The sequence below is a fragment of the Labeo rohita genome, chromosome 10, assembly GCF_022985175.1.
Source record: "Labeo rohita strain BAU-BD-2019 chromosome 10, IGBB_LRoh.1.0, whole genome shotgun sequence".
NCBI lineage: Eukaryota > Metazoa > Chordata > Actinopteri > Cypriniformes > Cyprinidae > Labeo > Labeo rohita.
Genome location: NC_066878.1, coordinates 25,991,302 through 26,279,659, shown reverse-complemented (window position 1 = coordinate 26,279,659; position 288,358 = coordinate 25,991,302). Strand labels below are relative to the sequence as shown.

Sequence of the window (288,358 nt, the reverse complement as noted above, 5' to 3'; positions counted from 1 at the left end):
TGTTTCAGTTTTGTGCAATATAATTTTTAATGGGTTTAGATTTTGAATTTGCGCTTATTATTTTTTTGATCCGTGACCACGTTGTTTGATTTTCTAAATAAATTTGCATCTGTTTTTCATTTTTGTGCGTTATAATTTTACATGTCTTTTTAATTTTTTTATGTACGCTTATTACTTTTCGTTCTGTTACTGCAATACATTTGACGGAAATTTGATCCCATAAATGAGGGCATAAATACGTTAACAACATCTCCAGAACTGCTCTGAGAGTTACTGCATGAGCATTTCACTGTTTCATTTGAGTAAAACAAGTGTCAAATATATACACATAAATTTAACGGTATTCATGGCAACCTGTCAAAATAAAACTTCGGTTTAACTTTATTAATCATTCAGTATAATGTACGTGCCTACTACTACTACTACTACTACTACTATTAATTAATAAAAATGTTTACATTTTTTTTTCACACAATATTTCTTCCATGTTTTTACATTTTATTAGTAATTTGCCAAAAATAAAATATAATTTTCATTAAAAGATCAATAAAATCAATATTTTATACCTTCATCTGATAACCAGAAAAATGCACAACACAGAATTCCATAAGGCTATTGTAAAAATAAATAAAATTTGTTTTTACGCATTCAAATAAACAGACATGCTAAAACATATTTGGTAACAATAAAACGTAAAGTGAGAAAAAAAAAATTAAACATTTCATAGGGTCCTAAACATGTAATTTTTCTTAACTTTTGATAAATTGACAGTAAATTGTATAAGATTCATGGTTTTAATTAATTACACATGATTAAATACATTTTGATTAATAAAATTTAATTTAACCATTAAAAAGAAGACCAGAAAAATGAAAACAGATTTTGAAAAAAATAAATTAATAAATAAATAAAATAAAATAAAATAAAACTTATTATTTTACTTATTATTATTTTATTATTTTATTTGTCCAACATATTTTTGTAATGTTATAATTTTGTTATAATACTTTGATATGCTTGCTATTTGCAGTGATTACTATTTACTATTGTTAATAGTGTGACATGGTCTTTAACACCCAGTTTAATGCCCCCGGACCCCCCTAGAAGGATCCAGGTTCAACCACCTGTGTCTAACAAAATCTTATGTGAGCATGATGTGAGCTCCCACCCACGACCAATAGCCCCTGATGTTTTGGCACCAGCCCCGGATGTTTTAAAATCATAGAAACGCCTCTGCTTTGGGACACAGCTCAGGACTCGGAGCGCAGATCATTCAGTTCGCGAAATGATTCGAAGTCCCGAACTAAATCAAACGATTCTCGATACGCCATCCGATTGGAATGCTTCGAAACAGTGAATCATTTTGTGAAGCAACGGTTTAACTGGTTCATTTCACACATCACTGCGTGCTTTTATAAAATCATCACACATTTTGAACGGGGTTTTGCTTGTAAATCGCTTGAAATGAATGATCGAAGTCACGAGTTTGAGTTTGAATCAATCGGAGCCGTTCCAGCACAAATGACTCGTTCAATTGAATCGGTTGGTCTGTTCCTCCGCTTTTCGCAGTTATACACGACACTGTCAGTACTATCTGTATATTCATCTATTTTCGTCTCTGTGTGTTTTGTAGTGACAGGTTTCCGCCGTTTGCTGCAGTTGCTCGTTTCAGTCTGAAGGGGGCGGAAGTTTGTGTCACTTCCTGATCCGGGGAGGGGAAGCGCGTGCGCTTGTTTATCCTTGGTTTTTATTACGAGCTGCAAATTACAGAGGTAAACCAAACCATTCGTTTCAGATTTTAGTTCTGTTTCATCTATAACCACATTCGTGCATAGGAAAAAAAGCCTGACCTCGTTATTTGCAGCTACTTGTCATTTTGCTATGAGCATTTGTCTCAACAAAGAAGCTAACAGCTAGTATGCTAATCTGGTTGTGTTGTAGTGTTATCAAACAGAAATTTCACACTTTTAGCCTTGTTTAGGTGACTACGAAATATATGATTGGAAATTAACGGCTTTGGGGTAATATTATGAATTAAATAGTGAATTAAATGCGTTAACACGAGATGAGGGGTATTAGCATCGTTAGCAGCTGTCATGGCTGTCCTCTGATTTGCATTTGACTTCTTTTATTCAATTTATCACAGCCTGCAGTAAAAGGAAATTAAATATGAACGGATTTTTTTTATTAAATATTAAAACTGACATATTTGTGGAGTGATTCTCTTTGCAAGGCTCATATCAGATGTTGATTTAGCAGTTAATTCTTATGTCCTGATTATTAAAATGTGTGTTGCATGCCATTTAACATATTAAAAGTCATTTTTCTAGGCTTTAGCAAGACGTATGGTCACTTAACATATTTCCTATACTATCAGCCAAAAGTTTTTAAACAGTAAGATTTTTAATGTTTTTTAAATAAGCCTCTTTTGCTCACCAAGCCTGCATTTATTTGATGTAATGTACAGCAATAACAGTAAAATTGTGAAATATTTTTACTATTTAAAATAACTGCCTTCTATTTGAATATATTTTAAAATGTAATTTATTTTTGTGATCAAATCTGAATTTTCAGCATCATTACTCCAGTCTTCATGGTCGTTCATGAGTCATTCTAATATGCTGATTTGCTGTTCAAGAAACATTTATTATTATCATTATTATTTTAAAAATATATTGTAAGTTCAGTACATTTTCCCCCAGGTTTCTATGATAAATTGAAAGATCCAAAGATCAGCATTTATCTGAAATAAAACCCTTTTGTAACATCATACACTATACCATTCAAAAGCTTGGAGTCGGTATAATTTTTATTTTATTTTATCTAATTTTAATTTAATTATTTATTTATTTATTTTTTGGTGGAAAGAAATTATAGAAATTAATACATGTATTTAGCAAGGATGCTTTAAATTGAACAAAATTGATGATGAAGACATTTATAATGTTACAAAAGATTTCTATTTCAGATAAATGCTGTTCTTCTAAACTTTCTATTTATCAAAGAAACTTCTAAAAATCTACTCGGCTGTTTTCAACCATGTTTTTGAGCAGCAAATCAGAATATTAGAATGATTTCTGAAGGATCTTGTGACTGGAGTAATGGTGCTAAAAATTCAGCTTTGAAATCACAAAAATAAATTACATTTTAAAATATATTCAAATGGAAAACAGTTATTTTACATAGTAAAAATATTTCAAAATTGTACTTTGGATCAAATAAATGCAGGTTTGGTGAGCAGAAGAGACTTCTTTAAAAACTCTTACTGTTCAAAAACTTTTGAGAGGTAGTGTATGTCAAAATGAGATGATAATTGTTCTACAGAACAAGGTTAATTCTGATGTAAATGTGGTTTGCAGACGTTATTCAAATGTTTTATGGTGGATTGGCAGCGTCAGGCCCTTGTTCCTCGTCTGACCGTCGTGTATGTTCATTCTGATTGATTGTCCTTGTTTCTAAGTTTTCAGACTGTGGTCCTGGAGGATCCTGTGCTGGGTTTCTTGAACTCGACATGTACTGCCCCCACCAGAGTTTAGACTTGTAAATAGAGGCTTTTATTCGGACGGACTAGAGTTTGGATGTTCTGAACGCCCTGACGCAGGGAAACGCTCTATTTCCTCGAAGGCTGCAGGTCGAGCGGGGTTCAAGCCATGTCGGACGGACGGATCTACGTGGGAAACCTTCCCATGGACGTTCAGGAGAGGGACATTGAGGATCTCTTCTACAAATACGGAAAAATCCGGGATATTGAGCTGAAGAACAACAGAAGCACCATCCCGTTTGCCTTTGTGCGATTTGAGGATCCACGGTGAGTCGCGTGGCCTCCGAGAACACACGGACGAGGCTTTTTCAAGTGTAGAACGCAAATTAGGAGCACTTTCCTCTCTTCCTCTAGGGATGCGGAGGATGCCGTCTTTGGAAGGAATGGATATGGATTTGGAGACTGTAAGCTGCGTGTGGAATACCCTCGATCTTCTGGATCCAAATTTAGTGGACCTGCAGGAGGAGGAGGAGGAGGAGGGGGAGGACCGCGGGGACGCTTCGGGCCCCCGACGCGCAGATCTGAGTTTCGCGTTATTGTGACGGGTGAGTTAACCGGTTTGAGGCTACGGCAGCTTCACGCAAGAATAATATGACTTAAAATAATCGTTAACTAAAACAAAATCAGAAATTCATTTCTTGAAAATAAATTAAATGTTACTTGAAAAAATTATAACATTTATTCCATCTTACTAAGGCTAATTTTGTACATTTTATTTATCTTGATGTACTACCATAACTAAAACTGACATAAAAGTAATAAAAACTATATAGACATATTTAAAAAGGCAAAAACACAAAAAAGTACTAAAATGTTCACTAAAAATCTAATTCAAAATGTTAACAAAAGTTAAACATTTGTGACCCTGGAGCACAAAACCAGTCTTAAGTCGCTGGGTTATATTTGTATCAGTAGCCAAAAATACATTGTATGGGTCACAATTATTGATTTTTCTTTTATTACAAAAATCATTAGGATATTAAGTAAAGTTCATGTACCATGAAGATGTTTTGTGAAATTCCTACTGTAAATGTATCCAAGCGTAATTTTTGATTAGTAATGTGCATTATTAAGAACTTCATTTGGACAACTTTAAAAGTGATTTTCTCAATATTTTAATTTTTTTGCACCCTCAGATTCCATATATTCAAATAGTTGTATCTCGGTCAAATATTGTCCTATCGTAACAAACCATACATCAACTGAAGGCTTATTTATTCATGTTTCAGATGAAAAATGGACTCTTATGACTGGTTTTGTGGTTCAGGATCACATATAGTAATTTAACAATATTATTTTGCAAACAAACAATAAATAAGTGACTTAAAATAGCAATTATATACAAGCCTTTTGATTGATATTTGATTAAATAATTCTCCCAGGAGACTTAAAAAAAAAAAAAGAAGTCCATGTACTTTCTGAATATTTAAAGGGATAGTTCACCCAAAAAATCATTTACTCACAAACTTAAAAAAGCAAGCCGATAGAGTTTTTAGAAAGCACCTGGACATCCCACACCACCACCTTAGTTTTTTGCATGGTCATGAGGTTTCTATAAGGGCATGCGAGGTCTGAGGTAAAAACATAAATATAAAAAATAATGTATTATTTTTCCAACGTTTAATTTTAGCTTATTTAAAATGTTTTAAATGTAACATTAAAATTATGGGAATTACAATGATAAAATCATGTTTTTTTCTGTCCTGTAGTCGACTATTGTTTTCAGCTGTACCGTGTATATATATATATATATATATATATATATATATATATATATATATGTGTGTATATATATATATATATATATATATATAATTTAATAAATATCCATGAAAATATCCATAGAAGCTGGAATGGCTTTAAACACCAACAAACTATATATATGTATATATATATATATATATATATAAAGATATTTTTTGTTTGTAAAAAAATACTATTACATTATTATAAACGATTAATTGAAGATTTATTTATTAAGACATCATTTTAAATCTTGTTATTCTTGCGTTTGCCATGCATATAGCCTTTGATGCTGATACGTTGTAAAATGGTAAATAAATAACCCTTCAGTAACCCTTCATAAATAATCCTTCAAATGCACATGAAATCACAACTGTGATGCACTTTTAACTTTTTTAGTAATAGATTGTGAAAGCTTGATTTAAATAGTGCATGCATATACGTTTTACACAGGTGTTTACAGCACTTTCTTATGCGATTCTCAAGGCTGTAGCATCATAAACACATTTTGCACATGTGCCGTGTCTCTTTCTGCAGGTCTTCCTCCCACCGGCAGCTGGCAGGATCTGAAAGACCACATGCGGGAGGCTGGAGACGTGTGTTTCGCTGATGTGCAGCGTGACGGCGAGGGTGTGGTGGAGTTCCTCAGACGTGAGGATATGGAGTACGCGCTAAGACGCCTGGACGGCACAGAGTTCAGGTCCCACCAGGTCAGAGTCCTACTACTATTTATTTATATTTAATGCAACAACAGATCTTGCATGTTTTAAAAACTAATATGAAATGTTCTTGTCCGGCATGTCACAAATCAGTGGTTTGTTGCTGTCTGTATTTCTGAATAATATGTTTGTGGCACAGGGAGAAACGTCCTACATCAGAGTGATGGAGGAGCGAGGTACAAGCTGGGGTCGTTCCCGCTCCCGCTCCAGGTCTCGTGGACGCTACACACCCCCGTACCAGAGCAGAGGCTCACCGCCGCCCCGCTACCGATCGCCGCCGCGTCACATGACCCGCCATAGCCCGCCCTCCCGACGAGCCCCACTCCAGCATCACAGCCCGCCGCCGCGCCACTATCGATGAGCGACCGCTTCTCCACTGCCACGCCCCCTTTTCTTTCTCAATTTTTGTAATTTACATTCCATTGTAGGAACCCGAATGGCCTTATTCACCGTTCAGTTCACGGAGAGCTTGCGAATATGTTAGTGATCACGTGGATGATGCTGCATACCTTTACACATGTGGTTATGATTGTGAAAGATCTGAAGATGAATAACCCGTTTTGTCCTTTGTGATTATTGACATGAGGCAGCAGACTAAAGATGTGTTGTTTGTGATTTAATCTGGTCCATTTCATAGACATTGACTGTTTTATTATTTTTATTTTTTATTATTTGAATAAAAGGCTGCAATTTTAAAATGTTTCTTTCTGGAATCTCCCCATGTGATGACTTTTTTTTTTTTTTTTTTTTTTTTTTTTGGGCTTCCTTTTTTCTCATTTTGTATTGTGATGATTGTATGCATAATTTTTTTTTCAATTAAAGCATTAAATCAAAGTTGCTCTATGTTGAGTCGTTTTTACAAACTAGTGTTTTGCAGGAATAATAGAAACAATAAAAGAAAACTGAAAATTTACCGAGGTTACCGAATAAGTAATCAAATTGTAATAAAATTATGCCTGTTAATTTACTGTGCATTAAATTAATTTATTACAATAATTGATTTACTGTGCATTTAAAAATGCATTATTAAATATTAATTTAAAAATGCATTATAAAATGTTAATCTTAAAACGCATTATTAACTGTTAATTTAAGAACATTAAATGTTGGTTCATGATGCATTAACTGATGTTCAGTTAACAAATGTTGAAATTAACATTAAGATTATTAAATACTAAATATTGCTCATTGTTAGGTCATGCTAATATAGATAAATGTAGCATTATTGTAATATGTTAATGATTTTTCTAAAGCAATTTTGAAAAATATATATGCTGGGCTCTGTGAGATTTTTGAGCAGTTGCATATTTAATTCATAAGATATTTTTGTTTTATCTGAGTCATTTGTCCACGTAAAGTATAATTATTTAAGTCTTTTAATTTTCAGGTTTGGTAACAAATGTAAAACATAATCACAACTGAATAAAAGCATGAAAATGCATTTGTCTAAATGTGTGAAAAGCCCATTACAGGATAATTAGCACAATCAGACTTCTAATTAGTCCATTAGTTTAATTGTTCCATTAGTGTATTGCACAGATATATTCTGATTTGACGTCCTATGTAATTAGTAATGTTATTTGTTAAGCCAATCAGCCTTCGCCAATGTCTGACATGGCCAATCAAATCAAAGAAGGCGGGGCTTTATTGCTCACGGGAGTCGAACTTGAATTTCAGCGCGACAGTTCAGTTGTAACGGTCGAAGAAAGTGAGGTAAGATTTGATAAATGTTTTATGATATAAATGTGAGGTAAATGCAAAATACTTGTTTTCTTTCTGTCAAATTTCGGCGTTTTAGGTGTAAAACACATCGGTTACGCGATTCATACATTTGGCCGTTTTGCGTTTTCGACATATTGATATACGAGTGAATGTGAAAATGTGCACATTTAAAAAAAAAATAATAGTTCTTGAAGTTTTACTGTTCCTTCCTTTCATTTATTTCCTTAGATTAATGCTTTGGAAACGTAAAGCTTCGAAACTTTTTCCGAATCATTTGTTTCGAATCAGTGATTCGGAGCGCGTATTAAACTCCCTGGTGATTTCAGTAAACTATCGTTCGTTTAGGTACTTTTACAGTACTTTCACACTGGTTTACTAGTAAAAAAAAAGTAAAGTATGCGTTGTATTTAGAAGTTTCTGATTGACTTGATTAACCCGCTCCAAAAAACAAGCAAAAAAATAAATAAAATAACACGTGTTATACAGAGACCTCGCTTGTAATAGTATTAGATGATTTGTTAATTTCATTTAATAGATTACAAAATCAAAAACATACTTGCAAATAGTTTGAAAAAGGTGTTTTATTGAGTTGTTGTCGTCGTTGCAGTTGCACTGTTCTCACCAGCGTGCGGCGATTCGAAACAGTGAATTATTTTGCAAATGGTTCAGTTGATTCAAAGATTCGAAAAGCTTCGGTAAGGCCTTTAGGCCCATTGTACACTTGGTGGAAGAAGCAAAATAACTGTTCTTACTGTTGGCTTGCAATGAAAAATAAAATAATAAAAGTAAAAATAAATCACCTACTACATATTCAACTACAAACATATTCTGAAGCACACTGAAAACTATGGAAGCTTGCTTCCACCACAGAATTAAAATAAAAAAGTAATTGTGACCTTTTCTCGCTATATATATATATATATATATATATATATATATATATATATATATATATATATATATATATATATATATATATATATATATATATATATATATATATATATAATTTTTTTTTTTTTTAACAATTCTGAGAAAAGAGTCATAATTGTGAGAAGTAAACTTGCAAGATGCAAGAAGTTTAATAGTCAATATTCTGTGGGGGAAAAAAACACTAAAAAGCAAAATATAAACTCAGAATTCAGAAAAAAAATATATCAGAATTGTAAGATACATAGTTGCAATTACTTTTTTTTTGTGGTCGTTGAATAAAAAAATAAATCTAAAATGTAAACTAACTAGTTTGTAATTTGCAATTCTGATGAGTTATAACTATTATATACATAACTCTGAGCAATTGTGAGATATAGCTTGCTATTTTGAAAAAATAAAGTCTAAATTGTGAGATTTAAAAAAAAAAAGTATTTGCAATTTATTAGATGGAAAAAAAAAACTGTGAAATGTAAACTCTGAGGAGAAAAAAAAACTTGCAACTGTGATTAAAAAGCCTTCTTTTTTTTCTGTGAAATAAACAAAAAAAGAGAATTGCCGGATGTAAACTCTGAATTGAAAGGGAAAAAGTCTGGAAAAAAATCTGAATTGTGAGAGAAAGTTGCAAATAACTTTTTTTTTTAATTATTTATTTATTATTTCATGGTAGAAACAAGCTTCCATAGAAACCAGTTTCATTTTAATGCACACATGCACAATGCATTTCCCTGCATATTTGTTTCGCTGACAGCTCAAACATGCCAAACAACCCTCTCGAATAATAATTAACTAACAGGCAAAGCACTGAATGTACAGTTTTAGTCTCAACAGTGAGTGTCCATCGGCGGGTCAGTGATGCAGTCTGTGTGTCACGGCGTCCTGATGGCAACACATCTGTTCTAGTCCATACAAAACAAAACCAGGCCATCAGCTGTCCGGTTTCTCTCTGTTTGGGCCCATGAATTCCACACCTTCTATAGGGATGTCCTTCTCCTTGATGGCTTTCTGTAAACAAACAGGAGAGCATCAGTTATTGACTGTCTACAGACTCAGAACTGCTGCTGCCTAGACTAGGTTTGGAGAGGCAAAACCTCGCACCTCCGAGGGCTGATTTACATAGGTATAATGTTCATATGCATGCATATAGATGTGTGCAGTGCGGTACCTGAACACACGTGTGGTATTTGTGGAATAACTCGCTGCACGGATCGGCGCTCCGGTCTCCCTTAAGGAATTTCTCGGCGAACCAGCGGTTAAAACACTGATCATACTCGCGCTTGAGCTCCGTGCAGCCCTCGCCGACGCTGTTCATCTTCACACCCGCCCCAGACAACACGGGTTAGCGGTTTAATGTTGTAATCTGTCAGACGAGAGCTCGCTGTTTATTCCGTGATCTCGCTTGACTTTGCGGATACCACGTGGTCTCCGGTGTCGCATGATGATTACATCAGCAAAGTGCGGTTAAAAGTCTGAAGGACAAACTCAGTTTCGAAATTCGAACTAAATTATTAAGATAATTAAAAATGTTGGTAATAAGATGTGTAAAAAAAAAAAAAAACAATATTTCAGTTTTAGACTGTTCTGTGTAAAATGAATGAATGAATGAATAATGAATGAATAAATAGGAGAGGCTAAATGTCAATATTTCCTGAAGACCCAGAACCATTTCCATCATCATCATCATCATAAATAGTAAACCAACAATAATAAACAGCTAAAAATATTTACTGAAGTAGAACCATTTCATTTTCAAAAAAAAAAAAAAATTTTTTTGTTCTAGACTTTTCTGTGTTAAGTAAATAAATAATAAAAATAGTGCTTAAAGTCAACATTTACTGAAGAAACATTTACTGAATAAATAATAAAAATAGAAAAGTGCTGAAGGTCAATATTTACTCAGAACAGTCTCCTTCTTAAGAGTAATGATAATTTTAATAATAATAATAAATAAAAATAATTACTCAAATTATTAGTCAATATTTACTGAAGTTAAACCATTTAATTCTTCACAAAATAATAAATAAAATAGAAAAAGGTTAATAAAAAAGTGCTAATGAAGGTCAGTATTTACTAAAGAATAATAAAGTTTTTAAAATGAATAAATAAATAGGAGAGATTAATTGTCAATTTTTCCTGAAGAACCAGAACAATTTCCTTCATAATAATAACAATAATAATAATAACAACAACAACAACAACAACAACAATAATAATAATAATAATAATAACAACAAATAGTTAATAAAAATAAAAAAGTGCGGAAAATAGTTTTTGAAATATTGCTGTTTAAAAAAATGAGGACAAGTGTTTTTTTTGTTTTTGTTTTTTGTTTTGTTTTTCAGGCTGTGCTGTGTTAAGTACGTAAATAATAAAAATAGGAAAGTGCTTAAAGTCAACATTTACTGAAGAAAAATGTACTTCACTAAATACACAAATAAATAAATAAATAGTTAATAAAAATAAAAAGTGCTGAAGGTCAGTCTTTACTTATACACATTTTACTTACTTAAAAAATACTCCTTTAGAGTAATAATAATTATTTTTAATTTTAATAATAATAATGAAATAATAAATAATGAATCAAATTATTCATCAATATTTACTGAAGTTAAATAAATAAATAAATAAAACTAAAACTAAATAAATAAAATAGAAAAAGGTTAATAAATCTGGGAAAGTGCTAATAAAGGGCAAATAATTACTGAAAATGTACTGTTTTAATTTCATTTTTTAAATAAATAATTAGGAGGGACTAAATGTCAATAAATGTCCTGAAGAACCAGAACCATTTCCTTCATCATCATGATCATCATCATAATAATAATAATAGTATTCATCAATATTTACTGAAGTTAAACCATTTCATTCTTTACATCATCATAATAAATAAAAAACAATAAAAAGTAGAAAGGTTAATGAAGTTGGGAAAGTGTTAATGAAGGTCAATATTTACTGAAAAACAATGTCATTTTTAAAATAAATAGTAAAAATAAATAATAAAATAAATATTTCCTTCTTCACAAAAAATAGTATGATAATTATTGTTTAAAAAAAAACAGAGGACAAAAAAAGTGTTGTTTTTTGTTTTTTTTATTCTAGACTGTTCTGTGTTAAGTAAATAAATTATATAAAATATGAAAGTGCTTAAAGTCAACATTTACTAAATAACTTCACTAAATAAGTAAATGAATTAATAGTTAATAGTAAAAATAAAAATAGAAAATATTGCTAAAGGTCAATATTTACTTAAGTCTCCTTCTTTAGAGTACTACTACTAATAATAATAAATAATTTGTTTTTTAGTCAATGATTACTGAAGTTAAACCTTTTAAGTCTCCACAAAATAATAATAAGTAATAAATAAATAAATAAATAAAATAGAAAAAGGTTAATAATGAAGGTCAATATTTACTGAAGAAGAGTAATTTAATTTTTTTTTCTTAAATTAATGAAATGGAGAGATGAAGTATTTATTAAAGAAGTACTTTTTTTTTTTTTTTTCTTATCAGTTTTATCTTATCATGCTATGTTAAGCATTAGAATATATTTTGTATCTTGCTCAGCATTTCATTACAGGTTGATTATAATTGTATTTTTGATGACATGTTTGTAATATTATCTGTACAAAGGCACTTATATAATGCACATAATGTAAACATCAAATATATAATTTCCCAGCAGTTAAGTAAAGCACGATTCACCAGCAAAACAGTCAACACATACATTTATTAAATATTATAATACAGATTATATCATATGCAGCACGCAGTTCTGACAATATACTATGTAGTTTCACAGAGTACAATAAAAATATATAGGTTTCCAATACAGTTTCAACAAATCTTTTGTGTCTTGTCGTTGTCTGTAGTTCGTGTCACTGAGGCTGTGAGCCCAATACATCGATCAGAAGAAGTTTTTACAATTCACACGTCCAACATTTGTAGATATTGTTATATTGTGAGCTACATACAGCGCCATTCAGTGTAAGCTAATGTTACAGGGTGTAAAACAGCAATACGTACAGACGGATGATATGGCAAATATGACACAGGGTTTAGTGTCGATAACACTGGCACTTCAACCGATCGCTCTCAATCACAGCAGGTTACTACAATCACATCAGATCCAACAAGTGCTAAAAGTTTGGGACACTTTACAAAAGTTTGGCTGCTGGTAGAAGAGCACGTCTGTACACACACACACACGCACCCACACACGTGTCTATATGGCAGATATCAGATATACGTGAACATCAAGCGTCCAGCACACACGTCCCTGAACAGAGAAACTTAAGGCAAAAAGATCAATACAGATGAAACTCTCTCTGGTGATCGATTGTTCTTACAGTAAAGTAGCTTCACTGAGTGAGGTACGTCATTGTGTAGCAGCTCAACACATTATATGAGTGATGAAAACATGACAGTAATGAGTCAATGCGGCGAGAACACGTCCGGCTCACATTTCACCCCAAAATCAAAAGAAATAAAACTACTTTTTAAATTTTTTTTGCATAAAGGAAATTTAACCTATTGTTAAGACCATTTTATGACAATTAAACATATTTTACTGCCAAATAAAAAAACAAAAATTCAAAAATAAAAACAAAATTAAACCAAAAATGTACTACAATAATGATTTACTATATTTTTGCAACAATGCAAAAATTTTAATGGTCCTAAAAATAGAAAGCAAATATGAGTCATTTTAAGGCCATTTCATGACAACTAAGCACATTTTACTACCAAATAAATAAATGAATACAATTTTTCATTCAATTTAATGTGAAAAAAAAAACCCCAGGATTAAACAAAAAATGTAATATGATAATGATTTACTATATATTAATGGTCCTAAAAAAAGAATGCAAATATAATTTAAATTTTTTTTCCTTTGTATTTCGAGGTGAGATATGAGGAAAAAGAGAATTCAGCCTATTTTTAAGACCATTTCTCGACAATTAAGTACAATTTACTGTCAAATAAATAAACACACACAAATTTTATTCAGTTTAATGTGACAGATGAAACAAAAATGTATTACAATAATGATTTACTATATTTTTGCAACAATGCAAAAAATTTTAGTGGTCCTAAAAACAGAATGCAAATATTATTTATATATATTTTTTACTTGGTATTTAGAGGTGAAATATGTGGAAAAAGAGAATTCAGCCTATTTTTAAGACCGTTTCTTGACCATTAAGCACATTTTACTACCAAATAAATAAATAAATACAAATTTTCATTCAATTTAAGGTGAAAAAAAAAACCTAAATTAAACAAAAATGTTTTAAATAATGATTTACTATATTTTTGCAACAATGCAAAAATATTAATGGTCCTAAAAGTAGAATGCAAATATTATTTAGAGGTGAAATAGATTTCAATCTATTTTTAAGACCATTTCTTGACAGTTAAGCACAATTTACTTTCAAATAAATAAAAAAAATCTAATTTTCATTACTGTAATGCGACAAAAAACATATATTATATATATACCTATACATCATGTGTATATATACACATCATGATAGTATTTATTCTATGTCCTTTAATTTATTTTAATTAAAAAAATGTATTACAATAATGATTTACTACATTTTCGCAAGCATGCAAAAATATTAATGGTCTTAAATGGAACACAAATATTTTTCTTTATTTCTTCCTTTGTATTTAGAGGTGAAACATTAGGGGGGAAAATCTTCCTACTTTTAAGACCTTTTCTTGACAGGTAAGCACCGTTTACTGCCAAGTAAATAAATAAATGCATAAAATTTTCATTACTATAATGTGACAAAAAATATAAATATTATACAGGTACAGGTATTATTCTAAATCCTTTAATTTCTGTAAAAAAAATAAATTAAAAATGTATTGCAATAATGATTTACTATATTTTTGCAAACATGCAAAAATATTAATGGTCCTAGAAATAGAATGCAAATATGTATTTTTAATTTTTTCCTTCGTATTTAGAGGTGAAATATGAGGGGAAAAAGACAATTCAGCCTATTTTTAAGACCATTTCTTGACAATTAAGCACAGTTTACTCCCAAATAAATAACATCTCAACAAATAATAAATAACATCTCATTTTCAGTATTGTAATGCAACAAAAATACTTATATACTATATATACATATACGTTGTGTGTGTGTGTATGTATATAAAATACATGCACATCATGGTAGTATTTATTCTACATTTTTTAATTTATCTAAATAATAAAAAAAAATGATTGTAATAATGATTTACTATATTTTCACAAATCTTAATGGTCCTAAAAATAGAATGCCAGTATAATTTCTTATTTTTTCCTTTGTATTTAGAGGTGAAATATGAGACAAGATTCAACCAACCGGCTGAAAATGACAATAATTCACTTCCCCAATGTGAACAGATGCTGTCTATTTTTCCGTGCAAACGTCATGAAGTGATGTGTGAAGTACGATAAACATCTGCAGTAATGATTATGTCTAATTTTCACACATTTAAAAAATAAATAAATATACAGCATTATTTTTCATACTTTGTGCTTTTAGAAAATCTGTCTTAGAAAGGGTACATGCCATTACTGCCATTCATAAATCATCTTTATATATTTCATAGCCATTTGTTTACATCCACAACCTCGTATAAAACTACTCTCAGAGTATCCTACATTTTTTTTTTTTTTTTCTATAATATCTCTTCATCTCTTATATATTCTCAGTCATATTTACTCTTACAGACCCCATGAAATCAAAATCAGTTTAGCTTTGAGTCCATAACTAAATAAATGTTATGTATAGGCATTTAAAATGTATTTCAATGTGCATTCTCTATAAATTAATCTTACATATAATTAGGGCAGATGAAAACAACACTGGTTTGGCATTTACTTGAGCTCTGAGGAGTTGTTTAATGGCCAAAAACAGAGAGCGAGCGTCTTCAATGGATGTCGTTTCACTTGTTCTCAATCAGGATCTGGACCTTGTGCACCAGCTCTCGGGCCATGACCAGCAGCTTCGGGACATCGTGACGTTCAGCCATTTCTAGATGACGAATCAAAGGACAACATGCATCACATCACGGCGGCTCTGATTGTACATGGCTGCTCAATGATTGGTCTGTCAGCTCACCGTTGAAGAACTTGATGATGTCGGTGAAGTCCATGTTGTTCTCCAGGATGATGTCGCGGTACAGCTCCACCAGCGCCAGCGCGATAAACAACACAAAGTGCTCCGAGGAGGCGTAACGCGCGGCCCAGATGGTCTCCCACACGGAGAACACGTCATCGTACACCATCTCTGACATCAGGTTAGTTTGTGTGCAAACAAGTGAAAACAATAACATCGTATTAAAAAATGAGGAAAAACTGAATTTGTGTTGACAAATAATATGCTGTAAAAACAAATATCACATTGGGCATAATGTATACAATTTAAATCTGCGAGTTGTTGACTGGAGATTCGCTCTGACTGGATCATTTGAATCAGTGAGTTGTTAACAAAATCTCACTCTGATTAGATTCATTTGAATCGGTGAGTTGTGTACTGGAGACTCATTCTGACCGGTTCATTTGAATCAGTGAATTTTTGACTGGAGACTTGGTCTGACCGGATCATCTGAATCAGTGAGTTGTTAACAGAAACTAGCTCCCAAAAAGAAACTAGTTTCCCAAAAGCATCGTTACCTAACTATGTTCGTTAGTTCCATTGAACTCTATTGGTAATGATGAAACTTGCAACCATGGTTGCTTTTGGGAAACGCACCCCAGATTCATTTGAATTGGTGAATTGTTAACTGGAGACTCGCTCTGACCAGATCATTTGAATCAGTGAGTTGTTGACAGAGACGCACTCTGACTGAATCATTTGAATCAGTGAGTTGTTAACAGAGACTCACTCTAACTGAAATATTTGAATCGGTGAGTTGTTAACTGGAGACTCGCTCTAACCGGTTCATTTCAATCAGTGAGTTGTTAACTGGAGACACACTCTGACTGATTCATTTGAATCGGTGAGCTGTTAACTGGAGACACACTCTGACTGGTTCATTTGAATCTGTGAGTTGTTAACTGGAGACTCGCTCTGACCGGTTAATTTGAATCAGTGAGTTGTTGACAGAGACGCACTCTGACTGAATCATTTGAATCAGTGAGTTTTTAACAGAGACTCACTTTAACCGGTTCATTTGAATCAGTGAGTTGTTAACTGGAGACTCGCTCTAACCAGTTCATTTGAATCAGTGAGTTGTTAACTGGAGACACACTGGGTGCTTCTCATTTCTTATTTGTGCATCCTCGTTTCCTTTCCTCGCTTCCTTTCCTCGTGTCTTAGCTCCACCTCTTCAGGATGCGAGGGAAGGACACAGGGAAAAGACGCGAGGACGGAGGAATGGAAGCAAGTGAAATGATATATCCTCGCTCCCTTTAGCGTCACTTCAAAGCGTCGTCAAGTAATGATGACTCTACACCGCTGGATTTAGCTTGCATATGGGGATTCTTGAACATTAGAGATAATTATTATTTATATTGTAACCGTTTCAACCTCCACAAAAGACCACATTTGTTCTTATTTTTTTATATTACCAGTTATTATTAACAATGAATTATTCACAGTTATTAAATGTTTTTTATTTGTAGTAGGCTATAGTATGACAGTATGTTTAATTTTGGTGCTTTGATATAATTCTGCAACTGTACTAGAGTTGTGATTTTACATACATTTGTGTCTTGTACATGTAAACAATAATGACAATTATAATAAACATAATTAAAACTGTGTTGAAAAGTACACATTATACATCGAAATTAAAAGCACTGTCAAAAAATCACCCACAGTCATGCTTAATACTCACATTTATGTGTGTTAGAATTTTCTGCCATGGTTAGCACTTGGAGCAGATGTGAAGGGGGAGGAGAATTTATATGTGCGTCACGTTAAGTCGATAAAAGACTTCCGCATAGGATACACCTGTGTATCCTCGCTGATCGCTCCTCATGAAGCCTCCTCCCTCCTCGATCCTCGCCTCCTCACGGTGCAATTAGAGAATTGAGATGTCCTTCAAGATGGCTGAGCTCGATCGGTTTCCGGGTCATAGGATGGAGGACAGAGGACCGAGGAGACGAGGAGGGATATTGAGAAGCACCCACTCTGACTGGATCATTTGAATGAGTAAGTTGTTAACAGAGACTCGTTCTGACCGGTTAATTTGAATCAGTGAGTTGTTGACACAGACTCACTCTGACTGAATCAGTGAGTTGTTGACAGAGACGCACTCTGACTGAATCATTTGAATCAGTGAGTTGTTAACAGAGACTCACTCTAACCGGTTCATTTGAATCAGTGAGTTGTTAACAGAAACTCCTTCTGACCAGATTCGTTTGAATCGGTGAGTTGTAGACTGGAGACTCGCTTTGACTGGATCATTCAACTCCGTGAGTTGTTCACTGAAGACTCGCTCTGACCGGGTTCATTTGAATCAATGAGTTGTTAACAGAGACTTGCTCTGAACAGAGCATTTAAATGGGTGAGTTGTTAACAGTGACTCGCTCTGACTGCTTCATTTAAATTAGTGAGTTGTTAACAGAGACTCACTCTGACTGAATTATTTGAATCGGTGAGTTGTTAACTGGAGACTCGCTCTGACCAGATCATTTGAATCAGTGAGTTGTTGACAGAGATGCACTCTGACTGAATCATTTGAATCAGTGAGTTGTTAACAGAGACTCACTCTAACTGAAATATTTGAATCAGTGAGTTATTAACTGGAGACTCGCTCTAACCGGTTCATTTCAATCAGTGAGTTGTTAACTGGAGACTCGCTCTGACTGGATCATTTGAATGAGTGAGTTGTTAACAGAGACTCGCTCTGACCGGTTCATTTCAATCAGTGAGTTGTTAACTGGAGACACACTCTGACTGATTCATTTGAATCAGTGAGTTGTTAACAGAGACTCACTCTAACTGAAATATTTGAATCAGTGAGTTATTAACTGGAGACTCGCTCTAACCGGTTCATTTCAATCAGTGAGTTGTTAACTGGAGACTCGCTCTGACTGGATCATTTGAATGAGTGAGTTATTAACTGGAGACTCGCTCTAACCGGTTCATTTCAATCAGTGAGTTGTTAACTGGAGACACACTCTGACTGATTCATTTGAATCGGTGAGCTGTTAACTGGAGACACACTCTGACTGGTTCATTTGAATCGGTGAGTTGTTAACTGGAGACTCGCTCTGACTGGATCATTTGAATGAGTGAGTTGTTAACAGAGACTCGCTCTGACCAGTTAATTTGAATTAGTGAGTTGTTGACACAGACTCACTCTGACTGTATCAGTGAGTTGTTGACAGAGACGCACTCTGACTGAATCATTTGAATCAGTGAGTTGTTAACAGAGACTCACTCTAACCGGTTCATTTGAATCCGTGAGTTGTTAACTGGAGACTAGCTCTAACCGGTTCATTTGAATCAGTGAGTTGTTAACTGGAGACTCGCTCTGACTGGATCATTTGAATCCGTGAGTTGTTAACAAAATCTCACTCTGATTAGATTCATTTAAATCGGTGAGTTGTGTACTGGAGACTCATTTGAATCAGTGAATTTTTGACTGGAGACTTGGTCTGACCGGATCATCTGAATCAGTGAGTTGTTAACAGAAACTAGCTCCCAAAAAGAAACTAGTTTCCCAAAAGCATCGTTACCTAACTATGTTCGTTAGTTCCATTGAACTCTATTGGTAATGATGAAACTTGCAACCATGGTTGCTTTTGGGAAACGCACCCCAGATTCATTTGAATTGGTGAATTGTTAACTGGAGACTCGTGTTGACCGGATAATTTGAATCAGTGAGTTGTTAACAGAAACTCCTTCTGACCAGATTCATTTGAATCGGTGAGCTGTTAACTGGAGACACACTCTGACTGGTTCATTTGAATCGGTGAGTTGTTGACACAGACTCACTCTGACTGAATCAGTGAGTTGTTGACAGAGACGCACTCTGACTGAATCATTTGAATCAGTGAGTTGTTAACAGAGACTCACTCTAACTGGTTCATTTGAATCAGTGAGTTGTTAACTGGAGACTCGCTCTAACCGGTTCATTTGAATCAGTGAGTTGTTAACTGGAGACTCGCTCTAACCGGTTCATTTGAATCAGTGAGTTGTTAACTGGAGACTCGCTCTGACTGGATCATTTGAATCAGTGAGTTGTTGACAGAGACTCACTCTAACTGAAATATTTGAATCAGTGAGTTGTTAACTGGAGACTCGCTCTGACTGGATCATTTGAATCAGTGAGTTGTTGACAGAGACTCACTCTAACTGAAATATTTGAATCAGTGAGTTGTTAACAGAGATTTGCTCTGACCGCTTCATTTGAATCAGTGACTTGTTGACAGAGACTCACTCTGACTGGATCATTTGAATCAGTGAGTTGTTGACAGAGACTCACTCTAACTGAAATATTTGAATCAGTGAGTTGTTAACAGAGATTTGCTCTGACCGCTTCATTTGAATCAGTGACTTGTTGACAGAGACTCACTCTGACTTGTTCATTTGAATCGGTGAGTTGTTAACTGGAGACTCACTCTAACCGGTTCATTTGATTCAGTGAGTTGTTAACTGGAGACACACTCTGACTGGTTCATTTGAATCAGTGAGTTGTTAACAGAGATTTGCTCTGACCGCTTCATTTGAATCAGTGACTTGTTGACAGAGACTCACTCTGACTGGTTCATTTGAATCAGTGAGTTGTTAACAGAGATTTGCTCTGACCGCTTCATTTGAATCAGTGACTTGTTGACAGAGACTCACTCTGACTGGTTCATTTGAATCGGTGAGTTGTTAACAGCAACTCCCTTTGACCAGATCACTCGACTCGGTGAGTTGTTCGCTGGAGACTATCTCTGACCGGTTAATTTGAGATTCACACTCACCGGATCATTTGAATAAATGTTTACTTAATTAACATGTAATGTTAATTAGCATTTTTGATTTGTTTTGCAGTATAAACAAGATGCAAAATACGCTCACCTCTCTTGAAGTCCAGGAGGAACCAGCGGTAGCAGAAGTAGAAGTGTGTGTAATCGCCGTTCTGCTGCATCAGCTCAAACAGCTCTGAGTCCAGAATCTAAAGAGGTGTGACAAAATCATCACAGGAGACACACACACACATAAAACATCAGCGGAATGTGTGGTTAATAATGTGTTTAATTAGTGCATGTGATTGTGGGTAAACCTGGATAAGGGAGCGCATGTTGGCAAAGTGTGTGTCCATGGCTCCTCCGTGAGGGAAGTTCTGATTCATGCGTTTCATGAGCTCAGTGAAGCAGCTGAAGGCCATGGCCTCTGATTTACAGTCAAACATCATTCAGAAACAAATAATTTTTGAGTGTTTCTACCACAGTCAAAGGGTATTTTTAGGTGCCTAAAACACCTAGCTTTTATTTAATACTCAGAGGTAACGTACCATCATCCAGGACGACCAGCAGGGGCGCTAACAAGTCACACATTCCCTGGACGTATCCAATGTCAAGATGCTGCCAAACGTAACTTTAAACACACATAAAAAAACACTGTCAGATAAAAATGATACATTTTTATTCAGTGAACATGCATTAAATTTATCAAAAGTGTCAGAAAAGATTTCATGAAAAATAAAATAAATATCACAGTTTCCATAAAAATTTTGGGCAGCACAACTGTTTTCAACATTGCTAATAGAGATGTTTCTTGAGCAGCAAATCAGCCTATTAGAATGATTTCTGAACGATCATGTGACGTTAAAGACTGGAATAGTGATGTTGAAAATTCAGCTTTGATCACAGAAATAAATTACATTTTAACAGATATTCACATGCAGAACAGCTGTTTAAATTGTAATAATATTTCACAGTTTTTACTACATTTTTGAACAAATAAATGCAGCCTTGGTGAGCAGAAAAGACTTTTAAGGGACCAGAATCTAAACTAAAATATAAGATAAGCTTTATTTCACCTGCACATGATGTTGCGCAGTTTCTCCAGGTTTGCCGGGGTGAAATACCAGTAGTTCCTGTCACACCGCTGGACGTCTTTGTCAATGCGGTGCAGATTGAGTGTGTACAGGTCCACCAGCTCCTGCTGTAAAAAAAAAAAAAAAAAAAAAAAAACGAGAAGACAAAATTAATCTATGAAGGTCACACACATTTATAGGAATAGTTCAACCAAAAATGAACCAAAACCTGATTTGAATTTCTGATGCTTAGATGTTTAATATTTAACAAATTATAATTAACAAATAAATTATAACAAAAAAATAACAATTTTTACAAACTCATAAATGAAACTAAAAATATTATTTTTTTAATTTAATATTAATTTTATTTTACGGTCCCATTAACCTTGACAATGGAAGTCATAAACTAAACTAAAATAATAATATTTCATTAATTAATTAAACAAAAAATAGAACCAAAATTAACTAAATACAAAAAGAAAAAAGTAAACAAAAAAAACAATGTCAAAATCATAAATGAAACAAAAATAGTATTTATTGAATAAATATTTATTTTAAGGTCTTGTTAATCTTGACAATGGAAGTCATGAACTAAACTAAAATAATAATATTTCTTTAATTAATTAAACCAAAAATAGAACCAAATTTCATAAAAGAAATACAAAAAAAAGGTAAACAAACACAATGGAAGTTATAAACTAAACTAAAATAAATATATTTCTTTAATTAATTAAACCAAAAATAGAACCAAAATTAACAAAATACAAAAAGAAAAAAGTAAACAAACAAACAAAAAAAAACAATGTCAAAATCATAAATGAAACAAAAATAGTATTTATTGAATAAATAAATATTTATTTTATTTTAAGGTCTTGTTAATCTTGACAATGGAAGTCATGAGGTAAATTAAAATATTTTTTTCTTTAATTACCAAACCAAAAATAGAACCAAATTTCTCACAAGAAATACAAAAAGAAAAAAAAAACATTAAACAAACATAAATACCAATATCAAAGTCATAAACGAAAATAAAATAACATTTATTAAATAAATATTTAAGGTCTTATTAACCTTGACAATGGAAGTCATAAACTAAACTAAAATAATATTTCTTTACTTAATTAAATATTTATTTATTTAATATATTTATTTATTTATTTATTTATTTATTTATTTATTTATTTATTTATTTCATTTTAAGGTCCCACTGACCTTGATAATGAAAGTCATTAAACTAAACAAAAATGTAATTAATTAAATATTTCATTTTATTTTGTTATTTTATTTTATTTCATTTAAGGTCCCACTGACCCTAACAATGAAAGTCATACAACTAACAAACTAAAACTAAACGAAAATGTGTATTCAATTACGTAAATATTTTTTATCTTATTTTATTTTATTTACAGTTTGCTAAAAAATAAAATAAAATAAAATATAAAAAAATATTATAGAAGTATTTGTTTATCCACCCTTTATTTAACCAGGAAGGGTGCAATGACCTTTACAAGTCCTAAACTAAAATAAATTGTATTTTTAGTGAACAGTCCCTTCAAATTATTCTGTTATGTTTTTGGTAACTTACTGAGTAGGTGGTCCCGATAGACGACACTGGGGACGCAATGTCGTTCTTGTCTCCTGTGACTGCTAGAGAGTCTGGTTTGGGGAATAAGTTATCCATCTCCGGTTCCTCCTCAGAGAGCGCAGAGTCTGTTCCCTCCGGACTCGTGTTGACGCCCGGCTCCATGCAGAGCTCCAGAGCCGGCATTCCCATGACCGTCTTCTCCGGCGCCACGGGACGAGCCAAAGTCAGAGGTGTCCTGGACACGGTGCTCTCCGAGGACATATAAACCACAGACGAAGCGATCTCCTCCATTTCCAAAGCTGACGGCGAGTCGTCAGACATGTCTGGAGATTGTTTTGATAGGGAGGTGATGGGACCGCAACTCTCCGATTCAGATTCGGTGATTTGTTTGATTATCGATCGGGTCCTGTTGTGATCGGCTTCCCAGCTGATGGTTTGCGGCGCGCTGATGGTTTCGGCTTCGTTCGGGGTTCGAATCACATTCTGAGGTTCAGATGAACATTCAGATGTCTGTTTTTCCAAACCTTCAGGTTTGTTTTCATCCGTTTGAGAGATTATCGATGGTTGTGGATTGGATTTGGAGTCTTGGTCTTCGTCTACTTTTAAATTTGATTCTGTGTCAGTCTTCGAGTGTGTGTTTTCTTCTCCAGACGGTGAAGACACACGTCCTGGATCTTCAATCTCAACCTCTTTTGATTCTGAGGATTTGGTTGTTTCTTCAACAGGATCCTGTTTGGATTCATTTATGTCATTTTCTTCACATTTTATGCCAGTAGTTTGCATTTTACCTTCTTTTTCAGACAAATCAACTGCGTTTTGTGAGTTTGCATCTTCTGTCTGATGTGTTTCTGTCTTAGATGCTTCTTCTGCATTCAAAGTTTGGATTTTCTCACTTTCTAGAGGTTTAATGTCTGCTTCTGAAGCAGCACTTTGTGTTTGTGAATCGGCAGGATCTTCTTTGACCGTATCCTGAGTAGTCAAGTTGTCTTCTGGTCGCTCCTCTTTGGTCTTTTCATCCGTCTGGTCTCCAGACGCTGGCTCTCGGGCTGCGGTTTTGGGTCCCGACTCTTGCGTGGACGTCTCTTCTGTGCTCGGAGAGCAGTCTGAGAGAGCCGAGGTCACTGAGAAGTTACGGGACGACGGGTGTCCAGAGTCTGGAGAGCTAGTGCAGTTGGGCAGAGTGCCATTTGGGATTTTGGGCTGCGGCTTCTCGTCTTTTGGTTTGGGCTCAGATTCGATTGGGTCCACCTCATCGACAGAGCCGAACACCTGCGGATGGAGAAATAGATAGGAGGAGGAAAATGAGAGAACCTAAAACTAGCACAGACATGTACGACTTGATTTTATACAGTTGTGAATTATGAATTTCATAAATATCAGGTTATGATATTATGCTGAGCAACGATTAATCACATCCAAAATAAAAGTTTTTGTTTATATAATGTATGTGATGTATGTGTGTGTATTTATTATGTATTGATGACGCATACACATACAGTAAAAAAAAAAAAATATATATATATATATATATACGCGTGCACACACACACATTACATTTTTCTTAAATATATACATTCATGTGTGTGTATTTATATGTACATAATAAATATACACAGTACGCACGCACACATTATGTACACAAACTATTATTTTGGATGCAATTAATTGCAATTACACTACCAGCACTAGATATTATTGACTGAGAGTATTTAGTCCCCATCCACATATAACTACAACTTAATGTACATTCATGTATAAATTAATGTAACTAAACCGGTTATGTGAGCAGAAAATGTCAGAAATAAAATGTCATGTTTGATTAAAATTATAAATGACATTCATTGAAATATTTTAAATATATATATTTTTAAATAAATTATTATAATTATATTATAATGTTATAATTTAAATATAAATTATAATTATTTAACTTTATATTTAAAAATTACACTTGTTTAGAATATCGTTAGTGTCACGAATCTGGTCTGTGTCCCGCTGTCCACCAACCACCAGATGTCACTCTCGCATCACTTACGCACTCTGACTGTCACTATACATCTCGGACTGCATCTCCCATCCTCCACCGCTCTTATTGCGTCAGTCCCCTTGACCAATCAGGCGCCCTATAAAAACCCCGCTCCTTTTCAGTGCACTTCACGGTTGGTTGAATTATCCTGTTGTTGTTATCGTTAGCGTTTCCTAGTTTCCTCGTTCCTGGTTCCTGGTTTCTCGTTTGGACTGTCTAGCCGCCTGCCTTTTGGACTATTGCTCACGTTTATTGGATTACTCTCTCCCACTGCCTTTGATATTCCTGTCTGCTCCCGTCTCGACCCAGCCTGTACGACCATGTCTTTGTCTCGCGATTCAAATAAAAGCTTGCATATGGATCCGCTCGCCTCTCGTCTCGTTCACCCCGTTACAGAACCAACCGTCACAAAAGGATCCAGCAGCTTTTCACCCGGACATTCTGCAGATATGGACACCAACAGGACTTTATTTCGGATCAAACAGAGATCACACACACTCGAGCAGTACACCCGTGAGTTTATTTCCATTTCGAATTATTCCACCCTCCCGGACTGTACAATTATTGAAATTTTCTGTGATGGCGTAAATCAGCCTTTAAGGGCGAGGCTGAGACGCGAGGGTCCGCGTTCGTCTCTCGCGGAATTTATGAACTTTGCCTTATTGTGTGTGGGCTCGCCGTGTACTGTGGGCGTCGCGAAGGGGGAACGCGACAACGCGGACGCGGCAGCTCCGCACCCCGCTCGCAGATTGGTGGTTACGCCGGATCACGACGCCAAAACCAAGTTTTCCGCCTGGATCGCTCGCGAGATGGCGGCCGTGTCAGAGCGCGCCCAAGCTACGATGGCGTCAGCTGAGCCCGTGCACAAAATGGCGGCTGCGCCGGTGTGCGCAGGCAAGAGGGCGGCGACAGTGGAGCCCGTTCACAAAATGACGGCGATTGCGGTGCCCGATCACAAGATGGCGGCAGGCAAGAGGGCGGCGACAGTGGAGCCCGTTCACAAGATGGCGGCGACGGCGGAGCCCGTTCACAAGATGGCGGTGAAAACAGAGCTTCGTCACGTCACAGCTGCCATATCAGAGCCATATAAAGTTGCAGCTGTCCTTCCTGAGTCAAGTCAAGTTTCTGGGTCAAGTCAAGTTGCAGCTGTATTTCCTGAGTCAAGTCAAGTTTCCAAGTTAAGTCAAGCTGCAGCTGTTTCCCCTGAGTCAAGTCAAGTTGTCAAGTCAAGACAAGCTACAGCTGTTGTTCCTATGTCAAATCAAGCTGGAGCTGTGTTTCCTGCGTCAAGTCAAGTCAGAGCCATTGCCCCTGTCGCAAGTCAAATTACAGCCATCTTTCCAGAGCCACTGCACAAGATGGCTGCCGTCTCCAAGCCATTCCACAATGTGGACGCCATTCCAGAACCTGTGGTCAACACCCGGACGCCACCTGTGGTCATGATGGCCCACGTGCTGGATACACCCCTAATGACAGTTTGGGCAGCTAGAGTGGCGCTCCATGTCGCGGCGGCTACCCCTGGCTCAAGTCAAGACACAGCTGCCGTTCTCCACGAGTCGAGCCAAGTCACAGTTGTTCCCCACGAGTTAAGTCACGCTACAGCTGTTGTTCCTGAGTCAAGCCATGTTGTTCCTGAGTCAAGTCACGCTACATCTGTTGTTCCTGAATCAAGCCAGGTTACAGCAGATCCTCATGAGCCAAGTCAAGCTGCTGCTGTTGCTCCAGAGTCAAGTCAGGCTACAGCTCAAGCTTCCAAGTCCAGTCCAGCTTCCAAGTCCAGTCAAGCTTCCAAGTCCAGTCAAGCTTCCGCCATCATTCCTGAGTCCGAGTCTGCACTGCTCAAGAGGGCCGCCACGCCAGAGCCTGTCGCAAAGATGGCTGCCACGCCAAAGCTTGACGCTAAGATAACCACTAACGCCACGTCAGCTCAGCCAGCGCCTGCTAACGCCACGTCAGCCCAGCCAGCGCCTGCTAACGCCACGTCAGCCCAGCCAGCGCCTGCTAACGCCACGCCAACCCAGCCAGCGCCTGTTAACGCCACGCCAGCCCAGCCAGCGCCTGCTAACGCCACGTCAGCCCAGCCAGCGCCTGCTAACGCCACGTCAGCCAGGCCACAACCGGTCAGGGTCGTGTCTGCCTCTTCTGAATCTGTACCAGCTGCTGTTTCTACTAAGTCAAGTCAAGTCACAGCCAAGTCAAGTCATGTTCCAGTTGTTCCTACCAAGTCAAGTCTCGTCTCGTCTGACCGCCCAGAGCCAAGTTGTGTCTCGTCTGACCTTCCAGAGCCCAGTCACGTCTCGTCTATTTGTCCAAAGCCTCACCATGTCTCGCCTAACGGCCCAGAGTCGAGTCACGTCCCGCCTGACGGCCCAGAGTCGAGTCACGTCCCGCCTGACGGCCCAGAGTCGAGTCACGTCCCGCCTGACGGCCCAGAGTCGAGTCACGTCCCGCCTGACGGCCCAGAGTCGAGTCATGTCCCGCCTGACGGCCCAGAGTCGAGTCACGTCCCGCCTGACGGCCCAGAGTCGAGTCACGTCCCGCCTGACGACCCAGAGTCGAGTCACGTCCCGCCTGACGGCCCAGAGTCGAGTCACGTCCCGTCTGACCACCCAGAGTCAAGTCACGTCTCGTCTGACAGCCCCGAGCCTCGTCACATCATGTCTGCCAGTGTGATGGCAATTACCATTTTCAGTATGTGGGCCGCACACTACACTCCAGAGGCCACGTCAGCTCACAAGCCTGTTCCAGAGCTCCCGTCTGGTCTCGAGTCTGCTCCAGAGGTCACGCCTGCTCACAAGTCAGCTCCAGAGGCCACGTCAGCTCACAAGCCTGTTCCAGAGCTCCCGTCTGGTCTCAAGTCTGCTCCAGAGGTCACGTCTGCTCACAGGCCAGCTCCAGAGGCCACGTCTGGTCACAAGCCTGGGCTGCTGCGCCTCCTGTTCCGCCCCGGAGGGCTGCGGCACCTGCTTCGCCTCCTGTTCCGCCCAGGAGGGCTGCTGCACCTTCTCCCCCTATTCTGTCTGCCTCCACTGTCCCTGCTTTCCCCAGGTCCCAGACCGTGACCCAGATTCCTGTTTCACCCGAGAGGGCTGCTCCGCCTCCTGCTCCACCTCCTGTTCCGCCCCGGAGGGCCGCCCCGCCTCCTGTTCCGCCCCGGAGGGCTGCGGCACCTCCTGCTCCGCCTCCTGTTTCGCCCTGGAGGGCTCCTGCGCCTCCTGCTCCACCCTGGAGGGCGCCCGCGCCTCACGCTCTGCCTCCGGCTCCGCCCTGGAGGGCTCTTGTGTCGCTTGTCCCGCCTCCGGCTCCACCCTGGAGGGCTCCTGCGCCTCCTGATCCGCCTCCGGCTCCGTCCTGGAGGACTCCGGCGCCTCCTGCTCCGCCCTGGAGGGCCCTGGCGTCTCCGGCTCTGCCCTGGAGGGCTCCTGCTCCGCCTCCGGCTCCGCCCTGGAGGGTACCTGCTCTGTCGGCCCTGCCTCAATCACTCGGCCCTCCACATGGACCTGGCCCTCCAACCCTCGCCCTGTCTCGCTCCCACCCCACGGCACCCCTGGACTGTTGTTCCCTTAGAGCGTCTGGAAGCCGCTCCTTGGGGGGGGGCTATGTCACGAATCTGGTCTGTGTCCCGCTGTCCACCAACCACCAGATGTCACTCTCGCATCACTTACGCACTCTGACTGTCACTATACATCTCGGACTGCATCTCCCATCCTCCACCGCTCTTATTGCGTCACTCCCCGTGACCAATCAGGCGCCCTATAAAAACCCCGCTCCTTTTCAGTGCACTTCACGGTTGGTTGAATTATCCTGTTGTTGTTATCGTTAGCGTTTCCTAGTTTCCTCGTTCCTGGTTCCTGGTTTCTCGTTTGGACTGTCTAGCCGCCTGCCTTTTGGACTATTGCTCACGTTTATTGGATTACTCTCTCCCACTGCCTTTGATATTCCTGTCTGCTCCCGTCTCGACCCAGCCTGTACGACCATGTCTTTGTCTCGCGATTCAAATAAAAGCTTGCATATGGATCCGCTCACCTCTCGTCTCGTTCACCCCGTTACAGTTAGATGGTTACAGATATCACTGAGATACTATTATAATTTGTATTAATAATTTAAATGTTTTAATGGTTACATAATATCACTGAGATTCTATTATAGTTTTTATTAATACCTAGAATATGTTTTTATGGTAATATTTATAACTGAGAGTATAACTGAGATACTATTATAGTTATTCAGTTTTATTTTTAACTTACGGTAATATTATTTTATAATTTAAATATAAACTGATTATTTAAATACTTCAATGAAACTTTCATAATTATGACTTAGTTTCTCAATATAATGAAATGCTTTCTCGTAATAATGAGTTAAAGTAATAAGATTCTGAAAAAATAAATTCGTAATAATGAGAAACTTTCTCATAATAATGGCTTAACATCTCATAATAATGAGAAATTTTCTCATAATTATGACTTAGTATCTCGTAGTAATGAGAAACTTTTCTATAATAAAACCATGGTTAATCTTCATAAGGGGTGACGGCTTAACGAAATGAAAGGACAACTGTAACGTCATCATTAAATGCACTGGTTGGGACATTCTAAAAAAGCTTATCGTTAAGCCCAGTGGTGTAATGCAGGGTATACGACGTATACCCACTTCTTTATCAGTCGGCTTTGCGTACCCTCTTCTAAATTCACTGTGATGTGTCTTGCATAAATCAATCAAAGCCAAAATCACGACAGTCCATCACATTAATAGCTAATCCAATCGCACGGGAATAAATGCAAATATTCCCTAAAAACACCTGTAAAGACACAGAAGCGGTCAGGACCGTAGCGTCGGCTTCCTTTGAAATATGATTGCGCCCGCGCCCGCTTCGTCCCGCAGCCCAGTCAGAGAGGATGCCGACAGTGACAGAAATGTGCGAGAACACGCCAGGGGATGCGCGCAAAATGGTAAAATAACTTATAATTATTGATTACTAATTTGAATCAGTACATTATAACAAAAACAATACCTTTAATAAATGACACTAATAAATTACAAATTAATAAAGTACACTGGAGGACCAAATTTAATACACACCTTATTAATGAAGCATAGGCCTATTATTTACAGACAAACAAAATAGCTCAGAATATGAATTAAGATAGGCTTATATGTTAGGCGTTTCCTCTCCCATTATAAGAAAATGCTTATGAGATGTTAAGTCATTATTATGAGAAAGTTTCTCGTTATTACGAATTTATTTTTTCAGAATCTCATTAGTTTTTAACTCATTATTACGAGAAATTTTCTCAATATAATGTGATACTAAGTCATAATTATGAGAAAGTTTCTCATAATTATGATTTACCGTTTTTTTCTCAACAGTGGCGGGAACGGGCTTCCATAGTTATAAAAATATAATTTTAAATAAATGTATTAATCAAGTAAATATCCATAGCACTTTATCAGATTTAATTATTTTATTAAATTAAAATTATTATTATTATATATTTTTTAATTAATTAATTTAATTACTTTGAATTAAATTACATTTGTGAAATATCAGGTTATAATATTATTGGTTAATATTATTTTGTTTTATGCTCACATAGAACATAATATAACTATACTGGGTCAAGTTAGCAGAAAAATATATATATATTATGAAGTTTTTATTAAATAAAAATTATGTTTTTCCTTAATTTGAATTAAATTAGATTTGTAAAGTAAGAAATATCAGGTTATATTATTGTTTAACATTATATTTATTAAGAAAGTAAATACCCATAACATTTGATTAAATTACATTTCTTTATTAAATTATTTATTATCAAATTATTTTAAAAATGATTAATTTCTACACATTATTTTTATTTATTTATTTATTTTTTTTACTTAAAATTAAATAAAATTAATTTTTAAAAGTCAGATAAACATTAATATAGTCAAAGATCACATGATCTGAACTGCACCAAAATCATTTTATAGCTCAATATTCATACTGCATGACTCCTGTGCCTTATTTTAGTAGAAACATCTGAGATTGAAGCATAAATAACGTAGGTTGTGTTTAACGTGCCGCGTCTGACCTGAGTGCTGCTGTTGGAGTCGCTGTGTGATCCGGCGTGACCCTGTTTATCGGAGCTGCTGCTCTGAGACGACTGGAGAGAGAAACGCAACACCATTTAATAAACCTGCATGTAAAACCTCACCGCACATTCACATGCGACTCGAGCGTCAGCATTTACGTCCGTGCTGATGGTGGAGTCCTGGCGCGAGCCGTGGTCCACGCTGGCGCCGGACGCGCATTTGGCCAGAGCGGCGGCGTGCTGCTCCTTCTCCCGCTGACGCACGATGGCTTCGCATCCCAGCCACTCGCTCATGGTCTGCTCGTAACACGCTCGAATCTGCTCGTCCACCTGCGGAGAACGGCAGGGTTACGCTCCTCCTGTTTCCGTCTGGATTTACGGATCAAACGGTGACGTGGGCTCACCTCTTTGCGTTCTGTGAGGCTCATGGTGAAGTGGTAGTGACCCAACAGGAAGGGCCAGACCTCCTTACGCAGAGACGGCTCCACGCCGCCGTAATACACCAGACGAAGGAGCTCCTCTTCCTCATACGCCTGCATAACAGTCTTATATTAAACTCAATGACACAGAATAATATTATAGTTTTTATTAATATTTTCAATGTTATTTTTTAACAGTACCATTGAGATGCTATTATAGTTTTTATTAATATTTAGTATAAGTTTTACAGTAACAGTATCATTGAGAAACTATTAATTAAAAATAAAAAATTAAATACTATTTTTTTTTGTTAATAACATTTTATAACAGTATCATTTAGATAGTATTTTAGTTTTTCAAATGTTTTTATGGTAACATGTAGTTTCATTGAGTTACTGTTATCATTTTTATTAATATTTTAAACGTTTTGAAGGTAATATAGTTTAATTGTGATGCTATTATAGTTCTTATTAATATTTAGAATATGCTTTTATGATAACAGTATCATTGAGATACTTAAATACTGTTAGATTTTTAATTAAGTTCTTATTATTTTAATTTATTAATATTTTAGTTAATTTGTTTTTATTAATATTTTTAATGTTTTTCTTTAGTAACAGTATCACTGACATACTGTTATAGTTTTTATTAATATATTGAATGGTAACAGTATCGTGAAATGCTATTAAATTTTAAGAAAAATTAAATACTATTAGATTTTTTTTTTTTTTTTTTTTTTTTTTAAGTTTTAAAACAGTATTATTGAAATACTGTTTTATTTATTTATTTATTTATTAACATATAGTGTCAGTGAGTTACTATTATCATTTTATTAATATTTTAAATATGTTTTACGGTCACTGAGATGCTATTATAGATTTTATTATTATTTAGAATGTTTTTTTTTATGGCAACATTGTTGAGATACTATAAAATGTGTAAAAAAAGTAAACACTTAGATAAAAAAATGTTTTTATTACAGTATCATTGAGTTACTATTGTCATTTTTATTATTATTTTAATGTTTTTATGGTAACAGTATAATTAAAATACTGTTATAGTTTTTATTCATTTATTAATTACATTGAATAGGTTTTTATGGTAACATAGTGTCATTAAGATTAATATTTAATAGATTAATTTTTTAAGTGTGTTTTTACAGTAACAGTCTCTTTGAAATAATATTAATTTTTATTAATATTTTCAATGTTTTTACAATAACAGTAACATTGAGATACTATTAAATAAAAAATTAAATACTATTATTTTTTTATTGTAATTATGTTTTTATAATATCATTCAGATTATAGTTTTTTTTTTAAGGTTTTGAATGTTTTTACGGTAACATATCACTGACTTACTGTTATAATTTTTATTAATATTTTAAATGGTTTTAAGGTAACAGTATTATTGAGATACTGTTAAATAAAAATATATGATTTTTTTTTCAATTACATTTTTATTATGATATTATTGAAATACTATTTTAGTTTTTATGAATATTTTAAATATGTTTTTACAGTAACACAGTGTCACTGAGATACTGTTATTTTATATATATATATATATATATATGTAATATATATATATATATATATTAAGTAGATTTTTAAGGTAACATATAGTATCATTGAAATACTATTATGATTTATTAATATTTTGAATAGGTTTTTAAGGTACCATAGTATCATTGAGATACTATTATAGTTATTATTAATATTTAGAACATGTTTTTTATGGTAATATCTAGTACCACTGAGATAAATTTAATTTTAGTACATCAATAAAAAAATTATAAATGTTTTCTTATCTACTTGAAATAATTGTTTTAATATTTTACATTTCATTTAACTTTTATTATTTTAAGTACTTGTTTTTCGTGGTTTTGGTTAACTATAATGACTCTGCTGTACAGAACATTTCAACTGATCCCTTAAGAAACATAAAGAGGTTGTAAATCAAGTGCACTAGATAGTGGTGGTCACATACAGTGCTGTCCTGTAGAAACGTCTTCCACACTTCTGCAGACAGACCGCCTTTGGCATCATAGGGGATGTCGGGCTCAACGATAGTGGGGTTTACCAGAGCGGACAGGTGCGTGCGAACGGTGGACAGGTGACGGCAGTACGCCAGCCCTTAAAACACACATCACATCATGAGAAAGAGCACGTGTGCGTCACAAAACCATAAGCCTGATATGATACATACAGCCGTAGAAAGCGCGGGAAATGATCTGGTGCTTCATGGTCTCGCAGAGCAGCTTCAGCGGCGCCCTGTTTCACACACAGACATCTGCAGTCACGCTAAAACCACACGCTATGCTAATTCACAACACAGTCTCAGATGAGCAACAGACTAGCCTGTCATGGTTGCATCCGTTGGGAAGGCCGCCGTCCGACGAGCCATTCTGCGAACAGGAAGAACAAGACGACTTCCTAGGTGTGGGCTGCCACATGTTCACTGTCTGATCCATCAGCTCCGGTGCCACTTTAACATGGACAAAAAACAACTAGCATCATATTTATGACCAGTGCGATCATCCTGCTTCAGACATCAGTCAGATGGAAACACGTACAGAAAATAAAATGTATACACCGCCGGTCAAAAGTTTGGGATCAGTAAGATTTTTAAAGTTTTTTTTAATGTCTTTTCTGCTCATCAAGGCTGCATTTATTTAAATAAAAACACAGAAAAAACTAATATTGTGAAATATTATGGCAATTTAAAATGTGGTTTTCTATTTTAATATATTTTAAAACAGAATTTATTTCTGTGAGGCAAAGCTGAATTTTCTGTATCATTACTTCAGTCTTCGGTCACAATGAATAAATAAAAAAAAAAATAAAAAACTAAATTACTAAAAATGTAAATAAATTTAAATATAAATAGAAAATATAAGACTAAAAAGTGAAAATATTAATAAAATCCATAATTGTCTCTCAATAATACTAATATAGGATGTTCCACCCTGCACAAAAAAAAGAAAAATGTATTTTATGACCATTTTTATTTCATTGTAGTTAGTTTTGAAGCAGTTCAGGACAGTGTTATTTCTTTCTTTGTTTGTTTATTTATTTATTTATTTATTTATCTATCATTTCTATGTTTTGAATTATTTTATTTTTTTAATTTATGAAGACATTTTTTTTAAAAAAATCAGTTTGTTTCTTGCCCTCATTGCATTATAACATCCCAATTATACAAAAATGTACAATTAAAATATGTGTATAGCTATATTTACAGTAACATTTACTGTATTCTGCTTTATTAACTATAAAAACATGTATTTGGCCAGTAGATGGCGCTGTAGACAGGGTTATTATAGTTAACTGTTTTCTTTACATTTTTATTGCAATAAATGTTAAAATAAAAAAATAAAATAAACAAAATATACAATTTTTTTTTTCAATTTCAACTGAAATAAAAGTAATAAAAACATTTAATTAAAAATGTATAAAAAAAAACTAAATTTTGGCCAGTAGATGGTGCTGTAGACAGGGTTATTAAAGTTAACCTTTTTTTTTTTTTTTTTTTTTTTTTTTTTTACATTTTTGTTATTTCAATAAATGTTAAAATAAAAAAATAAAATAAACATGAAATAAAATACAACAAAATATTTTTCCATTTCAGCTATTTGCAAAAGCAGCATTTCTCATTTTAATTTAGTTTAACAATATACTAAAAGAAATAAAACTGAAATAAAATTAATAAAAAACATTTAATTAAAAATGAATAAAGACGTTTAAAAAACAAAAATATCTAAATAATAAAACAACAAAATTAAAATAAAAAATATGTATGTAAAAAAAAATATTTTTCTTATTCTTGCATTTTGAATTCAAATGTTTATTTTTATTTATGAGGTCATTTTTTAAAATTCTTTATTGCGTCATAACATCCTACTTATACAAAAATGTATAATTAAAAATATATATTTAAAAAAAAATTAACAACTCAACTAAAACAAATAAATAATTATTTCTATATATATAGCTATATAATTATAGAAATATGAATAAATACTTAAATATTTACTACAAAAATTATATATCTATATCTATATATATCTATATATATATATATATATATTACATTTTGAATGTAAATTTTTAGTTCCATTCATGAGGTCTTTTTTTGTTTTTTTGTTTTTTAATCCGTTTTAGTTTCAGTTTATCTACAATAATCTTGCTTGTGAACATCTAAATACAAACATCACATTAACATACCAAACTCCTGACTGCCCGGATATATGATCCGAAACACATAATCAGTGGCCTCGTCTTCATCCTTGTCCGAGAATGACTCGCAGGATCCATGCGGACTCCTTTTACGCAGTTTTGGAAACACTTTACCCTGAGGAAGAACACACAATGATCTCCAAAACATTTTTTTTTATTCAGACTACTAAAGAATGACTTTAAGAATGCAGCGTTTTGGCAAACCTTTCCTCTTTGGGACCAGAGAGGCGGATCTAACTGTCCGTGAGGAAGGAGGCCCGTTTCCAGACACGTGAGGAACTGCAGCAGGTGACCGCCTTTAGGAAAGCGAAACGGAGGCCTTTGGATCCCGTCCTGACTCACCAAAACCACAGTACCACCACTGTCCACTGCACAAGGACACAAACAGACAAACCTTCAGACATCAAGAACATTTCCTGAGTCTCAGATGTGATCTTCAGGATCTTTTGAGGAGCGTTTGTGTCTAGAAGCTTTACTTTCACTGTTCCTCAGTGGAGGAATGATCTTCACAGGCTTCCAAAACATCTCACATCTTTTGAGGAATGTTTATTTGTTCATCTCTCAATCAGCAGTGGATTGCATTGCATTATATGTTTGGATAATTTCAATCTCTTCTTACTAAGACATTATTGGAGATATAGAGCGACCACTGATATATATATATATATATATATATATATATATATATTTTTTTTTTTTTTTTTTTTTTTTTTTTTTTTAATTATTAAGTTGGCTTGAGATTGCTACATATCTGCTATATAAGCTTCTTCTTCTGAGCCAAAATTTAAACACTTTCTCCTCCTAGAGCTTTAAAGCGACAACCACCAAACTTGGGTCAGATTCAAATTGTGAAACTGGTGTATTAAATAAATTTAATGCACACAGACTGAAGTAGTTTTAGTAGTTTAACAAAAACCCACCAATTCACTATCTCAACAAATAGGAATATGGTGACATGCCAATCAGCTAATCAACTCAAAACACCTGCAAAGGTTTTCTGAGCCTTCAAAATGGTCTCTCAGTTTGGTTCACTAGGCTACACAATCATGGGGAAGACTGCTGACCTGACAGTTGTCCAGAAGACAATCATTGGCACCCTTCACAAGGAGTGTAAGACACAAACATTCATTGCCAAAGAATCTGGCTGTTCACAGAGTGCTGTATCCAAGCATGTTAACAGAAAGTTGAGTGGAAGGAAAAAGTGCGGAAGAAAAAGATGCACAGCCAACCGAGAGAACCGCAGCCTTGAGAGGCTTGTCAAGCAAAATCCATTCAAGAATTTGAGTGAACTTCACAAGGAATGGACTGAGGCTGGGGTCAAGGCATCAAGAGCCACCACACACAGATGTGTCAAGGAATTCGGCTACACTCCTGAACTCCTGAACCACAGACAAGAGGCGTCTTACCTGGGCTGAAGAGAAGAAGAAAAGGGCTGAGGAGAAGAAGAAATGGACTGTTGCCCAGTGGTCCAAAATCCTCTTTTCAGATGAAAGCAAGTTTTCCACTGTGTTTTTTGAAAACCAAAGTCACAGAGAAAGTTTAGAGCACTTCATGCTTCCTTCTACTGACCGGCTTTTTAAAGATGCTGATTTCATTTTCCAGCAGGATTTGGCACCTGCCCACACTACCAAAAGCACCAAAAGTTGGTTAAATGACCATGGTGTTGGTGTGCTTGACTGACCAGCAAACTCACCAGACCTGAACCCCATAGAGAATCTATGGGGTATTGACAAGAGGAAAATGAGAAACAAGAGACCAAAAAATGCAGATGAGCTGAAGGCCACTGTCAAAGAAGCCTGGGCTTCTATACCACCTCAGCAGTGCCACAGACTGATCACCTCCATGCCACGCCGAATTGAGGCAATAATTAAAGCAAAAGGAGCCCCTACCAAGTATTGAGTACATATACAGTAAATGAACATACTTTCCAGAAGGCCAACAATTCACTAAAAATGTTTTTTTTTTTTTTTTATTGGTCTTATGAAGTATTCTAATTTATTGAGATTGAATTGAATTGGATTGAATTGGTGGGTTTTTGTTAAATGTGAGCCAAAATCATCACAATTAAATGAACCAAAGACTTAAACTACTTCAGTCTGTGTGCATTGAATTTATTACACGAGTTTCGCACTTTGAGTTGTATTACTAAAATAAATGAACTTTTCCACGACATTCTAATTTATTGAGATGCACCGGTGTATATATATATATATATATATATATATATATATATAAATTATGCTAGTAAAATGCTAATCATGTTAACAACATGGTAATGAAATGCGAATCATGTTACAATCATGGTAACAACATGCTACTAACTTGCTAATCATGCTAGAAACAGGTTAGCAACATGGTAATCATGTTAAAGTCATGAGATAAAGTCAGAGATAAACATTTGAGATAAAGTCATAACTTGATAATGATGCTAGAAACACGTTGGTAACATGCTAATCATGCTAGAATCATGCCAACAACATGATAGTAACATTTTAATCATGCTAGCAACATGCTAGTAACTTGCAAATAATGCTAGAATAGCAACATGTTCGTAACATGGTAATCATGTTAAAGTCATGGTAACAACATGTTAGTAACTTGATTAATGTTAGAAACATGCTAATCATGTTCCCAGCATCCTGCTAGCATGATCAACATATTACTAGCAACATGACTAGCATGTTGCTAGTAACATGCTAATCATGCTAGTAACGTTAATCATATTGCTAACAACATACCAGTAACATTCTAATCATGCTAGAAACAGGATAGCAACATATTAACGTGATAATCATACTAAAGTCATGCTAGCAACATGCTAGTAAGTTGATGATGCTAGCAACATGCTAATCATGTTAAAAACATGTTAGTAACATGCAAATCATTCTAGCAACATGCTAGTAATGTGCAAATCATGCTAGAAACAGGATAGCAATATACTAACATGATAATCATGCTAAAGTCATGCTAGCAGCATGTTAGTAACTTGATAATGATGCTAGTAACATGCTAATCATGTCACTAGCAACACGGCAGTAACTTTCTAATCATGTTAGCAACACTAGTAACACGATAATCATGTTAAAGTCATGTTAACAACATGTTAGTAACATGCTAATCATGCTAGAATCATGCCAACAACATGATAGTAACATGTTAATCATGCTAGCAACATGCTAGTAACTTGCAAATAATGATAGAATAGCAACATGTTCGTAACATGGTAATCATGTTAAAGTCATGGTAATAACATGTAACTTGATTAATGTTAGAAACATGCTAATCATGTTCCCAGCATCCTGCTAGCATAATCAACATATTACTAGCAACATGACTAGCATGTTGCTAGTAACATGCTAATCATGCTAACAACATGCTAATTATGTTAAAAACATGTTAGTAACATGCAAATCATGCTAGCAACATGCTAGTAACGTGCAAATCATGCTAGAAACAGGATAGCAACATACTAACATGATAATCATGCTAAAGTCATGCTAGCAGCATGTTAGTAACTTGATAATGATGCTAGTAACATGCTAATCATGTCGCTAGCAACATGGCAGTAACTTTCTAATCATGTTAGCAACACTAGTAACATGATAATCATGTTAAAGTCATGTTAACAACATGTTAGTAACTTGATGATGCTAGAAACATGTTAATTATATTAAAACATGTTAGTAACTTGCTAATCATGCTAGAAACAGGCTAGCAACATGTTAGTAACTTGATAATGATGTAAGAATCACGCTAGCAACATCCTAATCATGTTAAAAACGTTAATAACACACTAATCATGCTAGAAACATGCTAATTATGGTAAAAACGCGCTAGCAATATATAATCATGATAGAATTATGCTAGCAACATGTTAGTAACTTGTTAATCATGTTAGAAGCATGTTAACAACTTGCTTATCATGGCAGGAACATGTTAAATCATGCTAACGACATGTTAAATCATGTTAGTGACATGTTAATTCACATTAAATCATGCAAACAACATGCCGATTCATGCTAGAAACATGCGTGTGTTCCCTCTGTCCCAAACTTCAATTTCAACAAGTAAATTCAAACTTTAAGCTTTTCAAAGTCATTTCAAACTTTCAGACGAGGCTTTTTCAAGCCAACTTCAAAGTTTGTCTATGAACTTTACTAGTTTAGTTCTGACTATTATTTCACATGTCAGGCTTCATAGGGTTAAAAATGCTCAGTGTTGATATATTCACCTTGCTGATGGCAGTGCAAATAGACGATTTCCTCCAGACGAATGGTCATGGCATAATCCCAATATACACTGCGGAGACATGAAAGTTGATTGAAAATCATTCCCACGAATCTGACGTCACAATCATAACGCAGGTCACCTTTTCTCATAATCGAGCTCCCCCATGTTTCCGTTCATCAGCTGGTTCGGTGTCCATTTCAGCGTCATGAGATCGGCCGTCTGGTGAAGAGAGAGGTATCCTGGGATTGCTTCCATGTCATCTGTCTGAAAGACCAGAGGAGATTTATTGCCACGCTTTAATTAAAGCACCATATCGCTATCGTGTCGTCACGCACGTATCGTTTCCCAGCTGACGTACCGGCTGCACCAGAACGTTGTTCTTCCCAAAAAGCAGCGTGGCTCTAGAGTTTTGATGAAGGGATTCGACGTAATCCCGCGCCCACAGTGAAGGCCGGTCGTCCATGCTGCCGCTCGACTGCCTCTTCTGAATCTACAAAACAAAATCTACTCTTATCTGCATCATTTTAGACAAATGAGAGAAATGAACAGCGCATGATCACGTGGGCCGCATCCAAAGCATTAAATGCAGGACGTCTTACGAGAGCCGGGCGTTTAGTGGGGGAATCTTGGCGGCAGTGGCCGCTGTGAATGCGGTGTCTCTGCACTAATTCATCAGCCGACGGGTCCGTCCAGAAATGATTGGCCGTCTTTGCTTTTGTGTACTCTAAAGCACAGGGACCGACTGAAAGAAACACAGCGTACGGAAAAACATTAAAATTAATCTTGTCCACATTGTATCATGCTATCTAAATTATACAAAAATATACAATTAAAATTATCATTTTTAGATATAGATACACTAGATACACTACCAGTCAAAAGTTTTTGAACAGTAAGATTTCTGATCTTCAAGCCTGCATTTATTTGATCCAAAGTACATGAAAAAACTGAAATATTTTTACTATTTAAAATAACTGTTTTCTATTTGAATATATTTTAAAATGTAATTTATTCCTGTGATTTCAAAGCTGAATTTTTAGCATCATTACTCCAGTCACATGATCTTTCAGAAATCATTATTTTGCTGCTCAAAACAACATTTTTTAAAATTATTATTATGTTGAAAACAGTTGAGTAGATTTTTAAAGTTTAGAAGAACAGCATTTATCTGAAATAGAAATAATAAATAAATTATACTGATTCCAGGCTTTTTAATGGTATAGTTTATGTTACAAAAGCTTTTTATTTCAGATAAATGCTCATCTTTGTATCTTGATGAAAATAACAATAATAAACATGTTTCTTGAGCAGGAAATCAGCATATTAGAATGATTTCTGATGATCATGTGTCACTTAAGACTGGAGTAATGATGCTGAAAATTTAGCTTTGAAATCACAGAAATAAATTACATTTTAAAATATATTCAAATAGAAAGCAGTTATTTTAAATAGTGAAAATATTTCACAATTTTACTGCTTTTGCTGTATTTTGGATCAAATAAATGCAGGCTTGGTGAGCAGAAGAGATTCCTTTAAAAACATTAAATTGTACTGTTCAAAAATTTTGACTGGTAGTGTATTATAATAATTTATATATATGGCAATATACATTTTATACAGTATTATATTTGCAACAATATAAACTACTGTTCAACAGTTTGGGGTCAGTAAGTGTTTTTTTTTTTTGGTTTTTTTTTTTTGGTTTGGTCCTCACACTACACATAGTGTGACCCATTAAATATAACTATACTAAATATAAAAATGTAATTAATAATAGTGATAATAATATCATTATTTATTTAGTTTTTAGTTGTTTTTTTTTTTAATAAAATAATAAAGTGTGGTAATAAAAAGTAATAAATAAAAAAATAAAAAGTGAGCATTAAATAAAAATACAATTATTTTATAGTAAGCTTCAAAAATAAAATGATAATATTTACTTTTTTAATGTGAATTTTTATCATTTTCAAACTTAAATTAGCAAGCTTATATTTTGGCAGGCTGCCAGCAAGCAAGTATACGCGCTCCCGCCGGTTTAGCGCTTCCGATTAAAGAGCATTAGTGAATGATATGTCACAATTTTGCAACCATGTTGCTACGCAAATGCGCACTCCGAACTTATTTACGCAGTGCATTTCTTATTTTGGTCACGCATGCAGCCTTGCGGACCACTTATGTGCAATCCCTGTTTATAATGTTACAAAAGATTTCTATTTGAAACAAATGCTGTTCTTTTGAACTTTCTATTCATCTCTGAATCATGAAAAATAAAATCTATCAGTTTCCACTAAAATATTGTGCACTACAACTGCTTTCAGCATTGATAATAATCAGAAATGTTTCTTGAGCAGGAAATCAGCATATTAGAATGATTTATGAAGGATCATGTGACACTCAAGACTGGAGTAATGATGCTGAAAATTCAGCTTTGATCACAGGAATAAATTACATTTGAACAGATATTCACATAGAAAACAGTTATTTTAAATTAAAATAATATTTCACAATTTCTAATGTATTTTTGATTAAATAAATGTAGCAGAAGATTTATAAAATTAAATATCTTAGTGATCCCAAACTGTTGAATGCTAGGGTGTATATATTATTCACATTTTTTTTTTTTTTTTTTTTTTAAATGACAAGATACAAATGCTTGAAAACTGATACCAAGCAAAGATGCGAGGATTGGGCCATCAACTGGATCTCTCAGAAGACCTTCCCTTTCATAAAACTTGCTGAAATGAATAAAAACACCTTAATATAATTGAATTCATTTTATGTTGACAGTAACATAGTACTGCCTAATGTGCATGTTTTCCATTTCCAGTCTAACAAACTAACTGTAAGTGTAACTAGAAGCCGGATTTCAAACACCTCCTTTATGTCTCATCATATGTGTGTGCAAAACTACATTAAGTATTCAAAATAACCTTATGTATTTGTGAAGCGAATGCCGCTCGCTGAATTTAACATGCAACATGAGCACAGTGTGCTAGTACTCCATTCCAGACCACCGTCTGTATCCTGTCAGAAACTCTATCTGTCATGAATTCCTCACCTGCTGTTCTCCACCAAGTACAGGACAATTTTGTCCAGCAGCTTCTCAGTGAGCGCCGTGCGGATCCACAGGTGTTTGATCGCCAGGGGCGACAGGTTGGGCGGCCTGGGCTGTTTTCGGACGCTCTCTTGACTCATCTGGCCCTGGTTTTGTCTTGCGTTGTGAAAATTGAAATCATACTGAGTGACAATCAAAATAGTTGACACTAATACTCAAATACTAGGATTTATCAGTGCACAATCATCAGTCAGTTCAAACCAGCAGATTACTAATTTGCTAATTTTTTATTATTATTATTCACAATTGTAACATGTAACAATAATTAAAGATAAATATAATTAATTAAAAATTAATAGAATAACGTCAGTGCCGATAGCCTTGTGGGCAGCACGCCGACATACGTTCTGATCTGTCCTATCACAATAAAGGCAAAAAATGCCAAAAATAGATCTTTAAAAAAATAATAATAATAAAATAATAGAATAACAAAATTAATTCTAAATATAATATATAATTGCAATTAATAATATAACTACAATATTATTATTTTTCATTTATAGAGCATGTTTCTAAGGAGAAGGAACATACAAAGAAAACAAGATAATGCCAGAAATGTGAGAATTTTACCAAAAAAAAAAATATTTATCATATATATTATTATTATTATTACTACTACTAGTAGTAATATTAATAATAGTAGTAATAATAATAATAATAAAATATAAGTAAAAAATAAATTAAATTATCCTTATAATAACCATAATAATAATGATGATGATAATAAATAATTAGAAATGTAATTGATTACAATTAATCAAATAACTACAATATTACTATGATTATATATGCAGTGTATATATATACACACACACTTTTTTTTTCATTTATATAGCATGTTTCTAAGGAAAAGGAACATACAAAGAAAACAGGATAATGCCAGAAATGTAAAAATTTCATCAAAACACAATAATATTAATCACATCTATTATTGTTTTTGTTGTTGTTACTATTATTAATAGTAGAATTAATTATAGTACTAGTAGTAATAATAATAACAATAAATAGAAAATATACATAAATAGAAAATATAAGTAATTGATTAAAATGCATATAATATCTATATAATAATAATAATGATAATAAATTAATAGAAGTTTAATTGATTACAGTTAATCAAATAAATACAATAATTACAATTATTATCATTATTATTAATAATAATATTAATGGTTTGTTTCATGTACATAGCACCTTTCTAAAGAAAAGGAACAAAGAAAGCAAGATAAAGGCAAAAATGTGAGAATTTGATCAAAACATAATAATAATAGTAATAATAATAACAATTGATTAAAATGATTACAATTAATTTATTAATACCCTTATAATAATAATTTTATTTTTCATTTATATAGCACATTTTTAAGAAAAAGGAACATACAAAGAAAACAAGATAATGGCAGAAATGTGAGAATTTCACCAAAACATAAAAATGAAAACAAAATGATCATACCTATTGTTATTATTATTATTATTATTACTAATAGTAGTAGTAGTAGTAGTAGTAATAATAATAATAAATATAAAATATAAGTAAATAATTTATTCAAAAAATGAATATAATATCCTTATTATTGTTATTGTTATTATAATTAATAATAATAATAATATTTAAATATAAATTTAATTGATTGCAGTTAATCAAATAAACACATTAATATTAACTGTTATAATTATTAATATTAATATAATCTGTTTCATTTATATAGCACCTTTCTAAAGAAAAGGAACAAAGAAAACGAAATGTCAAATGTGGAATTTGACAAAAAAAAGATAATAATAATAACATATAAATAAGTAATTGATTAAAATAATTATAATTAATTTAATAATATCCTTAAGATGCACTATGTACTGTCCAAACATCAACTAAAAACAGCACAGACCAAGAGATCGATTGTCATTTAAGAATTGATATTGGCTCATTAAAATGAGAATTAATTAAATTTGAGAAATCAGTTTATTTATTTATTTATTTATTTATTTATTTTACCCAGCCCTAGCATATTTAGCTGTTTTTAAACACTGCGCTGTCGTCCTGTAGCTTCATGATTAAAATGAAAACGTGAACAAAAATAAAAGCAATTAAATGTGTTATTCTAATTAAAATATGAAAATTAAAATGATGGGTAATAACAGATTATGACACTTTTTATGACCGTATATATATATATATATATATAAATTTTATAGCACAAGGAAAAGGAACATACAAAACAAGATAATCCCAGACATGTGAGAATTCAGCCAAAACATTGAACATGAGCACTTGTGTTGTTTCTCACTTGTTTTCGATGATTTGCTCCAGTTCCTGAACCTTTCTGCAGAGTTCCTCAGCTGGTGGAAACATCTTCCCCACTTTCATGAAAAGAGCCGCCAGCTTGTTGCTGCGCAGGAAACCAGCAGCCCGTCGCTTCAGCCCGTGAAGAACACACGCTTCCACCACACCTGCACAAACACAAAACTACCCATCTGAACACACATCATCATTGAGTCTGTTGAGCTCCGCCGCAATCTGCTGGAATACAGAAGGAGCTGAATAATCACACACACACACACACACACACACGTGCTGCTGCGCCGTCATCAACAGACTGTTAGGTGGAGGTGGTTTGACAAACGGATATGATGTGTGTGTGCCATCAGTCAGACGAGTGAACCCGAGTCATTAGGTGTCCTTTCAGCAGCCCACTCAACATACTGACACACACACTCAACACTCAACACTCAAACTACTGATGAAAACCACTCAAATCTGCTTTACAACAGCGTATCATCTTTTTTTGTATGCTTAAATGCTTTAAAAAATTTGTAATTAGTAATAATAAAAAAAGTTCTGTAACTTCATGTACTAAAGTAACAACTAAAATTGAAACACATAAAAAATACATATATATACTAAAAATGACAAAAACAAGAAAATGAATAAAACTTTCAACTAAAACTAAAAAAACATATATATAAAACAAAAAAACATATATATATATATATATATATATAATTTTTATTTTTTTTTTTTTAATACTAATAAAAACTATAATACTATATCAATGACACTAAAATAACAATGGTTACCTGAAATAAACTAACATTAAAAAATAATATTTTTGGCTGGTTATAAAATAACTAAAGTAATAATAATACATCTAAATAAAATAATGAATAATTGAATAATTGTAACATAAATATTGTCATATTGATTGACAATCTAATTAATTGACCCTGATATGCACATTCATTATTCATATCAAACCAGCAAAAATATTTAATTACTAATTTACTAACAACAACAATTAAACATAAGTATAATTAACAATTCATAGAATAATAATATTAATTAATTCTAAATGTAATTGATTATAATTAATAAAATAACTACAATAATATCATTATTATGTTTTTCATTTATGTAACATGTTTTCAAGGAAAAGGAACATAAGATAATGCCAGAAATGTGAGAATTTCACCAAAACATAATAATAATCATAACTATTATTACTGGTAGTAGTATTAATAATAATAGTAATCTTAATAAATATAAAATATAAGTAAATAATTTCTTAAAATGAATATAATGTCATTATAATAATAATAATTAAATATAAATATAATTGATTACAATTAATCAAATAAGTACAATTAATAATTACTTGTTTTAGATTATATAGCACATTTTTAAAGAAAAGGAACAAATAAAACAAAGCCAGAAATATGAGAATTTGACCAAAACATAATAAAAATAATACATATAAAATATAAGTATTAAAATGAATATAACATCCTTATAATAATAATAATTATTATTATAAATGCAATGTTTAGTACATAATACAATTACTAAAACTTCAAAATTAAAATGAAAACATAAAAAAAATTTAAAATATTAATAAAAACTATAATAGTATATCAGTGACACTAAAATAACACTGGTTACCTGAAATAAAATGGCATTTAAAAATTATTATTTTGGCTAGTTACCAACACAAAATTTCTCATTTTCATTTAGTTTAACTCGATGTTTTAAAAGAACTAAAAAATAAATAAAATAATAAATAATAAACAAAACAATAATCAACATATTTAAGAATAATAAAAATGATAAAAACAACAAAATTGCTAAAACTAACTAAAATTGAAATTGGAAAATATTAAAAATAAAAACTGCACAGCTACTCTTAAAAAAAAACTTTTCAGACACAATCCACACGTTGACATGATTGATATTGTTTCATATTATTACCAACAACAGTAATAATTGTAATTAAATAAAATAATTATAATTAAATACAGTAATTAATTACAATTAATTATATTATGCATTAATTATATTAAATAATATAATTAATTACTTTTCATTGATTACAACTAATAAAATGAACATAATAATTCGACATTTTTACTGTTTTTTTCCAGGGTTTTTTAAGGGGAATCAACTTACCGCAGAAAGAGAATATGTGACTGCTGTCTTCATGCACAAACTTGCGCGTCACGGCCTCCTCCATGATCTGCTTCACCTGAAAGTCCAGCAAACCAACATCTGAGAATCTCAACATCCTCATTGTAAAGTTCAACCGCTGAGAATCATGGGTACCGGGTGAGTAGACCTGAGCGTGTCCTGTGGTTGACAGTGAGTCATGACGGACGGTGAATTAAACACGCTCTCTTACTCACAGCTTGTTTTCTCTGAGCCTCTGACTTACACTCACGATGAGTGGAGAGCGTGTGCGGATGGACATATGTGCGCCCATCACAGCAGTTTCACCCTCTGACGCCTCGCGATTCGGATCTTGAAATTATTTTCATAAAGCACACATTAAATGGCATAAACGAAGCCTTCATAAAGAGGTCATCGGATGCTAAGTTCACTTTTTCATGTAGTTTGAACATTAATGTGTGTTGTCAGTGTATGTACAAATCTATCTATAATGATAAAAATCCATGCAGTGGTTTTTAATTAATCTGTAAAAATAATATCCCCTTTTTCAAATCGAGCCGTTCTCAGATGCCTGTTGTTGTGGTGTCACACACACAGAGGCCACTCCCACCATAGTTGATTGACATGAGCGTTTTACCTCAGATCAGCTGTAACAGTCCGACCTCTTTGTTTGGATGCTGGAGCAGGGATGTAAGTTAGACAAAAATATCTCTGATTGAGTGATTGAGGTGTTGTGTTGCTGGATGTAATAATGAACATAGTGGTCGTCATTTACTCCTGACATCTGAGCTGCTGAAGATGCAGTAGATTACGTTTGTTTGTGAATGGAATGCACCTTTCGATCTATATGTATCTGTCTATGTTCATGCGAATCATTCGTGATCCAGCTTCACTTACAGCAGAAGTGAGTATAAACGTTTTTTTATGAATCTTTGTGATCGCCTTTCCTTAGGTTTAGTGGCTAAATGCAGCTAATGTAAACAATATCGTCTTTCCACAGAGAGAAGAGAGGGGCGGGGTGAGCAGAGCTCATTTGCATTTAAAGGAACAACCCCTCAGAATGAGATGATTTTTGCAGAGCTGATTTTGACAAGGTAAAAAGGGTGTTGTTTTACAAAACCATTGAGAATTTTTAATCAAAGTATATTAGAGACTTTTCATTAAGACCCTAAAGAATCATATCAACTTGTGGAAAATGGGCATCTCATGACCCTTTTAAGGCATTCTGAAGAATGAGATTATGACAGTCATGTTGTAGTAGTTCCAGTCTGAAGCTCAAAAAAGTGTTTTTATTTTAATTTTATTTAGTTTTAATAATTTTGTTGTTTTTTTTTTTAATTTATGTATATATATATATATATATATATATATATAAAAAAAAAAAATTTCTAGTTTTAAATTTTTTTTTTTTTTTTTTTTTTTTAGTACATTAAGTACACTAAATGAAAATGAGAAGTGTTGCTTTGGCATTTTTATTTAGTTTATTTATTTATATTTTATTTTATTTTATTTTTTTCTTAATATTTATTTTTATTTCAAGTAATGTTTTATTTATCTATTCATATTTTATTTTAGTTAAGTTTATTTTATTTTATTTTTATTTTATGGTTTTAGTTTTCCTATAATAATCCTCATGTGTTCCAGACATAGGGATCATCATTTCTGAATTAAATGCAAATTAAATGCAATTAAACCAAAAATCGCATTTGCGTTCATGCATTGCGACTTAAATTGTATTCAAGGTATACATTTGATCAGTTCATGTGTTCCCTGGGAATCAACGCATGGCGCTGCAATGACAATTCTTTACAATTCTTTGTTTGAACTACATGAATGCTCCCATTTGTAACTGCAAAAACATTGCTCTTTTTCATTTTAAGTAATGATTAGTAGATTGATTTCCCCAGAAAGTGTTTGATTTTTCCATTAGGTGGCGCTGGTGCTGCAAAAACGACACACTTGCATTTTACCAGGCTGTTGGGAGCAAAAAATGCAATTATTGTGTTTTTGAACATGTACCATGGTGTACACATATCAAAGTTTCACAGTTTTACCATCTGAAACCCTCATCATACCATGGTAATATCACTATATTTCTTGTTTCTGATAAGCTCTGTGGGATGGCACAGAATCAATTAAAATGACACATTTTAAAATGAACATTTAGAAATCTTAAAGCTGATTAATTATCATTCATTTTAATAAAAAACTGAAATTTGTTTAGATGGTCTTTGTATCAAACAGTGAGTTATGCACTTAAAAATGACTGTAGATATGAATATATTGACAATTTTTTTTATTTCCAGTTTTATTTAAATTTACATTTAATATCTAATTGATTACTTTCTATTAAAATTATTTATTTAGTATCATGTACTAAAATAACTAAAACTAAAATTTAAATAAAAATGTATAAAAACTATATGGACACATATATATATATATACAGATAACGGCTAAAAATACAAAAACACAATAACTAAAGCTTAAATTTAAAATGAAAACAAAATATGAAAATAAAAATTATAGTATATCAGTGATACTAAAATAACACTGTTCACCTAAAATAAAATAAACACAATACAAAATTTCTCATTTTCATTTAGTTTAACTTGATACATATATATATATATATATATATATAACTACAAAAACTTACAAAAGCACACAAGAAAATGACACAAACTTTAAATACAATTAACATGAAAACAAAAAAATCTCAAAATATAAAACTGTTTTAAAATATTAATAAAAAAAAATTATAATAATATGAAATAAAATAACATAAAATAAAACTTATTTTAGCTAGTTACTACCACAAAATTTCTATGTAGACACATATATAAAAATAATACAAAATCACACAAGAAAAGGACAAAAACTTTAATTAAAATTAAAATAAAAAACAGAAACTATCAAAATATAAAACTGGTTTAAAATATTAATAAAACCTGTAATAGTATATCAATGATTTTAGCTAGTTACCAACATAAAATTTGTTGTAAAATAATAAAAAAAAAACCTATATCGACATATTTTAAAAATAATAATAAAAATGATAAAAACACACACAAAAAAAACTTGAAATTAGAAAATATAAAAAATACTTTCAAATACTAATAAAATCTATTATGTATTAATTATTGAATACTTTATTTTCTTTATTTATATTGTTTGTTATAATATATTAATATGCATGTTATTATATTAGATTATATTATAATATATTTACTAAGTGCTAAATTATTATTTATATTGTTATATTATAATTATTTATTTTAATTTATATACCGATACTTATAAAATTATATTGTGTATACAATTACCAGGGTATTATCACGTGTGTCATGGTACTACTACAGTGTTTTACTGTAAAGAATAATAAGTTTACATTAAGCCCTGCACTGATTTTTAGACTGTTCTTAATAAGCAATGCAAATGTGATGTAATTTGATTGTGACAGAGATGTTGCTCAGATACCTGCTATTTGTTTTTTACTATTACCACACCATTATCAGAGTACCATGGTACAAACACAGTAGAAGAAAGACAATATGACACATTTTCATCACACTGTGCTCCTTAGGAAAGCAAATGGCTGATGATGACACTGAGAGGACAAACCAGAACGACCTTGTTTAGATGCTGTTAGCTATAAAAACACAGTACACGACAGTCTAATGAGCAGATGTGTGCTGTGACATTATCATAATCACACCAGTGTGTGTGTGCGTGTGTGTGTGTGTGTGTGTGTGTGTGTTACAGAACATTTAGCACCTGCAACCCGAGTCATTACGATCAGATGTAGTGATCGACAGCCTCTATCGATCACATCTAATCGATACGTGATAAACAATGAGACACAGGCAGAAAATCTCCCACCTCCTTCTTGACGTTGCGCAGCAGCCTCTGACGCGTCTCCGATTCTGTAAACAAACACACAGATTGTCATCGAAAGCTCGTCCTGACGGACTCTACGCGCTGTTTTTGCACAGATCAAGCTGAAAGTCTCACCTGCCATGGCTGATGTCCGCTGCGATGCCGTGCTGTTCGTGTGCGGGATGAATGTGCGCAGGATGACAACGCGTCCTCGTGAGTCAGAGCTGGGTGTGGCGACGAGCATCAGCGCGCCGCATTAATGAGCGATGCCGCGCCGATCATCCGAACGATCGCCCGTGCCGATCCGATCCGATCTCCGTCGGGATGCTGAGGTTTAGGAGCGGTTCTGATCTCTAGTACATTAAGGATGATGTTTATGAGGGGTGTCGGTGCGGACTGCTGCGATTGGTCAGGCGAGCGCCAATCATCGAGCGGAGGGATGCGGGGCCACGCCCACTCTACCGGATCGGACTGTGCACGGTAATCACACATGTGTGAGAACATACGACACACACGAGCGTGCAGCAGCTTGAGTGTGTAAACAGGTGCTTGTAAACATAATTTACCTGCATGTTCTCTGTGGACTCAATTCTGCACCTCATTTCTAGGAGAACTGCGACAGGTGTTTAGGCTAGTATAAGTACACATTTAAAGGTTTCATTTACATTAGCATTTTATATGCTATATATTATTATTTATATTAATGTATTATTATAATTATACTCTTATAATATTATTATATTATGGTAATAGTCATATTTTAGTAATTTATTAATTAAAATGTTTATTTTCTATTAATATTACAATTATATAGTAATTAAAGCTTTATTTATATAGTGGTAGTATAGTGTATTACTATTTATATTGCTGCAATTTTTACATTCTATTATAATTGGTTCAGGTCATACTTAGAAGGGAGAGGTTATTATGTGAGTATAGGAGAGCATAAGTCTAAGTGGACGTCCATGACATGCGGAGTCCCTCAAGGCTCAATTCTAGCGCCGCTCTTGTTTAGCCTGTATATGCTCCCACTAAGTCAAATAATGAGAAAGAACCAAATTGCCTATCACAGCTATGCTGATGATACCCAGATTTACCTAGCCTTATCGCCAAATGACTACAGCCCCATTGATTCCCTCTGCAAATGCATTGATGAAATTAACAGTTGGATGTGCCAGAACTTCCTTCAGTTAAACAAGGAGAAAACTGAAGTCATTGCATTCGGAAGCAAAGAGGAAGTTCTTAAGGTGAATGCATACCTTGATGCTAGGGGTCAAACAACTAAAAACCAAGTCAGGAATCTTGGCGTGATTCTGGAGTCAGACCTTAGTTTCAGTAGTCATGTCAAAGCAGTAACTAAACCAGCATACTATCATCTCAAAAACATTGCAAGAATTAGATGTTTTGTTTCCAGTCAAGACTTGGAGAAACTTGTTCATGCCTTTATCACCAGCAGGGTGGATTATTGTAATGGTCTCCTCACTGGCCTTCCCAAGAAAACCATCAGAAAGCTGCAGCTCGTCCAGAACGCTGCTGCCAGGATTCTGACTAGAACCAGAAAATCTGAGCATATCACACCAGTCCTCAGGTCCCTACACTGGCTTCCAGTTATTTTTAGAATTGATTTTAAAGTACTTTTACTCATTTATAAGTCACTCAGTGGCCTAGGACCTAAATACATTGCAGATATGCTCACTGAATATAAACCTATCAGCTTCCAGAAGAGATCAAATGTGCTAAAACATTAGCTACATTTAAATCTAGACTCAAAACTCATCTGTTTAGCTGTGCATTTACTGAATGAGCACTGTGCTACGTCCAAACTGATTGCACTATGTATAATCATTCTCTGTTTTTAACTGTCTTGAATTTATTTTAAATCATTTTTAAATCATTATATTAATCAGTTTTTTACATTTTACATTTTTTGTTTTATTGTTGTGATCATTGTTTTTATGATTATTCTACTTCCTTTTATGTAAAGCACTTTGAATTACCTCTGTGTATGAAATGTGCTATATAAATAAACTTGCCTTGCCTTGCCTTGCCTATAAAGTTATGATATATTTTAATTATAATGAGGTATTGATTTTATTTATATACTATTTCTGTTTTATAGTTAATGGTATATTATTATTATATATTATTATTATTATTATAGTAATAGTCATATTACACTGACCAAAATTATAAATGCAACACTTTTGTTTTTGCCCCCATTTTTCATGAGCTGAACTCAAAGATCTAAGACTTTTTCTATGTACACAAAAGGCCTATGTCTCTCAAATATTGTTCACAAATCTGTCTAAATCTGTGTTAGTGAGCACTTCTCCTTTGCCGAGATAATCCATCCACCTCACAGGTGTGGCATATCAAGATGCTGATTAGACAGCATGATTATTGCACAGGTGTGCACAATGAAAGGCCACTCTAAAATGTGCAGTTTTATCACACAGCACAATGTCACAGATGTCACAAGTTTCTGTAGGAATGTCCAGCAGAGCTGATACCTGTGAATTGAATGTTCATTTCTCTACCATAAGCCGTCTCCAAAGGCGTTTCAGAGAATTTGGCAGTACATCCAACCGGCCTCACAACCGCAGACCATGCGTAACCACTACAGCCCAGGACCTCCACATCCAGCATCTTCACCTCCAAGATCATCTGAGACCAGCCACCCGGACAGCTGCTGCAACAATCGGTTTGCATAACCAAAGAATTTCTGCACAAACTGTCAGAAACCATCTCAGGGAAGCTCATCTGCATGCTCGTCATCCTCATCGGGGTCTCGACCTGACTACAGTTCGCCGTCGTAACCAATATGAGTGGGCAAATGCTCACATTCGATGGCGTCTGGCACTTTGGAGAGGTGAAGAGAGATCTCTTCACGGATGAATCCTGGTTTTCACTGTACAGGGCAGATGGCAGACAGTGTGTATGGTGTCGTGTGGGTGAGCGGTTTGCTGATGTCAACATTGTGGATCGAGTGGCCCATGGTGGCAGTGGGGTTATGGTATGGGCAGGCGTATGTTATGGACAATGAACACAGGTGCATTTTATTGATGGCATTTTGAATGCACACAGATACCGTGACGAGATCCTGAGGCCCATTGTTGTGCCATTCATCCACGACCATCACCTCATATTGCAGCATGATAATGCACGGCCCCATGTTGTAAGGATCTGAACACAATTCCTGGAAGCTAAAAACATCCCAGTTCTTGCATGGCCAGCATACTCACCGGACATGTCACTCACTGAGCATGTTTGGGATGCTCTGGATCGACGTATATGACAGTGTGTTCCAGTTCCTGTCAATATCCAGCAACTTCACACAACCATTGAAGAGGAGTGGACCAACATTCCACAGGCCACAATCAACAACCTGATCAACTCTATGTGAAGGAGATGTGTTGCACTGCGTGAGGCAAATGGTGGTCACACCAGATACTGACTAGTTTCCAGACCACCCCAATACAGTAAAACTGCACATTTTAGAGTGGCCTTTTATTGTGGCCATCCTAAGGCACACCTGTGCAATAACCAAGCTGTCTAATCAGCATCCTGATATGCCACACCTGTCAGGTGAATGGATGATCTCGGCAAAGGAGAAGTGATCACTAAAACAGATTTAGACAGATTTGTGAACAATATTTGAGAGAAATAGGCCTTTTGTGTACATAGAAAAAGTCTTAGATCTTTGAGTTCAGCTCATGAAAAATGGGGGCAAAAACGTAAGTGTTGTGCTCATAATTTTGGTCAGTGTATATTCTAGTGATTTATTAATTAATATGTTTTAAATAATATGCCAGTTTTATTTTATATGCTATATTGTCATTTATCTTTCTATTAATATTATGTATTTTTTTTTTTTTATTTATATAGTACTAGTATAGAGTACTTTTTGTATATTACTATTTATATTGCTATAATTATGTTACATTCTATTATAAAGTTATGATATATTTTAATTATAATTATGTATTATGATTTTATTTATATACTAACTCTGTTTTATAGTTAATTCTATATTATTATTTATAGTTATATTATTATTATCATCATAGTAATAGTCATATTATATTATACTTATTTATTAATTTGTTTTAGTTATATCGTTTTGCTTGCTATGCTATATTATTATTTATATTATTATATTAATATTATGTTACAATTCAATATTAATTATAGCTTTATTTATATAGTGACTTAACTATAACATACTATAAAAGGTTTTATTTTTATATATTACTATATATATTCCTATAATTATATTACATTATATTATAGCTATTTATTATTTAAATTTAAGTATATTATATTATGTTATATTATATTATAAATTAATATTTTATTGTTAATTTTATATTAGTATTTATACAGTTATATGTTATTATTATTATAGTAATAGTAATATTATAGTTAGTCATTAATTTGTTTTAGTTGTATAGTTTTATTTTGTATGCTTTTTTATTATATTAACATTATAGTATAATTTATATTAATTAGCTTTATTTATATAGTGACTCAACTATAACATACTAAAATATTAAAATAAAAAGGTTTTATTTTTATATATTACTATATATTTATGTAATTATATTACATTCTATTCCTTTTTTGTATTTAATTTTTGTATGATATATTATAATATTATAATTATAAATTAATTAATTATGATTTTATTAATATACTAACTCTGTTTTATTGTTAATGCTATATTATTATTTATACAGTTTTATTATTGTTATTATTATACTATATTAAATTGTTATATTATATTACAGTGATTTTATATCAGTTATTCATTCATTAATTTGATTTAATTATACAGTTTTATTTTATATTATTATTTATATTATAATTGTATGAAGTTATTTAATATTGTATTATAATTATTTATTACTAGTTATGGTTGTATTTATATAATAACTAAAGGTTTTATTTTTACATACTATATTATTTATAGAATTATATTATAATATAATTATTTCTTAATTATGGTTTTGTTTATATGATAACTATAGGTTTGATTTTAGGTTCTGTATTATTATTTATATTGTTATTTACATAACAGTATTTATTAATTATAGTTAAGGTTTTATTTATATAGTGACTGGAGGTCAGAAATTCTCAGAAACTAAAAAAAAGAAATGAAAAATATATAAAAAATAAATACATAAACCGAGAGAGAACAAAAACAATACAATGCACTATATATATCAACAAAAGGAATAGCAGAAAACGGTGGAAGATGAGTACATGTAATGATTGTAAGATGTGTAAGAGACATTAGAAGAGTTTAGACAAAAACAAGTCAGAGATCAATGATGCCAGTATAACAAGAGATTAATTTTCAATTATTATTTAAAAATTAAAGAAAGCAACCCACAGCAGACAGTCTGAATGTAGGATTAGACAACAGACTAGTTGAATTTATAATTAATTTTTATAGTGTAAAACTCTCTTTTTTTTTTAAGTCAGGCTCTTCAACAGCGACAGGAGAATCTGGGGACTTTTATTTTGAATTGCGTCACTGTTGTGCGCGAGTTTCTAGCGCGCTTCACGCTCACCGCTGCAGTCAGTCACACGCGCTTGGCGGGAGCCGCTAAAGTTCACAAGCTCACGTTCTTCTTTCACTTTCAGCTTTTTATGAACATAGTTTTCAATCAGAGGTGAGTTTATTTTAATCAGCGTTTAATCAGAGCTCAAATAAAGCTCCTTAGATAATATCCTCTGTCTTTCGAGTGCATTTTTCTCTGTGTTTTGAATTAGCTGTGCGGCTAAAGCTAACTTACTCAACATGTCTGTTTCATTTCAATTTCGTTTGACACTAAAACATGTTTATATTCAAATCAGGGAAATAAAAGCACATTGTCTGTACATTATGTTTGGATATGGTTGTTAAAGTTGCAGGTGAGTTATCGGGATGTTTGAGGAAATGTAATGTTTCATGGTGCTGTTGAAGACGTGACTCATTGGTTATTATTTAATCTTAACTTGTAGCTTAATTTTTTCAAATGTGTATTAGCATATATTTGTATGCATTTATTGTTTTATGTGTTTAATGTGGATCTTATATTAGTATATTAATATTATGTTATAATTCAATATTAATTATAGCTTTATTTATATAGTGACTTAACTATAACATACTATAAAAGGTTTTATTTTTATATATTACTATATATATTTACATATAATTATATTACATTCTATTATAGCTACTTATTATTTAAATTTAAGTATATTATGTTATATTATAAATTAATATTTTATTATTATAGTAATATTATAGTTAGTAATTTATTTTATATGCTTTTTTATTATATTAACATTATAGTATAATTTATATTAATTAAAGCTTTATTTATATAGTGACTCAACTATAACATACTAAAATATTAAAATGTTATATAAAATATTTTTATATATTACAATATATATTTCTATAATTATATTACATTTTACTATACATTTTTATTTCATATTTGTATGATATAATATTATAATTATAAATTAATTAATTATGATTTTATTCATATACTAACTCAATGTTTTATTGTTAATGCTATATTATTATTTATACAGTTTTATCATTGTTATTATTATGCTATATTATATTGTCATATTATATTACAGTGATTTTATATCAGTTATTCATTTATTAATTTGATTTAATTATATAGTTTTATATTATTATTTATATTATAATTTTATACAGTTATTTAATTAGACGTGACTCATTGGTTATTATTTAATCTTAACTTGTAGCTTAATTTTTTCAAATGTGTATTAGCATATATTTTTATGCATTTATTGTTTTAAGTGTTTAATGTGGTCGATTTTTATCTTAAAAGGCCTGAAAGCACACTATATGCATGCATTTATATATCTATGAAGTGTTATTTAACATTAAATCTATATAAAATGTTTAAATATCAAATTAATTATAGTATTTTATAATATGTTGCACTAGTTATTATATTCTAAATATATTATTACATGTTTTAAAACAATATGTAATAGTAATATTCATGTTTTTCTCTCTCCAGGTGGTTTTGTGTCGTCTCCAGTGATCATGCCGTCCAGTCTGGGCTCCAGCAGTCCAGCTGCAGTTCTTCAGGAGGCTTTGGAAAACTCCAGCCGCTTGATTGACAGGCATCTGCAGGAGGATCGCTGTTTTCCAGACCTGTCAGAGCTCCTCAATGTCCCGTCACACAGTAAGAGATGCTCTCTGTCCTGTTACTCTTCTTAACACGTACTTACTGAGCATAAAAACGTAAAATATTGGCTATGTTTGGTAGATATGCCTTCGTTCTCGGGCATGTCGGACATGGATTACCCTCTGCAGGGACCGGGGCTGATCAGCGTGCCGAGTCTGCCTGAGCTCAGCGCCATCCGCAGGGTTCCTCTGCCTCCGGAGCTCGTGGAGCAGTTTGGTCGTATCCTGCCACACAGATGCTTATTTTATACAATGAAACCTTAAAATGAAAGTGTTTTGTAGTTGTTTGCAATGCCTTAATTGCCACTTTTATCAGATATGCAGTGCAATTGCATGATGGGAGTTTTCCCTGAAATCTCCAGAGCGTGGCTTACCATCGATAATGACATTTTTATGTGGAATTATGAGGATGGGTGAGTATCGACTCATTAGGACACTTATTATGCTTTTTTATTTTATATTTCCTTTAATGTGTAATATTGCTGTTTGTGCAGGAAAATGATATTATGAAGTGAGAAAAATGTGTTTTTTGAACATCAAATGATTTAAATGTGTTCTAGAAGATGTGAGTGTGCATAATGTTGGCACTTTAAGTATACCTGAGATACAGGATGTTCACTGATGTGTGTTTGTCTTTTTGGTTTCTTCAGGAGTGATGTGGCGTATTTTGATGGGCTCAGTGAAACTATTCTGTCAGTTGGACTTGTCAAACCTAAGCCAGGTTAGTTGGTTTTTCTGTTGTGCACTATGTAGTGTTCAGCCTCAGAAGATGTTGAGAATGTTATGGATTGATTGTTGTCACGCTTGATCAGTCATTACTTAAAGACATGCTTGTAATGCATCACAAGATTTGGATATATTCATACATCAACCATCAAATTAATTTATATGTATTATGTATTATATTAAATTTATATATTTTCTTATGTTTACTTTCTATTTATATATAATTAAATTGTTATATTTGCTATGTATCATTATATTATAATCTGTATTTGCTATTATGTAATTTTTTTAATAATATATTATTTACTCTTATTTAAAAGAAAAAAGGGTTACCCATCTCAATAAAATATTTGCAATGTAAAAACATGATTGTGGTAAAATATAAAATTATAATTTGTTTATTAATTAAAGTTTAGAATTACTTTTTTTTTTCTTCTTTTTTTACTGTTTTTAATTCAATTTGTGTAATTTATAGTTTTAAAACAATTAATGTAATATTAAATGCAATATTGTAATATTATATAAAAAGATGATTGTTGAAACATCAAATTATGATAATATATTTGTTTATTAATGTTTTATATATTATATTTATGTATTACATTAAATTAATATATTTCTTTGCATTTTTACTTATACTTACTCTATTTATATATATTATATTTGCTATGTATTATTATATAGCTTATATTATATTTGCTATTATATATGTATAGATTTTTTTTATATATATATTATATTATTTACTCTTATGTAAAACAAAAAAGATTACCCATCTCAATAATTTTTCCAGTGTAAAAACATGGTTGTGGTAAAACACAAAATTTGTTTAATATAAATATTGTACATTTAATTTTTATACATTAAATTATGTATTATATTCAATTTATATATGTTTTACAATTTTGCTTATGTTTACTTTATTTATATATAATTACTTTACATTACATTTATGTATTATATAATTTATATTATAATATTTAAAACAAAAAAGGTTTCCCATCTCAATAAAATATTTGCAGTGTGAAATCATGATTTTCGTAAACCATCAAATTTATTAATAGAAATATTGTACATTTTATTATGTTTTATTTTTATTTTATGTATTAGTAAATTGTCTTATATTTGCTGTTATATATTTGTAATGTTTTTATATATTATATTAAATTATATTATATTATTTACTCTTATTTATAAAACATGATTGTGGTACCATCACATTATGATTTGCTTAGAATTATTTTTTTTTAAATAAATTTATGTAATTTATAGTTTTTAAACAATTAATATTAAAATTACACACACACACACACACTGGTTATAACTATCATTAAAAAAAGATTAATATGTAGACAAAGATTAATGAGCAGAGGAAAGCTTCTAATTCTACCAGAAAATCTCAAATTGTTTTAAGAATCATTCATGTTTGTTTATTGCTAGAAAAAAAAAATTGAGAAGTGAGTCTACCTACACCCAAAAACATTTGTTTGTTACAGGTATTTTTCAGCCTCACATCCACTACCTGTTAGTGTTGGCCACACCGGTGGATGTTGTGATCCTGGGCTTGAGCTTCCCCAAAGCTCACACAGGTGAGTGTCATGTTTAGATGTAATTTAAACAACATTTGCATGCGTGGGATTCATTCTCCATCTGCCTTCATGCCCTGCAGGTCTGAATGACAGCATGTCAGGAGCCATGCAGCTGTTGCCAGATCCTCTCTACTCAATCCCCACGGATAACACCTACCTGCTGGCCATCACCTCCACGGACGTGGGCCGCATCTTCCTGGCGGGCAAAGACGGCTGCCTGTACGAGATCGCCTATCAGGCCGAAGCGGGCTGGTTCAGTCAGCGCTGCAGGAAGATCAACCACTCCAAGAGCAGCCTGTCCTTCCTCATCCCTTCACTGCTGCAGTTCTCCTTCTCTGAGGACGGTAGGAGCCTCATTCAGCACACACAATCAGCCGAATGTTTGCTTCCTATTAAAACGTGTTGTTTGTTTCAGATCCCGTTGTTCAAATTGCTATCGATAATTCAAGGAACATTTTATACACGCGTTCAGAGAAGGGTGTCCTGCAGGTGGGTGTCTTCATGTAATCAAGCAGGGATTGTGGTGTTTGTGATTTTGAGTGATGTTTTAATGTGATTTCGTGTCTGTCAGGTGTATGACCTCGGCGCTGATGGGCAGGGAATGAGTCGAGTCGCCGCCATGTCTCAAAACTCCATCGTCTCGGCGGCTGGAAACATCGCCAGGTAGAGTTTACATGCATTTTTTTGCAAAGATGCACTTACAGAAAAATTGACTTATAAATAGATCGCCAATAACCAATCTTCCAATTTGAACGATTTTACATCAAAATACGGTTAATATATTACCTTTGATTAAAATATTGTAAATATAAATGATCAGAAATAAGTTGATTTTATTTGGCATTTAAAAAAAGATTAATTTATTAATATTAATAATAATAGTATTATTGTTTTATTGTATAAATTGATTATTATTTTTAATAAGCATAAAATTAATAAAAACATAATTATTAATAATAATTACATTATATTTATTATTGTTATTAATAATAATAATAATTATTACTTTTTGTACAATTAATTGTGATTAATAATAAAATATTTATCTTAAATTTAAAATAAATTAAATGCTAATATTGATCAGTGCAGATATGGTCAACAATATATTGTTTTTCTTAATTAGTAATAAAGAATATAACATTTGAATTAATAATTCATATTAAGAACATATTATAAAAATGTTATTACTTTAAGAACACATTACTATAAAATAAATATTTAATTAGTTTATAACAATTACATTAACAATAAATGTGACCTTTAAAAAATATGAAATTAATTTTAAAAATTCTAATATTGGTCAGTAATGATATGATCACCAATATATTGTGCACTCCTAATTTTTATTAATAATATTTTGATTGATATTAATAATTAGTAATAATTCATATTATTAATAACAATTTATTATAAAAATATATTATTAATAAGTGTATTCTCCTTAATAAATCTAATTAATTCTTAAAAAAAAAACCCATAATATTGTACAATTCTGACATGGTCACCAATATATTGTGTGCTCTTAACAAAAATTACATTAATTATTAATAATATTCAATTACCAAATAATAATACTAATAATAAAAATAATCTATTTGTTATCTAATATATTGAAAATTAATTTTAAAAAAATACTAATGCTTGTCAGTACCAATATGGTCACCAATAAGTTACAAAGTCATATTTTTGCACTCTAGTTATTATTAGTAATCATTTATTATTATTAATTGTTAATAATAATTCATACTACTAATAACATGCTTTTATTAGAAAAATATTTTATTAATAATAATTGTATTCTCTTTAATAAATCTAAAATTAATTCTAAAATAAAATGGTCAGCAATATAGTGTGCGCTCTTAGTTTTTCTTAATAAAAATTATATTAATTATTATTATTAATAATATTTAATTAACAAAAAAATCAAAATTATGTTATTATTTTTATTATTATTATTATTATTATTATTATTATTAATAATAATAATAATAATAATCCATCTGCCATCTTTAATCAATTTAAAATTAATAAAAAAAAAATACTAATGCTTGTCAATACCAATATGGTCACCAAAAAGTTGCATGCACTCCTATTTTTCTTAATTACTGATAGTAATAATTAGATTAATTAATGTAACTATTGTATTAGAAAAATAAATATTTTATTATTAATAAAAACATCATTTTTAGTAAATTTTAAAATGTTTTAAAACGGTCACCAATATATTGTGCACTCCTGTTTTTTATGTTAAATCAACATTTTTCTTGTAAAATGCATTTTTCTCCTCAAGTGCATATGTCTTTGCCTATTTTTCAGGACGATCGACCGCTCGGTGTTCAAACCCATTGTTCAGATCGCTGTAATTGATCGCTCAGAGTCGTCAGACTGTCAGCTGTTGGCCGTCACTCATGCTGGTATGATTTATAAATGGAGACTCTAAGTAATCCTGGCTCTGTAAATTCTCTGAATTGTGTTTATGTGTTGTGCAGGTGTGCGTCTGTATTTCAGCACCATCCCTTTCGCTCCTCCAAACGCCAAACGCATCTCAGGCCGGCCCAACATCTTGTCTCTGGTGCATGTGCGTCTGCCGCCCGGATTCTCTGCGTCCTCCACCCTCCAGAAACCGGCCAAAGTACACAAGGCTCTGTACAGTAAAGGAGTTCTGCTGATGGCCGCGTCTGAGACAGAAGACAGCGACGTTCTGTGGTGTATCAACCACGACTCGTTTCCCTTTAAAAAGCCCCTCATGGAAGCTCAGGTCAGAGACGTTATTTCCTCTTCCTGCCCATCTAGTTATTTCTTCATTTGTTTTTGTTTCCACCATGGAATAAAAAAAAATTACAAAGAGTTTCCTTATCTCTTATATATTTGTGCCCACAATCTCTAAATTTCCCGCCATTTTCTTGCAATTCTGAGACGAAAAATATAAAGTTTATGAAAATGTATAATGTGGCATGTTGTGGAATTTGTCAAATTTTGGATGAACATATCAAGAGTATTTTCAATTTCATTTGAGAAAAACATCATGGCACAAACACAGATACTTAAGTCTTCACGGCAGCCCGTCAAAATAAAAGTTTGGTGTAACTTGAAATTGTGACAATGTATTTCTATTGTACAGTAGAATGTACGTCTCAATTAAATAATAATAATAATAATAAATAAATAAAAACATATTTTTAAGGAATAATTACATTTTTCATGTTTTAATTTTAACAGTAAATCTCTTTGCAGCATTGTTTGTAAAAAGTGAAAGGGTTGGTTTAATTGATAGTTTAATTAAAAAATGTAATTAATATTTTATGCCTTCATTTGATTACCAGAAAAAATCGAATCCAGAAAAATTTAAGCAGAGAAAACAGAATTTTAAATAAATAAACAGTTAATATTTCTTGTATTTAATAATGATACTTTTTGATTGCTAAAATTTATTTGAACCATTAAAACAGAATTTAGAAAAATTTTAATGGAAAAAATTGAATCCGGAAAAATTTAAACAGAGAAAACAGAATTTGGTATCTACAAATAAATAAAAATTTAATATATTTAATAATGATACGTTGTGATTTCTAAAATGTATTTTAACCATTAAAACAGAATTCAGAAAATAAATGGAAAAACTGGAATGAATAAAAATTAAATGGGAAACACAGAAAATGGTAAAAATAAAACATATTTCACAGAGCCCTATTAATGTAGTTTTTGTTAAACTTTTAATAAATTAATTAATCATGAAATTGTTTTAGTTTCATGTTTTTACTTAATTAGACATACTTTTTGATTTGCTAAAATGTAATCATTGGGGAGAAACAAATAAAAATAAAAAATCATATGGCCCTATTATTGTAAAAATGTGGAATTTCCAGAAACAACTGATAAATAACAATGAAAAATTCAAACTAATATAAAATAATAATAATAAAAAGTTTTTATAATTTCAGTTGATTACACATGCTTTTTGATTATTCAATTTTAATTTAAAATATTTTTTTTAATTTAACCATTAAAACAGAATATAAAAATTGAAATGGAAAACACAGAATTTTGGGAAAAAAAACTTGTTTCATTTGGCCCTAATAATGTAGTTTTTGTTAAACTTTTAATAAATAATAGTTAAATAGTTTTAGCTTCATGATTTTTAATTAATTGGATGTACTTTTCGATAACTAAAATTTAAAAAAAAAATGGAATTTGGAAAAAAAAATGAACCCGATAACATTTTTCATTCTGTGGTGAAATCGAAAAAACATAATTGCGAGATATGAACTCAAAATTCTGAGAAAGTTATAATTCTCAGTTTATATCTCATCATTTTTACTTTTTTCTTCCTGAGAATTCAGAGTTCATATATTGAAGATAAAGTCAGTTTCCTTTTTTTTTTTTTCTTATTCTGTGGCAAAACAGCACTGATATCTGTGTTTTTTGTCTTGTTCTCCAGATGACAGTGAATGTAGACGGTCACTCGTGGGCTCTGTGTTCAATCGAGGAAACCAAATCTCCCAGAATCCTCACTCCTCTTAATAAAGACCTCATTCCAGTCACTGATTCTCCTCTAGTCGTTCAGCAGCACAGCGTCCCGCCGCAGAAGTTCGTTCTCCTGTCCGCTCAGGTATGATCGATCTTCCCGTTGTGATCTGTTCTTCATGTTGTTCTTCTCTCACGCTTTGTTTTTTCCGTCTTTAGGGGAGTCACATCTTTCACAAGCTGCGTCCGGTGGATCAGCTGCGTCATCTGCTGGTGAGCAGCGCTGGAGGAGAAAGCGAGGAGATCGAGAGGTTCTTCAAGCTGCACGGGGTGAGTGAGCGCACATTTAACCTTTGAATACAGACACTTTCATGTGTGTTTGTCCATAAATGTGTTTGTTTTTCCTGCACAGGAAGGGCAGGCGTGTGCCACGGCTCTCATCTTGGCCTGTTCCTCAGCAGCATGCGATCGGGAGGTGTCTGTGTGGGCCACACGAGCCTTCTTCAGGTCAGATATGATCGATACGATGTCATATAATTGTTCTTTTCCCAGGCTTTTGGAAATATTTGTCATCTGCATGTGCTTTGAAACCGTTTGAATTGTCTAAGTTAGAGGAAATGCTGTTGAGGCCAAATAGATTTAAAATGTCAAAAAATAAAATATAATAAACTTTAAATTTAAATTATAATCAGTGTTTTTCAAGTCAACACAAGGAATATCTATTTACAGTTTATTTCCATATTATTTGCACCAAAATAACAATAAACAGCAACGTGATTAACTTATAGCATGCATATATTTTTAATATAAGATTTAGTATATGAAAAATGCTATGTGGAAAGCCAAAGGCTGCTGAGAATATTTTTTCTGAGTGATTTTGTGAAGTTATTTTCTTGAATCAATTAAATTAAATGGACAATTTGAATTGAACTTGAAACTTTAATGAAATCTTTAGGAAATTCAGATTTATATTACATTTTATTCATTTAGCAGCTGCTTTTTTCCACAGCAACTTACAACACATTTATGTTGTGACTTAATGCAATTAATATCAAGCGTGCAAAGACATTTGGATTTGTGTTCATTTGTACAGCACATTTCACCCACACCAGTAATTTCTGCTTCACTTTAAGTTTAGAATAAATGTTGTTTTATTAATTTAGTCATTTTCCGATATGTAGTTATTTAGTAATGTTTTAATGTTTCATTTTAAATACAGCTTAAATTAATATTTTGTAATTATAAATATTCCTTTTTTTTTTTACTTTATTTATTTGTCTTTAATTTTTCAATTGTTTAAATACAATTTTCATAAGATACTTTAAGATTATTATTTTGTAAAAATATATTCATTTTTACTATGTATACATTTATTAAGTATTTAATTTGTTTTATTTGCTTATTTTCACTTATGTAGTTATTAACTTTTGTTTTATTTATTTTAGTCAAATGTAGAATGTCATTTAATTTATTCGTTTTTTTCTGAAGAACATAAAATAGGATTTGTTGTGGAGTGAGTCCAACAAAAATACATGTTTAAAATATTTATTTATCTTTCTTGTTAGTAAAGATATTTCATAGCATTTTTACAATAATGCTTTATTCACTTATTTTGTTTCATTTATGTAGTAATGCTTTATTTTTTTACATGATTTTTATTAATTTAGTATTTTTTGATTTTATTAATTTACTCATTTTCACATATGTAGTTATTTAATGTTTTAAGTTGTTTAATTTTTTAAATTTTTTAGTTTTAAAGTAATTAATCAATTTATATTCTGTAAATATACATTCCTTTTTTACTTTATTAATTCATGTATTTTTTACTTGTATTTAATAATTTTCAGTCATGTAGTTTTTATTAACGTTTTATTTATTCTATTTAAAAAAATATAAGGTACTTAATTATTTTCAGTAATTATATATTCATTTTTACTATGTTTACATTTATTCAGTGTTTAATGTATTTATTTTCAGTTATGTAGCCATTAACTTTTTTTTTAATTTTATTTATTTTAGTAAAATTGACAAAATTATAGCTTTTTACATTTGTTTCATTTTTATTCATGTTTGTTCTGAATAACATTACATTTATAGGATTTGTTGTGGAGTGAGTCGAACTAAAATACATGTTTATAGTATTTCTTTCCTTCTTTCTTCCTTTCTTGTGATTAATGATATTTCGTAGCATTTTTACAATATTGCTTTATTCACTTATTTGGTTTCATTTATTTTAGTTTTTGTTTTGTTTATTTTTTAATGACAGATTTTAAAATCTATTCACAGAAAAAAATATCTTATTTTGTTGTTAGTAATGACAGATTTGGAACATTTTTACAGTAATGCTTTAATGCTTGTTTTTTATTTTGGTTTTATTTATTTTCTTTCTGTTTTTAATAATGATTTTCTTAAAGCATTTTTACAATATTTTTGATTTTTTTGTTTTATGTTTCTTTTTAAATTTGCAATTTTACAATATTTTTATCAGTTTAATGAATGGCTAAATAAATTTTGCAATGCTTTCTTTTTTAATTATTTTATCTGAGTATCTGATATGTTGCACAGCCTTATATCTGCAGATTTGACAGGATGTATTAATAGAGGTGATGTTTTACAGGTATGGTGGAGAGGCTCAGATGCGTTTCCCATCTGCCATTTCTGCCCCCAGTAACGTCGGGCCGCTCTTCAGCTCCCCCGTACCAGGTGACAAACATCTCAGCCCGCCACACGGAGCTTGTTGTAACCATTAACCGTGTCCAGTCACGTGCTAGTAGCTGTTTGTTCGTGTGTTAGTGTGGACTAATGTGTAATCTGTAGTCTGCTGTGATTGTAGGATCCCCAATGCCTGTCGGCAGCCCCATACCAAACCCCAGTTTTCTTGCCACACCTGCCCCAGGTATAAAACCAACCCTCAGACCAGCAAACGCTTCACTAATCTGTGTCTACTAGTACAGTTGAACAGTTTGCCCATTTTCTATTCTTTGCCATCTTTCTAAACAAGTAAATGAATGCCTGTCTGTATTTCTGGCCCATGATGCATGTTTCTGTTGTCTTTTTGTGTTATTTTGCATGTTATTCTTAATATAGAGCATGTTTTTAATGATAATAACCTGGTGGATATTGCAAGTGAATGTTGCACAAGTGTCATTTTATGAATGTGTGAATATGTGGTTGACTCATCTCTACTCATCAGGCATGTTTCCACCGACCGTTTCGACGCCGTACGTCCCCGCTACACCCATGAGTCCGAGCGGCGCGGCCGTCACTGCTGTATCCTCCGGACCGGAGGTCATCTTCTCTGGAAAACACAACGGCATCAGTATTTACTTCACTCGCATACTGGGGTCAGTTATGGTCAAATACAGACGTTATGAACACTCGTAACAGTTGGATGGCTTATTTTGACAGATTTTTTTTTTTTTTGCACTGATTTGTTAATGTTGTTGATTTGGAAAAGGAACATCTGGGATGGGACTCTTTCGATGGAGACCACCATAACCAAAGGGAGCCAGACGGTGACTATTGTGAGTAATGACCGATTTTGGAGCTTCTTATTGTTGTCTTTTATTTTGTTTATTGTAATTACTGATGTTGGAGCATTTTTACAATAATGCTTGTTTAATTTAGTTTTTATTTTGTTTATTGTTAGTAATCATAGATTTTCGAGCATTTTTACAATGATGCCTTATTTGACTATTTATTTGTTTATTTTTAATAATGTCAGATTTATTTGTTTCCAAAGCTATATATTTGTTTGTTTTTATTTATTGTGAGTAATGACAGATTTTTGAAGCAATTTTACATTTTTGCTCTGCTTGTGTTCCAAGGTTTTTGTAAAAAATAAATGTACAAAATATGTAACTTTTTAGCCAATAATAAAAGCTTTTATTTCATTTTTCTTTTTCTTTTATTTTTTTTTTTTAATTTATGTATTTTTTTTTTTATCCGATTTTGAATCTGAGGATGTCTTTTTCTTTTTTCGTTTTTTTTTTTTTAATACTTTACAGCCATTTTAAAAAAAAATGTTTCTTTTTTTTAGTTGTCTTTATTTTCCTTTTCTTTTTTTCGTGTTTCGTTTTTAGTAATTACTAATTTTGAATCATTTTTACAAAACCTTTTTTTTTTGTTTTGTTTTGTTTTGTTTTTATAGCATTTTTACAAAAGTGAGTTTGTTTTTATTATATATATTATAATTGTTTGTTTGCTTTTATTTTAGTTATTGTGAGTAATGACAGATTTTTGCTCTGCCTGTTCAAAGTTTTTTTCATTTTTTTGATTAAGTTTTTTTTACTTCATGTATTTTTTTTTTAAATCTATAGTTGCCTTTTCTTGCCAATCAGAAAACATTTGTTTTATCTTTGGGTGTGGTTGAAGTTACAAAATACCTGAAATCACTTCCAGCAGCATTTTGTGTATTTGTGTATTAATGATGTTCTTTGGTTTTAGTTGGAGAGCACAGCCAGTTCTTCTGATCTGGAGGTCGTCCTGATGGAGCTTCAGGGTTTGAAAGAATTCCTGGACAAAAACTCCCAGTTCAGTCCAACCTCTCTGGGTGTGGCCAGGTAGGTCATCTTATGATAATACATGTTGCCCTTTTCACTTCCACCTCACCAGCCAACCTATTATTTATTTAAAAAAAATCAATCTTGGTTACTCATTTAGTTTGTATTTGTTTATTTTTTCTTATTTAGCTTATTTCATTATTAATGTTTTACTTTATTTTTTAAATTAGTTTTAGTATTTAATCTGTTTTCTTCATTTACTAATTTTCATATGTAATTATTAATTTTTTGAGTTTTATTTTAAAACATTTTTAAAAATGTTAAATCGTTTTTTATAATATAATTAATAAAAAATATAATTATTCTATAAATGTAAATATATATTCTTTTTACTTTAGTTTAGTATTTAATTCTTGTTTTATTTACTCATTTCCAGCCATAGTTCGTTAACTTTTAGCTTATGAATACATTTTTAAACATTTCATATACATATATATTATTTATATATTTTATAAGATATTTGATAAGATTTTATTTTTATTAATTTTTTTGTAAGATAAAATTTTTAATATATATATGTATGTGTGTGTGTGTGTGTGTGTGTGTGTGTATATATATATATATATATATTTAACTATTTTTAAATTTAGTATTTCATTTGTTACATATACAAATTTTTAGTTTAGTTTTGTTTTTGCTTTATTTATTTACTATATTTTTATTATTTATATATTTTTTAGTTTTATAGTGATTTTTCAAACTTAATAATTTAAAAAAGTAAAAAATATATATATTTTTATATTCCATAAAATGTATGGCTGTCAAATCAATTAATTTTATTTGCATCCAAAATAAATGTTTGTGTTTGTGTTTATGTAATATGTGTGTGTGCTGTGTATATTTAAGAAGTTATTGTGTCTGTGTGTGCGTGTATGTATATATTTCACGTATGTTTCTTAAATATGTACATGTATGTGTATTTGACAGCCTTAATAAAATTATATCTTTTAAAATTTTTCATTTACATATTTAGATATATATTTTTTTTTTACATTTAATTTTATTTATTATTTATTTAAAAACTAAAAATATTTGACTGCTTTATTACTGATCTTCATTCCATTTTTTCTTAAATTTTATGGATAATTCTTTTATAACTCACCTGACCAGTTTCAGCTCGCCAGCAAACCTGCAGCAAAGACTTCTGGGCTTCATGCGGCCCGATGGTTCGAGCAATCAGCAAATGCAGCAGGAGCTCCAGAGGAAGTACCACAGTGAGTTTCAGCATGTCTGTGTATGTCTGTGTGTCTGTGAGCATTCAGGTGATCATCATCTTCTCCTGTTTGTTCCTCAGCGGAGGCTCAAGCGTATGAGAAAGCGTCTCTTCAGGCCATGCAGCAGTTGATCCATCGCTCCTATCAGACGCTGGCGCTCTGGAAACTTCTGTGTGACCATCAGTTCAGCCTCATCATCTCTGAGATGCCCAAAGTACGACCCGTCGCTCTGTTACTAGTTGTGCTTTCTCGAATATGAACAGCCTGTTCATTTTTTGATGCACAAACGTTCATGCCATTGTCCTCACTGGTTTCAGGAGTTTCAGGACCAAATTAAGGCGGTGAGTTTTAAGGATGTGGTTGTTTCTGGACGGGAGCTGAGTGGCGCCCTCATCACCGCCCTCATTAACGTGTACATCAAAGACAGCGCGTCTGTAGACACCGTCAGCGGACACCTGAGAGACATCTGCCCCCTGCTGTACAGCAGCGACGACAGCATCTGCTCCAAGGTACCTGTGATTCTCAATGAGACTTCATTCAATCAAAACAGTGTAGACTGGAGATACGAAACAAGATGAAATAACAACTTTAATCAGCTGTGGAAAAGGAAACACACACAGTTTTATTTACTTAAGTTATTTTTGTTGTTGTTTTTAGTTTTTGTATGTATTTTATTTAGTTTATTTCATTATTTCGTTTTTTTGTTTCTAATTTAGTTTTTGAATTAGTTTGATTTACTCATTTCACTTAGTTTTTTTTTTTTAATTAAGTTTTTGTTTAATTTATTTAATGTAGCTATTTTTTGTTGTCGTAGTTTTTATTTGGCATATTTTAGTTTTCATTATTTTATGTAGTTTTACTTTTTTTTGTTACTTTTTTGTTACATTTTTAGTTTGTATTTTTATCTACCTTAGTTTATTTTTGGTTTATTTTATTTATTTATTTTTTTCATTGTATGTAGCTCTTTTATGTATTATATTTATTTGTATATTTTAGTTCTAATTTACATTTATTTAGTAACTCTTACTTTTATTTACACACACACACAATTTTATTTATTTATTTTTTATTTTCTTTTTTTTCCCCATTAATTTGTTTGGCTTTTAATTTAGTTGTTTTAGTTTTATTTACTTAAGTTTTTTTAGTTTATTTAGGTTTTTAGTTGTTTAGTTTACAGAGTTTATATATAGAGAAAGAGAAGCTATTTATTATTTACTGTTTTTATATAGTTTTTGTATTTATTTAGTGTAGCTATTTTATTTTTTTTTTTGTTTGTTTGTTTTTAATACTTAGATTTTGTATTTATTTAGTGTAGCTATTGTTTGTTTTTATTTTGTTTTTTAGTACTTAGTTTTTTTATTTATTTAGTGTAGCTATTTGTTGTTTTTTTTTTGTTTTTTTTTTTTAGTACTTAGTTTTTGTATTTATTTATTTATTTATTTAGTGTAGCTATTTTAGTATTTAGCTATTATTTTAGTACAGCTATTATTTGTTTTTGGTTTTTTGCATTTAGTGTATTTTTTATTTATTGTTTTTGCTTGGCTTATTTAACTTTATTTAAATTTGTATTTATTCATTAAATTAGTTCTTAATTTTACTATTCCATGACCATAAATGTGCTTTTTGTAACTTGTTTTAATATTTCTTTATTTAATGACCCATTTAGAACTATACAAGTTGTGTATGTTTATGAGCAAACAGTCAGTATGGAGATTGTTTTTGTGTTTTATGAACCAGAGCTTTGAGAATAAGGATGTTATCTTATCTCTTTCCCTCCTGACAGGCCAATGAGCTGCTGCAGAGCTCCAGACAGATTCAGAACAAGTTCGAGAAGGAGCGAACGCTAAAAGATTCCCTGCGTCTCTATCAGCAGATCAGCCACCACACGGACCTGCCGCTCGTCTGCTCACAGTACCGGCAAGGTGAGTGCAAACCGTGCCTAAAATGCAGAAGAACTGAACCCTTCACCTGCTTTCATTGTTATATAGCAAACTAATCACATTCTGTCCACATCCAGTGCGTTTCTATGAGGGTGTGGTGGAGCTTTGTCTCACGGCCGCTGATAAAAAAGACCCTCAGAAACTGGGACTGCACTTCTACAGGAACGGAGAGCCGGAGGAGGACGCCAGCGGCCAGCAGGCCTTCCAGGAGCGGTCGGTACACACTTACATTCGTTCTATACGATCCTGAGGTGCTCTTGTGGGAGTCACAGGCTCTAATCGGGCTGTAAACATGGCTTTTGTGCAGGCTCTCCTGTTATAAATGCATCTCAGACACCATGCAGGAGCTGGTGAATCAGAGTAAAGCGGCACCTCAGTCCCCCAGCGTCCCTAAACAACCCGGACCACCCGTCATGACCTCTGACCCCAACATGCTGAGCAATGAGGACGCTGCCGCCCATGTGAGTCGCACGCAACCTGCTACAGCTTCATATACTTCGGTTTGATTGTTTTATAAATGCGTGTGTGAATTAGCTTTTAATTTGTTTTCATTTTAGTTTTATTAAAGTGCTTTTCTCATTTTTATTGTTTATTCCTAATTAGCCTTAATTTTTTTTTTTTTCACAGTTTATTATTACATTTTTCCTCCCTATATATATATATATATATATATGTGTGTGTGTGTGTGTGTGTGTGTGTGTGTGTGTGTGTGTGTGTAAAAAATAGACATGGAATAAATATTATAATATATAAGATTATAAATGGGAACAATTTATATATATATATATATATATATATATATATATATATATATATATATATATATATATATATATATAATACTTTCTTTTTTTATATTATCTTTAATATTCATATTTTATAGGTTTTTATATTAATTTTAATATTTTTAACTTGACTTGCATTTTTATTTATTTATGTTTCTGTTTAGGATTGATTTCATTTAGGTTTAGTCATTTTAATACTTTAATTTAGTTATTTTTAATAATTAAATTTTTATTGTTAATTTTAGTAAACGTTTCGAATTTTTCGTCTAATTTATATTTCCGTTGTTGTTGTTTTTTGTAATTATCTCTTATTTTAATTTTAATTTTAAAAAATAATTTTATTTATTTTATTTTTAGTCATTGCTTCAAATCCAATTAAATTTCAGTTTCATTTCTAATGTTTAAGTTTACATTTGTCCTCTATTTATATTTTTAGTGTCACTTAAGAACAGTAACAACATTAATTTTTGATGATCCTAAAGTTTTTCTCTAATATTTATATTCTCATTGTTTATATATTTTATGTTGTTTCTTTTATATATAGTTGTTTTTCTTTATTTTGTACTTCAAATTTAATTTACTTTCAATTAGTTGCCAAGACAGCATTTTTAAGGGTTTTTTTTATCTTTTATTTATTTATATATAGAGAGCAAAGCAAAGAGATCATCTGATGCACATATTTTTAATGTCAGAAGTTATATATATATATATTTTTTTATTATATTTCTATTACATTAAAAATTAAGCTTTTTTCAGTTTGTCATTTTAATATTTGAATTTTTCTATTTGTTCTATCTATTGTTCCTTTAATATTTATGTTTTTATATGTAGTATTACTTTTTTCAGTTTTAATAATTTTAATACTTTAATTTGCATCCATTTAATTTACGTTTTTCTGCTTTATTCATTTATTTTCCATTTAGGATTTAATTTATTTAGGTTTCATCATTTTAATACTTCACCTTAGTTATTGTTGTTTTTTCAATTAATTTTTATTTTTAATTTCAATTAACATTTCTAAATTGAGGGTTTTCCGTTGGTGGTGGTGGTGTTTCTTTTTTTTTTTTTTTTTTTATGATCTTTATTTATTTATTTATTTTTGAATCATTGCTTCAAATCAAATTTAATTTTGGGTAGTTGACAAGATTTAATGTTTGTTTACATTTTTCCTCTATTTATATTTTTAATGTCAAAAGTTCTGGTATAAAGTTAACAGTAACAGCATTGGTTAATTAACGTGATCTGGTTCTTCCCTCAGTTTGAGCAGATGCTGGGTCTCGCTCAGAGATCTCAAGACGAGCTCTTCCACATCGCTCTCTATAACTGGCTCATTCAGGCCGATCTCACCGACAAACTCCTGGAGGTACGAATGATCGCAGAGTTACTCAACGTCGCCTAAAGTCTCTCTGCTCTGAGGTTTAAAGCCGTTTTCTCCTCTGCTCCAGGTGAACTCGCCGTACCTCGAGGATCATCTGATGCACATGATCAAACAGGACCAGAGTAAAGTGCGTAACATGGACCTTCTGTGGCGATACTACGAGAAGAACAGGAGCTTTGGCAAAGCGGCACACGTTCTGGCGCGGCTCGCAGACATGCACAGGTATCGTGCTGGATAGCCACGCCCACTGAAATCTGATTGGTTTAAAATCTCTCTCCTCATAACTGTTAATTTAGATATTTAAATTCATGTTCCTGTACATTTATTTGAAGACTCATAAGTTTGTTTTGCCTCAGTCTGGTGGTGTGAAATGAAAATGAATGGTTTTGTTGGTGTTTGTGTGTGTGTGTGTAGCACAGAGATCTCTCTGAAGCAGCGTTTGGAGTACATCTCCAGAGCCATCCTTTCTGCCAAGAGTTCGTCCTGCGTGTCTTCACTGGGAGCTGATGGAGAGTTTCTGCATGAACTGGAGGAAAAGATGGAGGTACTGAGACAAAAACAGCTGCTGGCAACAATCTACACTATCAGTCAAAAGTTTTTGCACAGGAAGATTTTTAATTTTTTTTAAAGACGTCTCTTCTGTTCACCAAACTTGCATTTATTTGATCTAAAGTACAGCAAAAGCAGTAGAATTCAGAAATATTTTTACTATTTAAAATGTCTATTTTCTATTTGAATATATTTGAAAATGAAAATGAAATGAAAATTTATTCCTGTGATCAAAGCTGAATTTGACGTTTAAAAAAATGAAAAATCTTACTGTGCAAAAACTTTTGACTGGTAGTGTAATTGTGATTATTAATGATAAAAAAGTATAATTGTTATTCATAGTACGTTTTTTTTTTTTTTCTTTTAAAGCTCCAAGGTGTTTGTAAAGCTGCACGATTTGACAAATGTTAAAATTTCTATCAGTATGATAAATGAGTAATTGTGTTAATTTGCATAATATATTTATTATAATTGTAATTTTTATTATTATTATTATAAAAATATAAAATAAGAAAAATTATTGTAACTACTGTAATATTTAACTTTAAAGTAAAACAATGAGTATTTAAGTAAAAAATAATATTGTACAATTAATTTATTAATATTGCAATATCCTATGTTGTCAACAGCTTACTTATCTTTAAAAAAAATAAAAAAGTTTTTTTTGAAATAAGGATAAATATTTGATGAGTCCTAAAATTTAAAAGCTTAAATATAAATAAGAAGTTTTATCATGGCAACTAATTTAATTTAATTTCAGTTAAAGTAGTAAAATTACTAAAACTAAAGCTAAAATAAAGATTAAAGACTAACTAAAAAAAACTATTAAAAATGCCAAGCATTTTTTTGTGTGTAAATTAATTTTTAGTTTGTTCATTAACAATCATTTTTATCACATTTAAAGAAACTTAGCCATAACCATAAAAATTGCTGACTTAGTTGCAAATAGTTGGTTCATTCACCAAATTTATTATTACATTTGAAGAAACTTAACCAGAACTTTTTTTGTAACATATTTTAATGGTTTTTTTTATTATTATTATTATTTATTTTTTTAATTACATATTCAGAACCACATTTTATGCCAACTAACAAAAAAACAAGTTTCAGTTAAAGTATTAATCAAGCTAAAACTACTGAAAATAAGTTTCAGTTGAAGTTGTAAAATTACTAAAACTAAAATAAAAAATAAAAGCTAAATCGGAAAAAATAAATGAACAAGGATAAATATTTGACAACCTAAAATTTAAAAACTTAAAAATAAATTAGAAATGTTGTCATGGCAACTAATTTTAAATCATTTCAGTTGTAGTAAAATTACTAAAACTGGAATAAAAATAAAGCTAAATAAAAAAATTTAAAATTTATTTAAAAAAAAAAAAAAAAAGTTTTTTTTTGTGTGAGATATTTATTTATTTATTTTATTTATTTTTTTATTTTTTTTATTATCATTAAAAAATATATGTAAATATAAATATGACAAGCACATTTTGTGAAATTGTAATTTTTTTTATACTTCAGTGATGCAATTAAAAGAAATCAAGATCAGTAAAAATTATTTTATTACTTTTGAGAAAGACTAACCGTAGCTGTTTTTTTTGTAACTTAATTTATGCCGTTTTTCCACTTTAATTACTAAGCTTTGTTACTGCAACTTACCATACATTTCAGTTAAAGTATTAATTACTAAAACTGAAATAAAAAATAAAGAATAAAATAAATAAAAATAAAGCTAAAAAGACATGGAGCTAAAAACAGAGGCAAACTAAACTAAACTAAACTTTGTCTAAGTATAAGAATAGCGCTTGGCTCTGAGCTGTTGAAAACATGTACATGTATTTATTTAATAAAATTGCAGCCTTTGCGATCTGTAAACTGCACTAAGCCATATCACAGTTTCGGTTTGGTTTTGCTAACTCGCGTAGCCCTACGTTAGTTTGTGGTGTAACGCTGCTGTGTTCCTCCAGGTGGTGCGGATTCAGGTGCAGATCCAGGATACCCTCCGCAGACAGTATTCCCAGCATCCCTCAGTGCAGGGAGCCATTACACAACTGGACTCCGAGCTCATGGACATCACCAAGGTAAATGAAGTGACGTTTCAGCTGCATGCTGTAAATGCACTGCCAGAGCTGCTGTGTTTCATAAACGTGTCGTGTTTGTCTCTCTGTAGCTGTACGGTGAGTTCGCGGATCATTTCCGGCTGTCGGAGTGTAAGCTGGCCATCATTCACTGCGCGGGACATTCGGACCCCATCCTGGTGCACTCGCTGTGGCAGGAGATCATCGACAAGGGTAAAGCCTCTCGCTGACGTCTTCCTCTTTTTACTGTGTATCGGTGTGTCTGATATCTGCTGTCGTGTTTCAGAGCTGAGTGACAGTGTGACCATGAGCCCGCCGGACCGCATGAGAGCTCTGAGCCTCAAGCTCGTGTCTCTGGGAAAGTTATACGCGGGAACGCCACGATACTTTCCGTTAGGTACTGGTTTTACTCTCTTAACTGTGTGATTGTTTTCATGTGGCTCATCATGTGAATTCTCTCTTGGTTTGGTCATCATCTAATTGTGTTTGTTCCTACCTTTGCAAAAAGTGTGATCTCATGCCGTTTTGTGTGATCTTCAGATTTCCTGGTGAAGTTTCTAGAGCAGGAAGTGTGCCGGTTGAACTGGGACGTGGGTTTTGTCACGTTCACCATGCAGGAGATTGGAGTTCAGCTTCCAAGACTGCTGGAGGTTTATGACCAACTCTTCAAGACACGGGTACGAGAAAGAAGTGTAAAACTACTGGAATAATCAGATTAGGAGCTTTTATTTTATACTAAAAATATAATATTTTCACTTTCTGCATCCCATAATCCTTTTAAAGATTAAGGTAACTGTATGTTTGTTTACTTATTTTTTAAATATGACAAATTTAATATTTTATTTATTAAACCACAATCCTCTTCAGGGTTGCTTAATCATGGTAGTTATACATTTATTTACTAATACTAATTTATTTACTTATTTATTTTTAAAAATTGTATTTTTATTTTTATATATATTTCTTATTTCTTATTTATTCAAATATTTTTTTTTTTTTTTTTTTTTTTTTTTTTTAGAAATCCATAATTCTCGTAAGGATTGCTAAGCATTAGTTTACATTTTAGTAATTTATTGTTGTATTTTTAGTTTAGTTTATTAATTTATTGTTGTTTTTATTAATGATATCTGTGTGTGTGTTTCTTATTTTCTTAATTTATTAATAAATTAATATTTATTAATTTAATTTATTACATTTCTTATTTACTTCTTTTGTTGTTGTTTTTTAATCAATCTATAGTTCTGTTAGGGATTGCTTCATGGGAGTTATGTTTATTTACTAATATTTATTCTTTTTTATTTAAATCAATAAATATTTATGTTTATAAATATTTATTTGTTTATTAAATTTTATAATAATTTATTACTTTTTATTTGTTGTTTTTTTTATTAAGCCATTACTCTTGCTTAATATTAATAATTTATATTATTGCCTAATAATTGCTACATATTTATACTTACGTATTTCTTATTAATATATTTCAGTGTTTATTTACTTATTTATTAATCCATAACCATCTTAAGGATTGACAAGCGTTAGTATTGCTAAATGGTAGTTTTTATATATTAATTTTAATATATTTATTTCATTGTCAACTTATTAACTATTTATTATTATCATTTATTTATTTATTTTTTACTCTGTGTGTATATATTTTTATTTATTTATTAATAAATAAATAAATATTATTTATTAATTGCATTTAATAATTTAATAATTACTTATTTATTTACTTATTTTGTTTGTCTTTTCCTTAATCAGTTCATAACCTGTTAGAGATTGCTTCATGGCAGTTATGTTTATTTACTGATATTTATCAATTTATTTTTTTGTTTCAGAATCAATTTATTACTTTTTAGTTTTTATCATTAATCCATTATTCTTGTAAAGATTCTTTAATAGTAGTTACATATTTATTTACTTATATATTTCTTATTTATGCATATATTTATGTGTATGTATTTATATATATATCTGCATTTATTTATTTATTATAACCACCTTAAGGTTTGCTAAATGAAAGTTATGTATTTATTTTAATATATTTTATATATTATTTCATTGGTAATTTATTTATTATGTGCGTGTGGTATTTTTATTGTTTTCATTTCTTATTTATTGCCTAATGGTAGTTATACATTTACTTTTTTTTTTTTTTTTTACTAAATATTTAGTAGTTTATTTTTTGTTATTATTACTGCTGTACCTAAAAGTTAAACAAGTGTTTGCAGTCTAACTTGACATGGCATCCTAAAAAACTTCCACTCCAATGAAGTGTAAACAAGATCAGGGCTGTGTGTTCTTGATCATTTTCTTAGACCCATTTTAAAAATATTTATATATTTATTTGTGCATGCTACAGTATGTAATTTCTGTGTTCCTCTTTCAGGACCCGTGTTGGCAGCGTCTGAAGAAACCGCTTCATCTGGTGGAGTGCATCCATGTGCTCCTGTCAGGATATGTGAACGATCCCAGCCGTGTGCCCACCTATGACAGGTAAACGTCATGTCCACCAGGAATTTTACACATTTTATACATTTCACATTTTTTTCTGTCACTCACTCTGCCGTTGATTACAGACGGAGGTTTACTAACGCTTGTCTGGATAATATCTGCGGATATCTGGTGGAGCTGCAGTCCTTGAGTCCAAACGCAGCCCTGCAGGACATTATACGCAACTTTAAATGCCTTCAGGCCAAACTGGAGAAGCTCCATTGATGACAATGAAGGACTTGCCAGTGTTCGTCTGTTCCTGATGTGAGTTTGATGGACGCCCTGATACTACAACAGCCTGACGCCAGAAGTTCAGTCTTTGTTTACTGAAAATGAATAATGTTCACTCATCCAACCAATGGAAATGCCAACAGACGGCCAAAATAAACACTTCAGATGTGTATTTCTTTGGTTTGCAGAAGTTTTTGTGGTCATCAGCAGATATGAAGGTGTGGAATACAGGATTTTAATTTCTTATTCAGTTATAATTAATGATTGGTGTCTGTATGCGTTCAGAAACTGTCTGAGGAGGCACTTATTCTGGATATTTTCTACTGCTGAAACACTATCTATGGTGTTAATTTTACGTTTCTTGATTGAGATGTGGTTGTGGATGAACGGGATGAAAGGAAACATCTTGCTCTCGTGCATTTTGTACTAGTCGTCAGAATCAGCAAGGGACTCTTTTATGAAAACAACACATTTTTATGAAAGTCTGACTTTTCTTGACCACCCTCTAGTTTTGTGTAATATGTATTGCAAATGATTTGAAAATAATAAAAACAAAAGGTTTTGTTTTAAATTACAATTGTGTTAAATGTGTAATTTTCAGACTAATTATTTTCCCATTTCTTTAATGAAATCACTATATTGTTTATAATTTAAATTCTATATTAATTCTATATTTATACAATATCAATTATAATTTTGTGTATAAAAGTGACACAAATCGCGCATATCCGCCATTTTTGTAGTTTAACACGTTGTTTGTAGTTCTGAACCGAATCCTTTGCCAAAGTGATTTAAAATAATTTCAGTTGTAGTAAAATTACTAGAACAGGAATAAAAATAAAGCTAAATAGAAAAGAAATATTTTTAAAAAAGTTTTTTTTTGTGTGTGTTATTTATTTATTTTTTTCATTTTATTTTTTATTTTATGACATTTGAAGAAACTTAACCATAACTTCTTTTTTTTTCACACTAGTTTTAATGTTTCTTTTTTATTATTATTTATATATATATATATATATATATATATGTGTGTGTGTGTGTGTGTGTGTGTGTGTGTGTGTGTCTGGAGCGGGAAATAGTAATTTAATTTTACCTCAGAGCTGACGTCCGTTAGTTTCTCCATGTTCGCGGCGGGAAAAGACAAGTCCACTTAAAAGACGAGCAAGGTGAGGTCCTACCATTATCCAGGGACTGCTAAACAATATCAAACTATCAAACAAATATGGGTATACGTAACCACTGTTTTAATTTAGGCCGCATCTGCAATACAACTGATGTTACCTGAGAAGCAGATAAGCTGGAGAACTGCGCTTTCAAGTATGAACATATAAAGGTTCAGAAGTCTTTAAAACATATGTGCATGCAGTTGAATGATAACTCTAACCATTGTTAAACAATGTACAATGCAAGCTGAAACTCGTGACTTCGGTCATTCATTTCAAACGATTCACTGGGAAAATAACAGTTCAAAAGAGCCGCTCGAATTTCGACATCATTCGTAATTATGATTTATGTCTACTGTATTGTCTGTGTTATTGGACCATGTGTGTCCTTAAAGTAAAAGTTTTGATAAAAAGCACGTAGTGAGCTTTTCGAAACTCCGAACCCATTGCGTCGCAAGATGATTCACTGTTTCGAAGCGCTCCAATCGGATCGCGGATCGCGAATCATTTTATTTAGATCAAGATTTCAAAGCACGTATCGCGGAGCAGGTTCGCGAATCAGTATTCAGATCAGGACTGGGCAGCAGGTTCGCGAATCGTTTGATTCAGGTCGGAGCCTCAGATTGCGGATCGCGAATCATTTAATTCAGATCGGAACTTCGGGGACGGATCACGAATCATTTGATTTAGATCGGGACCTGGGAGCCGTTTTGCTAATCATTTAATTCAGATAGGAGATTCGCAACGCGAATTCAGATCGGGATTCGCAGCGGGTTCGCGAATCATTTGATTTCGATCTGAGATTTGGATCGCGGATCGCGAATCATTTGATTTAGATCGGAGATTTGGATCGTGGATCGCGAATCATTTGATTTACATCAGGACTTCAAATAACTTTTTTGGCACTTCAAAGCACGTATCGCAAATCAGTTTAATTAGATCGCTACTTCGGAATCATTATTCAGATCATTACTTGGCAGCGGGTTCGCGAATCATTTGATTCAGATCGGAACTTCTGGTGCGGATCGCGAATCATTTGATTCAGGTCGGAACTTCTGGTGCGGATCGCAAATCATTTGATTCAGATCGGAACCTCGGATTGCGGATCACGAATCATTTAATTCAGATCAGAACTTGGGAGCCGTTTTGCTGATCATTTACATCAAATAGGAGATTCGCAACGCGAATTCAGATCGGGATTCGCAGCGGGTTCGCGAATCATTTGATTTCGATCTGAGATTTGGATCGCGAATCATTTGATTTAGATCTGAACTTTGGGTGCGGATTGCGAATCATTTGATTTAGATCGGAGATTTAGATCGTAAATCGCGAATCATTTGATTTACATCGGGACTTCAAAGAACTTTTTTGGCATTTCAAAGCAGGTATGGCGAATCAGTTTAATTAGATCGCTACTTCGGAGCGGCTTCGTGAATCATTTTTCAGATCATTACCTCGCAGCGGGTTCGCGAATCATTTGATTCAGATCGGAACCTCGGATTGCGGATCGCGAATCATTTAACTCAGGTCGGAACTTCTGGTGCGGATCGCAAATCATTTGATTTTGATCGGGACTTGGGAGCCGTTTTGCTAATCATTTAATTCAGATAGGAGATTCGCATCGCAAATTCAGATCGGGATTCGCAGCAGGTGTGCGAATCATTTGATTTTGATTCGAGATTTGGTTCGTGGATCGCTTCGGGGCGTGGATCACGAATCATTTGATTTAGATCAGGTGTGCGTCCCAATGTGCTTACTATACATCCTAAATTCTATGTGATAGTGGTAATTTTCAATACTATTTAGGGCAGATAGAGTGGATAGTATGCACATTGGGACGCAAGGCGGGACTTCGGAGCGGTTTTGCGAATCATTTGATTCAGATTGGAGATTCGGATCGCAAATCAGTTGATTCAGATCGGGATTCGCAGCGGGCTCGCGAATCATTTAATTTAGATAGGAGATTCGGATCGCAAATCAGTTGATTCAGATCGGGATTCGCAGCGGGCTCGCGAATCATTTAATTTAGATCGGAGATTCGGATCGTGGATTGCGAATCATTTGATTTAGGTCTGAACTTCAGGTGCGGATTGCGAATCATTTGATTTAGATCGGGACTTGGGAGCCGTTTTGCTAATCATTTAATTCAGATAGGAGATTCGCATCGCAAATTCAGATCGGGATTCGCAGTGGGTGTGCGAATCATTTGATTTAGATTGGAGATTTGGATCGCGAATCATTTCAGTTAGATTGGGACTTCAGGGCGGTTCACAAATCATTTTATTCAGATAGGAACTTCGGGGCGTGGATCGCGAATCATTTGATTTAGATCAGGTGTGCGTCCCAATGTGCATACTATTCATCCTAAATTCTGTGTGATAGTGGTAATTTTCAATACTATTTAGGGCAGATAGGGTGGATAGTATGCACATTGGGACGCAAGGTGGGACTTCGGCGCGGTTTCGCGAATCATTTGATTCAGATGAGCAATATTAGCCATTAGAGTGTGCACGGATCCACACTTCAAAAATCGACCTGAAATAGTAGACCATCTGGGGACTATTGGCATACTTTTTTTCAGCATACTATGCTTTGGGACACATTTATTGTAATCTCACATACTATTTAGGATGGACAGTGTGAACATTGGGACGCAGTGGCTTTGCAAATCATTTTATTCAGATAGGAGATTCGGATCGCGAATTGGTTGATTCAGATTGGGATTCGCAGCAGGTTCGCGAATCATTTGATTCTGATCGGAACTTCAAAGCGCGTATCACACATCCGAATTATTTTTTCTTTGTTTGTTTGTTTCTTTCTTTCTCTTTTATTCTCTTTTATTAATCAGTACAATACATCAAACCAGGCAGTACAGTTATATAAAAAAAGAGAGAAAAGAAAGAAAGTATACACAGATACAAATACCTTAAGAAAAGTAACCATGGTTTTATGAAGGTTAGTGTAGTAAAACCATTGTTAATTTGTGGTCACCATGGTTTTACTATAGTAACCATGGTGGGTTTTGTTTTTTTTTTTGTGTTAATTTGCACCTTAAAGATGGCACAAAGAATGAACAGAGATGCAGTTTTGACTGCTCTAGGATTAATAGAGCTTTTAATAGTTTAGAAGTAAATTTTTGTTTATATATGTGAAATTTAGCTAGCAGGAAACACAAATTAAGTTATATTTCCTCTATTCTCGTTTGAGTACTAGTCAAACAATCCAAAGAAAAAATCTTTACAACAGAAAGAAAAGTTAGACATAATCAGTATAATTATATTTATATAATCAGTATAATTTATATTAACAAATTATATTTGCAAAACTATTATAAATTATAAATATGTTTTAAATATATTGATTATAATGTACTGTCCTCTTTTGTTTTTGTTAAACAACACGAGGAGAACTGCATTCATGTGCAGATTTATAATGTGTTAAGTGGCATAACGAACATAATTACAGTGATCTGTGGCAGCAATTTCCAAAGCACTGGAGGGACAATCACTGCTGTTTTTGCTTTGGAGGTGGAAAAAAACATACACAGGTTATGTATTCCTTTACTACAATTCACACATTTCATACTAAAAATAAGAGGTATTTATAAACATGTTGGTTCACTCAGTTCACTCAAGCTTTGTTTACATGTTTTGCCATTATGCTTCTTTCCTCAGATGGTTTTTCCACTCCAGTTCTTACCGCCAAGAGCAGTTGAGTTTCCTCACACCGTGCAAGTAGACATACGGGACGAAACAGGTGTAAGAAGCTCCTATAAAATTGGTCAGTTTCACAGCCAGGATGGAGTTTCCGAAGCTGCTGTAGATGCGGAGCACGAGGTGAGTGAACCAGCAGAGGATGAAGATGGTTGCGACCGCAACCACGCTTTTAGCTGCCCGAACCTGGCTGTTAGAGGACGGATTGGGTCTGACCTGCATCTTCTGTTGTGTTGTATTTTCTTCTGCAGGTGCTGGATTTCTTCCTTTGGAGTGATCCGTGATTCGTTTTTGACTCTTAAGCAGCGTCAAGACGATCTGCACACTTGCATAAGTGATCCCCACAAGTGGAACGACGTTCGCCAGGATCAGGTACAACCCATCGAACGCCTTTTTCTCCGCAGGTGTTGGGAAACTTTCCTCACAAACTTCTAAAGTCTCGTTCCCGTCGTGTTCTGCAATAAAAAAGTGGGGAATGCTGAACATCAGCGCCACGATCCAGCTCCCAGCGAGCAATATGAAGACCAACCTCAAATTATCCATCTGCACCGGAGCTCCACCGCGTCTGACTGAACCCACAAGCTTCTGATGCCAATACATGCTAATGAACATGGTGGAGAAGATGCTGCTGGTTTCCGAGAGATCAGATGAAAACTGAAGCACGCCGCAGTAGCTTTTACCTATGAACCAGCTGTTCACAAACTGCGCCAGCGTGTCTGGAAGATCCACCAAGCAGTTTGTGATTAGGTTGGATACGGCCAGGTTAATGAAGAGGATGTCACCGGGTCGCAGTTGAGATCTGGATTTGGGAAGAGAGCGCAAACCCAGCCAGAAGTTGCCCGTAATGCCAGTCAAGCAGAAAAACGCTCGTATTGAAGATTCAATCCAGTCTTGAACCTCCATCTCAAAGACTCTTGGTTTGCACGTACAGATCCAGAGGTTGGCGGTCAGCTTTATAAGGTATGAACTTATGATATCACAGTCACATGTCAGTAAAATCTCCTCCTGCTATGCTGAGAATGAACCTATATTGGGTGCATTTTCATGTACACAATGCAAATATTAGTTAAACACATGGTTAATGTTTGATGTAGTCTCAAACTGAGCAAAAATATGTAATTTGGTGCAAATGCTGATATTTACACTACCAAGATTTTTAATGTTTTTTAAAGAAGTCTCTCCTGCTCGCCTGCATTTATTAAATCCAAAATACAGCAAAAGCAGTAATTTTGTGAAATATTTTTACTTTTTAAAATAACTGCTTTCTATTTGAATATATTGTAAAATATAATTTATTTCTGTGATCAAAGTAGGTATAAGGGAACAATACGCAACGTTTGGGGAATAAGGGGGTAATAATCTGCAAAATTCTAAAGTATTTATACTGTAAGTATTTTATAACTAAAGGGCACCTATTCTGAAATTACGTGGTATGTATGACACACACACCACAATTTTCTGCATAATCATAACTTACAGCTGAACGTACATGTAGGTAAACGGAAACAATGTGCAACGTTTGGAAAATTAGAAGTATTTATACTTTTAGTATTTCATAAGTAAGGTGTAACTATTTTAAGATTACGTGGTATGCATGACCTACTGTAGTATGATTTACAACAAGTTGCCTTATTGTAATAACACAAAATATATGATGCAGTATATTTTTACACTATGCACTGGGTACTTATTGTATTACTACAACATAGTAAACTGTAGTATACTATAGTTTCATTTAGTAATTATAGTAAAGTTAAAAACTTTACCCCAGTTTACTCAATATATGCTACTAGTGTTTCTTTTTGTGGGATCATGGGGATTACTGAACAATGCGGCTGAAAGTATGGGGAAATTATGTAATGAGTGTCTGATATGATTTGGTTTAGAAATTTCCATATGAAAATTTAACTGATGAAAGAGTATTAAATATGGTCATCTCAGCAGCGAGTCACGTCAGCAGCATTGTAACAAGGTGCAATACAGTGAAAAACTACAGACTACCTGTTTACAGCTGCTCCCAGCATATGACATATAAATATAACATCATAATACACAACTACTGTGCAAACATACACTCTTGTTATATGTAGTTATTGTGTAAGTGTAACATCCGTGGGCTGTAATTTACAGTGATGCCTTGTTGCCCTTTTGTTACCTGTAGTTACAAGTGTAACATTAAACTATTTTAGTTATGCTAGTTATGTTTCAAAGTTATTAACAGTGAACTGTTTAACATAGTTAAATGCAAGGTACAAAGACCTTAAGTTAACAAAGAAATATTTTTTTTATTATACAAAAATTTAACAGAACTTCTTCAAGAAGAAGAATGCAGAAAAACAAATTTACAACCACTTATGCAAAGTACAAAGAACAGTAAAAACAAACAAAAACAAATCATGTTCTGAATTTATTTTTAATAGGCATGCTGTTAATCTTTTCTTTCAGCTGTGGGCAGGAGTCAACGAATTTCTGGAGATCTTTTGCGTATGCTTGCGAAGTTAGTGTCTCTCGTTAATAGTGTGTTAATAGTGGAGCAGAAAAGTCCTCCCTCTCTGATGCAATTTTCACCTGTGATCACAATTAGAGAAAAAGACATTGCACAAAAACTGTTAATACATGTCAAGTTTGCATAATATAAAGAAGTGTTGTAGAAGTGTGTATTTAAGCAAATATATATATATATATAAAAAAAGGACCTCTGCGAGGTCCTCACAGAAGTATATTATAAAGCAATGAATAATAAAATAACAATAGACTACAAAACTTACACAGGTAAGTGAAAAATAACACAAAAGAACTTAATAGTAAAACTAAATAGAGAACATGCACTCCACTCTGATGGGATCCAACTCACCTTAAAACCCTGGGTATATCCTGTACCTTATGAAAATTAAACATATTTATACCATTACAAAAAACATTGTTCCTATAGTTGAACCATGGGTACCACAAAACAGCCATGGTTGTGCTACAAAAATTGTGGTTAAAACCACTTCAGCCCTGTTGCATATTTGCATTTTTTACAGAATTGAGTGCCCTACCCACAAACATTAGAGTAAATTGATAAAACAATAGTCTCTATGTACAGAAAACCCTGTAACTTAAATTTTAGCACATGTTGTTGTTTTATTGTATTTGTTCAGAATTTTACGACAAACATAAATTAAAAAATCCTGATAAGTTATTCACCCCTATGTCATCCAATATGTTCATGTCTTTCTTTCTCCAGTCGCAAAGACATTAAGTTATTTGAGGAAAACATTCCAGGATTTTTCTTCATACAGTGGACTTTTATAATGGCCAGCGGATTTTAAAACGCAGTTTTAGCGAAGATTCAAAGGGCTCTACACGAACCCTGCTGAGGAATAAAGATCTTATCTAGCAAAACGATCGGTCATTGTCTTAAAAAAATAAATAAATGATACACTTTTTAACCACAAATGCTGGGCAAGCGATCTTTCATCCCTTTTTTTCTTTTTAATTGTAGAAAAGAGGAACATTCAAAACAATAACAAGAAGAACATTCAAATAATAACAGTACAAATTGTAAAAAACAACAACAACAACAACAAAAAAAAAGCACAACACATTCAATTTTAACTGAAGATTGTATCATAGTATTTTTAATTTTTAACAGTCTTATTGAAGAATTATAAAAGTTGAAATCAGAACAAAACAAATTTAACATAGGAGATTAATTAAAATATTTTTATGTATGTGAAATTTTGCTAATAAAATAAAAAGCTTAACAAAAAATTCTAGATCTTTATTGCTTTTGTTTTCATAGTACAAGATAACGTCCTTTAAAGTGAAGCAATAATTAATATTCATTAAGTGCATCTTCATTCCGTGATGTTGGAAAGGTCAACACTGAGCTTTGTAAACGAGACTCAGTGTTTACAAAGCCAGCATCCAAAGTGACTCAAATTCCCTTTACCAAGAAAGGTAAAACAACAGTGTTGGACGATTGTAAAGTTAGAGGAGAAAATGAGATGGGGTTTTTAACCGAACTACAAAGACAAAAAACTAATCCAACAGGATCACATACTGTGTGGTGAAGCACATGTGCATCGCAGAGCTAGAGCAAACTCAGCATTTGTGGTTAAAAAGTGTATAAATATTATTTTTTTTTAAAAAATGACAGATCGTTTTGCTAGAAAAGACCCTTCTTCCTCAGCTGGGATTGTGTAGAGGCCTTTGAAGCTTCAGTGAAATTGTGTTTTTAACCTTCAATCTGCTGACCACCATAAAAGTCCACTGTATGAAGAAAAATCCTGGAATGTTTTCCTCAAAAAACGTAATCTCTATGTGACTGAAGAAAGAAAGACATGAGATGACATGGGAAAAGACATCTTGGATGACATGGGGGGGGTTGAGTAAATTATCAGGACATTTCTTATTTGTGTTATGAGCAAATACAATAAAATCACACCATGTGTTAAAATTTAGAGGGGTTTCTGTACATAGAAACTATTTTTTTTTTTATCAATTTACTCCAATGTTTGTGGGTAGGGCATTCTTTTAAGTTCTGTTATGCCTAATTCTATAAAAACGCAAAATATGCAACAGGGCTGAAGAGGTTTTAACCACAATTTTTGTAGCACAACCATGGCTGTTTTGTGGTACCCATGGTTTAACTGTAGGAACATTGTTTGTTTTTTTTTGTTTTTAACTATGGTATAAACATGTTTAATTTTCATAAGGTGTAGGGTTTAATGTGATCGGAGTGGAGTGCATGTTCTCTATTTAGTTTTACTATTAAGTTCTTTTGTGTTATTTTTCACTTACCTGTGTAGGTTTTGTAGTCTATTGTTATTTTATAATTTATTGCTTTATAATATACTTATGTGAAGACCTCACAGAGGTCCTTATTTTTTTTTATATTTGCTTAAATCTTATATTTGTGCAACACTTCTTTACATTATGCAAACTTGACATGTGTTAACAGTTTTTGTGCAATGTCTTTTTCTCTAATTGTGATCACAGGTGAAAATTGCATCAGAGAGGGAGGACTTTTCTGCTCCCTCATATAGTACAGGGACACTATTAACGAGAGACACTAACTTTGCAAGCATGTGCAAAAGATCTCCAGAAATTCGTTGACTCCTGCCCACAGATGAAAGGAAAAATGAACAGCATGCCCTTAAAAATAAATTCAGAACATGATTTGTTTTTGTTTGTTTTTACTGTTCTTTGAACTTTGTATAAGTGGTTGTAAATTTGTTTTTCTGCATTCTAGTTGTTCTTGGAAAAGTTCTGTTAATTTTCTTAAATAATACAAATGTTTCTTTGTTAACTTAAGGTCTTTAGACCTTGCATTTAACTATGTTAAACAGTTCACTGTTAATTAACAGTAAATAGTTTAATGTTACACTTACACAGTAACTACAGGTAACAAGAGGGTAACAAGGCATCACTGTAAATTACAGCCCGCGGATGTTACACTTACACAATAACCACATATAACAAGTTTGCCTTGTAGTTGTGTATTATGATGTTATATTTATATGTCATATGCTGGGAGCAGCTGTAAACAGGTAGTCTGTAGTTTTTCACTGTATTGCACCTCGACGTTACAATGCTGCTGACGTGACTCGCTGCTGAGATGACCATATTTAATACTCTTTCATCAGTTAAATTTTCATATGGAAATTTCTAAACCAAATCATATCAGACACTCATTACATAATTTCCCCATACTTTCAGCCGCATTGTTCAGTAATCCCCATGATCCCACAAAAAGAAACACTAGTAGCATATATAAAGTAAACTGGGGTAAAGTTTTATAAAAACTATGGTGGTTTTTAACTTTACTATAATTACTGAATGAAACTAGTAGTATACTACAGTTTACTATTTGTATGAATGTCATGTAAGACATATGTTGTAGTAATACAGTAAGTACCCAGTGCATAGTGTAAAAATATACTGCATCAAATATTTTGTGTTATTACAATAAGGCAACTTGTTGTAAATCAGTTACAGTTGGTCATGCATACCACGTAATCTTAAAATAGTTACACCTTGCTTATGAAATACTAACAGTATAAATACTTCTAAATTGTAATAATATTTCACCATTTTTAATGTATTTATTGTATTTTTTATCAAATACACTACCAGTCAAACGTCTAAAAAAGTCTCTTCTGCTCACTAAGCCTGCATTTATTTGATCCAAAGTACAGCAAAAAAATTGTGAAATATTTTTACTATTTAAAATAACTGTTTTCTATTTGAGTATTTTTTTTAAATGTAATTTATTCCTGTGATTTCAAAGCTGAATTTTTAGCATCATTACTCCAGTCACATGATCCTTCAGAAATCATTCTAATATGCTGATTTGCTGCTCGAAAAACAATTTTTATTATTATTAGGTAGAAAGCAACGTAGAATTTTTTTTTCAGGTTTCTCTGATGAATAGAAAGTTTAGAAGAACAGCATTTATTTGAAATACAAATCTGTTGTAACATTATAAACATCTTTAGCATCACTTTGGATCAATTTAAAGCATCCTTGCTAAATAAAAGTATTAAATAAATTATACTGATTCCAAGCTTTTGAATGGTATAGTGTATAATGTTACAAAAGCTTTTTATTTCAGATAAATGTTGATCTTTGTATTTTTCTTTTTCAAAGAAACCTGAAAAAGATGCTACTAAGCTGTTTTCAACATAATAATAATAAATGTTTTTTGAGCAGCAAATCAGAATATAAGAGCAATTTCTGAAGGATCATGTGACTGGAGTAATGATGCTAAAATTCAGCTTTGAAATCACAGGAATAAATTACATTTTTAAATATATTCAAATAGTAAGCAGTTATTTTACATAGTAAAAATATTTCAACATTTTACTGTTTTTGCTGTGCTTCGAATCAAATAAATGCAGGCTTGGTGAGCAAAAGAGACTTTAAAAACATTAAAAATCTTACTTAGTTCAAAAACTTTTGACTGGTAGTGTATATAGACAAAAATAATGTCAACCAATGAGATCTTTAAAACAGTACAGCAGATACTTACATAAAATGATCTAAATATCAGCTGTCGTTCTATATCTCCAATAATATGTCTTAGTACGACAAAATTGAAATGATCCAAACATATAATGCAATGCAATCCAATGCTGATTGAGAAATGAACAAATAAACATTCCTCAAAAGATGTGAGATGTTTTGGAGGCTTGTGAAGATCATTCCTCCACTGAGGAACAGTGAAAGTAAAGCTTCTAGAAACAAACGCTCCTCAAAAGATCACATTTGAGACTAAAAAATGATTCTCAAGTAAAGCCAAGCTGCTTCAGTAAGTGTTCATCTGGAAATATGACTCAAAGTCAAGATCGTGAAGCACAAGTAGGCTGTATAGGGGTAATTCTGGTTGGTTTTAAGGTCCAGTGCTCTTCACCATCTTGGCTGACGCAAGGTTTTTCATGCTTATTTGACAGAAAAAATAACATGAGAATAATTGCGCTCATAAGCATGTTTTTAATTCGTCAAGTGGAATCACAAACATAATTGCACTGACGTCTGGTCGTAATTATATCAAAGCACAGGAGAACAATCATTTTCAATTCCTTTCCTACACCCAAGATATTATATATTTCATATCTAAACATTTAAAGCATTTGTACAAATGCTAACCACTCAATCTTTTTATTTTTAAAGCTATATGTGCGTTTGATGCAGTCAACTGCGGACACTAATGGTTTCCCAGGATGCATCATGCTTACCGACACGAGCAGCTGAGTTTCTTCACACCGTGCAAGTAGACATACGGGACGAAACAGACGTAAGATGCTCCGATAAAATTGGTCAGTTTCACAGCCAGGACGGAGACTCTGAAGCTGCTGTAGATGCGGAGCACGAGGTGAGTGAACCAGCAGAAGATGAAGATGGTTGCGACCGCAACCACGCTTTTAGCCGCCCGAATCTGGTTGTTGGAGGACGGATTGGATCTGACCTGCATCCTCTGTTGTTGAGTAGCGGCTCTAGGAGCATCTGTGGAGATCGGAGATCTTTCCGAAGAGGCTTCGGTGCTGCGTTCTGCTGTTCCTTCGAGATTCTGGCCTGCGGATGAAGGTGGAGGGTTTGTTGCATTTCTGGAGTGATCCTTGATTCGGTTTTGACTCCGGAGCAGAGTTAAGACAATCTGAACGGTTGCATAAGTTATCCCGATCATTGGAACGACGTTGGCCAGTGTAAGGTACATGCCATCAAACGTCTGCTTGGCTGCGGGAGATGCGAAACGCTCTTCGCAAACTTCCGAACTCTCGTTCGCATTGTGTTCTGCGATAAAGATGTGCGGAAGACTGAACGCGGTCGATACGATCCAGCTCCCGCCGAGCAATGCCACGACTAACCTCAAGTTGTCCATCTGCACCGGAGCTCCACCACGTCTGATGGAACCCACCAGCTTCTGGTGCCAGTACATGCTGATGAACATGGTGGTGAAGATGCTGCTGGTCTCAGAGATTTCGTGAGAAAACTGAGTCACGCCGCAGTACTCTTTACTCGTGAGCCAGGATTTGGCAAAGTGAGCCATGGTTTCCGGCAGGTCCACCAGGCAGTTTGTGATCAGGTTGGACACGGCCAGGTTGACGAAGAGGACGTCGCCGGTCCGCAGCTGAGATCTGGATTTGGGCACAGAGCGCAAACCCAGCAAACCGTTCCCGATGATACCGGTGAAGCAGAAGAAAGCTCTCATAAATAATTCGATCCAGTCTTGAGGCTGCATCTTCTTGAGACTCTCTCGATTTGCCTGTACGGAGGTCGGTAGGTCATTTAGTTGGTTTGTGGCTAAATTTATAAGATGTGACTGGCTGACATCATCCAGAACCTGATGACGTCATCAAGAACATATTATCGGTGTTGCCCTGGTTGCCTAATTACATGTGTAATTAACATAACTATAATTATAAGTAATTAAAAACATTACTCCAGTCTTCAGTTTCACATGATCCTTCAGAAATCATTTTAATATGCTGAAGAAATTATAGAAATTAATTCTTTTATTTAGCATGGATGTTTCAAATGATCAGAAGTGATGATAAAGACATTTATAATGTTACAAAAGATTTATATTTCAGATAAATGCTGTTCTTCTGAACTTTCTATTTATCAAAGAAACATGAAAAAATTCTACTTGGCTGTTTTCAACATAATAATAATAATAATAATAAATGTTTTTTGAGTAGTAAATCAGTTTATTAGAATTATTTCTGAAGGATCAAGTGACTGGAGTAATGATTGTGAAAATTCGAAAATTCGAAATCACAGGAATAAATTACATTTTAAAATATATTCAAATAGAAAACAGTTATTTTAAACACTAAAAATATTTAAACATTTCAAAGAAGTTTTTGCTGTACTTTGGATCAATTAAATGCAGGCTTGGTGAACAGAAGAGGCTTATTTAAATATTTAAATATATATATACTACAAAGTATTTTGGTCGTATAAAGGTATTTAGGCTAATTCAGTGAAATTAAATCAGATTTTTGGCTTGAATAAAACTTATATAATTGTGTAAATTTATATAATTCTGTAAAGCCTGAATGTTTTGATTTTGTTCTTTTGTATATACTTTCTAATTAATATTTGTTTACATTTTATATAGAATTGCAAATACGTTTCAAGTGTATGTGTTTTCTTGTTTTTCTTTTTTTTTTTTTATATTAATATCAACATCTTCTGCTTCCAATGAATATTTGCATTTTTTGCATTAACAGATGCTTTTATCCAAAGCAATTTACAAAAGAAGAGCAATTAGTCTCAGAGCCAATACTGAACAAAGACATTATGTGTTTTATATAGTTTAAATAATGCAAACATACAAATATCATGAATGGAATAATACCAGTAACGGAGGGGTGAAATATAAAATACAAAAACATAAAAGGAAGACTAAGTCTCTTATTTTTACATTATAAAACACAAAATAAAATAATGGAAAGCTGAAGAAGCAAAACGTCTCCAGTAACATTAATTATTATGATTATTTGAATATTTGGCTTTTTCTGAGTGTGTCTATGGATGCTTCACTTAGTTAAAATATTACAACTGATTTATGTAATACAATAAATGAAACAAATATTTTTAATTACTGTATTAAGATTTTACTTTGTTAAACATTTGTATAAACAGAACGAGCAAACTGACATACAGATATTTTTTCCTTTTTTCATTTGCAATAATAACAAACAAAGATTACAGTACGTACAAAACATACAAAAATCCTTTCAATAATAAACAAGTTATGCTTTAATAGTTAACAGAAAAAATAATATAAAAATTCCTAAGAAAGAGATGGAAAGGAGTAAAAAAAAAAAAAAAAAAAAAAAAAAAAAAAAAAGATGGCACCAGAATAAAGATAGTATATTAAAATGTACATGTATATTAAGGAAGAATATTAAACAGTTCTTGTTTAAAGATGTTAACGGCCATAAAACTTTCTAATAAATAAAAGGAGGTTTATACAAAAACATGCATTAAATAAATTGCTATCATTAGCATAAACCCGGAAAAGAATGTGTCTATAATATAAAGAGAAATTACAAAAAAAAAAAAAAAAAAAAAAAAAAAATCAATTAAACACACTGACATACAGATTGCGCGTGCTCGAGGGGTCCTCCTACACCCTCTGAACGCGCATGCGCGCTAGATGCGCTCAGACGCGTCTGCTTCTATAGCAACGCAGCGGGAATCATGGGAATTGCGTTCACAGTTTGGAAAACCGGAAGTGGAGGGAGATTCGAAAAACAGCGGAATAAACAGACGCGGAATGTGTTTATCAAAGTCATGGCATGATGGTAGAGTATAAAGACGCTACTAATATTATTTTCTGACACTGCGGAGGTTCAGTTCGCGTGTGTGTATCGGTTGTGATGTTGTGTTGACATGCTGGAGCTAACGGGATCACTGCGCACGCTATTGACAATTCAGCTGATTTGTTTATTCCTTGAATATTAATAGAGTTAGTGATGTGAGTTACTTGTCATGTTAGCGTTTACTAATGTTTCTTTCATCCGTTTCAAACGGAACAAAGGATGTTTGTGTTTATACTCGTCATTTAGCTGCTCTAAAACCTTATTTTGGCTGCAGATTTGGTTTGTTTTGATTCATCTGACTACAGCTGCGGTTCAGTGTTGTAAAAAATAAGTAACAATGATAACGGAGTAAATTAAAGTTTATTTAGAGTAAACGCGATCATTTTTCATTATAAGCATTTACTTAAATGTCTTGTTTTATCTGCTGATTTGATTTGTATGACTGCTGCGGGTGATTTTTTTTTTATTTTAATTTATGTTCTTTAGAGTAAATATTATTTCTTAAATTGTAAGCATTTACATAAATCTCTTATTTTGGCTGTTGATTTGGTTTATTTGACTGTCTGCTATGGATGATTTTTTTTTTAAAATTATAATAATAATACAATTAATTTTAGGTTATTTAGAGTAAATATTATTTCTTAAATTGTAAGCATTTACATAAATCTCTTATTTTGGCTGTTGATTTGGTTTGTTTGACTGTCTTCTATGGGTGATTTTTTTTTTTTTTTAATTACAATAATAATACAATTAATTTTAGGTTATTTAGAGTAAATATTATTTCTTAAATTGTAAGCATTTACTAGAATATCTTATTTTGGCTGCTGATTTGATTTATCTCAGTGGCTGCTGCGGATGAATTAAAATAAAATATGACAATAATACAGTTAATGATCATTTTTAATTATAAGCATGAACATGAATCTCTTTTCTTTTAAGCTGATGATTTGATTTACCTGACTAATGTTTTAAAATTATAATAAAATTGCATTTAATTTTAGGTTATTTAGAGTAAATATGATTTTTTTTTTTTTTTTTAATGGCAGGCAGATACCTTAATATCTTATTTTGGCTGTTGATTTGATTTATCTGACTGACTGCTGTGAATTAATTTTTAAAAAATATTATAATAATGCAGCATGTACTTACATATCTTTTTAGCTGATGATTTGATTTATCTGACAAATTTTCTTTAATATAATTCATTTAAATTTAGATTAAATATCACAGATTGAGTCACTATGATCATTTTTAGTTATATGCATTTAATTTAATACCTTATTTTGGCTTCCTGATTTGATTTATCTGTCTGTATGCTCTGGATGATTTTTTTTTAATTATAATAATAATGCAATTCATTTTAGTTTATTTAGAGTAAATATATATATATGTTTTTTTTTACTCATTTCTTATTTTGGCTGCTGATTTGATTTATCTGACTGAATTGTTTAAATTATAAAAATAATGTGTTTCATTTCAGTTATATGCATTTAATTCAATGCCTTATTTTGGCTCCTGATTTTATTTATCTGACTGCCTGCTTAATTAAAAAATAATAATGCGATTAATTGTAGGTTATTCGGAGTAAATATGATTACTTTTAATTATAGGCAAGAACTTAAATATCTGTCTTTAGCTAAAGATTTGATTTATCTAAATAAATATCTACATTTTTTAAATGTTAACAATAATGCATTTAATTTTAGTTATATGCATTTCATTTAATACCTTATTTTGGCTGCTGATTTTATTTATCTTTTATTTATATTATTATATAATAATGCAGTTAATTTTAGGTTGTTTAGAGTAAAGCATTTACTTATGTATATCTTTCTTTTTTAGCTACTGATTTGATTTATCTGACTGAATTGTTTAACATATAATAATAATAATGCAATTAATTTTAAATTGAATATCACAGAGTCAATGTGATAATTTTAATTTATATGCATTTAATTTAATACCTTATTCTGGCTTATTTGATGTATATGGCTGCACTGGTTGAATGGAAAAAATATTTATTTTTATTATAATGCAGTTAATTTCAGTCTCAATTTCAAAGTCAATATGTCATATTCAATAAGCATTTACTCTCACTTATATAAAAATAAAAATTAAATATGTTTATTTGTGATTGCACTGATCATTTAGCTGTAAACTAGGTAAAAACAAACATCTGCATATGATTCAAAGGCTGTATTACACTGCTAATAAAGTTGCTTCAGTCTTTTACATGTTATGTGGGCTGAACATGCGAGTCAGTTTCACTGATTGTTTCCCTATCCTTGTTTTATTTTCATGAACCATATGAAGCTGAATGCTGTAGGATACAGGCCGTCTGGACGTCCTCTGAAACTCACCATCAGTGCCAAGAATGGAAGTGAAGTTGGAGGTTTTGTTGTCGTCCAGCATCAAGCGCAGGAAGCCATGGCCCAGATTCTGCTGGCTGGGCAGGGTGAGATCAAACGCTAAGAAATGATCGGCTGTTGTTTCATACAAACACTGATACATGTTACATGTAAGCTGTATTTGCTTTCAGGAGAAGGAGGGCGTTTTTCTGTTAGATGACAATCGGATCAGCGAAATACATTTGGTTTCGGGACGGACCAAAAAAAAGATCCCAAAACTTCAGCCGCTGCTGCAGAGAGTGCTGACCATGTCAGCGTCTCAGAATGGTAAATGATTTGTGATCTGTGTTGTGATGGATCTTCAGCGCTGCACGTCACAGGTGTGTTTAATATTACTGTTTGCAGGCATGTGGCTGGTGGGTCTTCTAGTCTCTGGAGAACTATTCCTGTGGAATAAAGACAAGGATTTGTTAAAAACAGTCTCTGCCGTTCCTGCGGTTCATCAGCTGGTTTCTTCCATCAAAGGTCTGAATTTTTTTTAATTGTTCATTGATAAAAATATCACAAATAATCCAGAAGTAATTCACACCACTCCAGTCCATCGGTTAACATCTGGAGAAGACAAAAGCTGCATGTTTGTAAAAAAAACAAATCCAGCATTAAGATGTTTTTAACCCAAATACGAGTCCATAATCAGGGTTCCCGCGGGTCCTTAAAAAGTCTTAAAATGTCTTAAATTAAAATCCGGGAAATTAAGGTCTTAAATTGTCTTAAATTTACCGTAAAGTTGCTGTAGGTATTAAATTTTCAGCCGGTGTGCTTAATGACGATAGGGAAGCACAGTGGTCCACCGTAAAACATCTAATAGTTGATCAATTTAGTATGTGTGAAACAGGAGTGAAATGACAGTCTCCGTGATTTATTAGCTTATTACGGTAGGTCGGCTACAGACGCTGACGTCGGTCTGCACCTGCGTGCTGCCATTACGCGGTTGTCGAGGTGAGGTTCAAAATGCAAAGATGGGAAAGTGTAAATTTAACGACAAGTGGATGGAAGAGGATGCATTTAGGAGGTGGTTGGCGCCGGCTGAAAATAACAATGAGGCAATGTGTAAATTCTGCAAAAAGACCTTTTCGTTAGGGACCATGGGGCTCAAAGCCGTCGAGTCGCACATGAAAGGAGGAAAGCACCAGCGGTACGTTGCAGCAGCTAGTCATAGCGGGTCCAGGTTAATCCCTGCATTGTTTGCAGCTCGACCTAACGATGTTACTAGTTCAGACGCCACCTCACAGTCGGCTATAACAAGTTTCATTTCACCGCCAGACACCCAAAAGGCAGAGGTACTGTGGGTTCTCCATACTGTGACGAGGCACAATTCATTTAAATCTAACGAGGACATACGTGACATCTTTGCTGCCATGTTCCCTGATTTGCAGCTTGCAAAGTCATTCACCTGTGGTGAAAATAAAACTGAGGACTTTCATTATTGAGCTTATTTTCAGTATTCTATTCTATATGGTTCCTTCATACAAGGCATTGTGTTGTTTAGTGTAATCCAACTTATCTATGTTACGCTGGCTCTGTTCTACATCACAAAGGAACAAAAAAAAAAAGAAAAGAAAAAGGTCTCAAAGAAAAGTATTTTTACTTTTTTTTTTACTTACCGAGTTTACACATTGCACATAATTGATACCAAATGGAAAACTTTCAAGTTTTGATTTCCATTGTAGGAGGCAATAAATTGAGTAGCCTATCCCAAAAAAATTATGACATTTTTGGGTCTTAAATTATATTTGTTGAGGTCTTAAAAAGGTCTTAAAAAGCATGAAATTTTATTTTTAAAATGGTGCAAGAACCCTGATAATCCATAATAACACTGGTAAAGTGGTCTGGTCTGAATCAGGAGAGAAATCTGCACAGATCATGCACCGTTTACAAGCCAAAACAGCTCTAAACAAATATGTGGCTGGATTTTGATGTGAGAGACAACAGGAGATGAGCTTTTTCACTGAAGGAAGTGTTATTATGGACTTGTATTTTAGCTGGAAGTGACGGTTTGACATTAAGAACGTCTTAATGATGGATTTGTTTCTTAGAAATATGCACTTTTGTCTTCTCAGTATGTTAACTGATGGACTGGAGTGGTGTGGATTATTTGTGGATTATTGTGATGTTTTTCTCAGCTGTTTGGACTCTCATTCTGACGGCACCCATTCACATCCATTGGTGAGCAAGTGATGGAATGACACATTTCTCCAAGTCTGATGAAGAAACAAACTCATCTACATTTTGTGTCCAGCCAGTTTAGATTTTTGCGTTAACAAACTAACACATTCTTGTCTTCCAAAGGTTCATCGACTACAATTCGTCTTTCTCTGCTGGTTTCGGAGAATGCACAGAGAGTGTTCCTGGCCGCTCTCACAGGACAGGTGTTCCTCTGGGAATGTACTTCACCTCAGGATCTGAGCGGGCCACGGGACGCCACCATATCAGGACGCTGGAGTCAGATATCACGCCAAGAAAACATCCAGCTGCCCTCCACGAAAGACAAAGAGGCTTCCATCCATAGTTTGTTTGTAAAGAACCAGGTAAAAACAACAAAAGCACTCATCCAGGGCTCGAAATTGTGACTGTTTTGGTCGCATATGCTCCCGAAAATTAATCTGCGCGACCTCAAAATATATTTGGGAGCATTAGTGCGAGCAATTGTTGTGGTGCAACTTGTTTTCATTTTCTTTACAAAACTTTCGCTAAGTACTGCACAGTATATGACTGCTGTGAGCTGATACATCTATCCAACATTAGCTTACATAACCAGTTAAACTTCATCTTTACATTTTTAGCTTTAATGCAGATTTTAGATATTATCCGTCAATCACTCACATTGCTCGGAACCAGCCGGTTTTTGCTCCAAACGTTTTCTTTCAACCAATCTCTGTTCTGGATTTGCACTGCATTGCAATTAGAGATATGTGATATGAATATTTTTGATTGTTGACAATTAAAATATCCCTACGATCTGCTATTACTGAAGAAATAAAGTAGGCCTATCGTGCTACAGCGCACATTCTATCAGTTGCAGTTCTGGCGCCTCCGTCTCACGCGACCAAGTGTTTACTCAGCAGCAGAATTCCACTCACTAAACACTGCACTTATTTGCAATCACACAAGTACATTATTTGCATGTGCTTTAAACCTTGCCGCTTAACCATTTCATTTGCGTGCTGGTCTGAAATGCGCATACATTTGAAGCATGCACACTCAAAAAAGTGGTTTTATGTAGCATAATTTCACAAAGCTAAAGTCCGTCTGACCATTCTGTTTTTGCTTCAGATACTGAAATTATAATCTAATTTAAATCAGAAACGGCTCATGCATGCAGCATCTCTGTGTGGATTAAGTTAAAAATGCAGTGGTTGCCTCTAATTTAAATGGCTACAGAGAGTTTGATCTGTAACAGAGGAAATAAACATCTTGTTCATGTACTCATATTGTCATTCTTTCTTGTGCCTTTCTTAAGGCAATAAATAATTATTTCAAAATCAGCCCATTTGCAATTAAGATCAGTGCATTACTAAAAAGAAGTGTGTGGTAAAGAATTCAGGATCATGTGGTGAAGCTATTAATCATCAGGATGTTGCTGGCCGTTCCTCTCAATTGGCAGTTGTGGTGCTCCTTAATATTCACTGGGTGCTCCTAAATTTTATTTGGTGCTCTTAACTTTTTGAATTTGGGAGCACCAGTGCTACCAAGTAAAAAAAAGTTCATTTCAAACCCTGTGATCTGATGCAGATGTTGTTGTTTGGGTTTCTTGCATGTGTGTTATATTGGACTGTGGTGTTTTAGGCAGTCGGTGACGTGTGTCTGAGCACATTTGTCTTCACTGCTGAAGCGCAGCTCATCGTCACCTTACTGAAGATCCAGTGGGACTCGACGTGGGACAACAAACTCAGGTCAGAGGATGTTAGATGTGCTGTTACTTATTATAATTTCCAGCAGTTGGGTTAATTTAAAAGCACAGTTTGTAAAATTGTTTTATGGTGGCTCTTATTACTAATAAATATTTACTAATTAATTTTTTGTTGAACATAGGTCTCTTTTATTGTATGCTTCCGGCACAATTTTGTAAAAATAAAAATATTGTTTTTGCACAATATGAATTATAAGTAAAATAAAATGTAGTTTAATTAAATAAATACAGTTGATGGAAATTAAATTTTTTTTTCATAACTGTTATATATTATATTTATGCATTTTAGGATATATGTATGCATATATATGAAGAGTTTGGTTCCAAAATGCATTCATTCATTCCTTTTATTTATAAAGCACTTTACAGCTGCACCTGCAGACCAAAGTGCTGTACAATCAACAAAACATCCACATACAAAACATAAAATCACAAAAATCCAAATAAAACACAGATACTAGCCCAGCTCTTCAAAAGCTAATGACAAGAAATATTTTTTTACCCCAGATTTGAAGGCATTTATGGAAGTAGTCTCTCTAATCTCAGATGGAAGGCTATTCCAAAGCCTTGGACCTGCAACAACAAAGGCCTGATCTCCTTTTAGCTTTAAATGAGTTCGTGGGACAGTGAGAAACAATTTATTTGATGATCTTAAAGACCTCTGATTGACGGAAAGTAATAAGCTCAGACACATAAGCAGGGGCCAATCCATGTACTGCTTTGAACACATACAACAGAACCTTGTATTTTATCCTGAAGCCAACTGGTAGCCATCTGAGAGAAGCCAAAATAGGAGAGATATGTTGACTTTTCTTAGCACTCACAAGCAGTCTAGCAGCTGCATTCTACATACAACTTATTACAATAGTCCAGACGGGACAATATAAAAGCATTAATAACTTTTTCTAAATCTTTCATCAACAAAATAGGTTTTAATCGAGCAAGAGACCTAATTTGGAAAAAGCAACTCTTAACCACAGCATTAACCTGCTTATCGAATTTCAAGTCTGGATCAAACACAACTCCCAAATTCCTTATTTGGTCATGACAGTAGGCTGACCAAGGACCTAAATAAGTGGCAATGTTGGAGCATCTTCTGGAGGAACCAAAAATCATAATATCTGTTTTACTTTGGTTTAACTGAACCAAATTATGAGCCATCCAGCTCTTTACCTCTTCCAAACATGCCAAGAGTAACTTTCAGACACAGTTCTCTTCAGATTTCAAAGGGAGATAAATTTGGTGTCATCGGCATACGAATGATAAGCCATGCCATATTTCCTAAAAATCGAGTCCAAAGGCAGCATGTTCAAGGAGAACAATACAGGGCCAATAACAGAGCCCTGAGGAACCTCAGAGGTAATAGAAGCTGTAGATGAAACAAAATCACCATACTTCACTGAAAATACTCTATTCGTAAGATAAGACTCGAACCACTTAAAAACCGTGCCACGAATTCCAACTAATTGAGACAGACGATTTAAGAGAATCCCATGATCTATTGTGTCAAAGGCAAAGGCATTCTAGTTTTCAATGTTGAGTAATGTATCACAGACATATCTGACGAATTCTTTCATAAACAAAGTGTAGAGAGAGTGTAAATAAGAGATTGATTGTGCAGTGTAGAGAGCTTTGTTGATTATAATGGAACTTGTGAGATCGTGATGAGTGACAGCTTTTAATTATTTTAAAGGGAGTTTGAAAATGAGATACTGATTTATCATTTTAACTCAAATGAATCAAAATGCATTTATAGGGTTTTGGAACCAAACTCACTCTCTCTCTCTCTCTCTCTCTATATATATATATATATAAATAAATATATAAATAAATAAATACATTTATTTATTTATATATTTATATATATATATATATATATATATATATATGTGTGTAAAATAAAATATAAGAAATACAAATCTTAAGAAATATAAAAATAATCATTATACACCATTCAAAATCTTAGAGTCAGTTTTATTTTTGGGGGGAAAATTATACTTTTATTTAGTATGAATGCTTTAAGTTGATCAAAAATGATGATAAAGACATTTACAATATCACAAAGATTTCTATTTCAGATAAATGCTGTTCTTCTGAACTTCCTATTAATCAAAAAACCTGAAAAAAATTCTACTCCGTTGTTTTCAGCGTAGTAATAATAATAAATGTTTTTTTGAGCAGCAAATCAGCATATTAGAATGATTTCTGAAGGATCATGTGACTGGAGTAACGATGCTAAAAATTCAGCTTTGAAATCACAGAAATAAATTACATTTTAAAACACATTCAGATAGAAAACGGTTATTTTAATTAGTAAAAAATATTTCACAATTTTACTGTTTTTGCTGTACTTTGGATCAAATAAATGCAGGCTTGGTGACTTTTTTTGTTTTTTTTTTTGTTAAAACTGGTAGTGTACAGTGCAGGAAGAGGAGGAAAACCCATAAGGACTTATTTATTAAATTTAATATTTAAGCATTTAATTATAATTAATTGAAATTACATTGCTTTTTTTTTCAAGCTGTATATGTATGTTCATGCATTTCCTGGAGCCGTTTTCTGCATTTTGTTTCACAGTTCAGTGGGTTTCAGTGTTCGCTGGATCTCTAAGTCTTACCCGCTCAACCAGCTCTTGCCTCCATGTAAACCGGTGAAGTCCAGAGGCGCTCTAGTCCCTGCCTTCTCCCCAGACGGTCGACTACTCGCCATCGTCCTTAACCAGAAAGACCCGCAGGTAAACTAACCACTGCATTCATTAGCAGTAAATCATCAGTAAATACTTGTGCAGTGATTCAAAGCCTATGTATGTTTTTATCAGGCGACGCAGGTGTTGTTCATCAGCACTCAGAACTTTGTGACCGTGTCCAGCCGGTTAGGAGGATGTGGCATTAAAACACTTAATATACCAGCAAAATATGTCAGGTAAGTGATTGAAAAAAGTCTTTGACGTCTGATTGGCTGGCTGCATGCACTTACTAGGGAGCAGTAAGTTGAAAAGCGTTGTTTTTCTGCAGGTCGTACTGGGCCGGTTCTGTGAGCTGGACTCCAGAAGGTCTTTATTTGGCCTGTGTGCTGAAGAGAGGCTCTCTGCTCATGCTGGCGCGTCTGGGTGGACTCGTCTCTCTGTCCACAACAGGATGCAACATTGAGTTTGGTGCCGCCCACTTCCTGCCTCTTCACCCGCTGGTCACCTACAGGTGATTTGATTGCTTCCTCTCATTGATGTTATTTACTGACACTTCCAGTGTCACTGAGTGAGCTATCAAACAGGTTTGTTTTTCTCATGTGAGTTTAGAAACATTAATGGAGAAGATTCAGTCAAAAACCATTTTTTATTTTTCGGCTTTTACACTCTTTAAATAGCGTTGTTGTTTCTTTCAGTTAACATTTTTACATCTGTATTCATTGTTTTCCTCCTCAAACACATTTTTCAGATTTTACGTCTTTTTAACTATTTATATATAACAATTAAATGTTTTTTATTAATTTAATGTTTTAAATTAAAATAAGTGCTATCAAACGATTCATTGCAATTAATCACATCCAAAATAAAAATTTATGTTTACATAATATATGTGTGTGTGTACTGTGTATATTTATTCAGTTTATATAAATACACACATGCATGTCTATATTTAAGAAAAATGTGTTGTGTTTGAGTTTATATTAAAATATTTTTATTTAATATCAGTTATATTAATTATTATTTTTAATTATTTGTAAAATATATACTGTATGTGTGTGTATTTATATATACATAATAAATATACACAGTACACACACATTATGCAAACAGAAACTCTTATTTTTGGGCACGGTTAATCGCAATTAATCATTCGATAGCACTAATAATAAAAAAAAAAGTGTTAATTATATAAAATGTATAAAAAGATTTAATTTTACATTTTATTGTACAAATATTTGCACATTTAGTAAGGTTATTAACAATATTTTTCAACATATCTTTCAGGATTTTTTTCAGGATCTTTTTAACTGTTTATAAATAAAAAATATGATTTTATAAATTAACATTTTTATTTATGTTTTTATTTCATGTAAAAGATTTCATTTTACTATTTAAAAAATATTTACAAATTTAATAAGTTTTAAAAATAATATTATACAATAATTATAAAATATTATAAAAATATTTATACAAAATGTATAAAAAGAGTTCATTTTACGTTTTATTATACAAATATGTACAAATTTAATAAGGTTATTAAAATATTTTCCAACATCTTTCAGGATTTTTTTTTTTATCATTTTAACTCTTTATAAATAATAAAATATTTGTATTTATTAATTAGCAATTATTAATAATTATTTTTTTAATGAAAATGTTTTTATTTTATGTTTAGAATTGCATTATACAAAACGTATAAAAAGAGTTCATTTTACTTTTTTATTATACAAATATTTACACATTTGATAAGGTTTGTCTTTCAGGATTTTACATATTTTTAACTGTTTTTTGTTAATTTGCATTTTTAATTAAAATGTTTTTATTTCATGTTTAAAATTAATAAATTATACAAATGTATAGATTAAATTTTACTGTTATACAAATATTGACAAATTTAATAAGACTATTAAAATATTTTTCAACATCTTTCAGGATTTTACATCTTTTTAACTGTTTCTAAATACAATGTAATATTTAATTGTTTTAATTGAAATGTATGTATTTTTATTAAGTTTATTAATTTTATAAAATGCATAAAATATTTTATTAAATATTTAATTCATATTATACAAATATTTACACATTTAATAAGGTTATTACAAATATTTTTTCAACATTTAGGATTTGAAATATTTTTAACTGTTTATAAATACAAATTTGTAATAATTAGAACTTTTTAATTTAAATGTTTAACATTTTTGTAGTACGTTTATTAATTTTATAAAATGCATAAAGTATTTTATTTAATACTGAATTAATTTTACAAATTTAAAAAAGTTATTAAAATTTTTTTTTCAAAAAATCTTTCAGGATTTGACATCTTTTTAACTTTCTGAATTAAAAGTTTTGTTTTTGTTAATTATAATTAATTATTTTTATTTTTTTTATTTAATTGTTATTTATAAAATTTAATAAAAACATTTAGTTGCAAGGTTAATATCACGGGCATGCTGTCATGCATGAGTAGATTTTGGACATCAAGTTTTCTGACTGTATTCATTGGTTTTATCCATAGACCTCCAGTGCCTTTGCCGACTCAAGACGGCAGCGTCTCCAGCTCCAGCGTGTCGCTCCGTGATCCCATGAGGCAGCGCTACTCGGTCACATGGCATCCTCGCCAGCCCTTCCTCATCGTGTCTGACGGCTACATGGTGACTGTGCTCAGGATGAGCGAACGGCCGTCCGCTGCCGCCATCATGAGCGCCGCCCTGCTGGACGCTGCTCAGGGACTGGAGGACGTACGGAAGGCCCTGGGCTCATCTCAGGTCAGGAGGGGATGGTATTTATTGTTGTGTTTTATTGCTGTTAAGATGGTTGACTAGTGTTTTCTGGGTGTTTCAGCCTCAGTTCAGGTCCAGGCTGGAGTCCATGTCCACGCTGATGTTCACAGGAAGTCTACTGGCTCTTAAAGAGAAAGAAACACCGCTGTCTGCTCTACCTCTGTACCTGCAGGATACAGGAGACCTCACACAATATACTGAGAGAACTCAGGTGAGCCAATGTCAAACACCTTTCTGCATATAAAGGTCATTAAAGAAAATTTATTAACAAGCTGATGGCAATATGATATGAAGTTAAAACAATATTAAAAAAAAAAAACCTCCCTACAAACCCAAAACCAAACAACAAATGAACAAAAAAGAAAAAAAAGGTCTGTTTTGTGGCAGATAAAATGACTGTCATATTTTTAACCTTTTTTAAAATAATGATTCAGAATTTTGTTTATATATACACACTATTTTTGACAACTCAATAACATAAAATATTTTTTAATTCAAATCTTTTATTTATATAATTGTATTAGTTATACAAAGTGTATAATTTTAATTTTAATTAATATGTTTTAAGTTTATAATAAAAATGTACAATAAAAGTACATTCAGTAAAGACATTATTAAAATAAACATTACTTTTTACAGTTTTTATTATAATGTGATCAAATATGGATTGTAAATATGTATTTTTTTTTTTTTACAAATACACTCAATAACAGTTTCAAAATATTTTTTTATAAAAATTTTATTATTTTTACTTTATTTATTTTTTTTTTACTTAATTGTATATTAAGACAACATTTTAAAGGAACTATTATATATATATATATATATATATATATATATATATATGTGTGTGTGTGTGTGTGTGTATGTATGTATGTATGTATGTATGTATATGTAAGTGTGTGTGTGTGTGTATGTATTTTTATTTATTTATTTTTTACAAATCCACTCAATAACAATTTCCTAATTTTTTTTCTTTTATCAAAATGTAATTATTTTTATTATATAAATGTTTTTTGTGGAGCTATTATATAATTATTTGTACACATTTAATACAATTATTTAAAAATAACTTTTACAAATAATTACATCCATTAAATGCCTTATTAAAATAAAATGACTTTTTATCATTTTAGTTATAATGTTGTGATTAAATGTGTAAAAAATTTTTTTTTTTCCACAAATACACTCAATAACATTTCATTAATTTTTTAAAATTAAAAATTTAATTTTTATTTTATCATTGTATTAATGTAAATATGCACACATAAAAAATGTGTCACGTATAATAAAATAATTTCAAAATAGCTATTGCAAATAATTACAACCATTAAATGCGTTATTAAAATAAAATAATGTTTTACAATTTTTGTTATAAAGCTGTAGTGATTAAATATATGTATATATATATATATATATATGTGTGTGTGTGTGTGTGTGTGTGTATGTACACTTAATTGTATAAGAGCTTTTTTTAAAGAAACTATTAACTTTTACAAATAATTTAATTAAAATAAAAATGTATTGATTACATTTATATATTTATATTTATTTACTCTCTCTCTCTCTCTCTCTCTCTCTGTTTTTTTTTCTTTTGCTTTCTGTAGGATGAGGAAGACCACGATTCTGACGAAGCTCCGTACACCTGCTCACGCATGGAAGACGGAGGCAAGCTGGAGTTTGCGTCTATGTTTGATACTCTTCACGCTCAGACACAAACGCGTCCAGAGCCGTCGTCCTCGGGTGTGCAGGAGGATCTGAGCAGGGTTCACAGGAACCTCACGAGAGCCTGGGCTCTGGGCGTTTCTCTGGGCGGCTCCATGGAGCAGAGAGAGCGTCTCCTCAAATACACCGTCCTCTGCGTCGCTCGCCTCATAAACCTTCTCCGGGTCAGAGACTCAGCCGGCAGAAAGAGCAGAGGCACGTGGGTCACTCATGCCCTTCACACCCTCAGGACGCTGCTGTCCTTCTTGCCGTGGGACGCCACACGCACCGCAGGTCGCGGCTGTCTGGGTATCGCCGTAGAGCTCGCCAGATGTTTTGTGGACATCTTCCTCCCACTTTCGTCAGCAGATGTAGCACTTTCCTCCCAGAACTTCAATGCAGCACTCGTCGTCCTTCAGCAAGCGTCTCGCAGTGTGGATCGCACCTACAGCCTCCCGCCTAGAGCATTGCATCATGGGGAGGATAGCCAGCTAATATATTCCTCTGACATGTTTTCTGTCCCACTGTTACAAGAAGATGCTGATGCTGAGACAGGAGCACAATCAGCACCTTCTAATAGGTACTTGTGACTTTTTGGTCTACTTGAGTAATATGTTTTTCCTAACTAGGGTTTTTAGTGGTTGGTGATGTGATCAAAACCCTGGCATTAAGTGTTGACCTGCAGCATGAATGCTTACTCAAATGTCATACAATACTTAGCAACATCCCAGCATACTAAAACTACTCAGGATAGTTTTGGCAACACCCTAGCGACCAACCACATCACACTAACATCATGGCAAGCACTCCTCACAAAATTATTACAATATTTTTTGTTTTGAAAACAATTTTTATTAACATTTTTATCATTGTATGTATTTACATATTTGTTTTATTATAATGAATATTAATTGATTAATTTAAATGTATTTATTTTAATTTATTAATGTATTTCATTTAAATTATTTAATTTATTTTATGTACTTAAAGTTCATTTTAAATTCATTTATTTTTATATATTTTTTCTATTAATTAATTAAATTTTAAACATTTATTTTAATTTATTGTTTTTATTTATTCCTATTTTTCAATTAATTACATTAACTTTTAATTAAATAAATGTTTTATTTATTTAAATAATTCATTTAAATGTATGTATTTTTTTTATTGTAATTAGTATATTTACAAATTAAAATAACACATTAATTTTTTTAACATATTTCCAATATTTATTTTAGTTTATTACATTTATTTATTTTTATTTATTCTATAATAATAATAATAATTAGTATTAAATACTTTTATTTATTTATTTAAATTAATTAAAGTGAATTTATTTTTATTTCCATTTATTATGTTCATTACTGCATTTATTAATTAAAATAACAAATAATTATTTATATATTGACAGTGTTAAATAAATAATAATGATTTATATCTTTTTTTTTATTGTGTTTACTTATTTTAATTAATGTAAATATATTTTTATTTTATTTATTTATTTACTTATTTTAATTGATTTTCATTATTAATTTTCATTATAGAATTTATTTCCATGTATTTATTTTTGTAAAATTATCAAATTTTAATTAATTAAATAATTCATATTTATTTTTTATTTATAATACCTTTTACTTGTTTTTGTTGATTTTCATTTATTTATTGTAATTTACTTCCATGTACTTTAACAATAAATTAAATAAGTCTATTCATTCATGCATTCATTCATTTATTTATTTGTTTATTTCTTATGTCAAATTTGAGAAAGCACTTTCTGTTGTGTTTTTCAGATTGGTGGTCATTTGGCGTGAGGTGTACAGAAAGGCATTGTGGTACCGGGAGGAGTTACGTCACCGCAAGGGCGTAAAAAATGAGCTGGAGAAGATATCACTTATTATACCTCAAATCCAGCAAGCTTTACAGTCATCTGGAGAACGTCTTGAGGAGAGCCACACTCTGCGTAGTTTCAGTGGTGAGCATGAGCAACCATAACAGAAGCATCTCATATTACCATTAGATTATAATAATGTGTTGCTGTCGTCCACCTGCAGGTGAACAGCACTTTATTTCAGGAGAATATACAGAGTGTGTTCAGGTTTGGAGGGCTGAACTGAGGGCAGAGAGACAGAGAGGTCAGTCGCTGTTTTTAATCAAACTCTCACGTTAAATGTCACGCGTCACTCACTTTATCCGTCCTGCGTCTCACAGCAGGTCCAATGACGTGTTACCTGGAGACACGCTGCCGTCTGGCTCTTCTCTACGCGCTGCTCTTCCAGTATCGACTGCGAGAGGCTCAAGGTCTGTGTGACCGTCTGGCACGTCAGTTACAGACTCATGCAGGACGACAGCAAGAGGAAACAGCAGGTAGGGTTATTATTACTTTAGGGTTATTAACAAGTGGACACAATTTCAAAATAGACAAATATTAGTCAGATTAATTATATAAAACTAATGCTGAGTCCAAATACGCCTACTTCTAAACTGTATAGTACACAAAAAACAGTATATGATAAGAGTAGTATGTCAAAATTCATGTCATACGTAGAAGTATATATACATGCTTGTATATACTTTTGTTAACGGATTTTCAAACCAAATGTGGTCATTTTTTCAAGTTTCATAGAAGTTTATTTTTCAAGTTTTTCGTTAATTCGTTTTTCATAAAAAAAACAGTAAAATCTATTGCATGTTTTTTTGTTTTTTGTTTTTTGTTATTGTATTCACAAACTCACCAGAAACATGTTAGAAACATGCTAGCAACATGCTAAGAAATGTGTCAGCAACTTGTTAATCAAGCTAGAAACATGTTACACGTAACATGCTAGCAACATTAATCATGCTAGAAAAATGTTAGAAACTTGCTAATCATGCTAGAAACATGTTAACAAGAAACATGTTAACATTATGTTAGAAACATGCTAGAAACATACTAACAACATGCTAATCATGCCAGAAACATGTTAACAACATGTTAGCAACTTTCAAATCATGTTAGGAACATGCTAACAACATGCTAATAATATTAGACACATGCTAGCAACGAGTTAATCACGTTAGAAACATGTTAACAACATGTTAGCAACGTGCTAATTATGTTAGAAACATGTTAGAAACATGCTAGCAACATATTAATCATGCTAGAAACTTGCTAATCATGCTAGAAACATGTTAACAACATGTTACCAACTTGCTAATCATGTTAGAAACATGCTAGCAACATGTTAATCATGCTAGAAACTTGCTAATCATGCTAGAAACATGTTAACAACATGTTAACAACTTGCTAATCACGTTAACAACATGTTAACAACATGTTAGCCACGTGTTAATTATGTTAGAAACATGCTAGAAACATGCTAACAACAAGCTTATCATGCTTGAAACATGTTAGAAACATGCTAGCAACGTGTTAATCATGTTAGAAACATGCTAGCAACGTGTTAATCATCTTAGAAACATGCTAGCAACATATTAATCATGCTAGAAACTTGCTAATCATGCTAGAAACATGTTAACAACATGTTACCAACTTGCTAATCATGTTAGAAACATGCTAGCAACATGTTAATCATGCTAGAAACTTGCTAATCACGTTAGAAACATGTTAACAACATGTTAGCCACGTGTTAATTATGTTAGAAACATGCTAACAACATGCTTATCATGCTTGAATCATGTTAGAAACATGCTAGCAACATATTAATCATGCTAGAAACTTGCTAATCATGCTAGAAACATGTTAACAACATGTTACCAACTTGCTAATCATGTTAGAAACATGCTAGCAACATGTTAATCATGCTAGAAACTTGCTAATCATGCTAGAAACATGTTAACAACATGTTAACAACTTGCTAATCACGTTAGAAACATGTTAACATGTTAGCCACGTGTTAATTATGTTAGAAACATGCTAGAAACAGGCTAACAACATGCTTATCATGCTTGAAACATGTTAGAAACATGCTAGCAACGTGTTAATCATGTTAGAAACATGCTAGCAACATATTAATCATGCTAGAAACTTGCTAATCATGCTAGAAACATGCTAACATGTTACCAACTTGCTAATCATGTTAGAAACATGTTAACAACTTGCTAATCATGCTAGAAACATGTTAACAACATGTTAACAACTTGCTAATCACGTTAGAAACATGTTAACAACATGTTAGCCACGTGTTAATTATGTTAGAAACATGCTAGAAACATGTTAACAGCATGCTTGAAACACGTTAGAAACATGCTAGCAACATGCTAGCAACGTGTTAATCATGTTAGAAACATGTTAACAACATGTTACCAACTTGCTAATCATGTTAGAAACATGCTAGTAACATGCTAATCATGCTAGAAACATGCTAGAAACTTGCTAATCATGCTAGAAACATGTTAACAACATGTTACCAACTTGCTAATCATGTTAGAAACATGCTAGCAACATGCTAATCATGCTAGAAACTTGCTAATCATGCTAGAAACATGCTACCAGTTTGTTAATCATGGTAGAAACATGCTACCCACATGCTAATCAAGCTAGAAACAAGCTAGCAACTTGCTAATCATGCTAAAACCATGTTAGCAACATGCCATCTATCTGTATATCTATCCATCGTCTCTTCCAGACTGTGTTGCCTTCAAAACATTCAAACATTTAACCTTTTAAAACTACTTTAAACTTCAAACTATTTCAGACTGAAAACCATTAAACTTAAAACATTTAAAACTTCTTAAACTTTTTAAACTTTCTGGTCTGGCTTTCTCAAGCCAACTTAAAGTTTGTCTTGACTCTTGACAAACTTTATCAAGTTTATTTCTGTGATCAAAGCTGAATTTTCAGCATCATTACTCCAGTCTTCAGTGTCACATGATCCTTCAGAAATCATTCAGATATGCTGATTTGCTCCTCAAGAAACAGTTCTGATTATTATCAATTTTGAAAACAGTTGTTCTGCCCAATATTTTTGTGGAAACCGTCATACATTTGACCTTTTTAGGATTCACAGATGGTTATAAAGTTTGATTTGACATGAAGTTCAAAAGAACAGCATTTATTTGAAATGTAATCTTTAAGTCTTTATTGTCATTTTGATCAATATAATACATCCTTCATGAATAAAAGTCTTAATTTTTTTTCTTTGTGATAGAGTAGTGCATTTCTAGATTGCTGTTGTAAGCGTCACTAACACTATAGCGAGGGGTCAGTAACAGATTTCTACTTGTAGATGAGCTGGTGTTTGAGGGTCCGGTGGGAAGTGAAGCGGCCTGTGCTGTGGTTCAGTCTCTGGGCAGGTTTATGGCTGCATACTTCACCAACCAGCCGCTCTGCATACTTCCTCCACACAATGTGGACGTGCTGCCACCTCTTCACTTACCACATGGTGAGTTCAGGACAAACAATATATGAATGTGTACTGTTTCTGCAAGCATGAATTGGATTGCATGAAAATTGTAATATACAGTCAGAGCACACTGCATTATATGCTGTATCCCAAAATGAGATGCATTGCACTTGATCTTCCATGTCAAATGTAACAGATAAACCTGAGATGTTTTATTTATTTTTTGACTTCAAGTTCAAGTGCAGAAAATTGCCATATTTGTTCATTAGATGATGACCGGATACACCATCTGAATTAATGCAATGATGAAATGATATATTATATTAACTTATTTATTTGTTTATTTATTTAATTGTATTTTTAATAAAGCTGAAACCTACAAATTAGAAATGTTGCCACAGCAACTCACTGAAATAGGTTTACTAAAATCACTAAAACAAGAACTGGAAAAAAAAAAAAAAAAAGGTAAATATAATGACTAAAAAAAGCCCTAAAAATAGTAAAAATAAACTACATGAAATTACTAAAATTAAAGTGAAAACATAAGATATATTAAACTTAAATTTAACTTGGAATGAGAAATGTTGCCTTAGTAAATAACTGAAATAAATAAGTTGTTGTTAAGTTGTAAAATTACTAAAACTGAAATGAAAATAAAGCTTTAAAAATAATAAAAATGACAAAATTACTAAAACTACTATTAATATTAATATTACTACTATTAACATTGCTAAATTAATATTAATACTGAAAATATAAAAATAAAATCTTTTTAAAGGTTAGGTTTATATAATATTATAGAAATAATACTAAATTAACACTGAAATATGAGCATAAAATGTAAACTATTTTAATTAGTTGCCATGCAACATTTTTAATTTTCATTTAGGTTTTTTTAAATTCATTTAGCTGTTAAGTAGTAAAATTACTAAAACTAAGACTGAATTATTCAGAATTATTAAAAATACAATTAATATGAAAACTGAAAATTTTAAATATTAATAAATACAATAAAAGTGTATATAAATAATTCTTAAAGCTGCGGTCTGTAACTTTTTTTTTTTGTGTGTGTGTTCATAATTTACCGAATTTCTATAATAAGTGAGTACATCATGAATTTATTTTCCTAACCGTGTTTTTGGCTTATCCTGAATACGTTTTTGTATTTGGACTAGGGCTGTCAGTTGATTAAAATTTATAATGTAATTAATTACATTATATTTCGATTAATTAATTAATCGCGAAATAAATTTGACTGTGAAAATAACCACAAAAGATTATTTAAAACTATTTTGTGTTAAATGAGAAATTATCAAGTAGTCATTACAGATTGTAGCTTTAGAAAGAAATATTTAGTTTGATTCAACATAGAAGATAATTTGAGAAACATCTCAGTATTTTTTGTTCATACGATGAAAGTCATTGGTAACTAAAATGGCTTTGTTACCAAAAGTCTTCAAAACAGTTAACAATGACAGAATGTAAATTTGTTTTTATTTGAACTGCTAGAGTGACAAAAGTTACGAACCACAGCTTTAAATTACATTAGTGACAACAATGTTAGTCTGTATTAGTGTTAGTCATACTATTACTACAAAATGATACAAACTGATATGCTAGTTTCTCATATAGCTAATAAATCAGTGTATGATTGATTAGATCATGTAATGAACTGAACTGAATTGATTTTTGTCTCACAGATGGTGGTGGACGTGTGGTAGAGTTGTGTCAGACTCGTGTGTCGCTGTCGGTGCGCTCCGAGCAGCTCTCGGCGGTGTGGACGGTGGATTACGCTCTGGAGCTCCTCCTGCTGGGTGGCCTGATACCCGAGGCCGCGTGGATGGCACTGCGTCTGGGCGACTGGAAGATGGCGGCCACCCTCGGCCTGGCCTACACCAACTATTGCAGTGCACATTTAGACATGAGCAGGTTTGTTGCCAGCATGATGGTCTGGTACACTGTCGCTTCAGATGTTTTCAGTGATGTTTTTGTATTTCTCAAGCCTGCGGTGGAGAGAGCTGCACCTTCCCACTGAGCTGAAGCCTGCAGTGATATTCCAGGATCAGCTGGAGATGTTACTGGGCCGAATGGTTGGGTCTGAAGGAGATGCTAACACAGGTAAAAATGTGACATTTATAATCAGGGTGAATTATATGATGATAATAGTAACTGACACTGAAAACGTAATAAAATATTAGTTTACAGCTCATTTGCTACATGTTCGTTTCTCCATTAGGCACAGTGGGTGTTGAGGACGTGGATCTGGTTCAGATGTCTGTGCAGGAGATTCTGAAGGCGTCTGTCATGGCAGAGGTGGATGTCATCTCTCAGCCTCTCACACGGCTGCTGGACGCAGCCAAAGAGCGTGCGGCATCACTTCCTGCTCTGATTCCTGCTGCGTTCTACCTGCCTGCTCCTCCTCTGTACTGTCCACAACCTTCACCGAACACACAGGTAAATCACACACAGAGACAGCCGTCCTTCACGTCTATCTCTGTCACATCTGTCTCATCTTCAGCTGTGTGTCCATCTCCTCAGGACTCTGTGAGAGATGCAGCTCTGGTTTTGGAAAGGGAGTCTCGCTGTCAGGTTTCTGGGCTGGTTCAAAAGGTTCTGATGCTCTTCAGGGCAGCGCACAGCTCTCGACCCGCGGCGCAGTGGTACATCAGCAGCCTGCATCGCTGCAGACACTTACTGCAAAAGGTGTGTTACCCATACCTTACCGAATTAATTAATGATTACCTAGCATTTACCTATCAGTTACTTAGTAACCTTTATCTAACCAAGTTAAATATAAAGGTTACTTGCTGACTAGCTAACTAAATAACCAACCAAGTAACCATCTTAACTAATTAACATGTTAGTAGTTTTTTTGGACGGGTACCATTATAATGTCTTATAATTCTTTGGCTGTTACTAACCTTTATCTAATCATCTTAAATAACTAGCTAGCAAACTAACTAACACACCAACCAACCAATGAACCAACTACCTAATTAACATGTTAGTAGTTTTTTGGACAAGTCTTAAAATTCTTTGGCTCTTACTAACCTTTATCTAACTAGGTTAAATATAAAGGTAACTAACTAACTAACTAACTTACTTGGACATGTACCATTATAATGTTTTAGTATTCTTTGTGTGTTAATAAACTTTAACTAATCAGGTTAAATATAAAGGTTACTTGCTAACTAACTAAATAATTAACCAACCAACCAATTAACCAGCTACCTAATTAACATGTTAATAGTTTTTGGACAAGTACTATTGTGATGTCTTAGAATTCTTTGGGCGTTACTAACCTTTATCTAACCAGGTTAAATGTAAAGTTACTAACCTTTATCTAACCAGGTTAAATGTAAAATTCTTTGGTTACTAACCTTTATCTAACCAGGTTAAATGTAAAGGTTACTTGCTAACTGAATAACCAACCAACTAACCAGCTAACTAATTAACATGTTATTAGGTTTTTGGACAGGTCCAATTGTAATGTCTTAGAATTCTTTGGGCGTTACTAACCTTTATCTAACCAGGTTAAATATAAAGGTAACTAACTAACTAACTAATATGTTAGCAGTTACTTGGACATGTACCATTATAGTATCTTAGTATTCTTTGTGTGTTAGTAAACTTTATCTAACCAGGTTAAATATGAAGTTTACTTATTGACTAGCTAACTAACTAACCAACCAAGTAACCATCTAACTAATTAACATGTTAGTAGTTTTTTTGGACAGTTACCATTATAATGTCTTAGAATTATTTGGTTGTTACTTTATCTACTCAGCTTAAATATAAAGGTAGTATAATAGTATAATGTAGTATAATGTGATATAAACTATAGTTTAATTATAAAACAAATGAATTATAAAGGTAACTAACTAACTAACAAACCAACTAATCAAGAAGTAGTAGTAGTTTTTTGTTTTTAAAGTACCATTGTTATGTCTTAGAATTCTTTGGCTTCTAGTTAGTACTAGTTTGGAGGTTGTTTTAAGAATCTTGATGTTTTCTGTTGGTAGATCAAGAAGAAATCATCTGAAACCAAAGACGAATTTATTCCTGATGGACTGAAGAAATTCTCCACTCATCACGGGTTCTTCCAATCAGGGCCCAGCAAAGACATGGACAGCGTCACTACGCAAATCATAAGTATGTTTAATTTAATTAGCTGTCTGAACTTTTAGTTTGGTGTCTATGTGAAGCTTTGTGTGATTTTTCTGCCTTCGTTCAGTATGTTTCCGTGAGTTGTGTGCTCTTTGCTGGATGCTCCATGTGAGGGACCAGCTCAGCATTTCCTGTAGAAGGTACCAGGCTGCAAGGCAATGGGAGAAAGACACCCAGGTGTGTTTAAAGAATTAATGTATAAGTGTTTCAGAGATGCTAGGTGTGTCAATCAATATTTTGTCTTTCAGGTCAGTGACACAAGTGTGTCAGGTCTGTGCGTAGAGGCTCTCTGTTGGGTGTGCCGTCTCCTGCCGTTCAGCCGTTTCCTGAATGCAGAGGAAACCTTGCAGGACTTAGTGCTCAGCCTGGTGTCTGAACTGCCACCCAGTCGTGTGGTAATGTACATCATTAATCTAAACTTAAACTCGTTTAGGATCACTTATGGCTTGTACTGTAAATTTATCATTGTCTTTTTGTATTTTAAAAAGTGAAGGTTACTAACTAACTAACTAACATGCCGTTGTAATGTTTTAGTATTATTTGGGGGTTAGTTAAAATCCTTATTTCACCTGGTTAAATAAAGGTTACTAACTAACTAAAACTAACATGTTAGAACTTTTTTGGGCATGTAGCATTGTCATTTTGTTTAACCAATTTAAAAATAAAGGTTACCAACTAACAAACTGACATACACGTTAGTAGTGTTATGGACAAGTGCCATTGTAACGTCTTGGATTTCTTGGTGAGTTAGTTACTTATCTTTAATTATAACCTGGTAAATAAAGGTTACTAACTAACAAACCAACAAACTAATAAACATGTTAGTAGTTGGACATGCACCGTTGTACTGTCTTAGTTTTGTTTGGAAGTTAGTTGGTAATCTTTATTTTAACAAGGTTAAAAGAAGGTTATTAATTAACTAACATGTTAGTACTTTATTTGGCCATTGTAGCATCTTAGACTTTTTTTTGAGTAATCTTTGTTTAACCAGGTTAAAAATAAAGGTTACTTACTAACTAACTAACTTACTAACATGTTAGTAGTTTTTTGTCAGTTACCATTGTAACATCTTAGAGTTTTTTGTGAATAATGTTTTTTTTAAACCTATTAATTTAAGGTTACTAATTAACTAACTAATAAACATGTTAGTACTTTATAGGAAATGTATCATTGTACTAATTTAGTATTATTTGGGAGTTAGTTAGTAACCTTTATTTAAGTGGGAAAAAAATTAAGGTTACTCACTATTTAACTTATCACTTATCACTTATGGTATCACATATCAAGTTACCATTATAAAGTCAATGTAACCAAATTAAAAATAAACATAATAACTAACTAACCAACGTATTAGTAGTTTTTTTTTTGACTACCATTGTAATGTCTTAGTATTTTTTGGGAGTTAGCTAGTTAGGTAGTTGGTTTGTAATCTTTATTTTTAGCCTAGTTAAATTAGGGTTACTAACTAACAAACCAACTAACTAATAAACTTCTTTGGAGTTGGACATGTACCATTGTACTGTTTTATTATTGTTAGGAAGTTAGTTGGTGATTTTTATTTAACAAGGTTAAAATAAAGGTTACTAATTTACTAACAAGTTAGTACTTTATTTGGCCAAGTACCATTGTAACATCTTAAAGTTCTTTCTGAGTAATCTTTATTTAACCAGGTTAAAAATAATGGTTACTAACTAACTAACTAACTAACCAACATATTTAGTAGTTTTTTTGACATTTACCATTATAATGTCAGTTTTTTGGAGGTTAGTTAGCTAGTTAAATATAAAGGTAACTAACTGACTAATATATTAGCAGTTACTTGAACATGTACCATTATAGTATCTTAGTATTCTTTGTGTGTTAGTAAACTTTATCTAACTAGGTTAAATATAAAGGTTACTAACTAACAAACCAACTAACTAATAAACATCTTTGGAGTTGGACATGTACCATTGTACTGTTTTATTATTGTTAGGAAGTTACTAACTAACTAACTAACCAACATAGTAGTTAGTTAGCTAGTTAGTTGGTTAGTAATCTTTTTTTAACCTAGTTAAATAAAGGTTACTAACTAACTAGCTTGCAAACATTACTAAGGTATTACAATGGTCCAAAACCAGTTGTATAAACATTAGTCTAACCGAAATAATCATATCTGATCCATCATTGTACCTTCACGACATGTTTTGTAGCGCCTCACCTGTTCAGTTGTGTTAAGTTTGTTTCATTTCCTATCTTTAGACAGCAGAAACTCTAGCCAGAGTGTTTCCTGATGAGGCCGAGTCTGTTCGTGTGCCTCTGCGGGAGAAGTATCAGTCACTGGTGCAGAGACTGAGACCTGTGATAGTGCCAGACACCTCGATAACAGGCAAGAGCTGCTTTAAGGAATAACTCACCCAAAGCTATCTTTCCTTGTTTTGTTAAGAAAGCAGAGCCATCTGGTCAGTGCGTCAGCACCTAACCAGATGTGCTTATGTTCACAGATGTGCCACCAGGAAGCGAGAGGGAAGATGAGGGCAACGATACCATGATGATTCTGATCCAGGATCAGCTGAGGCAGCAACGCCGGGAGCTTCGGCGCCTGACAAAGTACCTTGGAGTACCAGAGCCGTACCTGTGGGAGAGGGAGGAGGAGGAGGACAGGGGAGGTGCTGCCTCCATACTGAAGCGCCTTTCTCTGGGTACTAGTTTGAGTGACAGCACGCTGACGGACTGTGGGCGCCCCCTAGTGTACAGTGAAGGAGACACGGCAGAGACGCTGTCAGAGCCTCTTTCCCCAGAGCTGCAGACCAAATCTGCACACAGGTAACTCTGCTAGTGTACTGCATAGTGTATACTGCTACTGTTTTTTTTTTTTTTTTTTAAATAAATAGCATGTAAAACAGTATGCATGTGTTGTATACTGCACATTGAGGCAAATGTAGTAGGTCATCCACACTGTAAAACAATGATTTTTTTTTGTAAATAAAACTGATTATTGGAGTTTTTTTTTTTTTTACAAGAAAATACTATTTCAGTCTTTGTACTTCAAAATTTCACATTTAATTCAATGCGTTTATTGGTAATTATTTATGACCTTTTCTGAGTGAAAATTGTTTCAAAGTAAATCCATGTAAATTTAGTGCTTAGTATTCTTCAAGAGTTAGTTAGTAACCTTTATTAAACCGGGTTAAAAATAAAGTTAACTAAGTAACTAACTAAGGTATTAATAGTTTTTTGGATGTGTACCATTGTTTTTTTTTTATATGTTTTTTGGTAGTTAGCAACCTTCATTTACTAGGTTAAAATAAAAGTTACTAACCTACTAACTAACATGTTAGTTTTTGGACACATGCAATTGTAATGTTTTAGTGTTCTTTTTTAGTTAGTAACCTTTATTTAACTAAATAAGGGTTGCTAACTTATTAACTGATTAACATTTTAGTAACTTTTTTGGATGTGTACCTTTTGTAATATTTTAGTGTTTTTGTGATTTAGTTAATTATATTTATTTAACCAGGTTATAAAGGTTACTAACTAACTAACTAACTAACTAACATAATTACCATTGTAATGTTTTAGTGTCCCTTTGTTAGTTAGTAACCTTTATTTAACATTTTAAAATAAAGGTTGCTAACTTATTAACTGACTAACATGTTAGTAGCTTTTGTGGACATGTACCTTTCTACTATATTAGCATTCTTTGGGAGTTAACCAGGTTATAAAGTTTACTAACTAACTAAAGAACTAACATATAGTAGTTTTTTGTACATTGTAATGTGTAGTATTCTTTGAGAGTTAGCTAATAACTTTTATTTAACCAGGCTAAAATACAGATTACTAACTAACTAACTAACTAACATGTTAGTAGTTTTTTGGACATGTACATTGTAATTTGTAGTGTTCTTAGAGAGTTAGCTAGTAACCTTTATTTAACCAGGCTAAAATAAAGATTACTTACTAACTTAAACTAACTAACTAACTGTGTTAGCAGTTTTTTGAACTTGTATTGTTATAATATTTTAATTTTCTTTAAGAGTTAGTAATTCTTATTTAACCAGGTTAAAATAAAGGACACTAACTTACTAACATGATAGTAGTTTTTTGGATACACACTGTTGCAGTGTTTTAGTGTTCTTCAAACTGTTAAAAAAAAAAAAGGATGCAAACCTATTGACTGACTAACATGACTAACAAGTTTTTTGGATGTGTACCTTTGTAATATTTAGAATTCTTTGGGAGTTAGTTAATAACCTTTTATTTAACCAGATTATAAAGATTACTAACTAACTAACTAAATAACTAACTTGTTAACATTTTAGTAGTTTTTTGGACACATACCATTGCAGTGCTTTTTTTTAACTTTATTTAACCTGTTTAAAATAAATGTTACTAACTTATTAACTAATTAACATGTTATTAACATGTCAGTAGCTTTTTTGGACTTATACCTTTGTAATATTTTAGTATTCTTGGGGAGTTAGTTAATAACCTTTATTTAACCAGGTTATAAAGGTTACTAACATGTTAGTAGTTTTTTGGACATGTACATTGTAATATTTAGTATTCTTTGAGAATTAGTTAGTAACATTTATTTAACTAAGGTAGATATATTATATTACATTTATATTCTCTTCTCAGTATGCATAGTGCATGCTTTGAACATTTTGATTAGTGGGCCGTTTTGATCTTATTGATTACTTGTTTGAAAGAGTTTGAGCAAATGACTGTATAAATATGGTAAACATTACCTCTTCTCTTGTGTTTGTAGCTCTAAGATAGCAAAGTTTCTAGATGCACCAGTGAAATCAACACAAGACAGAAAAGAAGATAAAAGATCCTGCTCAGTGGAACCCAAAGCACACGAGTCGACCGTACCCACAGTGGGAACCTGGGAGTTTGAGCTGGAGGATGAGGAGTACATGCTCTTCCTAGATTTATTCCTCAGCTACATGCTGGGAAAAGACAGACTGGATGCAGAGGAGTCTGAACTGCCTTTACTGAGTAGCTTCTCACAACAGCTCCATACTAGAGAGCTGCACTCAGCGACCTTTGACATGCTGACCACTCTCAAACGGCGTCAGAAGGATCGTAAACATTGCACACAATTACCATTCTTTTATGCCGGTCACTGCTTCCGAACTCTCCCGGTTACACCTGAACCTCCGGCGTCTGTCAATCCGGTTCTGTCCGACACGCATGCCGCCACATCCCCTTGGGCTCTTCCTGCACTCCGTACTGGGAAAAAACAAGGTCTTTTCAGCCTTCGTCAAAACGCTATGTTAAAGTCCAAAGATGTTAAAGTGAATTCAGTTGGCTCAGACGGCGAGTCCACGTCCTTTAGGATCCTCCCGCAGGCTGAATTAGATGTTCAGATGGAGCTGGACTCCTCGCTCGAGGCCCGGTTTCCTCAGCTGGCCCGGCTGCTGGAGTGGATGATGCGCTGGGCCGACAGACGGGTTCTGCTCTCTCAGCCGATCAGAAAGACACCAGAGGGCACCAGTGATTCGGTGGTCATCAGGGTCAAAGCCTCGACCCCTGCAGTGCTGACAGCGCTGGAGCTGCTAGAGAGGCGGTACAGCGCCGCCCTGCTGGGAGAAAACTCAGATCACTCCCATATTGAGGTAAGGTTGCATTTTGAGATGTAGTGCTTTAAATGAAATTGTGTTATAATATTCTTAAAATTAGAATAAATGGGTTGTCATGTGCCTATTTTATTTTTAATGGGTCACCATTGGCAGTGCAAAGTCATTTCAAAGACAAAAACTGTTTAAAAATGGTACAAGTGTAACACTGGTTATTCTGGTTGTAAAGTTTTTGTTAATTGTGCAACAGGACCTGCATTCTAATTCCGATCTAACATTTTTTTGTAAAAGAAGCAAACAAAATTCACTAATGGATCATGCCGTAATATATATATATATATATATATTATGTCATGATCCATTAGTGAGTTTTGTTTGCTGCTTTTACAAAAAATGTTAATATATATATAAAATATAATATAATATATACTATATATAATATATACATATATACAAAATATATATATATATATGTGTGTGTATATATGTATGTGTGTATACATATATATATATAATGTATGTATATATGTATTTTTTTTTACATTTCTGAATTTTTTTGTTAAATAACATTTGTTATATTTAAACAATGAGAGTAAATAATAAATGACAATAATAAAATAAATATTTATATTTCTTTGTGGCCTCACATAAACATAAGTGTTATTTTAGTATTATTTATATATTGCATATAGTGTTTATTAATATTTTAATTAGCTTTCAATATTTATATTTTTAATTCTCATTCTCTTTAGACATTTTGTGGTTTATTTTTTATATTACTGTTTAGGTAAAATATTTTTTTTTATTTCAGATTTGTTTTAGTTTTTAATTCAGTTGTAGTTTTTATTTTTTATTTCCAATTATAGGGCCCTGTAAAATCAGTTTTTTTTTTTTTTTTTTTTTTTTTTTTTTTTTTCCAAATTCAGTTTTTTCTGTTTTAATTTAATTTTTAACTGTTAAATTAAAAACTATTAAACAAAAGCATGTCTAATTAATTTAAATAATGAAACTTACACAATTTAACAGCAGTTTATTAAAAGTTTAATAAGAATTACATTTTTAAGGCCCTATGAAAATCATTTTTTTTTCTTTTGACAAAATTCTGTTTTTTGAATTATTTTTCTAAATTCCACAGTAATAGTTTCATTAAATAATTAATAATCAAAAGCAATAATATTTAGTAGTTTATAATCAAAAGCATCTCTAATTAATTGATTTAATAAAAAACATTAATTTATTATACTTTTTTTTTTTTCCCAAAAATACTGTTTTTATATTTTTCTGGTAAATATTTTCTTCTCATAAATATATTTTTTTATGTTTTAATAATTTTATTATTAGTAGTACTATAATTACATTTAGTAATATTTAAGTTAATTTAAACCGAACTTTTATTTTGATGGATTGCTGTAAAGATCAGTAAGTCCTATTTGTGTATGACATGACGATTTCCGCACTTTCCACATTGTGGAAATCATAGGGCTCTACAATTAATCATTTTAGTGCTTCAGCTTGTACTTATTTGAGTTAGTTGCCAAGGCAAAACTTTGTTTTTCATATAATATTTATATTGTAGCATTAAATCATTTAACAAAAGATGATTTAATAGTTTGTTTAACAATTGCAACCCTGATCTACATGCAGTGACGCACTGACATAACAAGTGTTTAGTGAAATCAGATCCTTTCTCCTAATGAAATCCAGTCACAGGAAACACATTTATGATGCTTATTAATGTTGTGTCATCTGTGATCTCTCTCAAGTGACCACTTATGATCAGATCACCTGAGATGGATGATAATACAGGGCCTCAGAGGACACTTATAGTCAGTATTTTAGTTCATAGGGCCTCAGCTGACAAAAAAAACCCTGATCCAGATCACAACACCACAGGGACTTGAGCAGAAATGTGAAACAGACTCTGAACTCTCTGTTCACAGCCGCTCCATCAGAGGGAGGAGTCTGTCGCTCAGCCAATCACAGGCTGGAGGCGGGACAGAGAAAGCAGCGTGGACACGGGTTACCCGGGGTCAGCAGGGACGCCCATCACGCTCCCCGAGCTGGACGTCCAACACGGCCAGAGCCACGAGTGAGTCCACAGCACACATCTGCTGAAAACATGAGTGACAAACACTCCTCAAACAAAAAGGACCTCAGACTGATGCTCTAAAGAAGTATGTGCGTATGAAACACACGTGAGCTACAAAACAGTGCAGAAAGTGTAAAGCAAAAGCATTTTTCAGTACACTGCCATTCACAACCAGTTTGGACATCTATTTATTCTTAATTCTAAATATTTTCATATACACTATAAAAATAGTTTTTCAAAGTGTAATTCTTAAATAATTATTTTCTTATTTTTTTTCCCTCTTTATTTATTTGTCTCATATTAACATTAGTGAATTGTTTTATTTGAATTATTTGTTTTTCGCAAATTTTGCAAAATAGCTTTTAATTTGTATATTTTTAATTTTCATTTTACTTTTATTCTTCTTTTTAGTCTTTTTGTTTTGTGCCTTTGTCAGTTTTATTAGTGTTATAAACTATATATATATATATATATATATATATATACACTACCGTTCAAAAGTTTGGGGTCAGTAAGACTTGTAATAGTCTTTAAAGAAGTCTCTTATGCTCATCAAGGCTGCATTTATTTGATTAAAAATATAGAAAAAAAACAGTAATATTGCAAAATGTTTTTACAGTATAAAATAATGTTTTTTATTTTAACATACTTTAAAATAGAATTTATTCCTGTGATGAAAAGCTGAATTTTTATCAGCTGTTACTCCAGTCTTAAGTGTCACATGATCCTTCAGAAATCATTCTAATATGCGGATTTATTATTAGAATGATCAGTGTTGGATAATATCAACAGTTGTGCTGCCAAATATTTTTTGGAACCTGTGATTTTTTTTATTTATATTTTTTTTTTTTCAGGATTCTTTCATGAATAACAAGTTTAAAAACTACAGTGTTTATTCAAAATATAAATATTTTATAACAATGTAATTACTTTAATTAATTAATAAACTTTTAATTATTAACTTAATACATCCTTGGTGAATAAAAGTATTAATTTCTTAAAAAAAAAAAGAAACAATAAAAATGTACTGACCCCAAACTTTTGAACGGTAGTGTATATATGTATATATATATATATGATATGTCACACAAATATGTATTTATGCAGCAGTAATAAACTATATTTTTTTTGTGACACAAATATGTATTTATTAACCAGTAATTTGTTATTAATGTTTTATTTATAGTTAATAATAATTTATTAATCTATTAAATTTTATTTTTTCAATTTTCAATTTAATATATTACTATTATTTTTTTTTATTATTATTATTTTTTTTTTACTAAAAATACCAGTATTTATCAATAATACAATTTAATAAAAATATGTATTCATCAATAATAATTAATTGTTAATATGTAATATTTACGTATGTATTTATTTGTAGTTAATAATAGTTTATTCATTTTTATATTTTCAGTTTTCATTTGGTGAATGTATGTATATGTGTATATATATGTGTGTGTGTGTGTATATATATATATATATATATATACACACATATACAAAAGAAATGCAAAATTGTTTTTATGCCGTTTTTCCCAAGTGTGTAACAATACTAATAAATAAATGAAAATGGAATTGTGGGAATGGTGTAGTGACAAATACATGTGACACAAATGAAAACTTTTATATTTAAGCGTCTTATTTGTCTCAATTCAGTCCAGTTTATTCCAGACAATCAATTCAAAGAGTTTTAAGACGTCATCGTTTATTACAAAAAAGCGAGAAAGCGCATTTGTCCAAATCTGACCAATAAAAATGCCGTTTTAATGATGTTGTGTGATGTTTGTTCACAGTGTGGATGACGCTGAGGATGTTGTGGATCAAACAGACGATCAGCTGTCTGAACATGAGGACACAATGATCTCTGATGAAGAGCAGAACATCACTGAGATCAGAGAGATCAGACAGACATCTGACGCTGAAGACGGTCAGATTCCTGCACAAGCCTTACACTAAACAGGACAAACACATTCATGCCTTTTTAGCTTATAGTAATCTGATTTCATTCTTTATCAAATACTAATTGTTATTGACTTTATAGTAATTATTATTCATGTAAATTAACACTGTATTCTTTACTGTTGTTCACTGTAGTTTTGTTTACAGATGAGAGCAGCGCCGCTGATGTCACCGAGGCATCATTGGCCAATCAGAGCAGAGCTCACAGAGATCAGGTGATTATGTGCTGACCAATCAATCTCGTTTGTTTTGAATGTTTTGAGGTAAAATGTTGCTCAAAGAGACATCATTACACTGATCAGTATCATTCATTCAGTGTAATGACTCTAAACTATATGGTTGAACATTGTCTCAGTCAGGTGATTTCCACATTGCTGTAATATTTCATGTCTCTCCTAATCCCTTTCTGTTCAAATCATAACATTATACTCAAATCAGTATTTATTTATTTATTTATTTACTTATTTATTAATAAATTTGTTCAATGATATTATTGATTAATCAATAATTATGTAATAATTTAGCAATAATAATAATAATAATTTAATTTGTTTATCAATATTATTAATTGATTATATATTTATTTATAATAATGTTAATAAATTATTTATTGATTGATATAATTTTTTAATCAGATATTGATCAGTAATAATTCACCAATAATTATTTATTAATTTAGCTAAATAATCTGTTTATCAGTATTATGTATTGATTATGTATTTATTGCTAATGACTTTTTAATAAATTATTTATTTATTGATATAATTTAATAGTAATAATAATAATAGTAGTAGTATTTATTTATTTGTTTACTTATTTATACATTTGATCAATTATATTTATCACTAATAATTCACCAATAATTATTTAATGATTTAATCGGTTTAACAGGATTATTCCTGTATTGATTTGATTGATTATGTATTTATTAATAATAATGTTTAATAAAGTATTTATTTATTGGTATCATTTATTTAATAATAATAATAATAATAATAATAATAATAATAATAGTAATAATTAGTTTACTTAATTATACATTTGATAAATTATATTTACCAGTAATTATTCACCAATAATTATTTATTAATTTAGCAATAATGATCTGTTTATCAGTATTATTAATGTATTGATTATGTATTTATTGATAATAACGGATAATAAATTTAGTTATTGATATAATTTAATAATAATAATAAACATAGAAATACTGATTATTTATTTATTTACAAATTTAAATAGATTTATTTAGATTTCTTATTTACATACAAATTACATTTTATTAATTAATCAATAATATTTAGTAAGTTATTGTTAATATTTATTAATAATAATAAAGTATTATTTGTCAGTAACAACTGTGTGATTATTATACAATAATATAATTTACTAAAAATATATATTTATCACTAATAATTAATGTTGTTATTAATCTGTTACATTAATGTGTATTTTATTATTATTAATACATTTATTTATTTGTTTAAATCAGATTAAATATATGAATTAAATAAATTTATTTACATTATATCAATTATATTTGATTTATTTATCAATCATATGTATTCATTTATAATATTTATTTATTAATAATTATAATAATTATTTGTCAGTAATAATAATTAGTGATTATTTGTCAGTATTTATCGATAATACAGTTTACGAAAAATATGTATTTATTCATCAATATAAAATTGTTAATATTAATATATAATATTTACATATGTATTTATTTGTAGTTAATAATCATTTATTTATTTATCTTTTTATAATAATAATAATTTGTTTGTTTGTTAGTTAGTTATTTAATAGGATGGCAATATCCATATCATAATCAGTAAAATGTAGTTATCCAGTTAGTTCACTGGCTGCATCTCTGTAGTGAGTGTCAGATCCGGATGTAAACAAGCTCCCCTGATGTTTCCACAGGCATTAACACTGGCTGATCTTGAGTGTCCGGACACAGATGAGCATTCATTACAATCACAGTGAGTCTGTGCATGTGAACTTTAACCCTTGAAATGCTCTTCAGTTACATTTTAAGAGTTTCTCTTCGGAAAGGTTGTTGTTAACCTGTTGTTGTAGCTTTCAGAGTCACAGCTGGTTCAGTTGTCATGGAGATGGTAAACAAACCTCAGACACTCATGTTACCTTCATCTGTGTGTGTTTGTCTGATCTCGTTTCAGATCAGAGGGAAATCACGTCTGTGCGACGCTGGACCGCACGGCCTTGACGCGCAGGTGAAGATTATCTCGCTGCCGTAAACAATGTCTCTCAGCGTGTTTCTCTGAAATCATCTGTGCTTTCCTTTCAGACCTGAACTCTCGGCTTCAGCCGGTGTTCAGGAGACAGACGGAGCGTCATTACCCATGAGACCTGGCGCTGATCCGCCTCACAGCGAACCCCAAATGCACACAGACCCTGTCAGACAGCTGCTCCAGGACGAGCTGTTCAGACTAGTGCAGGTGCATCTGAGCCTGATGAGTTTCCCTTTTCATATTGAATTATAAATCCTGTTTTAGAAAACCACATGCAGTGTTACCCACAGGATTTTGTGAGACTATGAGGAAAATATTGTGCATTTTAAAGTTTAAATGCATCAGTGTGGTGCACTTTAAGAGTTCAAGATTAAGAGCTCGAGCCAATTTTCAGCGTCCAAATTTAAAGTAAAAGTTGAGAGTAAGTCTTTGCATTGACTTAAAGTAAACTTAAATCTCTTTTTAGTTGTGATATAATGCATAACTAATATGTGTTGCTTCGAACTATGTATTTTTTTAATTATATATAATTTTTTAAGTATATTTTTTTCTAATTATAATTTTTCTAATTAATTTGTAATATTTTTTTATTATACTAAAAACATTTTAAATTATATCATAATTTTTTTAATATATTTTTTATATATTTTTAGTAGTCATAATAAGCCATAATAAATATTGCACTTTCGATTTTACTTTGTTTGACAGATGCTTCGCCAAATCATCTGTTCATCAATAATTAGAATATAATATATATTTATTTTTTAATATTTTTTTAATAATATATATTTTTATTTAATTTTGAAATAATAATAATAATAATAATAATAATTTAGCAATATGTATTTGTCCATCAGTGTGTGTATATATGTATATATATGTATATGTATGTATGTATGTATGTGTGTGTGTGTATATATATATATATATATATATATATATATATATATATATTATACATTTGTATATTATATAATGCAATTTGATAAATTATTTATTATCTATTTTTTATTTATTAATAATAATTACATTTCTATATATTCATCAATATTATTTCTTCATTTAATAATAATAGTAATAATAATAATTTATCAATATGTTTTTTTATCTATCTATCTATCTATCTATATATATATATATATATATATATATATATATATACACAAAATAATATTTGATAAATAATTTTAATGCAAATTTTTATTTATTAATAATAATTAAATGTTTATATATTACTACTATTTCTTCAATTAATAATAATAATAATATATATATATATATTTTTATTTTATTTTAATGGGTTCAACCATCAATTCCTTTTCTTTTTCATTTAGTTATTAAAAGTGAAAAAACTTTAAGTAAAATTTAAGTAAAAAGTAAAATAGTTATAATAAGTGAAGCTGGATTTAAACTGCATTATATTTTTGTGAAAAAATTCAATAGTTATTAAAAAAGAGATGTTAAAGAGAATTGTTTGACAGATGCTTTGCCAGTGTAATTGCACAAAACAATTATAGACCTTTTATGTTAATTATTTGTCAATAACATTTATTAATCATAATAACATCCATAATTAATGGCCAAAACTGATATGAATGCTTCAGTGCCCAAACGTTTACTTTTTCCTGATTTCCTCCTGTTTCAGCTGCAGCAGATCAACTTCATGAGTCTCATGCAGGTTGTTGGGGCGTCTTTCTCAAACCTGCCGCTGTCTCAAGCCATGCTTCAGTCCAATGCGGTTTTACCACAGACCACTGCCGTACCTGCACAGCAGCCGTCTCAGCCCGTCTCTCTTACCCAGAATGCCCAACACGCTGTATGTGACGATACCAACCTCCCAATACGAGCCACCGGACCGGAAAGGGTTAATAGCAGTCAGGATGATGACAGACGTCCTGTGAATGTGAATTCTGGATCTCATATGAATCCAAATAATGAGACCGAACAGAGAAACCCAATTCAGGTAATAATAGGAAATATATAATTAATCTATAATCTATTTCTGTTAGCAGTATTTATATGTTACTATGATATTTATTTACTGATTTGTATTAATACTTTTTATACATTTTCATATTTTAGCTTTTTTAGCTTTTTTTTTTTTTTTTTTTTTTTTTTTTTTTAGAAAAAATTTAATAAAAATATATATTTTTTTCATTTTTTAATTTAAATTTTTAATTTTAGTTTTAGTATTTTTTTTATATTTCTGTTTCTAAATAAGTATTTCTATTTATCTTTTATTTTTTCATTTAGCTTTTTAGTGATTTTAGTACTTTGACTTAAACCAATTTTTTTATTTAGTTGCCAAGTCAACATTTACAATTTTCTCTTTTATTTAAAGTTCTTTGTTTTTCATATAGTATTTCAATTTGATGATATTTCAACGTTATTTCAGTTAATACAAATAATTTGTAATTGTTATGTTTGTTTTTTAACATAAGCTATAAGAATATAGACTTAAAATTCACAGAAATATTGGAAAACAAAAATGTGCATTATCCACAAAAACTGCCCGATGATTGATTTAAATGTTATTAAATGTATTATTATTTTCTTGTTTTTTTTTTCAATTGCATTTTTATTTTGCTTAAATTTTTCTTACTGTAATTTAACTTTTTCAATTTTTTTTTAACTTTTAAATAACCAATTAAAATAAAAGAAATTGTTGATGCCAATATTCTAAATAACAAAATGTATTTTTCCTTATGATTTTTACTGTTTACTCAGAGCAATCACATTTACTCATCACTTTACTCATAATCCATTTATTTATAATTTTGTATAATAATGTAATATTTTATAGTAATAGTTTTTATAAATAATAATAATAATAATAATAATAATAATAATAAATGTTGTTATTATTTTTTATAATAAATATAGTATTTCTTTTTTTTACTTTGAGCAATAATCACATTTACTTTTGACTTTACTCATAATCCATTTATCATTTTGTATAATAATTTAATATTTTGTAGTAGTAGTTTTTATAAATAATAATAATAATAATAAATGTGCTATTTTATAATAAAAATATTTATTTTTTTAATGCCAATATTCTAAATAACAAAATGTATTTTTCCTTATGATTTTTACTGTTTACTCAGAGCAATCACATTTACTCATCACATGATCCATTTATTTATAATTTTGTATAATAATTTAATATTTTATAGTAGTAGTTTTATAAATAATAATAATAATTAATAATAATAATAATAACAATAATAATAATAATAATAATAAATGTTATTATTATTTTTTATAATAAATATAGTATTTCCTTTTTTTACTCTGAGCAGTAATCACATTTACTTATGACTTTACTCATAATCCATTTATTTATCATTTTGTATAATAATTTAATACTTTATAGTAGTAGTTTTATAAATAATAATAATAATAAATGTTAATTTTTTTAATATATTTTTTTTACTCTGAGCAGTAATCGCATTTACTTATGACTTATAATTATTTTTTTAGCATAATTATAGATAATAATATAATATTTTAATTAATTTTAATAAAAAAATTGTAATTCTAATTACTCTGAACATTAATCACATTTACTCATCACTTTATTTAGAATTAATTAATAATGAATAATAATGAATAATCCAAAAATGTATTTATTATTATTATTATTATTACTATTATTATTATTATTATTATTATTATTATTATTATTATTGTTAGTTTCAAAGCTAATATTTGCAAATGCATATGTGGTCACTGATATGCTGTACATCAGTATTTTATGTGAAGCTCTCATATAAAAATTTGACACTATGTATTTGTCAATAATATTAGCAATATTTGTTAATATTTAAGTATGAATAATCTATATATCAATATTTTTATTTAATAATTGATTATATATTTATTAATATAATTTATAATCATAATTATTTAATAAGAACATTTAATATATATATTTATCTATTGTTAATAGTAAATTATTATTTGTCAGTAATATTTATTTGTGTTTATTTGTCAGTATTCATTTAATAATAATATAATGTTTTAAAATACTTAATCAACATGTTGTTATTAATATGTAACTTTAATATGTGTTTTTATTTATTATTATAGGATCAGTTGAGCATTCGCTCAGACTGGCTGGAGGACGGTCAATCTCACGGCAGGCGTTTTATCCCAACGTCACAGGGGCTTCTGACCACAGCCGATAATCGCTCGTCTCTGCCGGCGTCCTCCAGCGGCGTCTCTGAAACCCAGCCAAGAGCGGCTCCATTATCACACGGACTCAGACTCCTGCAGCTGCATCCTCCTCCACCGCTTCTGCTCAGACCTCCTCCTGCTCCTGCACCTCCTGCACCTCCTGTCCAGCTTCCTGTGAGGGAGGCCTGGGGTCCAAACCTCACTTCATCTTATGGAAACGTCCTCCCTGAACCGTCATCCGTCCGGAGAGCCGAGGATGGAGGCCGAGCGGCATCAGTGGCTCCTCCGTCACACCTTCAGACGGGCCGCTTTAACGCTCAGATGAGTCGAGGAGCTCAGGAAGCTCTCCATTTGCCTCCTGCTCCACACAGATCAATTTCTGCCGTCGCTCTTCCTCTGCTGCGCTTCCACCCTGAGACCCAGCGGCCCGTGACACTGCCGCACATCCCACAATCCACCACGGCAAAGCCGTCCAGTCTGGGCGTCACAGCCACGGGCCAGTATCCCAAAATTCAGCTGCTGCACAGAGAGCCGGATCCACCCGCCGCTGTGAGTCTCCATTTACACCAACAACTGATCACCAGAGACTCATTACTTTGTCTAGATTGTAATGGAAGTACTTTATTATTTACTCTAAGCAGTAATCACATTTACTCTAGGCTTATGATTCACTTTGGATTTTTGTATAATAATTGAATTTGTTATAATTATTTTCATATAGTTTAATATGATAGTAATAATTTTAAATAATAATACAAAAACAACAATGCACTTTCAGCAGTAATACATTTAATCATAACATACTTTTAATTTTGTATAATACATGAACATTTTAGATATAATGTTGTTTAATTGTAATTTTAGATAATAGATTATTTTAAATCATTTGTAATAAAATATAGTAATTCTAAATAATTTTTTTTTCTTTTGATTTTTACTATTTACTCAGAGCAGTAATCTATTTCTTTATAATTTTGTATAATTTAATATTTTATAGTAGTAGTTTTTTAAAGAAATAAGTATATTATTTTTTTATACAATGAACATTTTGTTTTTCTTTTTAATAATTACATTTAATTATGACTTTACTTATAAATAATTTTGTAATTATAATTTTAGATAATATTTTTTAAATAATCTGTAATAAAATATAGTATTTCTAAATAACAAAATGTATTTTTATTTTTATTTTTACTATTATTTTTGTATAACAATTTTATGCTATAGTAGTATTTTATAATTAATAATAATAATAATAATAATAAATGTGTTTTTATAATAAAAATATTGTTTCTTTTTTACTCTCAGTAATCACATTTACTTATGACTTATAATTAATTTCCTAATCATAATTTTAGATAATAATAGATTTTAAATAATTTTTAATAACATATAGTAATTATAAATAACTAGTTATTTTTTCTTTTGATTTTTACTATTTACTCAGAGCAGTAATCACATTTACTCATCAATTTGCTTATAATCCATTTATTTATCATTTTGAATAGTAATTTAATATTTTATAGTAGTATTTTTATAAATAATAAAAAATAAAAAAGTTATTATTTTTTATAATACATTTTTTTTAATCTGAGCAGTATCACATTTACTTAAGACTTGTAATTCATTTTTAGATCATATAATATTTTAAATAGTTTTTTAATGTAGTAATTCTAAATAACAAAATTGATTTTACTTTTGATTTTTACTATTTACTCAGAGCAGTAATTACATTTACTTATCAATTTGCTCATAATCCATTTATTTATAATTTGAATAATAATTTAATACCTTATAATAATAATAATAATAATAATAATAATAATGATAATAAATGTAATCTTCTTCTTCTTATTATTATTATTGTTATTTTTTATAATGAAAATATTTTCTTTTTTTTTACTCTGAGTAACATTTACATTTACTAATGACTTACAATTCATTTTCTAATCATAATTTTAGATAATAATAGACTGTTAAATTATTTAAAAAAATATAGTATATATAACTCTATATTAAATATATATATTTAATATATATAACTCTAAATAACAAAATGTAATTACCATTTACTATTTTTTTTATAAGATTCACTCACCTGACTGTTTTATCCATTCTTTATTTATGATTAAATATATCTGTAGTCATTTCAAAAACACTTGAATGCAGAATACAGAAACAGGGATATCAGTAATAGTGTAAAAAATGACTAAAAGCAGCTCATTATTTGTTGATTTCACAACATAACAGGCATAACTTCTTATAACACTTCACTGTAATATTCACATCTGTAAGTGTTACATTCAGTATTGTGAGTATTTCCAGTCTTTCTACCATTTCCACACTTTGTTACTGATTCTCAGCAGAAGAGCAGGATGCTTTGTGTCATTCAAAACAACATTCATTTTCAATGCCCAGGCCTCATATGATGCTGTGTTTGTTGTGCAGGTTCAGCGTTTCAGCGCAGCTCCTGTACGAACACCTCGTCTCATCCCGCTGCAGGAGCTGTTGAGATGGACCGCAGCGAGGCAGACGCGCCCTGAGACCAAACTACAGCTCTTAAAGACAGAGCCCGTCCCGGAGAACAAGAGCACAAGCAGCCCGTCTGTCAAGAGGTGACGCATCTTCAAACCACATACCTGACATGTACGCAGTTCTTTCTATCAAACTATTTGACATATGAGCTTTTTAAAAACGTTCTGGCTTTGTCTCATTCAGACGGAAGAGGAGAGAGGAGAAAGACAAGGGGGACAAGATTGGAGTCACTTTCAGACCAGAGGACTCCATCATTCCTCCAGATGAGGTACAGACATCTCTGGATCCTGAAACTCTATTTATATATTTTTAATAAGTTGTTTCTTTAAGTCACGTACATTATAATTGCAGAGTCATTCATCCTGTCTTTTGAGTAAGTGTTTTTGTTCTGTTTTGTTGTGTTCAGCCTGCAGAAGACGTGCCAGATCAGAATGATGGTTACACCTTTCCTTTAGGTGAGGAAATATGTGTCTGACAGTGCTATTTTAGCATTATATATATTCTTTAATTTTTCAATTTTACTTATTTACTTTTTTACATAAGCAAGTTAAATGAAAGAAATAAAGATGGTCTCTGACAGTGATATTTTTAGCATTATGTATATTCTTTTGTAGTATTTATTAATATTGTGAATCATCTTTTCAAGTTTAATTTTACATTTAGAAATTTAAAAAAATAATTTCTGTTTAGTTTTAATTTATTTTTTATTTCCATTTTAGTAACTTTAGTACTTCAAATTAAACTTACTTTATTTCAGCAATGTTTGTAATTTGTCCTGTTTAAGTTTTATACGTTTTTTCCATGTTTTTATTTATATGAATAATTATATTCAATTTTGAAAAAATAAAATAAAAATAAATTTTGCTTTAGGCTAGTAAATAAACTTCCTATAACAGTAATTTTGGTTTCAATTTATATTTAAATTTATATATGTTGCATTGGATTTTTAAAAAATTAATTAATTTATTTAAGTTTAATGAAAGAAATAAAGATGGCCAAAGTGTTCAAAAATGTGATTAATACGTTTAGAAATTTTATGTGCTTATTTTTAAAAAAGTGTTTCTAATTAGTTTTCATTTGTTTTATTTCAGTTTTAGTAACTTTAGTACATCAAATTAAACTTATTTTATTTCAGCAATGTTTGTATACTATATTATTGTATACTATATTTGTAAAGTTTTATAAGTCTTTCTGTTTTATTTATATTATACAGAATAATTGGAATTAATGATCATTTTTATATTTTTTTATATATATTTTTTTTCATTTTAAGATTAATTTGAGTAATTTTATGTTATTTGTCGTTTTATTCTTTTTAGCTTTAATTTGTTTTTATTTCATTTTTAGTTTTAGTAATTTTAGTACTTCATATTAAATTTATTAAATTTCGGCAACATTTGAAATTTACATTTAAGTTTTTACATTTATATAATATATAATATTATATAATATTTATATATATTATAAGCTTTATTTCAGTTACCAAAAACAATTACTTTATTTTTTTTTCATTCATTCATTTTATTCTGTGAAATTACACAAAATAGTATTTTATGGCCAGTAAATATTCATGGCTAGTAAATGTTTATACAAACCATTGGAACGTGTTTAGTAAGTGAATTGTTTACTCTGCATCTCCATCTTCTTTGTATATCATACTATATTTAATTGCTCATTATTCGTGCAACTCTATGATATTTTAGATTTACTTTTATTTTTATATTTTCAGATTTCATTTTCATTTTAGTCATTTTATGTTTTGTCATTTTTATTCACTTAATTTTTTTTTTTCATATTTTTATTTCAGTTGTAGTAATTTTAGTATATCAAATTAAACTTGTCAAGACAACATTTTGGGTTACGTATTTTTAAATGTTAATTATTATTATTAATTATTATTATGAATCTAATATTTATATTTTATTTTAAGCCGTATGTCAATTACCGAAAACAGGTTTTGTTAGTTTTCGTTAGTTTTCTTCCAAAATAGATTTAATTTTACCTCATTTCTAAATGATTCGTAGATGACTTGTGCGAAGCAGTTAGAAGAATCAGTCTCTCTAAACCCCTCCTTTCCGTGAGCCCTCACTGCTGTGATTGGTCAGATGGCGCAGTCCTTTATGATTGGTCTACCGCGTACAGCGTATGTCGGAAAACTATATGCCCATTGCCATAACTCAATGACAGCCCTGGATACTTGTCAATACATAGATAAGATGGCAGTGATTTTTACCTCACCAATTCGAGCCGGAGTCTGACGATGAAACGGTTACAGTGGCTGATCGCAATTTGCTTATGTAAGCGAACCGGGCACACCTTTATGCTGTAAACTTCAACATTGTATAATGCATTAAGTGGCTTTCACACCGAACGCGGAAAGTGCTGCGCTGGCCACTGGGTTCAGTGCAGCCCTTCAGAGCAGCGGCAAAAGTTCAACTCATTTGAACTTTGAGCACAGCATGCACGCCGTGCACGCCAGTGGTGCGCTCTGCTGCGCGTGCGCTTTGGTCAACGCAGAAACAAGCCGTCCTTGTGCGGCACAAGCAATTGAAATGAATGGGTTTCATAGCGCAGCGCTTTCCTACGGAGTAAAATGGAGTGATGCAAATATGGACAAATATTTGTATTGTGTGTTACAACTGTGAGACTCAGTTGCCTTTTCATGAGGAAACTTGGCTTGATTTTCTCACAAATGCGTGCAGGAAGATTTTCTCACAAATACAAATACAATGTCAGTGAAATTCGCAATAAGTGCTGTAAAGTTGTTAAAGGGGTCGTTGGATGCCCATTTTCCAAAAGTTGATATGATTCTTTAGGGTCTTAATGAAAAGTCTATAATATACTTTGGTTAAAAATTCTCAATGGTTTTGTAAAACAACACCCTTTTTACCTTGCCAAAATGAGCTCTGCAAAAATCATCTCATTCTGGTCGAGGCTGCTTTAAATGCAAATGAGCTCTGCTCGCCCCACCCCTCTCTTCTCTCTGTGGAGTGACGAGCCTGTTTACTTTAGCCACGTTTATCCACTAAACTTGCTAACTAGCACATTATTAGGAAAGGCGATCGCAAAGATTCATTAAAAAACCCTTATACTCACTTCTGCTGTAAGTGAAGCTGGATCACGAATGATTTGTGTGAACACAGACAGATATATGTAGATGGGGAGGTGCATTCCCTTCACAAACAAATGTAATCCACTGCATCTTCAGCGGCTCAGATGTCGGGAGTAAATGACAAGCACTATGTTCATTATTACATCCAGCAACACAACACCTCAATCGCTCAATCGGAGATATTCTTGTCTAACTTACATCCCTGCTCTGGCATCCAAACAATGGAGGTTGACTGTTACAGCTGATCTGAGGTAAGACGCTCATGTCAATCAACTATTGTGGGAGTGTCCTCTGTGTGTGTGACACCACAACAACAGGCATCTGAGAACGGCTCAATTTGAAAAAGGGGATATTATTTTTACAGATTAATTAAAAACCACTGCATGGATTTTTATCATTATAGGGTAGATTTGTACATACACTGACAACACACATTAATGTTCAAACAACATGTAAAAGTGAACTTAGCATCCGATGACCCCTTTAACATGATTGATTAGGTCAAAAAATCCGTAGAGACATGGCTAGACATTTAACTATGTAGTCTTTCCCTATAAAAAACGGATCCATTCTTCTGACCCTCTGTTGGATCATGGGATATAGAATATATGCATATGCTGATACAATTGTTCAACATTCAAACCAAGGCAGGGGTATAATAACAATATATCATATCACACATTGTAATACTAAAATGCAAATGTATTATGGAGAGCGACAATATTGTGTACCAATAATGAAAGCTTAGACGATTTAATTTAGTATCAGATATGGTAATATCTGATCTGTTTTAAATGTTGTAACACTGTGCAATCATTTGTGTCTAAAATAATGATGTATTTTTTAGATAAGCAAAATGATGAATATTTCTCTTCTGGAGTCACCCTGTGAATTGGGGAGAAGGATCAAGTTCACGCTGATATAATACTTTAAGTTGAAAACCGGGGTTTGAAGACCACGCCAGCGCATTTTGTCACACTTTCTTGATGACCACAGAAGAACTAAAAATACAGATACGATCACGGCATTGTTAGAAACTGCAAATGGTCTACTTTCATTTGTATGTAGTCATAATAACAACAAAACAATGTGCTTTTGTAAAATAAAGAAAATAAACGGTGCTTGAAATGTCTACTTTTAAATAAACCAATTCATGATATATTGTTATTATACCCCTGCGTTGTTTTGAATGTTGAACAATTGTATCAACATATTCTATATCCCACGATCCAACAGAGGATGAGAAGTACGGAGAATAGAAAGACTTTTATAGGGAATGTCTCTACTGATTTTTGTACTAATCAATCATGTTAACAACTTTACAGCACTTATTGTGAATTTCACTGACATTGTAGTATAGGGTTGTTTTATGAAAACATCTAAATGCTTAATTATAGATACAGTAAGACAGAAACTCACCTGTTCCCCACTCATGTTGGTCTGCTGTATTCCCTGAAAAGGTAAACGGGTGTTTCGGGTCTCTGGAGACTAACATAAATCGACTAACAGTGCCATCTGCTGTTTTTGGAAGAAAAAAAATTGTATTTGTGAGAAAATCAAGCCAAGTTTCCTCATAAAAACGCAAAAGAGTCTCACAGTTGTAACACACAATACATATATTTGTCCGTATCTCTGCATTTTCTCCCACATAGTTTTGTATTTGCAAATCACTTTGCGCTTATCTGAAAGTCGAGCTTTTCTTTGCAAAGCAGATTGTGTTTATTTGCAAAATGCTGGATTTGTTTGATAAATATTGGCACTGTACTTTGAGCATTGTGAAAGCCGTTTCGTGCGCCATCCTTTATCATTACTCCAACTAATGAGACAGACAGACATCAGTCACAAATTTTTAGACTACAGTGGGCCCACAGCTGAACAACAGAACTACAGAAGCGTGAGTTAGTCGGTTAGCAAGACATGTGCAGGGTTGTTACACAACATAACATACACAACTACGTATTTTGAACGATCGCTAGAAAATACAGTCTTTGTAGATTCATCTTTTGGAAGTGAACATAAAACAATTTTATTCTCACAGCGTAGGATACAGTATCTTCTTGACATGACGTAAACCACATGGAAATTTGACTGTGTTTGTGGGCGGGCAAGTTGTTTGTGACGTACAACGTAGGCGGACATTATGTAAACGTGTTACTTCGTGACGTGTAGCCGTAACAGAATAAGATTTGAATTCCTGACGACTCGTTCAGGCGATTGTGCGCCGACTCATTTTTTATAACTTTATTTATCCTGCACTGTCGGCTTCAAAATTTTGCAGATAGTTTATGTTCACATACAGCTACATGAAAGCTCATATTTGAAAAGACATAATAGGAGCACTTTAACAATGCCAACACTTCTTCACAAACTCTTTCTTATTTTCCTCAGATGTACATTAGATGAAATGTAAATGTCTTTTTGCTCAGGCTCATTTGACTCGGAGTTGTCGGGACAGCGGTTGTTGGATAAGGCTTACGTCACCTCGGCTGAGCTCCATGCGTTCGCTTCCACGCAGAAGAGACCTCCTGAAAGCCAGGACGCCTGTACAAACACTGAAGCGGGTATGTGGTCTCATCGTGAAATCCCAGTACCTGAAATCACACGCTTTAACTTCACTAATGTGATTTCTGCATTTGTTTACTCAGAACCGTCTCGCTCCATCACAGATAAAGCTGTTTTTGTACAGCTTCCTTCATCTCCCAGCATGCCGTCTGCTCGTAAGTTCATGAGATGAATCTGGTCTTGAGCTCCTGGGTAGTCTAGATTTTGTAAAAATCAGATTTCAGAATGAGAACTCGAGGTGCACCAAATTAAAAGCAAATTAAGCAAATTGCTTTAGGCTAGTAAATAAACTTTCCGTAACAGTATTTTTTTTCTCAATTGAAAAATTGTTTAAATGTACGTTGCATTAGATTTTATTTTTTGCATACATTGTAATTTTACATGATTGCTCATTGTCTGTGATGTTGGCCGTCTGATGTGTTTCTCCACAGCTGGAGGAGGACTAATAGATGTTGCACCTGTAGTTCCTCCAGACGTGTTCTTGAATCTTCGCTACTCTAAAGAAAACTCAACAGATCTGGAGAGCAGAAGCCCTGTAGAGTCGAATGCGGATCCTGTAAGGAAACGCTGAAATAAAAGAACAGAATCTAATCTAATAATGCTTTAGTAATTTGTATCATCTCTCTGTGATTGTAGAATCCAGAGGGCCGGCGGTTCATCAACGTGATCGATCTGACAGACCACCTTCTGCTTCAGAATCTGCCTCCGTCGCCGCCCTCATCTGCTAAGCTCCACCTACTAGCAGCATCTGTTGTAAACCCCGCCCACAATCCTGATTTAATCTCCGCCCCCAACAACACTGAGTACTTCACTGACAGTCCCGCTGGAGAGATTCCAGGTACACTGATATTTTACATGAACTAGAGAAGTGCTAATAAAACCGTCTTTAAGTGCAGGGATTCTTAAACAGTTTTCTTATCCAAACCCATTTGACCTAAAGTATTAAGAAGTTAACATTTCAATAATTTAACAGCACATTGCATGTTGATGGTTCTTTGATGTGGGTTAATGGTCACATGACATGCAGGTAAACAAATACTCTTTTAGTAAGTGTTTCATAAAAATTGTTTTGATTTTAAAAGTATTTATGTTAATTTTACATTTTTGTGATTTATTTGATTATTAGCTTTTCATCAAGTTTTCTTTTTTTATTTATGTTATGATTAAAATTGTTCTGTTAACAGGTTTTTTTTTTTTATTTAAATGGCATAAACAAAATAAATGGTCTCTCCTGGACTCTAAAGAAAAAAATTAACGACAGACAATTAAAAAAAAAATATTTTGCATCATTTACCAGAGGAAAAATAAATAAAGAAATAAATTAATTCATTCATTAAAACAAAAACAAAAACCATAAAAACCACTACTTTTCTAATAAATCTTATACTTTAAAATGGTAAATGAATGACTCTTATTAGCAAAGATAATGTTCTTAAATAAATAATAATTGTTTTGATTTTAAAACTCTTTATGGTAATTTTCCATTTTTATCATTTATTTAATTATTAGCTTTTAATCAATTTTGTTAGTTAACGGATATGATTTTTAAAATTATTTATGGTGTAAACAAAATATATGGTCTCTTCTGGTCTCTAAAGAAAAAAAATTACACAAAAATTATATTTTGTGTAAAAAATGTATTTTGCATAATGCATAAGGAAAAATAAATAAATAAATAGATCTAAAATTAAAACTAAAACAAAAGCCATAAAACAGCACCACTTTTCGTTATGTGAAATAAAATAAATGTTATGATTTTAAAATGTTAAAATGAATGACTATTATTAGCAAAGATTTTGTGATTTATTTAATTATTAGTAACATTTTTTTTTAAATAAATAATAATTGTTTTGATTTTAAAACTGTTTATGGTAATTTTATACTTTTGATTTTGTTAATTATTAGCTTTTCATCCAAAAAATAAAAACTAAAATATTTATAAAATTTTTCTTTAATTACTGTATTATTAATTTATAATGTTTTTTTAATAAATAATGGCTGATATCTAGATTGTTGATATAATCAATATATTATGTGACAGTTTTGTTGTAGCAAATGAGACATGCACAAAATTGCTTAAAAAAGAGCAATAACTACGTAATATGAGCTATAATAATAAACTATAAAATCAATAATATCTATAAAATATATAAAAAAAAAAGTTATCTATTGATAAATTGTTTAAATAGGCAAAAGAAAGGAATATTATAAATGTTTTACATGCACAAAATTGCTTAAAATTAAATTAGCAATAGCTATGTAAAATATACTATAATAATGATGTAGTAATAACTATAAAATATTTGAAAACAAAAAACGTGTGACTCTACTCTGAATACTACTCTATTGTTAGTATTTAAAACAACCTGCCAGTCAGACCATCCTAAATCTAGGTCCTTATCTCCACACATTGGTCTTGTCTTCCTGCAGGTCCCTCAGTAGTGTGCGTGTCTCCTGAACCTGTTCTCGGTGGAGACCCTGTGACTCTGAGCGTACTGACGGGCATTAGGACGTCTCCTCCTCGCAGTCTGGAGCGGATGTTGATGTCCAGGAGTCAGATCTCGGCGCGGCTGTCGGAGATGGACGCTCAGCTGCTCAGACTGCAGAGCATCGCCGATCACATGGACCGAGAATTCGCCAACACCAGACTGGTAAGACATGAAGCTGCTAATGAGCTGCATGATGGGAAATTCTCTGACTGTGCTCTCTTTCAGCTGGTGAACACTATTGAGACGCTGAGTCCCCCAAAGACGGCCAGCGCGGAGAAGAAACCTCAGTCCAGCTCTCTCAGAGTGATTCAAGAAGGTGAGATGACTTCAGCATCTTTATAGAGAAATAAAGTGGAATGAACAAGGCTGTTGAACGATTCTGCTGAATGTGTGAACAGTGAGGAGTTACTGTCCCTCACCACATCCGGTTGGAGTGACGGCCGAACCGGAGAGAGAAGACGAGGAGGTTTTGTCGTCTTCTATAGTGACACGAAGTTCAGTCCATCGTGAGCGCTTTCCAGCGACAGGTACATTATTATCTGTCCTCACAGAAACATAATAATAAAAATGTTTCTTGAGCAGCAAATCAGCATATTGAATGGTTTCTGAAGGATTATGAAGACTGGAGTAATGATGCTGAAAATTCAGCTTTGATCACAGCAATAAATTACATTTTAACATATATTCACATAGAAAACAGCTGTTTTAAATTGTAATAATATTACACAATTTAGCTGTTTTTTCTGTATTTTTAATAAAATAAATGCAGCATTAATAAGCATTAGAAAAATATTTAAAAAGCATTAAAAATCTCTCAAACTTTTGAATGGCAGTGTTGCCATTGAATTGGAAGCACATATAATGGACTTCATTGGTGCACCGATTTTGAACTTCCAAAATGTAGTTTAAGTGCAAAAAGGCTCTAAAAGGCTCTAAATGATCCCAGCTGAGGAAGAAGGGTCTTATCTAGCGAAACGATCTGTCATTTTTTTCGGAAAATAAAAATGTGTATACTTTTTAACCACAGAAGCTTGTGTAGGACAGGTTCTGGTATGCACATTCACTTACTATTGAATCATGTCGAAAGGTCACGCCGAATGTAGGCAGAACTACAGACCCAGTGTTTACAAAGCGAACGTGCAAAGACTAAGAAAGTGCAAGTAAGTCAAACGCTGTTTACAAACAAAAAGGTACAACGTGTCTGAAGTTGTAGGAGAAAATAAGATGGAGTTTTTCGACATACTCTAACTTTTTTAGCCAGAGTACACAGACGATGAACTTAGATGTGATTCGTAGTAATGATGGGAAGTTTGGATCATTTTAGCGACTCTGATCTTTGAGTCTCGTTCAGCAAAATGAATGAATCTTTTTTTTCGAGTCATTTCGTTCATTTTACCAAAATCAGCATCATGTGACAGCCTTATAAAATGAACGAACGACTCGAAAAACCTGAAGACTCGAAACAGGTGAACTAATTCCAGAACAGAACCAGAGGTACTTTAACTGTATTCTTATCTGTACTTCTTGTTTTAGGTTTATATAGGCTATATATAAATGAAACAAATTAAGAGCTTGGTTAAAGTCCACTTTCAAAACAACAATTTACAAATAATTTGCTCACCCGCTTGTCATCTAAGATGTTCATGTCTTTCTGTCTTCAGTCGTGAAGAAATTATGGTTTTTGAGAAAAACATTTTTCTCCATACAATGGACTTTGGTGCCCGATTTTGAACTTCCAAAATGTAGGTTAAATGCAGCTTCAAAGGCTCTAAACGATCCCAGACGAGAAAGAAGGGTCTTATCTAGTGAAACGATCGGTCAATTTTTTCAGAAAATAAAAATGTGTATACTTTTTAAGCACAAAAGCTCGTGTAGCACAGGCTCTGGGATGCGCGTTCACGTACGATTGAATCACATCAAAAGATCACGCGGAACTACAGACCCAGTGTTTACAAAGCGAACGCGCAAAAACTAAGAAAGTGCAAGCAAGTCAAACGCTGTTTACAAACAAAACGGTACAACGATGTTGGATGATTCTGAAGTTGTAGGAGAAAATAAGATGGAGTTTTTCTTCATACTCAGTACACAGACGATGAACTTACATGTGATTCGTAGTAGTGATGGGAAGTTCAGATCATTTTACCGACTCGGACCTTTGATTCTCGTTCAGCAAAATGAACAAATCTTTTTTCAGGGTCATTTCGTTCATTTTAGCAAAATATAATTAAAATGTTAGGTGTTACTTCCCTAAGACATCTACTGCTTACACAAACGCTGATCACACTACAAACAAGACAAAACTATAATGCTATAAGAAACAGAAAAGATGAATTCATTGTTTACCTGGGTCTTTAGTCTATGATTAGCTCACCTCACCTCTTATCTGACAAGTTTCCGGGTTTGAATCGTTCGTTCATCACATGACAGCCCCATAAGATGAACGAACCACACGAAAAACTCAAAGACTCGAAACAGGTGAACTAATTCCAGTACAGAACCTAATAGGATGTTGTGCATGCACGACTGAACGAATCACTCCCCAAGACGACTCATTCTTCCCGAGTCACATTAAAGATTCGTTCAGAATGAACCAAACGTTCAAGAACACGCATCCCAGAGCCTGTGCTACACGAGCGTTTGTGCTTAAAAAGTATACACATTTTTATTTTCTGAAAAAATGACCGATCGTTTCGCTAGATAAGACCCTTCTTCCTCGTCTGGGATCATTTAGAGCCTTTGAAGCTGCATTTAAACTACATTTTGGAAGTTCAAAATTGGGGCACCTGAAATGTTTTCCTCAAAAACCATAATTTCTTTACGACCGAAGACAAAGACATGAACATCTTGGATGACAAGGGGGTGAGTAAATTATTTGTGAATTGTTGCTCTGGAAGTGGACTTCTCCTTTAATATCACATCCACAGGCCTAAAGTGTAAGCAGACGTTTGATTGTTTAGTTCTGTCCTCTGTCATTACAGTTTAACAGGGCTTTCATATTGCATGCTCTGTAGGTCCTCTGTGTGACCGTGATCTCTCTTCTGAATTGCGAATAGCAAAAATGCATCATAGACAAATGTCATAATATTACTGCATATAAAACAGCTGGAAACTCTGGAGAGATAGAATTGGCAACATAATGTACATATAGCAATAATAAACGTATGTGCATTCTCTTAAACTCTCCAGAACCGTTTAACGTCAGAGCTTATCGATACTGCAGGCTTTCATAATTTAGCACCGGGGCCGATTTAATACCGGGTTTCGTTACCCATGCCTACTGAAGACTGGAGTAATGATACTAAAAATTCAGCTTTGAAATCACAGGAATAAATTACATTTTAAAATATATTCAAATAGAAAACAGTTATTTTAAACAGTAAAAATATTTCAGTATTTTACTGTTTTTGCTGTACTTTGGATCAAATAAATGCAGACTTGGTGATCAGATGAAGAATTATTTAAAAAACATTAAATATCTTACTGCTCAAAAACGTTTGACTGGTAATGTAGTCCGTAAATGTAATTTAGTACCATAAAATGAAAAAACATCCAACCAAAATGTAGTACATTCATTTAACTGTAATCATTCAGCATATATGTGTAGTTTTTAAAGTGCTTTATGAATAAATTTGAATTGAACTGTATGTTCACTGAGTGACTTTGTGTTTTACTCCAGTGTCAGACAATCATAATTACACTGGTTGAGCTGTTGAGTCTTACAGATGTCTTGTAGGTTCCTCAGGTCCTCACTTTAACATGATCTGCTTGTTTTCAGTGAAACCGGAGCAGCAGGAGCGAGATACCGATCTTGGTGAGTGACCTGCATTACACACACACACACACACACACCCCTACAGTTAAAGTCATGGCCATGTTTGTCTCTGGTTCGTCTCCTGCAGATTTGACAGAGTCTTTGCTTGAGAATCCTGAGAGGTGAGTCTGAAGTCTCTGACTCTTTGCTGTGATTTCCCTGAATTTGTGTTTCTGACTTCATCCTGTTTCTCTCTCGTCAGGCCGGCGGAGGAGACGCTCGGTGTGAGCGGCCTCAGTGACGTCAAGGACATTTTGTGCGAGTTAATCAGGGACGGCGCTTTGTCCCGATCAGCGCTGGATCTGTCCCGATCAGGAACGCTTCATCTGAGCAGGTGAACTTGGCAGAAATGAGCTCACTACAATGCTTACAGGGACCTAATACGCTTTTGTAGTATTTATAGCATGTATTTTTCTCCTGGAGTTATGCTGTTAGTCAAAGTTTCTTGTATCAAAAACAGTCATAGTTGAGTTTTTCATGAGCAGTTTTTGCTCAGATGTTACTATTATAGTTTTTAATTAATATTTTCATTTTGTTTTTTGTTTTTTTTTCCTTTTTTAATTTTAGGTAGCCTTTTATTAATTCTTTGTTGTGTGTTTTAAATATGTCTAAATGTTGTTTTTTTTTTTTTTTTTTTTTTTTTTTTAATAAATTATTGTTTGTTTTTTAGTTTTAGCTATATTCATAATAAAAAAAGAGAAATGCTGCCACTAAATAAAATAACATTTACAAAATGTAAAATAATTTTATTTTAGTTTTTAGTTTATTATTTTGAATGAGTTTTTGTTTCCAGTTTCAATTTTCTTTTTAATTTTAATTAACGTTTATTAATTTGTTGTTGGTGTGTGTGTGTGTGTGTGTTTATGCCTATACATTTTTATGAATTTTGGTTTCATTTTTAATTGTAGTTATTTTTGTTTAGTTGAAATACTACAATAACTTAAACTAAAAATAAAATAAATAAAACCTATATAGACGTTAAAAAACAGCAAATTAATAAAACGTTAAAGAAAATGGAAAATGGACAAATAAGAACTAACTAAAAATATTAATAACGTATATTGAAATAATTAGCATATAATAATTCAATAATTTATTAGATTTATTTATTATTTTAAATATATCTGTGGTTTTTATTTTTGTTTAATTTTTAGTTGTAGTTATTTTAGTAACAAAAATGAGAAATATTGCCACCAACTAAAATAAAATAAAATATACGAAAGTTGTTTTATTTTAGTTAATTGCCATTTTATTAATATTTTAAATGAGTTTTTATGTTTCCCCTGCTTATTTTTGTATTTTAGTTGGCATTTAATAATTTGTTGTGTTCCTTTTACTTTTACTATGATTGTTTCATAAATTTGTTTCATTTTTTAATTTTAATTTGAGTTATTTTTGTTTAGTTGAAGTACTAAAATAATGAAAAATAAAAATGAAATAAAAATTAATAACAACTGTATAGACTTTAGAAAAGCACAACAAATTTAATAAAATGTTAACTAAAAAATGGAAAAATAAAAACTCAAAAAATTAATATAATATACTGTAATAATTTATTGTTATTTTAGTTTTAGTATTGTTATTTTATGTTGTCACTAAAATAAAATGTAGAAAATTTGTAATTATTTAAAAAAAAAATTATTAATATTTTTTGTATATTTTTGTATATTATTTTTGTTTCCATTTTCTTTTTCAACATTTTATTATTAAATCAATCAAAAAAAACTGAATAAAACCTGTATAGACATTCAAAAACACACAAGAAATTAATAAAATGTTAACTAAAATTGAAGAAAATGAAAAAAATAAAAATTAACTCAAAATATTAATAAAATGAGAAAGAATACATTTTTGATGTTTTATTTCAATGAATGAAAATGATTTTAATAATTTTAGTCAGCTGTACTTAACCTGTTTGGATAAAAGAGTCTGACTGATGAACAGTCTAAATGTAAATCTGTGTTATGATTGGCTAAGTAGATCAATGAGGGATGCGTGACATATTTACTGATTGATTTGATTGGTCTGTTTATCTGTGGTGGGCGGCAGGTCAGAGGTCAAGCCGAGCGGAGCCATGATGGAGGAGGAGCGCAGGGATCTGAGGATGTGGATGAGGAGGAAACAGAGAGAACGACTGACAGAATACAGAAAACAGAGAGAAGAGAAGAGAGAGAGAGAGCGCAGACCCTTCATCTCTCCGCTTAAACACGTGAGACGCTGCAGATCAAACCTGTTACTGATTTCAGGCGAACTCTTTGTTTTAATGATAATTATTCTCACAATCTGTATTTCTTCTAGTTTTTCTACATTGTGTAATATTTAATCAAACAGTGATTGTATGAATAATTACATTTTTATAAATATATACACTATTAAAAACATGAAAAATCCAATTGTTTATCAATTAGGTATAAATAATAATTTGTAATTATTAATAATACTATCTAGAGGCTGAATATTATTGATATTTTCTGAAAAAAAAAGTAGAAATGATAAAATATGCTGTAATATTTTTTGTAAATGTATTTTTATTTTAAATATGTCTATATGTTGCCACTAAATAAAATAAAAATATACTAAACCTAAAATTATTTTACCTTTTTTGTTTACGTTTATTCATATTTTGAATACATTTTTTATTTTAATTAACTTTTTATTAATTATTACTTGACTAAAACTAAAAATGAAATAAAAATTATTAGAACCTATATAGACATTAAAAACACACTCAAGGAAAAAATAAATAAAATATTAAAATATGTGTATGTATAGGTGAAATATTAAAAACATGAAAAATCCAGCTGTATAACAATTAGGTATAAATAATAATTTGTAATTAATAATACTATCCAGAGGCTGAACATTATTGATATTTTCTTGGAAAAAAGTAAAAGGAAAAAAAATGGAAATGATAAAATATGCTGTAATAATTTTTGTCAATATATTTTTATTTTAAATATGCCTATATGTTGCCACTAAATAAAATAAAATAAAAAATATACTTTTTATTAATTATTACGTGACTAAAACTAAAAATGAAAAAAATTATTAAAATCTATATAGCACAAAAATATTTGTATATACTGGTCAGCAAGATTTTTTTTCATATAAAAACATGAAAACCAATTTTTTTAATGATAAATTATAAAAAATAATTTGAAATTATTAATAATACTATCTAGAGGCTGAACATTACTGATATTTTCTTGGAAAAAGTAAAATAAAAAAAGAAAATGGAAATCATAAAATACATTGTAATATTTTTTGTAAATTTGTTGTTATTTTAATGTCTTATGTTGCTACTAAATAAAAAAAAAAATAGTAAAACTATTTTTTTATTTTTTAATTATTACTTAACTGAAACAAAAAATGAAATAAAAATTATTAAAACCTATATAGACATTAAAAACACACTCAAGAAAAAAAATATATATTAAAATATTTCTATATAGAGGTTTTTTTTCATATAAAAGCATGAAAAATATATTTTTTAAACGATTAAGTATAAATAATAATTTGTCTAGCTTTTTCCCATGTTTTTGAGTCTATAAGTGAAGCTTGAAGTTTTGTTTTACACAAAGGCCTGTTAGTAACTATATTCTTCTGAATAATTTGTTCATTCCCCTGCAGAATCCAACATCTGTAGATCTGGCAACCAGCAAGAGAACCAAAGAAGAACGAGACAGGTGTGTCTGCGTGTTCACAGTGCCTGCGCTAAACTAACATACAGTGGATTTCCTGTGGTTCATGTTATCCGTGTGTGTTCAGGCTGGTTCTTCAGGAGCATCATGAGCAGAGAGCACGTGACGCCTGCAGTCTGATCACTGACCTGCTCACCACACCGCTGACCCCGCCCACAAAACCACACCAGACCCTCAGGTCAGCTCTGTGCAGTGCATTCTGGGATTGCCTCATCTGTCTGTTTTTGATGCAGATCCAGTGTTTTGTTTGGAGGAGACGCACAAATCACACTAATTGTCCTGCGCTGTGTTTCAGGAGCACCAGTCAGTCCTCCGGGACGAATAAGAGGATTCCCAGGAGTCATAGTGGACCACACGGACGCCCGGCCACGTCTTCTCTGGGAAAGACCGTCGTGCTCCAGAGGAAATCTGCAGCGAATGCACACGCTTCATTGAGCGGCAGACTCGGCCTGCACAGACCAGGTTCATATCGGGTCGCTTCATTATTTTGTTTACAATTGTTGATGATCATTAGAAAGCTGAGTTAAATTTCAGTCCCACGCTTATGTGTTTCAGCCAGCGCTCTTCCAGGCGATCGGTTATCCCAGGTTACCCGCCGTGGGATGCTGTCTGACCCGAAATCTAGACAAGAGACCAAGACTCTTCATCAGAGTATGGACTGTCTGGGGTTTTTGTTAAAAAAGAAAAAAACACACACACACTACCAGTCCAAAGGTTTACGATTTTTAATGTTTTTTAAAGAAGTCTCTTCTGCTCACCAAGCCTGCATTTATTTGATCTAAAATACAGCAAAAGCAGTAAAATTAGGAAATATTTTTAGTATTTAAAATAACTGCTTTCTATTTGAATATATTTTAAAAATGTAATTTATTTCTGTGATGCAAAGCTGAAATTTCATCATCATCACTCCAGTCTTCAGTGTCACATGATCCTTCAGAAATCATTCTAATATACTGATTTGCTTCAAATATCATTCTAATATACTGATTTGCTTTTTGATTTCAAAAGCTTGGAGTCAGCATAATTTTTTGGGAAATAAATGATAGAAATTAATACTTTTATTTAGCAAGGATGCTTTAAATTGGTCAAAAGTGATGATAAAGACATTTATAAAGTTACAAAAGATTTCTATTTCAGATAAATGCTGTTCTTCTGAACTTTCTATTTATCAAAGTATTCTGAAAAAAATTCTACTTAGCTCTTTTCAACATAATCATAAATGTTTTTGAGCAGCAAATCAGAATATTAGACTGATTTCTGAAGGATCATGTGACTGGAGAAATTATGCTAAAAATTCAGCTTTGAAATCACAGGAATAATTACATTTTAAAATATATTTAAATAGAAAACAGTTATTTTAAATAGTAAAAAAAATTCAGAATTTTACTGTTGTTGCTGTACTTTGAATTTAAAAAATGCAGATGGTGTGCAACAACTTCTTTAAAAACATTAAAAATCTTTGTTAAAAAACTTTTGACTGGTAGCATATATATGTGTGTGTGTGTGTGTGTGTGTGTGTGTGTAACAAAAAAAACTAAAATTCTCCAACTTCAAAATTAAAATGAAAACAAAATATTAAAATAACTATTAAATACGTAGAATATTAATAATAATTATTACAATATCTCCGTGTGAAACAAAAATAACACTGGGCAAAACTTCTAGTAAACTGAAAAAAATTATATATAAATATAGTATAGTATATAAATCTATGCTTATTTCAAATTACAAAAAGTAAATATATAATTTTAAAATAAAAACAAAGTATAAAGACAAACTAGAGAAATGTTTTTTATACAATAAACAAGATAACAGGTATAGTTATGCATGGATGTATAGGAATACAGCACTTCCCCTGTATATTCACATTTGTTGTTCTTTAGGGAAAAATGGATTCCTCTCGTCAACAGCAAAACAGAGAGCAGTAAAAGAGAAAGATCAGGCAAATGAGAGAGATGCGGTGAGTCTGTGGAGTCCAGATGAAGAGGCCCAACACATCAGACGGGTGAGACGCTCCTGAACCTACCTAACTTAACCTGGTTAGCCGCCTCAAACCCTCTGCGGTTGAGCATCGACTTAAACAGTATGAGATGATTGGATGCTTTTAACTGATTTCATATTTCACTGTCAGCAACTGAACTGCAGGTTTAATATAGTGAATTAAACTACAATCTCCATCATAATGCACAATGTTTCCATCTAATATGTATTTTGAGCTGCAGCTCTTCATATTAATGGAGTGTTTCAGTAGTTAGCAGTGAACAGGTTACTTTATCCGAATATGTATCGCGAATCATTTGATTCAATTCGGCACTTCGGTGCGTATTCGCCAAACATTTGATCCTGATCGGGATTTAAGTGAGTCATTTGATTCAATTTGGGTCTTCAGTGCCTGTTCGCGAATCATTTGATTCAGTTCGGACATCGGTGCGGGTTTGCGGATCATTTGATTCATTACGGGACTTTGGTGCGTTTTCGCGAATCATTTGATGCAATTTTGCGGGTATCGCGGATCATTTGATTCAGTTCGGGACTCAGTGCGTGTTCGAGAATCATTTGATTCAATTCGGGACTTCGGTGCGGGTTCGCGAATCATTTGATTCAATTCGGGACTTTGGTGCGTGTTCGCGAATCATTTGATGCAATTTGAGTCGTCAGTGCGTGTTCGCGAATCATTTGATTCAGTTCGGACATCCAGATCGGGACTTCAGTGCGGGTATCCGGATCATTTGATTCAGTTTGGGATTTCGCTGCGTGTTCGCGAATCATTTAATTCAATTTGGGTCTTCAGTGCGTGTTTGCGAATCATTTGATTCAGTTCGGGACTCAGTGCGTGTTCGCGAGTCATTTGATTAAATTCGGGACTTAAGTGCGTGTTCGCGAATCATTTGATTCAATTCGGGACTTAAGTGCGTGTTCGCGAGTCATTTGATTCAATTTGGGTCTTCATTGCGGGTTCGCGAATCATTTGTTTCAATTCGGGACTTCAGTGCGTGGTCGCGAATCATTTGATTCAGTTCGAGACTTAAGTGCGTGTTCGCGAATCATTTGATTCAATTCGGGACATCAGTGCGTGTTCGCGAGTCATTTGATTCAATTTGGGTCTTCAGTGCGGGTTCGCGAATCATTTGTTTTAATTCGGGACTTCAGTGCGTGTTCGCGAATCATTTGATCCAGATCGCGACTGGGATTTCACTGCGTGTTCGCGAATCATTTGATTCAATTCGGGACTTAAGTGCGTGTTCGCGAATCATTTGATTCAGTTCGAGACTTCAGTGCGTTTTTGATTCAGTTTGGGATTTCGCTGAATCATTTGATTCAATTCGGGACTTAAGTGCGTGTTCGCGAATCATTTGATTCAGTTCGAGACTTCAGTGCGTTTTCGCGAATCATTTGATTCAATTCGGGACATCAGTGCGTGTTCGCGAATCATTTGATTCAGTTCGGGACATCAGTGCGTGTTCGCGAATCATTTGATTCAATTCGGGACATTTGATTCAGGGTGTGCGTGTTCGCATTTGATTCAGATCATTTGATTTTGATTCAATTCGGGACATCGTGTTCGCGAATCATTTGATTCAATTCGGGACATAAGTGCGTGTTCGCGAGTCATTTGATTCAATTTGGGTCTTCAGTGCGTGTTCGTGAATCATTTGATCCAGATCAGGACTTCAGTGCGGGTATCCGGATCATGTGATTCAGTTTGGGATTTCGCTGCGTGTTCGCGAATCATTTGATTCAGTTCCAGACTTCAGTGCGGGTTCGCGAATCATTTGTTTCAATTCGGGACTTCAGTGCGTGTTTGTGAATCATTTGATTCAATTTAAGTCGTCAGTGCGTGTTCGTGAATCATTTAATTCAATTATGTGCTTTGTTTCACATTTTGTTTGACTTCATTGCATGCTTTGTATTTTTGCCATTTTGTTTTATTAGTATATTTTTATTTATCTATCTTTTTTTAATCATTTGATAAAATGATAAGACATTGTTTGATAAGATCTCTGACTGAAGTCCTTGAAAATCCTGGAAGTTCATTTGACAGTATCTATACGAATCTTGATAAATGCACCATTTATATCTGTATAAAATAAAATATAAGAAAAAAGTCATATTATTAGATTATTTCTGTATAAATACTGTGAATATTGTCTAGTACTATGAAGTCCCTTCAAAACTCTAAATAATAAGAAAATAAATATTAATGAAACTTTTGTGTCATTGAAAAGTTACACTTGTTGTGTTTTCTGTCGTGAACATCGGCCGTCCTGCACAGCAGCTCATCTGATTTTGCTTTTCTCCAGGGCTTTGAGAAGCTCGATGACGAGTTCACAGATGCGGATCTTCTGCGTGATCTGGATCTGGACGCTCTCTCTCAAAGCACCGGCAGCGTCCTGAGCAAACTGGACTGGGCCGCCATCGAGAGGATCGTAGCCGATGAGGAGGAGGAGCAGCAGTGAAGATGTTTTCCACAAGCAGCCAGATGTTGTGCAGCTGCAGCTGTTGACTGTGAATGATTGTGGTATTTGTGTATGTGTATCATTTGTGTCTTGACTGTTTGAGTAAGTTGTCGGCACAGATTTGTGCAGAATAAACACGATTCGCTGGCAGGTGCGTGCTGTCGTTGGTTCGCTTCCACGTGGATTCATTTCAGATCGCAGAGCCTTCCAGAAACGATTTGACCAGCCTTCAGATGTCTTTACCATTTATTTTCTATGTCATTTTGAATTTCTAAGAATTGTTTACTGAGAATCCTTTAATAAAATGTTCCTTAGGCACTTGAATACCTCATATTTCCCATTTATTACTGACATAATCATCTATAACAGCAGAAATAGTCATCAGACAAAGCAAAATTTCTGAGGAAATTTACTATTAATTATTAACTATTATTTCTCAGATCATAATGAAATCATTTTGTCTTCAGATTAGTTTTAGTACAATAATTTATTTTAATTAATTTAATTAATTTTATTTTTATTTTATTTTAAATACAATATAGAACATTTAATTTATTTTCATTTTATTTGTTATAGTATTAGCTTCATAAATGGCATAAATTGATTTTTTGATTGTGTTTCTTTTATATTCATGTTTATTTATTTCTAATTAAATTTATTATTAATTATTAGAATTATTACAATTAGAACTTAAGGCATTTCAAAATTTCTGAGGTAATTTATTGTTATTATTGATTATTAACTATTATTTCTCAGATAATAATGAAATCATTTTGTCTTCAGATTAGTTTTAGTACAGTAATGTATTTATATTAGTTATTTTATTTCATTTTATTTATATTTTATTTTTTATTTATTTTATTTTATTTATTACAGTATTAGTTTCATAAATAGCATTAGATATTTTTATTGTTTTTTTTTGTATTCCTGTTTATTATTTCTATTTAAATGTATTATTAATTATTAGAATTATTGCAATAAGAACTTTATGCATTTCAAAATTTCTGAGGAAACTATTATTTCTCAGATAATAATGAAATCATTTTTTTTTTTCAGATTAGTTTTAGTACATCATGTATTTATTTTAAATAATATATAATACATTTTATTTATTTTATTTATTATAGTATTCGCTTCATAAATAGCATAATGGATTTTTATTACGATTTTTTTATATTCCTGTTTATTTATTTCTAATTAAATGTATTATTAATTATTAGAATTATGACAATACGAACTTAATGCAATTCAAAATTTCTGAGGAAATTTACTATTATTATTAATTATCAACTATTATTTCTCAGATAATAATGAAATCATGTTGTCTTCAGATTAGTTTTAGTACAGTAGTGTATTTATATTATTTTTAATTTAATTTAATTTTTATTTTATTTATTTTAAATAAAATATAATACATTTTATGTTTTTATTTATTTTACTTTATAGTATTAGCTTCAAAAGTAGCATAATTTTTTTTTTGTTTTTTTAATATTCCTGTTAATTTATGTCTAATTAAATTTATTGTTAATTATTAGAATTATTACAATAAGAACTCAATGCATTTCAAAATTTCTAAGGAAATTTACTATTGTTAATTATTAACTATTATTTCTCAGATAATAATGAAATAATTTTGTCTTCAGATTAGTTTTTAGTATAGCAGTGTATTATTATTATTTATTTATTTTTTTAATTAAATTATTTAATTTAAATTTTATTTATTTAAAATTAAATATTGTAATGCATTTTTAAAGTAATTTATTATAGTATGAGCTTCATAAATAGCATAATGGATTTTGTGATTGTGTTTTTTATATTCCAGTTTGTTTATTTCTAATAAAAGCATTATAGGTCGCGATGACGTCGTCGGACTTGTATTCAGGAGAGACTTTTATTTTGACTTTCGGCGTCCCGGAAGTGTGTGTTATTGTTGTCATGGCGGATCACAGGAGTGATGCTGGTAAGTTTTTGAGTTTTGTTTGTTACTCGTGAAGATTTTCTGTCATGTAAGTGAGATAAACGCGTTAAAACTGCAGGACAGTGTTTTCCTGAAAGCGTCGACGGTTTAATAAAGTCAGTTCCGGTCACCGCAGCTGTTTTAATACTCACAGACTCCTGCACATGTGATGCTGGTGATTATTTAATAATAACCAAAATATCACAACCGTTAGTCTTGTTTATTTGGTTCACAGTGACTTTATTGGCCTCGTGTTTTGGCCCTCAGGGAGCCTTTGTGGTTTATAAGTGAAAAATTCGCACAAACGTTTGCAATACGTTGTACCATGGTAGTACTATGGTATTCGTTAAAGTGTCATGGGTACTTTATACTGCTATACTACATAACGTACTAAACCCTGGATATATTATACAAGTGCTATGACTGTGGTAACCGTGGAAATGTGTATCAGAGGTGTACCATAGTATTACCCTTTCCTATCATCACTGTAACACCACAGTATTTTTTTGTAAAGGTAATAGTAGAAATTATGATAGTAGAGTAATATGGACAATCATTTCCTGTAGATTATTATTTTTTTTATTATTATTTATTTAAAAAAATTTTATATTATAAATATTGTTCCTACCGCCTCTACATTATTTATCATTCAATAATTAAAATTAAATATATTTAATTTTCTTTTTAAATGTGTCAAAACACCATAGTACTTTTTGTGATGTAATAATAAAAATTCCGTCCCTTTATGATGATTATTATTTATCATTTTTTATTTGAGTGAATTTTGACTGCCATTCATGCATTATTAATTGATATATATATATATATATATATATATTCTGTAATAATAAAAATAGCATAAATGTTAAAAGTTTAACTCTAATTCCCCTTTATAATATAGCTATTATTTTTTTAAATATATTTTTATTTATTAAAATATAATACATTTTACTTTATAATTTATTTTTAGTACTTTTTTGACTGACACCGATCCATATTTTCATTGTTTTAAAAAATAAATCTACAGCATACTGTTTTTAAGGAGAATAATCCTACAAATATAATAATAATAATAACAGAAATACAGCAATAATAAAAAAAATGTATTTTATTTTTTACATTTTTATATTATAAATATTGTGCCCATCGCCTATACATTATTTAGCATTCAATGAATCAGATTAAATGTATATTTGTTTTTCAACGTGTCATAACACCATATGACACGTACTTTTTGTCATGTAATAATAAAAATTCTGTAATTTTTATATTAAACTCAAATTTTTCCTTTATGATGCTTATTTATTATTTCTTATTTGAGTGAATTTTGACTGCCAATCATACATTATTAATTGTTAATATGTATATGTGTATATATATATATATATATATATATATATATTCTGTAATAATATAACTATTATTTTTTAAATGTAGTTTTATTTATTAAAATATAAAAATACATTTTACTGTATAATTTATTTTTATCACTTTTTTTTTTTTACTGACACCCATAAATTATTTCGTTGTTTTAAAAAATAAATCTACAGCATACTGTTTGTAAGGATAATAATCATATAAATAATAATAATAATAATAATAATGATAATAATAACAGAAATACATCAATAATAGAATTAGCAGAAATTTTATTTTATTCAATAGATTTTATTTTATAATTTATTTAATTAATTTTTGTCTGTCACCCATACGTTTTGCATTGTTTTTTACAGCAACAGAAATACAGTAATAGAAATAACAGGAATTGAAAAAAAATCTCTTTAGATAAATATTATTTACATTATAATTTTTTTTTTTACTACCATCTGTACATTATTCATTGTATGTAAAGATAATCATCATCATTATCATAATAATAATAATAGCAATAACAGTATAAATTCTATAATAATAGCAATAGCAGAAATGTAAAAAATTAAGATACAATTTTCCTTTTAGATTATTTTAATGTCTTTTTTTTTTTTTTACTACCATCTATGCATTATTTATTGCATGTCAAGGTAATAATTTAACGATAATAATACTAATAGTAGTAGTAGTATTAGTAATATGAATATTAATATAATTGGTAAATTATTGATTGATTTTGTTTTGTGTGATGACAGGTGACTCCAGTAAAGATGGAGACATCTCATCCATCATGGGCTTCTCTGGATTTGGTGAGTGTTTCTATAACAGAAGCAGTGAAATGTGTGTGTTGTCAGTGTCACGTGTTCATATTTAATCCGTATCCGTCCCGTTTCTTTCACGCTCAGGAAAGAAAGCTCGAACCTTTTGACCTGGAGGCCATGTTTGAGCAGACGAGGAGGACGGCCATCGAGAGGAGCCAGCGTGTCTTAGGTCAGTACTTGATTATGTACCTGTCTAGCGTTTCAAACACACCTCTATATAGGTGACTCTCAGAGTTTTAAGGAATAAATTGACTTTGAGTTTTACTGTAACAGAGGAGCGTCAGAAACAGGACGTCCAGGCCAGCAGCGGCTCTCAGAGCGTCAGCCGGACAGACAAACCGTCTACATCCACGTCTAGGTACGATCAGGATCATCAGCAGCAGCTCATCCTGTGCAGTGTTTCAGATCGCTCACGATGTGTTTGTGTGAACAGGAAGCAGGAGTCTGACAGCAGTGACAGCGACTCTGATGTCATCGGTCCTCCACTTCCTCCCGCACTCAGCGCTCAGACGGAGGAGGGTGAGGAGGATGATGATGACGACATGGTTGGACCTCCGCTGCCGCCCGGGTTCAAGCGCAGCACTGATGATGATGATGACGACGACGACGACGACGACGATGATATGAATGACGAGGATGACGATGTGAGTGTATTTTTCATCTTTCAGTCCCATGAAACGTGTTTACAGCTGAAGATCAGATCTAATGCTTATGGAAATTATTTCACTTTGAAATGCATCATTTCTTCTTTATCTTATATATTATAATTGTGTTGTAAAGCATAAACATGGTAATATTTGATGCCGTTATGGTGATGTAGATAAACAAAAACATGTTTCTTAATGTTAATGTTTTATAGAAATGTAATGAGAATAAAAATAACTATATAGTAAATATATTTTCATTTATTAAAATACAAAAATAATTTTTTGTTTATAATTTATTAATTTTTGAATGACACTTATACATTTTTTATTGTTTTAAAAATCTACAACATAGTGTTTTTTGTAGGTAATAATAATAATAATAATAATGATGATGATAACAGAAATACAGCAATAATAGAAATAGCAGAAATGTATTTTTTAAAATAAATGTTCATTTAAATTTTTGATTGACAATTTTTTTTTTTATTGAAATTTTTTTTTTGTAACTTTTTTTTCATAGTTTTAGAAAATAAACAGCCTAGTACTTTTGTAAAGGTAATAATCCTATAATAATAATAATAATAATAATAATAATTAATAGAAATACAGCAATAATAGAAATAGCAGAGGTTTTAACTTTTTTTTTTAAATACATTTTAATTCATATATTTTTTTAAATTAATTTTTGACTGCACCCATTCATTTTTCATTGTTTTAAAAAATAAATCTACAGGATAGTATTTCTTGTAAAGGTAGTAATTCTATAATAATAATAATACAAATAGAAATACAGCAATAATAGAAATAGCAGAAATGTATTTTTAAAAATACATTTTAATTAAAAATTAATTTAATTCATTTTTGACTCCACCCGTTCATTTTTCATTGTTTTAAAAAATAAATCTACAGCATAGTATTTCTTGTAAAGGTAATAATTCTATAATAATAATAATAAAAATAATAGAAATACAGGAATAATAGAAATAGCAGAAGTTTATAATTAATTTTATTAATTTTTGACTGCACCCATTCGTTTTTCATTGTTTTAAAAAATAAATCTACAGCATAGTATTTCTTATAAATATATTAATTCAATAATAATAACAGAAATACAGCAATAATAAAAAAAGCATTTACATTCAACAGAAAATTAATTAACTCTGAAATACATAATTCTATCTGTATATTATATTATTAGATATACTATTCAAATTGTGTTATAAAACAAATTGTAATATTTGATGCCATTATGGTGACATAGATGAACAAAAAAAAAATTCTGCATGTTAATATTTAATGGAAATGTAAAGAGAATAAAACTAACTATATAGTAAAGAAACACATTTTACACATTTTTTTATTTTTTATTTTGCCACTGTTAATTTACATTAAGCACATTTTATTCACAAATTCCCATTTATTTAATGCACTAATAAATAAAAATATTTTAAAAAATATTAAAAACTTATATTGCAGTATAATATTATTAAAATTTATAGTAGACATATTGTATTTGTTTTGTAAAAAATAAACATTATGGTAATATTTGATGCCTTTTATCTTTTTATTACTTAATTTTATTAATTATTTTATTAATTTATGCCAATGTAGATGAACTGAATCATGTACAATTTATAATTATAATTATAATGTGTATAGTAATGGAAATCTAATGAGAATAAAATTTACTAAACAGTAAAATATATTTTGCACAAATTAATCCCATTTTATTTGGTCATTATTAATTATAATTAAGCACATTTTTTCCCAAAAATCTTAATATTTTAATGCAGAAATGTTAGAAACATTTATTACAAGTACATATTATCAAAATATATATTAAATATATTATTTAAATTGTATTGTAAAATATGGTAATGTTTGTTTTTGTAATGCGTCACTGTCACCACTAGAGGGACACACTGCCATGCTTTTTTTTAAAATAAATAAACATTATGGTAATATTTGATGCCTTTATGTTGATGCAGATAAAACATGTGTGTGTAAAATTATAATTAATGTTTTGTAGTAATCTAACAAGAAGTAAAATAAATTCTAATATAAATAGAAAAATTACATTAAAAGGTTAATGCTATTTTAAAACATTACCTTTTAATTTTTTTGCATTTTGTCATTATTATTTTATAATTAAGCACATTTAATCTCCAAATTCCCCTTTATTTAATGCAAAAAAGTATTATTAAAAAAATACAGTATGTGTTACAGTATAATATTATCAAAATATATATTATTTACATTTTATTGTAAAAAATAAACAGTTAATATGCAATGCAGGTAAACATAGTATATATAATGAATGTTTTATACTAATGAAAGAGAATATAATAAGCTGTATATTAAAATATAATATAAATACAAATATTTTGCTATCTAAAAACAAATACTTTAAAATGAAGCCTATTTTTAAAACCATTAAGACTTTTTTTTGTACTGTCAGCATTAATTTTATGATAATTAAATACATTCTCAACCCCAAATTCATAGTTATTAAATTAATTTATTTTTATAAATTAAATACATTTTTAAAACCAGATTTGTTTTGCATTTTGTCATTAATTTCATGATAATTAAGCACATTTTATTTTCCAATTTGTTTATTAATTCAGTGCAAATCTTGTATAATTCTGAAGGCTTCTTCTACTGTCTGCGAAATATTGTTTCTAATTTATTTTTTTTCTCCTTCTATGAAATATGACCTGACATGTTTTCCTGAGATCCACCCTGTTACCTGTGTGTGTGTGTGTGTGTGACTCTCATCGCAGCCGTTTGTTGTGTGTGTGTGTGTGTGTGTGTATGGAGCGGCTGTGTTGTAAATGTCGTCGTCTCTCTGTGACGGTGTGCAGACGCCCTGCTTTCCCAGGCCTGTGGCGTTTGAGGGCCGCCGTGGGCCGTTTTGATAGATGGTTTGTGGTGTCGGGCCGCTCGGCTAAACGTATCCCATCAGACCCAGGTGTGGCGTAATCAGCCGCCGCCACAAATCACACAGACCTGTGTGCGTTTGATTGGACAACGAGGCGCTGTGAGCGCTGGATATGATGTTTTGGCAGCGTGTTACTGCACTAAACGAGAGCCGTTCATCTTGTACTGAATTGAAACATTACTAACTCAGTTTTTGGCCTTCAGGAGTCGCTGAAGATGTTTGTGTTTGTGTTTCTGTGACAGAATCCAGTTAAGAAGATCCCAGATACTCATGAGATCACGCTTCAGCACGGCTCTAAAACTGTAAGTGCACACACGTGTGATTCTAACGTCTGGCTCACAATCAACCTTGATCAAAGATTTTCTAGTTTTTCTTCACTATTTAATAAAAATTCAAGTCACATTTATTTACAGTAATTTAAATATATATATTTTAAATTGATGTATTATTAATTATTGTATATTATATTATTAATAATTTCTAATATATATATATATATATAATTTTCATACCAGTTAAGCTCGTTTTTAAAAATAAATTAATATTTTAAATGAATGTATTATTTATATTTTATTGTGAGAAATTAATATTGAATTATTAAATACTTACATTTTAATATATATTTTTATATGGATTTTCTAGAATGTGTGTGTGTGTGTGTGTGTGTGTGTATATATATATTATATATAATTTTTTTATTTATATTTTAATAGTCATATATATATACAGTTGACATTAGTTTCATGACAGTAAAGCGTTTTCAAAAATAAATAAAATTCCTTTTTAACTGAATATATTATTTATATTTTATTATGAAATATTAATTTTGAATGAATACTTGCACTTTAATATATTTTTTATATGAATTTTCTAGAGTTTTATATATATATATATAATATATATATATATATATATATATATTTTTTTTTTTTTAATAGTCATATATATACACATAGTTTCATGACAGTAAAGCATGTTTTCAAAAATAAAATAAATTACTTTATTACTTTACTTTAAATTAATATATTATTTATATTATAGTGTAAAATATTAATATTGAATTAATATTTAAGTTGATATATATTCCTATTAATTATATATATTTTTTATGTTAACAATTTTAAATGTACAATTGACATTATTGTCATGACAGTAAAGCAAGTTAAAAAAAAAATAAATAAAATTCCTTTTTAAATTAATATATTACATATATTTCTTATGAAATATTAATATTGAATTAATTATTTACGTTAATATATTTATTATATAATAACATATTTTTTATACGAATTTTCTAGTTTTTATATATATATATATATATATATATATATATATATATATATATATATATAAAATGTTATATATATAAATATAAATATATATATAAACTATATATACATAAAATTGTATATATATATATATATATATATATATATATATATATATATATATATTAAAAATAATTATATATATATATATATATATATATATATATATATACAATTGACATTATTTTCATGACAGTTAAGAAAAATAATTTAAAATTTTAATATATTATTTATATTATAGTGTGAAATGTTAATATTGCAAAAATATTTAAATTTTAATATATATTTTTATATGAATTTTCCATAGAGATATATATAGAGTTATATACATACATACACACACTATATCTATATCTATATATATACACACACAGTAGATAGATACAGACAGATATATAGATATATAGATTGTTTCAAAGCAGCTTCACAAAATTAAACAGGAAAATAACAGTTTATGTTGCAGAATTAATCATTTATGAAACAAATTCAAGTTTCAAAGCAGATCTGTGCAAGACAATAGTGTTATTATTCAGCTCGTTTTAGTCCAAATGTAGTTCTCGTAATATTAATTGTCTTTTAACCCCAAAAGATCATTTACTGAAAGTGATTTGTGATGAATCTCTGCTTGTTCAGGTTTCAGCTTTGGCTCTGGATCCATCTGGCGCTCGTCTGATCACCGGCGGCTACGACTACGACGTGAAGTTTTGGGATTTCGCCGGGATGGACGCGGCGCTGCACGCCTTCCGATCTCTGCAGCCGTGTGAATGGTGAGTCCCGCCGTGTTTCCTGGGTGTTTCACCTCATCTGTCAGGAATGAGCCTCCATCTCCAGTCAAATCACATAAACACTGCCAGATGCTGCCTATTTCTGCTTGTGTGGTTTGTTTTTCCTAGAAATCCCCCTAAAAGTGGCACACAAAAGAGATATTGCTATGTTAAGAAGGTATATATTAAAATAAACATTAAAATATATTTTGCTGATGTTATTTAAATTGTATAAATTGTATTATAGAAATTGTAAAGAAAAAAAAAAATAATAATAATATTTGATGCATTTAATTTATGCTGATGTAGATAAATGTAGTATTTATAACTGTTTTATAGTAATGAAAATCTAATGAAAACTATATAGTAACAGTATTTTTTTACATATTTATTTTAGTAACATTATGAAACTATATAGTAACAATTATATTTAACATGGAGAAAATTAATCCTGTTTTTAAAACATTAAGGTTTTTTGGCATTTTGTTATTAATTATAATAGCACATTTTTTCATTAACTTAATGCAAAAAAGAAAAATTAAAACAACTATATTTAGTAATGCTTAATATTAATAATAATATTACAATAATATTATTCAAATATATATTAGATATATTATTTAAACTTATTTTATAGTACTATTTTTCTTCATGTAAAATTATATTATATTATTATATTATATATGAAAATCTAATGAAAATAAAATAGTGAAAAAAATTATATTTTACACAAAGAAAATTAATCCTATTTTTAAAACCAATACTTAAAAAAAAATGTAATTATGAATTATAATAAGCACATTTTCCACCTAAATTCACATTTATTTAATGCAAAAAAGTATTAAAACATTATCAAAATATACATTAGATATATCATTTAAAATTGTAAAAAAAACAAACATTATGGTATTATTTTATAATGCTGTTTTTCTTCATTTAAAAAAAAAACAAAACTTTTTTTTGCATTTTGACCTTGAAAAAATGATTAAATATATATTACAATGCAATATTAACAACATTTATATTAGCTAATATAGAATGAATATGGAATCTAATAGATGTAGATAAACACATGTAGTGTTTGTTTTATAGTAATAAAAATAAAATGAGAATAAAAAGAACTTAATTGTGATTTATAATATAAAAATATTTTACATGTTTTTTTTGTCATTATTAATTATAATTAATTACATTTTATCCCCAAATTCCCATTAATTTAATGCAGAAACATATATTACAATTTAATATAATCAAAAAGTATATTAGATGTATTATTTAAATTTTGTAAAAAATATTATTATGGTAAATTATGGTCAAGTTTGATGCCTTTATTTTATGTTTATGTAGATAAACGTGTAGTATTTATAATGTTTTAAAGTAATGAAATCTAATGGGAATAAAATAAGATTATATTTTACATTAAGAAAATTAGTCCTATTTTTAAAACTTTTTTTTTTTTTGCATTTTGTCATTAATTATAATTAATCACTCCATTCCCGAATTCCTAATAATTTAATGCAAAAACATTTTTAATGTATATTTTACCTGAAGAAAATTAATCCTAACGTGATATTTATTTATTTATATTTTTAATGCATTTATATTTATTTATTATGCATTTTGTCATTATTAATTATAGTAAAGCACATTTTATCCCCAAATTCCAAATTAATTTAATGCATTTATTTCATGCTTATGTAGACAAAGATATATAGTGTTTATAATGTTTTATGTTAATGGGAACGGTAATGATAATAAAATAAAATGATAAGTTACGTGAAGAAAATGATTCCCATAAAACATAACGATTATTTATTTATTTATTTTGCATTTTGTCATTATTAATTATAATTAAGCACATTTTCAAATTCCCATTAAATGAATGCAAAAATAAAACAGATTTTCCATATGAAGCCCATTTTTAATCAGGCTGTGGTTTTGCAGTGGGATCAGCCCGGTCAGATAAACGCACCCAGATGCTGGGTATTTTTGTTCTTGTCTTTTGTTTTTCCTTGAAATCCCTCTAAAAGTGGAAGCCAATTGTCTCGAGATATTGAAATCCAATTGGCTGAGGCTGTGCGCGATTTACTAAAGCGCCACGGCACATTAACAAGTTCATCAACCCAGGTACGGTGGCATCCTTTTACCAGCAGACTGTGAGCAGAGCGGCCAAAGAAAACACGCGGCCCATGTGGAGCCCATAAAGCCGCTGACCCGGAGAGGGTAACAGGAATTTCCAGCGGACCTCTGCCTCTGATGGCCGTGTTTTCTTCTGCTCTGCGCTCTCACAGAGTCATTGACACCGTTTACAGTCTCTCCAGGACGGCAGCGCTCAATCTGACTCTAATTGTGCTGAATTCGCTCTCCAACAGCGCAGAGATGATGAATCGCTTCCAATTGGACTCAATTTGCACAGATTATCCTGTGTTATCTTGTGCTTGTACTGTATTAGCACAGCTTACGTGGCCGAATCCACTCGTCGGGAGCACGAACCAGAATACGTGTGATACATGTTGCTTTCAAATTGAGACTTTTTAAGACCTTTAATTCTTTTTGCTTTTGTCGTTTTAATGAGAATTGAGCACATTTTTACTATTGCTGTGATGCAAAAATAATGATATATTATTTAAATTGTATTCATGCATCATGGCAGTGTTTGTAGTGTAGCTTTTAATTTATTTAAATATAAAGTAATTGCATTGCAGTGATGAGAATAAAAGAAAAGCAAACCACATTGTCCTATATATGTATATGTACAAATTAAAAATAAATGTCTAAAAATTAAGCACAATTTTATTTCAGCTTAATTACAAAAAAATATATTTAAGTAAATATTAAATAAATAAATATTTGATTCATTTTATTTTTGACATTTCAAAATTAAGCTATATATATATATATATTTATAGCTTAATTTGGCTTAAATTTAAACATTTATTTTACTCTGCTGTAGTTTAAAAAATTTAAAATATTAATTACTTTTTTCATAATAGGATTCATATGAAAAAAAGTAATTTCTGTTTTATTGTTTGCATTAATTTAATGGGATTTTTGGGAAAAAAATGTGCTTAATTATAATTAATAATGACAAAATAATGGAAAAATGCTAAATATATTAATAAATAATCGTAATGTTTTTTTAAGGGGAATAATTTTCTTTGTGTAAAATATAATTATATTTCCATTACTATAAAACATAGTATAAAAACTATAAATTGCCCATGTTTAAAAAATAAAATAAAGCCGATTTTATTACGGTCAGTATCTTCTGTAAAGCAAAAAATGTATTCTTCTTTTGAAGTTTTTATATAGGTTTAACAATAATTTAATGACTGAAACAGTGTAAAATAAATGTCTAAAAATAAATAAAAATAAAAAAGATTATTTAAGTGTTAATCAGCCTGTCTATTTGAAACAAAGTAAAACCTTTTATTTATTTATTTATTTTTATTTTTACAAATCTCACTATCTTCTGTAAAGCAAAATATATTTTTTATTTATTCTTGTTTTTAAATTTGTATGGTAAAATATTGATTTATTTTGTATCGGTGGTTAAAGTGAAATCAGACATTAACAAATTCTAGTATAAAATACAAAAAAAAAAATAATTTTATGTATTTAAATACATGCATTTAATAATGTATTTAAATATTTAAATAATGTTTAATAATTATTACTATACTAATTTTGCAGTAAATGCTGTGTTTAGATTCTATTTAATAAATAAAAAACGTAATATTTAAATTAAATATGAATATATTTTAAAACCAGATAATGAAAGTCCTAATATGATCTGCTGTCAGACCAATGCCTGTAATAACACTCTGATCTGGTCTTTTATGAGTATTTTTGTTGTAAAATGGTGTGTTTGTGTGTGTCGTTGCAGTCATCAGATCAAGTCTCTGCAGTACAGCGTGACCGGCGACGTCATTCTGGTGGTGGCGGGAAACTCTCAGGCCAAAGTTCTGGACCGCGACGGATTCCAGGTCCTCGAATGTGTCAAAGGAGATCAATACATTGTGGACATGGCCAATACTAAGGTAACTTTAAATACACAAAGGGATAGTTCACCCAAAAAGGAAATTTTATGTTAATTAACTCACTCTCAACCCATCTGAGTCAGTTCGTTCATCATAGAATCATATATAGACTGATATTTTGGCTCATTTACAGTTGGAGTGACGGACGAACTGATTCAGACACTTCAGTTTGGTCTGATGAACTGGTCTACAAATTCACCAAAAAGAATCAGTTCAAAAAAATCGGTTCAAATGAATGATTCTTTCGGTCTTGCACAAACCGGTTGTTTTGCTTCATAAGGCCTCAGCATACTGTTGTATGAATGTTTTAATTCAGTGATGCAGTAAAAAAGATGAAGTATTAATCAGTCCGTCTGTTTGGAAGAAAATAAAGTCACATATTATTACAGTCAATATCTTCTGTAAAGCAAAATATTGTTATTTATTCTTCTTTTGTAATCGTATATTTTATATACAGTGGGTACGGAAAGTATTCAGACCCCCTTCAATTTTTCACTCTTTGTTATATTGCAGCCATTTGCTAAAATCATTTAAGTTCATTTTTTTTTTTCCTCATTAATGTACACACAGCACCCCATATTGACAGAAAAACACAGAATTGTTGACATTTTTGCAGATTTATTAAAAAAGAAAAACTGACATATCACATGGTCCTAAGTGTTCAGACCCTTTGCTGTGACACTCATATATTTAACTCAGGTGCTGTCCATTTCTTCTGATCATCCTTGAGATGGTTCTACACCTTCATTTGAGTCCAGCTGTGTTTGATTATACTGACTGGACTTGATTAGGAAAGCCACACACCTGTCTATATAAGACCTTACAGCTCACAGTGCATGTCAGAGCAAATGAGAATCATGAGGTCAAAGGAACTGCCTGAAGAGCTCAGAGACAGAATTGTGGCAAGGCACAGATCTGGCCAAGGTTACAGAAAAGTTTCTGCTGCACTTAAGGTTCCTAAGAGCACAGTGACCTCCATAATCCTTAAATGGAAGACGTTCGGGACGACCAGAACCCTTCCTAGAGCTGGCCGTCCGGCCAAACTGAGCTATCGGGGGAGAAGAGCCTTGGTGAGAGAGGTAAAGAAGAACCCAAAGATCACTGTGGCTGAGCTCCAGAGATGCAGTCGGGAGATGGGAGAAAGTTGTAGAAAGTCAACCATCACTGCAGCCCTCCACCAGTCGGGGCTTTATGGCAGAGTGGCCCGACGGAAGCCTCAGTGCAAGACACATGAAAGTTTTGCTAAAAAAAACACCTGAAGGACTCCAAGATGGTGAGAAATAAGATTCTCTGGTCTGATGAGACCAAGATAGAACTTTTTGGCCTTAATTCTAAGCGGTATGTGTGGAGAAAACCAGGCACTGCTCATCACCTGTCCAATACAGTCCCAACAGTGAAGCATGGTGGTGGCAGCATCATGCTGTGGGGGTGTTTTTCAGCTGCAGGGACAGGACGACTGGTTGCAATCGAGGGAAAGATGAATGCGGCCAAGTACAGGGATATCCTGGATGAAAACCTTCTCCAGAGTGCTCAGGACCTCAGACTGGGCCGACGGTTTACCTTCCAACAAGACAATGACCCTAAACACACAGCTAAAATAACGAAGGAGAGGCTTCACAACAACTCCGTGACTGTTCTTGAATGGCCCAGCCAGAGCCCTGACTTAAACCCAATTGAGCATCTCTGGAGAGACCTGAAAATGGCTGTTCACCAACATTTACCATCCAACCTGACAGAACTGGAGAGGATCTGCAAGGAGGAATGGCAGAGGATCCCCAAATCCAGGTGTGAAAAACTTGTTGCATCTTTCCCAAAAAGACTCATGGCTGTATTAGATCAAAAGGGTGCTTCTACTAAATACTGAGCAAAGAGTCTGAACACTTAGGACCATGTGATATTTCAGTTTTTATTTTTTAATAAATCTGCAAAAATGTCAACAATTCTGTGTTTTTCTGTCAATATGGGGTGCTGTGTGTACATTAATGAGGAAAAAAAATGAACTTAAATGATTTTAGCAAATGGCTGCAATATAACAAAGAGTGAAAATTTAAAGGGGTCTGAATACTTTCCGTACCCACTGTATATATATATATATATATATATATATATATATATATATATATATAAATTTATTTTTATGACATTAATACATTATAGTATAAAATACAAAAACATTTTTTATGCTTTTAAGTATTTATTAATTAATATGCTAATTAGTAATAAATGCTGTTTTAACTTTTTTTAATAATTTATGTGAATTATTTCAAATGTAATACTTTATATAAATTATTTTAATATTTTTTAATATATTTGACCTTATTCCAGTTGGAGTGACTGATGAACTGATTCAGACGCTTCGGTCCGATTTGATGAACTGGTTCAACTAGTTCACCAAAAAGAATCAGTTCAAAAGAATCGGTTCAAATAAATGATTTGTTCGATCTTGCACAGACCGATTGTTTTGCTTCATAAGACCTCAGTATATCGGCAGGAGCCACAGGAATTAATGTTGTGTTTGTTTTTATGTTTTATTTGACTCTGCCTTCTATAAAACCATCTCTTTAAATGCAAAGGTCAGAAAGTGAAAAACAATTTCAGCTGATTTGTGCTCAGTATCTGCTCTGCTAGTTCACAAGCTCAGAGTGTTTCTCAGTTCTCATGGTCTGTTTGTTTGCTGCATCTGGATGCTGTTTGTTGACTGTGGCGTAATGAGGTGTACATGAACTCCATCAGAGGCAAACGGCCACTAAATATTGCACCTGGTCCTTTGGCCCGTCCACATACACGCCGTCCCTGTGTATTCAGTGTGTAAAGCGCGTCGGGATGACGGTCGCGTTGCTAATGTAGTGTGTCGACACGCCACAGTCGCTGCAGGACAGGCCGCTTCTGCTTGTGGTTTTCTCTCCTCTTTTGGGTTCTTTCTGTACCCTAGCGAGTGCATTTCAGCGGCAAACATAAATATTGTTGTCTTCAATCATTGTCAGTGTCATGCTTTGCTGTTGAAGGATGCCAACTGGACGTCCATAACAGAAATACTTGAATTCAGTCAGTTTTATGGTCATAGTTATTAGTTCCACATGTGAACGCTCTCGGTGTACGCTACACATACACTTGTATACTGTTGTGCTATTTATTAATAGTACTTTTTTATATTTTCATTTTTATTTTATTTAAGTGATTTTTCATGTGCTTTTGATGTTTTTATTAGTTTTCTGGGAGGCAATAATTGCAATTTTCTGCTCACCAAATACATTAGAAATACATTAGAAATTGTGAAATATTATTCTAATTTAAAATAGCTGTTTTCTGTGTGAATATATGGTAAAATGTAATTTATTCCTGTGATCAAAGCTGATTTTAGCAGTGATTTACCATCATTACTCCAGTCAAAATCAAATTCATATTTGACTTTCGATTATTCTTTGGAATTTTATTCAGATATTATTTTTATTTGCTTATGTTTCAGATTATTTTATTTATTAAATTTTATTGAATTTTATTTTTATTTATATGTTACCATGATTCAAATTATTTATTGGAATTTTATTTTTATTTATTAATATGATTTAAATTAGTCATTGGAGTTCTATTCAGTTTATATATATATTTTTTTAATGTTACAATTTTTTATTTAATTTTGTATATTTTTTTTATAGATTTTATTTTTATTTATTAACATTAATTAAATTGGTAATTTAAGTTCTGTTCAGTTTTTATATTTTATTAACGTTGCAATTTTATATTTAATTTTTATAGATTTTTACATTTTAATAGATTTTATTTTTACTTATTTATTAATGTGATTCAAATTGTTTATTAAAATTGTATTTTTATTTTTAAATATTAATTAAATTAGTCATTGGAGTTCATTCATTTCTCATATTTTTTATTAATATGTTTAGATTTTTTGTATTTAATTTTTATAGATTTTTTCATTTTTTTTTAATAGATTTTTATTTTTATTGTGATTTAAATTGTTTAATTGTATTTTTATTTATTAGTATTAATTAAATTAGTCATTGAAGTTCTGTTCATTTTTATGTTTATTTTATCAATATGTTTTAATTTTTAATTTAATTTTTTATAGATTTTTATACTTTTTTTTAGAATTTGTTTTATTAATGCGATTTTATTTATTACTGTGAAAAATTCATTCAGATGTTATTTGTATTTATTAATGATAATTAAATTAATCATCAAAAAAATCCTAAAAAAAAAATATATATCAACGTTTACACATAGATATGAAAACTGTTTTTAACATTGTAAATAATAAGAACCATTATTACTAATAGAGCACCAATGATAATCAATAATTCAGCTTTGCATTACAGAAATAAATTATATTTTAAAATGTATTTACATAGAAACCAATTATTTTAAATTGTAATAATATTTCACAATATTACTGTTTTTACTGAATTTTTAATCAAATAAATACAGCAGCAGAGACTTATTTTTTAAAAATGTTATTTTCAAATTTAATTTTCATTTAAAAATATCCTAATTATTCCAATAAACACAACTAATAAAAACAACGAAAGCACAAATATTGCTAAAATTAAACAGAAAATAAATAAATAAATAAATAAAAATGTAAGTAGTAATTTTAGTACTTAATTTTTTTTGTGTTAAATCTTTATATTTTATTCAGTTTCAACTAATAAGAAGAATATTTCATCATTTTGAAGAAATAGTTTTTGTGTGAGTTTAGTCGCTGGGGTTTTGTGTCTGTGGTCAGTAGGTCCAAACAGAGCATCTTTTGTTTTCTGTTTAGAGTCACTGAGTGACAGGAAGCAGTTGTGATGCGTTATCCATCCATCCATATAATGCATTTCTGGTGTCAAACAATGCGGCAATAGAGCCAAATATCTGCTCTGAGTTTGTGTTTTGTATCTCATGAGGCCAGTGTGTGTGTCTTTGGGCGTTGTGAAGGTCAAATGAACAAATGCTGCAATAAAATATTCAGAACATATTTGTTATGATGCAGTGGATGAATGGTTCGTTTTAATAATGCGCTTTAAACAACGCAGCATGTGCTCATCATTACAGACGATCACTGACAGCTTTATTTATTCTCTCAGAATAACTTTATAAAAGCATTTTGCTGCATTTGCTTTGATTGGACGTTCATTTCCTGTGTCTAAATGAACACTTCAGACTCAACATTGGAAACATGTTTTCTTCTGCAAGTGTGAATGTGAAACTTCATTGGGAAGCAATGCAGGACAGAATGTCACGTTCAGGATATTTATTAGCAGTGCTTTTATTAAGTCAAGCACCATTCTTTGTGTTGGCCATAGTTGGTGAACAAATGGCCCTCATTATTTTACAATGATGTAAACATTTCGTTAATTCGATTTTGCTCCACTCACACAACCTTTGATTCAGAAGTTGGGGAAAGAATTAAATTCATCCATAATAAGACAAAAAAAAAAGATTAAGAAATAATAAAGTAAGCTTTGTTTTCATGTTGAAATTCTATTTATTTTTTGTAAATAAATTAATTTTAAGTTGTATTATTAATTAATTATTTAATTAATTAATGAAAAGGATTCAGATTATTTATTTTATATATATATATATATATATATATATATATATATATATATATATATAAAATTTATTGTGATTTTTATTATTTTTTATTTATTAATAAGATTTAAATTGTTTATTTTAATTGTATTCATTTTAACTTAAGTATTAATATGGTGTAAATTCTTTCCTAAAATTTCAGATTCTATCTTTTATATATTAATATGATGTAAATTTATTTATTTATTTGACTTATTGATTGATTGATTGATTAAAATTGTTTATTTTATTTACATTTATATATTAATATGATTAAAATAATTAAACCTTTTTTCAGATTAATTTTTTTTTTTTGTTAATATGACTCAAATTATTTATTGGAATTTTATTCCGATTTTATTTTTATTTATTTATTATGATTCAAATTATTTAGTGAAGTTGTGTTTAGATTTTATGTTTCTTCGTTAATATTCATTAAATTAATAATTGGAATTCTATTTTTATATTTATTTATTTTTATTAATATGTTCCTTTTTTATTTTTTAAGGCAAGTTATTTATTGGTTTTATTTAGATTTTATTTTTTATTAATATTAATTAATATTGGAATTCTGATCAGTTTTGTTTTCTGTTCAGTTTTTATATTCATTTATTTTATTAAAATGTTCCTTTATTATTTTTATGGATGTTTATATTTTTATAGATTTTTTTTATTTATTGATCCAAATTGTTTATTAAAGTTTATTCGGATTTTATTGTTATTTATTAATATTAATTGAATGAATATTAGTATTGGAATTCCATTCAGATTTTATATTTACTTTTTTTTTTTTTTTTAAATATGTTTCAAATTATTTATTTAAATTTTATTTTTATTTATTAAAATAAATTCTATTCAGTTTTGTTTTGTTTAGTTTTTATATTTATTCATTTTATTAAAATGTTCCTTTTTTATTTTTTATAGATGTTTATATTTGTAATACATTTTATTTATTTATCGTTATGATTCAAATTATTTATTAAAAATTTATTCCAATTTTATTTTTATTTACTATTATTAATTGAATTATTTTTGGAATTCTATTCAATTTTTATATTTGTTTATTTTATGAATATTTGTTTATGAATATTTTATTAATATTTTATTTTTATTTATTTATTAATTTGAGTCAAATTATTTATTGAAATTGTATTTATTTTATTTAGATTTTATGTTTAATTATTAATATTTATATTAGAATTCCGTTTACATTTTATTTTTATTTAATTATTAATATGATTCAAATGGGATTCTATTCTCATTCATTTATTTTTTAAATATGTTGCAAAATATTTATTGAAATTTTATTCTTTTCTTTTATTATTATTATTTTATTTTTTAATGTGATTCAGATTTTAATTATGCTTAATTTGCACTTTGCACACTGATGATCATCTGTCCTCTTGTAGGGTCACACGGCGATGCTGAACGGCGGCTGCTGGCATCCCAAAATCAAAGAGGAGTTCCTGACCTGCTCCAATGATGGGTGAGTCATTGAACACGAATGCTTTCAGCTTATTAGGTTCGATTTGCACGTGTTATGATTGGAAAAGCATTTAAACATCTGAAGGAAACTCGATCACGCTCATTTTTCAGTGGCATTTTTGTTTTTATACTTGAGTAAGTTCATGGCCTTTCTGGAAACCCTTTGTTCTGGAGTTTTTAACCCGTAATCCCAGGGGATTGTGGGTATTTCACTGAGCTTCTTGTGAGCAATCCAGAGTTTGATGTTAGTCACTGAAACTTTCCAAACAACGTGAAGCCAAATGCATGATTGTCTTAATCACATTTAACATTTATACTCTGTAGAAAGCACTCAAACAAGATCCGTTCTCAGAAGTCAGAACTTAAAGCTGATATGTTGTTTGATTACATTTCTTTTTATTTGATTAAAATAACTTGCATGGCAGTCGTCAGAAAGTGAGTCAGATTCAGTGATTCACTTTTCCAGACTGCTCATTTTGGCAGCTCAAGAATCGCCTCATAAGAATCAGTCGTTTTGTTCATATTTTGATGTTGAGTCAGTAAGTGAGTCTTGATTCAGATTCAGCGAGTCATCTGTTAGTCTGATTAGGTTTCAGGGAGTCATTTGTCGGACAAATTTAAGATTCTGTTCATTAAGAATCAGTCATTTTGATGACATTTCAGTTTTTATATCCAGTTCTCTCTATAAGAGCCATTTGTTCATCATCAGAAGAGTCGTTTCGATCACATTTTAATGTTCTTCTTTAATTAAAGTAACATTTTTTTGGCAATCATCCATTGTTAAACTGCCTGCTTATTGATTGATTGATTGATTGATTGATTGTTTTGATTTGATTTGATTGATTGATTGATTGTAGTAGCAGTAGTATTTTAAACAATTCAGAAATCAATTCATAAGAATAAAATATATAATTAAAAAATGTATGTATTTGTTAAAGCAATTCTAAATCAATTAATGAGAATAATTTATAAAAAAATATCATTTTAAAAATTATTATTATTATTATTATTTTAACAAATTAAAAAATCAGTTCGTAAGAATAATTTATAAAAATATTTTATTTAACCAATTCAAAATCAATTTATAAGAACAACTTATATAAATATATAATTTCAAAAAGTATTATTATTATTATTATTATTATTATTATTATTGTTATTATTATTATTATTATTATTATTATTATTTTAACCAATTCAGAAATCAATTCATAAGAATCATTTGTAAAAAATTGTCCTATTCAAAATCAATTCATAAGAATAATTTTATAAAAATATATAATTTCAAAAAAATTATTATTATTATTCAAATTATTATTATTATTATTATTATTTTAACCAACTCAGAAATCAATTTTTAAATTTAGATCTTTTTTAAATAATTATTCATTTTTATTCAAAATCCATGTATAATTTCAAATTTAATTTATTTATTTGTTTATTAATTCTTCTTCTTCTTCTTCTTCTTATTATTATTATTATTCATTTTTTTTTATATATATATCCAGTTCAAAAATCAATTCATAAGAATAATTTATTTATTTATTTATTTTGGTCACGTTAAAATATCAATTATGGCATTTGTTTAGTCAATAAATGAGTCTGAATCAGGTTCAGGGAGTCGTTTGCCAGACTGTTTGTTTTTTTTTATTTTTACTATTATTATTTTTCAACCAATTAAAGAAACAGTCCATAACAATAATTCAGAAAAATGTACAATTTATTAAAAGAAAAAAATTGGAATACTTATTTTCTCAAATAAAAATAGCAATTGTGTCACTCATCCAGTCAGTAAATAAGTCTGATTCAGATTCACTGAGTCATTTATCAGACCAATTCAAGAATCTGTGCATAAAAATCTGTTGTTTTAAACACGTTTTAGGGTTTGTCTTGAACTTAAATGAGCATTTATGGCAGTAATTTGCCCAGTCAGTGAGTCTGATTCTGATTCATAGAGCCATTTACCACTTTATTTCTTTGTTCATGAGAATAATTTGTTTGTAAGAATCAGTCGTGCTGTATATTTTTTTCTCACTTGCAATATCTCAAGCTCAGTTTAATATATTTTGTCAAGGCGCTGCAATAAATACCGGTGCGTTCGGCCAAATGCATTCGTGTTTTGCTTTTTGCAGCGCTCCAGTTCAGATGTTTCAATGTTCACAGCCTCAAAACTACAGGCCTGTGAAATTTTATATGCGTGTAAACCTTTGCACTGCGTCAAATCATGCCCTCGTTGTGTTCCCCTATAAAACCACGCTGGTTTTACTGTATGCGCTGAACGTTTGAGCCGTGGCGTACAGATGTGGCTCTGTTTTATTCAGTTGTAATATAGATTCTGGAAGTCTTCCCTTGGCACGTCGCAGCGCACGTCGCAGGCGCTTTCAGAGGAGGAAACGGGGAGCCATTTAGCTTGAGGAACAGCTGCAGATGTGAGCCGTCCCCGGTGGGACATTATATCAGCGCCGCGGGCCCCGCGGAGCCCTGGAACGGGGGCCACGTGTGTCCTGTGATGGGCCGGTGTGGCTGCGGGACGGTCCGCGCGTCAGACGGAGGTCAACGGGGGTCACGCGGGGGTCTAGATGGGCTCGGCGCGGCGCTTTGGTGCGATTATTGCGGTTCAGCGCTGTATTGATGTCCTGCTCGCTGTAGATTAAACTGACAGGCCGACACCATCGGTTCCTCTCATGGGACGGATGAACCTTGAGTTTGACCCTTTATAGAGACTGAAACTAGATGCTTTGTTACACTTACAAGTGGGGCTGGGCGATATTGCATATTTTTTTTGTGTATTGTACATTATCGATATCTATCACAATGTTTGTTTACCATTAATGGGGAAGAAGTGCTTTCCACATGTTTGTTAGATCTTGAGAATGTAAAGATAATTTCTTTGTTTACAGATAAACTCCATTAAGTTCCCTGTTAAGTTAGTGCCTCGTCAAATCGGTTTAATTTCACCCTAAATTCTGTTTTCCATTTTAATTTTTTTTTTTTTGTATTCTGTTTTATTTAAATTAATACGTTTTTTTTTAATGTAATGAAATGATGGAAGAGTTCATTCACAAAGATCATTGCAGTTTTATTTTGCCAAATAAGATGCTGCACAACAAAACTGTATAAATGTATAAAATGATGAAAAAATACCTTGGTTGTATAATATTCCTTTAAACTATTATTATTATTATTATTATTATTATTATTATCATTTAGTATTATGATTACATTTTAGTATTCATTAATATGTTCAATAATAATACATTTGTCATAATTTCTTCAAGTTAAATCAGACTTATTTTGATGGTAATACTACTGCTACTACTAATAATAATAGTCAAATTATTTAAAATAAAAAAAAATTATTTGATGGTATTAATAATATTTAATTACATTATTTCTGTATACAGTAGTAATTTATTACTGGTGTAATTTCTTCAAGTTAAATCACTATTATTTTGATGGTATTATTATTGTTATTATTGATAGTGTTATTATTATTTGTCATAATTGCTAATTAGATTTTCGTATACAGTAGTAATATATTTCTGTCGTAATTTCTTAAGTTAAATCAGATTTTTATTTTAATGGTAATATTATTATTATTATTATTATTATTATTATTATTCAATATTATTCAATATATCTCTCATAATTTCTTCAAGTTAAATCAGACTTTTTTTATTTGATGGTGTTAATAATAATAATAATATTTAATTACATCATTTCCGTATACAGCAGTAATATATTTTCTTCAAATCGCTTTTATGACGGTGTTATTATTCTTATTCTTATTATTTGTAACAATAATTGTTAATACATTTCTGTATACAGTAGTAATATATTTCTGTTATAATTTCAAGTTAAATCTGATTTTTATTTGATGGTGGTAATAATAATAATAACAATAATAATAACAATAATAGTAATACTTGAGAATTACATTTAGTACACAGTAGTAATATTTCTGTCATAATTTCAAGGTAAATCAGACTTTTTTATTATTGATGTTATTATTTATAATAATAATAATTGTGAATTATATTTCAGTGTACAATTGTGTATCTATATAAAATTACAAAATTAATTATAATAAATATATTATTAATTTAGCTTTTAATAAATAAATGATCAAATTTGTCCAAAAATTTTTCCCACTTTCAATAAATAATAAATATATATTATATTAATTAAATAAATGTATATATTATATTAATAAATATATATTATACTCTGTTCTTCTGTCAGTATTTATTTGAAATACAAATCTTTTGTATGTTATAAATGGCTTTACTGTCACTTTTAATTAATTTAATGCATCCTTGCATAACAAAAGTATGAACGGTAGTGTATAGTGTATAGTGACAACCTAACCTTGATCAAATTTTGAATAATTAATGCAATAATTATTTTTAAAATATTTTATTTTTAAAAATAATTATTTAATAAATATTTTAATATAAATAATCTAATACGATAAAATATTAAATAATGTAATTTTTTTTTTTTAAATAAATGATTTCATGTAAACATGCACTAATGACCGTCTCTCCAGTCCATTCAGCTGTTTCTCAGTCTCCCGCGTCATGCTGTGACAACCTAAAATAAGTTTCTCTTATAAATACGTCTCAAGACGAAAGCGCTGCCTTGCGTTTCGTCCAGATGTTTTTGAACATCATAATGCGGCTCTGCAGACCTGTGCTTCCTGCTGTGGATAAGTGAGTTTCCTGCAGACGATCCGTCTCTCTGGTGTACGGCGTAATTACACACACGTTACTTCTGTGGTGAACTGTTTCTTCATCAGGGTCCCGTCTGAGATAAATGCATCTTTCCTGTCCCGTTCACAGACGGGGAATCCGTCATAAATAGAGCTGTTTTCAGCACACGTGCGTACGGTCATTGATCGCTCACAGCGGTGCGGCTTTCAGGGCTGATAATAGCACAGATAGAGATGAACCTCACAGCCGCGTCATTCATCTGACCCTCCTGCTGTCGGACCCTCTTCAGTGTCTTGTTTAAGTGTCTCTGGTCCCTTAGTGCTTTGATTTGGTCATTTGGGAGTGAAACTCTCTTTAGGAGCATCTATCAGCACCGCAGGGACTTTAATAGATGCATGAATCATCGAAACATAAAGCAGAACTATAGTTTTCATTAACAGAGACTGTTTTCCCATGACCTCACACAACTTAGTAAGATACATGAATTATATTACGTTAATTTCCTACACGACTAAAAACAAAGACAAGACATGAAAACTATTTTTCACACACGTAGATGCACTGCTAAAATGTAAGTAAAATGTGTTTATTTGGATTTTATTATATTTATTCATAATAGATAATATGAATGAAATATTTAATATATTATGTAGTGGTTATTATGTAAGACTTTTATTTTGATGGTATTAATAATAATAATAATAATAATACTAATAATAATAATACTTGAGAATTACGTTTTAGTATACAATAGTAATATACTTCTGTCATAATTTCTTCATGTTAAATCTGACTTTGATTTTGCCTGTATTTATTATTATTATTATTATTATTCATAATAATAATAATAATACTTTAGAATTACAATTTAGTATACAGTAATAGTATATTTTGGTTGTAATTTCAAGTTAAATCAGACTTTTAGACTGTATTTAAAATAATAATAATAATAATAATTCAGAATTGCATTTTAATAATACAAATGTAATATTTCTGTCAAATTCTTTGTTAAATTAGACCTTTATTTTTGCTTTATTATTATTATTATTATTATTATTATGAATAATAATAATAATACTTAAATTACATTTTAGTATACAGTTGTCATATTTCTATCATAATTCTTCATGTTAAGTCAAACTTTTATTTCGGCTGTAGTATTATTATTTTATTATTATTATTATTATTATTATTATTATTATTAATAATAATAATAATACTTGAGAATTACATTTTAGTATACATTATTTTTTAAATTTTATTATTTTTATAATAAATTTAACGAAGATCATTAGCTATTTTACCATTATGTAGAATATTATAAAATTGAATTTCTAATATATTAAAAAAAAAAAAAGACAAGAAAACAAATTTTAATTTTTTTAATATATATATATATATATATATATATATATATATATATATATATATATATATATATATATATATATATATTTATTTTTATTTATTTATTTATTTATTTGTGAATTGTATTTATTTATAATTTATTTAACTTTTATAAAATCTAAAAATAAAAAATTCTGTTGCCTGATTTGTAAGATCAAGTTATATTATTATATTCTGGATAAAATGAAATGAAGCCTATTTTCTCCTCCTACACAATTTAATGCATCCTTGATGAATAAAAGCAGTGTATAAAAATGACATATAAATTACAATTTAAATATTTGTTCTTGTTAAATCTTAATTTTGGACGTTCCTAAAACAGGCTTAATTTTTTTTATGCAAAATATAGTGTGAAGTAATAAGATTATTTTCACCACAAAAAAACATGCATTTATTAAATAAGAAAAATGTTTTTATTTTATCTTGTACTTTTTTTTTAAATTTTATATAATTTATTAATTTCATTATAATTATTTATAATTTAACTTGTAAAATATTATATATTATATAATATATTTATATATTAAATAATATGTAATATATGCAGTTAAATAAAATACTATTTACTTCCATGAATGATATAAATGATAAATAAATATAATAAAATTAGTACATTAATACATTTTACTTTAATATTTTTTAGCAGTTATGCTTATTATTTATTATTTATTTATCTTTATAAAATATAAATTGTGTATGTAATGTGTATATGTATAAGATGTGTAAAATAATATTTGAATAATATGTAAGTTCAAAAAACAGCATTTAATTGAAATAGAAATCTTTTGTGACATTATAAATGTCTTTACTGTCACTTTTGATCGATTTTATGCATCCTTGATGGATAAAAGTATTCCTTTCTTTCGGGCAGTAGTGTATAAAAATGCAATTTAAATATTTGTTTTTGTTAAATCTTAATTTTTGAATGTCTCTAAAATAGGCTTCATTTTTTAAATGCAAAATATAGCGTGTTTTTTGTCCACAGAGAGGCGTTTTCTTCAGTTTTCTGAGTTTCTCCAGAGTCGGTGTTCTCAGCTTACGTTGGGATGATGAATTGCGATGACCTCTGCGTGACCCTCGCCGCATTGTTCTTTTAGCGTAACGCGTTAAACTGGAATGCCGCGGATTCCCGTCGTGCCGTGCTGCGGCGAGAGCAGGTTTCTGGCTCCGCGCTGAAAGCTCTGGAGATCTGCCACCTGTTTCAGCTACTATTCAGTCACTTTGGAAAACTCTGCACCACATTATTGCTCTAATATTTTTGTTTCTCCTTCAGAATAAACACCGCAGGGCCGTAATAGCGGGATGGATGGGGTTTAATACGTGCGTATGAATTTGTGGCGGCGATGTGTGTATAAGCACTCGTAAAATTTATATTTGTTTTAAGAGCTGATGCTGAAATGTGGCCGATTTCTGTCCCTTCGGTGGAAACGGCCCAGAGACCAGCTTCGGGAGGACTGTATTTATAAATGTTTTTAACATTTTTGAGATATTAATTGTTGGGAGCTGCTCGGCGGAGTGTATTTTTAGAAGTGCACTCATTTGTTTCAGACGGATTAGGAAAAATCCCATATGCTCGGGATCTTTGCTAAATTGCTGGTCTTATCGGAGTTAATTAACCTCCGGGGCTTTGGCCAAACATCTCTGATACGCAAGAAGTATTAGTGTCAAACACATCTCTTCTGTAACTGGATAAGTTCTCACTGTCGCTCGTTATATATTTTCTTTTTTTTGTATAACAGTAATTGACCTGACATTTTATTGTAGATGGCGGGTTGAATTTAGAAATTAATCTTCCTTAAAGCACCGCACCTAAAAATAAGTAAAATTTAGTTTATTTATTTAGGTATTCATTTTATTATATTTATGTTATTATGTAACGTTCATAAAAATAAATATTGTATTTTATATATAAAAAATTACACAAAAAGTTTTCTATATCTTTCTATATCTAAATTTTTTGTTTCTATATACAACTATTTAAATATATTTATTTAATTTAATTGTATTTACCTGTAATTGATCTAACTTTAAGACTTTAAGATTATATATAGAGAGAGTTATAAAATATAATGTAATATTTTTATATTTAAAAAAAAAAGAACATTTTTTAGATAATGTAGCTAAATATTAGTTTAACTTAAACTATAAAACAACAAAAAAATAAACTATTTATTAGAATATTTAATATTGTAAAAAATATTTTTATATATTAAAATATTGTTTTTATTTTTAATATATTTTTAATGACGTAGCTGCACTGATAAGAATATTAAAGTAAAATGTATTTATTTATTTGAATTATGTACTATTCATTTAAAGTTTATTTAACTTTTATAAAGTATAAATAACGTGTGTAATGTGTGATATGCATATGTGTAATATGTATAAAATAATATTTTTATATGTCTTAAAATACATGAAAAAAATGTTCACATACTGTAGCTTCTCTGCAAAAATACTGTCTATGCTATTTATGAAATAGGTAAAATGTATTATTTTAATCTGGTAATTTTTTACATTTTACATAATTTATTAATTTTATTATAATTATTTATAGTTTATTTAACTTGTAAAATATAAAATGTAATATAATTTATTTATATATTAAATTTTTATATAATATATAAAATTAAATTAAATACTGTGTTTGTTCTTATGAATGTTAAATAAATTATAAATATAATAAAATTAATGACTAACTAATTTTATTTTTATATATTTTTAGCAGTGGTGCTTTAAGGAATGTATTTATTTTAATTATGCAATATTTATTTATAGTTTATTTAACTTTTATAATGTATAAATAAAATATATGTAATATGTATATGTATAGTGTGTACAAAATAATATTTTTTAAATATCTTAAAAAACATGATAATTTTTTCCACATGCTGCAGCTTCACTGCAAAAAATAAAATGTATTTTTTTTTAAATAAATAAACAAATTTTACTTTAATATTTTTAGCAGTGTTTTTTTAAGGGATTTAATTATTTATTTTAATCATATAGTATTCATAATTTATTGTAATTTATTTTATAAAGTATAAATAAAATATGTATGTAATATGTTTAATGTCTATAAAATAATTTTATATATATTGTAAAAAAAAAGAAAAATGTGACACATTTTTCCAAAATAAATAAAATGTATTTTTCATTTTCTGTTAATTTTTCAGTTTTACATAATTTATTAATTTTGTTATAATTATTTATAGTTTATTTAACTTGTAAAATATTAAATCTAATATAATTATATGTTAAATTTATAATATATACATTTAAACTAAATACTGTGTTTGCTTTTATGAATGTTAAATAAATTATTACTAAATAAATATTAACTAAATAAATAAACTAATTTTACTTTAATATTTTTTTTTTTGCAGTGGTGCTTTAAGGAATGAATGTATTTATTTATTTTAATCATACAATATTTATTTAATGTTTATTATAATTTATTTTATAAAGTATAAATAAACTATGTATATGTATGTAATATGCGTAATATCTGTAAAATAATTTGATATATCTTAAAAAAGAGAAACATGACACATTTTTCCACAATGTAGCTTCACCGCAAAAAACTAAAAAATACTATGTATTTATTAAATAAGTAAAATGTGTTTTTTATTTTATCTGTTCATTTTTCAGTTGATAATTTTATCAATAATAATAATACAATAATTTTATTGTAATGAATTATTGTTAATTTAACTTGTAAAATATTAAATCTAATATAATATAATTATATATTAAATTAATATATAATATGTTAAATTTACTTTTATATGTTAAATAAATGAAAAAAAAAAAGTAATAACTAAATAAATTACTTTAATATTTTTAACAGTGGTGCTTTAAGGAAATGTATTTATTTATTTTAATTATACAATATTTATTCATCATTTATTTAACTTTTAAATATGTATAATATTACATATTTTATAATATGTATAAAATAATATTTTTATATATCATAAAAATATATATCTTTCCACATACTGTAGCAAAAAATATGATGTATTTTTTTTTAATGGGTAAAATGTATTTTTTTATCATTATTTTTCAATTATAAATAATTTAATAATATATAAAATTAAACTAAGTACTGTTTTTACTTTTATGAATGTAAATAAATGATACATAAATATAATAAAATTAACAACTAAATAACAGCAGTGGTGCTTTAAGGAAAGTATTTATTTTAATTATACAATATATATATTTTTTTTAATTTTTTAAAACTTTTATAAACTATAAATAAGTAAACTATATATAAACTATAATGTATGTAAGTAAAATGAATTTTTTATTTTATCTGTTAATTTTTACATTTTACATCATTTATTACTTTATCATAACTATTTGTAGTTTAACTTGTGAAATATTAAATGTAATTTATGTATATGATTTTTTTAATTTATTTTTTACATTTTTACCATGACCATCAGCATTGTATCTGTCATATGTTCTGATGTGAAATGTCCTAATGTGTGTCCTTCCCTGAGCTCAAGTCAGTCTGTAAAGCGTTAACTCTCGTCTTCACGGTTAAAGTGTGTTGGTTTGACATCCGTGTGGCCCGTGAACATGTCGGGGCGTCGGATGGATACGCATCAGGGTCAGGTACAGTCCAGTGCGTCTCAGTCAGTTCCTCCTCACAGAGGAAGCGTTGCGTGTCTCCGTCACAAGCGTGTCGTTCAGTGCACTCGAGTGACGATGAAGACCGTTCCCAAACAACGACGCCGTTTAATTGCTCTAAGCCTTTAAAAGCTCATTAGGAGCCTCGTCTCAGATGTTTATAAGGACGCTGATAAAGCTGAATAACGTCTCGTCAGGAACTCGGCTTCATCTGCTGCTTTTGAGACGCTCTCGGCCCCTGAAATGAAACGCGAGCAGCTCTTCATAATCAGTGAGGTGTTAAACACGCCTTTCAGCAGCTTCCTTTTAATTCTGCCCTTTTTTCTTCCATCCATCTGGGGAAGTTTTCCAGTGTCTCCGAACACAATCCCGCAGTGGGATCCGTCTGATCGTGAAGGGGCCCCGTCGGGAGCGTTAGGGGCCGTTTGAGCTGTTTTTACATGGTTGGTCTGTGTAAACGTGTGCTATGTGGGCGTCTTTCACTGTTTAATTCTGCTTTTCACATCTTGAGTGTTGTGTTTGATCAGGTTTAGGTTGTAAAATGCATGTTTGGCTCTTCTTCTCAAATTTTTGGTCAAATAAATGCAGCCTTAAAAAGGCTGAAAAAAAGACTTAAAAAAGACTTTTCTTCTTCACAAACTTTTGATCAGTAGTGTAGTTTTAATAGTACTATTAGAATTTTTGTTAATATATTAAATTGTATTCAAGATGTTCAACAAATTAATAGACATACGTTTTTATCATTTATTTATGGATTTAATTAGTATTCAAAAATGTTTTTATATTGTCTATATGCTTTTTTACATTCTGTATTTTCTGAGAAAATTATTTTAATTTATTGTCATATTTTTTATGTATCTATATTATCTATATTTTATTTTTAAATTTTAAAACTAAATATTATAGTTATATCATAACTATATTTAAGTATGTCATTTGTATATATATATATATATATATATATATATATATATATATATATGTATATATGTATGTATGTAAACAACCAAAGTATAATTCTATATTATTTTATATCATTTATATATTTTATTTGATTATATTATTTCATTTTCTTTTAAAATTGTATCTGTTTTTTTATATTATATTATTAAGGATTATTTTAAGTAAGCGTGTAATATCATGTGTAATATTATAAAATATAATATTATATATATATATATATATATATATATATAACAATACATGAAAATTAATATGATAGCTGCACAAATATTAGAGTAAAATGCTTTTATTAATTTAAGCTTTATTATGTTTATTTTTATTATTTACAGTTTATTACATATTATATATCATGTACAATAGAAACAAATATATAATATAATATAATATAATACAATATAATATAATATATAATTACAGTTTTTTTTGGTGAGCTGAAGAGACTTTTTATTTTATTATGTAAATTATTTTATATTATTTATTTACATTTATATTTAATAAACATTTACTCATTTTACTAATTATTTTACTAAGTACTAATTATTTACTTATTTTTGTGTATTTATTTATTTTTTATAATTTTTTTTATTTTATTTATTTATTGTAATTTATTTATTTTATAGAATTCTTGAAATTCTATTTTGACTTTATTTTTGATCAAATTAATGCAGCCTTGGTGAGCTGAACAGACTTTCTATTTTATTTACATTTATTTATTTAATCAATTAATAGAGAATAAGAATATAAGAATATTTACTAATTTGACTAATTACTAATTATTTTACTAAGCACAAATTATTTATTTTTTGTGTGTATTAATTATTTATTTTTATAAATGTATTTTTATTTTAATTTTTTGTATTTTATTTATTTTATAAAAATTTTTACAATTCTATTTTTGCAGTACTTTTTGATCAAATAAATGCATCCTTGGTGGTCAGAAGAAACTCATTCAAAAAATTTAAAAAAATCTTGCTGACCCCCCCAAAAATCCACATTTTTTTTACAAAAATAATGCAACTTACAACATCTTGAATCTTTAATCTCTAAATTCATCACATTAAAAGTCAATAAAGCCATAGAAGAGCTGTTTTATTTCACATTTCCCCCGCCTTCAGCGACATATTTCACTTCTACTTCCCATTATTATCCATGAGAACCTTGATTTTTTTATGTAATTAGTTATTTGGCCTGTTTATTTGCTAACTATCTGTCAGTTATCCCATTAAACAGCTGCACTGATCATCCATAAATAGTTCAGAAATGCATCTGATCCACATCTGCCGGTCTTCATGTAGTTCTGCAGATGTCGTATGCATGTTTTATGATTTGTACGAGCACACGGATGTGTTTCCTGTGCTTAATCTGCTGCTGTGTGTGCTTTGAGTGTCAGACAGGCGTTGTTTCTCTCCTGTTGTCTAAACACGGTGAGCGTGGCACTGCTGGAATCCAGCGCTGGACGCTGTTGAGGCTCTGTGTGTTTATGCCCGTCTCTGGTGACCTTTGACCCCTGAGGTCACAGACTGTTGGATGCGTTCGGCCTGTCGGTTTTTCTCTCGACCTGTTTGAACAGCTTTGACGTCTCCTCGTCGTGTCTCGTCTCCTTTCGCTGTGTCTGACTTAAGGAATAAAGTGAGACGGACGTGTGTGACGACAGACGCTCTCAGAGTACTGGAGAAACTCTTCTCAATCACTTCAGTCAGGAAAAGAGGTTTTCTTCATGTTAAAGAACCCAGACTCCAGGTTTCTGCTTGCCCAGCCTTATCGAAAACATGAATTATACTTTTAAAATTATTTTTGTTTTCCTTTTATTATACATGAAGTATTTTAAAATTAATATACAATTTTATATTATTATTATTATTATTATTATTTATTTATTGTATTTTAAAATATTAATAATTTATTACATATTATTATAATTTTTTTATTCATTATTTATTATTTTATGAATCCAGTGATATGCATTTCTGTAATGTAATAAATTTATATAATTGTACTTATTACAATTATTATTTTATGAGTGTACTTATTTAAAATTATTATTATAATTTATAATATAATACATATACATTATTATTTAGTATTTTATTGTTATGTATTTTGTTTATTAAATATTATATTTTTCAGTAATATATTATGTAGTGATAATATATTTCATTTCTGACTGGTATTGTATGAATATATGAATCTATGTCATTGTATGAAGCTAGTATTTCACTATATATATATATATATAACTGTAATTTTGATCAAATAAATGCAGTCTTGTTTATTTTATTAAAATTTAAAGTTTATTATATAATAAAATACATAATTTAGTAATTTTACTAATTATTAATTATTTACTTATTTTATTTAATTTTTTGTGTTTTATTAAATATATATTTCTGTATATTATGTATTGATAATTAGTATTGTTATATGCTATATATCTATTGCTAATTATTTTAAATTTTAATATTAAATATAAACATTTTACAGTTTTATTTTTGTAGGTTTATATATTTACCTTTTATGATATATTTAAAATTATTATAATAATTAAAATTATAAATGTTATCATAATAGTATGAATAATATTATGATTATTAAATAAAATGTAACATTATTATAATTATTGAATTAAATATTATTATTATTATTATTATTACTACTACTACTAACATTTAATATTTACATTTTCTATATACCTTCTATTATACAATTTTAATTGATATTTTATAATTTTTTATAATACATTTTTTGTATTGTATTTTATTATTATTATAATATTCATATTATACTATATAATGTGTGTGTGTGTGTGTATATATATATATATATATATATATATATATAGTATAATTTTGCATTCTAATTATTATATAGTAATTTTATACATTTTTATTTGTTTATTTGATAATTTTATTTGTTTATTTATTTGATATTACTTTTTACATTTTAAATTAATTTATATATTATATTTATGATTTTATCATGTTGTTTTTTTTTATTTTGCTTTTTACTTATTTCTTATATTTGTTTATAATTTGTAATTTTGCGTTATAATGCTAATATTATATAGTTACACTTTATGTTAATATGTTGCTTTTTTTTAACATCGTTTTGTAAATGTAAGGTTTTCTGTGTAATGAATAGTTGCCGTAATAGCTGGAATTAACAATTGGAAGCTTAATTCATAAACACTTGTTTTTTTTTCTGGCAAATAATGACAAAACAAACAGTAAATTGTTTGTCATTTTCATCCTTAATGTTGATCCTTGCATTATCATCACAATTTTAATTGTTTGATTCACTATGCAGAGTGTTTTAGTCAAGAACCGCCCGCTTAGACAGGAAGAGACTGTCTGATTGACACGAGACGTGACCAATCACAGTTGGTTGTGTGTTCAGGTGCCGTTTAGAGGCGCGTTTCTCTGAATTCCCATCTAACAGCGTCTCTCCTGCGTCGCTGCTGTGTGTTGAAGCGGTTTGTTATCTGTGAATCGCATTACTGCGTTTGGTTTGCCAAGGTTAAGGATCTTCACGTGTCTCTTTTGTGTTTGTATTTGGCCGTGTCCCGCTCTACAGCCGTAATGTGTTCAGCAGATGTAGGGAAGAAAATGAGAATTTCATGGATCTTTAGATCTGCCTGTCATGCTGATGTACTGATGTACCTCTCGCCTTTCTCTCCTCTCTCTCGTTTATGAGTCACTGAAGAGACGCTCGAGTGTCGGTCGGCCGCTGTGAGGCTCTCGGATGCTGATCTGATTCACACTGGGCCATAGGGACGCTGAAATCACTCTGATATTATATTGAACAAATATTCCTGACTCTAAAATTGTATTGGATGAGGCGCTTTTGAAGTCTAAATCACACATCGGCTCAATTCTGTATTAATGCATTGATGATGTCTAGGTTTATTTTCCAGTGTGTCATTCTTTGAAACTGGCAGTGGCTGATATAAGGACATAGACAATGTTCTTATTGGCAAAAAATAACATTAATTCATTCAGTTATTAAAATAAATATTAATATACATAAATAAATAAATAAATAAATATGATCGGATTTAAAAAAATATATCTAAATTGTTTATCTGAATTTTTTTAAAAAATAATCATCAAATAAATAATAATCACATAAATAAATAAAGAACCATTATCGAATAAAAATAATTATTGTATAGTAATAATCTGTATGTTTTATACTTTTTACATTTTATATTACTTTTTACACACACATATATATATATATATATATATGTAATCTAATAAATATATATATTATCAAATAAATACATAAAAAATAACAGTGATCAAATAAACGAATAAAGATCAATCATCAAATAAGCAAATATAATTATCATATAAAAAATAATACGTTTCTGAAAATAATAATAAATAATAATTATTTGAAAAACAAATATACAGTTTTATTATTGTGATTTTTAATATTTTTAAATAATGATCAAATGAATAAATATGATCAAATAAGTTAATAAATAAATAATAACATAAATAATGTTATCAAGTAAAAATAATTATTGTAATAATTATTTTATAGTTATTAAATATTTTAAAGTTAAATGTTATATATATATATATATATATATATATATATATATATATATAAAAACATTTAATATTTTATATTACATTTAATATATGTTTTATATATATACACTAATAATAATTATCAAATAAATAAATATTGTAATTATCATATAAAAAATTACGTTTCTGAAAAAAATAATGATCTGAAAAAAAAAAAACAATAGATAAATAATTATTTGAAAAACCATCAATCATTCTTTTAAATATCTGATACCTAAAAAAATATCTGATATATAAAAACAATTATGATAAATGCACAGTATTTATTTATTCATTTTTTTTTTTTTTTATTTTGTTATTGTTAATATCACAAAATGTCTGTGAAAACGCTGTGTTGCAGGCCCCCCCCCCCAATGTGAAAAACACAATAGACCCTCGCTGCGCTCTTGAGTTCTGCTCATCCGATTAATGAATGATTATCTCATGAATTCTTCTTCTTGGATACAGTTGGACTCTTGTTTCTTTCACTTGCTCTTAAACTGCATTTTCTCCACTTTTCTTCACTTTTAATTACTGTTTGCATCATTTACTGTGAGAATGTTTCTACAGCAGAGAAACACAACACACCAGATGCCTTTACTGTGGAAAGGATGGCGAGCGTCTTGAATTGTCTGTTAATGTCCTTAAAATTTGGAAACTTATGGGAATTTTTGGCAACTTTTTCAGTCTGTGCAGTAAAGAGCATTAAAGTGTGTAGTTGAACTTGTTGACATCTGTTTTGTGTCACAACTGTTTATCTGATGATTCGCACATCTTTTACTTAATACTTTACATGATTGTAGTTTTAAAACTAAAATATAGATTTTTTTGTACAATATTTGCATTAGATTTATTACATATAATTAGAATAAAATAAATAAAGCAATAAGAATAAAATGAAATATTAATTTTATTTTATGTAAAAAATAGCAAAAAGTAATGTTTAATTTAATTTATTAATTATCAAATGAAGAAATAAAAGATCATATCAAATAAATAAATAAATAATCAGTTTCTGACAAAGTAAATGAATAACACTGATCTGAAAAAATATATAGATAAATAAATAATAATAATCTAAAAAACAAATATAGATTTTATTTATTGTGATTTTTAATATTTTTAAATAATGAATAAATAAATATCAAATACATAATAATTATCAAATAAATATAATTGTCAATAAATAAATAATCAGTTTCTGAAAAAATAAATGAATAACAATGATCTGAAAAAATATCAAATAGATAAATAAATAATAATAATCTGAAAAACAAATATAGATTTTATTTATTGTGATTTTTAATATTTTTAAATAATGATCAAATGAATAAATGTATATCAAATAAATACATGATAGTGATCAAATAATTTTATATTTTATGTAAAATGTTTTTTTTTTGTTTCGTTTTTTTTTAAATGTAATATGTATTTTATTTCATTGTATTTTATTTTTATTATTTTATTTTGGTCTTTACTTTGTAAAGCCTGGTACATGAAATAATAAGCAGATTTTGTTTTTAAATGGACCTTTAGACAAAGTATTTTTTAAAAATTGCGTATGTGTTTTTAGTTTGGAAAGATGAATTTGTTGGCATCTGTACTAGTAACATATAATTTATTTATTTATTTATTTATTAAATAGTAAATTTATTTACAATATTTGCATTTTATTTTTATAAGAATAATATAAAATGCAAATAAAATACAATTTAGTGTGAAACAGAATGAATCAATGTTTATTCAACCTTCAAATAAAATATAAAAACAATGTCTTTGTTTTTAGTTAGAAAATTTTACTTGTTAACATCTGTACTAGCTTGTCACTAGTTTATCTTATAGTTGTATTTTATTTTTATTTACAATATTGTTTTGAAAAAGTGTTTTGTTTACAATATTTACATTTTATTTTAATTAACATAAATATACATTTTTCCTTTTTTTTCTTTTTTGAAAAAAAAAAAAAAAGGTTGTGAGTCACATTTCATTTAAGTTAAAAAAAATGTTTTGTTTACAATATTTACATTTCATTTTTAATTAACAATTTTTTATTTTTATTTACATTATTTACTTTTTTCCCTTTTTTCTCATTTGTTTTCTTTTCTGGAAAATAATATAAAATAAAATTTAAATATGTTAGTTACATTTTTTTAAATAAAATAAACATAATAAAAACTAATACAAATATGCTTGTTTTTATTTCATTTAAATGTTATTTAAATTTGATCTGTTGTCTGGTTCTCAGGACGGTGCGAACGTGGGACCTGAACTCGGAGAAGAAGCACAAGTCGGTGTTCAAGCCTCGATCGCTGCAGGGCAAGAGAGTGACGCCCACCTGCTGCACCTACAGCCGTGACGGCAAACTCATCGCCGCCGCCTGCCAGGACGGGACCATCCAGATCTGGGACAGGAACTTGAGCGTAAGTGTGTGCGCCTTCATCTTTATCTTTACGCCGTGTGACAGGAAGCGAGACGGGCAATAAAGCGCTGCTGTTCAGCGTCACGCCAGATCAAGCGTGCAGGTCTGGACGTCTGACCGTCCCGGACGCGGGGGGTCAAAGGTCGTCGGAGCACTGACACTGAGCAGGTCTTCGGCGATGTGCTGTTTTACAGCGTGTACTGCGGCTCTGGCCAGCGTGGGTGTCCGACTGTCTCGTCTCAAGCCTGACGGGGATGGATAGGGCAGGAGGGGGTGATTCAGACGCGACGCTGATTTGTTGCTGTTTGTTTGGTCAGGACGTCCCGCCCGTGTGTGGTCCGAGAGATGGGCGCGAATGAGGGGTTTGGAGGTCAATAAAGATGCTTGTGTTCATTCTTATGTGAACTTGATAAAAATCAGTCAAAATTTCACAGTAAAAGACATGTGAAATGGCCTTTTACGCAACAATGCAGTATTAATCACAGTTTGGTGATAGTATATTTATGTTTGTCACATAAAACCTGATTTTTTTTTATTTAATTAAATTTTTTTGTTGTTGTTTTGTATTGTATTTTTTGTGTTTTTGTTTATTTTTGTTTTTTGTTTTGTTTTCCCATCCATATAATCAGCTGATAAATAGTTAAACAGCTTAATATTAATAATATTAATAATATTAAGGCTTATGGTATATTATCTTTCTATTGATAATACAAAAATATAATAATAATAATAATAGAAAATGTTAATTTTTTTCAGTTATTTAATTTAATTTTATTTAATTTTGTTTTCTATATAATCAGCTGATAGTTAAACAGCTTAGTATTAATAATATTAAGGCTTATCTAATATTAAAAGGAATTAAAACATGTTCTATTATATTTATATTATATTATTTTATTATTTTATTATAATTAATTTGTATTATTTAATATATTTTTTTATTGATAATACAAAAATATAATAATAATAATAATAATAATGATAATAATAATAGAAAATGTTAATATTATTTTTGTTTTTTCCAGTTAATTTTATTTCATTTTTTTTATTTTATTTTCCATATAATCGGCTGATAGTTAAACATAGTTAATACTGATAATATTAAGGCTTATTAAAAATAAAAGGGATTAAAACATTTTATATTGTATTTGTTATTTTATTATAATTAATTTGTATTATTTAATATTATTTTTCTATTGATAAAACAAAAATATAATAATAACAATAACAGAAAATATGAATATTATTATTATTATATTTATTACTATTATTTTATTATAATTAATTTGTATTATTTTATATTATTTTTCTATTGATAGAACAAAATATAATAGTAATAATGATGATGATAATAATAATAATAATAATAATAATAATAATAATAATAATAATAATAGAAAATGTTAATATTATTATTTTTCTGTTTACATATATTTACAGTTTATCTTTAAGGACATTTCTGTTTACTTTAGTATGATTAAACCATTTGTTGGACATAATATGGCATCCAGGATAAAATCTAGTCCATTGAGGGGTTTGGAGGTCAATAAAGACGCTTGTGTTCATTTTTATGTTTACTTGATAAAAATCAGTCAAGATTTGACAGTAAAAGACACGTGAAATGGCCTTTTACTTGATAAAAACTCCATAAACTATCAATCGGGCGACAGGAGGCATGGACTAGATTGTGTGTGACTGGTTTAACAGCAAGTTTTGATCATGTGAATCATTTAGAGGCCTGTAAAATATAATACAGCAGGGTTTCTAGGGTTAATGGTGAGTAGGCAGCCTGGGTCTTAATATTTGCTTTAGTTAATCAGTAATAAATGAATCAAATCAAAGTGAGCTCATAAGTGCTGTGTGTAGTTTGGCGTGTGAGAGACATTCTCCTGTGTTCACATTCAGTGTTTGTGCTGGAGAAAGGGATTCTGTGCTGTTGTTTTTTTGGGAAGAGTGATTTGAAAAAAAGCTGGATTTGACTAATACGTGTGTCTGGGAGACACGGCGGGACGATTCCACCACGGCCTGAGTGGAAACAGATCACAGCGCTGACTGTGTTTCTGTGCGCGGCTATGCAGTGTTAATCACAGTTTGGTCATATTGTTTATCATATAATAACTGAATTTTATTTTATTCTATTTTACTTTTATTTAATTTTACCCTTATTTTATTTTATTTTATTTTATTTTATTTTATTTTATTTTATTCTCCTTTATTTTATTTTATTTTTTATTTAATTTTACCTTTATTTTATTTTAATTTAATTTAATTTTATTTTATTTATTTATTTTTATTTTATTGTATCATCCATATAGTCAGCTGATAGTTAAACAGCTTAATATTAATAATATTAAAGGGACAAAAATATTTAAAAGGAACAAAATGTTTTCTGGTATATTTATATATTTATATTATTAGTTTATTATAACTAATTTGTATTATTTAATATTTTTATTTTCTAGTGATAATACAGAAACATACCAATAATAATAATAATAATAATAATAATAATAATAGTAGTAGTAGTTTTTTTTTTTTTTTTTTTTTTTCTGTTGTTTATGTACAGTTTATCTTTAAGGACATTTCTGTTTATTTTAATGTGATTAAACCATTTGTTGGACATAATGTGGCATGATCCAGTGTAAAATCTAGTCCTGAACACAAACCATTTATTAAACCATTTTTATATTTTATTTTATTTTATTTTATTTTATCCATATTATCAGCTGATAGTTAAACGGCTTACTATTAATAATACTAGGGCTTTTTAAATTATTAAAAGGAATGTAAAATTTATATTTATATTAAGTTTTTATTTTATTATAAATAATTTGTACTATTTAATATTTATTCTATTCTATAAATTATTATAGATTTATTTATTCTATTGATTAATAATAATAATAATAATAATAATAATAGAAAATGTTAATATCTTTATTTTCTTTTTATCTATTTTATTTTATTTGTATTATGTAATATCATTTTTCTATTGATGATGATGATGATGATAATAATAATAATAATAATAATAATAATAATAATAATAGAAAATGTTAATATTACTATTTTTCTGTTAAAATATATTTACAGTTTATCTTGAAGAACATTTCTGTATACTTTAGTATGATTCAAATCATTTGTTGGACATAATATGGCATCTAGTATAAAATCTAGTCCAGCTTTTATTTTTTAAATTTAAAATGTTATTTTATTTTACAGCCATTAAAGGAACAGTCATGAACAAAGAGTCTTATGAGCTACATTTTGCAATTCATTGCACTCTTGTGCGTTATTGTTTAAAGAAATCGAGAATTAATAAACCAATCTGCAAAAAAAAATTATGAAAATGCAGCATTATAAATGAAGAGAACTTAGTTGATTTGGTTTAGGCTTATTACTTAAATCAGTACTATTTGGCTGTAAAGCATGTAAACCTCAGAATGAAGTGTCACCTAGACTGTAGAACTTAAATGTAAAATGATGCATGCAGATGTGATCATAGTTACTTTTTTGCTGCTCTTGATTGCTAAATGAGTGCAGCTAAAGTCGCCTTCTTCTCATCGAGTAATTCGTGAACCCCTTTATGTGGTGAGAATCCTGTTATTTCCACACTTAAGCTTGTAGATTGTCAGCTCTGGAGCGCTCAGCGGACGGGACTCGTTGACTTTGACGATGATCTGTTTATTATCGGGATCCCAGAGGAAATTAAGCAGGTGAGAGAGAGAGAGATTTTCACGGTCCGTCCATCATAACGTCATTCACAGCTGTGCTTTACTGTATGGCGGTGATGAGAAGACTCTACAAACTCTTCCCAAAGCAATTTGAATAGATTGAGTGGGTGCTGTTCAGTCACTCAGAATTGTTTTTGGTCTTTTCCCATGATGTGGACGCATGGATGGATGCTGTTACCACATTCAACTATATTCCCAGCAACCATGGAAAGTTTACATCAGAGACCTCAACGAGTGAATCAAGCCCTAAAAATCAGTCTCACATCCATTCTGATGGGCTAAAACAGCAAATTACAAAAAAAAAAAAAAAAATCTATATGTTATGTTATGTTATTAATTATTTGGAGGAAAAAAAAAAAAAAAAATATATATATATATATATACCATATATATGTACTATATATATATATATATATATATTATATAACATACACACAAATCATTTTAATATACATTTGAATAAGTTTTTTAATATAATATGCTGTGTGCAAAAAAAATCTGTCTATATATAATTGCTTTATTTTAATACAAACAATATAATTATGAATAATATAAACAGTTTGACTAAAATAATATTTTTAATTTTATTTGACTAGTAACCAGCAAAATAATGATGTTATTAATATATTATTACATTTATTTTAATATTTGAAATTGGTCATAGAAATATATTTAAAATATAAAAATAGTATAATCATTTGTGATGTAGTAAAATGTTTTAAATATATTAGTATATTGTCATTTTAGTTTATATTATATATTTTTAACATACATAAGACATTAATAATAGAAATACGTTACTGAATAATATTTTTAATTATAATATAAAACCATTATTTTTTTCTTATTTATTAATAAATAGTATATGTATAAATAAGTGTATTTTAATTTATTTTAATTTAATATAAACATTATATTTCATTAATTATAATATAAAATATTTAACAATTTTGTATTGTATTATATATTAATAATAATTAATTATACAATTAATAATACATTTTTTATATATTTTTTCATTTAATATAAACATAATATAATTGAATAATATAAACAGTTTGTTTAATATAAACATTTCTTTTAAAATATTTTTATTTTAATAGTAATATGTTTTTAATATATTGTTATTACATTACGTATATTAGAAAGTAGTTATAGAAATATGTTTCAAATATAAAAAGAATATAATTATTTATGTAATATAATTTTTTATTAATCTTTTTGTATTATATTTGTACTAGTAAGGAATAACATATTAGTAAATTGTAATTTTAATCTGTATTTTATATGTAGAAATTGTATAAGACTAACTTTTCTCTATAAATAAAATAATAATAATTTACATACTGTGTTATAATTGTTCATAAAAATGTTAGCAGTTATTGATATTTTCTTGCGATTTAGTATGATGAACCATCTTTGTTGTGTTAAATCTGGTCTGAAACCGGTTCTCAGCGCAGGTGTGAAGCTGTTATTGAAAACAGTTTTATTGCCCGGTGCTGGACTTTCTTTAATAACTTTTCCTTCTAAATAAAGCTGAAGTAAAACAAGCTCACGATGCTGTTGAATTGACCTGTCGCGAGCTATTAGCGTCGTTACGTCTGAGGGGACGAAGCTTTAATTGCCAGCAGGAATGTGAGGTTAACGCGGAGCATATGGGCCGTGCCATAAATACCCATCAGCCCCTGCGCCGGACAGGCTTGAACGGCTGTGAATGAGGGACGGGACGGGTACAGAATGACCGTGAATAGCAGGCGCGGCGGAGCGAGACGTGGCCTAAATGGCTGTTTTTAGCTGATGTTCAGATGATTCAGGAGTCGCTCTGAGTCAGTCGTGACTTTCAGAATGTTAGTGTGTTTGTTTGAGCAGCCAATCACGTGAGTTTGGGGCGGGGCTATCTGTCTGACTGACCAATGGCGTGTCGGGCTGGTTTGAGCTCACACATGTAGGTTGTTTCATGTGTTTTTTTCTTGAATGCATTCACATTTAGCTTTGTTCTCTCTTAGTACTTTGCATTTTGTGATATCATGTTTCTCTCACAAAACATGTCCAGGTCATATTTCACCCCGAAATCAAAAGAAAGAAATAGTATATATATTTTGCATAAAGAAGAAGCCTACTTTTAGGATTTGTTTATTTTATTTTTATTTTTAATTAGCACTTTTTTTTATTATTATTATTTAGCATTTTGCATTTCCTTTCTTTTTTGCTTTCTTTCTTAAAGAATGTAAAATTGATAATTTTTTTTTATACAAAATATATTTAACAGTATGTGCAATATTTATTTGTGTTTATCTGTTTTCATGAAAACGAATACATTTTTTAATATTTAAATGATAAAAATGTCTAAAAAATATAAAAGTTATAAAATGTATTTTCTCAATATTTTCTCAATGCAGTATTTATTTCTCCTTCATGCAAAAAATAACTAACTATTAATTGTGAAATTATCTTTTTATTTGTTTATTCATTTATCTTTCTTTAGGCAAAATATATATTTTATTTTTTCTTTATGCAAACTAGATTTTAATGCAAAACAATATGTAAAATAGATTTATTTATTTTTTTATGCAAACTATATTTTTAATGTAAAAGTACATTAAAAATATAAAATGTTTATTTATTATTTATTGTCTTTATGCAAAATGTTATTTTTTCTTTGTGCAAACTGTTTTTAATGCAAAAATAATAATGTAAAATATGTGTATTTATTTATTTATTTTCTTTATGCTTTTTTTTCTTTATGCAAACTATATTTTTAATTTAAAATTATACAAAATCTGTTTATTTATTTATCTATCGTCTTTATGCGAACCATATTTTTTTTATTTATGCAAACTATATTTTTAATATAAAAATGATTTACAATGTTTATTTATTTATTTATTGTCTTTATATGAAATATATATTTTATTTTTTCTTTATGCAAACTAGATTTTAATGCAAAACGATATGTAAAATAGATTTATTTTCGTTATGCAAACTATATTTTTATTGTGAAAATTATATAAAATGTTTATTTATTACTATTTATAATTATTATTTATTGTCTTTATGCTAAATGTTATTTATTTTTTCTTTATGCAAACTGTTTAACGCAAAAAATGATTATGTAAAATAGGTGTATTTATTTATTCATTTTCTTTATACAGTTTTTTCTTTATTCAAACTATATTTTTAATTTAAAAATTATATAAAATCTGTTTATTTATCTATTGTCTTTATGCAAACCATATTTTTTTATTTATGCAAACTATATTTTTAATGTAAAAATGATTTAAAATGTTTATTTATGTATTGTCTTTATGCAGAATATATATTTTATTTTTTTCTTTATGCAGACCACACTTAATGGCAAAAAATAATTATGTAAAATAGGTTTGTTTGTTTATTTTTTTATTTTTTTTATTTTTTTTTCTTCATGCAGAATATATATTTAATTTTTTTTCTTTATGCAAACTATATGTTTAATGCAAAAATTGTCAGATGGTTTTTTTTTTTTTTTTTTTTTTTTTTTTGAGGTGAAATGTGATCTGAACATGCGTTTGTTCATGTCACCAATGGACGAAGTGAAGTAAACACATCCGCACTCGGTGATGTAACCACCTGTTTAATGGATTCCTGGTATTTCTAGTGCGCTGAACTCTGACATGTCACACGCTGAACTTCCTGTCTGTCCGCTCTTGTGCCTCATGACCAATCAGGCCAATCACACTATCAGCTGCTCTGTGTTTGCTTTCTCTTAAGAGATTGTTGCTTTAGAAATCATTCACAGACTGTGTGAACGGATCCCGTCCGGATATCATGTCACATGTGCCGCGTTCTTCACCCGACACATCATGACTAGTGTTTATGGAAAAGAACCGAAATTTGCCAAGAACTGTCCAAATGTTCTATATTTTGTCCCTGAAGTCCATTAAGAGACGACCGGAAAGAGAAAATGATCTGATTACCCAAATGAGTTGAAATCATGCATCTTGTATTCCAACTTCATGAAAATAAATACATTTTTCTGTTTAAATTCTGCAAATGTATAAAATGTATATATTTTCTCAATACATTTTTTTCTTTATGCAAATATATTTTTAGTGCAAAAAATATCTAATTATAAATGCATTATTTTTCTTTATTCTATTCTGTTTATCTATTTCTTTATTTTAATCTATTTAATTGTGTTTATAGTAGTTTTTTATTTATCTATTTGTTTATTTGTGTATTTTATATTTATATTTAAAATGATGTAAAATATGTTTATTTATTTACATTTTTTATGCAAAATAAATTTTTAATTTTTATGCAAAGTATTTTTAATGCAAAGAATAATGATGTTTTAAATAGGTTTTATTTATTTTCTTTATGCAGAATATATTTTTTTTCATTACGCAAACTATATTTTTAATGAAAAAAGTAACATAAATTAGATTTATTTATTTTCATGCAAAATATATATTTATTTTTTCTTTATGCAAACTATATTTTTAATGAAAAAATAACAAATTAGATTCATTTATTTTCTTTATGCAAACTATATTTTGAATGCAAAAAATGATGTAAAACAGGTTTTATTTATTTACGTCTTTTATGCAAAAATTTTATTTTTATGCAAACTATTTTTAATGTAAAAAATGTTTTAAATAGGTTTTCTTTATTTTATTTATGCAAAATATATTACATTTTTTATTTATGAAAACTATATTTTTAATGAAAAAATAACATAAATTAGATGTATTTATTTGTTTATTTATTTTCTTTATGCAAACTATGTTTTTAATGCAAAAAAAGATGTAAAATAGGTTTATTTATTTACGCGAAAAATAATGATGTTTTAAATAGGTTTTATTTATTTCCTTTATGCAAACTATATTTTTCATGAAGAAAGTAACATAAATTAATTTATTAATTTATTATTTTCTTTATGCAAAGATATATTTTTTCTTCATGCAAACTATATTTTTAATGCAAAAAATAATGTAAAATGTATTTATTTATTTATTTTTATTTATGCAAAATATATATACATTTTTTTCTTAGTGCTAACTATTTTTAATTCAGGCCGTATGAAAGCGATCCTGATCCTGCTGCGTTCTTGACCGACACATCATGTCTATTGTTTATGGAAAAGAACTGAAATCTGACTGTCCAAACCTTCTATATTTTGTCCATGAAGTCCATTAAGGGAAGACCGGAATGGGAAAATGATCTAATTACCCAAACGAGACGCTTGAAATCATGCATCATGAAATTGACACATGCACATGGAATGAGAAACTAAAATTTCTATTACAAACACAGTGTAAGCATGTGAACAGATGACTGTAAGCCAGTTATTCAGTGCGGTTCGTACCCTCAGCTGCTCCAAAACCCAAAAACCTGTGATTTATTACCGCTGCTTCTGTCAGACTAAATATTTACCCAGCATTCCCCAGCGGCTTACAATAACAGCCCGTTCATCGAGGGTCCGGCACAGCATCCGTGACTCGTCTTCACTAAAAAAATGACGAAAACCACCTCAAACAACTAGTTGTGAAGCCTGTCATCCCGGGTCGGGTAAAGCAGCATGACTGTGTGACGTCTATTGCTCATCCACGGAGAATGCAGGCAGACGTGATCGCTTTCAGACAGACTTTGATCTCTTGTGTGGAGATATTGGGACGGACAGATGGGTTGATCGTCTGGGTTCGGTCATTGATTACGGGGTCGTGACCTCTCGTCAGACCCACTCGTGTCTCGTGTTCTTCAAAGGCGTGAGGTGATGATGTCTTATCGTCTGCGTGATGTTCGACCTCCTGACGTCATCGTGCGCTTCAGAACTGATCAGATCCATCTCTGACAGGTCCTGTATGAATCACAGCTCTTATTGACTTAATATGATTTTATATCGATCGACATATGGCGATGCCTCTTTTCGTTTACAGTATTATTTTATAATATTATAATATATATGCATTATATTCTTTAAAAATGTTTTATTTTATTTTATTAATTACAAATTATATTCTATCCATAATAATATATTGCATTATACTACCTGGTTACATGGTTACAATTTTTAAAGAGTATAAAGCATTAAAACAAAAATACTTTTCATTAGAATATTATTTTATAATATTATAATTTACATGAATTATATTCCTTACAAATTGTTTTTTATTTTATTTTATTTTATTTTATTTTATTTATTTGTAAAAAGTATAAATTATATCCATAGTATTATATTGCATTATATTACCTATTCATGGTTAAAAGTTTCAAAGTGTAAAGCGTTAAAAAAAAAAAAATACAGCCTTTGAAATTGGTTATAAACGTACAGAATTTTACATATTGTAATGCCTTATATCTTTCAATGTATAATTGTAACCTTGATTTAATAATGTTATATATATCTTATACTAGGTATTACATATTATATTACATTGTAGTATTTACCTATTAATGTTTATAAATTCTAATGGATTATAAAACACAGAATAATACTGCATAAGAAATTGATTGTAAGTTTTATTTAACATGTAATACATTACAATATGTTAAATTATTTATATGCTAAATAAAACCAATTTCATATGCTGTTTATTATAAGATTTAATATAATAATTTGTGTAATATATAGTATTAATACAGTATTATACATAATTATATATATATATATATATATATGGTGTGGGTATCAATATTCTTGTAGGATTAGAACAAATATGAAAACTTCTTAGTTACTGTTATAATACTATCTATCTATCTATATATATCTATATATATATATATATATATATATATATATATATTATATTATATTATATTATTATTATTATTATTATTTTCATTGCAATAAGGATTATAAATGAAAAGATTTAATGCATTACAATATATAAAAATATTTATCTTATATATGTTATAAATAAAATTAAATAAACTGATAAAAAATAATACATTACTTAAATAAATAAAATGAGTTATAAAAATAAAGAAAATACAATAAACAAAAATGATAACCTAATTACATAAATAAAATAAGTGAAGTAAATAGACCTAATACATAATCAGAATATATATATATATATATATATATATATATATATATATATATGTATATATGTATATATATATATATATATATATATATATATATATATATAATTTTTTTTATTTTATGTATGATATTTATACTCATACCCTTTACTCTAAGTATATTATTTAAGTTATTTAATTATTTACATAAGTAGACACAATAAAATAAATAAAAAAACTTATATATATATATATATATTAGTATTTATACTCATACCCTTTACTCTAAGTACATTATTTAAGTTATTTAATTATTTACATAAATAAGTAAATAGACAAAATAAAATAAATAAATATTAAACAAAAACAGTTAATTTAAAAAAATAAACAAAATATATATAAATGAGTAAAATAAATAAATAATAAAATAAAAAATAGGTAGTTGGTAATTAAATAAAAAAAAAAAATTAAATAGTTTTTATAAAAAAGAAATAACAACACTGATTTTATACTGATTTTATGTATTATATTACATTATAGTACTTACCTATTCATGGATTATATAGTATAATGCATTAAAACACATAATACAGGATATGAAAATAGTTGTATGAATGAATAATTTAACAAATTATAATGCATTAAGTTTTTTGTATTTATAATTGTAACCACAATTTTAATACTTTCTTTTCTTGGTTGCTTCATATGATTATAATTCCTTAATGATATAAAACACAAAACTGGATGTAGATCATGTATTTTTAATGCACTTTACTCTTTTAGAAGTGTAATAATGCAGTAAAATGCATTGCAAACTCCTTTATAGAGCCGAGCGCATGATTCCCGTGTCTTCCTCAGGAAGTCTCGTGGCTGTAGACGTATTAAGACGTTCGCTGCTTCTTTGATCCACTTCCTGTGTTAATCTGTTAATCTTTCTGAAGAACAAACACACCCTGAAACTCAACACACGTCCATCTTCAGGAAACTCCAATCAGCCGATCCTCACGTCTCATCAGCTGGCAGGAGGTGTAAAACACTCACAAGGGTTTGGTTCCTTCCTTCAAACGGCCCGATAAAGTTAACGAAAGTGCGTTCATCTCAGGAGGCCTTTCTGTTCACGGTCGGGACTCGCTTGAGTCTAATGGAGAATATCGTGACAAAATGAAGCTTTGCCTCATTAAACTCTTTTAATTGTCCTGAATGATTCGGATCTCGTGTAGTCAGACTTTATTCTGGCTTGTTCTGAACGCAAGAGACCATCTGACCAACAAACATTGGTTTTGTTTTTACGTGTCATTTAGAGGCGAGTTTTTATCACTTTACATTAATATTATGGATTGTGTATAATGAACTAGCAATGAAAAGTAATTTATTTTATTATTTTTATTATTTAATTTTTTTTACAGCATTTGTTAATCCAGGATAGTGCTAATTTATAATTTATGCAGTATAACTAAATTAAATTAAAAATTAAATAAAATGTAAGTCGCTTTGGATAAAAGTGTCTGACAAATGTGTAAAAAGTATATTTGAATATTTAAATATTTTATTAATATTTTGAATTTGAATTAGCTTTTATTTTTATATTTTAATTTTAGCTAGTTTACGTTTTAGTATTTTTTTTTATGTCTTTCATTATTTTTTTTTAAATATTTGCATTTAGCTCACGTTTAACTAAACATCAAACAAAAGCATACATTTATCAAATAAATAAAAAATAAATGAATGAAATAAACAGTTAAAACAATCATAAATTGATTAAAAAAATGAAAATGAAATTAACAGATACAATAAAATCATTTTTATCATTTTTGCATGATTTTTATTTTTTTAATATTTGTATTTAGTTTAAAATGAACTAAACAAATCAAACAAAATCATGCATTTATCAAATAAATAAAATAAATGAAAAGGAAATAAAATTAAAAATAAATAAAATGAAACAGATAAAATAAAATCATAAATTAATAAAAATGGAAATAAATGGAAAAACTGATCAAACAATGTCATGCATTTATCAAATAAATAAAATAAATTAAATAAACAGATAAAATAAATCATAAATTAATAAAAAAATAAATAAATGAAAAAACTGATCAAACAAAATCATGCATTTATCAAATAAATAAAATAAATGAAAAGTAAAGAAAATTAAATAAAATGAAAAATAAGTAAAATTAAATAAACAGATAAAATAGATCATAAATTAATAAAAAATTAAATAAATGAAAAAACATATCAAATTAAAAACATAAATAAATAAAATAATTGAAAATAAAATAAACAGACAAAAAAAATTGTAAATAAATAAACATTAAATGAAAAAAAAAAACAGATCAAATTAATATATATATGTGTATATATATATAATATACACACAAAATAAAATAAATAAATAAATGTTCTATTTGTATGTATATTTCTTTTATATTTTTCTGTTTCAACTTAATCTAATTTTTCATTTAGTTACAAAGGCAAAAGTTTTCATTGTTGGTTGAAGTTTTTTAACGTGTATTTTATTTTATTTCAGCTCAATTTTCTCTCTGGTTTTAGTTAACAATAACAGCACTGATTACATTAAGATTAACATATAGATCTTGAAATATTAAATGTGTATAAGTGCATTTAGAAATGAACAGGAATCATTATTAAGATTAATAAATAATTATAAATGACCAAACTGAAACTTACAGTAAAGTGCTACCAGAATTGTTGATGCAGCAAAAATTGTTCTACTACACTACTAAAAAAAAAAAAAAAAGTTGTTTCAACTTAAAATAATTTGTTACCTTGCAGACTTAAAATGTTTAGTTTAGTCAACTAAAATATTCCAGCTGTCACTTAAATTAACATTAAGTAACTTAAAATTTTAGGTTGACTAAACTTTTATGAAAGAATTAGTTTTGCAGTGTATTGTACAGATATTGTGATGATCGTGTGCAGATCTGATGACTGTAACCCATCAAACTTGATCAAACCAGTGACTAGTTGTCGTAGTATGAAGTTGTGTTGTAAACAGCTCGGTTTGTATTAAATGTAGGTGAAGTTAAAGATGGCAGGTGGATCTGAACACATTTGGCTTGAGTTACAGGTTTTTTCCTCCATCCTCCAGTGAAATGTGGGCGTGCGATGCTCGTCCCGCTGCTGGCGATGACAGGCAGCGGATGATGGACGTCTCTGGAAGCTCTGGCCGGTAATCAGGGCTCGCGGCGGGACGGAAACCCGAGCCGCGGCCCGAACGGCATTCTGGGACGCGGGGGGCCTGAATACGACTTGTCAACAATAATCAGGCGCTTCTCTGTGGGGCGAGCGTTCCTTCGTGCGCCGATCTGCTGGAGACGGAGCGCAGGACTCGTCCCGGCAGAAACAGGGCTGTTTTGTGCTCCGAGAGCTGAACCCTGAAACCCGAGGAGGTGTCGGGACGGATGTTTGATTTAGCCGTGAGCTCGGATCTCTGTCCAGCTGATTCGTGCTAATCGATGGGAGTTTCATATGGCGGTTGCTCACGCTGATGTTTAACGTGGTTTTCCGCTTGAGGTTTCTGAGTGACAAACAAGGAACGGCATTGTCACTTCTGTTTTCATCTGTCAGGATTTGATCAGATATTAGCTTATTGAAATATTAGGTTGGTGTTGTTTTTTGTTGAAACTCTCCTGAAATCATTTGATGGAAACAATTTTTTCATCCTGTGTTAATGACATTACCGTGTAAATGAGTTCTAAGGTTTTGGAGGCTTTAACGGGTCTCAACATGTTTAACTCGTTCAGCATTTTAACTCGGGTTATTTTAATACAGAAAAAATATATATTTAATTTAATTAGGGTGATTAATATATTATACTAATCAAGAGGTCGAAGAGCTGTATGTTGTTCAAAATAAAAAAAATATTTTATTTTATAATATTTTATTTTATTTTAGTAGTAAAAACAAAAAGTGCTGAGGGGGATAAATAAATTTATTTATTTATTTATTTATTATACTTTTTTTTTTTTTTTTTTTTTTTTTTACCTTTTAGTGTTTTAATTCTGTTATTTTAACACATCAAAAATTATAATTTAATTTGAATTTAATTATGCTGATTAATATATTGTACTAAACCACAATGAATTTTGTGATTCCAGAAGTATGTTCTTCAAAATAAAAATAAAAAAGTAAACATTTTTTCATTATTTTTTTTTTTCAAACATTTTAATTTACAATATACAATTATTATTCTTTTTTTTTTTTTTCATTTTGTTAGGTAAAAACAAAGTGTTGAGATGGAAAAATATATTAAAATTATGATTTAAAAAAGTCTTAAGATTTTTAACAGTTGAATTCATTTAGATTATATATATATTATATATTATATTTATATATATATATATATATATGTTGAGGTAGAAAAATATATTAAAGTTATAATTAAAAAATATTACTTTTTTCATTTTGTTAGGGAAAAACAAAGTGGTGAGGTGGAAAAATATATAAAAATTATGATTTTAAAAAATTGTAACATTTTTAGCAATTTAATTTGTTTAGATTATTTCAATGCATAAAAAATCCAAATTTTAGTTAATTTTATTCAGCTGCTTGTTTTCAAAGTCTTTTATTTACACAAACTGAGAGATGTATTAGATTAATATAGAGTGTGTGATACCAGAAGTTACAAGAACTTTGTTTTTGTTCTTTTTTTTTTTTTTAAATATATATTAAATTGTATTTTTTTGTAAACAAATAAAAAAAAAAGTGTTGAGAGGGAAATATACATTTTATTTATTTGTTTAGTTTACTTTTTTTCTTTACATTGTTAGCATTTTAATTCAATTAGGTTATTTTAATACATAAAAAAAATAATTTAATCATGCATGATTATTATATTATACTCATCAACCACAATTAATTTTATTATTTCCAGAAGTCAAAGAACTGCATGTTCTTAAAAGTAAATAAATAATAATAAAAAAAAGTAAACATGTTTTCGTTATATTTTTGTTTTAAAAATTTTTAAGTAACAATTTAATTATTTTTTTTTTTTCTTCTTCTTCATTTAGTCAAAACAAAGTCAGGTGGAAAAAATAAAAATTAAAATGATACTTTTTAAAGCTTTTTTTCTTTACATTTTTAGCAATTTAATACATTTAGATTTTTTCAATACATAAAATTTGTGTTAATTTAATTTTGCTGTTTGTTTTCAAAAGCTTTTTTTTTTACACAAACTCAAACTGAGATATATTAGATTAATATAATTAAGTTTGTGATACCAGAAATTACAAGAACTTTGTTCTTCAATAAAAACCAAAGTTTAAAAATACATAAATTATAATTGAATTCAGTTTAAGCTTCTTGTTTAAAAAGCTTCTATTAGCACAATTGTTATATCTTTAAGTTTGTTAAATATATATAAATTAAATGTCATTGATTTAATATGACTTTTTTAGCATTTTAATTCAGTTAATTTATTTATTTATTTTTTTTGCATAACAATACAGATTTTAATTTAATTTAATTTAATTTAATTTAATTTAATTTAATTTAATTTAGCCACAGTCCCCTGGTTAAGAACCACTGCTCTAATATTATTATTTTTTAATATTATTATGAAACCATCTTTCCTTTACAGTGGCATACAGTGATGAATCGTACGGCTGTAAGAGCAGAGATGGGTAATAACACGCTTTGTGATTTCATGTTGTATTTCGGGTTGTGGAGAAACATAAAGACACTTGACAGACGTCCTTCGTTTGGAGTGTAGTAACTTTAGTGAATTAATGAAGCTGATTTGGCGGTGGGTTAATCAGCAGAGCTGCGCTTCAGCGGCCGCGCGACCAGGTGGAGAAACTCTGATAAAGACGCCAATTATTCAGGAGTAAATTGGTTTGGCGGCGAGAACGGGACGGGGCGTTATCTGGCCGTTCCAGCGCCGTGATTTCCTCTGTAGTACGTCCCGTCACTTGCTCTCACACCGCTGATGTTTCTGAGCTGCGTTTTCTCCTCCGTCTCTCACTTGTAGGCCGTCGATCCGTTGTTTTGTCCCGTCCTCAGCTGGTGTTTTCACTCTCTTCTGGTTTTCCATCTATAAACTGGCTTCGGTTTCCATCACTCTTCATTTATTTTAACTGAGTGGGGCTAGTTGTCACGACTCCAGTCAAAACTACTCAAGTTGGGTTTATTTTTGCAAGTCACTTTCTGTGGAGACTCAAACTGTGACGTTTTGGCTACAAAAACAAAACCCCATTGAACATTTCCACTGTTAAAAAACAGGAAAAACAGTTCACAAATGATGTGTGTTCATTATTTACTCACTGTCATGTCATTTCAAACACATATGCTGATATATTTCCACAAAAAAACACATGATTTGAGAATCATTCATGTGTGGAGCACAAACTAACTTGTAAAAGACATTTTTTAACTTGGATAAATAAAGGAATGAATGAATGAATTTCTTTGAACACGAATTAAGCACAAAATTATTTAAACCAAACATAATATTTATTGTCTTAATTATTATAAATTGATAGATTGTTGCCCTGGTTTAATTTGTTTTATTTATTTATTTATTTATTTATTTATTTTTTTTATTTATTTATTTTTTTTTTTTATTTTAGATTTTATTGTTTTTCTGCTGTGCTCACCAGTGTATTACAAAAATTATATATTATATTTATTAAATTATAAATATTTCCTTCTATTATTTATTTATCTGTTTGTTTGTTTATTTGTTTATTTTCTGGTCTGCTCTCCACTATACAAAAACAAATATATATTTATTAAAACATAAATATATTTAATTTTTTTTTTCACCCTGCTCTCATTTGTATTAAAAGTATATACATATTTATTAAAATATAAATGTATTTCATTCTATTTATTTCTTTATTTTTTCTGGTCTGCTCTCCACTATATATATATATATATATATATATATATATATATATATATATATATATATATATATATATATATAAAAACTAAACAAACAAATATATATTTATTAAAACATAATACACATATATATGTATGTATATATAACTAACCAAAAACAAATATATATTTATTAAAACAAATATATTTTAATTTAATTAATTTTATTCCATTTATTTATTGTATTTATTATTTATTTTTATTCATTTATTTTTATTTCAATTTATCTATTCATTTTTGAGTAATTTTTTATTTTTATTTTATTTTATTTTATTTTTACTTTTGTATTTTAATTTATAATTTTATTTCAGCATTTTTATTTATTTATTTATTTATTTTATACTAATGTTTATATTTACTTTTATAATTATATTTAATATTTTTTAAATAATTATAAAAATAATAATTGAAAAAAAAAATTAATTCATTTTACTTGATAATTCCACTTATTTTCTTTACTTCTTTCTTACTTTCTTTGTTTTATTTCAGTTTATTTCATTTTATTCAATTATTTAATTTATTTCATATATATATATATATATATATATATATATATATATATATATATATATATATATATATATATATTATATTATAGTTTATTTCATTTATTTATTTATATTTCATTTTTCATGTAAATATAATTTTTAATTTAATTTAATTATATTTTATTTTGCTCAGCTTTTCCCTCTCCTGCTAATAAAAGTGTCATAACCCTACAGAATACCACAAACACTTGATATATATTAGTGTTAGAGCTCATGTAGGCCGCCGGCTCTTCCTGTTCACCCTCCATTAGATCGTCAGACCTCCGAAAAATCATTGAGATCTCATCACACTGTCTTACATAACGAGCTGTTGAGGCCGAAGTCTCGGGTGGTCCAGTATCTGAACAGACAGGAGGGTACGAGAGGGTCTCTCTTCAAAAGAAGTGATGAAAGTTACCCGCTGGTTTGTCTGCACGGCACTTAAAAAAGGTTTTTGGCTTCTACATCCGTTCTCAATTCTTGTGTTGATGTTAAATGTGAGAAACGGGGTGAGGGATGAATAGCATGTGCCCGCTCCGAGCGACGTTTCCAAGAATGAAGCGGTTTTCGGACTGGAGTGTGATGTTGTTTTTGGCTGGTTTTGCAGATGGAAAGCGTATGGGCCGCAGACGGCGACTATGAAAGCTCTCTGTGTGTCTTCTGAGAGTATTAATGCAGCGCAGGTCTCGCCTCCTGCTCATCCAGACGTGTTGAAAGGTCCTCCTCTGTCTCTCTAATATGTGGTCTGGTGTGTTTTGTTTCAGGTCCACACCAAGTTTCACTGCCGTCAGGCCCACGCCGCCGGATCCGACACGTCCTGCCTCACGTTCTCCTACGACGGAGTAACTCTAGCATCTCGAGGAGGTTAGACCAGCCCTCGTTTCTCCATCTGTCTGTATTAGGACTCGGTCATGTATATTTGACAGTTTTTTATTTATTTTTATTTATTCATTTATTTGTTTATTCTTTGTTCAATAGTTTACTTATTTTTAATTTATTTTAATGTTGTATTTCTTTTTTTATTTAATTTTATTTACTTAAATTTTATTTACAATTATAATTAAATGTAATAATTCATTAATTCATTCATAATTATAATATTTATTTTATTTTGATCTGATAATTCCATTTATATATTTTTATTTATTTTCATTTGTTTTATTTTAACTGATTTCATTTTTTATTCATTTATTTAAATGTATTTTTTATTTTGTGTATTAATTTTTACTCAGTTTTTCATTTTTTATTTCAAATTATTTAATTTATTTATTCATTTTTAAATGACTTATTTTTACATTTTATTCTCTGATTATTATCAATGCTGGAAGCGTTTTTTGATGCTCAATATTTTTTTGGAAACTAGTACATTTTCCAGGATTCTTTGATGACTAGAAAGTTAAAAAGAACATTTAAATAGAAATCTCATTTAAAATAGAAATCTTATAGAAATTTTTTAAATATTTATTCTTATTCTTATTCTATTTATATTTAATATTTTATTTATTTATTTTAATTTCTAATTTTATTTAATCTTTTTTATTTAAGTTTTAAAATTTATTTAATTTTTCTATCAATTTATTTAATGTTATGTACTATTCTAATTATATTTAATAATTAATTAATTAATTAATTAATTTGAATATTTCTTTCATTTTCATGTGATAATTCCATTTATTTATTTTGATTTATTATGTTTTATTTCAGTTGATATCATTTTCTAAATTTAATTTATTATTTTATTTCATGTATTTATTTTTATTTATTTTTTATTTATTTTAGTTTTATTTCAAATCATTCAATTTATTTATTCATTTTTAAATGATTTATTTTTCATTTATTCTCTTATTATCAATGGTGGAAACATTTTTTGATGCTCAATTTTTTTTGGAAACTTTTTTTAGGATTCTTTAATAAATAAAAAGTTAAAAAGAACCACATTAATTTAACATAGAAATCTTATAGAAATAAAAAAATGTTTATTCAATTTATTTTTTCACTTTTAAATAATTTAAATGTTTTTAATTTATTTTAATTTTATATATTTATATATTTTATTTATTATTTTTGATGCTCAATATTCTTTGGAAAGAACAGAATTCATTTAAAATAGCAATCTTGTAGAAATTATAAAATAAAAAAGTAATTAAAAAAATGAAATGAAATAAAATATATCCTTCCAGAAAGTTTAATGTATATAATATATGTATTTCTTCTTCAACCTAAATCTTATTTTTGTTTAGTTACCAACAATTTATTTCATTGTTTTTATTTTATTATTAATTAAATTTCTGTATTTTTTTCTGATTTTATTTTCAGTTTTTTTTTATTGTCTAATTTAATTTAATTTACTTCATTTATTTTGTTTATGATTATTTAATGTTTTTGTTTATTTATATTTATTTATTTATTTATTTATTTATTTATTTATAAAATGTAATAAACATGTCTTTAAAACATAAGAACTGCTGATATGGTGAGAAAAACTCTTAGTTTGATATAAGATTATTCATACCATGATATCTGATTTTATTCATACCGCCTACCGCTATTCTGCATTGACCTTGACAGCTGGATATGTGGGCTTTAAATGCTAAAATATATTGAATATGTGAGAATATGCTCGATGCGAGCACAAAGCGGACTTGTGTCCAGATAATGGAGGTCTTGTGTTTAGCGTGATCGCTGGTTGCGGCGTGGAAGTGACCCGTGTGTGACTCTGGGGCAGGGAATCACACTTTGAGGAGCGTTAGTCAGCAGCACGCGTCTGGAGATCCCCGAGCGTCAGACTCACGCCGCGTCATGCCTCATCTTCTCTGACTCACGCAGACGGACAATGACGCCGATTCAGCCGCTCGCTCGCCATCGGCGCTTTGATGCGACCCCTCCGGCAGCGTCTGAGCTTCTTCTGTCTCTGTGTTTTCAGGAGACGACACTCTGAAGACGTGGGACATGCGCAACTTCAGGAAACCTCTCGCTGCTGTTTCTGGCTTGACCTCCTTCTTTCCCATGTAAATGAAAAGTTTCATGCACGTTTCCACTATGAACACTTCTTAAGAAAATGAGTTCATCTATTATTTTATTTCATTTATTTAATGTGTTTGTATTTATTTTTCATTTATTTTATTTTAATTTCAAATTACTACATTTAAATAAATTATTACATAAATAAATGATTTATTTTTAATATTTATAATATTTATTCTTTGAACGGAAAGGTAAAAAGAACCACATTCATTTAAATTAAATAGATTGGTAAATGATATAGAAATGAAATAAATGAAAAAAAAAATCAATTAAATGTATTAATAAAATTAAAAATTAAAAAAATTAAAAATAAATCTATAGAATAATATTATATAATTTCATTTTTATGAATATGCAAAGAATTTTAATGAGCTCATATTATTTGAGAGACTGCATGAAATATTAGTACATTTATAAAATCATTTTCCATACCCTGTGTGACGTTCAAAATAAAAAAAAACAACTGCATTTTCATTTGCTTTTTAAAAAGCATGCAGCATATTAACTATAAAAGAAATAATTAATAATAATGAACAATAATTACAAATTAATCATGGAGTAGTAGTAGTAGTAAAAATAAATAACATTAGTATTTAAATATTCATTTTAATGTTAATATGCAACCAGCTTTAATGAGCTCATGTTATTAGAGAGACTGTGTGGAATATTAGTACATTTATAAAATCATTTTTCATACCCTATGTGATGTGCAAAATTAGCAAAAACATTTTTTATTAATTTTTTAATTAATATGCATTTAGCATATTAACTATAAAAGAAATAATGTATTAATAATAATACACAATAAATACAAACTAATCATGTAGCAGTAGTAATAATAGTACTAATATTAAATGAAGTAATTAAATAACCAATTTATAATGAATATGCTAGCTTTAATAAGCTCATATTATTTGAGAGACTGCATGGAATATTACACCTTTTGTGACATGCAAAACTGCATTTGTTTATTAATATGCATGCAACATTTTAATTATAAAAGAAACAATTTATTATTAATAAACAAATACAAATCAATCATGTAGTAATAGTAGTAATAATAACAAATAACGTTAGTAATTAATTATTGATTTTAGAATGAATATGCAAGCAACTTTTATAAGCTTTTATTATTTAAAAGACTGCATGTAATATTAGTACATTAATAAAAATATTTTTTACACTTTCAGGATCATTTAAAATGAATATATTGAAAAGCTCCTGTGGTCTAAACTATACAATTCCACTCTTTTTTTTTTTTTTTTTTAATAAATATTGATTGAAATATTGTAAAAGTTATATAAAATATAAACTTTAATAAAAAATACAATATTTTATATAAAGTATAAAATGTACAAAAGATGCATATCAAATTCTTGATTTTAAAACATATGATTAATGGGCCTGAAGTAGTCATGGAAATTTCTTTGGTTAATATATATTTTCCTTGTTATGGTTAGCTTTGAAGTATTTCCTCAGATAGAGAACACTTTTTTTTAAACTTTTAGTTATTTTATTACTGCAACTTATCAAGCTTTTCATTTAGACAACATTTCAGATTTTAGTTTCAGTTATTTTGCTTGTTTTTTATTTAATTTTTTTTTTTATTTCAACATTATTTTTTAGTAGCTTTAGTTCTAGTTAATTATAGCAGCACTGATGGGAACTGTAAGCGTTATGTTGGAAGTCTGTTTACTATTACTCATGAAAGCACAGCCGATTATGAAGTGTACTGTAAGGCTTGTCTTCTGTAACTGTGCTGATGAATGTTTTGTGAACAGGACCGACTGCTGCTTCAGTCCGGATGACAAATTGCTGCTGACGGGAACCTCGGTCAAGAAAGACGAAGGCAACGGGAAGCTGCTGTTCTTTGAGCGTGAATCTCTTCAGAAGGTCTATGAGATTGAAGTAGCTGATACGGTAGGTTTAATGCAAACTTCTGTTTTATGTGGAGAATTTTCAGTAACATTTGGAATGCAGCCTGATGTTCAAAAACAAAAACATCTAGTGCTGCTCAGATGTTGGTTTGCCTCCTATTCAGAATAGGACAGGAACTTCCTCCAAACGGCCTTTGTAGTATGTGGTGTTCCCCAGGGTTCGGTTCTAGGACCACTGTTGTTTTCCCTAAATGTCCTTCCTTTAAATTATATCTTTCGCAAGTACAGTATAGGGTTAAACTGATAAGCACGATTATTTTGATAAAAATTCTAATCACAATTATTCAATAGGGTAAATGCAATAACATTTCATGTGTCCTTTAACCAGCCTTCACTGACTACACATACACTGACTTCATTTATCCAACTATGATAATACAAAACTCATGGTTTTTGGTTAGTGTTTTATAATCTGTATTCTCTACATTTTCTAAGTTGCAATTTGTTTTCAAATAAGACAAGCCACTCAGATTGAACAGTAAATTTGCTCAAAGATCATTAATACACACTGATAATAACATTGCCAACTGATTAATATTATGAAAACTGGTAAAAACTTTAGAAACGTATAATATAGCTTAAAATAATTCCAAGTTGTGTACATTTTTCCCCATTGTATTGCCACAGGGAGTAAAAGCGCATTTATTCCTCAAACACAATAGATCTATTATGGAAACCCGGAGAAAGTTTGATCATGGCAGATTTGGTTACACAAGCAGCACAAATTGCTTGTGAAAAAACACACTTTCGCTGTATGACACTTTCATGTAAGCAGATTGCTAAACTCCAGCACATGTATGTTTTCATATCATCAGCCCTTGTTCCGCCATCAGCCAGCGCGTGCACAGGGTTGCCAGATTGCACAGATTAAGTTAAACACGGGGCGGAAAGTGTATACTTAAAGGAGAAAAGCTCTGTTTTGGGGACTTCATCTCTTTACACCTGGCAACCACAATCATGAACGCTAACGAAGGCTTGTTGGCAATGCAAGATAACGCAAATGCCAAATTAAAAACATGTTTTCAGGATAAATAATGAGCCGGCCAATATTGTGACGATTGCTTTTAATTAATAGAGAAAGGTGGATTTCGCTGTCGAGATTAAAATACGATTAATCGTGCAGCCCTAGTACAGTATCTCATACCACTATTTCGCTGACAATTTTCAGTTTTATTTTTCAGTTACATTTGGAACGCAGCTTGATGTTTAAAAACTAAAACCTGTAGTGCTGCTCAGATTGAAGTGATATCATTTTTATTAAAGTGTCTTTGTAGGTTTCTTGCCATGGTTTGCCTCCTGGCTAAAGAACAGGGCATTTTGCCGTGAATGTAGGAAATTTTTCCTCCAAACGGCCTTTGTAGTATGTGGTGTTCCCCAGGGTTCGGTTCTGGGACCACTGTTGTTTTTCCTGTATATGCTTTCTTTGAGTTACAGCGGGGAAACTGCTGTTGGTTTAACACAAACTTCTGTGTTGGTGAGGAGGATTGTGCAGTATAGATCAGTGCTTTGCCTTCATTAATATTGCTATATAGTATACAGTAGTTAACATTTGAAGTGGATCAAAAAAGTTCATCGAAGTTGTCCTAAGACAAGAATGGGTATTGTTTTGGTTTTAAGACAACTTTGATTAAAGTTTTTGATCCACTTCAATTGTTGATTACTGTACGTATGATACGGCTATCTAGTATATATAATTATTAGTATATATAAGTATATGTATTATCCAGTATCCAGAACATAAAATGATTTTCTCTATTCATGGGAACTCTGTCCAGTCTTAAATTACTTATTAAGTTCTGTTCTGTCAGATTAGCAGTGCAAATGCAGACAAGAAGTGAAACTTTCCGCCTGTTTGTCCCTTTGGAAGCGAAGGGAACGTTGTCTTCCTCCATCCATTTGCTGGAGTGACAAACGAGTGACCTTGACAAGCATCCCCGCACTCTTTAAGAGCTTGATTCATCTGAAGCGAGTAGAGTGTCTCTGGGAGCTCTTCCTGAGGTCAGCGTACAGGACGACGGGCACATCTGAGTGACGGCTTAAAGCTCCCGTGGCCGTCTGTGATCAAATGTGCTGCTGAGTCGGTTTCTCTCAGTCCCAGCGCTCCAGCTCTAGTCATAACAGCGTAAAGGCTAATGCTCTCCATCCGAGGTTGCTTCTTGTCTTAAAGATGACAGGATGGCATAAAGCAGATGTTGACATCTAGCACACTAAATACATCCAAGGAGTTGCAGCACTGGGATGAATCAGAAGTACATAATATTCTTTGTTTGATGCATCACAGACATTTTCCATTTTCTTCTGTCATATTAGCAACGGTGGACAGCTCTTGTTCGTTGAAAATACCTTTGGCCCGTCCAGAGGGCTTAAGTTATTTATAGCCGACCTGACGAGCGAGCTATTTACAGTGTTTATTCAGCGCAAGACGGCTGAAGAATTTAAGTGCTGTCTTTATGAAGTGCTGCACCAGGCCGTCCTGTGACAGGAAGAGCTACCAATCATGCGAGTGTAAACACGGGCCATAACCCCGTGGCGGGGTCGTGCTCTATGCCGGATTGTGGACACATCTCCAGGCTGGAAAGAGTAAATACTCCAGGGGTGGTTCTCAGCTTTGCTGACTTTTTCACAAGGTGTAAAAATCAGGTGAGACATGTGCGTCCTCCAGGACGCCTGCTGCTCCTTCTACACTGGACATTTGGAATGCGGCTTGATGTCCGAAAGCTAAAACAGATCCAGTGCTGCTTGAATTGAAGTGATATAGTGTTTATTTAACTGTCTTTGTAGGTATCTCGGAGTGGTTTGCCTCCTCTTTAAAGGCTAGAAAATTTGCTGTGCATACAGAAAATTTCTCAGCCCCTGTGATATGTGGTGTTCCCCAGGGTTCGATTATAGGACCTCTATTGTTTTCCCTATATATGCTTGCTTTAAGGTTACATCTTTCGGAAGTACAGTATCTCATACCACTATTAGGCTGATGCTTTTAAGTTCTATTTCTCAGTGACATTAGAATGCAACTTGAGTTCTGAAAACTAAAACAGATCCAGTGCTGTTTGAATTGAAGTGATATAGTGTTCATTTAACTGTCTTTGTAGGTATCTCGGAGTGGTTTGCCTCCTCTTTAAAGGCTAGAATATTTGCTGTGCACACAGGAAATTTCTCAGCCCATGTAGTATGTGGTGTTCCCCAAGAGTCAGTTCTGGGACCACTACCACTGTTGTTTTCGCTATATTTGTTCGCTTTGAGAGATATTTTTCGGAAGTACAATATCTTTTACCACTGTTACGCTGATGTTTTTCAGTTCTCTTTTCCAGTCACATTAGAAATGCGGCTTGATGTTCAAAAACTAAAACATCTAGTGCTGCTCAGATTGAAGTGATATAATGTTTTTAAGTGTCTTTGCAGGCAAACCACTTTGTAGAGGACATGTACTTTAAATATAAGACATTGTTCCTCCAAACAGCCTCTGTAGTATGTGGTGTTCCCCAGGGTTTGGTTCTGGGACCACTGTTGTTTTCCCTATACATGTTTACTTTGAGTTTACTTTGACAACTTTTGGAAGACCACTATCCTATACCATTGTTATGCTGATGATTTTCAGTTTTATTTTATGTTAGTTATGTTAGAATGTGACTTGATGTCTGAAAACTAAAACAGATCCAGTCCTGCTCAGATTGAAGTGGTATAATGTTTATTAAAGTGTCTTTGTAGGTTTCTTTCTGTGGTTTGCCTTCTATTAATTAGAAAAAGGCATTTCCTGCGAATATAGGATTTTTTTTTTCCAGGTCAAATTCTGTAGTATGTGGTGTTCACCAGGGGTCGATACTAAGACCCTGTTGTTTTCCCTATATATGGTTTCTTCGTATTATAACTTTTGGAAGAACAGAATCTCATACCACTGCTACGCTGACGATTTTCAGTTCTTTTTTCCAGTGACATGCGGCCTGATGTCCGAAAACTAAAACACATTTAGTGCTGCTACGAATAAAGTGAAATAATATTTATTCAAGTGTCTTTGTAGGTTTCTCAGTGTGATTTGCCTTCTATCTAAAGAATGGGGAATTTTGCTGTGAATATAAGAAATTTTTCCTCCAAACGATCTTTGTAGTATGTGGTTTGATTCTGGCACCTCTGTTGTTTTCCCTGTATATGCTTGCGTATCTTTCGGAAGTACAATATCTTTCACCACTGTTAAGCTGACTGTTTTCAGTTCTATTTTCTATTGACATTGGAATGCAGCTTGATCTCCAAAAACTGAAATGGATCAAGTGCTGCTCGAATTTAGGTGATGTCATGTTTAAGTGTCTTTGTAGGTTTCTCTGAATGATTTGCCTTACATCTGTAGGATGGGACATTTGATGTGAATATAGGACATTTTTCCTGTAAGTCAGCCTCTGTAGTATGTGGTGTTCCCCAGGGTTCGATTCTGGGACAGCTGTTGTTTTCCCTATATATGGTTTCTTCAAGTTATAACTTTTGGAAAAACAGAATCTCATACCGACGATTGACGATTTTCAGTTCTTCTTTCCAGTGACATACAGCTTGATGTCCGAAAATTTAAACACATTCAGTGCTGCTACGATTGAAGTGATATAATATTAGTTTAAGTGTCTTTGTAGGTTTCTTGTTGTGATTTGCCTCCCATCTTAAGGATAGGACATTTCCTGTTAATGTAGGAAATTTTTCCTCCTGATTGGCCTTTGTAGTATGTGGTGTTCCCCAGGGTTCGATTCTGGGACCACTGTTGTTTTCCCTATATACTGTATGTTCGCTTTGAGTTATTTCTTTCAGAAGTAAAGTATCTGTTACCACTGTTACGCTGACGATTTTTAGTTTTATTTTCCAGTGACATTAGAATACGGCTTGATGTCCGGAAACTAAAACACATCCAGTGCTGCTCAGACTGGACTGATAAAATATTTAAGTGTCTTTCTGGGTATCTCGGAGTGCTTTGCATCCTATCTAAAGGATAGGAGATTTGCTGTGAATATTGGGAATTTTCCCTCCATGTCACCCCCTTCAGTATGTGGTGTTCCCCAGGGTTTGATTCTGGGACCTCTGTTGTTTTCCCTATATATGCTTCCCTTGAGTTACATCTTTCGGAAGAACAGTATCTGTTACCACTGTTACTCTGACGATTTTCGGTTTTATTTTCCAGTACCATTTGGAATGTGGCTTGATGTTCAAAAACTAAAAGATATCCAGTGCTGCTGCGATTGAAGTAATATAATGTTTATATAAGTGCCTTTGTAAGTTTCTCAGCATGGTTTGCCTCCTACCTAAAGGATAGGACATTTGCTGTAAATATAGGAAGTATGTTGGCCCCTGTAATATGTGGTGTTCCTCAAGGTTCGATTCTGGGACCACTGTTGTTTTCCCTATATATGCTTTCTTTGAGTTACATCTTTTGAAAGTACAGTATCTCTTACCAACATATTCAGTGCTGCAGGGATTGAAGTGATATAGTGTTTATTTAACTGTCTTTGAAGTTTTCTCAGAGCAGTACCATGAAGCCGATCGCGTTCTGGACTTGCACAGCCTGACGCTAGAACTAAAATATAAACTTTCTGCTAAAAGCAGATAATGTTGAGACACATTCCAGGTGTCCTTTATGTGTCAGCCTGTCTTCAAGTGTATTTCTGAGTCCAAACCTTATTTCACTGCATATCTTTTGACTGGTATGCATCTGAGTCAGAAAACCCCTTTAACACCAACAAAATACATCAAACTGTGACGTGAAAGCATCCTGGTGTCCTCTGGTTGAATGGGCGCCATGTTGGGGTGAGTTTGGCACACGCTCTTTCTAGTAAACAGCTTATTTTGTTTAGAAAAGATGAAAGATTGTATAAGTTACTGAAATGTCGTTTAAGTCTATGCCATAACCGCAGTAAATGTCCTCAAGAAAGATTTGATTCACTCACAATACCGTTATTATCATTCCTCCTGTGTTTGTAGAAACATTTGAGCAGCACATAAATACTGTGCATTATGAGTGTTTGTTTCTCTGGCACACGATGAACATCTGTAGATGCATATATCGCTATTTTCAGCTATTCCCTTGTCTCCGCGTGGCACGATTGCGAGTAACGGAGAGGTCAGATATACAGATGTGCACGATCTAAACCCCATGATACAGTATCTGCAAGGTAATGGAGCGACTAAAGGAGATTACCTTTGTATTCTGCCAAAAAAGGCTCAGCTGGAAGCACATTTCAGATCCACGGCCAAATCTTCCAGATCTTTTCTAAATAATCAATTACTCGGCCACATGCCCATGGAGACGGATTAACCCTGCATATCCCGTTAAGTCAATAAGGGCCGGAGAAACCCCTGCTCTGGTTCAGGGGGGAGGGAGGGTCTAAAGCCGGATTCTAGGTCAGGCAGGCTTAACGGAGTCCGGCTGGTGGATTCAGGCAAAAATGAGCCTGGTGCTGAACAGCTGGAGGCTAAGCAGATTTCACCCCAATGCCTCCGCAGGTCTTTCCTGATCTGAGCACTGCATACACTGCAAGATCTGTTTGGAAAGAGTTTCTTGGACATTGCATGATTTATTATGCTCCTCTTGTGCTGTAAATCTCTAGAGATCTCTAGAGATAATTTGTAAAGTGCATTTAGACTCCAATGCCTGTTGGTTTTTTGTTTTTTTTTGGATTTCCTGTACAGCTTCAATGTTTACTCACGCTTATTTTCATCCTGACCCATTTATTTTATTTTATTTTATTTTATTTTATTTTATTTTATTTTATTTTATTTTATTTTATTTTATTTTATTTTGTGTGGTTATTTTCAATGCAGCATGTTTGCATGACAATGTTTATTTTAGTTTATATTTTTGTTGTAGTTTCATACATTTATTTTTGTGGTATTTTTATAAATTCATGCAGCATGTTTGCATAACAATTATTTTTATTTTATTATTTTATTTTATTTATTCTTATTTTTATTTTATGTGGTTATTTTCAATGCAGCATGTTGCATGTAAATAATCTTATATAATACTAAAATATAATCTTTATTTTTATTTTATTGTATTTTATGTTTTTGTTAAAGTTTCATACATTTATTTTTTGTGATGTTTTTATGAATTCAGTGCATCATGTTTGCTTAATGATGTTTATTTTATTATTTTATTTTATTTTATTTATTCTTATTTTATTTTATGTGGTTATTTTCAATGCAGCATGTTGCATGTAAATAATCTTATGTAATACTAAAATATAATCTTTATTTTTATTTTATTGTATTTTATGTTTTTGTTAAAGTTTCATACATTTATTTTTTGTGGTGTTTTTATGAATTCAGTGCAGCATGTTTGCTTAATGATGTTTATTTTATTATTTTATTTTATTTTATTTTATTTATTCTTATTTTATTTTTATTTTATATGGTTATTTTCAATGCACCATGTTTGCCTGACAGTGATGATTATTTTATTATTTTATTTATTATTGTTGTAGTTGCATACATTTTAGTGCAGCATATTTGCATGACGATTATGTTTATTTTATAATATTATTTTATTTTATTTATTCCTGTTTTATTTTATGTGGTTATTGTCAATGCAGCATGTTTGCATGACAGTGATGTTTAGTATATATATTTTTTATTTTATTTATTTATTTTTTTTAGATGTTTTTATAAATTCAGTGCAGCATGTTTGTATGAGAATTGTTTATTTTATTATTTTTCTTGTCTTTTATTTATTTTTGTGGTATTTTCATTTCAGTGCAGCATGTTTGCATGACAGTGGTGAAATATTTTTCACTCAATTTTGGTACAAAACCTTTACTTTTATTTATTTATATATATATACTGTAGTAGTAGTATTAATTATTTATATATAATAATTATATATAATTAATGCTACTACTACAGTTTTAAATTATATTATAATGTAAATCTGCTCTATTTATTTGGGTTGGACTTTGACCAGTCACAAGTTCCTAATATTGTAGTAGATTTTCCTGGTGTCTTTGTGACTTTAACAGTGCTGTCTTGTCCGTTTTGGCCGTGGTCACTATGAGCTGTCATCGTACAGACATGCGCTGCATGCATGTGTTTGCAGGTATTCAGGAGTCTGTTCCTCGGTCTCTCTCACACACACAAACACAGTGTCACACATGCACACAAATCTTCACACACGGCCCTGGCAGCGGCCCATTCGTCACAGCGAGTCTTGGAGATCCAGGAGCGCCAAATATAGTCAACTGGAGATGAGCCGGACGGGGAGAGATATCAGACGTCACCCGAGCGCCATTGGTTTATGTTGACTTCCTGCTCCAGTAATGAGTTCTCACTCTCTGTTTCCTCTCTTCTGCTGTTATTTCAGAGCATCGTCCGCTGTCTTTGGCATCCCAAGCTGAATCAGATCATGGTCGGCACAGGGAACGGCCTGGCGAAGGTCTACTACGACCCGGTCAAGAGTCAGAGGTGCAGTTGCTTCACTGTCCATCTCGTTCACACGTCACTCTCTCTCCTGTTTTTCCGCCCGTGTTTGTTCAGTAACGATTTCAGGAGTGTTTGGGCTGATTGAAGTGAGGAAACTCAACAAAAATGGCTAATTCTGTTTCATTCGTGAATCCATTAGTGTCGACCGAGAGCAGAATCAATTGTCTGCACGTTTGCTACAAAGTCACATCCTGTTGACAAGCACAAGAGAGAACGCACTTGTGTTTTTACGCTTTTTTTTATTTATATATTTATATATTAAAACAAATAAATATATAAATATAATGTAGCACACACACACACACACACACACACACACACACATATATATATATATATATATATATTATTTATTTAGTTATTTATCTGTAATAAATTTGAGAATTACATTTTCGAGTATTTTAAACTTTTAAAATCATTTTTAAACTTCCATCATAATTTCATGCATAAAATAGGGGTGATAATATATTAAAATAATTATATAATTAATTCCTTTTTTTATTATTGTCCTTTTTTTTTTAAGTCTCTGTTAGATTTTATTATTGCAAATTAATCTATTATATCTTTTTACATTTTAATTATTTTATTTATTTTCTATTTTGGATAGTATTAGTATTATTATTATTATTATAATTAGGTAAATATATAATATTAATATATTTATTTCAAATTAATATATCATTTTATTTAAATTGGTTTTATAATTATTTATTATTTTATACATTTATTATTATTATTATTATTATTATTATTATTATTATTTAATTATTTCAAGTATAATAAAAATATTATAATGTATTCATGTTAATATGTAATTTTATGTAAATCATTTAGACTTTTTGTGAATATTTATATTTTATTATTATTATTATTATTATTATTATATTTTGAATATTGTTATTATTATTATTATTATTATTATTATTATTATTATTATTATGGTAAATATATAATGTTAATAATATATTTATTTTAAAATAATATATCATTTTATTTAAATAGTTTGTTTTTATAATTTTTTTGTTTTATATATTTATTATTATTATTCCCAATATAATAAAAATAACATTATAATATATTAATGTTAATATGTTTTGTTTTGTTTTATTTTGTTTTATTTTATTTTGTTTTGTTTTGTCTTGTTTTGTTTTATTTTGTTTTATTTTATTTTATTTTATTTTATCCTCCTTAAAATAGCAGTGAAAATATGTTAAATAATTAAATTAGATATAGTATGTAATAATAATTACATTTATTAATTCCTTTTTTAGTGCATGTTTTTATTATTATTATTTGTTTTTTTTTTTTTTGCAAATAGCAATTTCTGCCTGATATAATATTTTAAAATTACAAAAAAATGTATATTATATAAATATTATACTTTATCTATCTATCTATCTATCTATCTATCTATCAATATCTATATCTATATATACACACACACACACACACATACTAATTTATACTAATTTATTCAGGTTTTCCAAGACTGTGAGAATTCAGGTTCTTAAATAATTCTTTTTTTTTTGTATTTGTTTTAGCTTATTTTAAAGCATATTTTATTATTTTAAATGCTTATATCCCATTTTCTGTGTTGTTTGTTCTTCAGAGGTGCGATGTTGTGTGTGGTAAAGAGCAAGAGGAAGGAGAGACACGCTGAGACGCTGACACAAGATTACATTATCACCCGTGAGTTTTCTGTTATATGTATTAATACATTTGCATATATTCTCATAAATATCAACACTCACAAAAGTGACATTAAAGACGTTTATAATGTTACTAAAGATTTATATTTCAAATAAATGCTGTTCTTTTGGACCTTCTGTTCATTAAAGAATCCTGAAAAATAAAATCTAAAACAATTTCCACAAAAATATCAGGCAGCAACTGTTTATAACATTTATAATCATCAGAATTGTTTCTTGAACAGCAAATCAGAATATTAGAATAATTTCTGAACAGGGCTTTGAGAAGAATTAATATGAAAATTAAAGAATTTATTTTAGAAATATATTTAGGTGATGAGGATTACTCAGTTGCTTTGTGTCAAACTCTAATGTAGTTACGGGGGTTTTGACCAGCGAATGTGTGCAAATGTGCATTTTGTCAGTCATTAAAACGGCGGCATCACATTACGTTTTACAAACAGGTACAAACAGTTTGTTGTAGCTATATATGGGTGCTCAGTTTTTTCTGTTATATATGTGCCTTTATAGAGACCTTTATAGAGATCTTTATTTACCCTTGCAAGACTTCGTTCAGCTCAGCTGCTGTGGAACTTCATTCATTCTGTCAAGATAGAAGGGGGCGGAGTTATGAGGTTTGACTGACAGTTTGAGCAGATCCAAGAAGATTTAGCCACAAGCTCTTTTTAATACCTCTCACTGGCTAAATATTTTCAAAACAGGCAGACAAACATAAAGGGCCAACAGGCATTGATTTACTGAAGAAAAAAACTTACCTACCTGTGCATGTGCATGTAAATATTTTATTTATATTATATTTTGGATATTATTATTATGGTACATTTATATTATACATTTATTATTATTACTATTATTTTATTATTATTTATATATTTATGTTAATATATATTATGTAAATAATTTAAAATTTTATAATAATTTTTGTTAATTTATATATTTATTATTATTATACTTGGGATATTATTGTTATTATTATTATTATTATTAGTAGTAGTATAAATATATAATATTAATAATATATTTATTTAAAATTAATATATAATTTTATTTAAATCATTTGTTTTAATAATTGTTTTTTATTTTATACATTTATTATTGTTATTATTATTATTATTCAGTTATTCCAAATATTATTATAATAATAATGATGATAATAATAATAATAATAATAATAATAATAATAATAATAATAATAATAATATGAGATATCAATGTTAATTATGTATTTTATAATGATTTTTGTTATTTTATATATTTATTATTATTATATTTGGGAAATTATTATTATTATTATTATTATTATTATTGTAAATATATAATAATAGTATACTTGTTTTGAATTAATATATCAGTTTATTTAAATCATTTGTTTTTTTATTTAAACATTTATTATTATTATGGTAAATATATAATATTAATAATATATTTATTTTAAATTAATATGTAATTTTATTTAAATCGTTTATATTTTTATAATTACTTCATTTTATACATTTATTATTGTTATTATTATGTTTGTTCAATTATTCCAAATATTATAATAATAATAATAATAATAATAATAATAATGTTAAATATCAATGTTAATATATACTATGTAAATCATTTAGAATTTTATAATTATTTTTTTATTTTATATATTTATTATTATTATATTTGGGAAATTCTTCTTCTTCTTCTTCTTATTATTATTATTGTAAATATATAATATTAATAATATACTTATTTTGAATTAATGTATCAGTGTATTTAAATCATTTATATTTTTATTTAAACATTTATTATTATTATGGTAAATATATAATATTAATAATATATTTATTTTAAATTAATATGTAATTTTATTTTAATTGTTTATATTTTTATAATTACTTCATTTTATATATTTATTATTGTTGTTATTATTGTTATTATTATAAATATATAATAATATTAATATATATATTTTTTATTTTATGCATTTATTATTGTTATTATTATTATTCAATTATTCCAATATAATAATAATAATAATATGATATATCGATATTAATATACATTATGTAAATTTAGAATTTTATAATGATTTTGTTATTTTATATATTTATTATTATTATATTTGGGAAATTATTATTATTATTATTTTTATTATTATTATTATTATTGTAAATATATAATATTAATAATATATTTATTTTAAATTAATATATAATATCCTTTAAATAATTTGTTTTTATCATTATTTTTTATTTTTATACATTATTGTTGTTGTTATTGTTATTATTATTATTATTCAATTATTGCAAATATAACACTAATATTCTAGTATATTGTAATGTTAATGTATAATTTTATGTGATTCATTTGGAATTTTAAAGTGATTTTTTTTTTTTTTTTTTTTTTTATAGTGTTTATCATTATTGTACTGCAAAAGTCACTTAGCTGAAATAATAATTAATGACAGATTTAGTATTATATTAGAATAAATGCTACATCAGACTGTTGACAGCCCTGTACAAACACAAACAAACCAGCATTAGCAGAGAATGATAATGTTGCCCCGTCCTGCCCTGAGAGGTGCCATCCTACATTCAGTGCCGTCACACACCCATTAACTGGCCCGTGTTGTGTGTGTGTTTGCACGGAGTGAGTGCTTTCCATCGGATTGCCCCACGCTGCGTCTCACCCGAGGGCCACGATGCCATTAACGCGTGACCCTCAGCAGCCACGCGTGTGCCACGAGAGCGTCAGTCACGCCACGAGTCTCCGCCCACGTGATCCACCGCCGGATCTAAAGACCCTTCAAAACCCAGCAGCGGCTCAGGAAATAGCGATGGAAAATTGAGGTGACGTGAATCCTCGGACCACTGAGGAAAAAAATGGACATGTGTCACCGCTAACCTTTTTACTTAATGTAGCGTGAGAGGAATTAGCACAACTCCTGAATGGAAAATCGCTCACTCTTTCCTCGTGACCCCGGAGTAAAACACACACACACACACACTCTCGACCATCACAAACACACTTTATTTTGGTGGTGTTTGGTGACTGTGAAATGTGGGCAGTTTAATCAAAAGTAAATATAAACACGTTGCTGTGGCGTGTGTGAGAAGTGTAGTAGTGCTTCACGTCATGTGATTGTTGTGTTTCTCGCAGCTCACGCTCTGCCCATGTTTCGTGAGGCCCGGCAGCGCAGCACCAGGAAGCAGCTGGAGAAGGACCGACTGGATCCCGTCAGATCCCACAAACCTGAGCCTCCCGTGTCCGGACCAGGTGACGTAAAGCTTGCATGTTTTTAAAGCGTTACAGCCACAAATCCCTTATTTTAGGTTAGATTACTTTATTCATACCCACAGGTAAATTTGTCTTGCAGTGACAACCATCCATGACACACATTCAAGACACATTTAAAAACATAAAGCACAACAAATTACAAAAATATAATACATGATATAAATGCTCCAAAAAATTCTCCCATCCTGCAGCTTAAAGGAGAAGTCCACTTTCAGAACAACAATTTACAAATAATGTACTCGCCCCCTTGTCATCCATGATGTTAATGTCTTTCTGTCTTCAGTCGTAAAGAAATTGTGTTTTTTGAGGAAAACATTTCTGCTTTTTTCTCCATATAATGGACTGATATGGTGCCCCGATTTTGAACTTCCAAAATGCTGTTTAAATGCAGCTTCAAACGATCCCAAATGCGGTTGTAAACAGTGTTTTCATAAAAACAATACAATTGAAATACTTTTTAATCTCAAATGCTCGTCTTGTCTTGCTCTCCCTGAACTCTGTGTATTCTGACTGAAGACAGTTAGGGTATGTCAAAAAATCGTCCTATATCGCTGTTTTACCTTTTTTGTTAAAGGGGTCATCGGATGCCCATTTTCCACAAGTTGATATGATTCTTTAGGGTCTTAATGAAAAGTCTCTAATATACTTTGGTTAAAAATTCTCAATGGTTTTGTAAAACAACACCCTTTTTACCTTGCCAAAATCAGCTCTGCAAAAATCATCTCATTCTGGTCGAGGTTGCTTTAAATGCAAATGAGCTCTGCTCGCCCCGCCCCTCTCTTCTCTCTGTGGAGTGACGAGCCTGTTTACTTTAGTCGCGTTTAGCTGCTAAACTTGCTAACTAGCACATTATTAGAAAAGGCGATCACAAGGGTTCATTAAAAAACCCTTATACTCACTTCTGCTGTAAGTGAAGCTGGATCACGAATGATTTGTGCGAACATAGACGGATATATATGTAGATCAGGAGGTGCATTCCCTTCACAAACAAATGTAATCTACTGCATCTTCAGCTGCTCAGATGTCGGGAGTAAATGACGACCACTATGTTCATTATTACATCCAGCAACACAACACCTCAATCGCTCAATCAGAGATATTCTTGTCTAACTTACATCCCTGCTCCAGCATCCAAACAATTAAAGTTACTGGACTGTTACAGCTGATCTGAGGTAAGACGCTCATGTCAATCAACTATGGTGGGAGTGGCCTCTGTGTGTGTGACACCACAACAACAGGCATTTGAGAATGGCTCCATTTGAAAAAGGGGATATTATTTTTACAGATTAATTAAAAACCACTGCATGGATTTTTATCATTATAGGTAGATTTGTACATACACTGACAACACACATTAATGTTCAAACAACATGTAAAAGTGAACTTAGCATCCGATGACCCCTTTAAGGGTGTTTGATCTTCTTTGCATGTTCACTTTGTAAAGACTGTGTCTGTACTTCTGCAGTGATGTAGGATGATTTTGAAATGATCTTTGGAGTTTAGGGATGAAATACGATCTGAGTTTTTCGACATACCCTAACTGTCTTGAGTCAGAATACACAGAGTTTATGGAGAGAAAGCCAAGACAAGCATTTATATATGTTTATTAGTAATTTATGTATAGTATTTATGTAATTTTTATGTCCTATAATTAATATATTAATATGAATAGATATTTAGAATATTTAAATATAATATAATTCTGAACAAAAAATGTATGTTTCCACATATGCAGTTTAAAATATGATTTTATATTAAGATTTATATATCAATATAGATTAATTAACGTTTTTAATATTTTATTTTTATTTATTATAATTATATTCATATTTATTTATTTATTTAATTAATTGCTTAATGTTTATTTATAGAAAAATACAAAATCACCCGAATCAAGTTTTAAACTGTATTGACACATCCCAAGTTTCAGTAAGGCTGCAAAAATCTGAAATAAAATAGCTCATAGTATTACAATCTATCCCTAGTTAGACAAATGCTGTTTTGTTAATATTATATTACAAGTCCACTTCCAAAACAAAGATTTACAGATAATGTACTCACCCCCTTGTCATCCAAGATGTTCATGTCTTTCTTTCTTCAGTCGTAAAGAAATTATGTTTTTTGAGGAAAACATTTCAGCATTTTTCTCCATATGCAGTTTAAATGCGGCTTTAAACGATCACAAATGCGACTGTAAACAATCCCAGCTGAGAAAGAAGGGTCTTATGTAGCGTAAAGATTGGTTGTTTTCATAAAAATAATAAAATTTATATACATATTAATGTGAAACGCTCGTCTTGTCTTACTCTGCCTGGACTGTTTTTGTTCCGGTTCATGACAGTTAGTGTATGTGGAAAAACTCCCATCTCATGTTCTCCCTCAACTTCAAAATAATCCTATATCACTGTTTTACCTTTTTTTGTTAAGGGTGTTTGATCTTCTTTGCATGTTCACTTTGCAAACACTGGGTCGGTGCTTCTGCAGTGATGTAGGATGATTTTGAAATGATTTTTGAAGTTGAGGGAGAAAATACGATTGGAGTTTTTCGACATATCCTAACTGTCTTGAGCCAGAATACACAGGGGAGAGAAAGACAAGACGAGCGTTTGAGATTAAAAAGTATATAAATTGTTTTGTTTTAATGATTGTTTCGCTAGATAAGACCCTTCTTCCTCAGCTGGGATCGTTTACAACCGCATTTGGGATCGTTTGAAGCCACTTTTAAACTGCATTTTGGACATTCAAAATCGGGGCACCATATCAGTCCATTATATGGAGAAAAACACTGAAATTTTTTCCTGAAAAAACACATTTCTTTACGACTGAAGAAAGAAAGACATGACATTTTCAACTTTCTGACATTATTACACTGTGTTTTGTACCGTATTCATGTAAGTCCCATGTACATTTGGCTGATGTTATTCGCTGGAGTGAGTCTGAGTCTCTGTGCCAAGAAGTTCCAGCATCACAGACGTTGAGTAAACACTGCACTAGATTACATTAAAGTCCTGGCAGAGGATCAGCTGTGGCCGTCTCTGTCCGAATCTGCAGCCAGAATCACAGAAACCGGGTTCAGTCGCCGCATCTTTCAGCTCTTGTTTAATCGCAACATAAATACAGTTCTTTGCATGGAGGAGGATGTTTTGCTCAGCGTTCATGTGTGTGAGAGCGAGGGAGGGTCGTGTGAATGTTACTGGTGATTTGTGTGTGTTTCTGATCTGTGCTTTTGTCCCGGAGCAGGTAGAGGCGGTCGTGTGGCGGCCCACGGCGGGACGCTGTCCTCCTACATCGTCAAAAACATCGCCCTGGACAAAACCGACGACAGCAACCCGCGAGAGGCCATCCTGCGGCACGCCAAAGAAGCCGCTGAAAACCCGTACTGGGTCGCCCCGGCCTATAAAAAGTAAGACACAGACCAGAGCAGCAAATGCTACACTGACAGCGATGTTCCCTAGTGAGGAGCCGCTGCTGCTGCACACTACTGCTGCAAAACATCAGTTTAATCTGTATATATTCAGTCATATATTAGTTCTAGTATTATAATCATATATTAGGTTTTTTATCATTTTGTTTTTAAAATACTTTTATACTTTTACTTTTTTTTTTTTTTTTTTTACTTTGTTTATGTCTAACACTACCTTTTTATTCAAATATTTTCATCTTTGTTTTAGTTTTAGCGATGAATTGGTGATAAGAAAATTCACATTTATTTTTATTAATAATAGATAACATACAAAGTTATTTCCATAATTTTTCCAAATAAAATATGGTTGTTTTTAACTTAATATAGACGCAGATTTTACAAACAAGTTTAGATTTATATACTTTTAAAAAATGTGAATTAAAAAATTTAAATATAGACTTTTCTATTTTTAAATGTTCTTTTTATGATTTTGTGTTCTCATTTTGTAAAGTAATTTTGTTTCTTTTTTATATACTGTAAGTCACTTTTATTCTATAGTTTTTACAAACAAAACAGACAAGTGTTTTGAGCGTACTGACAATGTATTTTAGAAACTTTTATATATATATATATATTTTAAAACCATGTTCAAAAATTGGTAAAAAATGTTTGTAAAAATAAGTCTACTTATATGTATTTTTAAAATTAAAAACTTAAAAACTACTTCAAAAAAAGTTTTTTAAATCGTTTTTAAGTTTTTATTTTGTTTAATTTTGTTTAGATTTTTTTTTCATTTTGTAAATTAAATAATAAAAAAAAATAATAATAATTATAATAATAATAAAATAATTCATTTTGTAAATTAAAAATAATAACTTTTTTTGATAAGTCTATACAGAATGAAGCATTTTCATAATTGTTTACAAAAAACTAAATCATTTTTTTAATCACTTAAAAGTTTGGAAAATACGTTTGTAAAATAAGTTTATACATTGTTAAAAAACTCCTTGAAATTCTTTTACTCAAAATTTCAAAATTTCAATTTGTTTAGTTTTTAAAATTAAAATGGTTTCATTTGTTTGAATTTTGTTTAGAAATTTTTCATTTTGTGAATTAATTTTTAACTTTTTTTTTTTAAATAGTAGTCATTATACAGAATCAAGAACCAAATCAAAAAGCTACGATTTTTTAAATCATACTTAATAGAAAAGTTCTTTTACTTTAAAAAAAAAAAATATAAACAGGCTAGTGTTTTGTACTTACTGACAGTGTATTTTATAAACTTTTAAATATGTATATTTAGCTATATTTAATTTTTTAAAATATTATTGTAAAAATAATTCTAGTAATTCGTTTTGTTTAGAATTTTTTCATTTTGTAAATTAAAATTAATAACATTTTTTTGATAATAGTCAATATACAGAATGAAGTATTTTCATAATTGTTTACAAAAAATAACCTACAATTTTGTTTATCACACTTCAAAGTTTGTAAAATACATTTGTAAAAATAAGTTTATATATTTTTAAAAAAATTTTTACTTTTAAAATTTCAATTTGTTTAATTTTTTAAAATTAAAATGGTTTAATTTGATTGAATTTTGTTTAGAAATTTTTCATTTTGTAAATTAATTCTTAACTTTTTTAAATAGTAGTCAATATACAGAATCAAGAATCCAATCAAAAACCTACAATTTTTTAATCATACTTAGTAGAAAAGTTATTTTACTTTAAAAAAAAAAATGTACTTTTAAAATTTTCATTTTTTTAATTTTTAAAATCATTTATAATTTTGTTCTCATTTTGTAAAGTAATTTTGTTTCTCGTTTATACTAAGTTTCAATTTTATAAAAAAGTTTATAAAAGTTTATAAACTTTTAAATATGTATCTTTAGCTATATTTAAAAATTAGTAAAATATTTTTGTAAAAATAATTCTATTTATATTTTTTTAAATGTTGTAAATGGCTTTTTAAAATAGTTATTAATTTGTTTTAATTTTGTTTAGAATTTTTTCATTTTGTAAATTTAAATGTATAAAGCTTTTTCATAAGTATTTTCATAATTGTTTAAAAACATAACCTACAATTTTTTTAATCAACTTTTTAATCAACTTTACAATTTTCAACTTACTGACATTGTATTTTATAAACATATATATATATATATATATATATATATTATATTTAAAAGTTTGTCAAATATTTTTGTTCAAATAAGTCTGCTTATAAATTTTTTTTAAATGTTTTCATAGTTTCTGTTAAAATAGTTTTTAAGGTTTTAGTTTGTTTAAATTTTGTTTAGAAGTTTTTTTCCGTTTTGTCAATTTAAATTTTTCACTTTTTTAATAGTAGTCAGTATACAGTATTGAATCAAGTTTAAAAGTTTACAATCAGAATAACGTACAAAGTTTTAAATATGCTTTAAAAAATAAATTAATTTATTTAACAGCATGGCCAATAGAATCAAGTGTAATTGCAGTTTAATAATTTATTAAATAATCATTTATTAATAATTTATTTGATTATTCAGTAGTTAGCTAATATAGTTAGAGTTTTCCGCTGAGCTCAGACCTGACACCTTTAATCTGAAGAATGCATGTGATGTTGCTGCATAATGTGGTCAGAATGAGGTCGTGTCCCAGAAGGCCGCAGAATCTCACCGGCCGTCAGCTGGCAAGTGCGCGGGTCTGGCCGGTGCTCAGGTGCAGGTGAGACAGGTGTTGAACAGACAGAAAGTGTTGCTGAAAGCAGAGCGGCTGAAGTTCACCTGACACCTGCGTGTCACACCTCAGCTAACAGATGCATTAATGTTTGAAGGGCCGTACAGGTTTGGAGATCTTCAGCCGCGGCTCCGGTTACAGACAGAGCTCTGAAGGGTGAACGGTGACGCTATTCACGAGCACTTCATCGTCCCAAAATAACAAACACATTGACCCCGAACACTGTTTCAACACCTATAGATCTGCCCAAATGTCATTGTATTACATGACGAAAACAAGATACCACACCTATATATGATATACTTCTAATGTAGTGACATTCAGATATTTTTAAGTGTCCAAAGATTATTGCGCAAGTCAATTAAAAAATTATTCCCTATTTTATGCTTTTTATTTTTTTTATGCTTTTTAATTATTTTCTTCATGCTACAGATTGCATATATTTATTTTTACATTTAATTTTTATATATATATATATATATATATATATATATATATATATATATTTTTTTGTTAATCAAATAAAACATATAATAATTAAATATGTAACAATTAATATGTAAATAGTAAATATCCAGCTGTTGGCAGCAAAGTCAATAATCAGCTGTTGGCAAATATATATAAATATATAAAGAAATAAATTATGTGTGTCTCTCTCTCTCTCTCTCTCTCTCTCTCTCTCTATATATATATATATAATTATTATTATTTATTTTTTTTTTTTTACAAGAATTATAAGTGGAAGTATATCTGTGAGCATTGGTATTGGCCGTAATTTATTGTTATTTTTTTCTGATATTTATTTATTTGTTTATTTACAAACATGTTGCCTTTGAGTTGAACCAATTTTTTTTTTAAATTGACAACTTTATTTTAGATTATCTTTTACATTTTTATTATTTTAATTTTACAAGAATTGGCTGTATTTTTTTAAATAATTTTTGTCATTAAATTTTTTTGTAAAAAAATTGTATTTTATTTTACAAGAATTATAAGTGGAAGGATATCTGTGACCATGTTGGTATTGGCTGTAATTTTTTCTGATATTGTTGAACCAATTTTTTTATTGTACTTTATTTTATTTTATATTATGTGATTTAATTTTTATTATTTTATTTTACAAGAATTGGCCGTAATTATGTTTTCTGAATTGTATTTATTTACAAACAGGTTGATCTGTTTAATCTTTTTTTTCCCCATTTTACGTTATTTCATTTTTTATTTAATTGTTGTTTTATATCATTACATAAAACATAATATAATAATTAAATAAATATATAATAATTAATATGCAAATAGTATATATTTAATCTAGATTAAGTATATATTAATTATTATATATTAACTGAATTATGAAATATAAAACAATTTCCACAGCTATTGGCAAAAAATATATATTATTTAATAATAATTAATAATAATAATAATAATATAATATATAATCATTTTATAATTGTATATTTATTAAATGTAAAAATGTAGTAATTTAACTGCTGAAAGAAAATATTTTATGACTATAATATTTTTTGTTTTGGTAGGAAAAGACAAAATCACCCAAGTCAAGGTCTAAACATTAAATCATTCGTTATCTTGTGTTTTTTGGGCTCTCTGTAGTACGTGGATTATCGTCAGATAAAACATCCACAGTCGTTGCCAAAAATACAGTCTTTTTGTAATGATTTTCTTCATACTCCAGTGATGTATTACATCCTGATTCCAAAATCCTAAAATAAGATTTGACCGAATGGCGCTGCCGCGGTGGGACGAGCGATTCCGTGAAAGGTTTTCCAGGTTGATGGAATTTTAATGCATGTGGAAATCCCAGTTTTATGTTGTGTTTACGTGTAGTGAAAGCGAGCGGCTGTGAGCAGAGGCTTTGTATTTACATTCTGGCCGTGTGCGTCCCAGTAAAGCGGGAGCGTGTGGTCCTGAAATATGCTGCCGATAAGAAGCTGTCAGCTTTATATCTGTTCATCTCTTCTGTTGGATGTTTATCTGGAGAATAACACACGGATCTGTTTCGGCGGTGGTCCGTTCAGCTGCACCGCTGGCAGAACTGAATCGAGCCAACAAAGGCCGAGTGTGACGGATAGCGTGACGAGATCAGAGACGTGAACACGCTACTGTTTAGATACCCAGCGCTGAATGCTGCGCTGCTGCTCTTGTGTTTTTTGTGGGAGCGCAGGCCTAAATCCTGCCTATATGATACAACAATTACAAGCGGTATATCACAAGTATATCACTAGATTGGTGTTGGCCATAATTATATTTTCTGAAATTTTTCATTTATTTATTTATTTACAAACATGTTAAACTTTTATTATTTTATTTCGCAAGTATTATAGGTTTAAGTATATCAGTGACCATAAAGAAATTGTATAAAAGATTTTTTTATTTTACTTTACTTTATTTTATGTTACTTGTTTTATTTTTATAATTTTATTTTGCAAGAATTGGCCGTAATTATGTTCTCTGAAATTAATATATTTACAAACGTTGCATTTACCCTGTTAAACCATTTAAAAAAATATATATTTTACTTTATTTTATTTATTTATTTATTTTTATTATTTTATTTTGTAAGAATTATAAGTGGAAGTATATCAGTTATCATATTGGTACTGGCTGTAATTGTTTTTATTTTTATTCTTTCTGATTTATTTGTTTATTTATTCACAAACATGTTGACTTTGACCTGTTGAACTGATTTTTTTATTTTACTTTGTTATTTTATATATATATTTTTTATTAATTTTTATTTTATTTTACAAGAATTATATGTGGTAATACTGTATATTCATAATATCAAGAATTATAGCTGTAATTATATCAGTGACCATAATAGTACTGGCTGTAATTTTTTATTTTATTTTTTTAAATTGGAAAAAGATTTTTTTTTTTTTTTTTTTTTTATATTACTTCTTTTTTTCTTATAATTTTATTTTACAAGAGTTGACCGTAATTATGTTTTCTGAAATTATTTTTTTTTACAAACATTGCATTTGCCCTGTTTTTTTTTTTATTATTTTACTTTATTTTGTTTTATTTTATTTTATTTTATTTTTATTATTTTATTATTTTTATTTTAAGTAGAAGTATATCAGTTACCATATTGGTGCTGGCTGTAATTGTTTTTATTTTTTCTGATTTATTTATTTATTTATTTACATACATGTTTGACCTGTTGAACTGATTTTTTTGTTTTACTCTATTTTATTTTATATGTATATTTTTTTTATTAATTTTTATTTTATTTTACAATAATTTTTTGTGGTAATACTGTATGTCCATAATATTAAGAATTTGAATTAATAATATATTAATATCATTTTTTTTTTTTTATTATTATTATTTTATTTGAATTATTTGTGAAAATATATTGGTGACCATATTGGTATTAGTCCAAACTGTTTTAATTATCGCTATTTGAATTAGTAATATATTAATATTAATTAGTTTTTATTTTATTTTATTTTTTTTTAATTCTTTGTGGAAATAAATTAGTGACCATATTGGTATTAGTCAAAACTGTTTTAATTACATAATTAAATCAGTCTGATTCAAGATTTTTATTTTGTCTTGCAAATTCTCAGTTTTTACATTATTTTTATTTTATTTTATTTTATTTTATTTTAATTATTAGTACTGTTTTAATTATTGCTATCAATCTGAAGATTTTTATTTTGTTTTGCAAATTTTCATGTTGCATTTGACCTGGTGAACCTTTTTTTAATTTTATTTTACAAGAATTAGAAGTGGAATTATATTAGTGACCATATTGGTATTGTCCGTAATTTAATTTTTTTTCCCTTTGCACTTTAATTAATTATTTATTTACAAACATATTGCATTTGACCTGTTTAAAAATTATCAGTTCTAGTCTGATTCAAGATTTTTATTGTTTGTTTATTTATTTATTTACCTTTCCAGATATGCTTTCAATTTCTCTTTAGTTTTTTTTTTTAATCAAAATTTTTAAATTTAAGATTACATTGATAAAACCTGTTGATAATTAGAAATCTGAATAATTTTTAGATGCTTTATTTTTAAAACATTATAGATACTTATTGATTTAACTGAAACTCTTCACATTTCTGAAGCTGTTAAACTGAGCAGATTTACCGTGTGCTGTTTGGCGTCTCAGGTGTGTGTTTTGTGTGTTTTGTGTGACTGACGTGTGTAACTGGATCTCCATCGTTAGAGGAGAGCAGAGCTGGTCTCATCACTCCATTACTACAGTAATGAACACAGAGCTAATGATCCTGTTACTCTCGTGCTGCTCGTGTCGTGCCGCTTTAATTGCTGTCTTCAGGTGTCCGAACACACATACACACACACACACTCTGACACTGGAGACGCTGCGGTGTGAATCGAGGTCAGCGCCGCAGCGTCTCTCGTGTCGTCTGTCATCAGCGTTTGTCCTCTGTACTTCAGCTTCATTTGTCCTCTCATGTCTGTCAGAACAATCAGCGGAAAGACGTTTGACGTCTCAAATTCACCTCCTGCCTCAATTTCAACAACACTAGCAAATCAGACAATTTTGTTTTAGATTTAAAATTTTAGATTTTTTTTGTCATTTTTATTAGTTGCTTTTTTAAATGTCTATATACTTTTTATCAATTTAAACTATTTTATTATTTAATCTAAAATCAAACTTCAAAAGCCCAAAGTATTTAAAAGATTGTCTTTGTTAATGAAGTAAAGCTGAAATAAAATATAAATATTAAATGAAAACTAAAATATTAAAAAATGTTGCCTTGACAAGCGACTGAAAGAAGTTTAAGCTGAAGTACTAAATTTACTCATTGGAAATTTACAAAATGAATAAATAAAAATAAAAAAACAAAATTAACCTAAATGATAATATGAAAAGAAAATCATTCATTAAAAAAAAACCCCAACACATTAAATGAAAAAAAAAAAAAAATTACACTAAATTTAAAATGCAGCCTGGAATTATAACGATAAAAGGTAATTCGAAATATAAATAAAACTATATACATACACCTTTTTTGATTTATAGCTTATAATTGTATTTTACAAGAATTGGCCGTAATTGTTTTCTGAAATTTATTTATTTACAAACATGTTGCATTTGACCCGTTGAACCTTTTTTTTCAATTTTATTTTACTTGATTTTATTTTTTATATTTAATTTTATTATTTTATTTTGCAAGAATAATAAGTGGAATTATATTAGTGACCATTTTGGTTTTGGTCGTATTTATTTATTTATTTTTTCCTTTGTACTTTAATTAATTATTTATTTACAAACATATTGCATTTAACCTTTTTTATTATTTAATCTTATTTTATTTTAGATTTTTTTATTTAATTTTATTATTTTACTTTACAAGAATTTTGAGTGAAAGTATATCAGTGACCAAAGTGGTATTGGCTGTAATTTTATTTAATTTTTTATCTGAAATTTTAAACACAATACTTATTTTACTGTCATATATACACATTATATATGTGTATATATACACACTGCAAAATAAAAATAAATAAATAAAAATTTGTATTTTTATTTTAAATGTCATGTATTAATACATGACAATTGAAATAAAAAAAACTTATATTACTGTCCTTAATTAAATAGGTGGTTTAAATAATTTACCATCATTTTTTATATTAATTTAAATGTTATTTAAAATGCATTGAGTTTGTGATGTGGTGTGTGTGTGTCAGTGTCCCCCTGTGACTCGCAGCAGATGTTGTATTTTAATCAGCGATCTGAATGAAAGTAGGGAACTGGATTAATCTCCCATCATCCTCTCTGTCTCTCTGTCAGTGGGCCGCAGATCACGTTTTCCATTTCTCACACGGCGAACGCTGTGTGTGAGACCTGAATTTCTCTCACGAGGTGTTTTTCTCTGACAGGACGCAGCCGGATCCGCTGTTTGCCGAGGAGGAGGAAGAGGAGCCTGACGAAGATCAGCCAGAATGGAAGAAACGCAAGATCTGAGGAGATTTCCTCTTCCAGTTTGACTCTGGAGTTGTGGAGTTCAGACGAATCTGGAATCTCCATCTGGATTCTTACAAACCTTATGGAAAAGGACAGATTTAAGTCAGAATTTGAGCAGAAGAAATAGAAAATGTTGTAGTAAAAGTGGTATTTTTTGCTAAATGTCATTACCAGCTCATACAGATGATTCATTATTGTCTGATTTCTTATTTTGGCTGTTTTTTATTTTGTATTTTTGTCTTTTAGATTATAATTAAACCCATCACGTGGCCTGTTTCTCATACAAACGCTCCTTGCCCTTTTTATTTGGTATCGCGGGTTGAAAAGCAAAAATGGGTGTGTTTTACGTTCGGTCAGCCTTCAGTAAATAGTGTTGGATATTTGTTATTTTTTGTCAGAGCCGAATGAGGCGGTGTAGCGCGCACGTATCGGCGTGTCGGATCACATGTATGCGTGGCGCTCTTGTGTGTAAACATACGGGACGTCACGTTATCACAACGCATTCCTTTCCGGTGAATGTCCCGTGTGAATGACTCCTCGTCTTCCCCCATGAATCACTGCGCTCTATAAATATTTACTCAAAAAAAATCTTTAGATACTTCGTTTGTTATTAAACCTTAAGCTTTTTAGGATCTTCACTGTGTCTGGCAGAAGACTCCTTTTCTGTTGTTTGAATATTTACTGTAGTTTGTATTTTTATATATATATATATATATATATATATATATATATATATATAATTAAATGCAATAAAAAACATATATACTTTATTTTAATTATGTATTTACTGTGATATATTAAAACACAATACTTATTTTATTGTCATATACACACAATATATATGTGTATATATACACACTGCAAAATAAAAATAAATAAATAAAAATTTGTGTTTTTTATTTTAGTTGTCATGTATTAATATACATTACAATTGAAATAAAAAAACTTATATTACTGTCATTAATTAAATAGCTGGTTTAAATAATTTAACATCAATAATTATATTAATTTAAATTTTAAAAATGTATATGTGTATGTATGTATATATATATACATATGTATGTGTGTGTGTGTGTGTGTGTGTATATATATATATATATGTATATGTATATGTGTGTATATATATATATATATGTATATGTATATATGTATGTATATATATATGTATATGTATAATACTTTATTTTAATAATTAATAATTATTTTATGTATTTACCATGATTATATTAATGCACAGTGCTTATTTTATTGTCATTAATTAAATTGCATTGATTTTATATATACACACACACACAGCAAAATACAATTTATTTATTTATTTAAAAAATATATTAAAAATTTATAATATATATGTATATAATATTACACTATATATATTGCACATTAATATCTATAAATATGAAAAATATATTGTAATGACAATTTAAGCCAATTTTCCTTCCAAAACTGTCATTAATACATATACAACTTCTTGTATTTTTTTTTATTTTTTTATAAATATATTGTTGGTCACAGTGTTTATGGCACATACTTTAGTTTTTATTTGAATGACTATAAAGTACAATAAGTACCACCATGATGTATTAATATTTTGCAGTTTAAATGAAATAATACATATATATGTGTGTGTATATATGTGTGTAATTCTTTTTAATTAATTTTTATTTATTTAGGCTTTTTGTGTGTGCATGTGTGTGTGGTGAAATTTATGACCGGTTTCATGAGATTCCTGCTTATAGTCTAGTCTATGAAAAATTAGAAAATGCAAAAGAAAAGCACAGGACGTGAATAATTAGGCCACATTATTAATGCTGATGTAGCTTGGGCTTTTTAAAGTAGGTGCATAATTGAAATGCTCTGATTGTAAACATCTACTTTTAGACGGCTTGCATAAGTGCACATCAATAACAGTCGGTGGATGAAGATGATGCCACCGCTGAAGAACGAGCCGCTGCAGCAGTAGATGTGGATTATGTGTCTCCGCTCATTACAACCGAATGGAATGTACCCTCTGGCTAACCTACAGGACCTACGCTTTTGCTTTTTAAAACACGAGACGAGATCTTGAAACACTATCGTTTCTCAGAGAGCCACTAATGCGTTTGAGTTTTCCTTCGCTTTAAGCCTCCCGTGTCCGGAGTCTCTCCTGCAGGGATGGACGGACGTGTCGAGGGATTTCCCGACATTTCTGCCGTGTTATTGGATAGTGCTCGGAATAATAACCCAGAAATAATCCTCCGGATATCTGCAGCTGCGAAACCCTCGAAAGCAAATCATCCGCCGATCAGAAAAGTGTCGTGAAGAGTGAAGTATCCCAGCTTCCCCAGCGCCACGGCCTAATCCAGCGGCCTATTCTGAGTGCTGATGTCAACAAACGCCCCAGTGTCCGTTACGGGCCGGGGAATGTGGGAATGCCGGAGCAGGTGATGTCACCGTGTGCTTTGGTTCGAGGCGGCGGGCGTGTCGTGAGCTCGGCCGCCCTATAAGTCAACGCCGCCTGTCAGTGGATCGTATATCTGGGGCTTGTTGTCACGTTGTTCTCAGAATCACTGACTGTAGAGGTTCACGGTGAATCTGGAGGGTTAATTGGGCTTCTGAGCTTTGAATATGGGTCTTAATGAAAACATGCAAACACATACTGTATGTAGGCCTATGTCAGGGGTGCTCGACCCTGGTCCTGGAGATCGACTTTCCTGCAGAGTTCAGCTCCAACCCTGACCAAACACACCTGAACCAGCTAATTAGGATCTGAAGGAGCACTTGATAATTACAGACAGGTGTGTTTGATTAGGGTTGGAACTAAACTCTGTAGAAAGGTCAGTCTCCAGGAACAGGGTTGGGCACCACTGGCCTATGTAGACTGTACTGTCATTATGTCTCCTCTGATTTGCCAAACTCATGTTTTTCTCTAGTCCAGAAATGGCGATTTATTGCTGCTCTGCAGTTTTGGAAATTGGTAAGACATATTTTCAGTTTTTATTAATGATTGTGGGATGATCACAGCAAACAGTACGACACATCACACCTCCAGCACAATGAGTTTCTGGATCTGTCTTTCATTCTGTTGTTCTATCGTTCTGTCTATCAATCCATCCACCCACCTATCCGTTGTTCAGTCTATCATTCCATCCATCCATCCATCTGCCTATCTGTTGTCCCATCCATCCATCTGTCTTTCTCCTTATCATTCCATCCATCCATTTTTCACCCTATCATCCATCCATTCATCCGCACACCTATCTATTGTTCAATCCATCCATCCATCCATCCATTTTTCTACCTATCATTTCATCCATCCATCCATCTTTCCACCCACCTGTCTATTGTTCATCTGCCTATCTGTTGTCCCATCCATCCATCTGTCTTTCTCCTTATCATTCCATCCATCCATTTTTCACCCTATCATCCATCCATTCATCCGCACACCTATCTATTGTTCAATCCATCCATCCATCCATCCATTTTTCTACCTATCATTTCATCCATCCATCCATCTTTCCACCCACCTGTCTATTGTTCACCCTATCATCCATCCATCTATCCACCTATCTATTGTTTCATTCATTCATTCATCCATCCATCCATCCATCCATCCAGCCATCCATTCATTGTTCTACCTGTCATTCCATCCATCATCCACCTATCTATTGTTCCATCCATCCATCATCCATCCATTGTTCTACCTATCAATCCATCCATCATCCACCCATCCATCCATCTTTCTACCTATCATTTCATCCATCTATCCACCCACCTGTCTGTTGTTCAATCTATCGCTCCATCCATTGCTCTACTTGTCATTCCATCCATCCATCCATCCATTTTTCACCCTATCATCCATCCATCCATACACCTATCTGTTGTTCAATCAATTGTTCTATCATCCATCCATTGTTCTACCTATCATTTCATCCATCAATCCATCCGTCCATCATTCTACCTGTCATTCCATCATCCATCCATTTTTCACCCATCACCCATCCCTCCATTCATCCCTCCACCTATCATTTCATCCATCATCCTTCTATCCACCCACCTATTGTTCAATCTGTCGTTCCATCCATCCATCCATCGTTCTTCCTGTCATTCATCCATCCACCTATCTATTGTTCCATCCATCCATCCATCTATCCATCCATCTTTTACCCTATCATTCCATCCACCAATCTTTCACCCTATCATCCTATCATCCATCAATCCATCTATCCACATACCTATCTATTGTTCAGTGTATTGTTCAATCCATCCATCCATTTTTCACCCTATCATTCCAGCCATCCAGCCATCCATCCTTCCAGCCATCATTCTATTTATTTAGCCAGCCGTCCATCCAACCATTGTTCTGTCTATCCATCTGTCCTTCAGTCAGTCCGTCTGTCTCTTTATAAAGCTGCATCATATTGCATGTTTTTATCAGGCATTCTACAGGCCTTTCTCTGCAGAAGCAGCTGAACAATTTGCATGATTTTCTTGCAGATCCCTCCTCATAAGTGCCGTTCTGGATCTACATGTCTGAATGTGGGATCAGGCCTCTTCTGGTCCAATCAGTGACACAGAGAACCGTTACGCTTCTTCACAAACCTCTGCAGCCCCATGGAAACATTTGCACAGAGTGCCCAGATTTACTGCTCGGCCCAGCTTTACAGCCAGCTTTTGTTTACCATAGAATCCTGGGCTGCTGTTCAGGAATGCATTAGAGCTGAGCGGGACAGATCCCGACTCTCCAAACTGCTCCTCAGCCCTGAAATGTCTCTCAGCACATCTGAGCTTCAGCTGACAGACAACTGATCATCTGAAAGCCCTGCAGTATGATGGACTTCCTACTGTAAATATCTTCTTTTTTTATTTATTTATTTATTTATTTATTTTTTAATTCAGTCTAGTAATTCACAGAGTATACTAATGTGTCTGTAGTGTTTATGTGACCATAACTAGAAAAAGGATTTTACGTAACACAACTAAAATCATATTAAATTACAAATTTATTATGATAGACTAGCAGTTAAAAGTTTTTCAACAGTAAGTTGTTTTTTTTTTTTTATTTATTTTTTTTGAAGAATTCTCTTCTGCTCACCAAGCCTGTATTTATTTGATACAAAATACAAAAGCAGTAATATTGTGAAATATGTTTACTATTCAAAATAACTGTTTTCTATGTGAATATCTGTTAAAATGTAATTTTTCCCTGTGATTTCAAAGCAGAATTTTCATTTTGAAAATTTTCATCATTACTTCAGTATTCAGCTAGGGTCACATGATCCTTCAGAAATCCTTCTAATATGCTAATTTGCTGCTCAAGAAACATGATAGAAAATAGAAATTAATACTTTTATTTAGCAAGGATGCTTTAAATTGATCAGAAGTAATGATAAAGGCATTTTTAATGTTACAAAAGATTTCTGTTTCAGATAAATGCTGTTCTTCTTTCTATTCATTAAAGAAACCTGAAAAAAATTTACTCAGCTGTTTTCCAGAATAATAATAATAATAATAAATGTTTTTGAGTAGCAAATCATGATGCTAAAAATTTAGTAATGATGCTAAAAATTCAGCTTTGAAATCATAGAAATAAATTACATTTTAAAATATATTCAAATAGAAGTTGTTTTAAATAGTAAAAATATTCAGAATGTTCTGTTTTTGCTGTACTTTGAATCAAATAAATGCAGGCTTGGTGAGCAGAAGAGACTTCTTTAAAAAAACATTAAAAATATAATTTATAATTTTACTAATATATATTTATGTATTGATTTTGTGCTACATATATGCAGTGTTTTAGATTTAAGCATAACCAGAGAAATATATAAAATTAAAACACATTTTATAATTTAAAAACTACAAATTTAACTTCATTTATAATTTAGTTTTTCCAATATATATTTATTTTGCGACACATATGTAATAATGTTTTAGATCTGAGCATAACTAGATAAAAGCACTAGAAAAAAATATGTATAATATTAAATAAAATTTAAAAATATTTTATTTTTTCTAAATAATAAATATTCTACAATTAAATGTTTTAGATAACTATATAAAAGGATAACTGGAAAAATATATATATTATTTTTTAAGATAAAATATTTAATTAATATGCTATATAAATATTATAAAAATAAACGACTATTTTTCTAGTTATTTTTCTAGAACTTAAACAACATTGGGGTGCGGTTCAAAGGACACCTTTGAATAAATTGTTTATCTGGTTAACTGTTCTTTTATTTTTTTTAAACCTCGTGCATTGACGATGCATTCATAAACGCACACAAAAGCATGATAGAAACGAGATTTATTTTGTAAAAAGTTATAAAATGAATATTGTACAAAAATAAAGTCTGTAGAGAGCTTTGGTTCAGTAACACAAAACAAGACAAAACGTCTCACAGGACCGACGAACACTGCAGGACGGAAAATGAGTTTCAGCAGACATTTGAACTCTTATCTTGAATGTTCTCTTTCGACGAATCCACGAACGTAAGTTACACGCGCCGGACATGTGCGCCGAGCAAACCGTCATACGTCAGGACAGAGGAACGAAACGAACGCGTGTTTTCGGTTACATTTACGACTCCAAAGCACGTTTATCATGATTAAGGTGAAACGGCTGATGAAATATATCCTGATAAAAGAGGCACCTCGTGCTTTTCAGAGAGGTTTGGCCTAGATACTTGTGAAACGGAGGATCTGTTCAGGGATTACGGCATTTTAATGCAACAGTAAAGCCCAATGTATACTTTGTCGACAGAACACCACCTGATTTTTGTAATCGCGCGTACTTTTTGTACGCTCAGGTCGCACATGTGCATTAAATGTGCTTTGCAAAAATCAATTACTCCACAAGGAAGCAACACTGACCCGGGGTGTTGTTTAACAGAAGAAAACAAAACTAAAGAGACGGAACAACAACAACAAAATACCAAAGACTACAGCAACAACAGACGCCCGCATTGACAAGCGCTTGTCTAAGGGGTTTACGAGAGAGCCAACTTTAGTTTAAAAGAGTACAAATATATTTGATTGCTAACTGGAGACAAATAGCGAGATTTCTAGAGCACATATGTGGATCGCTGCGGTCGTTGTCTTCTGTCTTCCGTACGAATGTATGAATGAACCGCTCGTTTTAAAATCTTCCCAGTATACTGACATTTGTTATAGCATCTGCTTTGAACGTTACAGTAAGTAAATCCGCCAGCTAATTACTGTTAGACAGTGATGCTGTAAAGAGCTATTGGGAAAATGGAAGTTCAAAGACAGAATTGGCTGTGCTTGTTTAGTATACACGTACAAAAACAAAGTATACTTTGGGCTTTTGCGGCATTTTCTCATCCTAAGGGCCTGTTTACAGTCGAAGACCCAGATTGCTCTACAATTGAGAGAATTGATCCTGTTGAGAAGTTTATTTCAAGTCGGTTAGAGCAGACAAAGCTGATTTGACATAATTGGTCTTAAACGACGGGGGTCCGCGGTGCTTTTTTTCCGTACAGATTAATGGGCAAACGGCCGGTTTGACCTCAGCGGTCGCTCCTGACCGGACGGAGCGGACAGCGGGTTTAAAGAGGTCACATGTAACATTATTTGCTCTGATCAAACAGTCCATTTGTGGCGCTCGGCTCGGCGCAGGCGGTCTCTGGCACTGATTTCATTACAGTGAGATGTAAACACGTCAGGCCAGACCGTATTTTAAAGAGATAATTGGAGACGAGCCATCTGAGGTCCGGCTCGAGCGCACGACGGGCCGCGTTGGCTGTTTTAATGACGGTTTTGCTTTTTGGCAAAACAACATCAGCTTTTTATTTTCTAGAATAATACTTGGTCCTCTGCCCGCTTATTATCTGTTCTTTTGTTGTAGGAAACAACGGCAGACTGTCTGGTGGAGCTGAGACCGAAGACGCAGCTTTTCCGTCCCTGACTGCATGGGGCCGAACGTCACGGATGGGACGTAATTATCTGCTTTTCTGTCATTCATCTAAAGATTCTCTCCGATTTACTCAAGCTTGCGTCGTTCCAAACCCATTTGACCTTCTTCTGTCAAATACGAAAGGAGATCTAATGCAAAGTGACTTTCTCAAACATGACTTTTGCATTATTTTCCATGTGTTCTCAAGGAACACACACAAATTTAAGTTGCTGTTTGTTAACTAAATGAACAGTGGCTCTCAAATCTCATGCATTTTTCACACTGGTCCCATTGCGTTCAGCAAAATTCACTGATGTTTGGCTTTGAAGTTGTCATACACTGCACAATGAGTCTGTATGTAACATTTTTTTCTATTGAGACCATGAGAATTGCTGTGAAAAACGTCTTAAATTTGGGTCGCTTCCTCATATCAATCATGTGACTTCAGAAGACTTATATTCAGTATTTTTTTACAGTACTAAATGAAACCATATAAATCCCAATCTACTTTCATTGAATGGAAACCAGGATCTCCTAACATCTGCCTAAAGGCTACAGTCACATTTAGTGTTTGGCGAATTTTTGTAGGCAAAATTTACGTTTTAATTAGGAATTGCATGCATGGGGTGATAGATTTCCCCCTGCAGATTTGCAAAGGGTTTAAGTTGGTTGTGTAATTTTTAAAATAAAGTGATTTCTATGTGAGCTATGTTTTATATATTGCTGCACTATATAAAATAATTAATATACAAATATATATTAACAATATCAAATAAAATGTGCTCAGATATAAAACATCAACATTATTGTTTGTATATATATATATATTCCATTTTTTTCTAATATATTTTACTAGAAAAAATATTATTAATATTAGAAAAAATAAAAATAGGAAAAAAGAGAAAATATAAAACAATATATCTTTTTTCTAGTAACAATAATAGAAAATATTTTTTTTCTAGTGAAGTATATTAGAAAAAAACTAGAACTTTTTTCTAGTTTTTTAAAATATATTTTACTAGAAAAACCAAATGTCAAACAAAACAAAAATATAGAAAAAAGAGAACATATAGAACAATGTATTGATTAGATACTTATATATTTTTCTAGTAAAACATATTAGAAAATACATTTTTAAATTTCTAGTTTTTTTCTAATATATTTTACTAAAAAATATTATTAATATAAAAAAAACAAAACAAAAAAAAAAAAAAAAAAACATCTGCCCTGCATATTTGACCATGAGATTTGAGAGATTTGCAGTGAATAACATCTTAAATTTGGGTCTGTTTTTCATGCAAATTAACCATTTGACTTCATACTTTTAATATGAAATATTATTAATTTTACAAAAAATTTTAGAAATAAAAAAAGATTTTGTTGTTGTTTTTTTGCATATATAATATATAATTATTTTTAGATCTGTGCATAATATTTGAGTTTAAGATAAGCGAAATTTCAGTAAAATTTGGTAAGCAAAAAAACCCTGTCGCACCTTAATGTCTCATTTTGTGTTTCACACAAGCAAGTCACACGTCCTTGGAACGACACGAGCTTGAGTAAATGACGAATTGTGAACGGTTTCTTTAAAAACGCATGCTCAAATTTGGCACCATCCAAGATAGAGAACAAAACCCCCCTCCTTAAATAAATAAGAGAAACAAACACTCTAATACACTGGATTGCAATAAATAACAATAACTTAATTAAATCTCAATAAATACATTTTCATATATACTATATATATAGATAGCTTTCTGGATATTAAAGATCTGGAGTCTGTCGTCGTGGCTCTCTCAGTGTAAACGTGATAATCCACTGCAGGCGCGTCACGTTCCCTTATTCCACCATGTTTGTTGCTGGATAAACGCTGTCAGTTATGTGGTTTGGTAACAAAGTGAATACTGAATATATCTGGGATCTCTTTGCGAGAGTCTTGCGGCCCAGTCTGAAGCGTTTCGCTCCGGTTTCGCCCGTCAAACGCAAGCGCACTTTTTAGCCGAATGCTTCTTCAGCGTGTGGTATTCCAAGCTGTCGTCCAGGAACGAGATGTCGTCGTCGAACGCGATGGGCCGACAGCAAGTCCGAGACGGCGTTTCCTTGTCCAGCTTCTTGTTGTGGGTGAGGTTGTTGAGGATCTTGTCGTAGTTGGTCTCGGCGTCGAAACACGGGCCACTGCAGTAGCGGAAGATCAGCTCCTCTTTGGTCCTGTAACCCAAGCCCAGGTCTGTGACGTTCAGGTGGATCTCTTTCAGCAGGCACCCACGCCCGTGACCTTTGACCCTGTCATCTCGGCTTTCCTTTCGGCCTCCGCCGCCTCGTCCGCGACCTCTCTTCCGGTCTCCTCGTCCCCGTCCGCCCCGCTCTGTGTCTGTTGCTCCTTTCTGGCGGCCCCTGTCCCGCTTGCTTGGCGAGTCCACGTCCATGTCGGAGGACCGGCGCAGTCGGCCGATTGTGGCTTCGATGAAGTCCATTACGCTCTCGAACTGCTCCGGGTAAAGGCCGTTCATGTCATCTTCAAGAGACAGAACAAGAAACATCAGCTTTATGATTTCATTAATCATGGATGGTGACAGTTTGTGCATTTTTGTGTCTGTTTCTCTTTTGTTTTTGGATAAAAGCATCTGCTAAATGACAAAAATTCATTTTAATTTTAAATAATTCAAAAACTATATAGAAATAGATATACTTTGAAATAATAAAATAAAATATAAAAAAATGTTCAGGTATACTTTTAGTAAATATTTCACTTTAGGCTCCATTTATAATTTTTAGTTTAAGTACTAAAATTACTAAAACTCAAACTAAATGCACATTAAAAAACAAATGTAAAAAATTACAAAAATGTGACAAAATCTGTAAAATTACTAAAACTAAAAAACAAACTGAATAGACATGTTCAAAAAACGTTAATAAAAACAACAAAAATAAAAAGTATAGACATGTAAAACTAATAAAAATTACAAAAACACAAAATTAAAGTTTTACTAAAACTGAAATAAAAATAATAAAATCTACATAGACATTAAAAAAACAATAAAGCCAACAAAAATACAACAAAATTACTAAAACTTACATAAAAATATAGACATACAAATGATAAAACAACAAAATTACGAAATAAAAATTAATACGAAAACTAAAAAATAATAAAAACTAAACAGACTCAAAACTAAATTACTAAGCTAAACTAAAATGGAAATAAAATAATATAAATAAAACAAATAATAATAATAATAAAAAACTAAATAGACATTTTAAAAAAAAAAAGTAATTAAACCAACAAAAACAAAATTATAGTTTTAATAAAACATAGACATTAAAAAATAGTAATCACAAAAACACAACAAACTTACTAGAACTGAAATAAAAATAATAAAAACTAAAAAAAAATATTAAATAACAACAACAGCAAAAACAGAAAGAATTACATGGAAAATATAAAAACTAATTCAAATATGAATAACTACTACAATACTATATTAATGATACTATAAACTGAAAAAAACTAACATGCAAAACTAATAAAAATGACAAAAACACAAAATTAAAGTTTAAAAAAAAAATCAACTGAAATAAAAATAATAAAATCTACGTAGACATTTAAAAAAAAAAAAATAAGGCCAACAAAAATGCAACAAAATTACTAAAACAATAAAAAAATAATAAAAACAAAACGGACACAAAACTAAATTACTTAAACTAAAACTGAAATAAAGTAAAAACTAAATAGACATATTTAAAAAAAAAAATAATAATAATAATTTTTGTTTTACTAAAACATAGACATTTAAAAAGAATAGTAAAAAAAAACTAAATAGTTCAAAACAATAAAGCCAACAAAGACAACATTACTAAAACTTGAACTGAAATAAAAAAAAATAAATAAACAGACATATTTAAAAAAAAAAAAAAAAAAAAAAAAATACAAGGGAAAAAATAAAAACTAATTTAAAATATGATAAATACTACAATATTATATCTTAATGATAAAATAACACTGATATGAATTTTCTCATTTGATTAGTGAACTACAATGTGAAATACTTGTTTGATACATTTTTTGTTTCCAGGTTGAAATGACATTCTGCCCTGCAGATCCTCAGTATGCGGTCAGACGTTTGGACCACACTGTATATGAGACAGTGTTTATGTGTCACTATCGACCATCACAAGCAACAGCCCATGACTCACGGGATCTCGCCCATCACTGGACGGACCGTTTTCATGTCAGGACTGCGATGGAAAATCTTATAGATCATGACATTGAGGTACAGCAGAAATACATCTGCTCAACCGCAAACTCGAAACATGCACGCCACTCTCGTCTTAAACAAAAGCAAGCACACGTTTGATCTGCATGTAATGCACCATGATTTCATTACAGTCAGAACTCAAAGTTCACTCGCTCTACAATCAACCCAATAGTCCGACCGTGTCACAGTTCTTGGAAAAGCCCTGCAACAATTATGGTATGTACATGCTGCTTATCGTGCTCTGGCCTATTTTCCTCATTGAAAATGATTTAACCTTAAAGAAATTAGAAGTAATTTTGCTAAATGTTTCACTGATTCCCACTTACATGAGATTAAGATAATACAAATTGAACATTTACACACCCTCAGGCCATCCAAGATGCATTTGAAACTGTTTCTTAATCACATTTGGAGAAATGTAGCATTACATCACTTGCTCACCAATGGAGGTGAATGGGTGCCGTCAGAACGAGAGTCCAAACAGATGATAAAAACATCACAATAATCCACAAGTATTCCACACCACTCCAATACATCAGTTAACATCTTGAGAAGACAAAGCCTGTGTGTTTATGAGAAACAAGTCTGTCATTAAGACATTTTTAACTTCAAACTGTTGCTTCCGACTAAAATACGAGTCCATAATAACACGTCCTGCAGTGCAAAGGTTCATCTCCTGTTGTTGTCTCACATCAAAATCCACAGTTTAAATCTGTTTTGGCTTGTAAACTGTGCAGATTTCTCCCTGATTCAGACCAGACCACTTTTTCACTGGAGGAGGCTTTATTATGGATTATGGATTTTAGTTAAAACTGTCTTAAAGGTAGATTTGTTTCTTACAAGCATACATTTTTGCAAATCTGATGAAGAAACAAATGCATCTACATCGTGGATGGCCTGAGGGTGAGCACATTTTCAGCAGATTTTCAGTTTTGGCTCATGCAGATGCTGTAAGCGACTTACATTAGTCGTTTCGCCAGACTTGAATTGTAACAGAAAGCAACTAATGTGAGCTGTTCATAAAGAATTCAGAAACAAGCAGCTATGAGAAATACAGTATAATGTGACAGAAAACATGCAAATGACATGTCATGCATCTCTGTTTACTTGTCAAATTAGGACAGAGTGCTTTTAATGCCAATTGCAAACTAGCAGACATAAACTCTCAAAACCAGTTTCAGTGATTTTCATGCCTGCTGTTCCATGCAAATATCACTTACAGCGCATCTAGCATGCATGAACTTGTTTTGTGTTACAGATGCACCATATGGCAGGTAAAGTGAAGTATCTTCTGTTGGACTGAGATAATTCAGATGCTCTGGGAAATTAGTCTTGCTTGAGAAGTTTGTATGAGCTTTAACTGTGTCTGAGTAGCAGGCGTGATGAGCGGTGCCAGACTCGAGTAACCTTTGCGCTGGTGTCATTTGTGTAACCCAGTTGGTTACATGATCTAGGGCGGCATCAAATGAATCTGACAAATGCTGGCTGCGTCTCAAATCTCTGTGCTGCCTACATAGAAAGCATTTTTGTGCATCACGGGATGAATGAACAATGGATAAACGGGCACATTCACATTTAACGCCAGTTTAAATGGACAGGTCAATCTGTTTTGAGACAAGTACGCGTCTTAGTTCTGTGGAAGCGTGTTTTTATCCATGGAATAAAAAAGTTAAAAAGGTAATTGCAATATTTCTATCTCACAATTGTGACTTCCTTCTCAAAATTCTGAGTTTGTATCTTGCAATTCTTACTTTATAGCTCACAATTCTTAAAGGGGTCATCAGATGCAAAGTTCACTTTTTCATGTTGTTTGAACAGTGTATGGCAGTGTATGTACAAATCTACCCTACAATGATAAAAATCCATGGAGTGGTTTTTAATTAATCTGTAAAAATAATATCCCCTTTTTCAAATCGAGCCGTTCTCAGATGCCTCAACAGAGGCCGCTCCCACAATAGTTGATTGACATGAGCGTCTTACCTCAGACCTGCCTTAAATCAGCTGTAACAGTCCGACCTCCATTGTTTTGATGCTGGAGCAGGGATGTAAGTTAGACAAGAATATCTCCGATTGAGCGGCTAAAGTAAACAGGCTCGTCACTCCACAGAGAGAAGAGAGGGGCGGGGCGAGCAGAGCTCATTAACATTTAAAGCAACCTCGACCAGAACAGGACGATTTTTGCAGAGCTGATTTTGACAAGGTAAAAAGGATGTTGTTTTACAAAACCATTGAGAATTTTTAACCAAAGTTTATTATAGACTTTTCATTAAGACCCTAAAGAATCATATCAACTTGTGGAAAATGGGCATCCGATGACCCCTTTAATATCTCACAATTCTGACATTGTCTTGTAATTCTAACTTTATATCTCACAATTCTGACTTTATCTCACAATTCTGACTTTATCTTGCAATTCTGACTTTATCTTGCAATTCAGACTTAATATCTCACAATTCTGATTTTATATCTCATAATTCTGACTTTATCTTGCAATTCTGACTTAATATCTTGTAACTCTGACTTTTTCACAATTCTGACTTTCTCGCTATTCTGACTTAATATCACAATTCTGACTTAATATTTTGCAATTCTGACTATATATCACAATTCTGACTTTATCTCGCTATTCGGACTTTATATCCGACAATTCTGACTTATCTCACAATTCTGACTTTATATCTCATAATTCTGACTTTATCTTGCAATTCTGGCTCTATATCTCACAATTCTGACTTTATATCTTGCAATTCTGACTTAATATCTTGTAACACTGACTTTCTCACAATTCTGACTTTATATCTCATAATTCTGACTTTATATCACAGTTGTGACTTTATATCTCGGGATTCTGACTTCATCTTGCAATTCTGACTTTATCTTGCATTTCTGACTTAATATTTTGCTATTCTGACTATATATCACAATTCTGACTTTATATCTCATAATTCTGACTTTATCTTGCAATTCTGACTTAATATCTCACAATTCTGACTTTATATCTCATAATTCTGACTTTATCTTGCAATTCAGACTTAATATCTCACAATTCTGACTTTATATCTTGCAATTCTGACTTAATATCTTGTAACTCTGACTTTCTCGCAATTCTGACTTAATATTTAGCAATTCTGACTATATATCACAATTCTGACTTAATATTTTGCAATTCTGACTATATATCACAATTCTGACTTATATCTCATAATTCTGACTTTATATCACAGTTGTGACTTTATATCTCGGAATTCTGACTTCATCTCGCATTTCTGACTTAATATCTCACAGTTCTGACTTCATATCACTCACTTCTGACTTTTCTCACAATTCTGACTTTGTCTTGCGATTCTGACTTTATATCTCACAATTCTGAATTTGTATCTCAGAATTACAAGATATAAACTCAGAATTGTGAGATGGTACCTTGTAATTGACATAACTTGCAATTCTGAGAAGAAAAGTCGGGTTTTGTGAGATACAAACTCGCAACTGCGAAGAAAATGTAAGAAATGTGTGATTAAGAAGTTGTGATTACTTTTTAAATATTTTATTCCATGGCAGAATTGCAAGATGCAAACTCAGAATTGTAATTACCTTTTTTTTTTATCCCATAAGAGAGTCGCCACAAATTATTTAATGCAAATCAATGTTTTGTTAAATGTACAGTCTGTTCCAATATGTCAAACCATAATTTTCACTCATGTTTTCTATCAGAGAAACATTCAGAAAGATGCATCTCAATCATGCACTCAAAACCTCATGTTCATTTGCTTCAGATTAAACATCTGACTGAAAGTCTGCAATGCACTGCATGTTCTTCACTGCTTTTAGTGCTTTTTGGAGCGATTCAGAGGACTAGAGACACTGATGCATGCAGGGATCGAATCCCCAAGACACAAGTCACTGAGTGATTCAACATGTGTTTGTTTTTTTTGCAGCTCCCATCGTCTGTTGTTCACTATAGCTTCAGCACGCCTTACATTATGCAAGGGTCTGGCGGAGGGTCCAACTTTGAAATAAATGCATGCATATTTTCGGTCAGTCCAGCGCAAACCATTCCACATGCAGAGTTTGACTTGTTAATGCTCTAATTTAGAAAGTTCCCATGATGCAAGATGCAAGAAGGCTACTGTGTAAAAGACGAGGCTGCTAATAAACATCTGGAACAGCTGCAGAAATGCACAATGAATGTATAGTTCATGCTTTTCCCGTCACATCAGTATCTGTCGGCATTCTTAGAAAGAAGTGTGAGAAACGCTTCAGGACTGGAAAACTGCATTAAAATGTAAACAGTCCATGCAGAGGAATGTCATGTTCAGCTGGAGTAGGTTTATAATACAACAACGTGACTTTTAAAGCCCATCCTCTGTGCTATAAGGCCAAACACCGCTTTCGGTTTCAGATTTTTCATGCTGTTGAACAGATGGGGGTTTGTTACGTAAAACATGTGGTCATGCAGCGCTTACCAAGGTAATGTTTCAGTTAACATACTGTACTCTTGACCATCGTATTGTCACAGTTGTGCATCTGTATCTGTGTTGCTCAACATGCAGCTATGCAAGTAATTGAAAGCAGTTCTCCATTGCAGTTACATAGACATCTCATTTGTAATGTGCATTGAAGAAATTGAGAGTTGTATGCTCAATGACTTACATTGTTCCTCCATGGAGGCTTGTTTTTGGTGAGTGGTTTCAGGTTGGGAGTCAATGATGGGGTCCAGAGCGGGCGTCTCACTGCGGACGACAGCTCTTTTGGATGGCTGCAGCTTGTGGAAGACGGGACGTGCGGAAACGGAGCTCAGGAGCAACAAACACGTGGCTAGAATGTCCCATAACTTCATTTTAGACTCAGTTCCTTTGAGGGAAGCTGCAACGGTGCAAAGGTAAAAAGCACAACAACATGCATGAGTGACAAAACGTGGAATGGAAAAAGGAAGCTTTGAGAGACTTTTCACGTGCTAATTTGACGAGCGCTGTGTTTGTTTTGTACTCGGCGCTACTGAAAGTATTCCCAGAGGGAAACCGTTCAGCACAAAGTGTTGTAAATTGCGAAAAGTGCAGAATTAAGTATTCTGATGAGAGAGCCCTGCGTGAAATGTGTTCTGTAGGCCAGTTAATGCTGAACAGATTTCTGTCAGTATTACAGAGCAGAAAAATGTGTGTTTTCTGCCAGAGTTTTTCCCCATTCCGGATCCCAAAACTCCTGTTGATGAAAAAGGCAAATAAAATCTAACAGTTTCATGAATGTAATGATGTTTACAATGACTTTTATAGCCCTTTATTGCCGTAAATGACGCTTTACTCTGAACAGCTCCAATTGTTGCTCATTAAAACCTGCTGTTTCTACATGTAACTAACAGCTTTTTGATATTTTTTTAAAAGACATACAGTGAGAAGATCATTTGCTTTATATATACACTCAGAGCTGCATACATCCCAGAATGTTTTTTATGTCTTAAGTATTTTGCCTATTAAAATGAGTCTATTAAATGTGCTCAAAAGTTGCTCATAGTGATGTGAAGTAAACAAACTCTTAAAGGTTGCTTCATATTGTTTACTGTGCATTTGAAGTGTTTTATAAAGCATACAGTTTTATAAAGCATACAGTAACTTATTATATTTAGCTGGAGTCCCAATATATACAGTTTATGTTTAATACACGGTAAACATTTGGTTATACAGACTGATCCATGTTTTGGTGCACCATAAAACCCAGAATCTCAGGAACATATAATGAAATGTCTAACTTTTTAATTTCCAAAGCATATTTACTGCTAGAATTAATTATTAACCCGTCTTAAACATTTACGTTCAAGAGTGCATGGAAAATTGACTGTACTAATAGATTAAGAAAAACTATGTTGTGTCCATATGCAGAAAAGAACAATATAAATATACCTTAAATGGGGTCCATACAGACCGGAGCTTCAGAAAAGCCAAATTCTCAGTAAATCAGGAAACATCCAAAGATCCACAGGATAAAAATCCGTGCGTTATCCTCAAAATATCACGAATCCAGGTTCATTCACAACATGTTATCCGCTAGATCCCAATGAAGCGCGCCCAGAAGTGTCCGGAGTGTCCAAATGACGCGCCGCGCCGCTCAGCTCGCCGTGCGCAACGCGACGCGCTTGACCGTGATGCTGCCGCGCGCCGCGTCTGTAACGTGAGAGAAAACCAACAGCCGCGGCTCAGATGAAGACATCGGGATCCTAAAGACGCGGATCCGGATCCGAACTAACTGTAATAGTTTCCCGTGTCTATTGAAGCGCGCCGCATTCTGCCTCCGAAACGCAACGCACAGGTGATGAAATCCAGGTGAAGGTTTGTTAATATCCGCACGGATCAGGTGAAAGCGAAGCGCGATTGTACAGCAGATGGTGTGTGTCTGATATCTGTCAGCAGCACACAGCGCTCATGATCCACTCGCGCGTCCGTGTAAACGCGTTTGACGCTCCCACTCGGCTCTGAGCGCGTTTAAATACGCTCACGGGTTCGAGCGCGCTGACGTCACGCTCGGGCTCCGCCCTCATTTTTCTCATGCTCGCACAACTCGGATCCATCCATCCTTCACTGTTTCCATCCGCACAAAGCTGTTTGTCAGCAGCTACAAAAATTATATAAAATCATTCATTAAAATAAGTAAGCTAAATCTGGATTTGTGTATACGCAAAATGATGCACTAAATGATCTTATGCGTATATGTCTTATAAAATATCCCAAAATTGAAAAATACACTTATAAAATGCTCAAAAAATCTAAACTATTTAGAGTAGAGCCTCATGAAGGCCCTTAAAAAACATTGTAAACATCTTTTGGATTTTTCACTGTTTCCATAGTAATACTATGGTATTCTTCTGTAATAAATACTGTGGTATTAATCTGGTATGGCCACAATGTTGTGTAAGTGAGGTTTGTGGTGTTTAGTGTTGTGTTTGTGTGTCATTCCGCTGGATTAAGCTGCGTCATACAGTCTTTATTAAAACCATCTTTACTAAATCAAAGGATCAGTGACAGCAGTTTGTTTAGACTTTAAAATCCGTCTGCCATTATAAATGGAGCTCTGAATTCATTCTGAATAACATCATCTAACCCTAACGTTATCCTAAATATTTCTGATTGGACATGAAAGTTAATGTGTAAACTTGCATGGCCATTCAAACTCATTCATTTACATACCAATGAGAAATGCAACAAAGCCATTCATCCTCTAAATGTGATCTTGAAGGAACAGAATAATAAACATTTGCTGAAAATGTACTCACCTTCAGGGCATCCAAGATATAGGCAAGTTTGTTTCTTCATTAGATTTGTAGAAATGTGTCATTCTATCACTTGCTCACCAATGGATCCTCTGCACTGAATGGGTGCCGTCAGAATAAGAGTCCAAACATCTGATAAAAACATCACAGTAATCCATGAGTAATCCACACCACTCTAGCCAATCAGTTAACATCTTAAGAAGCCTAAAGCTGCATGGTTGTAAGAAACAAATTCATCATAAAGACATTTTTCATTTCATCGTAAATAAGTTTCATTAAACCTTCATGCTAAATTACGCGTCCGTAATCCAAAATAATGCTTTCTCCAGTGAAAAAGTCCATCTCCTGATGTCTCTCACATCAAAATCCAGCCACATATTTGTTTAGAGCTGTTTTGGCTCATAAACGGTGTTTGTTCTGCACTAAAAAAAATAAATAAATAACTTGTAGGATTTACTTAAAAGAAATCTTCGTAACACATTTTAAGTAAATTTTACTGTTACTGCTCTGTACAATCTACTTACTATTGAACTTAACATTCATAAGAGAAATTAAGTAAATATTACATAATGATATATGATTTCACTTGTAGAATTAAGTCTAATCTACTTACCAAAGTTAAATAAATTTAACAAACAAAATAAGTAACTTTAGCTTGGCTAGTAAATGTCTGAGTAATTTTTAGCTGGCAATACTTTGATTTTACTTAATATAACACCTAATTAAACTATGCTTTTTAAAGTGCATGTTGCTTAAAAACATCTAAGCAAATTATACAATAGATATCATCCTTATTAATTATCTATGCCCAGTGCATGATGGGAACACCAAAAATTGAGTAGGTTTTACTTAATTTTCGAACGTTTATATTTACGTTTTAACATCTACAAGCTTGAATTCAGTACAAATATAGAATTTACTTTGTTTTTTTTGTTTTTTTTTTACTATTTCCTTAACTAACTTTTTAATGTAGAAATGACATTAGTAGTTACTACACCACAGAATCATTTTTATCAGTGTGTGCAGATTTCTCTCTTGATTCAGACCAGTCCACTTTTTCACTGGAGGAAGCGTTATTATGGATTATGGACTCGTATTTTAGTTCAAAGCGTCTTAATGATGGATTTGTTTCAGCTTTTTTCTTCTCAGGATGTTAATTGATGGACTGATTACTTGTGGACTATTGTGATGTTTTTATCAGCTGTTTGGACTCTCATTCTGACGGCACCCATTCACATCCATTGGTGAGCAAGTGATGGAATACTACATTTCTCCAAATCTGATGAAGAAATAAACCCATCTACATCTTGGAAGACCTGAACGTGAGAACATTTTCAGTAAATGTTCATTTTAAGGCAAATTTTCATTTTCATTTTTAAGGTAATATTCATTTAATGAATTGATGCAGAGATGCATCACTCATTCTTTACAACAAGATACTGAATAACTGGCAAAAAAAAGCAATGTAAAGAAATGAATCACTGACAGCAGATGTGTGTTTGCATGTATGCTTTGTATAAAATAGTTGAGGAGGAGGGTTTCCCCAGTTGGGTCTTGGTCCCTCCCAAGATTCCTTCTCATCTACTCATCATCTCATCTTAGGGAGTTTTTCTTGCTACTGTCATCTTTGGCTTCCCTGAGGGACTTTGTAAGCCTCTATTCATTGTAAAGCTGGTTGGAACAATTTGCATTGTGAAGAGCTCTATACAAACAAATTGAATTGGAAAAACTGAATTGAATTAAAGCTGCGTGGCATTATAAAGCGAAGCTCTCTAAACATCCTGCCTGAAAGCACATCCATGCACAGATACAAGGATTTAGGAGTCATCCGAATAAGAAAAACATGTGTAAAACATGAGGACTTGGATGTTCAAAAAGGAGTTTTTTTTTTATCTCTGAAAAACTGACGATGAACATTAGCTATATTAAAAGAAAAATAGATAGTGTTTCATTTTGTAAATAATTTGAAAGAGTCTATATATATATATATGATATATGCAGGTGCATGCAATATACAAATATTCAATGTAGTCTAATTTTACATAGATATTCAAAAATACCTAAAAGGGGATTAAACTTTGTGGAAAATGTAAAATAATTTTTTAATGTTTTCTCTTTCTCCTGTATTATGTATTCAAAGGGGTCTACAAGACTGTTGATTTAGTGCATTGTGAAGGTAAAAGCATTGGTTGTCATTATGATTTCCTAAAGAAATCTGTAATATAATACACGAAGGGCCTAACCCTTAAATTCAACACTAAAATCCTGAAAGGCAGGACACGGCATGCTTTCTTTGAATGGGTATTAAGTTGAATATTCAGAACTTGGATGAGCCTATAAAGCGTGTTCGCTTTTAACCTTCTGTTGAGAGCGTTTTCATAATGCCGCCTCAGAAATGTCATGTTTTTATGCTCTTCCCATCCGCCAGTTTGTCCTTATGCTCTTTCTGAACACTCTGCATTTCAATCTAACAAATAAAACCTCTGTTTTTTTTATGATGCAAATCAAAGTTTCCCAGTAGGTCACATTTGCAAACATTTGAACCAGTTTAAGTCTTCAGAATATGCTAGGAAACTTATATGCATGCATATACTGTCCAAATAGACACCATGTTTGTCAACTAAAATGTGCATTCATGTTTGCAGGACAGCAAGCAGATGCTGTGGAGCCTCGGCTCGTGAAGTACGGTGAGTATCCGGTGTTCTTCAGCTGTGACATTGTGATCCCGTCGTTCCGTAGTGAAGTCCGATCTCTTGCTCCTGCATTTAGATATGTGAGTGTGGTTATATTTAAGTAATTTTGTCATAATTGGCTGTAAGCCCAGTGCTCCTGCTTTAGGATCTTCATTGATCTATTTTCTCACTCTGCAAGTCTGTCTCTCACAGCGCAGCACTGACACTCACTTTATTTTACTTTATTTTTTTTTTTTTTTTACATATTGACTGTGATTTTGACACTTGGAGGTGTGAACAGCCAGACTAGTTAAGTCAGGATGAAAAAAGGTGCTTTGAGAGTTGCATCATGTCAGGGTCATTATAGTTAAATAAAGCTAAAACTAAATCCATAATAAACGTTTTCGTTACTTGACTGAAAATAAAATATTTTTAAAAATGTTAAAAAAAAGTATAACTTAAAAAAAATATAAAATACTTTTTACATTTGCAGCATAATTAGAAATATCACATTTTGCTTAGTTTTTATTGTGTACTGTGTATTGCTTATGCTTAATAAATGATTAGATTTTAGGTGCCCATGCAGACGGTGGTGCAGCTCACTTGGTTTTGAAACCGAACCGCGGTTCAGCTTGAATGTCAGACACATGAATGACAATGTGGCAAACATGCGTGAGCAATCAGAGATCAGTGACTGGATGAAATGCACAGGATAATGGAATTACAGGCATAAGGGTGCGGGGAACAAAGATCAGACTGCCACTGCATGAGATGGGTGTTTCCCTGATTGAGAATAGCTGCGTTTACCGCGACTCGACACCGTAAACAATTAGATAAAATAAATGTTATTGCCGAACGCCAACGATAACATCTGCCGTGTTGGTGAGGTACCAAAGTACACACTAACTATGACCCAGTAACGACTGGACTGGACTCGCAGGAGATGTGTTTACATGCATGATTGTGAGGTCTTTGGAAGAACATTTGATTCAAACAATACTGTCTGTGTTATTGTCATGTCTGAGTCACGTGACCTTTATTCCACCTTTTCATTAGAAGTGTTTGCAAACCTGGTGGCATATCGTCTGCTTCTGCTGATGTGGCATCCAGTTGTTATTGCTTGCAATGTCTTGTATTGGTGGTCACAAATAGTTTGATGCAACACAGAAATCGTCACCTTAGAATTACAAGGTTCTATCTGACATTTTTGTCAAAATTGAGTTATTCGCATATTCTTATTCAGTGACAACTTATTTACATTATGTGATGTTTTTTTGTAAGTTGTGTACATTTTGGGCCTTATTTTAGAAATGGTTCAAGATTTCCTGTTTAAGGCAAGACAGATTATTGTTTTTAATTTTAAGATTTTGGGTTATTTGGCTTTCCATAACATGTTGTTTCAGACTAAATGGAAAAAAAAAAAAAAACATCCAAAATACACTTTTTCAAGTGCTTATTTTATTGCATGTTATCTAATTGCATCTGCAGATTCAATTACAACACATATCTTTAAAGTACGTTTTCTCTAAATTAGATTTTTCTCCACTTCAGCAGCACTTACATACATTAAAATGTACAATTTTATTCATTTCTATGTTCTGGGATTGTACTGAGGGGGCTTGTTCATATGTCATCAGCTGATTTTATTATTGCACTTATCCGTTTGCACCTGTAGATTTAATTACAAAGCATGTCTTTAAAGGCCACATTTCAAAATGAGTTTGTTTTTGCATTTCTGCAGCACTTACACAACAATTTACAATCATTCTTATCTATATTCTGAAGGTTTTAACAGAGGGGTTTGTTCATATATCACTTACCTGATTTTATTATTGCACTGTATCTATTTTTGCCTGTAGATTTCAATTACAGTACATATTTTTAAAGGCCATCTTCTCAAAATTAGTTATTTCTCCACTTCAGCAGCACTTACATGCACCAAAATTTACAGATGTATTCCTTTCTGTATTGTGAAGGATTTTACTGAGGGGTTTCTTGATATCATTAGCCTGATTTTAGTTTTGCAGTTTTTTTATTTACGGCTGTAGAATTTAATTACAATATATGTCTTTAAGGGTCGTTTTCGCAAATTGTTTTTCTCCACTTTAGCAGCACTTACACCAAAATTGACAGTATTATTCATATCTACATTCTAAGGGTTTTACAGAAGGGTTTGTTCATATATCATTAGCCTCATTTCTATTTTTGGACTTTATCTGTTTGTGTCTGTAGATTTCAGTTACAGTGCATATTTTTAAAGGCCATTTTCTCAAAATGAGTTTGTTTCTCTACTTCAGCACCACTTACGTACACTAAACTGTGCAGTTTTGTTCCTTTCTATATTTTGAATGATTTTACTGAGAGGTTTTTTGATATAATTCGGCAGATTTTAGTTTTGCGCTTTGTCTATTTGCACCTGTAGATTTTAATTACAATATATATCTTTAAGGCCTGTTCTCTCAAAATGAGTTTGTTTCTCCACTTTAGCAGCACTTACGTAAACCAAAATGTAGAGTTCTATTCATATCTATATTCTGAAGGATTTTACAGAAGGGTTTGTTCATATATAATTTGCCTCATTTTCATTATTGCACTTTATCTATTTGTGTCTGACATAAGTTACAGTACAAATATTTTAAGGTTGTTTTCTCAAATTACTTTGTTTCTCCACTCAACAGCACTTAAGAAGACCAAAATGTACAATTTTATTCATATCTATATTCTGAAGGTTTTTACAGAAGGGTTTGTTCATATATGACTCACCTGATTTTATTGCACTTTATCTTTTTGTGTCTGTCGATTTTAATTACAATACATATTTTAAAGGCCGTTTTCTCAAAATGAGTTTTTTCTCCACTTCAGCAGCACTTACATACACCAGAATTTACAGTTTTATTCCTTTCTATATTGTGAAAGATTTTAATGAGGGTTTTTTGATATCATTTGCCTGATTTTACTTTTGCCCTTTATCTATTGCACCTGTCGATTTTAATTACAATATATTTTTTAAAGGCCGTTTTCTCAAAATGCATTTTTTCTCCACCTCAGCAGCTCTTACATACACCAGAATTTACAGTTTTATTCCTTTCTGTATTGTGCAGGATTCTACTGAGGGGTTTGTTGATGTTATTTGCCTGATTTTACTTTTGCACTTTTATGTATTTGCACCTGTGGATTTTAACTGCAATATATATCTTTAAGGCCGTTTTCTCAAAATGAGTTTGTTTCTCCACTTCAGCAGCACTTACATACACCAAAATTTACAGTTTTATTCATATCTATATTCTGAAGGTTTTTACAGAAGGGTTTGTTCATATATGCCTCCCCTGATTTTATTGCACTTTATCTGTTTGCACCTGTCGATTTTAATTACAATATATTTTTTAAAGGCCGTTTTCTCAAAATGAGTTTTTTCTCCACCTCAGCAGCTCTTACATACACCAGAATTTACAGTTTTATTCCTTTCTGTATTGTGCAGGATTTTACTGAGGGGTTTGTTGATATTATTTGCCTGATTTTACTTTTGCACTTTTATGTATTTGCACTTATGGATTTTAACTGCAATATATATCTTTAAGGGCCGTTTTCTCAAAAAGTTTGTTTCTCCACTTCAGCAGGACTTACATACACCAAAATTTACAGTTTTATTCATGTCTATATTCTAAAGGTTTTTACAGAAGGGCTTGTTCATATATCACTCACCCGATTTTATTATTGCACTTTATCTGTTTGTGCCTGTAGATTTCAATTACAGTATATATTTTTAAAGCCCATTTTCTCAAAATGAGTTTTTTTCTCCACTTACATACAGTAGCACTTACATACACCAAAATTTAAAGTTTTACTCCTTTCTATATTGTGAAGGATTTTACTGAAGGGTTTCTTGATGTCATTTGCCTGATTTTAGTTTTGCAGTTAATCTATTTGCGCCTATAGATTTGAATGACACAAAATGAACACAAAATGAACAATGTCTTCAAGGCCTGTTTCTTCACTTCAGCAGCACTTAAATTAAAATTTACAGTTTTACTCTTATCTATATTCTGAAGGATTTTACTGAGGAGTTTGATCATAAATCATTTGCCTGCTTCATGTAACTGTTTTTCCTAAAAACAAGGTGAAAATGTATTTTTTCCTGACTGTTAACAGTATTTTCTGTTTTATCGAGTGAAAAAAAGAAATCCAAAATCGCCTCTATAAAAACCTTTGTCTCTAATATGTCAACAGAATCAAACAAGAATTTTGAACCTGGCTTTATCCAGTGTTTTCTGGAAATGTATGCAAACTACTGTGGAATTTATTAGATAAAATCACGTTTATTTAAACATAACAGTTTAGAGAACTTTTTTCCCCCCCAGTTCCCAATATAATGAGTCAAATGGGAAATTCAGTGTTACTTGCTGTTTCTGTATAATTATTTATAAAATTTATCAGCAATTTCTTTGTGGTAGAAGTAGTAGTAGTTTCAATGTACAGTAAATCCTACACCAAATGTTTTTGATTGTACTTAGTTTTAGAAGTTAGGTCAAATAACTGCTGTTATCTTGTATGTGTTTATAGTTGACATGTTTCTTGTTGAATTGCACTTTTCCCACTCTCTTTGCAGGATACTGACCACCTGTGTGACCTGTGCAGGTGGAAATTATGTCATTAACCATTTTACTATCATCACACAGGCGTGTGTTGATCAGCTGGCAAGTCAATGGCCGCGCTGTCATGGATCAGCCCGTGTCAGATACTCTGGGTGTGCTGCTTCAGCTGATAAACGCAGATAAGAAATGTATAAAGTTAAAGAGCAAAGATATGTTTGGACTTTCATCACCATAGAGGGAAGGTTTCCAGGGTTGTGTGTCGAATTAATGGCGGTTTGCTTTTCTATTTTTACCACAGAAGTCCAAAAGCCAAGCCAATGAAAGGCCTGTCAGCTGATGATGAAAGACAGCCTCTTCTGGAATGGAGCAGTTCAGGTGAAATTGAGTCAATATCGTTACCAAGATGAAAATGTTATTGCTCTGCTTTCTCATTGATCAGGAAATTTTATTGAGTTATGAGTCACTGAAATGTCAACTTTGTCTCGGATGTTTCTTGAAATTCCTAAAATAGAAAAACAGACACAAATGAGTCAATAGTTGTCATACAGTATGAGTTAAGAGCCTGTAAAATTGTAAAATACGCAGACTTTGTTATCTTCTGAAACTTTCTCAGAAGACTTGCACTTTGTCTCCTTTTTATCTCATTGTTAAAATATTAATGTGATCTCATTTGTGATTTATTTTCTTTTTTACAGGTTGTTGCAAATAACATGATCTTTTTTAATTTTTCACAAATAATTGAACCTTTCTGATTATTTTTTGTTATTATTATTATTATTTTTGCAATTACTTTTCATTTCTAAATGTATTTTTTTGTAACTTAATGTCATTTTTTAATGTACATTTTAATGTCATTTTTTTTGCATATAACTCGATCTTTTTCAATTTAAATTTTTTGCAAATAACTTGACTTTTTTACAAAAAAATATATTTTTTAAATTAATTAATTAATTAATTAATTTTTTGTTTTGTTTTTTGTAAATAGCTTGATTTTTTTTATTGTAATGATTGTAATGTTTCTACAAATTATGTTTTTACATTTTCCTTTCAAATAAGTTGACCTTTCTAAATTAATTAATTTATTTATAGCAAAACATTAAAAATGTTTTTTTTTTTAATGTTGGTAAATCATTTGCAAATTACTTGATCTTTTTGATATATGTGAATATATATATATATATATATATATATATATATATATATATATATATATATATGTGTATATATATATATATATATATATGTGTATATATATACACACGCAGGAGACTTGCACTTACAATGTTAATATATTAATGAGATCTCATTTGTGGTTTCTTTCCTGCAGCTTATTTTGACTCTTCATGGAGAAAGCTCCTCTGTTTCATTAGAGATGTGGACCTGTGTCTTGTTTTGCTTGTTGGTGGCTTCTTTGAAGTTCTGCTGCTAATTGCTGCAGTAGATCAGTGTTGGCAGATCTCCAGGACGCTGAATGCTTACAGGAGTCCTGATGTCCGGCAGCCTGCATAACCAATCTAGGAATGATGCAGGGAATTTGAGGGAGCAGCTCCCAAGCGTTTCATTCCTGTCGGTGGGCTTGCACAAGACAGACGCACTGTAGTTGACTAAGTGCTGGTTCGCAGGCCCTGCGCCATCTGCATAAGCCCCGGACAGCACGTCAGCGCGGCCAGTCGCTCTCTGCGGTCAGGCCTGATTGTGTTTGCAACCCTTTGTGACTCCAGCAGACGTGAACTCATAACATGCCAGCGCTTTGTTATGGTACCTGGGAGCTTTGAGCTGCACCAGCTGCTGCTCATGACAGCTCCCGCAGGGGCGCGTTGGCCGCTCCAGAGGAGGACTGGTGCTCACCGAGATCTGCTGACATTCCAGATTACTACTTTACATAAGGATGGGGCTTTGTATTGCATGTTGAGAGAATCTTCACCATTAATGCAAACAACTTCATCTTTCTTAATTTTTATTAGTTTAAAAAATAAACTTTTATTTTTTTGGCCAAATATTTTTTTTTTGCAAATATCTTTGTCTGTTTTTGAATTTAGATATATATATTTTTTTTTGGTAAATTTGATGTTTTTAAATTGTGTTATTTTGCAAATAACTTGGTCTTTTAATTTTTTTTTGCAAATAGCTTTGTCTGGTTTTGAATTTAGATTTTTTGCAAATAATTGGATCTTTGAATGTAGTTTTTTTTTTTTTTTTTTTTTTTTTTTAGTTTTTGCAAATATCTTCTTACCAATTTTTTTTACTTTTGTTTTTTTCTGCAAATAACTTGATATTTTATTTATTTATTTATTTTTGCAAGTATCTTTGTCAGTTTTTTTTTACATTTTGAGTTTTTTTGCTGATAATTAGATTTTTAAATTTAGTTTAGTTGATCTTTTTAAACATTTATTTTTTGTGCAAATAACTTGGTTGAAAATAAGTTTTAAAAAAATAATGTTTATTTATTTATTTTTTATTTTTATTTTTTTTTCAGATTTCTTGTTCTTGGTCTTTTTTTTGTTTGAACTTCATTTGTTTTTAATTAGTTTGCAAATAACTTTATCTTTCTGAATTTTTTTTATTCATTCAGTTATTTTCTTTTTGTAAATAATTGGACCTTTCTGGAACTTTTTAAATGTTTTGTTTATTAATTTTTTGCAACTTCATCTTTTTCAATTTTTTTGGCAAATAACTTGATCTTGAAATTGATCACTGATTAGTCTCACCATTCTCAGTAACACTTAATTACTGTATATAAGTATAATATATCCAGTTGATAAAATATTTAGATCTAGTCCACTAATTGACTCTTTGCTAAGCTCCTCCCACCTTGGTTACTGTTGCTATCTCAGCTTTTTGGCACAATCTACAGGAATTAACTGTTCCTAATGTTTCTACATTCACTATGGTACTGTCAGCTCCTTAATTACTACTCAACTTGAAGTAATGAATACATTAAAAACATAACCGGACATGAAGTTGACGTTCTCATCATCCTTGGTTTCTCATGTGCTGTTCATATTTCCTGAGTGCTATTTTGATGCTAACCTCTAGCATTCAGCACGGCATGCTAAAAGCGTGGAGTACACGGACTTTGTCTTGACTTACATCTAACAAGGTTGCACTAATTGGAGGAGGAAGTGCCGGGGATGTTTAGCGCTGGCGGGGCTTGAGGACCCAGCAGTTGATCTGAGCCAGAACCGGATCTGCTTTCGGCCTCCGATTCCTCCAGGTCCCAAGCTAATCCGGCAGCGGCCGCAGGTTGCAGCGACGTGAGCATTGAGTGCCCAGAGTTGGCAGCACCTGCAGCAGGAGGATCAAAGAGGCCAGAGTTAAGCCATACGCTGGATCCGTGTCACTCTATATCCACAGGATATTATGTGGCTCTCAGGAGCTGCAGCAGCTGGTCTGCTGGACACCAGCGGATCATGTTTGGCTGTGAAATCCTCTCAGAAATCATGGGGCCGAGTTAAGGGTTCTCAAGGTCACCGATGCTTCTAGTTGGTCCAAAACATGACATAGTGGTGTAGCAAAGACTGAGGAAAAATGGCTACGATTTTAATGCCTTGATTTTTCAGACCGCATACCTTAAATGGATAGTTCACAGAAAAAAAGAAAGTTCTGACATCATTTATTTATCCTTACATTGATCCAAATCTGCATGAGTGTCTTTCTTCTGCTTAACACAAAAGCAACCACCAGTAGCACTCTGGTAGCCACTGACTTTCATAGTATAGCAAAAAAATCTATGGCTACCAGCTTTCCAACATTGTTAAAATGTTGTTAGTGTTCAAATCTGATATTAGAGCAACTTACAAACTGGCTTTGGATAAAAGACACCCTGGCAACTTACTAGCAACCACCTAGAACACCCAAGCAACTGTATAGCAACGCCCTGGAAACCATACAGAAGACCTTAGCAATGTCCTAGGAACCACCCAGAATACATTTATATTTATTCATTTACCAGCCATTTTTATCCAAAGCGACTTACAAATTGGTGTAAAGTGCATTGAATAAAAGACACCCTAGCAACTTCCTAGCAACCAACCAGAATATAAATATTTATTCATTTACCAGACGTTTTCATACAAAGCAACTTACAAATTGGTGTAAGTTGCGTTTCGTAAAAGACACCCTAGCAACTTCGTGGCAGCCACCTAGAACACCCTAGCAACTGCATAGCAACCACCCAGAACAATCTAACATTTGTTTATCAATGGCATGGAAACCACTCAGAAAATCTCAGCAACTGTATAGCTGTAAACTAAAACATCCTAGCAACTGTTTAGCAATGCCCTGGCCACCAGATAGAACACCCTAGCAGCTTACTAGCAACTACCAGAATACATTTATATTTATTCATTTAGCAGATGTTTTTTATCCAAAGCAACTTATAAATTGGTGCAAGTTGCGTTGAATAGACAACCACATAGAACAATCTGTATATTAGTTAGAACACCCTGGCAACTACATTGCAATGCCCTGGAAAACACACAGATCACCCTAACAACTTTTTACCAACTGCATAGCAACACCTTAGCAACCACATAAAACACCCTAGCAACTGTACGGCAACCATCTACTGCAGAGCATCCCAGCAACTATATAAAAACCACCTACAACACCCTAGCAACTGTTTCGCAATGCCCTGGAAAACACACAGATCACCCTAACAACTTTTTACCAACTGCATAGCAACACCCTGGCAAACACATAGAGCATCCTAGCAACTATATAGGAACCATCTACTGCAGAGTACCCTAGAAACTCCTAGCAACCACCCAGAAAAAATGTATACTTATGTTTTTTTTATCCAAAGTAACTTACAAATTGGTTACAATTACTTACAAGTTGCGCTGAATAAGACACCCTAACAACTGCATAGCAACCACCTAGAACAGTCTAGCAATTGTATATCATTGCTGTGGAAACCACTCTGAAAATCTTAGCAACTGTATAGCAGTAAACTAGAACACCTACTGTATAGAAATACCCGGGAAAACACACAGAACGTCCTAACAACTTTCTAGAAACTGCACAGCAACACCCTGTCAACCGCATAGAACACTCTAGCAACTGTATAGCAACCACCTACAGCAAAACACCCTAGCAACTATATAAAAATCACTTAGAACACCCTAGCAACTGTATCGAAATGCCCGGGAAAACATGCAGATCACCCTAACAACATTTTAGTAACTGCATAGCAACACCCTGGCAACCAAACAGAACACCCTAGCAACTGTATAGCAACCCCCTACAGCAGGACACCCTAGCAACTATATAAAAACTACCTAGAACACCCAAGCAATTGTATCACAATGCCCTGGAAAACATGCAGATTGCCCTAACAACTTCCTAGCAACTGCATAGCAACACCCTGGCAACCACATAGAGCATCCTAGCAATTGCATAGCAACCATCTATTACAGAACACCCTAGCAACTATATAGTAACCTTCTAGAACACACTGGCAATTGTATAGCAATTCACTGAAAAACACACAGAACGTCCTAACAGCTTCCTAGCCAACTGTGTGGCAACACCCTGGCAACCACATAGAACACCCTAGCAACCGTATAGCAACCATCTACAGCAAAACACCCTAGCAACTATATAAAAACCACCTAGAACACCCTAGCAACTGTATCGCAATGCCCGGGAAAACATGCAGAGCACTCTAACAACTTTTTAGTAACTGCATAGCAACACCCTGGCAACCACATAGAACATCCTAGCATCTGTATAGCAACCATCTTCAGCAGGATACCCTAGCAACTATAAAAACCACATAGAACACCCTAGCAACTTTATTGCAAAGCCCTGGAAAACATGTAGATCACCTTAACAACTTTTTAACTGCAACTGTATAGCAACCACCCCAGGAAAAACACTAGCAACCATATAGCATAGGCACTCAGTTGTACACTAATGTTTTCTTCAGAATGCATTGTTTTTCTCGTGCCTGAGGTCTTGTGCACATCACTCACAGCTCCTCAGGTCAGGCTGTACAGCATTATCTACATGTGTATAAAGCGTCGCTGTCATAATGGAGTACAGTATCAGTGACACATGGTGTAAAGGTGTGGTGAAGCTCAAGCGATGACCTCCACCCAGCGTATAAATCAGCAGCAGCATCAAAGCAGCTCAGGCCACAGATCCTAATAAAGCCGTCAGCCGCTCTTTGTGGTGCTTGGCTCGTCTACACATGTTCTGGAAGCTATCCGTTACTTTACTGTTATTCTAGCTCCTCAACACAATGAACGGCCATTACTAATAATTAAGACTGCAAAATCTAAAAATAGCAGTGCAATTAGGTTGAATATGAACAGCATGTGTTCTAATCTCAAATAATTTTGGCTGGATAAAAGGTTAATGATTACGGTGTTTCTGGGGGAAAGGAACATTTGATTGCTTCATATCTCTCATATTACAGAAGCTTCTGTTTTTATAGCTGTGTTTCAACTCCACAATTGGGCTGCATCGCTATTAGACATCTTTGTGGTTGCTAGGGTGTTGCTGTGAGGTTGCTTGGGTATTCTTTGTGGTTGCTAGAGTGTTATGTTTTCAGAACTGTATTTCAACACCACCAATAGTTCTAAGTGGTTGCTAGAGCGTTATGTTTTTATAGCTGTATTTCATCAAGAAGCAGTACACATTGCCATTGGACATCTGTATGGTTGCTAAGGTGTTGCTATGTGGTTAAGGTGTTCTGTCTGGTTACCAGGGCATTGTTATGTGGTTGTTAGAGTGATGTGTTTTTATGGGTATTATAACGCCACAAGTGGAACATGTCACTATCAGACATCTGTGCGGTTGCTAGGTTGTTGCTATGTGGTTGTTAGGGAGTTCGGTCTGATTGGTAGGGTTTTGTTATGTGTTTGCAAGTGTATTGTGTTTTTATTGCTGTATTGGGACACGTCACTATCAGATGTCTGTGTGGTTGCCGGGGCATTCCTATACGGTTATTAAGGTGTTCTGTCTGGTTTCCAGGGCATTGCTGTGCAGTTGCTAGGGTGTTCTAAGTAGCTGCTAGAGTGTTATGTTTTTTTTTTTAGCTGTATTTCAATACCACAAGTGAGACACATCACCATCAGACGATTGTGTGGTTGCTAGAGTGTTGCTATGTTGTTGTTAAGTTGTTCTTTCTGGTTGTCAGGGTATTGTTATGTGGTTGATAGAGTGTTGTGTTTTTATAACTGTATTTCAAGACATGTCACTATCAGACATCTGTCTGGTTGTCAGGGCATTGTTATGTAGTTGCAAGTATATTGAGTTATTATAGATGTATTTCAACACCACAAGAAGGCAGCGTTGCTATCAGATGTCTGTGTGGTTGCCGAGGTGTTCATATATGGTTGTTAAGGTTTTCTGTCTGGTTGCCAGGGCGTTGCTGTGTAGAAGCTATGGTGTTCTAAGTGGATGTTTTTAGCTGTATTTTAACACCACAGGTGGGACACATTACCATTGGATGCTTGTGTGGTTGCTAGGGTGTTGCTATGTTGTTGTTAAGGTGTTATCTCTGGTTGCCAGGGTTTTGTTATGTGGTTGCTAAAGTGTTGTGTTTTTATAGCTGTATTTCACGTCACTATCAGACATCTGTGTGGTTGCCAGGGTGTTGCTGTACAGTTGCTAGTGTTCTAAGTGGTTGCTAGAATGTTGTTTTTACAGCTTTATTTTAACACCACAAGCAGGACACATCACTATCAAATGTCTGTGTGGTTGTCATGGCGTTCCTTTACAGTTTTTAAGGTGTTCTGGTTGCCAACCCCTTGTTATGTGGTTGCTAGGGTGATCTATATGTTTGCTAGAGTGTAGTGTTTTTATAGCTGTATATCACTGCCACAAGCAAGACACATCACTGTCAGACATCTGTGTGGTTGCCAGGACGTTGCTATGCGATTGCTAGGGTTTTTTGGTGTGGTTGCCAGGGCATTGCTTTGTGGTTAAGTTGTTCTGTGCAGTTGCCTGTGTGGTTGCTGGAGTGTTTTGTTATTATAGCTGAATTTTAACGCCGCAGTGGGGCACATTGCCATCAGACGCCTGTGTGGTTGCTGGGGCATTCCTAAACAGTTGTTAAGGTGTTCTGTCTTGTTGCCAGGGTGTTGTTATGTGGTTGCTAGAGTGTTGTGTTTTCATAGCTGTATTTCAACACCACAAGTGAGACACATTGCTATCCTGCATCTGTTTGGTTGCCAGGGTATTGGTATGCTGTTGCTAAGATGTTCCATGTGGTTACTAAGGTGTTCTGTGCAGTTGCCAGGGTGGTGTTATGAGGTTGCTAGGGTGTTCTGTGTGATTGCTAGAGTGTTTTGTTTTTATAGCTGTATTTTAATGTCTCAACGGGACACGTTGCAATCAGATCCCTATGTGGTTGCTGGGGCATTTCTAAACGGTTGTTAAGGTGTTCTGTCTGGTTGCCAGGGCATTGTTTTATGGTTTCTAGAGTGTTGTGTTTTCATAGCTGTATTTCAACACCACAAGTGAGACACATCGCTATCAGGCATCTGTTTGGTTGCCAGGACATTGCTATGCAGTTGCTAAGGTATCAAATGTCTATGTAGCTGCCGGGATGTTGCCATGTGGTTTTTAAGGTGTTCTGTCTAGTTGCCAGGCCATTGTTATGCAGGTGGTAGGGTGTTGTTATGTGGTTGCTAAGTTGTTCTTTGCAGTTGCCAGGGTGATGTTATGTGGCTGCAAGGGGCGTTCTGTTACTATAGCTGTATTTTAATGCCACAAGCAGAAAACATCATTTTCAAATATTTGTGTGGTTGCCAGGGTGTTGCTGTGTGGTTGCTAGGGTGTTCTGTGTGTTTGTTAGGGCATTGCTATGTGGTTGTTAGAGTGTTATATTTTTATAGCAGTATTTCAACACAAGTGAGACACATCACTATCAGATGTCTGTGTAGCTGCTGGGATGTTGCCATGTGATTTTTAAGGTGTTCTGTCTAGTTGCCAGGCCATTGTTATGCAGGTGGTAGGGTGTTGTTATGTGGTTGCTAAGTTGTTCTTTGCAGATGCCAGGGTGATGTTATGCGGCTACAGGGGCGTTCTGTTACTATAGCTGTATTTTAATGCCACAAGCAGAAAACATCACTATCAGATATTTGTGTGGTTGCCAGGGCGTTGCTATGTGGTTGCTAGGGTGTTCTGTGTGTTTGTCAGGGCATTGCTGTTTGTTTGATAGGGTGTCCTGTGAGGTTGCTGGAGTGTTATGTTTTTATTTTATAGCTGTACTTCAACACCACAAGCAAGACAAATCACTATCAGATGTCTTTGTGGCTGCCGGGGTGTTGCTATGTGATTTTTAAGTTGTTCTGTCTATTTGCCAGGCCATTGTTATGCAAGTGGTAGGGTGTTGCTATGTGGTAGCTAAGTTGTACTTTGCAGTTGCCAGGGTGATGTTATGCGGTTGCAAGGGGCGTTCTGTTACTATAGTTGTATTTTAATGCCACAAGCAGAAAACATCACTATCAAATATTTGTGTGGTTGCCAGGGCGTTGCTATGTGGTTGCTAGGGTGTCCTGTGAGGTTGCTAGAGTGTTATGTTTTTATAGCTGCACTTCAACACCACAAGTGAGACACATCGCTATCAGATGTCTGTGTGGTTGCAGGGGTGTTGCTATGTGGTTTTTAAGGTGTTCTGTCTAGTTGCCAGGCCATTGTTATGCAGGTGGTAGGGTGTTGCTATGTGGTTGCTAAGTTGTTCTGTGCAGTTGCCAGGGTGTTGTAATGTGGTCGCTAGGGCGTTGCTGTGTGGTTGCTAGGGTATTCTCTATGGTTGCTAGTGTGCAGTGTTTTTATAGCTGTATTTCAACATCACAAGTTGGACATATCACCATCAGATGTCTGTGTGGTTGCCAAGGTGTTGCTATGTGGTTGTTAAGGTGTTTTGTTTGGTTGCCTGGCCATTGTTATGTGGTTGTTAGAGTGTTGTATTTTTATAGTGGTATTTCGATGGTACAATTGGAACAGGTTGCTATAAGACGTCTCGGATGACATAATCGGTCCTTGAACCCTCATGTGATAACAATCAAAGCCTATGAGCAGCAAAAACAAACTCCTACTGTTGATCATGTTGATAATTAGCTCTAAATGAGCAAAGTGGAGCTCTGTCGGCATCTCTGGCCTTGACTTTGAGTGTTGTTAGAATATAAAAATGTAATTTACATGCCAAGGTCAGAGGAAGTGAAGAATAAAGCTGTTTCCAGGTCGGCCGTGTTCCAGCTCTATTATAGACGGTGTGAATGATCCACAGGCACTATTTAAAGTCCCATCAGATGTGGAACGCTGCCAGGGCTGTAGCTCGGCTTTGAGCTGGCTCGTAATCCTCTTAGACTCATGTTTGAGTAAATGTTTGGACACACAATTTCACAATCGTTAGTTTAAGGACAGACACAACATGTGGAACCTATATTTTACACTAGATTTTTTACATTCTGTGCTGTTTTTACAAGTGGTGCTTAGCTGTGCTTAACATTTGCTGCTGTAATGCTGGGTTTCTGCTTTTGATTTTCGTAAGTGAGTGCTTTTTAGTATGTTGTCATCTGGTTGCATCTGGTTGCTAGGTCCCTGCTAACCAGTTGCTATGGTGTTCTGTGTGGTTTCCAGGGCAATAGTATGCAGTTACTAGGATGCATATATATATATATGTATGTATATATATATATATATGTATATATATATATATATATATGCATGCATCCTAGTAACTGCGCATACATATGTGTGTGTGTGTGTATATATATATATATATATATATATATATATATATATATATATATATATATATATATATATATATATATATATATATGTATATAGATATATATATATATATATATAGATATATATATATATATATATATAGATATACAGCTGTGGTGTTGTTAGGGTGTTGTATATGGTTGTCAGGGCATTGGTATGCAGTTGCTATGGTGTTCTGCGTCACTGCCAGGGCGTAGAGACGAAACTGATGATGATAGTACTAGTGACTCCATTAACTCGATTATTCATGCATTTTAGAATTTTTTCTTTAAAAGACAGTATTAGGTTGTCTGATGCATTTAATCATATCAGTTTAGGTGTGTGGTTGTTGAGTGCTTATAGGAGTGAATCAGTGTTTTGATAGCATATCAAACAGATACTCGTTTCTGCGGTAACCTGATTTGGGGCATAAGCAGCGATAGAGTTTAATCATCAGGGCAGCGTTGTCATTTTTATGATTGTTCCAGAGACAGTTTCAGTGTCACCCGATCATTATTTAAAGGTGCGGCGTGTAATATCGAAAGCTAGTGGTTAAAATGGGATCTGCAGTTGTAATTCAAAATATTGGAGAGCATTTAATTTGATTTTCATGCGGGTTGCCAGATTGGCGGCACGCAACAGGAATGAAGAATGGAAGGCAACAAGCTTTACACTGTAAGTTGATCATTGTTTTATCCATATAATACTGTTTTTCAGATCGGCCAGAATCTGCGATTGCTGACCCAGTTTGTTTGCTAGTTTCCATGGCTGCAACTGGCAACCCGGTGTTTCAGAATCCTATTATTTAAATTGGCAGTGGGCGGAGTCAGACCAAAACAAAAACAGCCATTTTCAGAATTTTTTTGGAGAAACAAGTATGTGAAACTTGCCATGTTTCCTAAATATCTGGAAACCCAGTATTTTTATGCTTTAGCACAGTCAAAAACATTACATACAGCACCTTTAATTCAAACGCGCATAGGCTGAAAGCCGTGTGTGTCTGTCCTCCGGCACCCATGTGAACTTTATCAAGCTTTGAGTGTTTCCATATGTGAGGAAGAGCCCCTCACTCAACACACTGATTCAGACTGTCTTCCTTCACAGCTCCATTTGTATGACGTGCTGCAGTAAGAACCCAGACTGAATACCAGTTTCATCAGGACTGCTTTTTCTGTTCAAAACAGACTTTTTTTGTAAGGCTGTTCACCTTTTAAACGTGGTAAGCATAAAACACTCATAAACAAATTTTATCATATTATACGATATCATATTTTGTTTTATGTGACATTCAAACCTCCTGTATTAAATCAGTGCATTAGCATAACATTTGTGTCACATTTTACAGTAAAGCACAGCAAAAAAAAAAAAGAAAAAAAGACTCTTCTTGTTTTCCAGTACAAATTTCTCAAATCAAGATACATTTACTATATATATATATATATATATATATATATATATATAGAGCACGGTATATTTGTAGCAATAGCCATCAATACATTGTATAGGTCAAAATTATAGATTTTTATTTTATGCCAAAAATCATTAGCATATTAAGTAAACATCATGTTCCATGAAGATATTTTTTAAATATTTTGTAAATATTTTTCTACTGTAAATGTATTGAAATGGATTGTTTATTAATATGCATTGTTAAGAACTTAATTTGAGCAATTTTAAAAGTGGTTTTCTCCAAATTTTTATTTATTTATTTATTTATTTTTTGCAGATTCCAGATTTTCAAATAGTTGTATCTTGGCCAAATATCCTGTCCTAATAATAATAATAATAATAATAATAAATAAATAAATATATATTTTCTAGTATTTTTGTCTTGTTTTCTTCTTGTTTCTTAAAGCAAAGTGACAGAAAATGAACTTAATTTAAAGAGAAAACAATTATTTTTTGGACCCCACTGACAGATATTTTCTTATTTTTTTGCATAAGCTTACTTTGTTTTGATAAAATATCTAAATAAACAAGGCTTTTATTTTACTTCTCAGGTAAATGCGTCTTGACTTAAAAATGTTTAGATATTTGTAATGGAAAATCACAAAAATAGAAACTCAGCAAATCATTTTTTGCAGTGTGTACATAAATATTCAAATTTTAGACATATATTTTACAACCTTTCTGTGAAACTTCTATTATTTAATTATTCATGCCAAACCAATGATAAATTTGGTTGATTGACATCAAAATCACTTGAACTCTGAAATGATTGTTCACACTAAAGTCACATTTCTGATTTATTTCCACAAACAAAAATGTGTCCTTCAATCCTAGATCCTTGCAGCAAGCTAAACTGTATTTTAACACTGTATTTTGTACGTGTGGCGGATCTTTATGCTTATACAACCTATGTAGAGTGTTCCATTTCAGTTAGTATGCTGCCTATGTCAAGACAGCTCATTAGGTTTCAGAACTAAGTCCTTGTCATCCAAAAATAATCCAATATGAGGGGAGAATCTTAGATTTAAACCTCATTCAATGCATTTATTGGCCGGAGAGTAAACTGGCCCGTGTCAGAGACAGTCGCTGTTCACATGTACGTGTGTGTTTGCACCTGTGCATCGCACCTGTCCATCCAGGTCTGGCGTCGCAGCCTACGCTCCATTCAGTCGTGATGGGCGATTCGTCCATGCCTTTGAAACGTACTCTCATCATGTTACTAACCCTTGCCGTCTAAAGTGTGTCCACAAACAAAATCTGATGCAGATAGAGATGTGTTTTAGCGCACAGCTGCTGTGAATGTCTGCAGACAGCTGTTCAAACTCCAGGAGAGACACTCATCTACGGCGACGTCTTCACGTTCAGATGCTTTTTGTAGAACAACTGTAGACTTCAGTCGTGCACTGTAAATAATGATATTATGGTTGTAAATGAAGATTATTTTAGTATGTCTTTCATTGTGCTTTAGGTGCTGCCTTAAATTTTTATTAAGTATAATCAAATTGGCTGTACAAGTCATTTAAATTTTTAACTGACTGACAATTTTCTATAACTTAAATGAACTTGAAATTTAAATAGTTAAAGTTAAAGAAATGGAAAAACATATGCTGCCAGGATTGACTGATCATAATTTTTTACAGTAAGGTTATTATAGATAACCAAAACTAAAACTAAGATCATAAAAAATTGTAATGCTTTAAATAACTGAAATTAAATGTATAAAATATATACTATAAATATATAAAGTTTAAGCATTCTTCCAAGGCAATATTTGTAAGTTTCATTCTCATTTAAGTTGATGTGCTAAAATAATTAAAACTAAAACAAAAATAAATATTTAACGTTTTAAATCTCTCTCGCTCTCTTATATTGTATTGTAAAATGTGATTTATTCCTGTGATCAAAGCTGAATTTTCAGCATCATTACTCCAGTCTTCAGTGTCACATGATCCTTTCGAAATCATTCTAATATGTAGATTTTCTGCTCAAGAAACTTTTTTTATTATTATTATTATTATTATTATTATTATCATCAATATTTAAAACAGTTGAGTACTTTTTTTTTCAGGATTCTTTTAAGAATAGAAAGATCCAAAGATCAGCATTTATCAAGTTATCAAAGCATTTATTTATTTATTTATTTATTTTTTTTTTTTTTTGGGAGGGGGAAGAAATGATAGTAATTAATACTTTTTATCTAGCAAGGATGCTTTAAATTGATCGGACATGATGATAAAGACATTTATAATGTACAAAAGATCTTTATTTTATATAAATGCTGTTCATCTGAACTTTCTATTCATCAACGAAACATCATGTGACACTGAAGACTGGAGTAATGATGCTAAAAAATCACAGGAATAAATTACATTTAAAAATATATTTAAACAGAAAGCAGTTATTTTAAAAGGTAAAAATATTTCAAAATTTTACAGTTTGGAGTAATTTGGATCAAATAAATACAGGCTTGGTGAGCAGAAGAGACTACTTTCAAAAACATTAAAAATCTTACTGTTCAAAAACTTTTGACTGGTGGTGTGTGTATATATAAACAGCAAAATGACAAAAACTTTACATTTAAAAGTAAAATTTGAATGGAATTTAAATGGAAGTATAACTAAAAATGTATCCAAAATATTAACAAAGACTATAAGACTATCTCAGTCTCAAAAATAACACTGTTTTCTTCAAAATGCAGTGTTTAATTCAGTGTGTTACTTGCCATTTCTATTATGTTTCTATTTACTAACAATTTGAGTGAAAACTGCTTCTGCACCATTTTTTTCAGTGCAGTCTCACTTAGTCAGGCTTTTGACTGTCAGTATAAAGTCTGAACCGGTTTACAGTCAGAAAGAAAGTGCCTGATTGCCCAAACATGGTTTATTTATTTATTTATTTATTTTTACATATTATATGTAATGTGGA

The 288,358-nt window shown here is 31.2% G+C and overlaps 9 protein-coding genes and 1 long non-coding RNA gene across 14 annotated transcripts; 5 read left to right on the top strand and 5 right to left on the bottom strand.

Moving 5' to 3' along the window:
* The first annotated feature begins 1,642 nt into the window (after nt 1-1,642).
* srsf9 (serine and arginine rich splicing factor 9) lies at nt 1,643-6,392 on the top strand. The gene is made up of 5 exons (XM_051121892.1): nt 1,643-1,772; nt 3,461-3,808; nt 3,896-4,086; nt 5,822-5,994; nt 6,143-6,392. The coding sequence occupies exons 2-5, from the start codon at nt 3,651-3,653 to the stop codon at nt 6,362-6,364; spliced, it is 744 nt and encodes a 247-aa protein (XP_050977849.1). The 5' UTR covers nt 1,643-1,772; nt 3,461-3,650; the 3' UTR covers nt 6,365-6,392.
* A 2,342-nt stretch (nt 6,393-8,734) lies between these two features.
* triap1 (TP53 regulated inhibitor of apoptosis 1) lies at nt 8,735-10,097 on the bottom strand. The gene is made up of 2 exons (XM_051120373.1): nt 9,821-10,097; nt 8,735-9,660 (listed from the first exon to the last, which is right to left on the bottom strand). The coding sequence occupies exons 1-2, from the start codon at nt 9,965-9,967 to the stop codon at nt 9,583-9,585; spliced, it is 225 nt and encodes a 74-aa protein (XP_050976330.1). The 5' UTR covers nt 9,968-10,097; the 3' UTR covers nt 8,735-9,582.
* A 2,265-nt stretch (nt 10,098-12,362) lies between these two features.
* sgsm1b (small G protein signaling modulator 1b) lies at nt 12,363-52,064 on the bottom strand. 2 transcript variants are annotated; one of them, XM_051120997.1, is made up of 25 exons: nt 51,776-52,064; nt 51,644-51,687; nt 47,765-47,840; nt 45,612-45,774; nt 43,270-43,422; nt 42,879-42,946; nt 40,811-40,953; nt 40,570-40,701; nt 40,351-40,475; nt 40,213-40,280; nt 36,186-36,349; nt 35,970-36,096; nt 34,104-34,230; nt 33,952-34,016; nt 33,733-33,878; nt 31,728-31,856; nt 31,483-31,653; nt 31,324-31,395; nt 23,224-24,492; nt 21,639-21,760; nt 21,111-21,193; nt 20,880-20,989; nt 20,675-20,771; nt 15,776-15,943; nt 12,363-15,688 (listed from the first exon to the last, which is right to left on the bottom strand). In XM_051120997.1, the coding sequence occupies exons 1-25, from the start codon at nt 51,882-51,884 to the stop codon at nt 15,600-15,602; spliced, it is 4,020 nt and encodes a 1,339-aa protein (XP_050976954.1). In that variant the 5' UTR covers nt 51,885-52,064; the 3' UTR covers nt 12,363-15,599. The 2 variants fall into 2 exon arrangements, with proteins under 2 accessions (XP_050976954.1, XP_050976952.1); XM_051120995.1 differs by having other exon boundaries at nt 21,639-21,763; nt 51,776-52,063.
* A 5,113-nt stretch (nt 52,065-57,177) lies between these two features.
* Nucleotides 57,178-81,046, top strand: nup155 (nucleoporin 155). Of its 2 annotated transcripts, XM_051121592.1 has the most exons (34): nt 57,178-57,315; nt 58,696-58,863; nt 58,948-59,085; nt 59,182-59,278; nt 59,516-59,586; nt 61,088-61,180; nt 61,261-61,524; nt 61,596-61,669; nt 61,752-61,843; nt 63,497-63,594; nt 63,670-63,938; nt 65,619-65,789; nt 65,864-65,974; nt 66,057-66,151; nt 68,262-68,347; nt 68,478-68,540; nt 68,838-68,988; nt 69,102-69,168; nt 70,091-70,206; nt 71,317-71,420; nt 71,501-71,634; nt 71,738-71,929; nt 73,204-73,342; nt 73,438-73,573; nt 73,668-73,821; nt 75,404-75,508; nt 75,591-75,745; nt 75,938-76,067; nt 78,040-78,153; nt 78,243-78,363; nt 78,437-78,547; nt 78,691-78,827; nt 80,540-80,646; nt 80,730-81,046. In XM_051121592.1, the coding sequence occupies exons 2-34, from the start codon at nt 58,722-58,724 to the stop codon at nt 80,866-80,868; spliced, it is 4,176 nt and encodes a 1,391-aa protein (XP_050977549.1). In that variant the 5' UTR covers nt 57,178-57,315; nt 58,696-58,721; the 3' UTR covers nt 80,869-81,046. The 2 variants fall into 2 exon arrangements, with proteins under 2 accessions (XP_050977549.1, XP_050977550.1); XM_051121593.1 differs by lacking the exon at nt 68,478-68,540.
* Nucleotides 81,047-85,732: 4,686 nt separating this feature from the next.
* LOC127171780 (rhodopsin-like) lies at nt 85,733-86,653 on the bottom strand. The gene has a single exon (XM_051120650.1). The coding sequence runs from the start codon at nt 86,651-86,653 to the stop codon at nt 85,733-85,735; it is 921 nt and encodes a 306-aa protein (XP_050976607.1).
* A 6,817-nt stretch (nt 86,654-93,470) lies between these two features.
* On the bottom strand, nt 93,471-94,478 carry LOC127171779 (C-C chemokine receptor type 7-like). The gene has a single exon (XM_051120649.1). It carries the CDS (start codon nt 94,476-94,478, stop codon nt 93,471-93,473), a length of 1,008 nt encoding a protein of 335 aa, XP_050976606.1.
* A 1,931-nt stretch (nt 94,479-96,409) lies between these two features.
* On the top strand, nt 96,410-158,613 carry cplane1 (ciliogenesis and planar polarity effector 1). 2 transcript variants are annotated; one of them, XM_051120491.1, is made up of 54 exons: nt 96,410-96,552; nt 98,884-99,025; nt 99,110-99,245; nt 99,324-99,443; nt 101,268-101,506; nt 102,765-102,871; nt 105,466-105,622; nt 105,707-105,810; nt 105,903-106,085; nt 108,090-108,339; nt 108,416-108,565; nt 109,962-110,638; nt 111,849-112,030; nt 112,110-112,190; nt 112,267-112,422; nt 115,284-115,439; nt 117,101-117,329; nt 117,403-117,518; nt 117,637-117,854; nt 117,939-118,103; nt 119,423-119,552; nt 119,635-119,744; nt 119,816-119,962; nt 121,809-121,935; nt 122,051-122,372; nt 124,318-125,170; nt 127,072-127,220; nt 129,020-129,153; nt 129,333-129,400; nt 131,115-131,173; nt 131,372-131,425; nt 131,500-131,650; nt 133,089-133,406; nt 135,536-136,171; nt 138,071-138,237; nt 138,341-138,425; nt 138,564-138,612; nt 143,696-143,830; nt 143,915-143,986; nt 144,263-144,387; nt 144,468-144,669; nt 146,262-146,482; nt 146,546-146,636; nt 146,719-146,847; nt 150,096-150,131; nt 150,220-150,253; nt 150,334-150,465; nt 152,181-152,340; nt 153,762-153,817; nt 153,900-154,010; nt 154,128-154,294; nt 154,388-154,483; nt 155,716-155,837; nt 158,134-158,613. In XM_051120491.1, the coding sequence occupies exons 2-54, from the start codon at nt 98,945-98,947 to the stop codon at nt 158,287-158,289; spliced, it is 9,111 nt and encodes a 3,036-aa protein (XP_050976448.1). In that variant the 5' UTR covers nt 96,410-96,552; nt 98,884-98,944; the 3' UTR covers nt 158,290-158,613. The 2 variants fall into 2 exon arrangements, with proteins under 2 accessions (XP_050976448.1, XP_050976447.1); XM_051120490.1 differs by having other exon boundaries at nt 129,321-129,400.
* A 1,584-nt stretch (nt 158,614-160,197) lies between these two features.
* Nucleotides 160,198-247,259, top strand: LOC127171694 (WD repeat-containing protein 70). The gene is made up of 18 exons (XM_051120492.1): nt 160,198-160,249; nt 162,373-162,426; nt 162,523-162,607; nt 162,712-162,796; nt 162,872-163,082; nt 166,269-166,328; nt 167,988-168,121; nt 172,005-172,158; nt 179,142-179,218; nt 197,757-197,931; nt 216,867-216,966; nt 219,026-219,110; nt 220,908-221,046; nt 229,387-229,487; nt 231,115-231,194; nt 234,350-234,466; nt 237,728-237,890; nt 246,494-247,259. Exons 1-18 carry the CDS (start codon nt 160,244-160,246, stop codon nt 246,576-246,578), a joined length of 1,911 nt encoding a protein of 636 aa, XP_050976449.1. The 5' UTR covers nt 160,198-160,243; the 3' UTR covers nt 246,579-247,259.
* Nucleotides 247,260-254,510: 7,251 nt separating this feature from the next.
* gdnfa (glial cell derived neurotrophic factor a) lies at nt 254,511-263,568 on the bottom strand. The gene is made up of 2 exons (XM_051120494.1): nt 263,382-263,568; nt 254,511-256,990 (listed from the first exon to the last, which is right to left on the bottom strand). Exons 1-2 carry the CDS (start codon nt 263,566-263,568, stop codon nt 256,452-256,454), a joined length of 726 nt encoding a protein of 241 aa, XP_050976451.1. The 3' UTR covers nt 254,511-256,451.
* On the top strand, nt 263,470-285,203 carry LOC127171698 (uncharacterized). Of its 2 annotated transcripts, none has more exons than XR_007828555.1 (5): nt 263,470-263,610; nt 268,635-268,676; nt 273,338-273,441; nt 273,552-273,628; nt 285,089-285,203. It is a non-coding gene; the product is annotated as an uncharacterized LOC127171698 (long non-coding RNA). The 2 variants fall into 2 exon arrangements; XR_007828554.1 differs by lacking the exon at nt 285,089-285,203 and adding an exon at nt 274,581-275,125.
* Nucleotides 285,204-288,358: the final 3,155 nt, after the last annotated feature.

What these genes read in the sequence shown, in the direction of transcription:
- LOC127171779 (XM_051120649.1), bottom strand. Translation starts at nt 94,478, where the DNA reads ATGCAGCCTCAAGACTGGATCGAATTATTTATGAGAGCTTTCTTCTGC.
- triap1 (XM_051120373.1), bottom strand. Translation starts at nt 9,967, where the DNA reads ATGAACAGCGTCGGCGAGGGCTGCACGGAGCTCAAGCGCGAGTATGAT. An exon ending in AATACCACACGTGTGTTCAG is followed by an intron (nt 9,661 to 9,820) that starts GTACCGCACTGC and finishes GTTTGTTTACAG; the next exon opens with AAAGCCATCAAGGAGAAGGA.
- nup155 (XM_051121592.1), top strand. Translation starts at nt 58,722, where the DNA reads ATGCCGTCCAGTCTGGGCTCCAGCAGTCCAGCTGCAGTTCTTCAGGAG. An exon ending in CTTCCCCAAAGCTCACACAG is followed by an intron (nt 61,181 to 61,260) that starts GTGAGTGTCATG and finishes CATGCCCTGCAG; the next exon opens with GTCTGAATGACAGCATGTCA. An exon ending in GTTGGCCGTCACTCATGCTG is followed by an intron (nt 63,595 to 63,669) that starts GTATGATTTATA and finishes TGTGTTGTGCAG; the next exon opens with GTGTGCGTCTGTATTTCAGC.
- sgsm1b (XM_051120995.1), bottom strand. Translation starts at nt 51,884, where the DNA reads ATGCTCGTCGCCACACCCAGCTCTGACTCACGAGGACGCGTTGTCATC. An exon ending in TCCGGGCAGTCAGGAGTTTG is followed by an intron (nt 34,231 to 35,969) that starts GTATGTTAATGT and finishes TCCATGTTAAAG; the next exon opens with TGGCACCGGAGCTGATGGAT. An exon ending in CGTTTCTACAGGACAGCACT is followed by an intron (nt 31,857 to 33,732) that starts GTATGTGACCAC and finishes ACTGTTATGCAG; the next exon opens with GCGTATGAGGAAGAGGAGCT.
- LOC127171694 (XM_051120492.1), top strand. An exon ending in CTGACCTGCTCCAATGATGG is followed by an intron (nt 179,219 to 197,756) that starts GTGAGTCATTGA and finishes TCTGGTTCTCAG; the next exon opens with GACGGTGCGAACGTGGGACC. An exon ending in GCCTCCCGTGTCCGGACCAG is followed by an intron (nt 234,467 to 237,727) that starts GTGACGTAAAGC and finishes GTCCCGGAGCAG; the next exon opens with GTAGAGGCGGTCGTGTGGCG.
- cplane1 (XM_051120490.1), top strand. Translation starts at nt 98,945, where the DNA reads ATGGAAGTGAAGTTGGAGGTTTTGTTGTCGTCCAGCATCAAGCGCAGG. An exon ending in GCTGGTTTCTTCCATCAAAG is followed by an intron (nt 99,444 to 101,267) that starts GTCTGAATTTTT and finishes TGTCTTCCAAAG; the next exon opens with GTTCATCGACTACAATTCGT. An exon ending in GAGGGCAGAGAGACAGAGAG is followed by an intron (nt 112,191 to 112,266) that starts GTCAGTCGCTGT and finishes TGCGTCTCACAG; the next exon opens with CAGGTCCAATGACGTGTTAC.
- gdnfa (XM_051120494.1), bottom strand. Translation starts at nt 263,568, where the DNA reads ATGAAGTTATGGGACATTCTAGCCACGTGTTTGTTGCTCCTGAGCTCC. An exon ending in AGCCTCCATGGAGGAACAAT is followed by an intron (nt 256,991 to 263,381) that starts GTAAGTCATTGA and finishes TGTCTCTTGAAG; the next exon opens with ATGACATGAACGGCCTTTAC.
- srsf9 (XM_051121892.1), top strand. Translation starts at nt 3,651, where the DNA reads ATGTCGGACGGACGGATCTACGTGGGAAACCTTCCCATGGACGTTCAG. An exon ending in GTTTCGCGTTATTGTGACGG is followed by an intron (nt 4,087 to 5,821) that starts GTGAGTTAACCG and finishes CTCTTTCTGCAG; the next exon opens with GTCTTCCTCCCACCGGCAGC. An exon ending in CAGAGTTCAGGTCCCACCAG is followed by an intron (nt 5,995 to 6,142) that starts GTCAGAGTCCTA and finishes TTTGTGGCACAG; the next exon opens with GGAGAAACGTCCTACATCAG.
- LOC127171780 (XM_051120650.1), bottom strand. Translation starts at nt 86,653, where the DNA reads ATGGAGGTTCAAGACTGGATTGAATCTTCAATACGAGCGTTTTTCTGC.